General features: G+C 40.9%; 1 protein-coding gene, 1 non-coding gene and 2 pseudogenes across 10 annotated transcripts; 2 read left to right on the forward strand and 2 right to left on the reverse strand.

The window, feature by feature from the left end:
- The first annotated feature begins 65095 nt into the window (after positions 1–65095).
- On the forward strand, positions 65096–65839 carry LOC123332625 (annotated as a pseudogene).
- Positions 65840–84888: 19049 nt separating this feature from the next.
- Positions 84889–235885, reverse strand: SPAG9 (sperm associated antigen 9). 9 transcript variants are annotated; one of them, XM_044939115.2, is made up of 31 exons: positions 235381–235885; positions 205407–205527; positions 176473–176543; positions 167522–167616; positions 161524–161674; positions 141261–141468; positions 140839–140938; positions 129272–129393; positions 122290–122347; positions 121238–121390; positions 120733–120784; positions 117831–117961; positions 114139–114195; positions 113856–113867; positions 112844–113017; positions 112156–112285; positions 111396–111485; positions 110983–111150; positions 110350–110521; positions 106684–106902; positions 106218–106365; positions 104817–104942; positions 103504–103584; positions 102770–102837; positions 100563–100711; positions 99195–99366; positions 97129–97242; positions 95248–95286; positions 94178–94354; positions 91196–91345; positions 84889–88488 (listed from the first exon to the last, which is right to left on the reverse strand). In XM_044939115.2, the coding sequence occupies exons 1-31, from the start codon at positions 235681–235683 to the stop codon at positions 88373–88375; spliced, it is 3927 nt and encodes a 1308-aa protein (XP_044795050.1). In that variant the 5' UTR covers positions 235684–235885; the 3' UTR covers positions 84889–88372. The 9 variants fall into 9 exon arrangements, with proteins under 9 accessions (XP_044795050.1, XP_044795049.1, XP_044795046.1 ...); XM_044939114.2 differs by having other exon boundaries at positions 106218–106368; XM_044939111.2 differs by having other exon boundaries at positions 106218–106413; positions 235381–235884.
- LOC112584147 lies at positions 157165–157251 on the reverse strand. The gene has a single exon (XR_003108490.3). It is a non-coding gene; the product is annotated as a small nucleolar RNA SNORD86 (small nucleolar RNA).
- Positions 235886–238984: 3099 nt separating the features above from the next.
- Positions 238985–240287, forward strand: LOC112583529 (annotated as a pseudogene).
- The last annotated feature ends 1702 nt before the right edge of the window (positions 240288–241989 follow it).

Here is a 241989-nt window from a genome sequence, read left to right on the forward strand (position 1 = left end):
ACAGTTTAACTGTCTTCGCATCCCACATCAGACCTCCCCGTGCGACCCGGCAGTAACTCGGATGTGGGGGTGGCTTGCGACTAAGAAGAACCACATTTTATTCCGAATGTCCCAATCCAGGCCTCCATGCCAAATTGTGTACGTATATGTGTATATATACGCATGCGTGTATTTCTAGTGCCTACCTTAACGTAAATACACATAATAAACACGGTGCCTTCTTGTGTTTTGCGTTTAAGATAATTTTCAGTTGAAATATGGGCGAGTACATAGGGAGCGGGGAAAGAGAGGGCCTCAAAGGGGGCGGGCAAGCTCTCTTTTCCACAACCTGCCGCAGAGAAATACACGAAGTTACACTGGGCGTGGAACCGAGAGTCCCTCTCCGGCTAAAAATATTACTCACGGGTAGCAACGACGCCTGATTGGCCACCCTTATCCCTTAGCAACCAGGCTATTGGCTGTCTGGTATCCAGGAGACCGACGTCAAATTTGCACAGGGCAAGGCGGAGAGAAAGTCTACGCGGAGAGAAGGATAGGAGAAAGAGAAGCAAGGAATGAAACGCCGGTCACCTGGCCTTCCCCTCGCCCCATTCCTGTGCACTTCAAGAAGTGCTTCCTGGGAAAACAACTGGGTCTCCGCCTTCCCCTCAAAACGGAGAGGCCGGCACTCTGAAACTACCATAAGGAAGTTAAATCGCAGTTCACCGAACAGTGGGGTGTTGGCTCAACCAGCTATGTAGTCCAGCTGCGCTGTTCGGGCACAAACTCGCTTTATGGACGCAAAATCTCGTCGTGGCTTTCCCCCTCCAACCTGACTTTACTGCCCCGCTCTGCTCACCTTTTAGAAGGAACAGAATTGAAAAAGGGTATTTCTAAAGCCTCAAAGTGTGTAAGAGGAGGAGGGAAGATGGGTTTGTGAAATAGGCTGAGGGTGGGAGTGGTCCGGTGACCGATTTATTGTTTATTGTATGGATTTCTAAAACTTGGGGAACATTTTTTAAAAATAGAAGTTTTACTCAAGTTCTGTTTTAGTTTGGGTTTTTCAGTCGTTAACGAGGAAGAGATTTGGTTGTGACAGTATGAAAGCATTTTAAATTAAAACATCCTCTGCATCAAAAAAATTTTATATTATTCGTTCAGTGTTGTCTTCCTTTTGCTCACTTGTATTTTTTTCTATAGTGAATATTAATTCCATTTGTTTTTTAAAATGTTATTTTAATTTTATATTTAATTGAGCACAGAAATTGCAAGAATATAGGATATCTGGGAAACAGTTTATCCAGAGAAACAGTTGATTTTTCGTGTTCTCCAGAGCCTAATTTCCCTTACCATTAGGCCAGTAATATTGTACCAAATATCCAGAATTGCAGGACTATGAATTAGCCATGCATGTTGATTTGTAATTTGGAAATACATCACTATATTAGAGGAGCATATTATGCTTGGCTGAGATTAATATACCTAATTAGAGATAGATGAATTGTAATTTTGTTCAAGTTTATTTATACTTTTCAAGAATTCTCTAAAGGGAAGACACAGATTCTCTTTTCTGAATGCTTCCAATCTATAATCCCAGGTTTAAAATTTGAGAGCAGGCATCTGATAGGTATTAATTAAATATTACTAGTGGTAAATAGAATTTTTAAATCAGAAATTTAGATTTACAACATGTTATTGCTGCTCAAGGGTTTGAGAATGTTTCAAACCAAACATAAAAACACACATAAATAAATACCAATGGCACACAAGAAAAAGTACCGAAGAGCAGATACTGGGAAATCTGAATTTCACCCATTTTTATCAACCTTTAGTTCTCTCATCTATACATATTAATTGGACTAACTAATCTCTTAACTCTTTCAATTAAAAAAATCCACATTTAAAACTCAATGCCCCTAAAGTATTTAATGTAGTTCTTTTCCAAATATAGATTGCAAATACAAAGAAAACCAGATTCATATCCTTCCAATATTGCCAGTCACAAGGTATAAAATTCCCTTTTTTCAAGTTTTGCCCTTTAAAGGATCCTTATTGCTATTTAACATTTACTTTAGGAGAAGGCAATGGCACCCCACTCCAGTACTCCTGCCTGGACAATCCCGTGGACAGAGGAGCCTGGTGGGCTGCAGTCCATGGGGTCGCAAAGAGTCGGACATGACTGAGCGACTTCACTTTCACTTTTCACCTTCGTGCATTGGAGAAGGAAATGGCAACCCACTCCAGTGTTCTTGCCTGGAGAATCCCAGGGACGGGGGAGCCTGGTGGGCTGCCGTCTATGGGGTTGCACAGAGTCGGACATGACTGAAGCGACTTAGCAGCAGCAGGATCAGCAACACTTACTTTGGAATTGTATAGGGGAGTAGACTGCTAAATAGGTATTTAAATTTATGGAGAAAAAAGGAATTTGATATTATTAACCTTCAGGTGGTATCACAACTAACAGGTATTCCTGTTTCTGGGCAAGTGATAGTCACTGAAAATCACAGCGCTTCCCTTTCACATCACTGCATTCCACACAATTCCTGAAGTAATGCCTTACAATAAAGTGATTGGCAAATTCCAAGGAATTACCTGGTGGTCCAGTGATTAGGACTTGGTGCTTTCACTACCAGGCCTGGGTTCAATCCCTTCTGGGGGAACTAAGATTCAGCAAGGCCCCTGGTGCAGCAAAAAAAAAAAAGAGAGAGAGACAGACAAAGTTCCAATGGTTCTTGAAAGTGCCCTGAATTATTATCTCATTCACACATATAAACACACATACACACACCTTACCTGATTTCTGAGAGAGATGTGTCCTAAACTTTCTAATTCTCGTTGTGCTTCAGTGCAAACTGAGACAAGATTATGGACAAATCACCATCACATGATCTGTATTTACTAAGGCTCATTTTTGAGTCTAGGGAATCAACTTTTATGTTTTCTTGAAAATTAGGCAATATGCAAATGTAACAGTGTTCATATCATTATGGTTATTCATTTCTTTTAGTCATGCAACATAAACCATAGCATGCACATTTTAAAAAACTGTTAATAAGGAACACTTTTAAGCTAATCATTGTGTTATTAAAAGCCAAGTATACCAATTCTTTCCTGAACATTTCCCAAAGGAAGGTATGGACTTATGACTTAGGGAACCTCGGTGTGGTTTCCTATGATTTCTCATATGGATTAGTAGAGGAGGGCCATACATTCTCCAAGAGATGGGAACACACACGTTTATAATTATAAATAACTAGATAACATTGAACAAACCCATTTATCTTTGGAACAGGCAACTTGGTCTGATAGGAGAATGTCTTCTTACAACTTGCTTTCGTCCTATTATCTTGATGAACAAAAACCCAAACAAAATTTTGAAATTTCTTTTTATTAGCCAAGAATGAGGATTTTGATCTTAGCAAGAGATTATAGTTGCAAATTTTAGGAGTGATACAGTGTTCACAACATTTCTAAGTAAAAAGCACATTTATTTAAAGTCTCCATAAGCCAATGTTATTACTTTATGAATTATAGATTTCATCCATGGCACACTAGGTTAAGGAAAATTGAAAATACGCTATTATAATAACATAAATTTAAAGCATAGATTGCATCTACAGTTATGCAGTGCTGCTTAAAATAGAAATATATACATAATTCTATTTTACGAAATAGATAACATGACCCTACAATTCTGGAGGTGTATATATATATATATATATATATATATCTGGAGAAGGGAAAGGCTACCCACTCCAGTATTCTTGCCTGGAGAATCCCCATGCACAGAGGAGCTTGGTGGACTTCAGTCCATGGGGTCCCAAAGAGTCGGACACTACTGAACGACTAAGCACACACACTCACACACACACACACATACGCAGTGGTAGCAGACATTGTGGCTATGTCACCCATTTCCCATGCCCTCTCCCCTTCTTCCTCTTGTCTGCCTGACTACAGAGGCTATAAGAGCTAAATATGTTATCTTCCCAGCCTTCACTGCAGTAAGGGTGACACCGTTCTGCCAATGAGACATAAACAGGCATCACCTGGGAAAACTTAATCAGGAATCATTTGGAGAGAGAGAGTCTAATAGAACTTTCTCCAACGGTGCATGTGTACCTGCTAGGTCACTTTAGTCTTGTCTGACTCTTTGTGATGCTATGAACCATAGCCCACCAGGCTCCCCCATCCATGGGATTCTCCAGGCAAGAATACTGGAGTAGGTTGCCGTCCCCACCTCCAAGGTATCTTCCCTACTCAGGGATTGAATCCATGTCTCTTATGTCTCCTGCATTGGCGTGTGTGTGTGTGTGTGTGTGTGTGTGTGTGTGTGTGTGTGTGTGGTGGTGTTGTTTTTAACCACTAGCACCACCTGGGAAGCCTTCTCCAATGATGGAAAGTTGCTGTATCTGTGCTGTGCAGTATGGTAGCCCCTATTCCCATGAAGCTGTTGAGCAATTGAAATGTGTTCAGTGTGACTGAGGAACTGAAGTTTTATTTTATTTAGTTTTAATTAAATGTAAATATAAATAACCACGTGTGACCAGTAGCTCCCGAATTGGACAGTACGGATCTGGAGGCTTCTTCACTTACATGTCTAGCATTTGGGCTGGGATGACCCAAAGCCTAGGCTCAGTTGGCACTGTGGATTCGAGCATGTACACATGGCCTCTAAATTCTCCCTGTGGCTTGGGCTTCTCACAGCCTGGCAGCCGATTGTGAGAGAAAGTATCCTAAGAGGGAGTTTCTGGACAATGAACATTCTAAGAGAGCCTGTTGGAAGCTGCAAGGCCTTTTATCAACCAACCTCAGAAGTCATAAAGTACCACTTTTGCTATAGGGACGACAGAGGATGAGATGGCTGGATGGCATCACCGACTCGATGGACGTGAGTCTGGGTGAACTCCGGGAGTTGGTGATGGACAGGGAGGCCTGGCATGCTGCGATTCATGGGGTCGCAAAGAGTCGGACACAACTGAGCGACTGATCTGATCTGATTGGTTGAAGTAATCATAAGCCTGCCTAGATCCAAGAAGAAAGCACATAGACCCTTACCTTTCAAGAGGGAAATGACAAATAATTTGGGATCTTTTTTTAAATCACCGCTGGGACACTGTCTGCCTTCTTCTCCCTACCTTAACATGAGTCTGATGTTAAGTCTGATGTCAAGGCACTGCAACAGCCTTCTTATAAAACTGTGAAGAGAATGCAAGATGATCACAGAGATAAAGGCTCCAACCAAACCTAGTAACTGCCTGGGTTAGGTTTACTTTTTAATCCACATTAAATGCTCCATGATTTACAGCTGAGCATATTCTCAACAAAAATACCAATTTAACATCTTTTAAGGAAACCTGAACTTGATTCTTAAAAAACCAAATGTTTTCAAGTCTAAAATATCAGGGTTTCTTTCTCATTATAAAACCTTGAAATGCTCATTGTAGAAAATTTGGAAAATAGAAATAAGAAAATAGTAATCCTCTTTAATCTCACCATACAGTGATAGCCATTGTAAGCATTCTGCTCCATTTCTTTCTGAATGAGTTTCTACTGCATCTGCAGTTTCATATCTGCAGTTCATTTAGCATTACATTGTTTCTAATTTCCCCTGACATTAAGCATCATTATGGTTATCATTGTTAATGACTGCATTCTATGATTTAGGATAATTTAGTCATTGCTCAGAATGTAGGATGTTAAGAATTTTTCTGTATTAATAATTATATTTAATCAAACATTTTTATATATGTCTTTAACTACATCCCTGATTATTTCCTTGGGATAGTTCTACAAGTGAATTTGCTGAGTCAGAGAGAAGGGATTTTTTTTTTTAAGGCTCTTAATACATAATTCTCCACTTTCATATAAGATTATATTACTTAATACTCTCAATGTATAATTTTGCCTGTTTCATACATTTTTTTCCTATTCTTGGATAATTTGATAAATAAAATGGCATCTCTTTATTCTAATTTGCATTTCTTTGAACATATGTAGGATGAACATTTTCACATTTTATCAGAGCCTGTATTACTCTTTCAGTGAATTTTCTATTCATGCCTTTGCTCTGTGTTTCCATTAGAGGTCTTTGTTTTTCTCTTCAATTTGTATGAGCATCTCACATACTGAGTGCCAAATACATGGCTGATCATGATTCTATCTTAAATTTGAGTCTAGAAATTGCCCAAATATTTTAAACATGTGATTTATTTTGATGCCTACAACTTTGATTTCCAATCTATTGCTTAATTTTTTAACATTTCAGTCTGACTCAAATGCTTAAAAAACAAAAGGCAAAGCAAAACAGTTCTAACCATCTTTCCTCAGTGCTTTCCTCCTCCTTGATCTGTCACTTTTCACATTGTTTTCTGCTACTTGGAATATTCCCTTTTGACTTTTAATGGTCTTTCATTGACATAAAAAGTGCTCAACTGCCTATCTCAGCTGTAGTTGAGTGTAGTAAAAAATTATGAACTTGAGACCAGAGGATTTGTATTTGCATCCTGTTCTGCCAGGTATTATTAATAGCTGAGCATGGCTGTGCTGAGTCTTAGCCTTCATGTAATAAATAGATGCAATAATTACCCTCCGACCTGTGTGAGAATCAAATGAAATGATGCCTCATCAGTGTGGTGAAAACACCATACATAGATGTTCACATTGTCTTGCTTCTTCCTTTCCTCTCTCCTTTCCCCTCCTTTCCTGACCTTTCACCTCTCCTCCTCCTCTTACTTTGATTCTTACAGCTGATAAAAATTTGATTCAGCTCAAGTAAGAAAATATGTGAAACTACTTTTAAACTATAAACAAATATTATTAACACACTCTTCTCTCAGATACAGTCACCCCTACCTGTCATTCCCACCTTCAAAATATCTCTCAAATCTCACACCTTGGTGTTACTTAATTCTTAGGTTATGTAACTTCCCATGATTTATGTCCTGTCTCCTATGTTAGATTAATTCCAAGTTTTTTATTTTTTTAGGGCAGGTACCATGTCTTACATTTTTTTTGTATCTTGGCACCTAAGCTCTATAGTGCCTTATAGTCAGTTGACATAGACTGATTGATGGCTTTGCTCTGCAGTCGCCTAATCCGAAAGAACAAAGAATATTAGAGAAAGGATAAGTGGTTCAGAGTGGCTGGTGTTTAAGTTCAGCAGGTGAGAATCTAGAGAGAAGGCTGGGTGGGCAGAAGACTGATAACTGAGGGCCTTGGGTTAGAAAGTTGAGATTTTGCTTTAATGGCTGGGAAGATATTGATTACTTTTTCAGCTGGGAAATCTGTTTGGAACCTGTCTTACTAAGCCCTGAACCCCGGAGCCCCGTACAGTGCTTGTCACAGGACTGTCTTGTCAGTAGATATGCAGTTGCTTTGATCACTCCACAGAACAGGATGCTCCTCAATTGTTTGGTTATTCTGAAGATGAAATACTTTGTCTTTTAGGAAAGAAATAATAGGCCCTGCCTGTAGACCAGTATTTCTGGCCACCTTGAAACAAGAGTTCTATGGCATGGTATAAGCCAAAATCTTTTGGTTTTGGAGAAACCTAAAAACTCTCTGTGGAGAATTCTACTGGGGCTTCAGGAAGGCTCATTTCCTTTGTCTCTACCTTTCCTGTCTGTGCTGCATGTTTGTTTTACTTTAAACAACATTCATTCCGATTCCTCCTGCAATAGCCCTGACTTTTGTTTGAACATCCATCCCTCTCCTTGTAGACCCACTATTTAGTTTAAAAGTAGGATATGGCATTCTCCTGGCCACTGTGATGGGTTCAGGGATGGCCACTGACCTATTAGGCCAATCGAAACCAATAACCTTCAGTTCTGTGATTTCTAGCTGAGGTATGAGGGATAAGGACTCTTTCCCGTGAAATGTGAGCCTAGAAGGTTCATGTCTGAGGTTCCTGAGGCCATCTTACTGCCATTAGGAGAGAGCTGTCAGAGGATGCCAGCAACCTAGGCAAAACATGGAGAAAAACCAAGTCCTGGAAACAAGCTTTGTGGCCCTGAATCACCTCTATCTGGACGTTCAGCTTCAGGATGTCAAAGCAGGGTTGTCCCAAAGAGCAGAGCTAAAAAGCTTTGTGTTACCACTTTAATTGGGAATGAAAGCTCAAGGAGCAGGAATGAGGGACAAGGGAAATCAGGGGAGGAGGGAGAACAAATAAAATTTTGCATTGCTGAGCCAGCCAGTCCTCCAAGAAGCTACATAAATTGCATTCCAGGACAATCTATTTGAGGAAAGAAAGGGTGAAGAATTTATACACTACTTCCTATCTCCCACTGATCAAGATTCGTATCATGGCACATTAACTCTCCCGTATTTCTGGTCTTAGACATTGGAAGCCATGCACTTCAGTGGCAACTGGGAGGTCCCTAGGCAGGAGGCAAGGGACACAGTGTGAGGTGAGATGTCAGATTGTATCTGTGTGATGTTAATTAGAGCCTGTGCAGATCTAGTCACAGCAGTGACAGCTGGAAGGAGAGCAGGTGAGGCTAAGAGAACCTGAGGTTGTGCCTAAGAGGTATCAAATACTCATGAACTAATAATAAGTTCCTTTTTGGCTAAAACCAGTTGGAGTTAGGTTTCTACATAAGCAGTCTTGTGTCCACAACCCCCATCTGCCCACTCCCTGGACTGCAGTAGTGCTTATTGTCTAGGCCATTTATTTTGGCATGAAAGTTGTGCTGCCTTTTTTTGTTACTTAGCTATCTTGCATTGGTGTGTGTCCTATCTCTATAAGAGATCTGTGTTGCCATGAGAGCAGGGAAATAGCTTCTACTATCTGCGCCTTTGTCATTCACAGGGTGCTTAATAAATATTTGGCTAAGCTGACTTTACAAGTTCATAAAATTCAGTATTCTGCTATTTGGTAATTTGCATCCCAATATATGCTATTCTTTTAACCTATTAAATTTTATCATTTGGTCAGTACTTGCACAATAAATCACAGATGAGTTCACATGCTCAGTAGCATCTGGATTCTAAAGTTAAATCTGTGCTTCTGTTCTCAAGGTGGTTAATATGAAAAAATACTAAATGACATGTAAAATAACTCTATTAATTTTGATGTTGACCTAAGTAGGAATTCCAGAAGTTATGAATGGAGAGAAAAACCAGAAGGGGATAACTGAATTATAGAAAATGTATAATATTTATTTACTTTATATATTGATTAAATATCTGTGTTCTTACAGGATTTTCCAAGAATAGACATTCTTTTCAAATGTCCATGGAATAATTTTAAATTGCCTGGGTTCTGTATTGTAAAGAAATTTTCACAAATACACCAAAGTAGAAATTTTATGACCAGAATTGTCTGTAGAACATTACCCCTAGAAATTAACAACAAATATAGTAAAAAATTCTATTCACTTTAAAAGTAATTTAAAAACACTTTTTGAAATAGCTTTTACATTAAAGAGGAAGTCAAACCTGAAATTTGAATACAAAATAAATACAAATTTAGTTTGTATTTAAATAGGAAAATAATCAAGGGCATCGCGGATTCAATGGACATGAACTTGGGCAAACTCCAGGATACGGTGAGGGACAGGGAAGCCTGGCATGCTGCTTTCCACAAGGTCCTGAAGAGTCGGACTCGACTTGGCGACTGAACAACAACAAAAGGGAAAGTAAAACTGAAACCACAGGTTATTTTAGAGTAATGATGATGTGGATGCTACATACCAAATTCTATATGTGCAAAAAAATGATAAGTGGAGGGAAATTTATTAACTTAATCACATTTATTAGAAAATAAGAAAAACTGAAACTGAAGTTATTGGAGCGCAAAACTAAGGATGCTAGAAAAAGAGACGCAAAATAGACCTAAATAGAATATAAGAATTGTAACTCATTCTTTATAGATACAACAGAAATTGATAAAATAAAAAATAAACGTCAAGATGTCCAAAATCAAACGCTGATGATTGACCTATAAGATAAAAATTTTACAGTCTATTCAAGGGAAGAGGGCTCAAACTGACAATATTAGAAAGAATAAAACCAGAGGTTATTAAAGAATTAAGATAATATTATGTACAACTGGATTAAATCTGGATTAAATTTAGGATTTTCAGGGAGTATATAAATTATCTTAATTGACTTAAAAATAGTATCAAACCTAAATAGACCACCAGCCATGAAAAAAAGTTGGAGAAAAAGTAGCTTAAGATCTACCTGCAGAAAAGAGACCAGGGTGGTTTTATGGTAAGATCTAACAAACTTTCCCAGTGGTCATGTATGGATGTGAGAGCTGGACTGTGAAGAAGGCTGAGCGCCGAAGAATTGATGCTTTTGAACTGTGGTGTTGGAGAAGACTCTTGAGAGTCCCTTGGACTGCAAGGAGATCCAACCAGTCCATTTTGAAGGAGTTCAGCCCTGGGATTTCTTTGGAAGGAATGATGCTAAAGCTGAAACTCCAGTACTTTGGCCACCTCATGCGAAGAGTTGACTCATTGGAAAAGACTCTGATGCTGGGAGGGATTGGGGGCAGGAGGAGAAGGGGACGACAGAGGATGAGATGGCTGGATGGCATCACCGACTCGATGGACGTGAGTCTGGGTGAACTCCGGGAGTTGGTGATGGACAGGGAGGCCTGGCGTGCTGCAATTCATGGGGTCGCAAAGAGTCGGACACGACTGAGCGACTGAAATGAACTGAACTGAACTGAAGAAACTCATGCCATGAAGCTGACATAATGCTGATACTATAGTAAACAAGCATAGGACAATAACAGAGAAAAGAAAACCAAAGGCTAAATTTGCTAATAAACATAAATTTTTAAAATTCTAAATGAAATATTAGCAAATTGAATCAGTGTATTAAAAGTGATACAAAGATGATTCAAATATCAGTAATGCAAGGATATTTGTTGATGTAATTCATCACACTGATACACCAAAGAGGGAAATGATCATTTCAATGGATACTAAAAAAAAAAAAAAAAGCCTTTGATAAAATCCAATGCATTTTCATGACTGGAGACAGCAACAACTATTTCTTTTAAGTGAAGTAGAGAAGGAAACATACTTAACTTGATAAAGTCTCCATCAGAAACCTACAGCAGTATTAGTTAAGTATTACTTAACATTGAAGTATTAAAAACATTTTCTTTAAAGTTAGGATTGAGATAAATCGAGTTGATACTATTGTTATCATTAAACAAGCCTGTTCTACCCAGTCACTATCATAAGAAAGAAAAGGAGGACTACCCTGGTGGCGTAGTGGATGAGAGTTCACCTGCCAGTGCAGGGGACATGGGTTCAATCCTTGGTCCCAGAAGATTCCACATGCCTTGGGAGCAACTAAGCCCATGTGCCCCAACTACTGAAACCCCGTGCCTAGAGCCCGTGGTCCACAAGGAAAGGAGCCACACAGTGAAAAACCTGCACACCTCAATGAACAGTAGCCCTTGCTCACCGCCGCTAGAGAAAGCCCAAACAAAGCATCGACAACCCAGCGTAGCCAAATACAAAGAAAGAAAAAAGATAATTCAGAAAAAAATAAAGAGAAGGAAATAAGAGGTGTACATCCACATGTTAAGGGATAAATGGCATTAATTACCAGTGATATGAATATTTATCCAAAACATCTAATACGGACACCTTAAAATATGATTGTGGCTTATGAAAGATAAATATGGTAATTAGAAAATACTGTCGTTCAGTCGCTCAGTCGTGTTGGACTCTTTGCAACCCCATAAATATATGAAAAATTCGATAGCTATTCTGTACAAAAGCAATAATAAATTAGGAAATATGATAGAAAAAGGATGTAATTTACATTAATAAAAAATGTATAAGGCAGTTAGGAATAAATGATCAAATATTATAGTATACAACAGGAATTTGGTTGGCTAGAGTCCACAGGGTCCCAAAGAGTGGGATATGACTTAGCGCCTGAGCACATACACAGCCTATAATGAAGAAAACTATGAAACTTTATTGAAGGACATCAAGTATCGAATATGGAGAAACAGTTTATATTCCTGAATGAAAAGTTCAGTATTTTTAAAAGACATTAATTCTTCTTCAAATTAATCCCTATTGACACACTGCCAGGACTTTTTATGGATATACCGATTCCAACATTCATGTGGAAGAGAAATACACAAGAATTGCCAAGAACACTTTGAAATAGAAGAATGATGAGAGGAGCACCTCCTGTTATATATCAAGACATACAACAAAGATATAAAAAATCTAATAATAAAAGCTGTGATATTGATGAAGGAAAAACCAAATGGATGAGAACAAAACAGAGTTCTGAAATATATATCCTATCTAAATAGGGACTTGGTTTATAATAATGATTTAGTATAATAATAAATATGATAATATATTTATAAATATAATAATTTCTGGGGGAAAATAGTGTTAGGACAACCAGCTATCAAATTTAGGGGGAAGAAGTTATAACACATCATACACAAAAATTCCAGTTAGTTTAAAGATTAAAATATTTTTAAAGCCTAAAACTCAATAAGACATAAACATACAAACTTTTTGAAAATCTCAGTTTGGGTATGCCTAAGGAAGGTGCAGATCTTAAAAACCACAAAGGAAAGATTAGTAGAGAGACTATGGATAAACAGATTTATCTCTTAACAAAAAGATTAACCAATAAGCACTTAAATCTTTGGTATAACTAATTTTGATAAACAATGCTAAAAGACAGATGGCCAACTGGGAGAAATTGCTTGCACCTTAATCAGAGAACAAAAGATTAATATTTATAATATGTAAAGAACTTCTACAAATCAACAATAGAAAGATATATAAACGCAGTGGAAATTGACCACAGTAAAATAGAACCAATTCACTGAAGAAAAAAATACAGCTTGTTAATAAACACACAAAATGGCATTCACTCTCACTAATAAATGGAAAACAAAAATGAAAACAGTGAGATATTTTATCTTGTCCATTGGTTTAATAGAACTTACGAAAAATTGCTAATTGTTGGCCAAAGAAGTGAGGAAAGGGCATTCTAATGGAAATTCAAATTCAATACGAGAGTCGGGGTGAAGATTGATGCCATTTTGTAGTGAGAACAAAAATGCCCACGTGTGTGCAGAAAGGTATATCTTTAAAGATACTTACCATTAAGAATTGCAAAGAAAATGGAAGCAGCTTAAATGAACATCAATAAAGGGTAGTTGAACAATGTTGATAAATCTTGTGCTTTGAAGCTGTCGATGAGATGGAATCGTACAGATGGGGAAAAGATAGTGTGTACTAAGCATTGGTCTCTGTGCTTTACATCCATTTAATTCTCACAGAATCCTCTGAGGAAGATACCATAGTTTGTGCTGTTTCACAGATAAGGAGGCTGAGGCCGCAGTGGGATAAATCATCTAAGATCAAACTCGTAGCTCAGTGGGTAAAGAATCTGCCTACAATGCAGGATACCCAGGTTCAATCCCTGGGTCGGGAAGATCCTCTGGAGAAGGAAATGGCAACCCACTCCAGTATTCTTGCCTGGAGAATCCCAGAGGAGCCTGGCGGGCTACAGTCCATGGGGTCTCGAGAGTTGGACACGACTTAGCAACTAACCACCAACATCAAATAGCTGGTAAGTGGTAGAGCTGGATTTGAACCCTTGTAATTTGGCCCCAGAGCCTGTGGATTGACCTTGACCCTAAATCATGTTTTCATATGACTATGCCTGAGAAGATAAGCAAGCATGGAAGAATATTGAATAATTTCACCTCTATTAAAAGTGGAAAACATTTTGGTGCAGAGGGAAAAGTGGTTAAATTTGGAGTTGGGTGAAGGAACACTTCACTTTAATTTCATTCTTTACATATTGCTTGCATTTTTTACAGTGAGCAGTTACTTTTGCAATTAAAATATACATTAAACATATTTTAATATTTATTTTATATATTATATATGATTTATATTTGAATTATTTTTACATTTGTGGCTTACTTCTTTGTTTATATTGTGCTTGTTTCCAGAAGCTTCCTTCAGTCAAACTCTTATCTTAAAAATGAGAACCGAATGTCCACGCCTCATCTATCTGCCTACATTCCAAAAGCATTAATTTATCACTTTGGAAGAGATTTGGTTTTGTGCACTTTTAAATATCTAGTTGTTACAAGAATTTTGTAAATGGTCTGGCTAAAATTTAACATCCTCCTGAAGAGAGCTTGCCTTTTTGTTCCTCGCATCTATATTTCCCTTCCACAAGTTCTTTGTCAGATGTCATGCTGGGTACAGGGGCCATAGGACTGAGCAAGCCCCAGGCTAGTAGGAGCTGCAGATACTTCCCAAGCTAGAAACTGAGGCACCAGCTTTGCTTGCCTTGTCTTTTATTTCCAACCTGCTGCTGAGCCAATCTAGCCCACCTATCACTTTTCAGACCACTGAACACCCCTTCCCTGAACTATTTCAGCATCTTGCTGACCCTCCTGCCTTCACTCCTGTCCCCAGTGTTAACCCATTCTCCACTGCACAGCTTAGAGATCTTCATCAAAAGCAAAGAGGACATGTTCCCACCTCCCACCCACAGCAGAGTAAATCCAGCAGTGTTTTCCATTTCTCTCAGGAAGAGGACCAAAACTTTCACTACAGTCTACAAGGCCCTTGGAGGCCCCAGCCTCCACGTCCAGCCATAGCCCAGAGCTTGCACAACCTTCCTATACCCTCTTTTACTTCCTCAAATATGCCAGGTTCCCTCCCACTTTGCTCAGTACTAGTCCTTCTGCCTGAGGTCTCTCACCATACCACCACACTTGCCTCTGCTGCTTTCCCTACCTCATTAACCTCTACTTAGCTTCCAACTGTTATTTCTCTTCTTCCAGGGAAGCTGTCCCAGCCCTCACTATTAGAGCAAAGCCCTCCTCTTTACCCTCATAACTCCTGTGTAGCTAATTACTCAACTGCTGTCTGTAAGGTCTGTAAGGGTAGGAACTGTGTCTATTTTGTTCCCTCTGGTATCCCTGGAAACAAGCACAAAACCTGACTTGAGTGAATGAATGAATGAATGAGCAAATGAGTGATTTTGCTCCCTTACCAGACAGATTGTGGGGCTGTTGGCGCTTGGCTAGGCTGTCTTTGCTTGGGAGGAGGGGAAGGTATCACAGAGAAGAAGGAGGCCTTGAAGGGTAGATATCACTTTATGGGTAGGGAAGGGAAAAGGATAGTTCAACTTATAAGCTGCAGAAGCCTGATGTGGATTCCACTGTGGTTGTCAAGTCAGAGAGGGGAGAGGCAGAGATAAGGCTGAAAATATGGGTGAGCTCAGCCTGGGGAGGGCTTCGCATGCCAAAAAAGGACTTGGCCTTTATTCTGCAGGTAATGAGGATCTGGGAAGGTTGGTAGGCAGTGTTTCCCCTACTCCCTTTCTTTTCACACCCCTCCTTTCCTGCTCTTCTTTCTGGAGACAGGGCACCTCCAAGTGCCAGATAGTAAGCCTTTTGATGAGGATAAAGTGACAAGGGGTTGTCAAGCAACTTGGCTCAATGGACCACTTGTTTGGGCCCTATCTCCAGATGTGCAAAGCAGAACTAGAGTAGTAGAAAAAGGGAAAGTCATTTCGCAGGGCAACCATATTCACACAGAGAGGTGCCTAGGAGCCTCTGAAGCACCCAGGGCCCTGAGCCCCAGAAGTGGAGGCTAGAGGGAGGAGTTGAGAGGGCAGGTGCCCATCGGTGAGGGTGACAAATCGATGAGACCACTGCCAAGTGTGGGGAGGTCCCCGAGGACGTGCCACCGTTCAGTGTCTCTCCTGCACCATAGACTTTGCCTCAAGACAGCTGAGGGGTTGAAAGCCACAGCTCCGGGCTCTGGCTCTGGGGCACAAACAAGTTCTTCTCTGAATAGGGTTGGTGAGTAAGGGAGCTCAAGGTGTTACCACTCTCTGAGGATTTGTAGTCTCACCTTGAAGTTACCAGCATCCCAGGTGAGGACATGAGCTCCTGCCTGAGGTGGGGCTGGGGAGACAAGTGCCCAGAGGGCCAAGTCTGCAGTCTCTTTGAGAGGTTCAGATCCATGCTCTCCTGGCACCTCTGCAGACATTTCAAACCCTTTGATATTTTAAAACGGTGAGACCTATTGGCTTCAGTGTCCTCCACCCTGCTCTGGGCTTGAATTTTTCAACAGCTTTAATTGAATGCCTGTTCTGTGCAAAGCCCTGTGCTAGGCTCCCAGTCATGAAGATGAATAACTCATGATCCTTGCTCTCAAGAGGCTTCCAGTCTAGTGAGGGAAACAGAAACCTTCAGAACAACATAAAGACCTCAAAAGAGGTCAAACACTATGGAATCCACATGACTTTTTACTATCTTTACGTAACTGCCATATATAATGCATGACCCAAAGTTATGTCCCAACATTTTATCATCTTTGCAATTTTTATTTATTTCCCCTCCAGTACCTCATTTGTGGCTTGAGGTCATTTTGCTTTGTTTCACTACAAAGAATATTAGATATGTCCTAGCGTCTCCTCAAAATTTCCTCCGCATCATTGACCAGGTCAGTCTCCTGTGAGTCAGGGGGTGCCCCATCCGCTTCTCACCTGAGAAAGGCAGGCCTTTAACAGGCAGGGTGGATGCTGCTTGAGGAAGTAGCTGCCTCTGAAGATCAGGCAGGACAAGGTGAGTGGGGGTGGGGGGGATAGATTGGGAGTTTGGGCTTAGCAGATGCAAACTATAATATAAGAATGGATGAACAACACGGTCCTACTGGATAGCATAAGGAACTACATTAAATATCCTGTGATAAACCATATTGGAAAGGAATATATGAAAGAGAATATACATACATGTATACATATACATATATTATACATACATACATATGTATATGGCTCCTCTGTCCATGCGGATTCTCCAGGCGAGAATACTGGAGTGGGCTGCCCTTTCCTCCTCCAGGATATATATCTATATCTATACATTGTGCTCATGCTCAGTCACGTCTGACTCTTTGCAACCCCATGGACTATAACCTACCAGGTTTCTCTGTCCATGGAATTTTCCAGGCAAGAACCCTGGAGTGGGTTGCCATTTCTGACTCCAATAGCTATATATAGATGTATATAAATTAGTTTGCTGTACAGCAGAAATCAACACAAAACTGTAAATCAACTATACTTAAATTAAAAAAAGAAGAAGAAAAGCAGGCAGGAGGGTCCTGGCCATAAATATGACTTGATAATGTCCTAAATTTTCACTTTTAGAACTTTATTCCTTTGAAGATGGAAGAGATCTGGGAGGAATGATGCCTTAAATAAGTCTTGACTGTGCGTGCATGCTCAGTCACTAGAGTTGTGTCCAACTCTTTGCAGCATTATGGACTATAGCCCACCAGGCTCCTCTGTCCATGGGATTCTCCAGGCAAGGTTACTGGAGTGGGTTGCCATGCCCTCTTCCAAGGGATCTTCCCATCCCAGGGATCGAACCCAAGTCTCCTAAGTCTCTTGCATTGCAGGTGGATTCTTTACCCACTGAGCCACCTGGGAAGCCCCTAGGATTTATCAATGCTAGAGGGGATGTTGGAGAAGGCAATGGCAACCCACTCCAGTACTCTTGCCTGGAAAATCCCATGGACAGAGGAGCCTGGTAGGCTGCAGTCCATGGGGTCGTGAAGAGTCGGACACGACTGAGCAACTTCACTTTCACTTTTCACTTTCATGCATTGGAGAAGGAAATGGCAACCCACTCCAGTGTTCTTGCCTGGAGAAGCCCAGGGACGGGGGAGCCTGGTGGGCTGCCGTCTATGGGGTCGCACAGAGTTGGACACAACTGAAGTGACTTAGCAGTAGCAGCAGCAGCAGAGGGGATGTATCCACAGCAGAGAGAGGCATTCAACTTTCCAGGCTCTCTGCATTCTCTAGATTTTGAGATTGTTTCAGGTAGCTAACAAACCACAGCAAAACTTGGCTTAAAACAATGGTTCATTGCATCTCACATTCTATGAATTGGCTACTTGGGTGGTTCTCCTAGTCTCACCTGTGATCATTCATATGGCTTCAGACATCTGACTTGGGCTGGAGGGTTCAACATGGCCTTATTCACCTCTCTGGCAGTTGATGCTGGTTGTCAGTCCTCCAAATGGCCCCTCATCCTTCAGAGACCGACTGAACTTCCTCAGGGTGTGGTGGTTGCGAGGGTATGAGAAGGTGACAATAGAAACTAGAAGACCCCTTTAGAGCTAAGATCCAGAATTTGTACATCATTTCTGCCATCTTCTATTGGTCCAAAAAAGTCATGAAGCCAGTTCATATTCAAGGAGATGTAAAAGCAGACTTGACATAGATAAACAACAAGGCCCTGCTGTGTGGCACAGGGAGCTATATCCAATATTCTGTGATAAGCCTTAATGGAAAAGAACACAAAAAAGAATGTATGTATAACTGAGTCATTTTGCTGTGCAGCAGTAATTAACACAACATTGTAATTCAACTATACTTCAATAAAAGTAAATTCAAAAATATAGACTTGAACTCTTGGTGGGGGAGCAGCAACATCACACTGCACAGGGGAATAGACATATGGGGTATGATTCATGAAGGCCGTTGTTCTAACCTCTATCACAGAGGCCGAAAAGATGTGAAATGTTCCCTTCAGGACAGCAGGGTAGAGGAGTTGTAAGTCTTCTATTCTTTTCTTTCCATCATCTTGTCTAAGATTCTATTATCTTTTGCCAGCAAGAACATAGCCTACAAAGCCAGTTCTCTTGACTCCACAAAGCCTGTCAAACTACACAGCACTATTTGACCCTCTTGGGTTGCTAAAGCATGTTCTTCACATTGCCCAGCAACATGCTGGTAAACTGGATGGGGTGGGGGAGTCCTGATTTGCAGTATTTGCCAGTTTCTGGGCTTCTCTAGTGGCTCAGTGGTAAAGAATCCGCCTGCAATGCAGGAGGTGCTGGAGACGTAGGTTCAGTCCTGAGTGGGGAAGATCCCCTGGAGGAGGAAATGGCAACCACTCCAGTATTCTTGCCTGGAGAATCCCATGGACAGAGCAGTCTGGCGGGCTACAGTCCATAGGGTCACAAAGAGTTTGAAATGACTGAAGCAACTGAGCACGCAGGCCACCTGACTAGCACGTACGCCAGTTTCTGTGGTTTAAATACTCCTACCAGGGCTGATTTCAAGCTGCTAATGTGACATTACTAAGTGAAGAGTTTGGAAAAGATATGCATAATTAATTGTCAGCTCTGTACAAGCCAGCTGTATACTGTTCCTTATCTCTGGAATTTTCTAGAGAAAAATGAAATTTTAAAAAACACAGAAAACCAAAAAGCATAAACCTTTCTTGATGCCAAAATAATAAAATGTGTTAAGAAGACAGCGTCTTATCTTGGAAACTGAGAAATTACACAGCTATTAGCAGTCTGTAATGGCAACCCACTCCTGTATTCTTGCCTGGAAAATTCCATGGACAGAGGAGCCTAGCAGGCTACAGTCCATGGGGTAGCAAAGAGCTGTACACGACTGAGTGACTAAGACAACAATAGCAACCTTGGAAACTATAATAGATGAGATCAAAACATACCTAGTGATAACCTTTGTATGGGCATAGACAATTTCTGGAAGGTTGCTCATGCAACTAGAGTGGTTATTGCTGGAGGTGATGGTGGGTGGAGGTGAGGGACCTATCTTGATATATTTCGGTACCATCTTCACTTTTTTTTACAATGAATTGCATTAATTTATAATTAAATAGTTACAATTAAATAAGCATGCATAGTATCATTGAACTTTGATTCAGGGAAACATCATCCCAGAGAAGTTAGGGTATTTGTCATGGTTAAGATTAGAACCCAGGTCTTCTGACTTGGGAATTCAATTCTTTCTTTCAGCCCAGAGTGTCCCCACTCAATACAGCTATAAATGAGGAAGAAAGTGATCATGCTACCACCAAAAGGGTGTGGAAGTTTGAAGAGCTTTACCCTGAAAGACTGCGCGCAGCTTGGAAGGCAGACCACTAGGAGTAGCTTCCGGCCTGGCAGACCACCAAAGGCCAACAGCACAAACCCCCCTGGGGATGGACATAGCCTGTGGCCCCACAGGAAGCTGACTCACTGCTAGCGTCATTTAACAGTGAGGTATACAGCAAGTTATGGAAATCCCTGATCGGTATCACTGGCCTGAAAGATAACTCCTACCCAAACTGCTTTGGATTCTCTTCTTGGGAAACCTCATCACTGGTACTAAATCAGCTGATTTTTTTTTTTTTTTTTTTTTGGAGAGTTTAGTGTTTCTTTGATTTGTTTCCCCCTTTTTCATGCTCATTTGCTTAAACAAGCTTCGGGCTTCAACAAAGTAAGTACAAGGCCAATCAAATGCAGTACAAAAAATAAGCACCAATAAATTAATGAAAATAACACATAAAGGGCACCCTTATCTTGCAAGTGCTTTTAAGAAAAGGTCTTGTCTTATTTAGGATGAGTGTGGGAGTAAGGTCAGGGAGAAGGAGTGCTAGCTGACCCAGGGAAATGAGGAGCTAAAGGGGAAAAACCTCTCTGGAAACAAAACAAATCACTGCGATGCAGGCTCTCAGCTCAGAGCTGCATTCATGTGCCACTGGGATGTGGTTGGAGCCCCAGTAGGGAGATTTCTTTTTCCTGGCTGGGCTGATGCAGAGGGGCCAAACCATCCAAGCACTTGGAGGTAAAACCAGTTCAGCTCAGCCTTCCTGGTCTTTGGAAACATTATGTATTTCCTACTTCATTTTTAGTTCTGTGGGTGTGCACCCTCCTCCCTATTGGATCCTTGTGGGCAGTGTCCATGTCTTTGTTCTTAGTGTCTCTCCAAGTGCCTATCAGAGTAGCTCATTCTTGGCAAGTGATCAGTAAATGTATGTTAAATGAAAGAATCAAATTCAAGGCAACAAATATATTGCGAATGGACTTGGCTAGTTAGTTTTGGGGGAAGTATTGGGCGTGGGGGGTTGGGGGGGTCAGTAGAAAATAAAATATTAAATAAAAGGTGATCAGGATCTGTCCCTGCTTCAGAGTTTCCAGACAAATCCAAGAGACAGTCTTCGACACGGATGTGGGTTAATTACTCATTTAGCTTCTTGCTCTGGAGCCTATTAGTTTCTACAGATTGTGACCAAACTTGAGACTCAGTCTTCTCTGTTCCTCATGCCAATAGGGCCTCTCCAGACCAAACACAGGGGAACAGAAGAATGTGGTGGAAGAAGTGCTGGATCAGTGGATGCAAAGGCTGATCTGAGCTCCAATATTCCATGAAGGTCCTCAGCAATTGAGGACAAGGGCCAAGGCTGAGGTCCACGGGTAGGGATGGGGCAGGGTATTTACTCAAAGACCAGTGGGAGCAGGAGGAGCCAGGAGGTAGGTTCCAGCCAAGGCCCTTAGAGAGTTCCAAAGGTCAAACTGAAGAACGAGAACTCAGGAGTCAGTTCCAAAGGGCAAGAGGAAGGTTGTAAGTGGGAAGGGACCCAGGTGGCTCTGGAATGGAGTGGGAGCAGGCTGGGCAGGAAGTAAGTGTCCTGGAGTGTCTGCACAGGACTTCAGAGATGCCAGGTGAAGATGTGGATGGCTTCAGTCAGCGTGACAGCTCAGGGCCAGCACAGACAACTTGCTCGTGGCCATAGAGTCTTTGTCATGTTCCTTGTAACCATGCCCCCAAGATAGTCCTGGCCCTAGGTAGGGGAGCCCTGGACATGAGTATATTCTAAACTCTCCCCTGCCCATCACCCATGCTCTGGGCTCTATCAGCTGCCCTCTGAGAAAAAGATAATGTAAACAAGCACTTTCTTAAGTTAATTTTTGTTTCCAATTTAAATGGCTATTTTGAAATTACATCTGTCTTACTTTTGGTAAAAAGCCTTTCTTTTATGAAACCAGAGTGATGGTGGGTGGTAAGTTTTTGGTTGTTTGAATGGCCTCACTTGGGTAAATTTAAAAGTTGACGATACTGGTCCCAGCCTTATGGGGGAAAAAAATTATAAAGCATCAAAGCCCACTCTGATTACTTCTGCTTTAAGGAACTGAAATCCTGTTCCTGAACCCCAGATCCTGGCTACCAAAATACCATTACCATCATCATCACCATCACCACCACCACCACCACCTGTGTGAAGCACTGTCCTAAAACTTTGCATATGCTAGTTAACTCCTTCCCTTGTTTTGACATCATGCTCACAGGCCTCATATTTGTATATGGCTCTCCCTACTGTGTGAGCTTCTCTAGTGGCTCAGAGGGTAAAGAGTCTGCCTGCAGTGCAGGTAGACCTGGGTTCGATCCCTGGGTCAGGAAGATCTTCTGGAGAAGGAAATGGCAACCCACTCCAGTACCTTTGCCCGGAAAATCCCATGGATGGAGGAGCCCGGTAGGCTACAGTCCATGGGGTTGCAAAGAGTCGGACATGACTGAGCGATTTCACTTTCTCCCTACTGTGACCAAGCCACTGTCAACTGAACCCCAGTTCTGATGGCTTCCCTACTATAGGCTTCACAATCTTTCCCCTGACCCCTGGCCACCTAGAGAGTAAACCTCTTTCTCAAAATTCCTAGCCTAGCCAATGGTTGTGTCTCTACTCCCTGCTGCCAAATCCTGGCCATATCCTGACTGTGGTTGGGCTCCTACCAGACACTGTCAGACTCTCTGAATACTGAGCTCCAATGCTGGAAGAAGAGCCACCTGCTGCCCAACTCTGCATCTATTGTAAAGCGTTTTGCGGCTGATGCAGATGAATGGAGATTTGAAGCATGGACTCTGGAGTCTGGCTGCCCAGGTTTAAGTCCGGATTCCATAATAATGTCTGACTTTGGGCACTTTTCTCCAAGCTTCAGTTAGAATGACAATCATAATAATACCTGATGGCTCAGCAGGTAAAGAATCCACCTGCAGTAAGAGACACAGGAGATGTGGATTCGATCCCTGTTGGGAAGTTCCCCTGTAGGAGGATATCCACTTCAGTATCTTGTCTGAAAACCCTATGGACAGAGGAGCCTGGTGGGTGGGGTTGCAAAGAGCCGGACATGACTGAGTGACTAAACATGAGCACACGTAGGGTTGCTGCTATCTATCTATCACTTATCTATGTGTAAAGCCCTTAGGATAGTGCTGGACACACAACAAGCTCGACATGAGCGTGCACTGCTATTAGCCTCTAGGCTAAGAGAACTGGGTTGTTACCACCACTTCACATTTAAGGAAACTGAGACTCCAAGGAGTTGAATGAAATGCACAATATCACACGGCTTTTGTGAGGTGGACCCAGAATAGAAGTTCAGAGCCTCTGGTGGAAGACTTGTGAGTTCCTTCATTTCTTCCAGTAGTTTCTTATTTTCATTTCTGATACGACTGCAATTGGCCCTGATTCCTAAGCCACCAGTTTCTATCTCATTAATCAGCTCCTGCAAAAGGACATCGCTACTGTTCAGAGCAGACCTGGGCCGATTCAGCAGCTGTCCTCCTACACTTTGTCACCAGAGTGCTGGCAGTCAGAGGGGAGGAGCATTTACCTCCATCAGGGGCTGAACATTCGCGATGAAGTTGAGATTGTGGCCTGCCCAGGGCTGGCTGGTGTCATCTCTCCTATTGTACTGGGTGGAGGCTCTGTCCTGAGAGCAGCTCAGCTGCCATATCTCAGTGACTTTGTTGCAGGTGCTGGGGCAATGAAGACTGAACAGGTTAATATAATTCTCCAGTGACTCATCCTGGAAGAAGACCTGTGATGGATCATTAAGTTGTCTTGGAACTTATTTCAGGCCCACACCCCCAGGATGAACATTCTTGATTTGTTTATCGGGTCTCCAACAATAAGCCACTATTCTTCCCCACAACTCAGTTACACAATCTCTCCCCTCGTGTCTTTCAGCCTCCTACTAAAAATCTGCCTGTGCTGAGCGTGCGTGCTCCCCAGCCCTCTACCAGATGACTGACTGGTGTGTCATCCTGCCTTTGATGGGTAGCTCACTGCCTTCTTGCTGAGCTTGACTCTGCTCACTAGGATCCCTCTACAGTGGAGATGCTTATTCTCCTGCTTGAGCAGATTTTGTTCTTTCCCTCCTAAATCTTCTCTCCTTCATAGACTCCAAACTGCATGTAGGCTTCTGAAGTATCCACCTTCTAGTGCCTAATGAATGTCCTGGATCTAGGGTTGATGTATTTAAATTATTTAATTCTTTTTAAAAATATGTAAATACCTCATGTTTATTGTAGGAAAAAAGAATAATACAAATCTCCCATCATTCTGCCACCTAGAAATAACCTCTATAAATATTTCGGGGAGTAGATCCTTTTAGACCTTTGTTGTTCACTTGCCCAGTTGTGTCCAACTCTTTGCGACCCCACGGACTGCAGCACGTCAGGTGCCTCTGTCCCTCACCATCTCCCGAAGTTTGCCCAAGTTCATGTCCCTTGCATTGGTGATGCCATCCAGCCACCTCATCCTCTGATGCCCTCTTCACCTTCTGCCCTCAATCTTTCCCAGCATCAGGGACTTTTCCAATGAGTCGGCTATTCGCATCAGGTGACCAAAGAACTGGAGTTTCAGTTTCAGTGTCAGTTCTTCCAACGAGTACATAGGGTTGATTTCCTTTAAGATTGACGGGTTTGATCTCCTTGCTGTCCAAGGGACTCTCAGGAGTCTTTTCCAGCACCACAGTTCGAAGGCATCAATTCTTTGGCACTCTGCCTTCTTTACAGTCCAGCTCTCACAATTGTAAGTGACCACTGGGAAGACCACAGCCTTGACTATACAGTTCTTCGTTGGCAGAGTAATGTCTCTGCTTTTCAACACACTGTCTAGGTTTGTCATAGCTTTTCTTCCAAAGAGCAAGCATCCTTTAATTTCATGGCTACAGTCATTGTCTGCAGTGATTTTGGAGCCCAAGGAGAGGAAATCTGTCGCTACTTCCAACTTTTCCTCTTCTATTTGCCATGCAGTAATGGGGTTGGATGCATTATCTTAGTTTTTTAATATTTAGTCTTAAGCCGGCTCTTTCACTGTCCTCCTTCACCCTCATCAAGAGTCTTTTAAGTTTCTCTTTGCTTTCTGCCATTAGAGCAGTATCTGAGGTTGTTGATGTTTCTCCTGCCTATCTTGATTCCAGTTTGTAATTCATCCAGCCCGGCATTTCTCATGATGTGCTCAGCATATAAATTAAATAAATAGGGTGACAGCAGACAGCCCTTTCGTACTCCTTTCTCAATCCTGAACGAATCAGTTGTTCCACACAGTGTTCTAATTGTTTCTTCTTGATGCGCATACAGGTTTCTCAGGAGATAGGTAAAATGGTCTGATATTCCCATCTCTCTAAGAGCTTTCCACAGTTTGTTATGATCCACATAGTCAAAGGCTTTAACATCAATGAAACAGAGGTAGATGTTTTTCTGGAATTCCTTAGGTTTCTCTATGATCCAGCGAATGTTGGCAATCTGATCTCAGATTCCTCTGCCTTTTCTAAACCTAGTTTGGATATCTGAAAGTTCTTGGTTTGTGTAACGCTGAAGCCTAGCATGCAAGATTTTCAGCATGACCTTACTAGCATGGAAGATGAGTGCAATTGTCTGTTGGCTAGAACATTCTTTAGTACTAGCGTTCTTGGGAATTGGGATGAGGATTGACCTTTTCCAGTCCTGTGGCTACTGCTGAGTCTTCCAGATTGCTGACATATTGATTCCAACACTTTGATAGCATCATCCTTTAGAGTTTTGAATAGCTCTATTCCATTGTATCCACTAGCTTTATTAACAGCAGTACTTCCTAAGGCCCACTTGACTTCATACTCTAGAATGTCTGGCTCTGGGTGACTGAGCACACCATTGTATTAACCTGGTTCATGAAGATCTTTTTTGTACAGTTCTTCCACGTATTCTTTCCATCTCTTCTTGGTCTCTTCTGCATCTACGAGGTCTCTACCTTTTCTGTCCTTTATTGTGCCCATCTTTGGGTGAAATGTTCCCTTGATATTTCCAATTTCCTCTTAGACCTATCTCCCCACAAAATTGCCTCTGTGCCATTCCTTGTAGGGGCACCTCTGATTGGTCCCCCAGCCTGTGTCCTGAAAGCATACAGATGCCATTTCTTCACAAGCATCTACTGCAGGATAGGATATATTTGTCAACTTATACACGGATTGAAATTGTGGAGTCAGCTTCCTCATTGTCTGGGAACAGCTCCAGGTGGGAATATCTTGTCTGCATTTCTGCAATAACCTCCTCCTGGACTCCTGGTCTCCTGTCTTTTGGCCTGTCCCCCACAAGATCTCCGAAGTGAGCCAACCAAGACACTAATGCCGCCAAGTCCTTCTGTTTGCAGCTTTCAGCGGCTTTCCATCTTCTTCAGGATGGAATCAGGACTCCTTAGCCTAGAATCAGTGGCTTCTCATGACATGAGGCTGGCTTGCTTTTCCTGTTGCTTCACTTGCCTCCCCACTAAGGCACTGGTTCTGCCCTTGTCAGGCAGTTTGCTCTTCCTAGAGTGGGATGGCATTTTGTGCTCCAGGATCTTTGTATTCACTGCTCTCTCTGCCTTGAATGAGCTTCCCTTCCCCCTCCTCTGGATGATTTCTTTAAGACCTAGTTCAAGTATCATCTCCTCCAGAAGCCTTCTCTAACCACCTCCCCTCCCGTCTTGTCCCATCTCAGTTCAGTGCTTCCTCTCTGTGAGGACACACCACATTTCCTGTGGGACTTGACTCACGACTGAAGATCTGCTGTCTTATTTATCTCCCTCACTAGATCATGAATTAATGAGGGCAAGGACTGTGTTTTTTAAAACTGTTTTTTCTAGTCATTAACAAAATGTTTGGGCCACAGTTCAATTTTTTTTTTCTTACTAGAATATAAGAATGAGAAATATACCTATAACTGCCCAATGTTACTCTTGCTTAGGAAGTAAGCATTTTTTTTGGATCCAGGTACAGCATACATTTCAAAATTATTTCAGACTCTAATTTGTACACACCTATGATCACAATGCTTTATGTTATATGTAAATTATCTCATTTAATGTTATTTTAACCTCACAAAAACCACATGAGATAATAATTATTTCCATGTTATAGATCAGCAAGACTCAGGGATATATCAACATCTTACAAATAGTAAGAAGAATCAGAATTTGAACTAACATCAAAATAATCATCATCCTCTGAAGAAATGATTGATATTCAATTAAGGTTTTTTTGGATATAGACATTTCCTTCCTCATCTGGTTCTTTGTAATTTAGTCTGAAAGGCGGTGAAGGAATTTGTGGCTAACTCATGGATTGATGGGTGACTCTGGCGCTTTCAGTATCACCACCATCATCAAGTTGCTCAAACCCTGTCCCTTCCTGTCCTTCTTCTCATAAGTATGGTAAAACTTTTTTCAGTCATCTTTCTTTAAACCGACATTTTCAGCTCCACGTAAAGAAGCGGCAAATGGTTACTCACCAATGAATTACCACCAATATAGGTGACATAGATGGTACTTTGACCTGCCTTTAAGATCTGAATAGAAGGATTCTGATAATGAGTATTCCTTATGGGTAGAAAAGGGTCTTGTTAGACTCTGTAGACTCTCATTCATTCGAAAAACATTTACAAAGGGCCTAATAATCACAGTTAATAACAGTAGCTAACATTTGTGCGTGTGTGTATTCAGTCGCTTAGTCTTGTCTGACCCTTTGTGACCCCTTAGAACTGTAGCCCATCAGGTTCCCCTGTCCATGGAATTTTCAAGGCAAGAATACTGAAGTGGTTTTCTATTTCCTCCTCCAGAAGATCTTCCCAACTCAGGGATTGAAGCTGCGTCTCCTGCATTGGCAGGCGGATTCTTTTCCACCCCACCACCTGGAAAGCCCCAGCTGACATTTATTGAGGGCTTAATATGCATTACTGAGGACTGAATATGTGCTCCATGCCCTTCACATGTAGTAACTCATTTAATTCTCATTGGTGGAAGATCCCCTCAGGCAGGAACTATTATTTTGATAGTTTTATAAGTGAACAAAATGAGAGACAGGCTAAGTAACTTGTCCAAGGCCACACAGCCTATGGTATACGCCTCTCCTGCCACACACAATGTTCTCTGCTGTCTTTGGGTACATGGAGGTGAGTGTGAGGCTCTGCCGTCAAGGAACTTATGTGTTCATGCATAGAAGATATGAAGCCTTTAGCTGCAATACTCTGTGATCCATGTGCGAGATGAAAAGAAGCATAAGAAAGGGATGTTTGGTGGCTAGTTGATGACATCAGAGGAGCCACAGAGGAGGTGACATTTCAACTGAGTTTTAAAGGACTAATATGAGTTAAGGAGATCGGGAAGGCTGGGGATTGTTGCAGAGAACAAACTTTGCAGTGGAGATAGAGGCAACAAAGAGTGGAGATGGAAGAATAACATTCCTGAAGATAGTAAGAAGTTCCGTGGGGGTGGCTCGCAGGATCCACAGGGAAATTAGATGAGAAACGAGCTAGAAGAGTAGGTTGAACCAAAATCATGGAGAGTCTAGAGACACTGTACTTTATTTTGTGAGAAATGAAGATTTGTGGAAGGTATTTTAACAAAAGAATGGCATGATTATATTTGTGTTATACCTGTAAGCAATAGGGAAGGTGGACAAGTGGAAGAGTCAAAAAAAAACAAAAGAAGAAGAAGCCAGGAAATTAGTCCACCAATTCTTGACTGGAATTACCCATACAAGAAACACAGAGTCCCCCAAAGAAGGCATTGGTTGGAAAAGTATTTTAAGTAGAATCAACAGAACCTGATGACCTTATGCTTCTTGCTTGGGCCTTATGTGGATAGGATGACATTAACTATGGCAGGAATAAAGGAGAAAGAACTCACTCATTTGTCTGCTTTTTTCATTCAGTACACACTTGATCAGAGAGCCAGGACCTACACCAGGAAGTGGAGATCCAGAAGCCAATCAGACATAAATCCACCCTTGCAGAGCCCACAGTTTAGTGGGCGAGGCAGACAAGTAAACACTGATTACAATAAGAGGGATGAGTGAGCCACCCATGGAGCTGAGTCCTTGAAGTCTGATGATGAAGTCTTTCCATCAGCCCTCACTTGCATGACCCACCCTGGAGGCAGCACTAATTTCTTCTCTGTTCCTTTGCTGGGCGCTCTACTTCCCTGTCACTCGAGTTGTCCAGCCTGGCTTCCCTGGGGCAAAGGCCAAGAATCTGGTGTAGATATTTGGGGCATAGCTCCTACTAAGGCAGTGCATAAACTGGGCATCCCAACGTGTGAGCCGAGTCAATGCCCATCTCAGAATGCCAAGAAGACTAGATAGAAACCCGAAGTCCAAAGGGCCAGGAGTGGGGAGGCAGAGCCAAGAGTTTGGAGTTGGGCAAACACCAGGCCAGAAGAAGCCAGAACCCCTGGGATGACTACCACAAACCCTGGGGAGATTTGTTGTTTCCCCTAGGGGGCTGGTAAGCACATGGTACACGGGTTCTGGGAGCTGGCAAAAGGGTCAGAGGTAGGACCCCAACCAGTGTGCCCTTCCTACCTGCTGCAGAGAATGTCCCAGTCCCCACCTGCTGTTGGCCTCCCAGGTAACCCATGCTGATTCCTCTGGGCCTGCTGTAGACTGGTGAGCAGAGGGCAGGCTGCCTGGGACCAAAGGAAGCAGAGTCAGGAGCCCACTGATTCGACAACAGCGCCTGTGAGAAGACTTGTTTCCCTCTCCAGTTCCCTCAAACGAGGTCTGCAGAAGCTGGAGGCTGTGTTTGAGCTGCCAGTGTTGCTGAGGAAAGCCAGGAGTGCCCGCTCACCCATTTGGGATGTCCCAAGAATCCAGGCCCTGCTCAGAACATTCAGGGCATTATGGAGGCAGGTAGAGAAGAAGATAGTGGGAAATGAGAGGAAAGGGAGGTAGGGAGGTCAGGTAAGGGAGCAGCAAAGGAGAACACAGGAGATTTGGGAAGGAAGATAGCCACCAAGGTCCTGTTTCCTGTCTGATTCTTGGAGGTCTGCATACAGAGGCCTCATTCCACACTACATGGCCCTTTAGCAAGGGAGGGGGGCAGAGGGCATGTGGAGAGAGAGCCAGACTGACCAGGGAACCGACGGGGCCCTTGAAGCCTGACAGCCCCCAACAGGAGATGATAGCAGGTCGACTGAGTCATGGCAGGGCGGGAAACAGGAGAGGGGAAGGGCGTGATGAAGACCAGGGGCGCACGATCACCGCAGGCTTCTCTGCCATTGACCATGGCTTTTGGCAGCATTTGAATTGATTATTTGTTGCCGTCTCCATTTTATTAACTTTAATTCCTAACTGGGTTGATCAGCAGTTGTTCTTCCTGGAGGGTATAATTAGGATTATAAATAAAGCCAAATGGAGAGTTTGGACGACCAACAGCTATGCATTCTGTGTTGTAATGAGCCTGGGGGCCCCCTCCTACCCCCACCCCCGCCTCAGAGAACTCATTTTCCAACAATGGATTTGTTGCTTCGATGGCTCAAATGGAAAGCTGAGGTCTCAGAGAAGCCTCACGCTTCACTGTTTGGAAGGAATCAAGGTTGATGTTCCACAGACCAGTTAGCTTGTGTATTTATTGTAGCAGCCTTTTGAATTTAGAGGCCATAGCAGGAAATCAATTCCAGAAGTCACATCTCCTACATGAAACCTCCCTGGGCACTGCATGAAAATTCCCTTCCCACCTGCCTCACCCAGGTAGACCAGCTGTCCCTCAGATCAATCCCCTTTTCTCCATGCCTATTGTTCAGGACAAGTCTTTTGTACCTAGATTGTTCCACAGTCCTCCTGGCTGGTCTCTCCATATTATGCATCTCACTTTCTCTAAGGTAATCTTCCCAAAATGCAAATTTCTCCGTCTTGCCCTGCCTCCCATGATAAACTAGATTCCCCTTAGCAGCGTACAGAGCCTTTCATAATCTGGCCTGTCTGACCCCCACATTTCTGCCTTACCTCTCTAAGACAATCCCAAACACAAGCACCCCTCACACCCTTGGACCTTTGCACATGTAATACCTTTTCTTTGAATATCCTTCTGCCTCCTTCATATGGAAAACTTCTATCTACCCTTCAAGGCCCGGTCCAAATACCTTCTCCTCAAAATGAGTCTTGTTGAACTCCTTCCAAAAGATATCCTTCCTTGGAGCTTCCACAGGACTTTAAATTCACTTCTCAGCGCTCTCTCTCTTTCTTGTATATATCCATCATGCTTGGTCTAATGTTTGTCCTATAACATCTTAAATCTTGTGTGTCATTGTATCATTCTGGAAATGCAGGTGCATTTTGGGCAAGGATTGTACCTTTGAGGTCTTTTTTTTTCTTTAAGGCCCTGCCCATAAGCATCCTGGTAGATGATACAGGAATGTTCTATGTGATAAAGCTGGTCCTGCATATATGGCTAAGTGTTTAAACCACTGCTGTCCACTAGAATTTTTGGTGATGTTGCAAATGTCCTACAACTACATTCTCCAACATGTTAGCTACTAAACCACTTATGTCTATTGAACACTTGAAACATGATTGATACAGTCAAGGAAATAAAAACTTAATTTTATTTAATTTACCTTAAGTAATTTAAATTTAAACAGCCACATGTGGCTAGTGGCTACCATAGTAGATAGTACAGACTTCAGTTCAGTCGCTCAGTCACGTCCAACTCTTTGTGACCCCATGGACTGTAGCACACCAGGCCTCCCTGTCCATCACCAACTCCCAGAGTTTACTCAAACTCATGTCCATTGATTTGGTGATGCCATCCAACTATTGCATCCTCTGTTGTCCCCTTCTCCTCCTCCCTTCAATCTTTCCTAGCATCAGGGTCTGTTCAAATGAGTCAGTTCTTCACATCGGGTAGCCAAAGTACTGGAGTTTCAGCTTCAGCATCAGTCCTTCCAATGAATATTCAGGATTAATTTCTTTGAGGATGGACTGGTTGGATCTCCTTGCAATCCAAGGGACTCTCAAGAGTCTTCTCCAACACCACAGTTTAAAAGCATCAATTCTTCAGTGCTCAACTTTCTTTATAGTCCAACTCTCACATCCATACATGACTTGGAAAAACCATAGCTTTGACTAGACAGACCTTTTTTGGCAAAGTAATGTCTCTGTTTTTTAGTATGCTGTCCGCTGCTGCTGCTGCTAAGTCGCTTCAGTCGTGTCTGACTCTGTGCGACCCCATAGACGGCAGCCCACCAGGCTCCCCCGTCCCTGGGATTCTCCAGGCAAGAACACTGGAGTGGGTTGCCATTTCCTCCTCCAATGCATGAAACTGAAAAGTGAAAGTGAAGTCGCTCAGTCATGTCCGACTCTTCGCAACCCCATGGACTGCAGCCTACCAGGCTCCTACACCCATGGGATTTTCCAGGCAAGAGTACTGGAGTGGGGTGCCATTGCCTTCTCTGAGTATGCTGTCTAGATTGGTCATAACTTTTCTTCCAAGGAGCAAGCGTCTTTTAATTTCATGGCTGCAGTCACCATCTGCAGTGATTTTGGAGCCCCCAAAATAAAGTCTGCCACTGTTTCCACTGTTTCCTCATCTATTTGCCATGAAGTGATGGGACCAGAGGCCATCATCTTAGTTTTCTGAATGTTGAATTTTAAGCCAACTTTTTCACTCTCCTCTTTCATTTTCATCAAGAGGCTCTTTAGTTCTTCGTTTTCTGCCATGGGGTGGTGTTATCTGCATATCTGAGGTTATCTCCCGGCAGTCTTGATTCCAACTTGTGTTTCTTCCAGCCCAGCGTTTCTCATGATGTACTCTGGATATAAGTTAAATAAGCAGGGTGACAATATACAGCCTTGACGTAATCCTTTCCCTATTTGGAACCAGTCTGTTGTTCCATGTCCAGTTCTAAGTGTTGCTTCCTGACTTGCATACAGATTTCTCAAGAGGCAGGTCAGGTGGTCTGGTATTCCCAACTCTTGAAGAATTTTCCAGAATTTGTTGTGGTCCACACAGTCAAAGGCTTTGGCATAGTCAATAAAGCAGAAGTAGATGTTTTTCTGGAACTCTCTTGGATTAAGTACAGACTTGGATTAAGCTCATTCAGAATAAATTGGTGAAGATGGTGAAGGACAGGGAAGCCTGGTGTGCTGCAGTCTGTGGGGTCACAAAGAGTCAGACACAACTGAGCGACTGAACAACAACAATTTAGAATAAAAGTTAGCCTAAAGAGGCACCTACCTGTATTGGATTCAGCACTTCATATTAATAGTTATATTGTAACCTTAGAATAAAATAAATGCTAATAGTAATAATAATAAGGGGTCGGTTTTTGGTTTTTTTTTTTTGGCTGCACTGGATCTTCATTGCTGCTTTCAGGCTTTCTCAAGTTGTGGGAAGTAGGGGCTGCTCTCTAGGTGTGGTACACGGGTTTCTCATTGCAGTGGCTTCTCTTGTTGCAGAATACAGGCTCAAGGGCATGTGGGTTCAGTGTGGAGCACAGGCTTAGTTGCCTTGCGACATATGGGATCTTCCAGGTCCAGGGATCAAACTTGTGTCCCCTGCATTGGCAGGTGGATTGTTGACCACTTACCACCAAGGAAGTCCTTGAATGGTATTTTGATAGCTTAATCTGGGGTGATATCACAATCATCTTCCCAGTCAAACTTTTGAGAGTCTTGGGCCATATCATCTGTGGATCTGATTAAAACGTACAGGGACTGGCAGGATCTTGCAAGTGTCTTCTAAAGAGTCAGAGCTTGAAAGCAGCTAAGTGAGTGACTCCTAAAATGGGTAGCAATGTGCTTTCAAGCAGGGAGAAAGGTTTCTTAGGATAGTATCCTGAAGTCTGAGAGATATTACAGCCTGAGAGTCTTATGCATGTATGCTCAGCCGTGTCCAACTCTTGGGACCCCATAGACTGCAGCCCGCTAGGCTCCTCTGTCCTGAAATTTTCCAGGCAAGATTACTGGAATGGGTTGCCATTTCCTAATCCTGGGGATCTTCCCGACCCAGAGATCGAACCCTCATCATTTGGTGTCTCCTGCATTAGCAGGTGAATTCTTTACCAAATGCACCACCTGGAAAGCCCAGAGAGTCTTATAAAGAAGATCTTAATTTATCCTGAAGGAGCCAGTTAGTGACCAGGGCCTAAAAACATTACAACAGGGGGAGAATTAGACCAGCCCAGCAGCTGTGCAGTGCCAGACTTATAGGTTTCTTTAAACTCTTGCTCCAATGGAAGATCTTCTTTTACTTTCCCCACCTCTTGGCAATTAGCAAAGTGTCTGAACTCAAAAAGAAAGCTTCATCCTTTCTCTTTGGACAGCTGCACCATTTGGAGTTAGGGGTGTCCAAAGCTCTCTGGTGACTGATGGCAAAGTAGAACAATGTGATAGGGAGGTGAGAACTGGGGTGGGCCTGACAGCAAAAAAAAAAGTGAAGTTCTCTGGCTACAGGCTGCCTGCTTCAGCTATCAGCCCACGCTAGCGAAGAGGAAGGGCTTGGGAACAGAAGCACCCGCCGCCCCCAGCCTTGGGAGGAAATGGTTTTACCTTGGGGGAAGGCAGGCAGAGAAACCAGGGTGAGACTGCCAACGTGGCAATACCTCTGTTTAAAAACACTCTCATGGGATGGTAAGAACTAGCAAAAGGAAAATAATTACAGCTTTTTAGCTAACAATGCATCTGCTTAAACTCAGGTATAAATAGATCCTTAAGCCTCCCCTACTCGGCACAGTTCATTAATCTCAACCTTGAGCGGCCTCTCTGAGGGGAGCAGGGGAATGTTTTTTGGCTAGGCAAAGGGGCTCTCTTCCCACCCTGAAGCACCAAACCACCTTATAAAACCAGTTCGGTCCCTGGGGAGGAGAAAAGGCCAAAAGGTACAGCAGGGAAGGGCTGCATTAAAAAACTCCCCCCACTCATACACTGTAAAAAGATCCAATCATTTTGGGAAACAGTTTGGTGGTTTTGTAAAGAGTTAAACATATGCTTATCATACGACCCAGTGATCCCACTTCTAGGTACTAATGCAAGAGAAATGAAAACATACACACACATAAAGACATATGTACACATGTTCACATCCCCTTTATTCATAAAAGCTGCAATCTGAAAGCAACGCGAATGTCCAAAAACCAGGGCATAAACAACCTATGATATATCCATATAATGGAATATTAGTCACCAATATAAAGGAAAGAGCCATCAATAGACACAATGAGATGGATGAATTTCAAAATTATTATGCTGAGTGAAAAAAGTCAGACACAAGAGTACAAGCAATATGGTAATACACATGAAACAGGGAAGTCTAATCTATAGGGCCAGGGGACTTCCCTGGTGATCCAGTGGTTAAGATTCCATGCTTCCAAAGCAGGGGGCGCAGGTTCAATCCTTGGTCGGGAAACTAAGATCCCACATGCCATATGGTGCAACAAAAAATAATGATAATAATAATAATAATGTATAGGGACAGAAAGCGGGTCAGTGGGCACCTGGGGCCAGAGTAGGGGGTGGTGATTAACTGGGAAGGGGGCTGGAGGGAATCTTTATTAGTCATTGTGGTAAGATTGTTGTAGGACAAGCAGGCAGGCTTGGCAAGGTCACTCTGATAAGATGGAGGCTCCAGCCCCTCATCATGGCTCTTGGGAAGGAATTATTTTCCTAATCAAGAGATGTTCTATACCTTGATTGGAGAAGGGAATGGCAACCCACTCCAGTATTCTTGCCTGGAGAATTCCCTGGACAGAGGAGCCTGGTGGGCTACAGTCCACGGGGTCGCAAAGAGATGGCCATGACTGAATGAGTAATGGAGGCATGTGTACGCTGATTATTGTTGTAGTTACATAAGCACATGCATTCATCAACTCATTGCCTGGTACATCTAAAATGAGTCCATCTTATTGTACGTAAGGTACACTTTATTGTGTGTAAATTGACCTCAAATAAAGTTGATTAGGAAAATAATTCCTTCCCAAGAGCCTTGATGAGGGCCTGGAGCCTCCATCTCATCAGAGTGACCCCAAGCCTGCCAGCTTGTCCTACAAGAATCCTACCACAAGCAGACAAATGTCTTCCCAGAATGCCCAAGCAAAGATCAGGGAAGTCTCCCTCCAGGCTTGGTGATACTGCCAAGCTGGAAAAACAGCTCCCTGGTGCCCTGGAAAAGGCTCCTCTCTGGCCCTTGATCCTTAAAAGGCTGGAATTTCTGGGTGAACAAGAAGGCCTGGACCCAGTCCCCGGGCAACTTCTCTTCGGCTTCAGGCAGGATGCCCAGACACTCCTCATGCAGGTGCTGGCTTGCTGTTCAAACACAGTGCCCAAGGGCCCTGGCAGGTCCCCCAGGGGGCAGAGGAGGGAGGCCGCTTAATGCGCAGCCCATCCTCTGCCCCTTCCTGCCCACCAGCCACCCACACACGGTGGTAGGGCTTCTGCCCAGAGAGCAAGCTGCCAGGGGAAGGAAGCAAGGTCTCAGCACTCACCCTGCTTCCCCAAACAAGTTCTAGGCCAGGGAGCCCAGAGTCACCCAGACCTTTACTCTGAGCGCAGGTGGCTTTAACAGCCCTCAGAGAGCCAGGGAGTCGGTGACAGGACAGGGCCTGAAGCCATGGACTCTGAACTCTTAGCCCGGTGCCCTTTCCCCTGCCTCAGACTGGGCTCCCAGTTACTTTCTGGGGGTGAGTTTTTCATGGGGGTTAAGAGTTCTCCAGAGCAAGGCCCATGAAACAAAGGGACTGTCTCCGGCAGTCGCTAGTGGCCTTTGGGGAGTGGGGGCTGTGGCTGCTGGTTTGTCAAAGGGCAGATGGTCCCCAGGTGGGCACATTGCCTCTGCACAGTGGCTTAGGCCGAGGTGCTGCCTTCAGATTCTTCCGTTTCTGCAGTTCAGGGCCCTTGCGGGCCTAATCCTCCGTGGTATTATAGAGAGGGTGGGCCCAGACCAGATTCTGCTCACCATGGGATCTGGCCTTCTGCGCCACCCGATTCTCAGGGGTCCCAGGAGCCCCGCCTCCTCTGCTCCGTCTGGCTCCATGTCTTTGTCTCTGTTGCTCTGGTTGCCTCTGTCTTAGCCTCCCCTCCCCCACTCTCTGCTGTCACCTACAGTTTTTCCTGCCTTGCTCAGTCTCTCCAATCAATGGACTGTTCATTCCCAGGGGTCTCCTTTCCTTATCTTCCTGGCAGCAGATGGCCTTGGCCCAGAGGTACAGAATTGGTTAACTCTCTCTCCTCCCATCCACTGTATTTCCAGAGAACTATCAGCAGCAGAGCCTCAAGGGCAGCCCAGGGTTAGAGCTCAGGAAGATTGGGGTCTGGTCTTCCTTGCGGCGTGACCCCACTCTCATCATGTGCCATGAGCTGGGCCCTTGCCCCTGCACCTCAGTTTTACCATCTGTAAAATGAGAGCATCTTAGCTTTTTACTATCGCAGCTCTGCACGAGCCCCCAGCAAACACATGCTTCGTGCTTTAAAATAAATGAACCTTGTGCTATCAAACTACATTTTTCAGTAATTATTAATTCAGGAAGCAATTTTGTATGAAATAAAACCAACCAAAGCTTCTGAGCATGCCATAGTTTTGTTTCATATTAGTAATTACTGAATAAATGTACACTATCATGTTCTTCAACAAAGAAACTTGACATTTTAGTTAAGCCTGCAAAGACTTCACACAGATAAATGCTCTATTCCTGCTAGGCTTCTGGAAAGACAGAAATCAGCTCCAGGTCTCCTCTTCCCTCCTGTTTTCTGATCTGAGGTGTGAAGTGGAGAGCCAAGGATAGCTGATCGTTAAGACCCTGTGTATTGCTGGAGTAGTAGGGCCAGTGTATCTCACTAGCTATCATATTGGTCACTCACTAGGCACCAATATCAATGATCATGCCCACCAATGCCTGGCCTCGCATCAGATAACGAAGAAAAGGGCCAGCAGGCTAGGGCCTGGGTACTAAGACACACACACCACCACCACCGCCCCCTACCGGCACAAGCCCTTTTGCTCCTTCCCTGCCAACCTAACACCTAAGTAACCCCAGAATCCAGAGCTAGAGACATGGGAAGCAAGAAGAAACCACGGTTGTCAGAAGTGCCTCAGGATTCTCCTAAGGGAAAGAGGCCAGGTGCATTGGCAAGGAGACCACACTTGGGAACAGGGGCTGTTCCCCAGACCATCTTGAGGGCCTTAAAGCAAAGGTGAAAGAAGAACTGGTCCCCTTGGCACCCCTCTCCCCTGTCCACCTGCTGTCAACATCTCCTCTCATTGCACAGGTGGGGAAACTGAGGCCAGGAGTGTCACTTCCTTGCCATTTTCTTTTTTACTTTGTCCCTCCTACCCCTGCGTCCCAGGAATAGGTCAAGGGTGCTGAGCTGGATGGGTTAATTGGGTTTCTGGCCTGGTCCCCATCTAGTGGTTCACAGGTCTGCAGCCCCTGCTCCTAACTCCATGGTCTACTAGACACTCCACATGATATCTTAGAGGTGCCTCAGTTGGTGCTCATACCAACCCACTTTCCCTCTTTGGTGGAGAAGTTGCCTCTCTGGCTGGGTTTCACAGCTTTGCACCCAGCCACCAATCACCCAGGCTCTGCCTTCTGACCCAGGGAACCCACCACCAGCTGCCCTTCACTCCTCTCAACCCTTCCTAGCTCTCCTAGACCACAGTGGTGGTCCTCCCAGCCTCCCACCCACTCCTATGATTTGTTTTCTTCACCTCTGACTGGTCACTCACAACCTTGGTCAAAACCTTGAGAGACTTCATTGTACAAAGATTCAGCATATGTGCAGAAGGCAGAATGGGGAGAAATGAAAGGAATAACTGAGGTTCTTGGAGGACAAGATGGGGAACCATTCATCAGACTCAGTGCCTGGCTCAAGGTCACCCAGCAAGGCAGAGGTAGAGTGGCATTTTTGGGGGACAGTCACACTCTCTCACCAGGAGAACTGACTACCCTTCCCCACCCCCATCACCCACTGGATACTAGAGATTTCATGTACCCTATTCTTGCACACTCGTTCACACCTCTGCTTTCTTCTTCATGCAGCAATGTCCTTCCTCTCTTCCCCTACCTACAGTTAGCCAGCTGCCCAAGCTTAGCTGAAATTCTGCCTCCTCCAGGAAGCTTTCCCTCATGCCTGTCATGGCACACCTCTCTCCACATCACTCAACACTCTCAGATTTAGGTTAGAATCATTCCTGTGCATGTACCCTAGGAGGGGTGGGACTCATTTTACCTTCATATCTCCAAAAGCACCCTGCACAGTGCCTGGCCTGTCATAGGTATTCAACAAGTATTTCTAGAATGAATTATCATTATATTTGTATTGTCATTATAAATGGCTGGCGTTGGCAGAGTCCTTTTTTGAAAAAGTCACTGGACTCAGCATGTAAGTCAGAGCACAGGTGTCTTCACAATGATTAGCACCCATTTCACAGGTGGGAAGACTAAGACTCAGAGGAAACAAGTCACTTGTCCTGGGTCTTACTGCTAGAAGGCAGCAGAATTGAACTCAACCCCAAGGGTAGCTGATTTTAAAGCCTAGATGTAGTCCTGTGATTCTTGATCTCTGTGCTTTGTCTGCAGCCCAGATGACAATACACCTGGGCCAGGTGGGAAGCTGGTGAGGGCCCAAGGACTTTGTGGGCCCCAGATGGCCTTTCCAGCTATGGTGACAGAGTCTCCACTCAGGCCTGCTTTGTAGATGGCCCTGGTGGTTTAGATCCCATCCTAGAATCCTCAGCCCAGCAGGGTGACAAGAGTTCCCCATTGGCCCCACGCAACAGGAACACAAAGTACCTTTGCACACAACCTTTCTTTGTTGGTGATGGCAAATAGGGCAAGCCTAAGGGCAAAAAGGTAAGGCGGCAGAAGTTTGTCTTGGATGGTGTTTGCAGCCTTTCTGTTCTGTTCTCTTCCTGCTTGGGGTTTCCTGCTGGCTGCCCCCTCCCCTTGCTGCAGATTGCATGCTGAGGTTTAACCTGTTTATAACCCAGAGTGCTATGAAAAGACTGCTGAGGGAACCTAAGGCTTTGGAGGAGATTTACGATGAAGGGGGTAGGGGGTGCTTTCTCCTCCTTCGTGGAACTTGAACCAACCTACAGCTAGTCCCAAAGAAAGCCTGTGATTGTTCTGCCCTTGAGTGGCCCCTTTAGCGTCTCTTCTTTTCTCGGCTATTTGTAAGGCCTCCTCAGACAATCATTTTGCCTTTTTGCATTTCTTTTTTTGGGGATGGTCTTGATCACTGCCTCCTGTACAATGTCACGAACCTCCATCCATAGTTCTTCAGGCATTCTATCAGATTTAATCCCTTGAATCTATTCCTCACTTCCACTGTATAATCATAAGAGATTTGATTTAGGTCACACCTGAATAGTCTAGTGGTTTTTCCCTACTTTCTTCAATTTAAGTCTGAATTTGGCAACAAGGAGTTCATGATCTGAGCCACAGTCAGCTCCTAGTCTTGTTTTTGCTGACTGTATAGAGCTCCTCCATCTTTGGCTGCAAAGAATATAATCGATTGGACTTCAGTATTGACCATCTGGTGACGTCCACGTGTAGAGTCTTCTCTGTGTTATTGGAAGAGGGTGTTTGCTATGACCAGTGCGTTCTCTTGGCAGAACTCTGTTAGCCTTTGTCCTGCTTCATTTTGTACTCCAAGGCCAAATTTGCCTGTTACTACAGGTATCTTTTGACTTCCTATGTTTGCATTCCAGTCTCCTATGATGAAAAGGACATCTTTTTTGGGTGTTAGTTCTAGAAGGTCTTGTAGGTCTTCATAGAACTGTTCAATTTCAGATTTTCAGCATTACTGGTTGGGGCATAGACTTAGATTACTGTGATATTGAATGGTTTGCCTTGGAAACAAACAGAAGTCATTCTGTCATTTTTGAGATTGCACCCAAGTACTGCATTTCAGACTCTTCTGTTGACTATGATGGCTACTCCATTTCGTCTAAGGGATTCTTGCCCACAGTAGTAGATATAATGGTCATCTGAAATAAATTTGCCCATTCCAGTCCATTTTAGTTCATTGATTCCTAAAATGGATGTGAGAGTTGGACTATAAAGAAATCTGAACACTGAAGAATTGATGCTTTTGAACTGTGGTGTTGGATAAGACTCTTGAGAGTCCCTTGGACTACAAGGAGATCCAACCAGTCCATCCTAAAGGAAATCAGTCCTGAATATTCATTGGAAGGACTGATGCTGAAGCTGAAACTCCAATACTTTGGCCACCTGATGTGAAGAACTGACTCACTGGAAAAGACTCCAATGCTGGGAAAGATTGAAGGGAGGAGAAGGGGACAACAGAGGATGAGATGGTTGGATGGCACCAACTTGATGGACATGAATTTGAGCAAGCTCCAGGAGTTGGTGATGGACAGGAAAGCCTGGCATGCTGCAGTTCACGGGGTCACAAAGACTCGGACACGACTAAGCAACTGAACTGAACCGAATGGAGTGGCCCCTAGTTACAAAGCTCAATGGGGAGGTATGCTCTCACTTTTGTTTCCCTCACTGGATCCAAGTGCCTGTGCCAAGGACCCCAGATACGGGGCCTGCACAGTCTCCTGTTCCTGCTGCTACCCCTGTGCCCCTGCCCCACAACACACCTGACCTACTCATGCTTAACCCTTCTGGGTGTCAGGCCTGCACTCAGCCTTCAGACATCAGCTCACTTGATCATCATTAGAGCCCTGAATGCTCCATCCCATTTGATGGATGAAGCGCCCAGGCTCAAAAGGATTTGACAAGCTGCTGGGATTTGAACTTTGGCCCAGGTGGCTACAAAGCCAATCCACTTTGACCCCCTTTCCACCTACTGTAGCCTGGAGATACGGCTCTGTTCCCCTGGGCAAGCACAGAGCCTGACGCTTCTGCTGCCCTGAACTGCCCAACATTGATGTTCGCAGGGAGCAGAGGCCAGCCAGGAACAAGGGAGAGGGACTCCCCAGCACTGTGGCTTCACTCCAGGGCAGAGGCAGACTGCCTGGGTTGGCTCATTCCTACTTTTATGACCAACCTGAACCTCAGTTTTCACTTTTGTGAATCTATTTCTGGGGATTCTTCTGAGGATTAAATAAGAGAGTTCGAGCCAACTTCTTGGCACAATGGCCCTTGGCACAATGATGCCCAAGAAAACTTTTCTGACTGGCAGTCACCTGAGTGGAGGCAGGGTGAGGAGGGGATGGTGATGAAATGGCACAGAAAACCACAGGAAACTTCATTACAGAGACTGACAGCATGTGCAAGGGAAGGAACAAAACAAGAAGAAAAAACTTCAAAAATTTGGCTGAGTAAAGGCAACAGTATAATTACTATCATTTATAAAACTACTTTCCATTAATGCCTAATTCCCAGGAAGTGCAACAATTATTATCTCATTAACTATGTGTCAGATTAACTTTATTGTAGGCTTTATTTGATTAAAACAGTGAACTCTCAACATATACACTCATTCTTTATGGTCTGTAGTTTCTGGAGCACAGTCCTCTGCTGACAGCTTTTTCTACATTAGAAGGCATATTTTCAGGCAAGAGACTTGTAAAATTCAGTTATTTTGATTTTTCCCAAAGTGAAGTGGAAAAGGGTGGAGGGAAAGTCTCAGAACTTTTGTCAGTGTCCACCTTGAAATTTGCAAAGGCCAATGATGAAAGGTGAATTATGTGTCAATGTTTTTAAAATCTGGGGGGGGGGGTGACTTTTATATTATTTGACTATTTTACTATATGTATTTGTATTATTTTGTAGGTAGTGGAGGATGCTATTTTTTTCCAGATATGTTAGAAACTCAAAAGTTGTTACATTCTGGATTCTATTTCCCCCTGGGTGGAAAGATTGCTCTCTGTCATAGGAGCTTAAGCACCTGACATTTTTCTCATTTTCTGATAGGCAGTACAGCCCCCTCACCCTTCTCCTCACCGCTACCTTAACAGAGAAGAGCACTGTTCTGCACAGCTCCCCTCTACACAGGGTGATAGCTGAGAATTTTCAACAGGGAAGTGTCATGCTTGGTCAGCTCTGGGGAAGATAGAGTAATTGGCTGGAATCACAGACCTGGGCACATGAGAAGACAGAACTGGTTGGGGGAGGGTCCCCCAGAGACTGGGCATCTTCCATGATGCCAGACTAGAGGCACTGTGTCCAGGGGCTCAGGCCCTTCAGCAGCCTCTCTCACCTCCAGGGACCCTGGTATGTGCTGTTGACATACGGGAAGAGTCTCTGAAGCCCACAACAGACTCCAAGGACCCTCTTCCCAAGGTCCAGTTGTATGTATGTGGTGGGGGGGTTCAGGATGAAGAGCCCAGCGCCAGCACTCAAGTCCAATGCAGGGGGGAAGATGGGGTGGGTCAGCAACCCCCTGACTTTATTACAGAAAGGGAGGCCAGAGATCCAGGAGAGGGTACTGTCCTGCTGTTCTGATTCCCTGGGATCTATGCACATAGGGGCCTGCAGGGGGAGGATGAAATATCAGATGAAGATGCTTACTCTGATTCCAACTCAGCTCTCAAGGCCTGAGACAAGGGCAAATTGGGATCCTGGAGGACCAGGGTGGGAGGGCCTCAGAGAGAGGAGCCCTCACAGTGAGGTGCAGGAGGTACTTACTGGTTTCACCCTGTCCTCATCCGAATCCAGTGCCCAGATGTGGCCCATGAAAGAAGCCTCCAGCTCAGGGCTCCTGGAGACCATCTTCCTCCAGCCCTGGTCTCACTCTTGTGGTCTGGCTGCTTTGCCTTTGGCCTGAGCATAAGGCCCAGGGCAACTCTGTTCAGCAGAAACACGCCGGCACATATATAACTGAAGATTTTCTATGGCCACATTTTTAAAGTATGAAAGAAATAAGTGAAATTAATTTTAGGAATATATTTTTGCTTATATCCAAAATATCCAAAATATTATCATTCTACTATGTAATCAATATAAAAATTTATGAGATCTTATGTATTCTTTTTTTGGACTAAATCTTCAGAATCAGGTGTGATGTTCACTCTTGCAGCACCTCTCAGCTTGAGCTAGCTCTATTCCAGGGCTCAATAGCCACAGGGGGCTCGTGGATGCCACACAAAGGGCTTTCCCTGTGCCCCGCCACTCCTCAAAGTGCCCATCCTTTGGCATCCTCAGAGACCCCAGGCTTTTGCCTTTCTCTGATCCAGAAGCAAGCCAGCCTTTGGGTCTGGGTGCCTATCTCTCTTTCTTTTGTTGAGCAAGGAGGCCCATGGGGAAGCTGTCACCTCTCCTCTCTGCCAGACAAGGGATTCCCATTAGACTTGTAACTTTCAAGCAATGGAACCTGTTTTTCAAATGAGCTCTTATGCAGAAGCCCCATGCATACCTCAGAGGAAAGAGTTGCTGCTATTTATTTGAAAAAGATGACGGTCATGGGCCCTGCTTCCTCCAGGCCCTACACTGGAGGTAACTGACTAGCCAGGTTCCAGAGTACCAAGGAGGAAAATCCTGCACCAAGCATTAGTCTGCAACTCACATTTCTCACGTTGCTTATGAACCCATATATACAGTAAAAGCATGAAAACACACATGGGAAATGCATCTGTCTCAAGTTAGTGGCCTCTGAAGAGGGAGGAAGAAGGATGGGTTAGGGACGGCACTTCCATTCTACGGCCAACATTTAACTTTCCAATCAAAGGAGACTAAAGAAAATGAGCAAAATGTTAACGTTTGTTCAAGCTTAGAGGTGGGTATGTGGCTATCTAAAATATTACTCTGTACTTCTCTGTACGATTGAAATATTTTATAATGTAAAATTTATGTAAAACTTTAATAAGGGTAAAAATATATAACCTGATGTCACCTAAAGCAAAAAAAATTTTAATAGTAAAGTAAAATGTAAGCCCCCTCCCATCCCAACTACAATCCCCCACCCCCACATTATCCCTAAGATGCCTTCCACCCTTCCTGTTCTGACAACCCAGGAATCCAGAGGCTCAACTGACCAAGGCTTAGGGTCCTGGAGAAAAGGACTAGAGTCAAGTAGCTCTTCAATAAGCATTGATTGCATCTATGGCTACCAGACCTGTGCACGCCCCTCGCGTGATTAAGAGCTAACCTGGTTCAAGAAGAGCTTAAGAGAAGAGACCTCTGGCCACTGGCCTCCGGTGCTGGAGTGGGAGGCTGGGCTCTGCTACCTCCCTGGCTCCCAGGGCTCCCAGTCTGTAGATTTTGGGGAACCCCCTCCAATCCCAGCCTGCCTCTCCAGTGCACTATGGATTGCTCTGGACTCATCTAGCCTGCTCACTCATTCGACTATCTGTGTCTTCTCCCCTGAGGACTGGCTCTGGCTCCTCCCAGTAGCCTCTTCTCTCCCCTTGGCTCTTGAGTCCTGGAAGCTCAGAAAGATCATTTTTCTGGTCTGGGCAAGGGGAAGGTGGAGGGTTGTTTGATAGCAGCCATGAATTATGTCTGGTCGGTTTATTTCATTCCAGAAAACAGGTCCTGCTGGTTTGCCATTTGGAGAGTTCGGCCCCAGTTCCCAGGGGCTGGTTAAATGGTAACTTGCCTTTGGTTGTTGGCAGAAAAGTGACAGAGAAGGAGCCACCAGCTCTGATGAGGAGCGGGGTGAGGTCCAGCTAGCTCCAGGTGCTGGACTGGAAGTGAAGCTTATTTTGTTTGTTTCTTACTCTTTTCTGGGATCTCCCTCCTTCACATGACTTCCTAGATGAGTAAGAGCAAGGAGGAGAGGTGATGGTATTAACAGAGTTCCACAGTCACCCAAGACCCTTCATGGGGACCCTTCATGCTTAATCAAGAGCCCTGTGTCCATTTGACAGCAAGAACAACAAAGGCCAATTCGAGGGAGGTCACTGTGAGTCACTAGCCTTCCTGGCTCAACATTCCGGGGCCAAGAGGGTGAGCAGTCTCGGTGGGGGTGGGGCCTCTGCTTCTGCCCACAGACTGTCCCTCCTGGTTTTTAACCCTCCATTGTGTGGTTGGGGGTAGGGTCACCACCCTCCCTTTGTTTAGCACCTGCCTGATTATAGAGCTGGACACACGGATCTCATCTGCTTCCACAACAGCCTTTTCAGGCAGGGCTGCTTTTGCAGACTAGAGAGAATCTAGGGTCAGAGAGATTAGGGCCCTTGTTCAGAGTATTGCTGCTGATCAGCCCGAAGGAAACCAGGCCTCCAGGCACCAGCTTGGGATGCGGGCTTGTCTGAGGCTCCCAGGCTTATGCCAGACCTGCCTCTGTTTCCAGAGGAAGGACCCCAGAACGCAATGTTTCTGGTCTGAATGCGGGAAGGATAAGGGTTGGGGATGTACAGGGGTCCATCTTGGAGTGGACAGTCAATTTGAGAGCGAGGCTTCAGACCAGCCCTCCGTTTTCACCCTTCTGCTGGGTTAGCCTGTCTTAGCCTTGAGAGTCTGTCAGCTCACTCCCAGAGTATCAGTGCCATGCTTACTGGCATTAGTTTGGCCATTTCTCGAGTAGGGTCCCACCTGTCACTGAATGCTCACCTGGTGTCAGCATTGTAGTGAGAAGAAGGAAGAAGAAGCACCCCCTGACTCCTGGCCCACAATTCCAAGTGGGCAAAGGGAGTTCTGTCCAGCTTTTGGAGACCCTGGGGAGACAGGCACCCACCCACTTTCTCCCAGTCAAAGATTATGTGCAATACAGGACAGGCCTGGGTCATCCGGGCTTCTTGGGACATGAGCTGTGACTCCTGAATTTCCTCCTTGGTTCCTTGGAAAAGTTACTACCTTCTTCAGCAGCTCTTGTGAAGGTACAATGACATAATGTGTGTGGAGGAGTCCCAGGAAGGGGCTAGCACAAAATGTGGGCCCAGCAGCCTCATCCCCCATGGCTCCCCAGGCATCTCTGCTGTGATTTCAGCCTCAGAGGAGTGGGAAGCCCCAGGGTTTCACCAGGAGGGAGCATGGTGACCTTATCCTCAGCAGCTGGCTCTTGCTTCATTGAGGCCACCTGCTGCCAAGCTGGGGCCAGATGTTTTTGCTGAGGAATCTGTAGAGGTCAGTGGGAGTGAGGAGCCAGGGTCACAGGGCAGGGGGCTAAGGACAGCTCCCCATGGCAGGCCACAGCTGGGGCTCTCCCCAAGCTGAATGCTGGCTTGTTTCCTCCTGCCGAACCATCTTATGTTAGTGCTGGGTTGAACACACACAAGCTGGAGTTGAGAACTGAACCCCCAGTGTGTTTAAAGGCCTGGCCCAGGCTGAATCATCGCTTAGCCCCTCTAAGGTCAAAGTGAGTGGCTCAAGGATCTGGGCTCCTCCTCAGTGTGTCCTGGGAGGGTACACTAGGCCTCCAGCCCTCATGCTGGGCCCATCCTCCTCCAGCGAGGAGGCTGAAGGATGCAGCCTTGAAAAGCCCATCACCTGGTTTGGGAAGAGGGACCCTCTGGCCAGGTACTTTCAAACTTTGATCCAATTTCTCCCTCCTTCAGGGAGGAGAGACACAGGGAAAGGGTGAGTCAGGCAGCTCCCATCTGCTGAGAGAGTGTGTCTCAACTCACCCAGTTTTGCTTCCAAGGCGCTGGGCCCTCTATCTCAGAAAGGGCGCTGCTTTTCCCTGTACCTTTGCACCTCCTGCTGCCACACACTTGCTTCCTCCAGGGCACCCCAGTGAGTGACTCTCCCACCCCTAGGACAATAGAGTGTGGCCGCCCTTACAGAACCAGTTTGAAGCCAAACAGTGACATATCCCAGTTCAACTGAGCAGGAGGCTACAGTGGGGTGAGCACAAGTCAGTTCAAGGCCAAGAAAGGCAAAAGATCCATAGGAGCCCAAAGGTATACCACAGCAAAACACACTGGTTCATTTTCTCGTCATTACAACAACAGCTTTGGTCTAGTTTTTGAGTTTTCTGAAAGAAATAGGCTGCTTGGCTCTCACTGCTGGGAAGATATCTGAGAGTAGTTTCAACTAATCTTAGTAACAAGTGGTATGGCAGTCAACACTCACAGAACACTCCCCCCTGACTCTCTTCTCCTCTGATCGGCAGGGACTACATGGCCTTGCAAAGTAACCCGATGGTCCCTTCTCTTCCTTGGGACCCTATCAGGGCTTCTGGGCAGCACATGCCTTCCTCTCCTCAGCAGCAGGCCCGATCCCTCACCCTGGGCGGCAAAGGAGAGGGAACAGATTGAGGGGCTGTGGCCTTCCTAACATGAGAGAGGAGCATTTAGGTCCAGTCTGCTATCTAGAACTTACAGAAACATCCTGAGAGGTTGATAAGTCTCCACGGGAGGTCTGTCCCCGCCCCCTCCAAGGGAGCTGAGGGCCCTTAGAGGTCTCATGGATCAGAGGATAGCCCCAGCACAGGCATTTGGGTGGACGTTGAGCAGAGCCTGGCAGAACAGGAGCCGGAGCACAGGCTGAGCCACCTTAGGGGAACAGGCCCTAGCAATTTCCTCACAAACGGAGAGCCTGACAGGGCTCGTACAGTGTACATTCCAATCTGGGATGGAAAAGCTGGTGGGGGCTGCTGGACAGGCAGCCCAAGGCTTCTTCCTGGAATTGCCCTCAGCCATGTGCTGAGGCCCTGGAGGCCCTCACCATGTGTGCAGAGCAGGCCAGGGTGGGTGTGGGGTAAAGGGCAGGGCACTGCTAGATACAGATTGGGCTCCCTGGCCAGAGCTTAGGGACGAAAATGGCCAAGGACACCTTCTGAATGTGCTGCCTGGCCTCTTCCTCTGAGGAGAAGGAGGTGGCAAAGAGGAAACCCGAGTGGCCTCTGTCAGCCTTCTGCTGCCTGGCTTCCCTGTTGCCAGCCTCCTTGGGGGTGAACTCCAACCCACAACTCCACCGAGCTCAGAGGCCACATCCTCTCCTGCTTTGTGCTCCCGACTTTCTGCTGATTTCCTGCAGAGCAGTCTGTTACTCCCACAGTGTGAAGAGCAAAGATGGCTCCTCCCCCAGGGCCTGCTCACTAGGCACAGGAGACCCTAGCTGACAACCTGGCTCCTTCATAACGCAGGGTATGATTGGGGCAGGCACACCCGCTTCCCGGACCTCTAAACCCTTATCTGCTGACTGAGGGCGTGAGACCAGAACACCCTTGAGCTGCCATCCAGACCCTACAGCCTCCCATCCCATGCCTTTCCTCACCAGTACCATCCTTCTCCTGCCCACTCATCCCCGGAGAGCTGGCAAATAACTGTGCCTTCTCCTCCTCAACAGTGAGGCATTTCTCCTGGACTGCACATCAAGGGGCCCAACAGTCAGGGGCCCCTTTGCAAACACCTGAATCTGCCACTCACCCTTGGACTAGGTTTTCACAATTTACCACGCACCTGTCTATTATTCATTATTTCCTTTCACCTTCATTGCAAGGTAAATATTGTTAGTTCTATTTTACTAACAATGAGATGACCAAGTCTCAGGCCTTGTAGCTTTGCTCAAAACCACCAAGCACGTCAGGAGCAGGGCTCGCTTTTGAACCCAGATCTGTATGGGGCCCACACCTGGGCCCAACAGGGCCCGTGGGTCACCTTCCTCTGTGGGGCTGTAGTGCAAACACCCAGGTGCCTCCACTCAGGGCTTGGCTCCGCCGCCAGCTGAGCCTTGTGATGTCAGCATTGCCATGGAAACCCTTCCCCTGGCATTGGGCAGGACCAACCTTCCTCGTGCAGTTTTCCTTTGTGTGGACTTTGCAATGCGTTGCCAAGGCAGTGGGGCCTGCTGGGCAGGTTGGCATGGGGTGGAGAAGGCAGATAAACTCACACTGCATCCCAGCAACACGGCCCACGTGATGGGAGAGTCCATTGCTCTCTGGAGGGAGGGGCCGTGGTCTAGGGCCTTGGGCTAGTGACCAAGGCCATGAAGGTTTTGGGGGAGACCCTGGTCAGAGCCCCAGCCTGGCAATAACCTTTTGGCATATTTAATGCTCCCTTGAGGTCTTTCCATCTCAGAATCACCTGGACCAGAGTCTTGTGATAAAGGCAAATCCCGAGGTCACTGCTCATCATGGGGTGAGGAAGAACCTCAGTTTAACCTTGTCCCCAAGAATAGTCTATTCTGAGAACCACCGTTTATGGGAGATTAGATTTACTGAGCACCTAGATGTGTTGGGCCCTTGGCCCAGTTTATCTTGCATAGTCCTCTTCCCAACACTGAGAGGAGAAGGTGAACGGAGGAACTAGGTTTTTGGTGGGTTTTTCTAATCCCCATTTCATAGTGGAAGACAGTAAAACTCAGAGAGCTCAAATCTCTTTCCTGCCTACTGTCACCCAGCTTGAAAGTGGCAGAGTGTGGATTCAAACCCAGGGGTTCAAAGCCTTGCCCTGCAGCCTGTCCACTGGCCAGGGCCAATGGCATGGGCCAGGAAGCCTGGCTTCCTCCTGTTGGTTTTCCAGGAAGAATCCTTAAGTACCTTTGTAGAGTGGGCCAGCTCTGTCCTGAGCCTCCCACATGCTCCCAGATCTAAAAGGACCTTGAGCCAACAGAGAACTACAAAGCCTGTGCCTCCCTGCCCACGTCTGTAGCCCGCTCCACCTGGTGAGAAAAACCATTGTCCCCACTAAGTCCCACAACACCTCCCTCTGCCGGTCTGTCCCAGCATCCTTGCTTTCTTGAAGGTCTCCTGAAGTCCCTGGTCCCTCTGCCTGACCTGGGGTGGGTGGCTACTGACCCAGTCCACAGAGATACCACCTTCTTGGAAGTCTCCAGGAAGAGAAACTCTGTGACATTCGCCTCTGTGCTGATAGCCCACAGCCTTCCTTTGTCCAGCTTCACCCCTCCTGCTTTCTTTGAATATTGGCTCCTCTAGCCTCCTCCTCTGTCTCCTTCTTTCTTAACAACCCTTCAGGGTGTTCAAAGGGACTTCAGTCCTGGGGTTCTATTCTGCTGGTAACTGTGGGGGGAGGCTGAGACCCTGGCTGACTCCAGGGCTACTGGGTTGGGACTCTTCCTCCCCACATGCATCTCTCACATTAAAGGTCAACAAACATCAGTGATGTTGGATGAGGGCTGAACACACAGCAGGGATGCCAAAAAGTGTTGGATGGTGAATGGTGATGGGACTCTCAGCCCTGTGCTGGGCGCGTCAAAGTCAGTCAGCATTCTGGCTCCAACCATTACCTGGCTCTGCTTGTCTTCTTTCATCGAACAAGTATTTCCTGAAGACTGTGCTATGCATTCTCTGTGCTCATAGGAAGGATTAAAAAAAAAAAAAGCTTCCCAAAAAGCCAAAAAAAAAAAAATGAAGTGGATAAAAAACTCCAAACAACTAAATACCTGTGATCCCTGCCCCTGTAGAAGAATGTTTAATATCACTTTGGACAAAAAGAAAAGATACCTTCAAATACTCCAAATGGTCATCTTTAGCTGGTTGCATCGTGGGGGACGTTTAACGCCTTTGCCATGTTTTCTGAACGCTGTAAGATATGTTACATAAGAAGAGCTGCCCTAGTAAACACAAGTGTTCCTTGCAATCTTATTGAGAATATACCAGGGGCTTGCCTGGTGGCTCAGTGGTAAAAAATCTGCCTGCTAATGCAGGAGACACGGGTTTGATCCCTGGTCCAGAAAGATCCCACATGCCGTGGAGCAACTAAGTCCCTATGCCACAACTATCGAGCCTGTGCTCTAGAGCCCGGGAATTGCAACAACTGAGTCCACACGCTGCAACTACTGGAGCCCCTCAGGCCCTAGAGCCCGTGCTCTGCGATGAGAAGCCTGCTCACCTTAACTAGAGAGTAGCTCCCACCTGCCACAGGGAAAGAAAAGCCCACACAGCAACAAAGATCCAGCACAGCCAAAAGTAAAATAAATTTTTGAAAAGATCTTTAAAAAAAAAAAAAGAACTCACTATTTACAGCCTCTGGGCCTGAAGGACAAGTCAGAGGTGAGGTTAGCCATTCCCTTTCCCATGCCCAGACAAGTTGGTAAGTTTTTCCAGCCCCACCTCTACCGGGATGGTGAGGCTCCTGGGGCTGAGAGATCTGGCCACAGGGCCCTGGAGACCCCCATCCCAAGCAGAGAGCACAGAACAATCAAGGCACAGAGGAAAACTCCTCCCACAGTCCTCTTAACCTCCTCCCTAGGCCTGCCAGCCTTGGGGAACAGAGGGGAGAGAGGCAGGTACAGCTTTCCTGAAGGGGAGAGGCACCAGTGAGACTTGGCCTCTCCCAGTCTGTTTAGTCATCTGTAAATGAGGAAAACACCTCTTGCACTGTTGGGGGGACTCAATGTGATAACTGGCTCATGGGCACTGAGGGGGCTCCTGCTGAGTGAGTGGAAGAACCACAGGCTGGCTGTTCTCCCTTATTGGATTGAACCTCCCCACTTTGACCTCGAAGTTATAAAACTTTTATAATCTGGGTGAGAAGCCCTTCCTACTCCTCACATTCTTGAGCACAGGCTGCAGCAGAAAGCCCAAGGCTGATGATGCCTTGGTGTCCGGCTCTCTGGAAGTTCCCCAATGCCTTGGGGTCCAGATGACCCCATCAGGTCTGCCACACCCAGCTCCAGCACACCCCAAGCAGCAACACAGGAATGAAAGGGGTTATGACTGTCTTGTGGGAAATTCAAATATTGTAAAACCCCATGAAGGCCAAAAAAAGTTCATCTGTAGGTTACAATCCATGTTCTAAATCTCAGTGTTAATCTTGCTGAAATAGCACCTTTGTATTTTATCAGGGCCTTTCCTCCAAAAAAAGAGACCACAGTGAGGGAATCACAGGCCGTTTGACTGTCCCTGGGTCATACCAGGCATCCGTGTGCCGTCTCAACACAATGGGTTTTCAGGCTCCGGTGGATCTGAGATTTTGGCGACCGTCCAAGGCATTGAAGTTTCCCAGAAAATAAGGTGGGGGCCTCTGTGGAAGTAGAGGATATGAACTGTTCCCTACATTTGCTGAGAGGAGGTCCACTGCAAGGCTGGGCTTGGGATTCTTGCGGTGGGTCCCAGAAATACCCGCTTCCCACACTAAGTATATAAGGATTTGTATCTGCTCTTCCTTCAGTAATCCCTGCATTTGATTCTCTAACCAACCATGAACAAGACCATGATTCCCATTGCAAGGGAAGAAATTGAGGCCCAAAGGGTAATTTATGAGAGGTTGTGCAGGGATAAAATTCAAGCCCTAAGAACTAGGACCATGTTACAGCAGATTTCCCAAATGCTTTTTGCTGTCATATCTTTCCGAGGAGACTGTGGTTAGTGGGATTTCTTTTTCTTTGTCAATTTTATTTTGTAATCATTACACAACCCCCATGTTAATACCCATGACAAGAACCCCGAAAGACCAAAAGATAATCTGTAACCAACATTTGCTGTATTTCCACATATTTCCTTCCAACCATTATTCACAGGAAAATCCTATTTCATTGCCTCTGAGATATGAGTTTTTCACTTTTCTAAAATATAAATATAAATGCACTTTATAATTGATATACACACATGATGTGCCTGTGTTTTTGTTTTTTTGCCCCAGAAAAGCTCTTGGTAAATCTCTTGTGGCATAGAATCAAAGAAATAGGATAGGTCTTTTTGTGGAGATATAAGACCATCAGTGTGACTTGCCCTCATCTCCACTTCTCTGTAGAGCTCTCTGCATCAGCAAAAGTCAAGCAGCCCCTACTGGATGAGACCCAGTATTTCATAATCCCTGGCTGGCCACACAGAGCACTCTGGTAATGTGACTAACTTCAGTACAAACCAAAACAGCGGTAGGACATATGTAAGCCACTGCTTATAAATTCTAAGAGGAAACAGAAAGGAAAGAAACTGACCTTTAGGGGCATACCTATTTTGTGCCAGCCTTGTGTTGGGGAATTTCAGGAATGAGGACGGCTTCTGGCCTCAGACTGTAAAGAAAAGGTGTTTAACAATTTCAAGGTCAGGGTGGGGAAGGTTTCCAAGGGAGAGTAGCTCAACCTGTAGTGTCCCCTGACCCTTGGGATTAATAAACCAGAGTAAATTTTTTTTTAAAGCATCTTTACATTGAAGGTGTCTTATGAAGCTGCCTGCTTTCAGATGTCAAGTTATGGGCAACCACCACCTGTACCTCTCACCTCAGTCTTAAATGATGAGCCTCAAAGTTTATTGAGAATCAGGATCACCTGGAGGGTAGGTTAAACCACAAATTGCTAGGCTCCAGCTCAGAGGTGCTGAGTCAGTTGGTCTAGGGTGAGGCTTGAGACTTTGCATTTCTAACAAGCTACCCATGATGCTGGGGCTGCCTGAGGATGACCTGAGGAGCTTTTCCAATAGCTGGTGCCTGGGCCCTCTCCGAGGATGCTGGGTACAGCCTGGGGAGCAGGATTAGCAAAGGTCCCCCATGATTCTAGTGCGCTGACAAGATTGAGAGCCACCGGGGTTTATGACAAAAGCCACCAGACACGATTCAGTTTCCTCAGACCTGGAGGGCTCCTTAGATTTCATGGACAAACTGCTCAGTTTTCCTAGATTGGCAGGGCCTCTGAGGGTCAAAGGGAAGTTTCTCATTGCAAGCCATACTTCCATACCTATTTCTTTGAAGTAAAAAAAAAAAAAACAAAACCGTTTGGCAACGCTGGAAAAAATGTGTAAGCCTAATGTTGTTGCTGTTTAGCTGCTCAGTCGTGTTCAGCTCTTTTGTGACCCCAGGGACTGTAGCCCACCAGGCTCCTCTGTCCACGGGATCTCAGGCAAGAATACTGGAGTGGATTCTGTTTCCTTCTCCAGGGGATCTTCCCGACCTCAGGATCAAACCTTTGTCCCCTGCATTGGCAGGTGGATTCTTTACCACTGAGCCACCAGGGAAGCCCTGTAATTCTATTACTCATGTGTAAACCAGGTGATGTCATAAAACCAAGCCTTCTCGTTCCTCTCAGCAAGCATTTGGGCACGTGCAGTGTCTGGCTGGAGCTGAGGATGGCCACCTTTTCAGATAGGCACAACTTGCCGGCTTGCCACAGTTCCCATCACTTCCCAGTGTATTAGCTTCCCTGGGCCTGAGACACCCATTAATCTTAGCTCCTTAGAGCCAGTTGCCTCCCTCCCCATTCAGTGCATAGGTATGAGTGGACAGGTGATCTAGCTGCGGGAATCCAAAGTGGTACCTTCAACTGAAGACAGGTGACCTGGGGCAAGGACTGTGGCAGTATGTGTGTGCGCGTGCCGAGTGCGTGTTGGGTATGTGTTGGGTGTCGGAGAGTGAGGCTAGGTTCTGCGCTTAGCCTGGGAAGTCACGGTAGGGGGGGCTCGAGATCCAGGTTTTAATCCCAGCTCTGTCACCAATTTGCAGGGTGACCTTACAACCTCTCCCTATGCCTCAGTTTCCTCACTTGAAAGATGAGAGCGTGAAACCTGTCAACCCGCTGGGTCCTTCCCATTCTAGGAGCTGAGAGAAGAGAGCCCAAGTCCTACAGCCATGAGCCAACAGGGAGTGGAGGAGGTGGCCTAGGGAGGAGAGACAACAGGGCCCTGGCTGTGGGCTGGGCAGACATCCTCTGCCAGATGCCATGCCTTGGTGCCCTGAAGCTTTCCGGACATGGAGCCGGACAGCCCACCTCTCCCAGCTGTGTGACCTTGGATCTCTCTGAGCTTTGTCAAATGGGAATAATAACCTCCCCTGTATATACCCTAAGCTCCACGAGAGCTGGGACAGTGTTTTATTCACTAGTATATACCCAGCACCTAGTCCAGTGCCTGGCACATAGTAGGTACTCAACAAACATTTGTTGAATCCATAAATGGATTGACTTAAGGATTAAACTGAATAATATACATGGAACATAGTACCAGGCACACAACAGTTGCTGAATTAATGTTTCTTGGATCTGAGTCTCCTGACTCCTTGGACTTCTGTATTTTCTTCCCTGTCTTTTCTTGTGGCCTACCCATGGGGACACATTCCAGGAAATTTGGCCATGGATCACCAGGCCATTGTTATCATATCTGCCGCTGCTAAGTTGCTTCAGTCATGTCCAACTCCGTGTGACCCTATGGACTGCAGCCCTCCAGGCTCCTCTGTCCGTGGGATTCTCCAGGCAAGAACACTGGAGTGGATTGCATGCCCTCCTCCAGGGGACCCCAATCTAGGGATCAAACCTGCTGCATCTCTTATGTCTCCTGCAAAGGCAGGTGGGTTATTTACCTCTAGTGCCACCTGGGAAGTCAGAAGGGGAGTGGGCTCATCCAGGATCACATCTTCCCACCTGTATACCCTCTCAGGCAGTTTCAGCAGTAAAGTCAGTATGCAGGGCCAGTCCCACACCCTCTCAATACCTCATCTAACCCACTGCACCCACCTTCCTCCTGGTACACATTTATTCATTCACTCACTTTATGGAGAGTCTGTGGTCACCACACCTCCCCAAATCTCTCCCCCAAATTTTGGATTCAACATCTAATGAGTTGTTGAACATCCCACCTTGAACCTGCCAAAATGCAGCAAAAAGGCCAGATCACACTCACTTCTCCTCCAGGGCTCTCCCAGCTGCTGGTGCCACTGCCCATTGAGTCCCCAAGACAGAAACCCAGGAGCTGCCCCTGACACTCCCAGCCAGACACCCAGGCCTGACTATTTATTTCCCAAATATTTCTTACACCTCATGCACCCTGGCCTTTTCTAGCTTTGAGATCCTCATGTTCTCTTTTCTGTTCCTAGGTTTTTGCCTCCTCAGCGGTCTGTCTCCACTCCCCTGCTCCCTCGCCTCTTCTCCACCTTCCTGCCTGCTGCCCCAGAGGCTCCACCTCCTGCCCTCACCTCCCAGTTGCTCTCCTGTCCTTCAGGGCTCCCATGATATGGGGTCCCTGCCACTTACCCAGCCTCATTCCCCTCCCAGCTGCTCTCCTGTCCTTCAAGGCTCCCATGATCTGGGGTCCCTGCCACCTACCCAGCCTCATTCCCCTCCCAGCTGCTCTCCTGTCCTTCAAGGCTCCCGTGATCTGGGGTCCCTGCCACTTACCCAGCCTCATTCCCCTCCCAGCTGCTCTCCTGTCCAAGGCTCCCGTGATCTGGGGTCCCTGCCACTTACCCAGCCTCATTCTCCTCCCAGCTGCTCTCCTGTCCAAGGCTCCCATGATCTGGGGTCCCTGCCACCTACCCAGCCTCATCTTGCTCCCTCCCTGTCTCCTATTTCATAAGGGGTTTCCCTGCTGGCTGACTTTATTCTGTCTCTCACTTCTGGGGCTTGCTCATGCTTACTTCTTCTGCATGGACTGTTTCCTTTCTTACCTCATCCCTTACCCAGACAACCCTTACTCACTTTTCAGAGCCAGTTCAATGTCACCTCCTCCAGGAAAGCTTTTCAGACCCCACCCAGCTTAGATTACAGACTCCTGCTCTGTTCCCATATTACCAGTGCATGACTCCACCGGTGTGCTTACCACATTATTTTGTAATTATCTGCCTGTGTGTTCAGCTTTGCCATTAAATTACTATTATGTTGGGGGCAGAGACCATGCTTATTCATCATTCTACTCCTCTGTGTACAGAGTAACCCCCTTTTCACATCCTATCAGTTCGTAACAAGTCACCCCACAATTTAGTGACTTATTTTGCTCATGATTTTTTGGATCTGGAATTTGGGAAGGTCTCAGCCAAGTAGTTCTCACTTGGGGTCTGCCATGGGCTGCAGTCATGCAGAGGTTCCCCGGGCTGGATGCAAAAGACAGTGTATGTTCATGCTGCAGCTGATGCTGGCACTTGGCTGGGGGCTGGACGGGCTTTTGATTAAAATGCTACAGTGTAGCTTCTCCAGCATGGCAGTCTCTGGGTAGTCAAAGTCAACACCTTGCAGTGTTAGTCACTCAGTCCTGTCTGACTCTTTGCAACACTCTGGACTGTAGCCCGCCAGGCTCTGTCCATGGGATTCTCCAGGCAAGAATACTGGAGTGGGTAGCCATTCCCTTCTCCAGCGGATCTTCCCGACCCAGGGATTGAACCCGGGTGTCTCCTGCATTGCAGGCAGATTCTTTACCATCTGAACCACCAGGGAAGCCCAGTCAACAGCTTACATAGCTTAATTCCCCAGAGCAAGCATCCTAAGAGAGCCAGAAGAGAGCTGTGTGACCTTTCCTGATCCAGTCTTGGAGTCAGGCAGTGTCCCTTCCACTGTATTCTATGGGCTATAAGTGAGTCGCTGAGGAAAGCCTAGAATCAAGGGGAAGAGACAGGGATCTACTAACTAAAGAGAAGAGTTTTGAAGAATTTGCAGACATGCTTTAAATCCTCCATCACCCTCAACACATTGGTTGGATGGATGGTTGGGTGGATGGAAATTGCTCCCCGCCTAATCTGCCCTGTGGGCACTTAGTTCTTCTTTCCTGCTTCCTTCTCCTGCCCCACCGTGACCCCAGCTGTTTGAGAACTGGCGAGGCAGAGCGGCTGGTGGTGGAAGAGCCAACAGGCTAACAACCCACAGCCTGCTGTCGGCTGCTGGGAAATGGTGGGGCCAGTCCCTGTCAAGTCCTGGGCTTCAGTTTCCCTGTTCAGATAACAAAGTGCTAGGCCACATCTCTTTAAGACACCCTCTCCTCCAACTTTGAGTACATTCAGACCTCCCTTCTTGCTTTCTGAGAAGGTGGCTGGAGGTGGAGTCCAACCTTCATCTGCAAGGCTGCTCCCAGCCTTTATGTCTTTGAGGATTTGCTTCTAAATAACACAAGCACACATAGTACATTCTGGTGTGAGAAATTCAAACAGTTCAGAAGTGTACAGAGTAAAACATGAACTTCCCTCTGACCTCTCTTTAGCCTCTGCCTCTTTTCAAAGGAGACCAGCCCCATGAGGCCACCCTCGTGGCCCCTTTAATAGCATCTGCTTTTCTGAACATTGTAGATGCAGGGGTAGCTTTGCTGGGGATTTGTGGTTTTCTTTTTCTTTTAACATAAATGAGACCATACTGTTCACGTTGTTCTGCAACTTACCCTTCTTCACTTAATGCTGTATCTCTAACATGTCTGAATAGGGATCACCCCCAAGACTTTTGTTGTCTTCTAGGATATGCCACAGCACCGAACACTCCACGTGGTTCATTTGCCCATTCTCCTTACTGACAAACATGGGTAGATTTCCAGTTTTCCATTATTCCATGCAATCGTGGACGTTCCCAAGCTGTGTTCAGAGCCCCCCAGGCTTGGAAGGCTGCACCACAGTGCATCTCTGTCCAGTGATATGGAGAAGCTCGCTCCAGGCAAACCCAGTTCAAATTCTGAATGCAAGTCCGGAACTGTGTGGCCTGGGACGCCTCACTTAGGTTCTCTGAGAACTGGCAGAGGAGCCAGTGGAAAACAGCCCCCACCTCCTCCAGGCAGGCAGGCAGGCAGGCGCAGAGGCAGGAAGGCCGGTCCGCGGGCTGCTGCGCTCTCCAGCTGAGTTCTGGTGTGGTTATGTAACTGGACGGCTAATGCTGCTTTCATGGTCGGTAGAACCCAAATTAAAAGAGGAAATTATTCTCCGGATGCTCAATTCGCCTAATCCCCATCTGTCTCTCCCCTGGTCCCCCACACTCGCCGAGCGCTGGCATCTAAGGGTCTTGAACATGCTCCAGATTTCTAATTTAGTTTGCTTATGCAACCAAAAATATTATGGCCGCGTTTCCTGGGGGTGACTAAGTCTGTATTCCGGGCTCCAGGCACGCTAAAAACGGCAGCGCCAGGGCCCCACGCTGCTCGCGCGCACACCACGCGCCGGCTTTTTTTGGTTCCTCCGAGGCTCAAGCAGCTCTGCGCGGGTGGGGGCCGCAAGGGCTAGAGGCCGCCGGACCTCGGGAACGCGGAGGGCCGGGGCTCCGGGAGGAAAGAGTGCATCTCCGCCAGGGCCAGTCTCGGGTGGCGGCAGACGCGCGGCGCTGGGGGGAGCTGGAGGGGGGACGTTCTGGTCTCCGGCACCTGGGGTCCTCTCAGAACCTCACCCTCCTTCCTTTTCTTTTATTCTCCTGCTCTGATTCCTCTGTGCCAGGCACAGGAATTCATCTTTTCCGCGTGTGCCCTCACCCAGAGATTTGTGGAAAGGTATTTACAGCACCATTCTTGACTCTGAAATAGCGAAAAATTGGAGACAGCACTTCTATCAGTGGGGATCCATCTAGTAAATGAGGGGAACTTTAACACTCTGGGGTCAGTGCAGCTGATAACAAATAATGGGTTGATCAAGATGGCTTGGCGTGGATTTGATTAAATTAAAATTTTAAAAAGCGCAAATCACAGAAAATAGAGTAGAATTCTGTTTTTCAAAAAAACCATCAGTGTGAACTCGGAAGGCGACACTGAACTGTAGGGGGTCACCTCTGGTCTGCAGACTGAGATTGGGGGTCGGGGGAGGGTGAAAGAGTCTGGGGTTTTATCCTACTTCTGCAATTTTTTTTTTTGGAAACATACAAAGATTATATTTGCATATTATTTGCATACTTTGCTTTCAGTGTTACAGGGGAGGTGGAGAGAAGAGCAGGGAGCTTCCCTGACTCTGTCCCAGTCTCTGGAACCAGTGGTCAGATCAGGAGTGGGACTGGCAGGAAGGTATCTGCTCTCTACCCGCTCCTGGCTGGGTGTCAAGAATGCAGGACCACTGTGCTTTGAGGTCTTGCTGCCAGACTTCATGGAGTTGAGGACTGGATGGGCACCTGGCCTGGCAGGGCAAATGCTGAGGGGCAGAGCACTGGACCTGGAATCAGAAACTCGGCTTCTAGTCCTGGAGGACTGGGTTGAGGGCCGGTCTCCCTTCTGCCCGCTGCTTTAGCATCCTCTGCCCTGATGGCCAGACCAGGGCTGGGTGAGAAGGTGTGGCGACCTGGCCACCAGCTCTGAGGCCTGAGGCCTAATGTGAGACCTCAGCCACTTCTTGGGGCAAGACCAGGACTCCCTGAGGCCCCAGATGCAGAGGGCAGGACGTGCTTCCCAAGTCTATGACAGGCCCAGTCTGCGTCCACACAGCACCAATCAGTCGGACGGTGGAGGCATCTACACTGTCATTGGAGAAGAAGCGAGGCAGCTGCCCACACAAAACAGGGCCTCCCTACAGCATGCTGCACACACCCCCGGTGGCACTCATCATTCCAAACCAGGAAGCCCGCTGTGGGACTGACTTAGGTGTTTTTACTTCATGACTTCTTGAGGCCTTTAATCGCTCGGGCACATGGACACTCTCCATGATGAATGCAGCTTTTACCAAAAATAGGTGACTCAGGGGCCCTTCCCTTCCTGAGCCTCTCAGGGCTCCAGAGTGCTACAAACCGGTGAGCTAGTGAAGGCAAGAGATGGATGGGAGGTGAATGGAACTGGCACGGTTTGGAGAAACTTCAGATGAAGATGTCGGGGGGAGAAAGGGGCGCCTCATCTGTGAGAGAGAAAAACAAACAGTCCCGCTAATGGCTGCCAGGGCAGGTGCGGGGGACCAAGGTGAATCTCTTTTCCTCAATGCTTGCCCCCTGCACATGACATCACAAGCATGAACTCAAACAGGAGGCATGCAGCGCTCAGCTCCTCACAATGTGAGCACATCCACTCGTGCACACTCCCATGTACGCCCTCACACGAGAGGCACACCACTCATGAGAAGAAGAACACAGATCCATGCACATTCAAGTACACACCCACACAAATCCTTGTGCCCAGGCAAACCCACTGGTGCTCACGCGGAAGAAGGCAAGCACGCAAGACACCAAAGCGCAAATAGGGGCACACGGGTCCACACACACGCTAGCAGCCATGCATGTACACACACATGCAGGTGAACACAGTGGGCGCTGGCCCGCTGGAGCCGCTCAGGCAGGCAAACTCTGAGGACACTTGCATCCGCACACCCTCATCACGCGGTGGTTTTAAGGCCACAACAGTCTCCCTTCTTCTTCTTGTAAGTGGAGCCAGTGGGGATGGAGTGAAATTGTGGTTTAGAGGGAAACTGAAGGACTCCTAAAACACATTTAGCAAAGCAGTTCACAGAGGCATATGTCCTTGAGTATTTTTATCTTTAGCACTCTTATATGTCTAGCAAAGTCTGGGTGGCTCACTATTGCTGCCAGGAAGGAGGACAAGTGGCATATGGCCTCTAGGTTCAGAGAAAGGATACCCCTTGTTCCTTGTCACCCTCCCACCCCCCCCAACACACACCATAGTGTTTCCTCCCCCAACCGACTGGGTTCCCCAGAAGCGTGCCCAGACTGCCCTCTTCCCACTAGGGAAACAGCCAGCGGGGCAGGTTCCCCAGCTCCCACCCAGGTGCCTGGAGAGCAGGTCTGCCAGTCCCATGCCCACCCCTCAGGAGCTCAGCTCTCCACAGCACTTGAGGCCGTAACCATCAGCCTTGGGTGTGGGCTGTGGCTGATTGTGGGAGGCTTGGCTCCAGCTCTCCCAAATGTATGCATGGATAGTGTTTTCCACTATTCCTGAGCTGGCAAAAGTTCTGGGCATGTGCCCCAGCCCTCTGGTTGGTCGCAGACAAGCCAGTGGATTTTGGAAGCTGTTTAATCCTTGGGTTCTGACGTGCCCAGTTTACCATCAAGCAGCATCTAGTGCCCACGGATCTGATGTCAGAGGGCGGCCCTGGCACAGCTCCATCCTTCCTGCCCACATGAGCATGGTGGAGCCGACAGAAAGAGGAGCCCCAAAAACTTGCCTCGTGAATCGCAGCCATTTGCTTCACGCTAGGCCTGCAAACATCAGCACCTTCTAAAAAATGATGCTGTAAAAGAAAAATAGCAGGAAAAGTAATCAGGAGCTATCAAGTGAAGGTAGCAGACGAGCAAACCATTATGACCTTGTGTTTAAACAATACTAAGTGTATTTAGGCAGAGAAAAAACTGGAAAAACTAACAGTGATTATATTTAGAAATTTATCATTCAGCAAATACTTGTTGAACACCTAGTATTTTTATTTGTTAGATTGCTCGAGGTGCTGGGGTTATAATAGCGAAGTGACAAAACCCGTAGGGATCTTAGATTCTGGAGAATTAACAGACAATAACAAACACCTAAGCTGAACTTGTGGAGAAGGCAGTGGCAGCCCACTCCAGTACTTTTGCCTGGAAAATCCCATGGACGGAGAAGCCTGGTGGGCTGCAGTCCATGGAGTCGCTAAGAGTCGGACACGACTGAGCGACTTCACTTTCACTTTCCACTTTCGAGCATTGGAGGAGGAAATGGCAACCCACTCCAGTGTTCTTGCCTGGAGAATCCCAGGGACGGGGGAGCCTGGTGGGCTGCCGTCTACGGGGTCGCACAGAGTCGGACACAGCTGAAGCGACTTAGCAGCAGCAGCAGCAGCAAGCTCAAATTGTAGCATGTTAAACGTTGATAAGTGTGATGGGAAGAGGGCAAGAAGAGATACAGGGCACTGGAGAGCTGTAATTTTTTTTTTTTGGATGTGGACCATTTTTTAAATCTTTTTGAATTTGTTACAATTCTGTTTTATCTTTTTGGGAGTTTTGGCCACGAGGCATATGGGATCTTTGCTCCCTGCCAAGGAATTGAACCCACATTTCCTACATTGGAAGGCAAAGTCTTAACCACTGGACTACCAGGGAAGTCCCAGGAGCTGTAATTATTAATAGATTTTATTTTTAGAGCAGTTTTAGATTTATAGAAAAATTAAAATAGTACAGCGAGTTCCCCCAAATCCCACGCCCCACCCCGTACTCAATTTCTCCTGTTACTGATGTCTTAGATTCAGTTCAGTTCAGTCACTCAGTCATGTCTGACTCTTTGCAACCCCGTGGACTGCAGCACGCCTATCTATTCACCACGAAGTGATGGGACCAGATGCTATAATCTTAGTTTTTTGAATGTTGAGTTTTAAGCCAGCTTTTTCACTCTCCTCTTTCACTTTCATCAAGAGGCTCTTTAGTTCTTCTTCACTTTCTACCGTAAGGGTGATGTCATCTGCATATCTGAGGTTATTGATGTTTCTCCCAGCAATGTTGATTCCAGCTTGTGCTTCATCCAGCCCAGCGTTTCTCATGATGTATTCCACATAGAAGTTAAATAAACAAGGTGACCATATACAGCCTTAACGTACTCCTTTCCCAATTTGGAATCAGTCTGTTCTTCCATGTCCAGTTCTAACTGTTGCTTCTTGACCTGCATACAGATTTCTCAGGAGGCAGGTAAGGTGGTCTGGTATTCCCATCTCTTTAAGAACTTTGCACAGATTGTTGTGATCCACACAGTCAAAGGCTTTAGCATAGTCAATGAAGTAGATGTTTTTCTGGAATTCTCTTGCTTTTTCTATGATCCAATGGATGTTGGCAATTTGATCTCTGGTTCCTCTGTCTTTTCTAAATCTAGCTTGAACATCTGGAAGTTCTCGGTTCATGTACTATTCAAGCCCACCTTGGAGAATTTTGAACATTACTCTGCTAGCATATGAGATGAGTACAATTGTGTGGTAGTTTGAACATTCTTTGGCATTGCCTTTGAGATTGGAATGAAAACTGACTTTTCAGTCCTGTGGCCACTGCTGAGTTTTTCAAATTTGTTGGCATATTGAAAGCAGCACTTTAACAGCATCATTTTTTAGGATTTTAAATAGCCCAGCTGGAATTCTATTACCTTCACTAGCTTTGTTTGTAGTTATGCTTCCTAAGGCCCACTTGACTTCGCACTCCAGGATGTCTGGCTCTAGATGAGTGATCATACCATCGTGGTTAGATTTGATGTCTTAGATTAGAATGGTGCATTTGCAACCCTTAATTAATGAACCAATATTATTATTAACTGAAGTCTACTGTTTATTCAGATTTCCTTAGTTTACCTAAGTTTCACTTTCTGCTCCAGGATCCCATCCAGGATGCCACATTTATGCTTCTCTCCTTAGGCTTCTCTTGGCTGTGACAGTTTCTTAGATTTTCTGTTTTTGATGACCTTTACAAAACTAGGAGGTCCTGGTCAGGTATATTGGGTTGGAATTTGCCTAATATTTTCTCATGATCAGACTGGAGCTATGGGTTTTCAGGAGCAAGATCACAGAGGTAAAGTGCCATTTTCATCACAGATCATCTCAAGGGTACATTTTATTAGCATGATTTATGGCTCTTGATGTTGATCTTGATCGCCTGGCCAAGGCAGTATTTGTCAGGTTTCTCTACTGGAAAGCTACTCTCACTTCCCTTCTTGAAGTGCGTGCTGCCCACATTTGGGTGAAAGTGATGCCCCCCCTCCCCCATTTAGGGTGAAGTAACAACATTATTTGGAATTCTTCTTCATGAGAGATTGATTTCCCTCCCCCCATTTATTGATTTACTCAACACATTTATAATGGAGTAACAGATATTTATTTTACATTTGGGTTATAATCCAATAATATTTTATTTTGTTGCTAAAATTGGGAGCTCTCTCACTGACTCCTGTGGCCCTTTGACATATCCCCATCAATTTTTTTTTTTTTTTTAGCACTGCCTTTCTCTCTGGTACAAGATGCTCCAGACTCATCTTGTGTACTTCCTGCCCCAGTTCTGGAATCAGCCATCAGCCCAGAGTGGGGAGGGTGGGGAGTTGGGGAGGTGTGTGTGTGTCTGGGCTTGGAGTGGGCCAGCACAGAGCCGGCCCGAGAGACTGCCTAGGGCACCCACGGTGGCTCGTGGGGGTCCGCCCAGGGCAGCCGTGCATGCCCTCTTCCTCCTCCTCCTCCTCCGCCTGACTGCCACTTTCAGGCACCAGGAGCAGGCCCAGACCGCCGACTGAAGGGTCACCCTGAAGGCCATCTGGAAGGGCATTCAACTTCCTGGGAGGCAAGGGCAGGCTCTGCCAGTATAAGTGCAATGATGGATCTAAGCTTTCTCCATGTTATGCATATAAACCCTCCCCTCTGCCTCCCGCTGTTCGGTGCTCATGTTAACCTCAGCATCCCGTCCTTGAAAAAGTGCTGCAGCCAACCTGGTGGGTGCTGTGAGACCTGCGGTAAACACAAAAACGCTGTGAGGAGTTTCAGTGTTGCCTCTCCAAGATTTGCAGAGACGTGCAGAAACACTAGGGCCAGCTCAGCAGGTGCAGGCATGTGAAACCACCGCGGAGCTCTTGCTCGACAATGTAAGCTTACATTTGGGCTGTAAGCTGTACTGGACAGCCAGTGAGCCGCATGGAGGTGTTGCTAGGAGGAAAAAAATGATCTTTAAAGAAGATGCTGACAGGTGGTCACAGCAGATGAAGACAGAAGAACATAACCTTTGACAAATAGCTCACACTTTTACAGCATAAAGCTGCCTTATTCTTGTGAAAGGATTATTTTAAGACCTCATCTTGACATTAGAACTTCAAACGAAAGAAACAAATGCAGGTTATCTTCCTGGATATTGATGCCTTCGTGTTCGATTTTGTCTTGAGCAAGGGGTGCATGTTAAAGGGAGAAATTTTTAAAAGAAAGAGTCTGACTCAATTTTCACAACTGTATTTACCAAAAAATGAAGCCAAATGTAAAATTCGTTATCAGGTATGTTCAACATTACCTTACTTGGAAATATGGGGAAATCTTCACTTAAGAAGTAGGTTTGTTTACTGTAAAATTTAAAATACACATTTATGCCCCTCCACAAACAATCATTGTATCAGGAATAGAATGAAGGGGATGAGTAGATACCATTGTAAAAATCCAAAGAGCAATGACTTTGGCTTAGATTGGGCTGAAGCAATGGGCTGAGGGGCTGAGATTCTGAGGCAGAGCTGATGGCATTTTCTGATAGACTGGATGTTGGGTGAGAGCCGGCAGCCTGATCATATGGAAGGAGCTGATGTAACTAGCCCTATTGTGGGAAGACTGGAAGAGCCACAGGATTGGTGGAGTGCAGGAGCTCACCTTTTGGACGTGCTAGTTTGTGGGGTGCCCCCCGGGTGGGACTTGGGAGCCATATTTACTTTTTCCTCAACTCTCAGCCTCTGGGCCCTGAGCTGGTCATCAGATCTGCGGAGTGAATGAAGGACGTATTCTGCAGGGCAGTATCTCTGGCCTGTGGCCCGGAGGTCACTGGACTCCTGAAAGAGGAGAGGTGGAGGAGAGGGGGCAGAAAAGGCACTAGAAGAGGGAAGAGGTGAGGGGATAGGAAACAAGGGGAGAGGAGGTGAGGAGGGTCAAGACACAGGGGAGGCATGGGGGGAGGAGAGGAGAGGGGACACAGCAGCCCTCTCCAGACTCTGCAGCTTGGTGAGTGGGCAGCCGCCAGGAGCCTACCTTGCCTCCCCGCTTCCTCTCTCCCACTCTCCTGCCCGTCAGCAAACGCTGGGGCCCATTCTCCCTCATGATGGACACACGGACCACCCTTCCCCCTACCCTGACCGTCTCCCCCTGGTCCAGGCCGTCACTTTCTCCTACTTTTGCTTCTACTGTCTGTTCTCCTCAGAATAGCCAGATCAGTGCTTCTAAAAGAAGTCAGGCCATCCCTTCACAAATCCTAGAACGGAAAGGCCTTCCCTCGGGCCTGCTCAACCTGCCTCCCTGCTCTCATCCTCCCTCTGGGCCACTCTCACTGGCCTCCTCAGTGCTCCCCGACACAGCAGGTTATGACTGCCTCGGGCCTCCGCGTCTGCCGTGGCCTCCACCTGCCCACCACTTTCCTGCACCACACCCCTCATTCTCCTCAGGTCTCAGTTAGGATGTCACCTCAGACAGGCCTTCCCCAGTCGCCCTCTACCCCCACCACTCACTACCCCCTTACCCAGCTTAGTTTTTCTTAATACTTTTTACTGGTTCATATATATATTTAAATTTAAGACTTTCCCATGAGAATTATTTTGCCTCCAATGTATCCCCAGCATCTACAACAATTTCCAGACTGGTAGGTACTTTGTAATATTTGTCAAATAAACTAATAGTGATCTCTCACCTCAGAGTCCCTTAAGCTGGCTCAGGCCGTCTTCCTCATCAGGTTCAACCACTTGGCTCTCAGAAGTTCTTAGACCTAAGTAGAACCTGCTAAAGATGGGAAATTGATCAAAATTTCAAAAGAGCCAGTCACACCCTCCTGCAAATGTAAAATTCCACCTTGAAGCTGAAACCTCCTCCTCCCCCAAGCCTTTGAGCCAGCCAGGCCTCAGACCCTTCAGGTCACCTCGGAAACAGCTTCTCAGTTCCCTTCTTGTCCGGCTCAACTGTCTGCTCATCAGCTCAAAGCCTCAAAACTTCCACAGGAATCCAGAGTGGTTGCTAACAAGCGCACCAGGCCTGCTCCCCGCCCCTGTTTAAGTTCTTTCTGTGGTCCTCGGGATCAAGTCCAAAGTCTGGATGTGTCTCCTCTGGCCCCACTTCCTCTCCAGGGTCCCCCAAGGCTCTCCTTTCTTTGAGATCCTGGGCGAGTCAGCCCCACGATGCCCTCACATCCCCCGCGTCTCTCCACAGCCCTCTTCTTCTCTTCTTGCATGACTACAATTAATTGCATAACTGCCATCCTGCCTTCCCACTATGAGCTCTCAGGGTTCCATCTGGAGTCCTGTTTGCACAGCAAGCTGGCTGGTCTGTTGGGATGATAACCAAGAGTGGCCGTGATGGGTGAAGGATGGTTGTGGAGGAGGGAGACCATGGAAAGAGGAGACCAACGAGCATACTGAGGCCCCTGGTCTATCCCCTGGCAGCACTCCTGCTGACCTGGTCCCAGACCCTAAGCTCCATTGAGAAGACCTAGGTCTCTGCTTTAGGGCCTGACAGAGAAGATGTTCTTAGGGAACATACACTGACTATTGGCTGAATGGTCGACTCTAAGTAGTAGCTCTGAATGATATTTTCTTTTCTACATTTCTGTATTTTCCAATTTTAAAATATAAGGTATATCCCTCAATATTTAAAATGAAAACCAGACTAACCTTGAAAAATCATTATTAAATTTCTAAATAAAAAGTAACACTTTCTGTGTCTTCCAAAGCTGAGGAGACACACATCCCTTCGCCCGCAGTCTCAGCTGTGGACACACAGCCAACAGGAGATGCGGCCCTGTAGTCACAACAGATCAAGACTAGAGTGTTCATGGCAGCCAGAAGCTGGAACCTAACTGTTCACCAACCATAGAATGGGTGAAAACATACGATAGAGTCACTTGGTGGTGTCATGCTACCACCCACAAGGACTTAGACTTAAATAAAAGATAATATCAGGCAAAAGAAACTAGACACAAGAGAGCACATGCTATATGGCTCCATTTACAGACAACGTGTACAGTTTAGAAGCGGAGCTAGGGGGTTAGTCTAACTGGGGGTAGTAAGTGAAGTTGTCCAGAAGGGGCTTCTGGTGAGAGGCTATTTTTTGACCTCAGTGCTGGTTCCATAGGCATGCTCAGCTTGTGCAAATTTAACCAGTTGTACACTTTCGAATTTTACAGTTTTCTGTGTGTATGTTTACCTCCAATAAAAATGTTAAGGGGTCAGGGGAAAAGGCATGCATCCTGGAGTGAGTTGAATCCATCTCTCCTTTCTGTACAAAGGGAGGTTGGAGTACAAGTGTCTGGGGTCCCTCGTGAGGTCCAGAGTTCTTCCCCAGTCTTGGAGACACTCAACCCCCAGACTTGGAGATTCTGTTTCCATCAAGCCTAGAGAATGCCCAGAGCTCTGGAGTCAATTCCCAGAGTAAATCTGATCATCACAATATAGGGCCTAGAAGCAGGAGTCTGGGGGGCTATAGGATGTTCCCCCTTGGCTGGGTTACTCTGGGCCTCCCTGCTACCAGCCACCAGCTATGAAGCAGGGCTGGGACTGAGGGCTGTGGGGAGGAGGGCAGAGCTCAGCAGCACAGGCCACTGGGTCCCTGAATCCTGTCTGGCAGCCTCTTGGCACCCTCCCATTCCTGTAGAGGGCAGCCTAGCAGGTGGGTCTGTCACACTTCACTACCTCCGTCCCAACTTCCAGCAGAGGACAAGGAGCAGTTCATGTGCTTGGCCTTCACTCAAGGTCAAGGGAAGCCTAGGGGCCTCAGTGACCTTGTACTTAGCCCCCAGAGGTCACTGCACCAGGCTCTAGGGGCTCAGATCACCACAGCTGGGATGGGGAGGACAGTAATCAATCATAGCCCTGTGGCAGGTTGGGGAGAGGTGCGGGTCCAGCCTGGCCCTCCGCAGCTGGCCAGTGAGGTTATTTATAACCACGGGTTGCCTTACCTCCTGACCGCCAGTTGGAGCCCAGCGATCCAGCGATTAGTATCTCCTCACCTTGCACTATGAACAAATACCTTCTCTGTGCCCAGGCCTCACCTTGGGGCTGCAGGAAGCAGGATGTTGGCCCTGAGTTAGGAGCCCCAGGCTCTCTTGGGTAGACCCAGCCAGGCATGAATTGAGGGCAAGGTGGGGGAAAGGCTCAACGACGCCTGTTCCCTTGCTTCCAAGGTTGAAAATGTTGGTCTCTTCTGGGTGGTAGTTTTATTTACAATATAGGACTCTCCTGTATTGTAGGGCTCCCTTTTGCGGGCTTGGATCTGCCCACAGGAGTGCCCTCTTCAAAGTCAGTGGGAAGGAGGCAGCACTGGTGATAGGATCCCCTCCCCCCAAATGGTTTCTGGAATCACACAAGACAAACAGCATTTTCCTTAGCAGGGGCCTCTCCTTCCTAGATGGCAGCTGAAGCTCAGAGGGATTCCAGTCACACAGCCATTCATGGCAGATTCCCTGCTCTTGGCAGACAGGGAAGCACCTGGATGTCAGACCTCCTAATTTTGATCCTGAGGAGCCACTGGAAAAGGAGGCTGGGCATGGGGAGACTGGCCTTTGCATTCAACACGTGTTGGCTGAGCACTTGTTAGGTGCCAGGCACCATTCCAGGCAGAAACCCTTACCCCTTTGGGAGCAGTACTCTAGGAAACAGTCACTGACTCCCTGGAGCCTGGAGCCCCTTGATGGGGCCATAGTCCAGGCAACTGCTGAGGGTCTTGAGTCTCAGAGAGGGTGACTGAGTCAGGGAGTGAGAGCGCCAGGCTGAGGGTGCTAGGGGACTGTGGCCTGAGGCTGAGCATTTGCTGCAGGTGACCAAGGCCAAGTGAGTGTAACATCCCAAGCAGGTTTTGGATGCCTCCTTCCTTTGCTGCTATGCTCACACACATGGAAGCACCTGGAAGAAATCTGGCTGTGTGACTTCTCTCTCTCCTTGCCCTTTCTGGATCACAATTTTCACAAGTGAAAATGAAGGGGTCTGGCTACCTGGGTTCCTGTTCTAGGGACTCAGAGATCCTCCACGCTGAGTTGGGCTCAGCCTGAGAGTGTCACCTTGCCCCATGAAACCCAGAGTAGAGGCTGGTGGAGTCGGGCAAGGCTGAGTGGCCATGGGTAGCCAGTGCTGGCCAGACATGCGGGCCATGTGTATGGAAGTGCCATGCGCACATTGCCTGTGAGCATGCAGGATATGTCTGCAGCTGCGTGTGTAGGAGTGTACCTGGCGGGCCGGTGGCTGTATAAAAATGTGCACAGAAGGATGTGTATGTCCTGGCGTGTGTGTAGGACTGTTCACATGGGGGTGGACAGGAGATAGTGTGTGTGCCAAGTGTGGAGTGTGTGGGGTCACGTGTAGGTCCAGATATGGAGGCTGATGTGTGTTGGAGAAGGGTCTTGGCTGGGCTTAGCTTAAGGCATAGGATGAAAGCCAGGAGGGCGCTCCCTCACTCTGCAAACCCCCTCTGCCCACATGGTCAGCCTGTGGCCGATGGGCCCTGACCAGTCAATGAACTCAAGGTCTGGAAGAGTCAGCGGCTTTTCCAACCTCTTTGCCAAATGAGATGTCAGCATAGAGGCAGGGGTGGGAATGCAGGCTGGGGAAAGTGGCAATGACTTCATGACAACTGGCTGCTGGGGAGGGGGTAGGGAGCTGGGCCTGGCTGGAATGAGGAGTCCTGGCCCTTTGGCCCCTATTTGGAGCAAGGCCCAGAGACCCACTCTGAGTGGGAGCAGCCCCAGGCTCACGCTTCTTGGGGACCCCTTGGTTCCTTTTGTGGGGGCCATGGTTATGCCAGGGTCTCCCAGGAAGGTGAGGAGGAGTGCTCTGGAGCACCAAGCACCCTCCAGGGGCTTTCACAAGCCATCCCATGAGTTCAAAGCAACCCTATGAGGTAAGGACCCATTTCTGTTTTGCAGATGAGCAAACAGGTTCTGGGAGGCAAAGGAATGAAAGTGTTTGAAACTATGCAGCTGGAGTAAGTGGTAGAACTGGCCCAGAAATGTGGGTTGATGTGTCTCCTGCTCCATCCCCTATGACAATGGGATAGTGGCTCCTCTGCGAAGATCTTGAAGTTTAGGTGTTGGACCTTCTCTGAATCCTCAGACCTGGGCGCAACTGTTGTTGTTGTTCAGTAAGTTGTGTCCACTCTTTGTGACTCCAAGGACTGCTGCACACCAGGCCTCCCTGTCTTTCACTATCTCCTGGAGTTTGTTCAAACTCATGTCCATTGCGTCAGTGATGCCATCCAGCCATCTCATCTTCTGTTGCTCCTTTATCCTCCTGCCCTCAATCTTTCCTAGCGTCAGGGTCTTTTCTAGTGAGTAGCCAAAGTATTAGAGCTTCAGCATCAGTCCTTCTAACGAATATTCAGGGATGATTTCCTTTAGGATTGTCTGGTTTGCTCTCCTTGCTGTCCAAGGGACTCTCTAGAGTCTTCGCCAGCACCACAGTTTGAAAGCACCAATTCTTCGGTGCTCAGCCTTCTTATGGTCCAACTCTCATATCAGTAGACATCCCTGACCATGCAATGCGGCCACCACAAGTTATCAGAAGCCTTACTCTAAGCACAATCCAGAGGCTGGGCCCTATTCTGAACACAAAGCCTTGGTCCAGTCCAGGCTGCCTTGACTCACAGGGATCAGGCTTTCACTGCTCCTTTGTGGGATTAGAGGGGCCCCAAGATCACAAACCCAGTGGTGCATGTGAGTACCGTCTTTACATCCAGAAGCTGAGATCACCTTTTCATATTGTTTCTTCAGCCATTTACTAGTTTCTCATAATAATAACTACCCCTGCCTAAGTTTTATAGTTCACAAAATACTTTCACAAACATTCTCATTTAATCCTTACACCTGCCCTGTGAGGAGGAGTTAATATACCCATTTTATGAAACCAGAAGCTGAAGTGCACGAGGGAGGTTCTGGAACTAGTCTCAGATCTCATGACCAGGAACTGGCAGCCACCCAGCCTTCCTGACCCTCCCTCAGACCTGCTTCCACAGCAGCAGCTCTTTGCAGAGGAGCATGGTGATCATCCGTTTTCTCTAGAGGCAAGCCTCCATCATTCCCCACAGTGAGACCAGGCAATCTGTTCTCTTCACCTGGAGCTGAGTGAAGACTGTTGCCCATCCTCCCCTCCTGCAAATATTGGGGCTGGGTGGGGGGGTGGGGGGGAGATGTAAAGAAGCAAAAGGGCTGCTGGAGAGTGCTGGAGAGAGGTGCTGGGAGGGGTCCCTGCTGCCCTTGGCATTGGGCCGAGCAGAGGAGTGGAAGAGAGCAGAAGTTCCTGGAACGTGAGCCCAATGCCAGCTGTTGCCGTGTTCTCATCTGCCTGTGGAAAAATGAGAAAAATAAGGACAATCTAATGAGGTTTTCATAAAGATTTTCACCAATCTGAAGGACTGTCCTCTTACCTGAGTTGTGTATTTTCCTGTGTGTATGTGTGTGTCTAAAAGGACTTTTCCTTTGACATTTCCTTTTAATGTCCTTAACTCAGCAAAATGAAAAACTGGTGACCATGTCAGATCCTAAATTGTTGTTTTGGAAATATTACTGACCTGAGAAATCTGAAGACTGGGAACCACTGAGCAAGCTCTTAGTTCTTGGTGGGATCAGACATAGAAGTTGTTTTTTAATTGAGGAATAATATCTGAACAGCTGGAAAAACTCAGGGGAAAAAGGGAATGGGTGTGGTTGCTGCCCAGATTCAGCCCCACAGCCTAGGCATCCCCAGGAAACTTGAGCAAAAGGAGTATTTGAATAACTGTACAGGGGATTCTGAGAAAGGCCTCAGGGCCAATTCTCTATGCCACACACCCTCAGCCTCTTCTGTGATCCAGAGACAGGTGCAAATATTCCCTTAAACCTCACCCCTGCCTTCCCCAGCCCTCTCAGGGCTGGTTCCAAAATAGCCCAGGCCCTGGAGGAGACGTCATGGGTTAGGCTGGCTGCCTGCCCCTCAGAGAGGGCACGTTGGTAATGCCAAGGCCAAATATAGAGGGACACAGGACACCAGAGGGGGCTTGGGGCTTGAGGAACCATGTCAGCTTCAAGATGCCTACCCTACCCCCACCTCTTCTGAGCCCCGAACCCCAGAGCAGCTGGGAGGCAGTGCCTCCTGGCCTGGCCATGGCCCTGGAACATGTCTTAACAAGTCCTGATTAGAGCTGGAGGCGGACTAAGGGGGTGCAGGGCCTGGGCTGGGTGTGAGCATGTGGACACCGCCTCCATCTGGGGGTCTCTCAGTGGTTTTATAGGCGTCACTTCCCACAAGTTGCGCTGAGATCAGGAGATTCAGGAGACAGGGGAATTAGGTGCCTCCCAGGCGAAGCACTCTTGCCTTCCTTTCTTCCCAGCTTCTGAAGGAGACCAAGGCCATAAACCTGGGGGTTGGAGGCAAAGAAGAGTACAGGTAACCAGGCCAAACCCCAATAAACTACTGGTTCAATCAGACTGCATATAATTAGTCCTGATCGCCAAGGTTGCCTCCACCCTTCACTCCCAGGAATTAAAAGTCAAAGGGCAGAGCTGCTGACGCAAATGTCAGGGGAGACAGGCACTTTGGATCAGCTGGGATCCTGTTCCCTGGGCTCTGCCACCCTGGCACCCTGGACCTGGCGTCTTCCGGGCCAGGCTCCAAGAGCTCGGTGTGCGCTCAGGGAAGGGGATCCACTGCCTCTCCCTCTTCCCGGTTCTAAGATGAACTGTATCTGGTTGGAGGTTAATCAGAAATTTCTGTGACATGGCATTGCCAATGCCTGGGGAACTGGGGAGAAGCAGCAGCTCAGTGTCTTGTGAGCCCCTCTCCTTCCCACGCCTAAAAAGAAGGAAGAGAACTCTGCCCTCCCTACCAGGGGGCTGGCTCCCTAACACCCGCTGTCTGCCGCCCAAAGTCGCCCCTACAGCAGGCAAGCCCTGGGCAACTGCGCTGTGGTCTGTGCGCCAGCGGTGACGCCCAGTGGCCAGTGTGGGGCTCGGGCGACTGCAGCGCCAACGCTGGGCTCAGCCCCGAGCAGCGGCTGGGGAGCGCCAGGCTGTGCAAGGCTGAGGGATTTGATTTTGGCAAGACGGCTGTGGGCATTTGGAAGTATTTTTGGATGTGCTGATTTTTCCTGATTGAACTGTAGCTGGATCTCGGCCTAAAAGGTCCTACTGTTGGCAAATTAGCTCCAACATGTCTAAGAATGCACTCATCTGCTAGCCCTGAACCTGTTCCTCCTCCTGACTTCCCTGTTTCTATTAAAAACATCATCACCCTCCCAGTCCTGCAGGCTCTGTACCTCAAACCTCCCAGTCATCTTGCACGGCTCCCCGCACTGGGCTGGGCACCTGGTCTGCCCCTCCTTGCTCCGCAGGTCACTCTAACAACCCTCTCCCTGGTACTTACGGCCACTGCCCCACTTAGTGGGCCTCTCTCCTGAGCAACCACCATACTCAACATGCCTCTGGGTCAGACCTGGGTACATGACTGGCCCTCCACTTACTCGCTGTGTGATCTTGAGCAAGTTATTTATCTTCTCTGAGCTCAGCTTCCTCAGTTGTGAAATGAGGATAATAATTACAGTTTGCACCTCAAAGAGCATTGCAGAAATTAAATGACAGAATGTACATAAAGAATCTGTCACATAGGAAATGCTCAATGCATGTGAATTATTAGAGATCATCCATCCAGTCCAGCTTCTCCAGGGTAAACAAGTAAACTGAGGTCAGAGGCTGGAATGAGAGCTAAGGTCTGGAATTGAGTTCCAGGTGTCTTCACAGCTTGCTACAGTGCAGGGTGAGTAGAAGTTCCTGGAGTCTTGAAGTTCTTCCACTGCACCCATCACCATGTTCTAAACCCAGAACCAAAGGCCACCTTCTGAGTTCACCTTCTTTAGGGGCAGGTATTCCTGGTAAGTGTTGAGGTCATGCAGCCACAGCAAATATTCTCTGGGATGAGACAACTACATGTCACGTCCAGTAGCTGAGGAAGGCTGGTCAGGTTGGCCTGGCACAGCTGCCTCCTTGGGGCTGCTAGGCACACACAGAGGCCCAAGGAGGGCAGGCTCTTCCTCTTGCAACCCTGCCCTCATATCCCTCTCCCAACTCACACTCACCCCACCTCCAGTCCCCTTGGGCGTCAGAGGGAGGGGGGCAGGCTAATTCAGCTGGCTTCCCATTAAGGCACAAATGAGCACCCGAAGTCCACAACCTCATTGAAATGAAAGGTGAGAGAGCCTTGTTCTGGGAAGTTTTAAAAGGGACTTTTCTGCACAAAGCAGCAGTGAGAAAAGCAGATAATCCAGGTTCAAACGTAGGCTTATCCCTGGACACTTACTGTCTAAGACAGTGGCTCTGGAATAGGGATAGTTTTTTTCCCAGGGACATCTGGCAATGCCCAGAGACAGTTTTGGTTGTTATAACTTGGGAGGGGCGTGTGCATCTTCTCCTGGCATTTAGTGGGTAGAGGCCAAGGATTGCTACTAAATATCCCACAATGCACAGAACAGACCACACAACAGAGAATTATTCAACCCAAAGTCACCAGTGCCCAGGTTGACAGAAACCCTGGACAAAGAGCCTTTGTCCAAAGAGGGGAACCCTTGCCTCTGAGCTGCCCTAAATATTGAGGGAAGCGATGCATTTGAAGATCCCAGGACTGGGCCTAGTTCGTGCATGTTTGCAAGGAACCTTTCTTTCCTGAGGCCTTTTCTTGGCCTGGGATATACCTGCTGGTGGGCGGAGGTAGAAAGGCACATATTCTGCCCCTCACATGAGAACTTTCTGGACAGTCTGGTGCTTACTTGCAAACCCTTTCAACAAGGAAAACGCAGGCTCTGGCAGAAGCCTACTGTCTCAGCAGGTGAGTTCTTGGGAAACGGGCACTCGCCACTCCACTTGCGGGCTCATGAGGTCTCCCTATGACCCACTGACCTACCCCTTTCCCTTGAGACTGTGAGACAAAGAGTGGGGAAAGGATAGGAGGCAAAAAATCCCCAAAGAAAACCCCACCTCCTCCAAGCTGTCCTCAGACCTAGGAGACAGCCCAGGAGGAAGACGTGATTAGAAGAAGCCCTGCAACAAAGGCTGGTGTGAAGCCAAGCCAAGGATTGAGCAAGCCCTCCCTGACACTCACCTCAGTTGGCACCAGGCTCTCCTTCAGCCTCAGCAGCCGTGGGGTCGAGTGTCTTCTCTACAAAAATCAGTCCCAAATAAGTGACTACCTTCTCCTCTGGGATGGGACTGGTGAACCCAGATCAGAATCCCCATACCCTGGTCTCTGAGCTCTGCTTTGCTGGTCTACCCAGCAAGTATTAATATAATAGATTATTGGACTATGACCCTGACAGAAGACAGGAAGGGTCAGGCCGGCTGATAAAGATGGGGCCCTGAGAACCTTTCTAACATTGCTCATCTGTGTGGTCTGGGGACCTGGGGGATTAAAATCATACCCTCTCTCTGCATCTCAGTTTAAGGCACCACCCGTTCAATGGGGACACTGCCACCTTCCAAACCTCACTGATGGCGTGAGACAAGACGGGGTGGGGTTTCTGAGTCTGGAAAGCCAGACTCCATGACAAACTCAGACACACGGCTGTTCTCAAAAAGGAAGCACCTGCCGTGAGAGAAGGGCAAGGCACCAAGAGGGGGGAAAGAGGAGACCCAAGGACTTGAGACTCATTGAGTACCACTGAAAGGGCCTAATAAAAGGATCTGTTCTGAATCTTCAGGTTGGAGCTGCCTCCCGCCACTGGGATCCCTTTTCTGGGGAAATAATGGTTTTTTTTTTTGGCCTCGCAGTGTGGCTTATGGGGTCTTTAGTTCCCTGACCAGGGACTGAACCTCGGGCCCAAGACAATGAAAGTATGGAGTCCTAACCACTGGACTGCCAGGGAATTCCCTTTGGGGAACATTTATGGGCTTCCTGTCCAAGGAGTGATCCCATCATGAAAGTTCTGGGCCCAGACTGCTCACCAAAAGTTCCTTCCAAGGACCCTCAACCATCTGGCTGCTCCAACTCCCAGCTTTCCTGTCACTTTTTAATGGCCACAAACTTTCTGACATCCTCCCCTCCCAAACCAAGCTTTCCCCTTCCTCAACTGGCTTTTATACTGCATGCTCCCAGACAGTGGGATCTGGCCTGTAGCTTTGCACAGGTGGCTGGGCAAGGATGGACAAGCTCCGAGTATCATGTGGATCATAGGAGCTGTCTCTCTGACACCAGAGAAATAGTGGTGGTGAGCGACAGAAAGCTGTGTAGGGGGCCTCTCCACCCGTCACAGCCACCTGAGGGCCCTGGAGCAGCCCGGACCCCTCTCAGGCATTGAACCCCCCAGGTATGAGTGGCAAAAATCCCTATTCCCTAGGTTTGTGTCTGTGCCCCTGTTCCCATTTCACGTGTGTGTGTGTGTGTGTGTGTGTGTGTGTGTGTGTGTGTGTAGTGTTTTGACTGGTCTACAGCACTTGAAGACCAAGGGGGAGGCATTCCCTGTGAATTCCTGTGCATTCCCTGCCCCAGGGCTGGCTGGCCTTATCTCCCTCCTTGGGGCCCTCATCTGCCTCATCTGCAGGAGAGGAGACTGGAGGGTGAGCTTGGAGATTTATTCCAGTCACAGATTCTCTCCCTCTAATCCTTACCCCCTCCCCCTTCTCCCTTTTCAGCAGTGGTTATAAAACCCAGGAAATAAATGTGGATTGATGGCCTATAAAGGGCTTAGTTAGTGCCCTGACCTACTGAATTATGTAACTCCTATTTATTATCGGCCTTGGATGAAGTTTCTATTGAAGCAACTCACTAAGCTGATTCAGTGACATTTCTTTTAACCTCGTTCAGAGGTGGCAGTAGCAGAAATTCCTTTGCAACTTCAAAGACCAGAAATTGGTGGTGTGGACACTTTCAAAAATTCCCTTATTTAATCCTTTGGGTCAATGTTTCGCTCTTACCCATGGCAACCCCTGCTCACCTTAGCAGGGTTCCAGGCTCTAGACCACCTGCCTTCCCTTTGGGTTCCTGGGTTATAGGCAGCCTTGGCTGGGGAGGCTCAGAAAAGGTGTCTTCCCCGTCCCTGGTGAATGAAAGGAGTGAGAACTCTGGGCTATGAGAATCTAGAGGCAGTCAAGCTGAAAGAGTCCATCTCTGCTGCTGGATAACAGCCACTCTGGGCCTCTGCTTGCTTGTTAGATGACTCTTTGTGACCCTGCAGACTGGAGCCCACCAGGCTCCTCTGTCCTTGCAGGTAAGAACACTGGAGTGGTTGCCAATCCCTTCTCCAGGGAATCTTTCTGATCCAGGAATCGAACCCGGGTCTCCCTCATTGCAGACAGATTTTTTTTACTATCTGAGCCACCAGGGAAGCCCAGCAGTAAAGTGAACTAGTTTACCGAATCTGTAGTTTGACCTTCAACAGGCACCCTCCTTGATCTGGTCTGGCCTGCCCTCGTTAGGGTGGACAGCCTGGTGAGGATGAACAGGAGGGATGAAGGGCAGACTGTCTTTGGAAGGCTAATACCACCACAGCATCACCACGCGTTCAAAAGGGAGCAGTGCCCAGCCTCTCTGGAGCAAGGCCACTTTCCCAAACGAGTTCATTTCCTGTTCCCCCAAAGCCTTTTCTGCTGTGTGAGGAGGCGGTACTGAGAAACCGAGGGTCCTCCCTAATTCGGCTTCATTGTTTAGCCCTTCTCTTTTTCCCTCTAGTGATGACACAGAAGGGCACTAGGAAGAAAACGTGAAGGCTCAGATGACATTCTAAAGTAGCCTTTTGGAGACCTGTTCCCAGGTTCAGGAAGGGAAAGATTGACACCCAAGGGAAGAGCAAGACCCATTTAAGATAAACGTATATCTATGGCTGATTCATGCTGATGTATGGCAGAAATCAACACAATATTGTAAACAGACTATTCTCCAATTAAAAATAAGCAACTTTTTTTTTTAAAAAAGACCTAATTAAGACATTTCTTCCATTCTTTGATGCCTCAGGGACAAACTGGTGTATCAAAGCAGTTGGCGTAAACTACATGAATTCCTTCCATTAAGGACCTGCTGGCATGAAGGCCCAGTCCACACAACTCAAACTATACACGGCACAGATGACCAAGCCTCAAAGAATGTCACCTTAGAAGAAGCTTTAGAGCTCATGTGAGCCAAGTCCCAACTTTTCAAGATAAGGAAAGCTGATGACTTCTGATGGACCAGTGGCAGGGAAACGTTCTTTATGGACTATAGAGTCCATGGAGTTCTCCAGGCCAGAATACTGGAGTGGGTAGCCTTTCCCTGCTCCAGCAGATCTTCCCAACCCAGTAATCAAACCGGGGTCTCCTGTACTGCAGGTGGTTCTTTACCAACTGAGCTATCAGGTAAGCCCTTCTTTGCAACCCCATGGACTATAGTCCATGGAACTCTCCAGGCCAAAATACTGGAGTGGGTAACCTTCCTCTGCTCCAGGGGATCTTCCCAACCCAGGGATCAAACCCAGGTCTCCCACATGGCAGGTGGATTCTTTACCAGCTGAGCCACAAGGGAAGCCCTAATACCTAGATAGCATATTAAAAAGCTGAGACATTACTTTGCTGACAGTGGTCCTTTGACTAAAAACTATGGTTTTTCCAGTAGTCATATATGGATGTGATAGTTGAACTATAAAAAAAGCTGAGCACTGAAGAACTGATGCTTTTGAACTGTGGTGTCAGAGAAGACTCTTGAGAGTCCCTTGGACTGCAAGGAGATCCAACCAGTCCGTCCTAAAGGAAACCAGTCCTGAATAGTCATTGGAAGGACTGATGCTGACACTGAAGCTCCAATATTGGCCGCCTGATGTGAAGAACTGACTCATTGGAAAAGACCTTGATGCTGGGAAAGATTGAAGGCAGGAGGAAAAGGGGATGACAGAAGATGAGATGGTTGGATGGCATCACTGACTCAATGGACATGAGTCGATCAGGCTCCGGGGGTTGGTGATGGACAGGGAAGCCTGGCGTGCTGCACTCCATGCGGTTGCAAAGAGTCGGACAAGTCTGAGTGACTGAACCGAACTGAATATGGGGCAGAATAGTCGGATAAACCTTCAGCTGGGTAGAAGCTGAGGAATGGGTCTCTAAGTCAGCCAAGGTTTGCCTTGAGGCATCTGCCCAGTTTCCGCTCATCTCCGTCAGGGTCCTTTGGGAGGGAAGAATGTGTGAGATGACTGTAAGAATCAAAACTGGAATCTTTTCCGGTGAAGAACATGCCAAACTTCTGCTTCCAGTTCCTTATTTACTGCCCCAAGCATACTCTCCAAGATAGAAATGTAGATTTTCTACAGAATAAAAGCTTGTTTCAACAGAAGCAAAACAGGCCAAAATGTATCAAAAGGCCAGCAGCTAAAAATCCACTCTAGGATTTGTCGCTTTGTCTGGGCTAGCCTAAAGTTTAAAAAAAAGTAAGCTTAATGAGAAAGGTCAGTAGGAAAGGAAACTGAAGCCTCAGTGGGGGTTGAGGACACAAGGCCTGTTTGCTGTTGAGTAGTAGATTATCTCCTTTAATCTTTCCAGTCATCCTTTGAATCATTAGTACAATACTCCTGATGACCAAATTCAAGTTTTTGAAAGACTGCTCCACTCTTTTTGGAGGTTTTTGCACTGGAGATGGCCTGCAAAAATCTTAATAGATGGGGGTTTGCGTTCTTGCTTGGGCAGAGTAATGCTAACCTTCTTAATCATGTAGAAAGCACACAAGCATTCTTGCCACTATACCACGCCCTATTGTGCATCAGATGTTAATATTTTATTTAGTTCTTTATGTCTTCTACCTGTTTATATGCAGTGACTAGGAGTTTAATAAAACATATGAGCAACAGATACTGAAAAAATACATTCTAATAGCATCTAAAAATGTCAAACTTACCACTGTTTTCATACTTCAACATGTTCCTCAGTGTGCCTGCAAGGGAATGAAATCAACTCTTCCATGAAAAAGAGAATACAGGTCTCCTCCCATGTTTAGTTTTTATGGAACACTCCTTTTCCTTAAATTGTGAGGTGTGGGGGCAAGAGAAAAAGGCATTCCTTGAAAGGTTCAATAGGCCCAAGGTTTCCTAACACAGTTCTCTTAGGACAGCCAAGGTCTAGAACACTGATAAAAAGACTGTAAATAAGAATATTCTGTACTATGTAAGCACTGAAGACAGTTTTTCTCTTCTTCTTACCACATTAGAAAATAAACAGCCAAACCAGACACCATACCAGTGTCATTTTTCAGATAATGCCCCAATGGACAGTCATTTAATACTTGACTCCACTTCACCATTTCGTTCTATTTTCCTCTTTTACCCTGATCTTCTCAAGGGTGTCTTCCTTATCTTCACACACCTGACACCTAGGGACCGCACCAAAGCCTGCTGCCGAGTGCCTAGTGGGGGCATATAATGTGTCAACTGCCATCACATCATGACTTCATTAAGCCGTCACGAGAACCCTTTGAGGTATTATCTCCTTTTATAGCAAAGGAGCTAGTGACGGAAGGGTTGCAAAATTAGGGAACAATCGACTCAGGATTCAAACCCGAATCTCCCGATCTGAGATCTAGTACTTACCCAACACACTGTGGCAGCCCCCAGTGCAGAGTTTAATCTGGTTTGTATACCTCCCTATGAGGACCCTAGGCCTTTACTCATCTCAGTTTAGACCCGTTTACCAATGGGTCAGTTGTCTCCTTTGGCCAGGCCTCTGGATCACCTGAGGACAAAGTATAACACTCCAAAGGGTGGCTCTGTGGTTCACCTGCGAATTTATGGAGTAAACACCTTCAGAAAACGATTAGATGTTATGCTTATGTAAGCTAGCCATAACAACTAAAGGGTTATAGCTTTTTTTCCTATAAAAAAAGAATAGCCTTACCAAATTAATGGAGTGAAATATTATTCCCTTTATGCTTTTAATGTAGCAAAGTGCCCTAAACTTCAGTTATCCATAAATCAAAAAGGAAAAGAGCATTGCGTTGAGTCTGGGGTGAGCCTGCAGCAAGTCACCATGTGCTGAGAATGAAGAAGCTGTTTGTGAATCTAGCTGGGCTGCTTGAGTTCCTCTCAAGCAGCTAATCCCAATTAAAAGGATCAGAATCACCCGGGTAACTGTTTTACCAAACACATCAGTACTCTGATACTCTGGAGATTAGAGGAAGAAGGAAATACTCACTAATTCACTTCTGGAACTAACTAGCTTCTGGATGATTCTGGCCATACCTCCCTCTCCTGGCCTGGTTGTGAATTGCAGCTTTTCTGTGAAGTTGCTGCCTGCAGAGCTGGTCTACCTTCTGCCTTGAGGCCTCAAACCAAACCATAATTACCTTCTGTCTGTGGGTGGGAGCCAATGTTCTGCTTGGACATAAAAGCAAGGAGCTAAACTGCCTCCTTTTGTATAGTGATGTTCTAATGAATTTGATTTTCAAAATAATTGAATTCTACTGAGATTGGGCAACCTTGGACCTGCAAGTCGGTATGGTTAGTATCTCTACATAACATACCAAGACAAATTAGAGCCAGGGTCACAGAGCCAGAAAGGTTAGAGCTAGGATTTTTTTACGATCACCTGGACAAACCAACCCTCTTTTAACACATGAGAACTAAGGTCCAAACCAAAGATGTTAAAGCAGTAGATGCCTGGGCCCAGACCCCATAAGACAGTCAATTCCTCGGATCTGGAGTAGTTTCATGACTTTGTGGATGGCTGTGGAGTACTGTGTTGAAGTGAGAGGCTAAGGGTCACAGTAGGGGTAGGGCCTGTTCAGGTCTACTGCCTTCTTTCCCATTATACCACTGTCTCTAAAGGAAATGAGTTGTAAACGTGAACTGTATTAATTACCAAATATTTAAGGCATTCTGAGAAGCTCTCTCTCTTTCCTAACATACCGGCTACAACTGAAGATGAAAGTGAAAGTTGATCACTCGTGTCCAACTCCTTTCTACCCCATGGATGTTAGTCTCCAGGCCAGAATACTGGAGTGGGTAGCTGTTCCCTTCTCCAGGGGATCTTCCCAACTTAGGGATCAAACCCAGGTCTCTCTCACTGCAGGCGGATGTTTTACCAGCTGAGCCAGTGAAGCCCAATGAGGTGCATGTTTGGCCGAAACCCGGGACCTTCTTGAGAGCTGAGGATGAAGTTCATGCTTCTGTAGTCACCAAGGCTCTCCTGCCCACACTGAGTGTGAGAGGCCTCGGGGCTAGTGAGGTAGAGCTTGGACGTTTAGGCAGTATCTTTTCATTAAGTTTTGAAAGACAATCTCAGCACTGTGTGGGACTGAAGGCTACAGTTCCAGGCTCCGTCCTGTTCCTCCAACAAAATTCTTATGAACATTTGCTGTCCTGCACTGAGCTACTCCAGTCTCTCACTAGAGACTGGCTGAATAAGGAATATGACTAAATGAGGCTCAAAAAAATCAGCTTCCAAAACAATGACTGGGCAGGCCCCAAAGTACCAAGGGGCAGTTAGGTAAGGTCCTGTAAAGTAGGAATGAGACAGGCTGTTCGTTATATTCTAGAGCATCCAACCTCACTGGCTAGATGGATGTGCCACCGACTATGAACTGTTCTATTAACGTGGCAATCAGGACTAGTTTTTACTATCCTGTTAGAACCCCACATTCTTATAAACAAAGAACACGGCATTAGACTACATACCACTGCACTGGGTTCACATTGTGCTACCACATGATTAGTTTTATAATCACCCTTCGTTCCAGAGTCTCTCTCAAGCAAACGGATCACAATAAGCACACTGTATTAACATCTACGTTATAGCCTTCCTCTTATTACTGAGTCATCTGGCAAATGCCTCAGTATCATGTGTGGGTTGTTACTCAGCATACCCACACTTCTAGAAAGCCTTACTGTCTATTATTCACATTGTCACTTAAACACATGAGCTAGGCAAACATGCTCTTCATGTATTCCTCACTGCTCACTTTCAGCCGATGCCAAATGGAGACAATCCTGACCCTTGGAATGACATGTTTGATGGGGGATGATTGGGCATTTCAAATATAAATCAAGGTCAGACCCCTGGGAAAAGCAAAAACAAAACAAAACACACTCCTCATACATGTTTCATATACATATTTATATATATATTTCATATACAAAGTTACATTCCGAACCCCAGGGATTCCATAATAGAAATAAATATTGAAATAACTACATTGCCAAATGAGCTTTTTGCTCATAGAAATGAAGCATCAGCCTCTAAAGAAATAGCAAGTGGGATACTCTAGAACCCATTTTTAAGATTATAGAGGCAAATAAAATTCCAAATAAAATGTCTAGGACAAAAGACAAATTCAGACCATAAAACAGTTAAAATAATGTTGAGAAATATATGACAAAATTAATAATAAAAACTTATTTTTTTTTTTAAAAAGGAAAAGACATTTAGTGTTACAAAATAGCATAACCCTGTTAGAAAAGCACTTATGATTTCCACATTTAATTCTCTCTTCTCTTCCCTTTACAAACTGGGACCAAAATGAGTCCCTGTCTCAACATGATCCATTAAGAAGAGCCCTAAATCTGACTGAATCCTTTGGTAATGGTCATAATACTCACAAGGAAATAAATATTCAGTTCTACATCATTTGCAAGACACACGTTCTTTAGGACAGTTACTGATTATGTGACAATGTTTTGCTTTGTTTTGTCACTAAGGCAGCCATTTAAAGGTTCTAATCTCAAATGAAGGAAGACCTTTACAAGAAATGAACAACACAGCAACTCAGAGAATGTATTTTAACCTTTTCTATGCAACACACTTCATGTGAAAAGTTATGTGCTGCATATTTTGTGCTCAAAATGTTTCACACTCTCAACAAGCTGTAGTTATTAAGACATTCATTCCTATTTTTAAATTTTAGATCCACATGAGTTAAGAGAAAAAAAAAACATTCAAAACTGAGTTCCTAAAGAATCTTCTCCCCTTGCCTCACAGGGATTTTAACCTGCATCGAGCAGTAAGTGTTAGGTTGATGCATATGATACTGTCATTTTTGTAGATCGGCAATGGTTGAATATCGGCAATTTTACATGGTTCAATGACATACGTAAGCCAAATGTAACAAAATGAGAAAATCCTCAGTATTCCTTATTTCTTCCAATGGGGGTAATTTCTTCTTACATGGAGAGACCAACCCAAGGTACTCAAGCCTCTTCTCTACCATTGATGTAGTAGCTATAGGCAGTTTAAACCAACTGCTCGCTGCTTGCAGAAACTTAGATTTGGGCATTTTCTACCAAAGGTTACCACCTTGACCAAAGTGAACACTACAAGAATATAAACCTATTGTTGGAGAAAAGGTGGAAGTAAAGCAATCTGTAGAAAATATAGAACTGAAATTACAAATATAAAGACAAGCTCTTAAAACAAATTGTATAGGCATTTTTGGACTCTCTCTAGTCCCTGAAGTTTAACAGGGCCACAGACATCTGACAGCTTTAGATAAAATAACTACACACCTATATTCCTTAAGTTAAAGCCAATAAGTTTATAAAGAGCAATAATAAACAACCACTGTAACATGTTTGCATTTTTCATTTTTAACTCCTGATTTCCTAAATTACATTCAGTCATAGAAACATGTAAAAGACTGAACAGCATGTGGGGTCTGACTCTAGGATGTTTACTTCTTGGGATTAAAATTCTCAAACATTTGGCTGTCTCTTTTTTTGTGAATTTTATACAACATTCTCCCAAAATATTTAATGATGTGATTTTTTATTTTAAGGTACTGCCAACAATGGCTCAGATTTAAAATAAAGTATCAGTAAAAACATAACTTATAAGCTATGGAAAAGTGACCTAAGTTTTGGTGGCTTGAAAAAAGTGACTAAGTAGTTCAAGTTAAAAAATTATCCTTTTCCTAAAGCTTTTACCAAGAATTTTTTTCCTCCTAGTCATCTAAAGTGGGAAAATTGTACTGTGTATAAAATGTGCTTCTAGACATGTGACCAAATGTATCCAAAGGCCCCCTCTGATGTATTAAATCCTATGTACTTTATAATCTAGGCTAATCATCTATATGTTTAAAACACACTGGTGGTACTTTTTACAAATATCTTTCCACCACAGTTCAGAAGTAAAGTACTTGGTCCTTTAGGGTGCTGAGACAATCTGAGACCTTTGCTGCTTCCTTTTCCTGAAGCAGTCCTTCGGATGCGGGGCGGGGCGGGGGCGGCGCCTTTGTCCTATAAGTTTATATTTTAAATTAGTACTTAAACTTATGTTTAATTTTGCTTAAACTGATGGATTAATAATGGTAAATCATACATTTTCAAGAAGTCTGAGAGGGGAAGAAAAACTATAGCTTAATGGTTTTTAAAACTTATTAAACAAGAAAGTCAGTTAAACCCAGACTCTTATTTTTCACTCTATTGTGAGTGAAAAGATGTAATGTCAACTTTTACTTTATGCTATTTTGGCTTCTCTTTCAGTTTTCTTTGAAAATGGCATTTTAATCTCAAAAGGGCATAAAAGCTTAAATGTCATTTATGTACAGAATATCAAGTATGGGCAGTTATATAGTTTTATACAAAACAGAAAAAACCACTGCTAATCAAATCACTCATTCAGTTCATTAGGCCATACTCCATCACCACTAAGGCTTTACTCTTATTAACTGGTAAGAGCAGTCAAAGAACAACTGGTAAACAAGTGAAATTTTTACATGGAAAAAAACTCATCCAACCACCACCATCCATTGGTGTAAGAAATCCAAACCACAATTTCCTTTAAAAAAAAAAAAATCCTCCATTGCTGAAGTGCATCTTCTAAGCCTTTTAAATAATAAACGTTTCAAATATGTCAGTATGAAAATGAGTGACACCAGTCTCAAAAACAAAAAATCAAGTAGAATATTCAGAAAAGCAGGCCTCATAAACTTTAGAGCTCTAATAAGTCAGAAACAAGAAATTTTTATTTAAATAGTGTAGTCTTAATTTCTTTAATATAAAACCCCACCCCCCGCAAAATCTGATGAAAACAAAGTTTTATATACCATATAAACAAGATTTGTCAGATTTGAAAGTGAAAGTTAGAGTAATTTACAGTTAGCTTTTAGCCCTCTAGGGACATATAGATAAATCCTGATAATCCACCTAACATTAGTTTGTGTCAATTTTATAATACATTGGGAGAAACTTTACTATTGTACTTAATGGTACAGTTTCATATATCAAGTATTTCCATTAATTCCATTATTAGTGACAGCTAAAAAGTGACCCCATCAAATGAAGTAAGTGACATTAACTGTGCAAGAGTAAACCACATCTGGATTGCTTTCTAAAATTCGCCAGTTTGCAGAAAGTAAACATTCTTTGATTTGATCATCATATACTGAAATTGCCTATAACACTGGGGCAGTAAAACAGCTAGCTCCTGTACTGCTACAGCAGGACAGAGTTTACGGCATAAAGTTAACAGAAACAAATGCTCACACATTATGTGGTGAAACTTATTTCACAAAGAGACCATTAAATAAAGGGAAAATAAACCATGCAGAAGAGATGGCTTCCCTGTTGCCATCTGTGTCCTATGGGTTCACTCACTACCATACATCACTTGCCACACTATCAAGTGACTCCTTTCTGCTTTGGCGACAGAAGGTTCAAGTGGAAGATCCTCTCCAAGAAGCTCTGATTCTCCACCTTCATCACCTGGTGGATGATAAGGAGACTCAGATTAAGGACAAGATCGAAGGTGTAGGCTGATGCACATAGACTTATGGTGAGCACATTTGCAGCACACATAAAACTTGCCTGCTGCCCGTTTCAGAGAACACAGTAAAAGAAATGCCACGAGTCAGAATCTTCACTGTCTATCTTCTGCAGAAGACTACTGAGATCAATTTCTCATTGTTAAAATATTACAGGATATGAAAAAAGAAATGGAACAAAAAATATCAAATTCAATTTTAAAAAAGCATGTCCGTGCATGTGCTAAGTTGCTTCAATCATATCCGAAAACTTTGTGACCCCATGGACTGTAGCCCGCCAGGTTCCTCTGTCCATGGGATTCTCCAGACAAGAAGACTGGAGTGAGTTGCCAGGCCCTCCTCCAGGGGATCTTCCCAACCCAGGTCAAACCCACAGTTCTTATGTCTCCTGCATTGGCATCTGGTCCTTTACCACTAGCACCACCTGGGAAACTCTTTAAAAAGCATATTTACTATTAAAATTGACCTATGCTTTAAGATAGGCTTCCCAGGTGGCTCAGTGGTAAAGAATCCGCTTGCCAATGCAGGAGTCGTGGGTTCAATCCCTGGGTGGGGAAGATCCCCTGGAGGAGGCAGTGGCAACTCACTCAAGTATTCTTGCCTGGAGAATCCCAGGGACAGAGAAGTCTGGCAGGTTACAGCCTATAGCGTCACAAAGAATCAGATACACACGCACACTTCACATGCTTTAAAACAAATTCTGCTTTTCAGGCTGGATTGCCTAGAGATATTGACATACACAGTAAAGCAATTTTTACATTCCAACTACCATGTTGCAATGGAAGAAAAAGTTCCAAAAATCATCCAGCCAAATGAAGCCCGTCTCTATAAAGGTATTCTCCATTCCTACTGTCATCATTGTTGCTAAACATAACATTAAAAATCCTGCCTTTAAAATGTGTCAATAAGCCTTTTACATCAACTCTCCAGCTGTGGCTTGCAGGCTCAGAAGTTGCTCCTTAGCATGTGGGATCTTAGTTCTCCCACCAGGGACTGACCCGCATCCCCTGCATTGCAAGGTGGATTATTAGCCACTGGACCACAAGGGAAGTCCTAATGTGACCTTAAATTTTAATATTCCTTTTTTTAACAGAATTTATAACTGAAGTATAACTGAACTCTACAACATTATATTCCCTAAAGCCTTATGTTTAGAAACTTTTTCAATCACTGTGATTTTAGGCCAGTCCAAAGGGTTTCTTTATTTATAGCAAATAAATATATATCAGTGCTTTATAGTTTACAAAGCACAACACTTTCATAACCATCAATTCTCTGTATTTTCTTTTAAACTTCTCTGGCCATTTCTTCTTAGATCCCTTCATAAACTCTAATGATTCTTTGAGTGGAGTATTAAAACAGGGTTCTATCTTAGAATCTTTTCTTCTGGCCCCTACACATTCTTGGATGAACTAATCAACCCCTGCGATTTTTAGCACCACTGTATGCCAAGAGTCCCCATATTCCTCCCTCCTGAGATATAAAATTCTCATACCTAAAAGCCCCCATGGACTTCTTCCACCTAGGCAACTCCCAGCTTCCATGTGCTCCAAGGTCAACATGTCTAACACTGTCCTCATTCCTCTCTCTCCACCAGATCTGCTGCTTTTGTTCTGAGAGTCCTTACTGCTAAGTAAATAGATCACTCCCTCTTTCTCCACACCGTCAGTTACCAATTCCCCATCACTGTGCTGGTCTACTCCTACTGTTACTACCTTCTTCACTTATTTTTTCCTAATCCATTTTCCTACCTCTAGTCTTATATCTCCAATCCATTTATACCCAAATATAATCATATTGCTCCTCTAAAGTTCTCCAATAATTTTCCTTTGCTTTAAAGTATAAACTCCTTAATTAGGTATATAAAAGGCCTTTCATAATCCAGACCCTCCCTTCCCTTTCTGGATTGATTGGTGGTCAGATTTATATTTGCTTCTACTCCATGCTCTAGTCATTTTAAAATAATTTTTCTTTAATTAAGGCAGTTTCACATTTCAAGCTATCTCTTACCTTGAAATGCCAGTCTCCCCAGCCTTCCCCATATCATCCCCAACCCAATTCTTTAGACTCATGCCCTTCAGTGCTGAGTCATCTCAAGCATCATTTCTTTATTTCCCTCTTCCCCTACTCCTAGAAAGAACTGACTGCTCTCTATCAGGGCATCTGTAACACTGTAATTTATTGACATGTTCTATAATTTACTGGAGGGAGACTTTGTTTTTGCATCTCATGCACACAGCAGATAATTAATGTTTGTAAGATGAGAGAATGAACAAATGAAATGAATTTGGTTATAAACAACCCTTTATGAGATACTGTTATTTCTCCACTTTGCAGGTGAGGAAACTGAGGTTCTGGGAGATTGAATGATTTCCCTAAGGCCTTCTGATTCCATAAGCTCTTCACATACACCTCAATATATGACCAAACCCTGCTATTTTCTAATGCTCCTTCAAACACACACATCTTGGTATAAAAAGAAAAAAAATTATGAAAGTAGCAAAAAAAAAAAAGAAGAAGAAATATAAAATCCAAGTAAAGGGTTCAAAGAAAACCTTAGAAATCACGTATCTGAGTTTCTTGTTTACGTGAGTGAAAATCCACATCACAAAACAGTAGAAATGGAGCCCACAGAACCAATGACCTACCCATTCGGAAGTCAATGTAGCCCTCTCCTCCACTAATGACAAGCACAGACTTCAAGGGTGTGTGGACGCCAGGCTCCTGTGCAGATGGCCCTGCTTTGTCAACTGTCAGATCTGTACCACTGCTGCCACTTTGTGGGCTGATGACTTGACCTGTTTATATAGGAATGCAAGCAAATATTATTTATCAAGGATTACAGTGGGAGAGACTCATTATCTCCTGAGTATTTTCAGAAAACTGAACAACATAATAAGTACATTCTGATAAAAGCCTCTGCATGATGAGAAAACAGCTATAAGGCCATGGAAGCCCAATCTGAAATCAAAGTAAAGCTATTTTGTCCCAAAGCACAAACATGTCCAGAATCCAATATGAGAACTGTATATTGCTCAGCTGGTCTTGGCTGTCTGCTTCAGATTATAACCTACATCATTTTATCTGAGGGGTAGTGAAAAGCGCTCTCCTCTGGCAGGGTACATATGCGTTTACGTAAGAGATTGAGAAAAGTCTTCAACTTAAGCCTTATGAATGTGGATATTCATAATTAATAACTGAATTAATTTCAAATCCATAAGTTATTAGCTGCTCAGTCATGTCTGACTCTTTCCAACCCCATGGACTGTAGCCTGCCAGGCTCCTCTGTCCATGGGATTCTTCAGGCAGGAAGACTGGAGTGGGTAGCTATTTCCTCCTCCAGGGGATCTTCCTGACCCAGGGATTGAACTCATGTCTCCTGCATTGCAGGGAGATGCTTTACCATCTGAGCCACCATGTGAAAACTCAAATCCAAAGGTTTTCTCATACTTAAAAATAGTACATATTATTTTAAATTTAGATGATGCAAATAAAATGACTGGTTAATATATAATTCTAACATTTACGTTTTAAGATAGAATCTTTAAGTATTAAATGACAGAAATCTTGAAATATTATTCACACTATAATCTTTATGAGCATGGAGTGATTTCTTGACAGATCTGCTATCTTTTGGTCAAACTACACAGACCATCCCTCAAGGTGCTACCAGGACATAGTCCCACAATGTGATACACTTTATAAAAAATTACTTTATGTTGGACATGGACAGGATAGTTTTAATGAACTACATTTTTATGTATAAATATTAACAAATCTCAAAAATGAGAAGCAAGTTGCAGAATAATATATGTACAACATAAGACTTAAGTTCAAAAATATAAAAAATACTGTATTATTTATAGATATGTCCCAATGTGGTAAAAATACAAAAACATGGGCAGAAGAATACATGTCAACTTCAGGATAGTGGTTATAGATGAACAGAAAAGAGGGAAGGGAGTAAGATTAGAAGAATATAAAGGAGCCTCAAATGAGTCTCTATGGCATTTTTTTTTTTTAAAGCAAGAAAAGCCTGTAACCAGCAATACCACTTCTAAAAGTTTATTTTGAGGAAATAACTATACAAAAATATTACACATATACTTCAGGAAGCTCATTACTATGTTGTTAGGAATAGTGAATAACTGGTTAGGGTACCATGTGCCAGCTAGGTACACTTAATCATTTAATCTTTGGAATATCCTCGGGAAAAAGTATGGTGGCTAATCTTATGTGTGTCTACTTGGCTAGGCTCCATACATTTTGGTCAAACTCCAGTGTAGATACTACTGTGAAGGTATTTTTTAGATATAATGAACATTTAAATCAGTGGACTTTTGAGTAGAGTAGATCAATTATCAGATGTGGGTGGGTCAATCATTTGAAGGCCTTAAGAGAAAAAGATATGTCTCCCAAGGAGAAGGGAATTCTGCCTCCTTTAGACTTAAACTGCAAACACTTAACTCTTTCCTAGGTCTTCAGCCTGCCCTGTAGATTTCAGTCTAACCAGCCCCCATAATTACATGAACCAACTCCTTAAATTAAATCAATCTCTCTCCCCACACCTTCCTTCTTTTTCTTCCTCTTTCCCTCCCTACCCCACACCCTTTTGGTTCTGTTCCTCTGCAGAACCCTGACTAATACACTGAGATAACACCATGTCCAACATCACATAGTTGCTGTGGCAAAGCCAGATTTAAACTTTGTCTAACTCCTAAACTTGCGTCTTACAGGGGAAAAAAAAAAAATCCAAAACACAAGTCCTGCTTACAGATGATCAGTAACATCATTTACTATTCTCGAGGGACATTTTCCATTGGACATCATAACTGCCACTTTTCATCTGGATGGTGCTTTATAGTTCCCAGAGCCCTTTCATTTATCTTTACAACAAATAAGGTTGGTTAACAGCTATTAATCACACCCACTTAGGAAATAAAGAAATGAGTATCAGAGGTTAAGCAACTTGCTTGACACACCAACCAAGTGGCAAAGGCCCAGACCCCCAGACTATTTCTGTTCTTTGCCACAACACTGATAAAGGTATTAGAGCACATTTTCCATCTCTTACGAAATAGAGCCTTGACGACAGGGCTTCTTAGAAATCTCCTTTATGAGGTCAAAACTACTCTTGGTATTCTGCAGTGACAAAACAATACTACTGCTTTTCAAAATGAAAGAAGTCTCTTAAATAAAATCAAGTTTGTTTTTGGGGTGGAAGAGAGATTCTAAAATAGCTTCTATCAAGTATCTCTATAGCACTTTATTCATATCTCCATTATAGACCATTTCAAGGATTATGCTGGAATTATCTGTAATTCCAGTACTTAGTATTAGACTAGATAGAGGGACAGACAATTATAGTTGGTCCTTGAACCATGCAGGAGTTGGGGCACTGACTCTCTGTGTAGTCAAAAATCTGAGTAAAATTAATAGTCAGCTTTCCATAGTCACGGTTCTTACATGACCACAATCTGTATCCAAAGATTCAACCAGCCATGGAATGATGCAGTACTGTGGTGTTCACTACTGAAAAGGATCTGTATAAATAAACCCATGCAGTTCAAATGCACATTGTTCAACAGTCAACTGGACATGCAGTTTCTCAACAGAGTACTCTAACTCACCTGGGACAGCCACAAAAAATTTCACAGCATCCCTGTGCCCATGGAAGCAAAGCTGTGCATGTGCCATTGAACAATAGGGTATAAATGTCCCTGGCGTCACTTTATCACTGTTTTCATCACCATATACTCGAATGACACTTCCAGGACGATTTCCCGATGCTCCTGATGTTTTATTCGCTGCAACAGAAAAACCAAACACCAAATATTTTCCCCTAGAAAATAGTAATGATGCAAGAGGTTACTGGTTAATCCTTATATTATCTAAAAGCTACAGCCAGTTGAGATAAAACAAGAGCAGCAATACCAATTCAAGACAAAGCTGGAAAAAAAAGAGATACATAGCATGCTAGTTATTTTTAAGTATCTTAGTAAATGGAGTAGGGGATTTTGCCGGTCTAGCACTAAGTTTACTTTCTAAACACATCTATTAATTAAAAAATCATTTTAGTTAAAACAGCTTTCTCAGGTATATCCATTTTGTTTTTTAATCCTCATTTTAGACAACTAACCAGTTATATAGCTTAAAGTAAACAGGTATATTTTTAAGCAGAATTTTTATACTTTATCTTTTCATTTTTTCCCCTGTGTTAAGTATACTTCCCTTGTGTGATAGTAAAAAGCTGAGCTTAAAAGGATCCATCCAGTACAATAAAATAGCTTTTATTTACACCAGACTGATGGTTGGTTAAATTATTTTAGAATGACCAGACTCACAAAACACCCCATTCCATGTGCCAGTAAGTGAATGAAAGAAACATGATTGGTAACAAGAGTAAACAATGTAGATTAATGACAGTTTTCAGAGAGGTTTCGTGTTTTTATTGGAGGGAAAACAAAGTCTGACAGAAATTTCAGCTGCAACAAAAGATGATAAATAGACTAAGCTGCTGAGCAGTAGTTTGGTGGCCATGTAACAAATATTAAAAAACAAAAGAACACCTGCTGCAATGCAGTGACTGCAAGTGGATGACATTTAGGAACATTCAAGAGGGTATCTAGAGACGTGAGAATGGCCTCACGGTGGCCATGAGAAGCCAGGAAGAAGAGTGTGGTTCAGGATCTGAACTTACCCCTCAGCCCCAGTAAACGTCCCTGGTGGAGGATTACAGCTAAAGTGAGAAAGGAGGAAAGGGGACATGGAGAGGTGCATGACAGGGAGGAGAAGGATTACTATGAGCTGCCACTCTTTGCATATTCTATCTGGCAACTCAGGAGCTCAAAGCTCCTAATTAAATAAACAAAATCCAACTTGGTATAATACCAAGAAACATACAAAGTTCTTACCAAAGCCTCTGAAGAACATCGCTGCTCAGAAAGGACAATTTTGTTTACTGTGATTTTGCTTTTCTTAATTATAAAGCAATTTTAATGAATAAGAACTTACTGGGGTGCATTTCCTAATTGCAAATATTCCCCCCTTTTCTTGAAGAAATCCTGTGCAAATGACTATGCCAAAATGGAACTCTCATCTATAAAGAACTGAAATGAACTCTGGGGATCCTGGAATCTCTTAAGATATAAGAAGTGGTCTAAACACATAGATTTATAAATAGCTGTCCAGTGGTTAAGAATCTGCCTTTCAATGCAGGGACACAGGTTCAATCTTTGGTCAGTGAACTAAGATCCCACATTCTGTGGGGCAACTAAAGAAGCCTGCATGCTGCAATGAAGACCTCGCACAGCCAAAAAAAAAATTTTTTTTAATTAAAAAAAAAAAGGAGGGGGGGAGGGGACTCCCCTGGTGGTCCACTGGTTAAGAATATGTCTGCCAATGCAGGGAACATGGGTTTGATTCCAAGTTGAGAAGATTCCACATGCCATGGGGCAACTAAGCCCTGTGCCACAACCACTGAGCCCATTCCTGGAACTACTGAAGCCTGGATACTCTAAAGCCTGTGCTCTGCAACAGGAGAAGTCACTGCCGTGAGAAGCCGGAGCACTGCAGCTAGAGAGTAGTTTGTCACAAATAAAAAAGCCCACACGCTGCAACCAAGACCCAGCGGAGGCCCCCAAAATATATAAATTAATTAAATTTTAAAAATTTTAAAGAAAATACAGCTGGGATTAAGAATTTAGGTTCTTTAGGGAATTCCCTGGCAGTCCAATGGTTAGGATTCTATGCTTCCACTGCTGGGGACCCAGGTTCTATCCCCAGCTGGGGAACTAAGATCCTGCAAGCCATGCAGTGTCAGGGAGGAAAACAAAAGTTTAGGTTCTTTAAAGGCTCAAAATGTAACACCATCCAGTCTTCCTCCTTTCTCCTAAAAATTCTGGTGTGTTTATTACGTTATTTTATGGTAGTGTTTTCAAATCGTTTTAAATTCTGATGTATTTATTAAATTACTTTATGGCAATTTTCTCAAATCCTGCCCATGAATTCTGCAACACAAAATCACTTACATAATGAGTGATCAATGTAATGGAACACAGTATGAAAAACATACGAAGTACATTTTGTTCACATTCTTTTCAAATACAAGATAGCTTATCTCTTAAAGTCAGTGTTTGATGACGTCCTAAGTAAGAAATGTCTCCCACAACTCATAAGCTAAATGGGATATTCTAAACTAATTGCCACAGAGGTATGAAAAAACTAGGATATTTGGTAGAAATGTTTCTGAATACTAGTATAATAAGGTTGAAAGAAAAACGGACTATGACCATTATTTAAGGAAATAGATAATACAGTGATTCCCAAAATGAGAAAAATAGTTTTTCAAAATGAAAAACTTTTAACTGTAAATGTTAGTCCTGATACATTTGCTAGAGTTTCTAAGTTTCACAGAAAAAGTGAAGGAACAATAGTTAGATCTTTGCCATCAGTTTGACTTTCTGAATTACCACAGGTTTGCCAATTTAGTTCTATTATTTAGCTCAATTCCTTCCACTTGGATTTCAGACAAGGCTATTCCCCACAACTCTTCTGTGACGGTTACCTAAAAAGTACTTACTTTCTGTCAATGGGATGGAGATAATGACACCATTTCCTGTTCCCACCCACAAACGGTTACAAGACACCATAAGCGCTGTGATCCTCACAAAAGAGAAGCCCAGTTTTCCAGTACCTGTTTGGAAGGAGGGAAAACATTTTATTGAAAAGACAGAGCAGATGATGTTTTAGGTTCCAAGTCCCTCAGAGCAGCTGGACTAATGTAATAAAGAGGATTGTGACCAGAGCTGGTTGGATATTTCCAGAAGTCACATCAATCAAGATCAACTCTCATTTGACTTTATTATCTATCAATTCATCTGACAATTCATGGCTATCATCTATCAATCAATATCATCTGACAATTCATGGCTAATAGAAAAAGAAAACTGTAAAAGTGGCTAGCATTATATCATCATTCAGAAGGAAGATGATGTGGATTAGGAAATGTAATGCAGAATTTACTTAAGGACCTGCAAAACCAAGCCAAATAAACCAGAACACAAAACAAAACCAAAAAAAAGCTCAACAAAAACAATTTACTAGATTGAGGAAATTAAATGTTCTTCCGTTTTATAAGCTTAGAGAGTTCTTGCTTGCCTTAAATTTCTTTGCATAGGTTAAGAAATGATCTTTGCTAACAAAACCTATACTCTTTCCTTTTTATATATTTGGGTCTAAAGTAACTTAGAAATTTTAGGGTACCATATGCATACAATTTAGGCAGAATTAATGCACTTTTTAATTTCAAGGAAATTTCAAACTGATCCTATTTTCAGGGATTTGAGAAGCAAAATTATTAAACAGGTAATATTAATATATTTAAGACAGATAACATTTAGTCATAAGTTCTACTTACTAGAAATCAGAGTATGACCACAGAATTGCAGTGTTTGAAGGAATCTTAAACAGTCTAAGCTAGAGATCTTTAACCAATGGTCAAAATATATTCCTGAAGTTGATTTGTATCTATGTTTATGTATGTGTGATTCTAGGAAGAGGGCACACAGCAATCATCAGGTTTTCTGAGGGCAACGATTCCAAAAAAAGTTAAAAACCACTGATGTAGTTCAACATTTCTTCATAAAGAAATCATCTACGATGTTCCTAACAGCACTGGATTTGGTGCTAAGTATACTGCAAGGAATAAGCAGAGATAGTCTAAAGCCCCCTTTTCATGGGCTTTAGTTCTGAGGGGGAGAGACAGTATGATATTCGTATAATCACAGTAATGATAAGTCCATGAAGAAAAAGTATAAGAAGGCCTAAATAAAGCTGGAAATAAAGATGAGGAAAGGTCTTTTGTGGATGTGACATATAAGACATGACCTGAAAGCCAGGTACAAAGGGACTAAGAAAAACTTCTCAGACAGAAGATACAGCACCATGTGAAGGCCTTGAAATGGGAAGGAACCTGTTGACTTTAGGTCAGTGTGGACAGACCAGAGTGAGCAAGGAGAGCTGTCCATACCATTTAAGTTCTTCTAATAATCTCACAAAAAAATCTCACCTAAAGACAAGAATATTCTGCATGGCTGGCATTACATAAATGGAGGTATGGCATGGTGATATTTGCACACTGGTTACTATGTAGAAAACTGACTGGAGTAGAGACAGAAAGATAGAGGTTGTTGGTCATCTGAGGAGCAAAGGATGGTGACCTGGCCTATGGGACTAGTGGTAGAGATAAAGACGTAACTCATTTAAGGGAATTCCCTAGTGGTTCAGTGGTTAGGCCTTGGCAATTTCACTGTGGGCCATGGATTCAATCCCAGGCTGGAGAACTAAGATCCCAAAAGTCTTGTGGTGTGGCCAAAAAAAGGCATTACTGGTTTAAGATATTCTGGGGGTAAGACTCGACAGTTCCTGCTGATGGATTAGATGTGGGAACAACAGAGAAAGAGTCAAAAATGATCTTAAGTTTTTGTCAAGAATCATAGGGTAGATGGATCATTTGCCAACAGTTTCAGTGATAAGAGATTACTATTCCTGAGGCAACTTACTCATTGGTTCTACTTAGCATTTGAAATCATTTAAAAATAAACCATTTTCTTTGATTGACAAAGATAAAATGCTTTGGACGCTTACCTAGCATTTTGCTTACATAAGGCTCAATGTCCACATCCTGCAGATGTTGATAAGTGTGTGCATGATAGAGACGGAGTGTGGAATCCAAACGAATGGAGACCCACACGCCATCACCCACCCAGGCAAGCTGCCGCACTTGGCTCTCCTTCCTGGGGTGTGCATCAAATGATTTCTAGAAAAGATTGTTCAATCACAATGTTACTTTAATTATCTAGGAGTTAGTGTTTAAAAATTGTGCTAATGTGCACAATAATTTGACAGACTACCTAATAAAAGAGGAGCCTAAATATTGTTTACTCTTATATATACAATTGCTATTATCCCATACTGCAAAAAAAAAGAAAGAAAAAAGAACTAAAGGATGTTGTGTAGACTATCAACTTATGAAAGCAATCTTGACACATTCATTCTATGTAACAGCATTCAACAAAAAGACTGAATTGGACCTCAAGATTTTGCATTGTTCCAGAGCGATACACAAAATAAGATCCTATTTATAGTTAAACAAAAATGAACCTACTGTGCTGTATATGTAAGCATATACCTGCATGTAAAGAATATATCTAAAAAATAAACACCAAATGGAACTTCTAGGTTTGTAAACAGGATTTGGGATAAAAAGAGAACTTCCACCTTAAAAATTTCCTACTATTTTTCTTTCTTTAAACAATTAGAATAAATTTATATACTGTGGCAAAACTTTTTAAAGACAACAATGCCCAGGTTCGATGCGCGATACTGGATGCTTGGGGCTGGTGCACTGGGACAACCTAGAGGGATGGTGTGGGGAGGGAGGAGGGAGGAGGGTTCAGGATGGGGAGCACATGTATACCTGTGGCGGATTTGTTTTGATGTTTGGCAAAACTAATACAGTGTTTGAGGTTTAAAAATAAAAAATAAATAAATAAATAAAGACAACAATGCTAAGAGGTTTTTATTTTTACAACGAATTCCCACTGCAGTATTATTCCTCAGTCTGTGACGTATATATGGATTTGCCTGAATACACACTGAGTAGTGGGGGAGACTTGAGAGTTCTCCTCCCAAACCACCTCTACATGAGTAAACATTTCAAGAACCACATATTCAAGCAATACACGTATGGGTCTACAGATACTCAGACATACATTTAGACATTCATGTGTGAATCTTCCTTCCTTTAAAAAAAATCACTTCCCATACTCATAGTCAAAAGCAGCAAGAGAGATAAAGTACCATAGAAAGCTGAGAATTCATCCAGTATATCACTGAGGTACCTCAAAATACACAGATTCAGAAAACAACTTCTAAAAAAGCTGAAAATAATTAAATCTTAGGGATTTCAGGTAATATAAATTCAGTAAGTACAGAAAACATGGGTTAACTTGCCTCTATTTTCATGGCCTTTGGCTGAACCACATAAATTTTGTTCCTATAGCCACACCAAACTTTGTCATGTACCACAGTCATGCATCGGATGGAATGGTGAGGTCGTCCAAGATCTAACAGGTGATAGTTTGACAAATCCCACTGTCCATCTTTAAAATAAGAAGTAGATTATTAGTTTATGTATACCATCTTTTACTCAATTTTAACTCAAGAAATATTTTATTTGGGTGTGTAATTAAATTTATTAATAAAGTATCCCCAAATATCATGTATTTCAGTATATATTTACAGATATTAATCCCAGGCAAGCTGTATATATTACACATATATATATACACACAGTGTAATATATACAGTGCATATATTACAGATATTAATCTATAAATTAAATCTGTAAATCAGATATAAATCAAACAGAGTTGGACGAGACCTCAAAGATCATATGGTCCAACCTGCCACCCATTACCTGGACCCCCTTGCTCTCAACAGAGGTGATGTGATAAGTTATTTTTAAGTTACCTGTTTACAAAAGTATTTTAAGTATGAGAATGAATTTAAGGTTATTTTGGGCATAATATTGCTCTGGCTCACTTGCATTTTTGATGTATCTTCTTAGATAGAAGTCAAAGGCAACTCACTGCTAAGGCTTTAGGAATTATGCATAACTTTAGTGATGATAAGAAAATCATTACAAATGAGAACCAACCACTGTAAGCTCGCTTTGCTTGATAATTTCAGTGAAGGAAAACATACTTCCTCACAAAGCAGCTGTTTCATTTTAAGAAAACTATAATTATCTTAAAAATATTCCCCATACTCAGCTAAAGTCTGCCTTCTTGTACATAATCATTCTTTAATCTATAGTTTTGCCTAATGGAAACACAGAATAAATCTATAGTCTCACTTCATTGCTACAGCCCTGTCTTCTCCTTTCAAAACCAAGCATCTCTGGCATGTGTTCTGGACACATCAGTTTATGGAACTTTCATCCTAACTCCATTTTGTCCAGATCCATTTCATGTTATCTTTCTACCAGAGTGGAGCAGGATCATCAGCCCTGCTCTGGACACTAATTTCTATGAGGTTTAGCATGTTAACTAACTTGTACTGAGTTTAATGTCACCCTTTAGGTAACTGTCACTCTTCACACAAATCTCCATCTACTCTTTGCAACCCAAATGCAGGACTTTACATTTATCCTTATTAAGTGTATTTTGTCTTGCTCAGTTTTGGATTCAGTTTACCAAAATATTTATTATTCCATTTTTCTAGGTTCTCCTACTCACTAGTTGAGTGACCATGAACAAGTAACTAAAATACTGTGCCTCAGTTTCCTCAGCTACAAAATGAGGATGACAATAGAATTTTCTTCATAAGTTGCTGAGAGGATTAAACTCAGATACTGTCTATAAAGGCCCTGAACAACATAAAACAGAGGCCTCTCTTTTCATTATGGAGTCACTAACCAAAAATCTCTAGGCACCTAAGTATCATCTACCTCACATTTCTTGAGGTTGCCAAAAGATATGAGACGCTGGAAAAGACTTGCAAAAATTAATTAATAAAATAAAAAATTAATTTTTGCAAGGCTTTTCCAAAGTCTCATGTCGGATCTATATTTTTATATTTCCCCGATCCACCAATCTAGTAGGAAGGAAACATCACTTTTGGATGATACATGTACTACGGAATTACATGCTCAATTTCTTTAATTCACTCAATGCAGTTTTCTGACACCTTCTGTCTGCATATGGTAGAAACACTGCTTTAAAGGGGAAGACTATAAAAAACGTGACAAGAAAATGATTAAACTTTACCTAATTAAAAATTCTTTTCAAGAACATTCCAAATGTAAGTGAATGCAAATTACTTTTAAAATACTGGACAAAAGAAACCATATCCTCTCACTAAATTAGGTCTATGACTAGAAAACAAATAAATACTTCCATTGCACATTATTTAAGAGGACCTTAAGGACTATTTGCTCAGTATGGTAAACAAATTTTCACTGAGGTGTATGATTAATGTATGCCTCCAGTCAAGCACCCACATATTTACTCATTTCATACACGGTTAGTATTCAGTTTAAACCTTTATTCTTTCTCCTATGAAATATCATTTCTTTAAAACATAGAGGTCAATCTGTTTGAAAATGCTCTTGCAAAGCAACAAATCAGGGCACATGTTATATATTCATAGAAACTCACCAACTCCTCTGTGAAAGATGGCAAGGGTCCCATCAGCTAGGGCCACTAACACAATTCCTTTCACGTGTCTGCAAACAGGAAAGGGGATTTCAGAACTCTCCATTTGGGAATACAGAAGACACCACATGCTACTGAACTAGTTCAGAGGTCCTCAGAAGACCAATCTGTGTTGTCAGGAGCTTACAGGAGAATCTAAAGGAACAGATTCTTTTCTTCACTGAAGAAAGTCTCGTTATGAAAATGTTGGCTGGACTAAATAGGAAGCATGTGTGGTGACTCAGCTGTTTCACTTTCTAACCTCCTCTCATTGCAGACAAAAGGTCCACAGACCAGGGGCACACACCTTGAGTAGAAAGAGTCAGCTCTGTGGATCTAAGCGACAAACTGACTTTTCACAGTCAACATACAGAAAAGGACTAGTAAATCAATCACCCAATCAACATATTCACAAAGTATAAAGAATATTCTAAAACAAATATCACGGGTTTTAATTGGTTTTCTCGCCAACAGACTAAAGAACTCTCAGTACAGTGAGGAATCAACCTGGCAAGTTTTCTCTTCTACTTAAAATTATCTGGTTTATTTCCTAGTTTCAATCTCATTCATAAAGAGGGTTAAAAAAGACATGGATACTGATTTAGTCATGAAGTGCATGTTAACTTTAATAGTCTTAGAATCTAGTTTATACCAAAATACATATTTTTCAAAGGAAGAATTTCTAAAATAAAACTTACACAATACTGAGAATCGAATCTTTAAGTTTAATAGAATGGAGACATTTCCTCCACTGGGCTACAGATGAATGGACATACAAACTGCAAGAACAAAATCAAGACTGGTAAGGCATAGAGAACACATCAAGTAGTTGCTTATATCTAATAATGACACAAAGTTTCTTCAAAAGAAAAGAAGAGTAACATAAAAATTTCAGGACAAAACAAGGGAAGGATAGGCCTAAGGCAGAGAAATAAGCTGCTTAAGCAAACAGAAACATAAAAAGAAGGAAAAGCCAGAACTAATGCATGGTTGGTTTCAGATTACCACATTCTTCAGAATCCTTGGCTATCAATCTTTTAAAAAAAAACAGTCTTCTTACTTTTCTACTACACTGAGCTAAAAATTTCTGACACCAGAGTGGTTTATTTACATCAGGGAGTGGCAAACCAAGGCCCACAGGCCAAATCCAGCCATCTACCTGTCTTAGCACAGTTTGCAAGCTAAAAATGCTCTTTACAGTTTTTAAATGATTGGAAAAACAAACAAAAAAAAAAAAAACAAAAAAAAAAAAAGGAGAGTATTTCATGACATACAAGACTTATATGAAATTCAGTGTTCGTGAGTTTTATTATTATTAGAACATATCCACACCAGTTCACTTAGGTATTGTCAATGCAGTGGCTGCTTTTGCACAACAGCATAGTTAAGAAGTTGCTACAAAGATCATAAGGCAACAAAACCTGATATATTTCTTGTCTGACCCTTCATAGAGAAAATGTATGTCAAACCTTCATTTTGTAGTATTAGTCCTGTATGGGAAAGATGCACTAGTGATCTTGTTTAACCTTAGGAAAAGCACAAGTCTGTGAGACTCTTGACACTACTACAGAGTGGAGAAGTCCTGTAGTGTTTATCAACTCCTACGCTTTTGGACTGTGATTTGTCCTTGTTTTCCCAGAAGTTATGTTTAAAATTGGGCCTTTCTGCGGCCAGAGATTTTTTTAATCCCTTTTATTTCTTGAACAACTTCTGTTGTTCAGGATCTCCTATTTTTAGATCACCCAGATTTTAAAGTTTACTTTTTTCCCAAGAATATTACATGAAGGGATTATCCTATGACAAACATACGGTTTACCGTTCAGAACCAATGCAAGTCCAAGTCCAATTTATGAGGTAGTTGCAATATAACTTCAAAACTGTGTGTATATAAAATTCTTCACTTTGATAGGCACTTTTTGTTTGTATCTGTAGCACATTTTAGTTATCTTAAGATTTCTAAAGCAAAAGTGAAAGACTAAAGATTTCTAATATTTAAAGAGTTGATACCTACCACCCATTTTGAGCTCCAAGCCACATAGTTGGTAAAAGGCTACTCATTTTCTGGGCTTCCTCTCTCACCAGGTCTTGTTCATTTGGCAATACTGATATTTGATCTTTATATGCATCTGAGTCATTACTGGAAAAGGTAGGACAAAAGGAAAAAAATCTTATTGTGTTTAGCTACAGTTTTCAGGAATTGATAATTTCTACATTTTAGTGTATTGTTAAAAAATAAATTCCAGTAAAGCCAAAGTTAAATGATTATATTAAACATTTCAGAGACAGTGAGAAAGGAAGGGAGAGAGGGTGGAGGGAAGGCAGGCAGGCAAGGCAATGGGAGGTGGAGGGGAGGGAGAATAAGAAAGAAAGAAAGGTATATAAATACATATATTGCAGCAATTGTACCAGAAGTAACACTGACATACTAGGAGGCTCAAGGTATAGATAAGGGAAATAAGACACAGTAACGAAATATAGCAGTTAATATCCAGACTAAAGTTAAAGATCTCCCTCATAGTTATCTTGAATTTTATGAGTTTCTTCTGTGGGGATAGGAGGAGGAGAGATGGTTTGTTTTAAAACTACACATACATACACATACACGCACACACACACACACACACACACACAGACAAACACAGGAGGGTTAATTATAAACAATGTTCTAAAATAAGTAAGCTGAAACATGCTTTTATTCTACCCCCACACGTTATTTCTTTGGACTGTCAGAGGACATTTAGTTTTAAAAAAAAGCATAACTGGGCTATCAAATTCAAAACAGACAAATGAATCAGTAAGTCTAAAAAGATGACTTTAGACCCCTATCAGCTTTCTATAAGGCCTAGAGAAGACAAGAAAGGAAATTAAACAACTCTTTCTTTTGAAGGAAAAGTTTGAAACAAATTGTTTTCTAATAAAATACTTGCCAGAAATCTAAATTCAAAAGGTCATTAAAACCCACATGGGAAATTTAAATGGCCAGTTTTATGGATAGAGTGGGTGTAGGAGTGGGGATTAAAATAATGAGTTATTAACAGAATAGAAGACAGTGAGTACAATTTTTTAAAAACCCATAGATATTTGGTATGGCTTTTTAAAAAAACTGTACTCACTGTTTTCTATTCTGTTAATAACTCATTATTTTAATCCCCACTGACTGGTAAGGATTTTGACTAATATACTTTATAAGCAAGATTTTTTTAAGTTGCAAGGAATAGAGAGCAAATGGGGGAAAAATATGTCTAGAGAGAATGCAATGTAAGGAACAGATGAAGACATAGTGGAATAAGTAATAACATCTAAATCTGCCACAACAATGTCAATTAGTAGGAATATTTTGGCTGCTTGAGATCATTTTGGTTCCTTTTACATGTGCACTCTGGTTTCCTAAGTTGTTTACCCATTTTTATACCTTGACTGATATACCGGTGACAGGTCTTCTGGGATTTGAACTCCTAAAGGATCTGTAAACACATGCTCTGTGTACACGCCAGTTTGGGAGACATCCACCGTCTCTTCAGCTGATCCTGCATTGCCTTCTGTAGCTTCCGTTGCTTCTTCTGCTGTTGGAACATTTTCATCAGTCTCACTATTTTCTGTTTCCTTTTCTAAAAAATAAATAAAGCATGCTAACCATTCCAAGTTTGAGCTTTTCTTCCAATCACTTCCCCCACCAAAACCCCCTCTATAGAATTACATTCTTACCCTCTTCTCCATGTAATAAAATTAAGGATTCTTGATTTCATTTAACAATCATCACAGCATCCTCTTTCAAGCTCTTTCATCCCTGTTACTTAAAATCTAAGTTAAGTCCACAATGAGTCACCTGGGACAGGCTCAGACACTGTACAGATGGTACCTAAAGAGGACAAACATACCCGGCGGCTTTTCCATCACTGGAGAAGGTTCACTGGTATTAGGGCAAGTGGCAGCTGCTGTCACACCTTCTGCAGAACAACCAACTACTGTGATGCCTCCCAACAGGCTGTCTGTCTCTGCTGAGCTATTGCTTGTCATGCTTCCACATAAAGATGCTTTGTCTACTTGTCCAGATTCTGAAAGCTCTTCTCCTGCAGGGTAGTCTGTTTCTCGGGCTCCTGAAGTACAAGATAAACCTTCTTTAAATAGCTCAGTAAACTTCTATAAGTAGCATTTCTCTATTAAGGTAACTATAGGTTTGAAATAAGGGTAAAGGTGAGACAAATATCTATGCAAATACACTGCCAAGATAGTAAGTAAGTTTTATTTAAACTAATTTAAACTCAATTCACAAATTGAGAAAGTAGTTTAAAAATTAAGATATTAAATGCAACAAAAATAATAATTAATGCAAGCACAAGTAAACAAAAAAAGTCCGAAATGTATTTCTGTTCTTAATATGAGTTCTTAAAGCAGCCAACTAATGAGATTAAAAACAACAAAATATAATTCTGACAAGTCAGCAAAAATTTTTTAAATTATCACTATTTCTATTTCAAATATGAATTTCTGCCACTATTAAAAATTAATACAGCCTAGGTATATATAGTGCATTAAGATATTAACACACTTAAAAACTAAGCATTTAACATTTAAAAAATCTTTTCAGTTCTCTTTATTTAGAAAGCTATTCTTACCCATATCACATTAAAAAATTTTATTATAGTAAAATATACATATGTTGTTGCTCAGTCACTCCGTTGGATCCGATTCTTTGTTATCCCATGACTGCAGCTCACCAGGTTTCCCTGACCTTCACTAACTCCCAGAGTCTGCTCAAACTCCTGTCCATTGAATCAGTGATGCCACCAAAACATTTCATTCTTTGTCATCCCCTTCTCCTCCTGCCTTCAATCTTTCCCAGCAACAGGGTCTTTTCCAATGAGTCGGCTCTTTACATCAAGTGGCCAAAGTACTGGAGCTTCAGCTTCAGCATCAGTTCTACCAGTGAATATTCAGGTGATTTCCTTTAGGATTGACTGGTTTGATCTCCCTGATGTCCAAGGGACTCTCAAGAGTCTTCTCCAACACCACAGTTTGACAGCATCAATTCTTTGGCACTTAGCCTTCTTTATGGTCCAACTCTCACATCCATACATGACTACTGGAAAAACGACAGCTTTGACTAGATGGACTTTTGTTTGCAAAGTGATGGCTCTGCTTTTTAAAACACCGTTTAGATTTGTCATGGCTTTCCTTCCAAGGAGCAGGCGTCTTTTAATTTCATGGCTGTAGTCACTGTCCATAGTGATTTTGGAGTCCAAGAAAGTAAGACGTCACTGTTTTCACTTTTTTCCCCGTCTATTTGCCATGAAGTGATGGGACCAGATGCCATGATCTTAGTTTCTTGAATGTTGAGTTTTAAGCCAGCTTTTTCACTCTGGTCTTTCACCTTCATCAAAAGGCTCTTTAGTTCCTTTTCGTTTTCTGCCATTAGGATGGTGTCATCTGCATATCTAAGGTTATCAATATTTCTCCCCACAATCTTCATTCCAGTTTGAGCTTCATCCAGCGGGTATTTCACATGATATACTCTGAATGTAAGTTAAATAAGCAGGGTGACAATATACAGCCTTGACATACTTCTTGCCCATTTTTTAACCAGTCTGTGGTTCCGTGTCTGGTTCTAACTGTTGCTTCTTGACTTGCATACAGATTTCTTAGGAGGCAGGTAAGGTGGTCTGATATTCCCATCTCTTGAAGGATTTTCCAGTTTGTTGTGATCCACACAGTCAAAGGCTTTAACGTAGTCAATGAAGAAGTAGATGTTTTTCTGGAATTCTCTTGCTTTTTCTATGATCCAATGGATGTTGGCAATTTGATCTCTGGTTCCTCTGCCTTTTCTAAATCCAGCTTGTACATCTGGAATTTCTCCGTTCACATACTGTTGAAGCATAACTTGAAGGATTTTGAGCGTTATCTTGCTAACATGTGAGATGAAGGCGATTGTATGGTAGTTTGAACATTTTTTGGCATTGTCCTTCTCTGGGATTGGAATGAAAACTGACTTTTTCCAGTCCTGTGGCCACTGCTGAGTTTTCCAGATTTGCTGACATATTGAGTGCAGTACTTTCACAGCATCATCTTTTAGGATTTGAAATAGCTCAGCTGGAATTCCATCACCTCCTCTAGCTTTGTTCAGAGTAATACTTTCTAAGGCCCACTTGACTTTGCATTCCAGGATGTCTGGCTCTAGGTGAGTGATCACACCATCATGGTTATCTGGATCATTAAGACCTTTTTTGTATAGTTCTTCTGTGTATTCCTGCCACCTCTTCTTATCTTCTGCTTCTGTTAGGTCCTTACCGTTTTCCTCCCCTTTATTGTGTCCATCTTTGCATGAAATGTTCCCTTGGTATCTCTGATTTTCTTGCAGAGATCTCTAGTCTTTCCCATTCTATTGTTTTTTCCTCTATTTTTTTGCATTGTTCACTTAAAAGGCTTTCTTATCTCTCCTTGCTATTCTCTGGAACTCTGCATTCAGATGGGTATATTTCCTTTTCTCCTTTGCCTCTCACATCTCTTCTTTTCTCAGCTATTTGTAAGGCCCTCTCAGACAACCATTTTGCCTTTTTGCATTTCTTTTTCTTGGGGATGGTTTGGTTCTGATCACTGCCTCCTGTACAGTGTTACGTGCCTCCATCCATAGTTCTTCTGACACTCTATCGGATCTAATCCCTTGAATCCATTTGTCACCTCCACTGTACAATCATAAGGGATTTGGTTTACATCATACCTGAATGGCCTAGTGCTTTGCCCTACTTTCTTTAAGTCTAAATTTTGCAATAAGGAGTTCACGATCTGAGCCACTACATAAAGTCGGCCATATTAACCATTTTAAGTGTATAATTCCGAGGTATTAATTATATTCACAACATTGTGCAGCCATCACAGCTATCTACATCCAACATTTTTCTGTCACTCCATATAGGATACCTATACCAAGTAAATAACTCTCTGATCGCCATACCCTTACCCTAGGAATCTCTAATTTAATTCTGTTTATGAATTTGCCAGCTCAGATAGACAACTCAGATAAGTAGAATCACACAATATTTGTGTCTGAGTTGTTTCTAAGGTTAATTTATGTTATGGAACGTATCAGAGTCTCATTCCTTTATATGGCTGAATAATATTTCACACTATACATCAACTTTTTTTTTTTTTTTTTTTTTTGCTGTGCTGGGTGCCATGTGGGATCTTAGTTCCCCAACCAGGGACTGAACCCATACCCCTGCAGTGGAAGCACAAAGGCTTAACCACTGGACTTTCAGGAATTTCCTTTAATTTTTAAACCAATGTTTTAATATCACATAGTATTTAATATGGAATTCTAAAAGGCCTAATCCATACTAATAGCCCCTTGCCCTCTGATTTCCACCCTTCTCAAATTTCCATTGTTTTATTTTTTCCACAGTATCTGAAAATATCCTCCTTAGTCATTTGAACTCAGTTTCTTTTTTGCCTTCACAAACTAGAAGAGATGCATAACTGTATCTCTAGTAACCAATCAGTTTCTACCAGTGAGGAGCTGTGGATGGTGCAAAGAGAGGAACTACTCTTACCTGGTACGCTTGATATACACAGAACATGAGAGTTACAAACAGTGAAGCTGTCTAGGATGTTGCCTGGTTGAACAGCATCAATAATGATAACTTTTGTAGCTGAATGAGTGCTGGTACAGATCCAGACTAGACTGGATAATTCTTCTTGATTTTTTAACTCCTTCTGTTGTTCCTGCATAGGCAAAGCAAAGCAAATGAATGTTTAAAATGAGATGTGTGCATAAATATTTATATGGCTGTGCTATTACACTAAAGGACACTACTATTTAAAGTTCACTCCCAGATTAGTTAGAAGGCTGAGAGTATAATCACCTTTCAACAATAATTAGCAGACAAAAAACTAGTCGCTAAAGCAGATCGGTGATGAAAACTGTTCTCCACCTTGACTGTGACAGTGGTCTCACAGGTTCACACATCTGTCAAAACCCTTTGAACTGTACTGATTTCGAGTGCATACTTTATTGAATGTAAAATATACTCTAGTAAAACTGACCTAAGAGTGAGGGCGGGGATGAGCAGTAATCAAGGGCATAGTAACCCCAATTAGAAGTTGGACCTAGAAGTAAGTCTGAGACCAAAGAGCTAAAACTATTAGTCTCAGAAACAGGGGCAAATGCCAATGCAAGCACTTACCTTAAGTTCCTGGTCTAACTTGTCTAAGCTATTCTGAGATGCACTTCGCTGTTTACTGCCTTCTGCTTCCAAACCAGCAACATCCTTGTAAAATACACTTGCTCCAACAACAGAACCACCATCTCTGGTCTTCCCACCAGACAAATTGACTCCAACAGCACACCACAGCTTTTTTGGGTTAAAAAAAAAGATGGTATTAAGTCATTTTCTCTCTAAAAATGTTTAGAACTCTTCACATTCCCTTAACAGATGTAATGATTACAAAGACAGGGCTCTAATATTTAAACTATTTCAGTCTAAAACGACAAAATGAGTAACTCTGCCCACAAAAGTAGAATTTAAACTCCTTCTGTTTTAGAAAAAATCCATCAAGACTTAAAGTAATATTACGTTTAATTTCAAGATTACTTTACCTTCATTGATGCATCTTTTTCATCTAGAGGTCTGAGATAGACAGGCACAGGTAAATTTTTCATCTTATTTTCCCCTTGTCCGTTGGTTACCTAATAATTGGGAAGGCGAGAGAAGGACACATGGCGTAAGTCTCATCAAAAGTGAACTTACAGAACCAGAGACATGGGCAAGCATTGCTATAACATATTTACTCTATGAAGTCAAGTTCAAGTTAACTTTGTCTTTCTTACTTGAAAAATGAGCAGAAAATCAAGTGGTAATTAGAGAAAATAAGGGAGCTCAGAAAAAATACACTAATTCACAGACCTGTTAGTACACACATGTGGGTGTGACTGTGTGTGTTGTGTGTGTGTTTTAGGGGTAGGGAGTATGTTCTTAAAAGACGTGAATTGAGTTTTAACAGTTTGAAAGGCTCCATGAGGAAGGCTTCTTTTAATGTTTAAACGATACTATTTTTCTTTTAAATGAAATCTTCAATATTAAAACAGAGTACATTATCTCAAAGTCCCATACTCAACCACCTCCTATGTTGACCCCTCTCCCTCTTCACAGAACTCGGAGGCATTTCTTTTGAACTGTAGGGCTTCAGAAAACAGCCTGAAAACAAAACCACAATCCTTAATGCTTCTCTAAACATGTGCCAAATTCATGCTGCTTGAAACCAGCAGGTTTGGGATGTGTATTTAGAATCTTTCATGCCCAGGCCTACTCCTCTCTCTGCATTTCCCACTAGACGTCCTTACCATATTCAAACATTACCTGTTTGTATTTCTGAGGCAGACTCCAGCCAAAAGCCTGCACTCTACCATCTTCCTTCTGAACATGGGCCTTTACCTGACGATACTGTTCTCTCTTTTGTTCTCTACGTGAGGCTAAACTAGCTTCAGTTCTAAAAGAAAAAGAAATTTCCTTTTTTAATTAAGTGAATATAACAATAGCTTATCTCCCTTCTTCTGCTAAAATAGAATTAAAAAGAAAAAATTACCTTTGTGTCAGTTTACAGATAATATATAATTGAATCCTAACACCTGCGAGGTAGGCTATCATGCTCATTTATAGGCATGAGAGGTTAACTTTCCCAGGTTTATGTACCTAATGAGGAACAGAGTGAGGACAGTAAGCCAACTTCCTCTTGCAACAAAAAGTTTTAGTTGCTCAGTCATGTCAGACTCTTTGCAACCCATGGACTATAGCCTGCCAGGCTACTCTTTCCATGGAATTCCCCAGGCAAGAATACTGGAGTGGGTAGCCATTCCCTTCTCCAGGGGACCTTCCCAACCCAGGGATCAAACCCAGGTCTCCTGCATGGTAGGCAGATTCTTAATCCTCTGAGCCACTAGGGAAGCCCTTTATAGTTCCATCCAAACTCTTACAGCTGATCTGATAAGAGGTAAGAATATTCTCAACTGTTATTTAGAGCATAACCATTAGTCTGGAAAATACTTACTCTTCGCTAAGGAAATCAAAGGCTCTGGACTTATCCCCAGGGAGTTGAGATAAGGTGCTGCTTCTTTTCTTGACGGAAGGCGTAACGTGAGAGGTTGGTGCATTGTACTTCAGATTAACTGGTGGTTCGGGCTTCTTAGTAGTGTTACTTGAGGAGCTGAAAAGTCGGCTGAAACTAAAAGGAAAGAGAGAATGTGTGTGTGCGGTGTGGGTATGTATCACACGCATGCTTAAGAACAAGCCACAATTCTTCACAATTTCCAGAGTTTTTACAATGCAATGAGTTAGAAACTAGCAAAAAGACTTTTTGTAGTAACACATTGGAGCCTTAGCAATAATTCACAGCCAAACTCAGACATTCAGGAAAGAGAAACCATTGCCTACAATGGCAAATCCCTGTTCTTTAATTAGTAACTCTCATAATGAAAGGAAGAAGCTCTTGAGAACAGAGACCTTCTCATAATGAAGAAAGACAGTTCCTTTAGCCAGCCAGTGGTTGTTAAACAGCAAGGTACAGCTGTGTGGTTTGAACAGAAGCTTAGTAAGCAACCTCTAAAAATAGTCATAATAAAGTACTAGAACACATATTACCATTTTACCACACATCTTATACATTTCTTTACTAACCTCAATTTAAGTAACTATTTTTTCACATTCACTCAAAAAGAAAAAAAAAACCTTATTTCTATTAAATAGCAGATTCCTCAAAAAGGGATTAAGTTTTAAACACAATAAAAGCATAGTACTTCTGGCACAAACACAGTTCAAGTCCAAAGCACAAACATACACACACTACTCAACCCCCACGAACACTATCTTCGCTCTCCAAATTTTCTTACAATCACACAACCAATGAATCAGTAAGTTATTTAATGGGGATCTAGGAAATCATCAACTCTAAAAATAATTCCCCATTATTCTATTTAATTGAGCAGAGGATGCCACCAAATGCACAACCAACATGATGCAGCTTACGATAACACTAATTTTTTTGTCCTCAAGAACAGCCTTACCGAGCTGGCATACTACATACCAAAAAGAAAAAGTACAGTTTATCAAAATGAATCTTTGATATATGGCAAAACCAATACAATATTGTAAAGTTAAAAAATAAAATTAAATTAAATTTAAAGAAAAAAAAAAGAAACTGCATAAAAAAAAAGTAGTTTAGCTATATACCCTAATTTAAAAAGGAAAGTAAGAAGAAAGAAATCATTTGTGAAAACAGATTGATTCTAATCTTCTTTGTCTCAGAGTGCTGCTATCTAATGTCTTCATGTGACTTTAGATACTTACAACTGCCAAATGCTTGACCTTTTCTTCTCCTGCATGGCTGGATTTTCTCTTGACGCACTACATGGAAAGGGAAAAGGAAAGAGAAGGAGGGAGAGAGATGAAATGAATGTGTCATCAGTGAGACGGTCTAGCTTTCTATCTAAACAACCAGGGACCCAAGAAGCTCATGAAATACATGGAGAATCAACAAGTTTAATAAAAAATTACTCTGACCTATATGTGTCAGTCAGTCTGTTAAGGCCAACACAACTAATAATACTGAAATCCCATCCCTTCCTCAAGAGCTCAGACTACTTATAGAGAAAAAATTGCTATCTGTGCAGGACAGACAACCAACAAGCCTGAATGTTAATGTTTAAATTTTTATTGATGAGATATCCTCCAACTTTCCTTCTTATTAGGTTGGTACAAAAGTAATAGCAGGGTTGCATTGTTGAAACTTGCTGTTTGATATTGGAATACATTCTTAAATAAATGTGGTCATGTTATACATTATTTTAATGTGCATTTCTTGCTTTATGCTTTTTTGTTAATGACTTTTTACTGTTTATCTTATATTTATTTTGGACTAGGGAAATGATATTAGACAAAAAGCAAATTCGAGTGACTTTTTTATTCGAGTTCAAAATGGGTCGTAAAGCAGCGGAGACAACTCGTAACATCAACAATGTATTTGGCCCAGGAACTGCTAATGAACACAGTGCAGTGGTGGTTCAAGAAGTTTTGCAAAGGAGACAAGAGCCTTGAAGATGAGGAGCATAGTGGCTGGCCATCGGAAGCTGACAACGACCAACACAGAGCAATCACTGAGCTGATTCTCTTACAAGCACATGAGAAGTTGCCGAGGAATTCAACGTCAACCATTCTATGGTCATTTGGCATTTGACACAAACTGGAAAGGTGAAAAAGCTCGGTAAGTAGGTGTAACATGAGCTGGCCAAAAATCAAAAACATGGTCATTTTTAAGTGTTGCCTCCTCTCATTCTGTGCAACAACGATGAACTATTTCTCGATGGGATTGACATGCAACGAAAAGTAGATTTTATATGACAACTGGCGACAGACCAGTTCAGTGACTGGACTGAAAAGAAGCTCCAAATCACTTCCCGAAACCAAACTTGCACCAAGAGAAAAAGTCATGGCCACTATTTGGTGGTTTGCTGCCAGTGTGATCCATTACAGCTTTCTGAATCCTGGCGAAACCATTACATCTCAGAAGTATGCTCAGCAAATCAATGAGATGCACTAAATACTGCAACGCCTGCAGCCAGTATTGGTCAACAGAAAGGGCCCGATTCTTCTCCATGACAACACCTGACGGCATGTCACACAACCAATGCCTCAAAAGTTGAACAAACTGAAGTTTAGTATCATCCGCCATATTCACCTGACCTCTGGCAAACTGACTACCACTTCACTCATCTTGACAACTTTCTGCAGGAAAAGTGCTTCCACAACCAGCAGGATGCAGAAAATGCTTTCCAAGAGTACGCTGAATCCTGAAGCACAGATTTTTACACTACAGGAATAAACAAACTTATTTTTCATTGGCAAAAATGTGTTGACTGTAATGGTTCCTATTTTGATTAATAAAGATGTGTTTGAGCTTAGTTATAATGATTTAAAAGTCACAGTCTGAAACTGTAATTACATTTGCATCAACCTAATATTAAAATACTGCATTGTAAATCTCTGTCTCTATAAAGATATTATTTGTCTTTTATTTCCAGTTCTCAAAAACTAGCTTGTAACTTTATTGTTCTAATGGGTCACTTTTCATAGGACTAACTTTTTCACTGCTGAAAAGCTGACCAGGAAAGAAAATAAACTGGACTGATTAGGTAATTAGGCAAATTTTTTTTTTTTTTTAAAGGGCACTGCAAACTGCTTTAGTATGGCTGTAAGGATTTTGCCATCACTGTCAGAGCTCCCTTTTCTGGTTTTTTTTTTTTTTTTACTAATTTTAAAACATCTTTTAATTCAATGGAGAAAGTTACCATTTTTTTTTCACTTGTTGACTACCATTTGGCTGTGAAAATTAAAAATAGTAATAAAAAGTGGAGCCTGACTATATGTCTCAGTTGTTAAACTATTTACTTATTATTTATTTAAAGTCTCTTTATTAAAAGAAGGTGTTTAAGAACATATTTGTTAGTATATTGGTTTCTTTGTCCAATAAATAAAGATAAGATACTAATCAGGCTTCCCTGGTGGCTCAGTGGTAAAGAATCCACTTGCCAATGCAGGAGACGTGGGTTCGATCCCTAGGTTAGGGAAGATCCCCTGGAGGAGGGCATGGCAACCCACTCCAGTATTCTTGCCTGGGAAATCCCATGGACAGAGGAGCCTAGTGGGCTACAGCCCCATTGGACTGCAAGAGAGTCAGGTATGACTTAGTGACAAAAACAACAAGACACACTTATCTTCTTCCTTCTTAGCAGTTATAGGCAATTGCAACTTTTGAAAACTGTGAATGTGCTATATAAAATGTTTCATTTGTTACTATTAAGTAAAGGATATAATCATAAGGAAGTACAAGTGGTGGTTAGAAAATACTTTCATAAAGTTTAAAACAATGGGTCAGTATGTACTGTTACTGGTAAACCTGATGTGACTATCCAAACTGAAAAATATGGGCAAATTAGGGGGCAATTAGTTTACAAACTTTTCATGAACTCTTTAAAATGGAAGTAACAAACACTGTTACTGAGGATATGACCATTAGAGGGCAGCATTAATAAGTAAGATCCAACTGACAAAGGTGTCAATGGAAGGTTGCTTTTATACAGGACTAGTCAGAAAGAAAAAAAAAAATCAGGACTATTTTACAGGAAGACATCGAGTAAGAATGATTTTGTTTCTTATGTTGAAAATGAAAATTTTATCTCTTCCTGACATTATTGCAAAAGTAGTGTCAGTTTCTATATTCTTTTAAAAAATGACTGATGAAAGAAATGTTCACATATTGAGGTATGGAGAAGTATTCTGGCTTATACATCCTTTAACTGAAATGTTATGCTAACTTAAATGCCTATTTGTGGACTATCAAACATATATTATACATATGCTTTAACTATTAAAGAAAAGGGTGCACTGACCAGAAGTAAAGAATGTCTATGTTAAAAAAATAAAAGATGAAATGCCTTCCTTCCTGGGACACCAATGCTGATACTCAGTCTTTTGATGGTAAGACTCCCTTTCCAGGTGGCAAGGCCATACTGCCTTACCGTGTACACGCTGATCTGGTGTTTTAGAAACCCTGAAGCAATGTTTCCCTGACTTGGTTGATTTTGCTTGTTCTGACAAGATATAAAAGTGAGCTGAAAACCACACATCTGTCAGTTATCAGAGAGGCTCTCTCCCAGGTTACAGTCCTCCATTTGGCACCAAAAAAACTTCCATTTCAATTACAGATTGTCTACTGATTATTTTCGTGGACAGACTACTCAACTGCCTTTGAGAGGTTGTGGGAATATCCTCCAAGAGGCTCTACTGGCCCAAAAGGCACCCACTTCCATCACATTCTGTTTCTAATTGCCAGTGTTTCTTTAGACCTTTCCTAGTAAACAGAGCAAGGGCTTGGATCCCCAAGGGAAGACTCCAGTTGTGAACGAAGAAATGAATATTAGTAAACAATCAGAAACCTAATAAACAATAAGTAGAAAAACACCAGAGGTACTTCTCATACAAACCGAATCATCTCTGTCCATCGAACAGCTTCCTGAAGCTCCATCAATCTCTCTTTATATTGGTTTCTCTCCATTAGAACTCGGGCCATTTCTACTCTAGTAAACCGCTTCCTTTGGGCTGTGGGAATATCACTCTATAACGAAAAGAAGACTGCAGATCACTCTGGGAGCCTGTATCTGTTTTGGTCTTATAGCTCAGACTTAGGTAAAAATTTTAATTTGACTCCTTAATTTTAATATATTAACTTACAGAAAACTGGTCTTACAAAAATAAAATCAATAAAGAGAAACAATTACTTATGACTGAAAAGTAGATGATAAAATTTCTAAACAAATACAAGTATCTGAATATATTATAAAGGAAATAAATACAAAGAATAGTGCAGATTTTGAAGGAAACTAAAAAAAGCTGTTATCTCTATAGATTTAATATGCTCACCTGGAAATGCTGTTATCACAACAGTATCTTAAATTCATGTTCTATATAACAAATGCTAGTTATTCAAAAATTAGTTACAAGTAAGTTCCAAAAGGCGTACATTTATCTCAAACAACCAATCTATACACATACTCAACGCCACCAAAAAGTATGAACACCTGTTGGCTAGTTATCAAGGTACCCAATGCTGGGAGTCACTAAAACACGAAAAGAAATATAAAATAAATGTAAGATGGAGATAACTGTATTAACTAGAACTATTATTAGGGAAGGTAAGGAATATGAGTATGGTCAGATCCCAAAGGGAGTTGTTCAAACTTCCTTCTACTGCTGATTTCTTTCCAAAGGCTCTCCTAGAAAGGAAGGTTGGTTTAACTACTGGGCTTTTGTTTTGCTAAGTGGAGTATGCACATTTTGAATCAAAGCTGAAAGGCATGGGACAGTAAGATAAGAGCTGAGCTTAGCCTTCAGTTTCCTCCTTCATCCTCTGGCCATAGAACCTGACCTCTCCTTTAAAAAAAAAAAGTCAAACAGCATATGAGTAAAGGATTTTGAGTTTGCAACACAGCAACCCCACTACTAGCTATATACTCTGGAAAAATTAGGAGACTCTCACTGCAATGTTCATTACAGCACTGTTTGCAGTACTAAAAAGCTGAAAATAACCAAAATATTCATTTACAGAAAAACAAATACATAAATTATAGTACGTTGATATAATGGGATATTATAAAGCAGTGAACATGAATGAATTATATACCACTATACAACTAGGGTAAATATAAAAAACATAATATTGAAAAAAAAGCAAGTCTTCAAGACGAAATACATATAAAACACAAAAACAATGAAAATCAAACCATAGCTAATAGAGATACATACGTGTGTGATACAATAAAATTATTTTTCTTTCAAGTTAATAAAATGGTAAGTATAGGATAGTAGTATCCTCCAGAGGGAAGAGCATAGCATAGCTTCAATGTTTGATAACGTCTTAGTTCTTAAACAGTGGGTTCATAATGTTAATTTATTATGTTAATGTTATTACATAACCTACATATACAGCATATATTTTAAATCTATCAAATATCATATAAAAGCACAAATAAGAGATTGAAGGGGGCACCAAACAATCATTCTGATCAGGACATCCATATGTCTCAAGTCTGATACTTAAGCAGCAAACACCTATTATAGGGATGATAACCTAGTTAACAACAGAATAACTAGTATGCTAACACTGGCAAGAAGTTCATATTTATTCTTTTGTATTTATATGTTGAAAACAATATGGGCTAATTGCTTATAAAGTTGATAGACATCTTTTTAATACCATTAAATTTTTTATTACTAAAGCTTTCATATATTTCTAAGTTAAAATTGCAAACAAAACAAACAACAAACAAAAAAAACTCCAAAATGCTCCAGCTAGCTCTTGAGCTTGAACATGCAAACACAAGTGAGAGTACAAAGCCACAGAGGAAAACTGAGAACATGCAGAGCTAGAAAGCTTACCACCTGGATAGTACACAGGAGCATGATCTATCCTATTCATGATCACAAACGTGATTATGACTTTTTGACACCACCCTTATGGCAGAAAACGAAGAACTAAAGAGCCTCTTGATGAAAGTGAAAGAGGAGAATGACAAAGTTGGCTTAAAACTCAACATTTAGAAAACTAAGATCATAGTACCTGGTCCCATCACTTCATGGCAAATAGATGGGGAAACAAAGGAAACAGAGACAGACTTTATTTTGGGGGGGGGGGGAGGGGGGCGGCTCCAAAATCACTGCAGATGGTGACTGCAGCCATGAAATTAAAAGACGCTTGCTTCTTGGAAGAAAAGTTATGACCAACCTAGACGGTATATTAAAAAGCAGAGACATTATTTTGCCAACAAAGGCCTGTCTAGTCAAAGCTATGGTTTTTCCAGTAGTCATGTATGGATGTGAAAGTTGGACTGTGAAGAAGGCTGAGCCCCGAATAATTGATGCTTTTGAAGTGTGGTGTTGGAGAAGACTCTTGAGAGTCCCTTGGCCTGCAAGGAGATCCCATCAGTCCATCCTAAAGGAAATCAGTCCTGAATATTCATTGGAAGGACTGATGCTGAAGCTGAAGCTCCAATACTTTGGCCACCTGATGTGAAGAACTGACTCACTGGTAGAGACCCTGATGCTGGGAAAGATTGAAGGCAGGAGGAGAAGGGGATGACAGAGGATGAGATGGTTGGATGGCGCTGCCGACTCAATAGACATGAGTGTGAGTAAACTCCGAGTGTTGGTGATGAACAGGCAGGCCTGGCGTGCTGCAGTCCATGGGGTAGCAAAGAGTTGGACACAACTGAGTGACTGAACTGAACTTTCATCTTTAAAGTGATATATCCAAAGCTTAATTAACAAGATATCCCCAAAATACCAGAATGTGGCAAGGTAAGAAAAACAAGTTCAAAATTATAAACCTACATCATCATCATCTTTTGCTTTTTGCTTTGCATCTTCAACTTCTGCACGAGCTCTAGTAGAGGGGGGAAAAAACAAAACGTTATTCAAGTTGACTTCAACTTTGTAAAGAATAGAGAATAGGTCAAAAATTTTAACTACCGTTAAATGATTATTTTTCTTTTTTCAAACAGAGTATTTATCTGCTTTCATTTAAGGGAACATTATTATAGCACTGTTGTCAGAAAACCAGGTATTAAAGAAAAATAATGAATGTTTACAGTTTCCTGATTAGCAATATCTGAACAGTCTAACTTCTTTCACAATCATGACATACACAAAAAATTGTAATAGTCAATAAATGGGAGGGTCTGTTCAGAGTAGACGCAATCAGCCAGGCACTTAACCCTATCCCAGGCAGTTCTGTGTCCTTTGTGACTTGAGAGGACTAGAGGTAGCAGTCTTGTTATAATCCTGGTGGTACACTGGCAATGCTTGTTTGGTTTAGAACAACATTGTAAAAACTTACTTCCTAAGCTCTTCTTCCAATTCTTTGTTCTTTTCCTCCAGCTTCAGCTTGGCTTGTTTCACAGCCTCCAGCTCCCCTTGCAGCACATCTTTCTCACAGGTAAGTTCATCTACTTTTGCTATCAAGTCATTCTTCACTACATTCAAGGCATTTCTAAGAAACACATATTTAAAAAGCACCATTACAAATAAATATTCTATCTTTAAGCTTATTTCTCTTGTAGACTAAAGTAACTACAATCAAAAAGCTAAATAATAATTGAATGCTTCAGAGATACTCTATCTGATGTTGTCTGCAGGTTTAAAAAAAAAAAAGCCCACAAAGTAACAGCCTGTTTTTACTTTTCCCACTTAACCAAAGAATAAATAGATAAGGCAAGGCAGACCACCAAATTATTAAAAGTCAGAATTAAGATTAAATTTATAGCAGCCATAAAGGTATTATTCTTAATAACTTCTGAAACAATACTACACAGGACACATTCAGAAGATTAAGAGAAAGGCATGGACACTTGTAGGGTAAAAGGAGATCAGAATCTGTTTATGGAAAAAAAAAAAAAAAACCCAGAGCAATGAAACCTATCTATTAGTGAAATTAGGTCCCATTAACTATCTGCTTGGAGAAGGCACTGACGACCCACTCCAGCACTCTTGCCTGGAAAATGCCATGGACAGAGGAGCCTGGTAGGCTGCAGTCCGTGGGGTCGCTGAGTCAGACACGAGCGACTTCACTTTCACTTTTCACTTTCATGCACTGGAGAAGGAAATGGCAACCCACTCCAGTGTTCTTGCCTGGAGAATCCCAGGGACGGGGGAGCCTGGTGGGCTGCCGTCTATGGGGTCGCGCAGAGCGGACACGAGTGAAGCGACTTAGCAGCAACAGCAACTATCTGCTTGTGTACATGTGTATGCACAAGGCCATACACAGAGAAGGGGAGGAGATAGGGTAGTAACTCTGCATTTGTACTGTGTTAAATTAAAGATGTGACATTGATATGGATGAGAAGAAAATTCAGTATCTCTTGTTACCTGTTAAATTCTGTATATACTTACTTGGTTTCCAATAGTTGTGTATTTTCCAATATGAGATTTTCAACTTCACGACCCATTCCTATCAAGGAAAAAAAGATAAAAACTTTGAAAATTAATTGATTAAAACTATATATGTAGACTTAAAACAAGCTATAGTCACAAATTTTATTTTAACATTGTATCTGTCCCTCAATAATCTCATTTTGTCTATAATTTCATTTTTATATGTTTACTTGCATACATTATAAAATTATAATTATCAACCACAGAACAAAGCTAAAGCTTTTCTTAAGTCTGTACTTTGCTTCTCCTAGATAGTATTCCAAAACAGTGAAGACTTTTCTGCCAAATATTTTAAAAAGTAACAGTATTTAGTGGGGAAAAAAGAATAGCATTAATATGGATGAAAAATCATTTCTAAATCACACTTGATATTGTAGGCTTTTGCCTAAAAATTAGGTCTTATTAATACAGAACAGGCAGAAACAAGAAACAGAACCCCAACACAGATGAAACCTTACCAAAGAAATTATGGTCTTAAAGCCCATGCATTCCATGTAAAGCGAAAACAAAGAACAAGAGATGTTTCATGTGAGAAACAGCATGAAAATAGATACTTAATCCAACAAGTTTTATGCACGACATGAAAGACATTTGAAAGCACAATGTTATGATTTAATGCATAATGATGTGGAAAAGACAGAAATTAAGATGATTTCCTTCATTCATAAGGATGCTCTGATATGTTACTAATTCTTTTATAAAATAAACTTGAATATAATTAGAATGAAAATTCCAGATCAATAATATAAAGGTTCCTTCAAAGTACCCTCTTTGAAACAATGTTTACTTGTCAATTTACAGAATCTTGCTTAATAACTTAATGGGTACTGTAAGGTGGGTGGTAGAATATTCAATGCAAGATCCAACATAGTGATCGTCAGGGAGAAGAAAGCTATTCAGTTTGCGACTTGTAAGGAACTGAAGAAATTAAACCACACACTAGGGAACATACCTCAAAAAGTTACAAAAACAAAGCAAAACAAAACACCAACCATTCCATGTTTCATAAGCTAATATTGGAAAATTACATACAGTGGAAGAAATAATATTCATAACCCACCTAAAAAAGGAAATATTTCTAAAGAAAACAACAAAAAATTAAAAGAGCTAACATGTCTCTTTATTTTAAAAAAGAGGTAATATTTCAAATAACTAAAAGATAATTTAAAACTCAACCAACCTGGGAATGCTAGAAGTTCTCTGCTCACTTATGGACTCCTATATTGTCTGTATAATAATTATCTCAGATATTCTCAAAGAACAAAGTACTTCCACCATGAAGAATAAGTACCAGAAATAGTAGCTTATTTAATCATCTACATATCATCGAAAAGCTGAAACTAAACACAAACTAAAACAGTTTCCAAATTCCAATTTTAAAATGAATTTGACAAGATATGTTGAAATATTTGCTTTAAATACTAACGTTAATAAAGCTATAGAGTCAAAAGAAATGGCATTGAGGTTGGGTGAAAAAGGTTTTACAATGACTGTCTGCTAAATTCTCAAGCACATAGGGAGATAAGCATAAAAGCTGAAAAATATATGCGGGGAAAATATAGTTGAGCAGAAAAAAAATGAGAAAGCATTAATGAGAAAAGCAGCCAAGACCACCTAGCTTAAGAAGCTGTAACATTAAAGTATTTAAAAGCATACACACCAGAATATTCCCCTGGGGAAGCAGCCCAAGCAGAAAAATGAATGAGAATCTCAATTAGATTGTTTTCAGAAAGCAAGATCCATACTCATTTATTTCAAAATGAGAGAAAGGAGTCAATAAAATTGAAAAGATGTAGAGAAACCAAACATAGTAAAGTATAAATATCATAAACAGGAATATTTTTGAAATATGTGTTCTATGGAAATCATCTTATAGTTTCTAGAGTTTACACATTTTCAGTGAAGAGTTCTTCTAAAATCTAGCATATAAATTTAAGGCATAACCAATACCATTGTCCAAAATTTTCACTTTGAAATGTATTGATAAAAATGATGACTGTAAGAAAAATGTAACTTGAAGTGGCCACACTTCTATAAATGTCTTCAACTAAGCATAAACTTAGGTGTAACATATTTGGAAAACTTACCCTATTAAAACAAGGAAAAAACTGCCTGACAATTTTAAAAATAAAACACATCTCATTTGTATTTTAGCACTGATTTGCAAGTTAGGTTTATAGATGGGATTCCAGATTATCTGTTGCTTCCTTGAGGAAGTATGCACAATTTTATCTATTTCTGTATGTGCATTTTCCCAAAAGTACACTCCTCTCTTACAAATTCTCCTGTAAAGGAGTTTTAATTTCAAAAGTTAAAGTACAGATTTAGAGGTGAAACAAAACTGTTAGAACTATTTAACAGTCCACTCACTCAGTTGTTGTGCCATGTGCCAAAGACTCAACAGTGAGCAAAAGATATAATTGTCTAGGCCATACTGAGCTTATACTCTAGTCACGGAGGGAGGCACATTAAAAAACTATAATCAAGTATTATGAAGAGTTGCGTAATAAATGTAGTGCTATGGGAATGCTTCCAGACAACTGAGCTTTAACTAGGAGATTGAGGCAGAACTCATAGAGGAGGGTATGCCAGTTAGTTAGAGGCAAGAAGGAGATATAGAAACAGATACATGAATTTTTTTTTTTTTTTAAGGAAGGAGGCAAAAAATCCTCATGACTAGTTTTGAGGGAAGTGAGAGAGATTTAGGATGGAGAAATGAGTTGATGGTGAGGTCATTCATTGAGTTAATACATGCTGATATAAGAACAGCCTTGGGGGACATAAAGAAATACGCTGATGAACTGAGTTTTAACTACAAAGCTCTACAAATCATCTTAGAAGTGGTCTAGAGTGCTATTTGGAAGTAACAGTCTGGTGCTATAGAAAAATCTTAGATGGAAAGAAAAAGTTTGGAGCAATGAGCCATGAAAACCCAGAAAAAACAAGAGCAAATAAGACATCCCAAACATGGAAGCAAGCCTGGACTAGGAACATCTGAAAGCTGGGCAGAGAAAGGATCCTGCAAAGACTGAAAAGAAATCATCAGAGGCAGGAAAGAATACAGAGAACTCAGATAAGACAGAACCCAAAGCAAAGACTGTTTAAAGACAAATGTTATTTGAGAAGTCATGTGAAATAACTGAGAAGGAACTGCTGGAGATAGCAAACAAGAAGGCTATTTCTGGGAAGGTTAGTGTGGGGCAGAATGACAGACTGCAGTCACACGAGGCGCAAGTGAGGCTAGGGAAATCCTGCCTGTTAAAAGCAGACACACTTTCAAGAAGTCTGTTTCATTCACTGGTATATCAATCTAGAATAGTGCCAGGCACATAATAGACACCTGCCTCACTGATACTGCTGCAAAAAACCATGGCTGGAAATGGGAGGAGAGTCCTCTGGTGGAAAGGTACTAAAGATATGGAGTCAAAAGAGGGCAGTAGTTTTATTTTAAAATGGTAAAGACCAGAACATGTTTAAATGATAACAGGAAGAAGTTAGTTAAAATAGTGAAACTGAAAAAATAAAATTTAACCAATAGTAAGAAAATTAAAGAAAATCTCAAGAATAGGATGAATTAATGTATGATTCACAAGTTCTAGAATGTGGCCATGGGGGGTAAGTGACAAAAGTGAATGGAGAAAACAATCACTGGAAATAAAGTCAAAGAATGAGATATCAATCAAGATAAAGGACAAACTGTGGGGGATTATCTTTTTTAAACTATTAAAATTTGAAGAATGTAATCTAAAACTGAGTACATGCATAATGATTACAAAGACCAGGGAAGAGTTTTACAATAACACAGTAACTGTAAAATGAATAATGAGTTATAGAAATGGACTTATTTATCAACTGAAGACAAGTTAAGGAACTTTGGGAATCAATTTTACCAGTTTAACCATGTTCCAGTTCGTGAGTATTACAATGCAATTACTATTGCTGAATAAAACAGAAGAGAAGCCAAGGAACAACTACGTGCATTGGAGGTTTCATTTAATATTTTTGACCAAAAGTATTCATATAGGCTTAAATCACTTAAGGTAATATATGAAAACTTCAAATCTGGAACATTTTCCAGGTAAATATATAAATATCTGCAAAAGGGCTGAAAAGAGAGTACTTTACAGTTTATTTCTTTTTTTCAAAGTGGAAAGGAAATCCAGATTTTGTTTTAAGCCATTTATTATGCTTAATTTTCTGACTTAAAGAATGGAAACTTTGGGAAAAATATTTGATTTAAGAGATGACAACTATTTCTAAACTTTATGTGGCTTCTTACATCTTTACAAGGAAGTTAAGTTTAGGGCCACCAACCTCAATAATGATATTATTCAATACTGGATTATAAGGAAGCAGAGGGTAAAAAGTACTTCAGTCTGGCAAATTACAAAGGGGAAGCATGAAGGAATTTTTTGAGAGGTGATATATATTAATTCTGGTGGTGGCTCTACAATTCTATGCATTTGTTCAAACAAAAAACTGTGCTTTACTATATATAAATTTGAGAATGTGTTTGAACATTAAAAATTCTTTTTTCTAACTTTTTTTTACATCTGTTCCTCAATTTTGGCAGGAAATCAGTTTCTTATATCAAATCTTAAAAGGAACTTTTCATGCACAATTTAATGTTAACAAAGTTAGAGCATAAATTTAAATGTAAAAATGGAGTGCTTCTTAAGAATTAATCCTTAAGATATCCTTGAAAAATCCAAGTTCATTCAAAGCTTCCAATGTTTTACTTAGTGGTGGGAGTCTATACCTAACTAAGTTTATTAATGTACTTTCAATCTCTCTTACTTAAATAAGCCTATGGGCTCTGTGTAGACAGAAACTGTGTTTCCTTCAAAAAGTACTTACTGAGGACATAACTGGTAATCAATGAATTTGACATAAATGAATGCAAGCAACACCTCTCTGTATCCACAAGATTGACAAACAAGCACCTTTTAAGAACCGTGTAATCTATACCGAATTACTAAGGGATACAAAAATGTTTGGAGACCAGAATCCATTCCAAAGGCATAGATTTTTAATACTATAATGTATTAAATGTCTATAAGGTCTTAAGTTATAAAGAAAGGCACATCAAAGCTAATTGACAGGAGTCAGATTCATGTAAACTTTTTTTTTTTTTTTGACCTCATGGTGCAACTTGCAAGATCTTAGTTTACTGACTAGGGACCGAACCTATGTCCCCTGCAGTGGAAGTACAGAGTCTTAACCATTGGACCCTCAGGAAAATCTCATTCATGTAATTATTGTTCAAAGAAACTTTAAAGATCACTTAGAGCAGTTGAAAACTTTTTGTGTAAAGGCCCAGATGGTGATTATTTTAGGCTTTGTAAACCACATAATCCCTGTTAGGGACAACTTAACTCTGCTATTGTGGGGCAAAAGCAACTACTATTTGTGGTTGTCTGTGTGGGTGTCTGTCTGTGTGTGTGTGTGTGTGCATGTGTGTGTGTTCCATCCTGACCAACTCTTTGAGACCTATGGACTGTAGCCCACCAGGCTGCTCTATCCATGGGATTTTCCAGGCAAGAATACTGGAGTGGTTTGCCATTTCCTCCTCCAGGGGATCCTCCTGACCCAGGGACTGAACCTGCATCTCTTGCATTGCCAGGCAGATTCTTTACCACTTACCACCTGGGAAGCCCAAAATCAAAGATAAAACGTTTTTTCAAAAAAAAAAAAAAAAAAAAGTGTGGCTGTGTCCCAATAAAACTTTATTTGTACACACAAATAATCCAGGAGTTGCAGCCTATCCAACCCCTGAATTAGAGCTCAAGTCTTTCTTTTTATACACAAAGAAACTAATGCCCAGAGAGGTTAAGATATTTGGCAAAGGTCATTCACTCCCTGGTGGCTCAGCGGTCAAGAATCTGCTTGCCAATGCAGGAGACCAGGGTTCAATCTATGCATTAGGAAGATCCCCTGGAGAAGGAAATGGCAATCCACTCCAGTATTCTTGCCTGAGAAATCCCATGGACAGAGGAGCCTGGCGGGCTATAGTCCATGGGGTCACAAAGAGTCAGACAAGACTTAGCGGCTGAACAACAACAACAAACCAGATCAATAGTAGAAGAGCCAAATACAGTATCCTTTTCAAACCAGATAATCTTCAACAACACAAACTCTAACATATTTCTCAAGAAGCTAAAACAGAATACTCTGAAATCTCAGAAAAGTCAAGTGAATTTAATGAACTCTATTTAAGCCAGGAAGTAACTATCCATCAATCCATAAAATCTATACATCTATATATAACCACATGTATACATATATCACTGAGTTTCTTATATGTAATACTGTTCTCAGAACATAGCAGGAAGGAGTTCAATAAATTGTGTATGTGAATTCAAAATACAAACTAAAAAGTAATTCAATTCTAAATGCATCCATATGCAAAGACATTTTCATTTAAAACTTTCATGACTTCAAAGAATACATTCCTACTAATTGCTTAAAAGCACAATAACCCTGCCCCACTGGACAGTTAGGGACTTTTTTTTTTCTTAAGTGTATTTGTGGTTGTGCTGGGTCCTTGATGTGCGGGCTTTTCTCTAGTTGCGGGCGAGCAAGGGCTATCCTCTAGCTGTAGTGCACAAGCTTCTCACTGTGGTGGCTTCTCTTGCTGTGGAGTACGGGCTCTAAGGCACACGGGTTTCAGCACTTGCGGCATGGGGGCTCAGTAGTTGCGGCCCCCAGGCTCTAGAACAGGCTCAGTAGTTGTGGTGCACAGGCTTAGCTGCTTTGTGGCACATGGGATCTCCCCAGATCAGAGATCAGACCAGGGTCTCTTGCATTGGCAGGCAGATTCTTTACCACTGAGTCGTCAGGGAAGCCCCAGTTAGGGACATTTTTAAGAAATGTTCCATTATATCATTTAAAAAATCTATTTTTAAAACAGTATGATACTATTTCAGATAAACTATCATACCTAGTAAATCTGCTCCTTCATCCACATCTCCAATTAGACCTGAACCAGCTGAAGACAGTTCTTCAAAGAGAGATTCTGTATTGCGATCAAAAGCTTTGTTCTCTATGCCTTTGGTGGGAGTGCTAGGCAACAAAAACAAAACCAAATCAACAGATATGTCAAAGATGTTTTTAACAGTGCAAAATGAACACAAAAGGCTAAGTTACATAAGAATTTTTAACCTGTAATATTTAATATAAAATATAATTTAAAAGACTTTCTCACAGGTTCCCTAAGAAATTTTCATTATATTCCACGGAGAGAACTAGTGAAGAAAATACAGAATGTTTTTGTGGTCAGATCCTAGCAGACACAAACAAAACCAGCAGCTAAGAGAGAGCACTATTCTGCATTGTTCAGGCGGTGGTCTAAGTCCTTTCCTAGATTACCTTGTTAAAACTACATCTGCTCTACAAAAGAGCTACTGCTCTTATCACAGCTTTACAGAAGAGCAAACTAAAGAGGTTATGGAATTTGCCAAAATCATCCAGCAAATGAGTCAAACAGGCAGAACTCAAACCTAGGCAACCAGGCTTCAGAATCCATGATCTTTACCATAATCTATGTTATCTGGATATAAACTGCAACGGCCATTTTATTTCTCTTTTAAGGGCAACTTGGCACGATCTACTAAAATTTGAAATGCAAATACCCAGCGACCAAGGACTTGATGTCTAAAATACTCCTACAGGGAATTCCCTGGTGGTCCACTGGTTAGGACTTGGCACTTTCACTGTGGTGGCCCAGGTCAGGGAACTAAGATCCTGCAAGCACTGTGGTATGGGGAAAAAAGATTTTTTTTTTAATAAAAAATCCTACAAAAGCTGTCACAAGAAGGCAATTATGTATGTAAAAGGATGGTCAGAGCAGCAAAAGTTGAAACAACCTAAGTGATCATTAAAAGGGCACAGATGAAATAAGTTACATATACATCTAAAAGTTTAACATTTTAACTTTAAAAACATTAAAATAGAGCTTCAAAAATGAAAGAAACCCATTATAATGAGGTGCTTCTAAAAAGCAAGTTGCAATGCAGTGCATGTAGGCCCTTTTTGAAGCGGTATGGGGGAATAGGGAAACGTGAGTGTCTAAGCATTCATGTGACATTAACAGAGAAAAGTCTGCACAAGATTTCCAGTTAAATATGGTGCAGATAGTAATTTATCACACAATAATTCAAAAATGCAACTAAAATGACAGTAAAAAGTATCTGCCCACAAGGACAGAGGGAACAGAAAAAGAACCTACAGCAGACACAACATGAACAAAACTCTGTAAGATGGAAAACATGTGGGTAAACACTAGAAACTGATTTAACTGACCAGACTAAGCTGAAACTCAACCCAGCAGTGTTTAGAGAGAAAGTATGCGGCCAAAATTCATGAAAAGCTTAGGAATTGACGTAACCAGCAATCTGCAGACAGAAGTATGCAAGAGAAACATTAAGATAGAGGGATGGGATGAAAGTAAGTACAAGAAGCAGTGTAAGAACCTAAATCCAACCCTCCAGAGTAGTAAGACCTCCCTTTTCCTGGCATTACTCCCTGAACAACCGAAGCCAAGGTCAAATGTTATAGGCAGAAAACTGAAGAATCAATATCATTTACTTGTTGTTCACTCGCTAAAGTCGTGTTTAACTCTTGGTGATCCGAAGGACTGTAGCCCACGAGACTCCTGGACATGGGATTTTCCAGGCCAGTATACCAGAGTGGGCTGCCATTTCCTACTCCAGAGGGTCTTCCCAGCTGAGGTAAAGAACCCGTGTCTCTTAGGCCTCCTGCATTGGCAGGCAGATTCTTTACAACAAACGCCAAAACTCTGTTGTTGTTCAGTTGCTCAGTTGTGTCCAACTCTTTGCAACTCCCTAAGACTGCAGGACATGAGGCTTCCCTGTCCTTCCCTGTCTCTCAAGAGTTTGCTCAAACTCATATCCATTGAGTTGATGATACCATCCAACCATTTTATCCTCTGCTGCCTGCTTCTCCTTTTGCCTTCAATCTTTTCCAGCATCAGGGTCTTTTCCAATGAGCAGTTCTTTGTATCAGGTGGCCAAAGTATTGGAGCTTGAGCTTCAGCATCAGTCCTTCCAGTGAATATTCAGGGTTGATTTCCTTTAGGATTCACTTCTTTGATCTGCTAGTAGTCCAAGAGACTTTTAAGAGTCTACTCTAGCGCCAAAATTCGAAGACATCAGTTCTCCAGGGCTCAGTCTTCTTTATGACCGAACTCGCACATCCATACATGACTACTGGAAAAACCAGAGCTTTGACTATACAGATCTTTGTTGGCAAAGTGATGTCTTTGCTTTTTAACATGTTGTCTAGGTTTCTCATAGCTTTCCTTCCAAGGAACAAAAGTGTTTTAATTTCTGACTGCAGTCACCATCCACACTAATTTTGGAGCCCCCCCAAAATAAAACCCATCACCGCTTCCACTTTTTCCCTTTCTGTTTGCCATCAAGTGATGGGACTGCATGCCATGATCTTAGTTGGATGTTGAGTTTCAACTCAACTTTTTCACTCTCCTCTTTCACCCTCATTAAGAGGCTCTTTAGTTACTCTTCACTTTCTGCCATTACAGGGATATAATCTGCATATCTGCTGTTGATATTTCTCTCAGCAATCTTGATTCCAGCTTGCGATTCATCCAGACCAGCATTTCGCATGATGTACTCTGCATGTAAGTCAAATAGGGTGACAATATACAGCACTGTAGTACTCCTTTCCTAATTTTGAACCTGTCAGTTGTTCCATTTAAAGTTGTAGCTGTTGCTTCTTGACTCACTTACAGGTTTCTCAGGAGACAGGTATGGTGGTCTGGCACTCCCATCTCTTTAAGATTTGCCACAGTTTGTTCTGATCCACACAGTCAAAGGCTTTAGGGTAGTCAGTGAAGCAGGAGTATAGATGTTCTGTTAGGATTCCTTGCTTTCTGTATGATCCAGCTAATGTTGGCACTTTGATCTCTGGTTCCTCTGCCTTTTCTAAACCCAGTTTGCACATCTGGAAGTTTTCAGTTCAGTTCAGCTGCTCAGTTGTGTCCAACTCCTTGCGAACCCATGGACTGCAGCATGCCAGGCCTCCTGGTCCATTACCAATTCCTGGAGTTTACTCAAACTTACGTCCATCGGGCTGGAGATGCCATGCAACTATCTCATCCTCTGTCGTCCCCTTGTCCTCCTGCCTTCAATCTTTCCCAGCATCAGGGTCTTTCCCAATGAGTCAGTTCTTCACATCATGTGACCAAAGTATTGGAGTTTCAGCTTCAGCATCAATCCTTCCAATGAATACTCAGGACTGATTTCCTTTAGGATGAACTGGTTGGATGTGCTTGATATCCAAGGGATTCTCAAGAGTCTTATCCAACACCACAGTTCAAAAGCACCAATTTTTCAGTGCTCAGGTTTCTTTATAGTCCAACTCTCACATCCATACGTGACTACTTGAGAAAACCATAGCTTTTACTAGATGGATCTTTGTTGGCAAAATAATGTCTCTGCCTTTTAATATGCTGTCTAGGTTGATCCTAACTTTTCTTCCAGGGAGCATTTTTTATTTCATGACTGCAGTCACCATCTGCAGTGATTTTGGAGCCCCCAAAAATAAAGGCTGTCACTGTTTCCCCATCTATTTGCCATGAAGAGATGGGACCAGATGCCATGATCTTAGTTTTCTGAATGTTGAGCTTTAAGCCAACTTTTTCACTCTCCTCTTTCATTTTCATCAAGAGGCTCTTTAGTTCTTCTTCACTTTCTGCCATTAAGGTGGTGTCATCTGCATATCTGAGGTTATTGATATTTCTCCCAGCAATCTTTATTGCAGCTTGCGCTTCATCCAGCCCGGAGTTTCTCATGATGTAATCGGCATATAAGTTAAATAAGCAGGGTGACAATATACAGCCTTGATGTTGGAACCAGTCTGCTGTTCTATGTCCACTTCTAACTGTTGCTTCCTGACCTGCATACAGATTTCTCAAGAGGCAGGTCAGGTGGTCTGGTATTCCCATCTTTTTCAGAATTTTCCAGTTTGTTGTGATCCAAACAGTCAAAGGATTTGGTGTAGTCAATAAAGCAGATGTTTTACTGGAACTCTCTTGCTTTTTTGATGATCCAACGGATGTTGGCAATTTGATCTCTGGTTCCTCTGTCTTTTCTAAATCCAGCTTGAACATCTCAAAGTTTAAGGCTCACATACTATTGAAGCCTGGCTTGGAGAACTTTGAGCATTACTTTACTAGTGTGTGAGATGAGTGCCATTGTGTGATAGTTTGAGCATTCTTTGGCATTGCCTTTCTTTGGGATTGGAATGAAAGCTGACCTTTTCCAGTCTTGTGGCCACAGCTGAGTTTTCAAAATTGTTGGCATACTGAGTGCAGTACTTTCACAGCATCATCTTTTAGGATTTGAAATAGCTCAACTGGACTTCCATCACCTCCATAGCTTTGTTCATAGTGATGCTTCCTAAGGCCCACTTTACTTCACATTCAAGGATGTCTGGCTCTAGGTCAGTGATCATACCATTGTGATTATCTGGGTTGTGAAGATCTTTTTTGTATAGTTCTTCTGTGTATTCCTGCCACCTCTTCTTAATATCTTCTGCTTCTGTTAGGTCCATACCATTTCTTTGCCCACCTTTGCATGAAATGTTCCCATGGTATCTCTGATTTTCTTGAAGAGATCTCTAGTCTTTCCCATTCTATTGTTTTCTTCTATTTCTTTGCACTGATTACTGAGGAAGGCTTTCCTATCGCTCCTTGCTATTCTTTAGAACTCTGCATTCAGATGGATATATCTTTCCTTATCTACTTTGCCTTTAGCCTCTCTTCTTTTCTCAGATATTTGTAAGGCCTCCTCAGCCATTTTGCCATTTTGCATTTCTTTTTCTTGGGGATGGTCTTGATCCCTGTCTCCTGTACAACATCGTGAACCTCCATCCATAGTTCTTCAGGCACTAGGTCTATCAGATCTAATCCCTTGAATCTATTTCTCACTTCCACTGTATAATCATAAGGGATTTGATTTAGGTCATACTTGAATGGTCTAGTGGTTTTACCTACTTTCTTCAATTTAAGTCTGAATTTGGCAATAAGGAGTTCATGAGCTGAGCCACAGTCAGCTCCTGGTCTTGTTTTTGCTGACTGTATAGAGCTTCTCCATCTTTGGCTGCAAAGAATATAATCAATCTGATTTCAGTATGGATCATCTGGTGATGTCTATGTGTACAGTCCTCTCTTGTGTTGTTGGAAGAGGGTGTTTGCTATGACCAGTGCATTCTCTTGGCAAAACTCTATTAGCCTTTGCCCTGCTTCATTCTGTACTCCAAGGCCAAATTTGCCTGTTACTCCAAGTATTTCTTGACTTCCTACTTTTGCATTCCAGTCTCCTATAATGAAAAGGACATCGTTTCTGGACTTGAGTTCTAGAAGGCCTTGTAGGTCTTCTTACAACTGTGCAACTTCAGCTTCTTCAGCATTAGTGGTTGGGGCATAGACTTGGATTACTGCGGTACTCAATGGTTTGCCTCGGAAATGAACAGAGATCATTCTGTTGTTTTTGAGACTGCATCCAAGTACTGCATTTCAGACTCTTTTGTTTACTATGATGGCCACTCCATTTCTTCTAAGGGATTCCTGCCCACAGTAGTAGATATAATGGTCATCTGAGTTAAATTCACCCATTCCAGTCCATTTTAGTTCACTGATTCCTAAAATGTCGATGTTCACTCTTGCCATCTCCTGTCTGACCACTTTCAATTTGCCTTGATTCATGGACCTAACATTCCAGGTTCCCTAGGCAATATTGCTCTTTACAGCATCAGATTTTACTTCTATCACCAGTCACATCCACAACTGGGTGTTGTTTATGCTTTGACTCCATCTCTTCAGTCTTTCTGGAGTTATTTCTCCACTGGTCTCCCAGAGCATATTGGGCACCTACTGATCTGGGGAGTTCATCTTTCAGTGTCCTCTCTTTTTGCCTTTTCATACTGCTCATGCGGTTCTCCATACAAGAATACTGAAGTGGTTTGCCATTCCCTTCTCCAGTGGACCACTTTTTGTCAGCACTCTCCACCATGACCCATCCGTCTTGGGTGGCCCTACATGGCATGGCTCGTAGTTTCATTGAGTTAAAGAAGTTTTCAGTTCATGTACAACCAAAACCTAGCTTGAAGGATTTTGAGCGTAACCTTACCACCATGCAAAATGAGCACAAATGTTTGGTATTTTGTACATTCTTTGGCACTGTCTTTCTTTGGGATTAGAATGAAAACTGGCCTTTTCCAGTCCTGTGGCCACTGGTGAGTCTAGATTTGCTGATATATTGAGTACAGTATTTTATCAGCTCCATCTTTTAGCAATTTTAACAGCTCAGCTGGAATTTGATCACCTCCACTAGCATTATTTTTAGTAATGTTCCCTAAGGCCCACTTGACTTTGCACTCCACAATCTCAGGCTCTAGGTAAGTGACCACACCATCGTGGTTATCTGGGTCATTAAGACCTTTTCTGTATATAATTCTTCTGTGTAGTTATGCCATCTCTTTTTAATCTTTTACTTAAGTATGAGCAAAACAGAGAAAAAGCACCAGACATCCAAAGAAAGCTTCCATTATAAAAATTAAAGCCCCAAAGTCATGGACTGTGAAAGGGTACTCAGAATAAAAGGAGACAATGAATGCAAACAGCAGCAAAAATTTGGGGGAAAAAAAAATCACAATAATTTTATTTTCATAATAAAGCTACATCCACAAGAGAATTGTAGGATGTTATAAAAAGTGACCATCCAAGAAAAAGCTTTTAAGGAAAAAAAATGATGACAGTTGAGATATAAAGTTGGGGAAATCATCCAGAAAGTACAACAAAAATAGAAGAGATAGAAAAAAAGAGGGAAAAGGGATTTATGAGTGTCAGTTCAAAATGTTCAGTATCTACCTAATAGTTCCAGAAAGAGAGAAGACAAAGAGAAATAAAGAAAAAAGTTCTCAACTGGAAATAAAAATTTGCAGATGAAACACGTTACTTCAGATACAGAAGAAGACCCCTACATCATCATGAATTTTTAGAAAGGAAAAAACAAAGCAACAACAAATAGGGACAAAGATCCTAAAGCTTACAAAGAATATATATAAAAAAGCAAGAGTCCACATAGCAACACTCCAAACTGACCATGATAATGAATTAATGTCTTCACAATTCTGAAGGAAAACTTACAAAGATTTTCCAATATAGAATTCTGTAGTCAATCAAACTATGAATCATCCCTTTAAATGACATATATCACATTCAAGTTCTCAAAAATCTTAGTTGCAAACAGCCTTCTCCAGAAGGCTAGTAGGAATATGTTGGGCCAAAACAAAGGCATAAGTCAAGAAGCAAGAGGACATGAAGCAGAAGAGCTGGCACACAGAAGATACACATACAATAAAGATAAACACACAAAAAGTAAATACATACACATATAAAAAATACACATACAAAAAAAGATCTTAATGTCCTGGATAACTGCAATGGTGTGATCACTCACCTAGGGCCAGACATCCTGGAGTGCAAAATCAAGTGGGCCTTAGGAGGCATCACTAAAAACAAGGCTAGTGGAGTTGAGGAATTTCAGCTGAGCTGTTTCAAATCCTACAAGATGATGCTGTTAAAGTGCTGCACTCAATATGCCAGCAAATTTGGAAACTCAGCAATGGCCACAGGACTGGAAAAGTTCAGTTTTCATTCCAATCCCAAAGAAGGGCAATGCCAAAGAATGCTCAAGCTACCACACAATTGCACTCATTTCACATGCTAGCAAGGTCATGCTCCAAATCCTTCAAGCTAGGCTTGAACAGTATGTGAACCAAGAACTTCCAGATGTACAAGCTGGATTTAGAAAAGCTGGATTTATGCCTTTGTTTTGGCCAAACATATTCCTAGTAGCCTTCCTGGAAAAGGCTGTTTGCAACAGAGTTTCTAGAGAGAAACCAGAGATCAAATTGCCAACATCTACTGGATCATCAAAAAAGCAAGAGAATTCCAGAAAAACATCTACTTCTGCTTCACTGACTAGGCTAAAGCCTTTGACTGTGTGAATCACAACAAACTATGGAAAATTCTTCAAGAGATGGGAATACCAGACCACCTTATTTGCCTCCTGAGAAACCTGTATGCAGGTCAAGAAGCAACAGTTAGAACCAGACATGAACAACAGACTGGTTCCAAATTGGGAAAGGAGTATGTTAAGGCTGTATATTGTCACCCTGCTTATTTAACTTATATGCAGAGTACATCATGCAAAATGCCAGGCTGGATGAAGCATGAACTAGAATCAAGACTGCTGGGAGAAATATCAATAATCTCAGATATGCTGATGACAACGCCCTTACGGCAGAAAGCAAAGAGGACTAAAGAGCCTCTTGATCAAAGTGAAAGAGAGTGAAAAAGCTGGCTTAAAACTCAACATTCAGAAAACTAAGATCATGGCATCTGGTCCCATCACTTCATGGCAAATAGAGATAGGGAAACAATGGAAACAGTAAAAGACTTTATTTTCAAAAAAAAAAAAAGACTTTATTTTCTTGGGCCCAAAATCAATGTGGGATGGTGACTGCAGCCAGGTGTTTGCTCCTTGGAAGAAAAGCCATGACAAACCTAGAGAGTGTATTAAAAAGCAGAGACATTACTTTGTGGACAAAGGTCCAACTAGTCAAAGCTATGGTTTTTCCAGTAATCATATATGGATGTGAGAGTTGAACCATAAAGAAGGCTCAGCACAGAACTGATGCTTTCGAACTGTAGTGCTAAAGAAGACTCTTGAGAGTCCTGTGAACTGCAAGATCAAATCAGTCAATCCTAAAGGAAATCAACCCTGAATATTCACTGGAAGGACTGATGCTGAAAGCTGAAGCTCCAATACTTTGGCCATCTGATGCACAGAGCCAATTTATTGAAAAAGACCCTGATGCTGGGAAAGACAGAAAGCAGGAGAAGGGGGTGACAAAGGATGAGATGGTTGGATGACCGTACTGACTCAATGCACGAGTTTAAGCAAGTTCCAGGAGATGGTGAAGGACAGGTCCATGGGGTTGCAGAGTGTCAGACATGACTAAGCAACTGAACAACAGCAGCAGCAACAAGATGACGTGGTGCCCAGGAAACAGGACAGAGGAGAGACAGGAAAAGAACTCCCAGCAAGAAAATGAGAGCAAATTCCAGGACCAGAGCAAACACAGTAAAGTCTACCTTTGGAGAATGGAAATAATGCTGCCAAGAAACTGGTTTTATATTTGGCCATTTGAGAATGTTTACATTTATGATTTGTTGGGTATCTGTCAGCGAATTAGTGATAGGTGTATAGAAACCTAAGCAAAAGAAACAAAATAAAAACAAAAAAAACCTGAGGCTTTACTAAAAATTAAAGAAAATCAAAGTTGTAAAAGAAAGGAAATGTAATCATAGCATAATCTGTGAGTAGGCTGTTGTTAGTATTTATATAATCATAATGATACAAACAGTGAATCTTAATTTAAATGAAACTGAAATATAATTAACTGAAATATGAAAGGAAAGATGATGGTTTAAATAGCTATGTCCTTGTCATCTTTCACTATAAAGTCAACAGCTAATAATACAGCATTTTTTAAACCCGTGGTCCTAATGTGATCCACAGAATTCAGAAAATGATGAGTGACTACTTGCTCTATTTTTTCAAAGAAAGTACATAGCTAGTACTGTTTTAGACACATGGAGTATAGTTAATTCACTATACAAATGGGGTGCTGTAGGGCATTAGGACTTGATTTTCTCACAGAATCCCAATTGAAAAAGAGAGAGACCAAAGAATAGCACATGAAGATGTGATTTAGATACCTGAAGATAAATACGCAAAGTGACATGAGAGGTGATAAGAGATATTCTCTTGAGAATGGGAATGAAGAGTCAGTAGAGGCAAGGGGCTACTACGGCTCTTCATATTTTGTATTACCATTTGACCATTTGTATTACCATTCAATGCATACATACATTGAAAAAAAAATGTATTAGTTGCTTAGTAGTGTTCAATTCTTTGAAATCCAATGGACTATAGCCTGTCAGGCTACGCTGTCCATGGAATTCTCCAGGCAAGAATACTGGAATGGGTAGCCATTCCCTTCTCCGGGGGATCTTCCCAACTCAGGGTCTGAACCCAGGTCTCCTGCGCTGCAGAAAGATTATTTACCATCTAAGCAACCAAGGAAGTATTTTGTTATTACCATTTAACCTTAATACTATATATATGCTTTACTCTAATAAAAATATGTTTTTGATTTTTAAAAAGAGGTTCAAAATGATAAGTGGGCACAAGTGTTAATAAGTAGGTTTAGGAGAGGATGGAAAAGCAAATTTCACTTTTTATACACTGCATTGTTTAATTTCTTAAATAAATAAACAATAAAAAAATATTTTAATAGGGCACAGCCTTTGAAATCAAAGTCTTAGATTGAATGCTAGTTCCACCTCTTGTTAGTCTGGACAAAATAGTATACAACTCTGAGCTTCTTTATATGTGAAGGGAAGGACATCCGTCTCGTAAGGTTATAATTAAGATAAAATTATATGATGGTAACATATATAATGTAACATATATGGTACATTAAGTTAAGTATTAATTTAAATGGTTTTTAAGGTTAAATGGTATTAAGGTTAAATGGTAATAACAAAATACTTCCCTGGTTGCTCAGATGGTAACATATATAAATGTTAGCTAACCTTTATTGAACTGGGCACTCTGCCAATGATTTAACATATATTGATTCATTTACTCCTTACAATCATGTAAGGTATTATCATAATTTTCTTTCATGGATGTAGAAACTTACCTCAGATTCAAATCCAGGTCAGGATTAGAATGCATATAGTCTTATCCTAGGGTTTCCCTGATAGCTCAGATGGTAAAAAAAACCCGCCTGCAATGAGGGAGACCTGGGTGTGATCCCTGGGTTGGGAAGAGCCCCTGGAGAAGGGAACAGCTACCCACTCCAGTATTCTGGCCTGGAGAACTCCAATTCAGACGACCTTCATTAAGATGATACACAACCATTCTCCTCTAATCACTAAACAGCCTCCCCATGTAAAATGATACTAAAATAAGACTAATTTCTTGCAGTCATGAAACCATTACAGTTTTGAAGGCAATACATTCTCTTCTTCCTGATTTGGAGGAAGGAGTAGGTTTTTTCAAATTATACTTTCCCCACTTTTGCTTTTATGTTTTCCCAAGTTCCACAAACCATGGACTATTCCTTTATGGAATACTCCTTCACTGTCTTTTTTCCCCATCCTTCTTCATGCTTCTAGTCCCTGATGCTACAAAGGTAACAGTTCACAGAACATGTAAATTATGTACAAGGTCTGGCTTCAAAAAGAGAAAACTTAAATATAACATCAACATTTCTTCAGCAAAACATCTGAATGCACTTTATCTGGTCAGAGACCGGGGAACAGCAATGTGCTTAGGGGAGATGGGAAAAGGAAAGAAGTAAGATATCCCAGTTAGACTTGAACAATACCTTGAGCCTTTATATCCACTGAGATCTTTGTCCATATCCAACTCAGGAGTGGATTCAATGATTGCCTGAACTTCTGACTTCTCTTCATTTTCAGCAGAACCTTAGAAAAGGACAAGATAACAAAAATAACGCATATAACACATACAGCCCCTGATATGAAAATTGTTTCTATGGTTGTAAATACATCATTTGATCATAAAAATTTTCAGAGAGCTGAGAAGCACAAGGTTAGACAGACAACAGGTCATATATTCAATTAACAGTCAATATGGAAATTTAAAAAAAAACAACGAAAGTTTTCATTTGTGTTACTTTGGGCACAAAGCACTGTACACCAGGCCAGAACTCAGTACCTTCTCACATTTGCATCATTTGGATTTACTGAACACTTTGCCAGTATAGAAAAAACTAAGGTTACTTACCTGTTGATATGTTTCTAGTTTCCTGGCCTACTTGTACTTCGATATGCTTGCTTATCTCTGACTTATCGGGTGTATCTGCAACCTTCACAATTCCTTCGTTCTCCTCATGTAAGGGAGTATCGCTAGGTGTTGCTGCCACATCTGAAGCAGCTGTTGATGCTGGAGTGGTAGCTTTAGATCCTCCCTGGCTAACATCAGAAAGTTCATCCTACGAATATAATTAGGGAAAACATTTTGATGAGTAATTTATTTAAATAGCCTTTTAAATAGGTTAAGAAACTTGAGAGAAAATTCTGTTAAAAACTAGTAAGTCACTTATTACCAAAGGTAATCAACAAATAATCTCTGTAGCTTGTTTTCAAGTAACTGAGTAATAGTTAAATAGTAATATTTTTCCAGACATACGTTGAGATTCTTCTAAATAGAAAAAGTATAGATAAAGGAGGGCTGGCAGTATTATCAATAAAAGCACACACTAATGTCATCATCAGAGTTTATAATGGCAGTTCTAATTTGCACAATCATTTGATAATGAAGACTTGTCTCAAACACTTGAAGACGTACTGTGTGGTGGTTGTTACTGTTCAGTAGCTCAGTCATGTCCAGCTCTTTGTGACCCCATGGACTGCAGCACTCCAGGCTTCCCTGTCCTTCACCATCTCCCAGAGTTTGCTCAAATTCATGTCCATTAACTTGGTGATGCTATCTAACCATCTCATCCTGTCACCCTCTTCTCCTCCTGCCCTCAATCTTTCCCAGCATCAGGGTCTTATCCAATGAGTCAGCTCTTAGAATGAGGAGGCTAACATATTGAAGCTCCAGCTTCAGCATCAGTCCTTCCAATGAATATTCAGGGCTCATTTCCTTCAGATTGCCTGGTTTGATCTCCTTGCAGTCCAAGGGACTCTGAAGAGTCTTCTCTAGAACCACAATTGGAAAGCATCAATTCATATTCATGTTCAGCCTTCTTTATGGTCCAACTTTAAGGTCACATCCGTACATGACTACTAGAAAAACCATAGCTTTGCCTATTCAGACCTTTGTTCACAAAGTGATGTCTCTGCTATTCAATACACTGTCTAGGTTTGTAGCGCAACTGTCTTTTAATTTCATGGCTGCAGTCACTGTCCACACTGATTCTGAAGCCCAAGAAAATAACATCTGTGACTGCTTCCACTTCTTCCTCTTCTATTTGTCATAAAGTGATGGGACCAGATGCCATGATCTTAGATTTTTGAATGTTGAGTTTTAATCCAGCTTTTCACTCTCCTCTTTCATCCTCATCAAGAGGCTCTTTAGTTCCTTTTCACTTTCTGCCATTAGAGTGGTATTATCTGCATATCTGAAGTTGTTTATATTTCTTGATTCTAGCTTCTGTTTCCTCCTGCCCAGCATTTCACATGATGTACTCTGCATGTAAGTAAATAAGCAGAATGACAATATTTGAACAGTCAATTGTTGCCAATTTTGAACCAGTCACTTGTTTCATATCTGGTTCTAACTGTTTCTTCTTGACCCACATAGTGGTTTCTCAGGAGGCAGGTAATATAGTCTGGTACTCCTATCAGTAGAAGAATTTTCCACAGCTGTGATCCACACAGTCAAAAGCTTTAGCATAGTCAGTGAAGCAGAAGTAGATGTTTTTCTGGAACTCCCTTGCTTTCTCCATGATCCAACAAATATTAGCAATTTGATCTCTGGTACTTCTCCCTCTTGGAAATACAGTTGGTACATTTGGAAGTTCTTGGTTCAAGTACCACTGAAGCCTAGCTTTAAAGATTTTGCGCATAACTTTGCTAGTATGTGAAACGAGCCCAGTTGTGTGGTAGTTATGCAGATGACACCACCCTAATGGCAGGAAACAAAGAGCAATAAAAGAGCCTCTTAATGAAGGTGAAAGACCAGAGTGAAAAAGCTGGCTTAAAACCCAACCCAACATTCAGAAAACTAAGCTCATGGCATCCGGTCCCATCACTTCATGACAAATAGATGGGGAAAAAAATGGAAACAGTGACAGACTTTATTTTCTTGGGCTCAAAAAATCACTGTGGGATGGAGACTGCAGCCATGAAATTAAAAGATGCTTGCTCCTTGGAAGAAAAGTTATGACAAACCTAGACAGCATATTAAAACGCAGTCATCACTTTGCCAACAAAGGTCTGTATGGTCAAAGCTATGGTTTTTCCAGCAGTCAAGTATGGATATGAGAGTTGAACCATAAAGAAGGGTGATGCCAAAGAACTGACGCTTTCAAACTGCAGTGCTGGAAAAGATTTTTGAGAGTCCCTTGGACTGCAAGGAAATCAAACCAGTCAATCCTAAAGGAAATCAACACTGAATATTCAGTGGAAGGAAAGATGCAGAAGCTGAAGTGCCAATATTTTGGCCATGTGATGCAAAGAACTGACTCACTGGAAAAGATCCTGATGCTGGGAAAGATTGAGGGCAAGAAGAGAAAGGGGCATCCGAGTATGAGATGGCTGGATGCCATCACTGACTGCATAGACATGAGCAAACTCCTAGAGATAGGGGAGGACAGGGAAGTGTGGCATGCTGCAGTCCATGAGGTCCCAAAGTGTCAGGCGTGACTGAGGACTGAATAATAAACAAATGGAATGAAAAGTCTCTGCCACAGTGTTTGACTGAGGGCACAATATTTTTTTCTCCTATGGAAGAAATTATGAAATTTTGTCACTAACAATGCATCCAACTAAAGATAGAAGGAAGAAAGACAATCCTAAATATTAGCCTGTTGTTAAATATAAAATGTATCACTGATCAACAGTAAGTCCTTAAGACTCCAGGTACAAAATAAGGAAAAATTTTTACTAGGACCTAAATGGAAGCTTGGAGAAGGCAATGGCACCCGACTCTGGTACTCTTGCCTGGAAAATCCCATGGACGGAGGAGCCTGGTAGGCTGCAGTCCATGGGGTGGCTAAGAGTCGGACATGACTGAGTGACTTCACTTTCACTTTTCACTTTCATGCATTGGAGAAGGAAATGGCAACCCATTCCAGTATTCTTGCCTAGAGAATCCCAGGGATGGGGGAGCCTGATGGGCTGTTGTCTGTGGGGTCGCACAGAGTCAAACATGACTGAAGCGACTTAGCAGCAGCAGCAGCAGAAGCAGCAAATGGAAGCTGGAAGCACTGATATGAATTATTTAATGTGAAGGTGTAGGGGAGTTGCACGCTATTATTTTATATTCAATCTGTGACATCAAGAGACCTCTAATTCCTATTTTATGTTGCTCTATGTCAATTTTAACTACAAATGCTGCTTTATTTATCTGAAGACCACCAGCCTAACAATTTGAATCACCTGACGTCATTAAGATGTCCTCTTCAATGACACGTGTAGGAGCCCCAAGTGGAGACTTACTGGGCCGTCAAGTCTCTAACAAATGTACTTGTTTTGTAACGCCACTCAAAGTCTTTCAATCTTTAAGAAACTCTATTACAGGCTTTCAAGTCACTAAACAATGCCCACAAAACTAAGGAACCTGACTTGGGGTTCCAGTGCTGTGACTGCAAGTGCTGTGCAAGATAACAAGTCCTGATGAGAGTGAAGAAATTAGGACCCCTGTGTACTGCTGGTGGGGTGATATGATGGTGCAACTGCTATGGAAAACAGTATAACATTTCCTTATAAAATTAAAAATAGAACCACTGTATGATCCAGCACTACCCCTTCTGCTTATAAAACCAAAAGATTTGGAGACAGGGATTCAAAGAGATATTTACACACTCACATTCACGCAGAACTATTCATAGTAATCAACAAGTGGAAGCGACCCAAATGTCCAACAAGGGATGAAATGTATAAACAAAATATGGTGTATAAATATATATATATATATGTATGTATATATATGTATACACACAATGGAATATTATTCAGCTTTAAAATGGGAGGAAATCCTGTGATTTCCTTGATACAATATGGATCAATCTTGAGGATACTATGCTAAATGAAATAAGCTAATCACAAAAAAACAAATACAACATGATTTCACTTACATGAGGTATCTAAAGTGGTCACATTCATAGAAACACTAAGTAGAGTGGTAGTTGACAGTGCTGAGGGGAGGGACTGAAAGAGGAGTTTAATGAGTATACAGCTTCAGATGTGCAAGATAAAAAAGCTCTAGCAATCTGTTTCACAATAATATGAATATTCTTAACACTACTGAAGTGTATAGTTAAAATGGTTACAACAGTAAACTTTACTTTTTTTTCTTAAATCACAATACAAAAAAGAGAATGAGGGGAAAAAAGAGAGAATAGGTGGCATTAATTTTAGCTTCACTTGAGATACCATGGTGAAAACAATCTGGTCTTTGTGCTATTTTTCTACTGGTTTTAGATATCAGGCTAGAAGTCTATACACCTTTACAAAATACTTTCTACTGTTCCATTCATCAATGCCTCACATAACCAGTACTGTATATAGAATATACATGTCACGTATTATTTGCCATTGCCCCATTGCTAGTTATATTCAGAGAGACTATAAAGTAAGTTCACAACTATAAAAATAAATTAGTCAATTAAGGACAATTTAGAAATGTTCTAATATAGTGTTTTCTTAAGTAGCTTGCCTGATTTCCTCTGAAATAAGCTAAAACAGAGGGCAAGTAACTCTGCTATATAAACCTGTCTTTAGTGTCAAAGATTTTAAGCCTAATCTAAGTAAAAGACAAACAGATCACAAAATTCTGTGTATACATGTATTTTCTAGAGAGCTTCATAACTTTAATCTGATTCCTAAAGGAATCCGTGACCCAAAGAAACACTGAGAACCACTAAGATGAAATAAGTCTAGCTCTAAGTTATACTATAGGTTCAAAAAAATTTGGCTTATTGAAACAGAGGCATAGATGACCTACTTCTGAAGATATTTCTGAAAATGATACTGGTTCCACTGTTATGAACCAGGTGATGGCCTTACCCTGGTTAACCCTGATCTAATGGGTAGGATACAGTCTTCTTTTGTCCTTATATCCCCAGTGCCTAGCATATCAAGCCTGACATGAAGTAGGCTCTCAAATGATGTTTGCTGAATGGTGCCTCGACAGGCGCTAAACAAATCTGTTTAACTAGAGAGGCAGCCCATGGTGAAATGACTTACTAGGCTGTCTCCAGGATACTTTCAAGTTGTGTACATTCCGCCCTGAGGACGGTATTTGTGCAAACACAGAAGTCTTCTTACCCAGAGCTGTATAAAGAGAAATCAGCTGAACTTCCATAGGATTTACTTATTCTATTCTCTCCTCTATAGATTACAGTAAAGCCCTAGCAACCACTGTAGAAGAAATAATTTTCTTTCATTTCAGTGGGCTTCCCTGGTGGCTCAGCTGGTAAAAAAAAAATCCGCCTGCAATGTGGGAGACCTGGGTTTGATCCCTGGGTTGGGAAGATCCCCTGGAAAAGGGAAAGGCTACCCAGTCCAGTACTCTGACCTGAAGAATTCCATAGACTGTGTAGTCCACGGGGTCACAAAGAATCAGACATGACTGAGAGACTTTCACTCACTCAGTGAATAACATCAGTAGTCTTCCAAACTGAGCACTTGATATCTTGAGAGTGGCAGTTGAGGAAGTAACCAAAAGTTAATCACTTTCATCTACTTTTTGCAAAATGTTTTGAAAGCCCATTCTCACCTCCTGTTCTATAGCCTTCAGAGGTTCAGGGCTACTTCTGACCTGGGAATAGGGAAATATTATAAAACAGAAAAAAATTCATATATTTACTAGGTGTCAGCATATGTCTAAGTATCTTTGGCTTGTGCTACCTCTCAGGGTAACAAGGTCCATCTCTATTTTCTACTTTGTTCAAATGAGGGTTTGGGGGTTTTGTTTTGACTTAAAATCACCTCCTTTAAGTCTCTATTTTAAGCCATATCATGACTCAAAAGCCACCACTTGGGTCCTATCTTACCCTATACTTTGTCAATAAGCAGTTTATCACTTAACTGTTTTTTATATTCATAAAGGCTTCCCTGGTGGCTCAGTGGTAAAGAATCCGCCTGCCAATGCAGGAGAGACTGATCGGAAAGATCCCACATGCCACAGAGCAACTAAGCCCAAGCCACAACTATTGAACCTCTGCTCTAGAGTCCATGCTCTGCAACAAAAGAAGCCATTGCAACGAGAAGCCCACACAACATAACTAGCCCCTGCTTGCTGCAACTAAAGAAAAGCCCAAACAGCAACGAAGACCCAAATGAACTGAAGCAAAAGTCACTCAGTTGTGTTGGACTCTTTGTGACCCCATGGACTACACAGTCCATGGAATTCTTCCGGCCATAATAGTGGAGTGGGTATAAGTTCCCTTCTCCACGGGATCTTCCCAACTCAGGGATAGAACCCAGGTCTCCTGCACTGCAGGCGGATTCTTTACCATCTGAGCCACCAGGGAAGCCCAAGAATACTGGAGTGGGTAGCCTATCTCTTCTCCAGCAGATCATCCCAACCCAGGAATCGAACCAGGGTCTCCTGCACTTCAGGTGGATTCTTTACCAGCTGAGCTACCAGGGAATCCCCTCAAAAGAGAAATCTTCCTGAAATTTATCCTAATCATCTTGAGTAATTAACATAGTAAATATTCCAATTTAGCATACTTGGCGGAGAAGGCAATGGCACCCCACTCCAGTACTCTTGCCTGGAAAATCCCATGGATGGAGGAGCCAGGCAGGCTGCAGTCCATGGAGTCGTGAAGAGTTGGACATGACTAAATGACTTCACTTTCACTTTTCACTTTCATGCATTGGAGAAGGAAATGGCAACCCACTCCAGTGTTCTTGCCTGGAGAATCCCAGGGACGGCGGAGCCTGGTGGGCTGCCATCTATGAGGTCGCACAGAGTTGGACACGACTGAAGCAACTTAGCAGCAGCAGTAGCAGCAGCAGCATACTTGGAAATGCTAAACACACTCTTCTTCCCCCTGCCTCACCCCCTATCATTTCTGAAACTGATAGAGAACACTAATAATTAAAGGGTGACCAAGATTCAAATCCTTTCTCAAAAAACATTTATTACTCATATTCTCTACTTGTACATTTGCCCTCTTTGAGACAACAGTGTTTCTCTTAAACAGAAAACAACTTCAAGTTTTAAATATTCTTAGTCTGGAAATCCATCAGTCTTTTTGAAAGTCTAAAATATAGCTGTGCTGCACTCTCTTAGTTCCCACCCAAAAAAGTACAGATGAACAAGAAAAGATTCACTTTTTTCCTAAATGAAACATAATTGACTTACAACATTATATTAGTTTCATGTGTATAATGCAGTGGTTTGGTATTTTTAGACATTAGAAAATGATCACCAAGTCTAAGTAACAACTGTTGCCATACAAAGTTATTGCAATATTATTGACTGTATTCCCTATGCTGTACATTATATCTCTTTGACTTCTTTATTCTATGAATGTAGCTTTGTACCTCCCTCACCTATTTCACTCATCTCCTCACACCCCACTCCCTTCCGGCAACTTCAATTTGTCCTCTGTACCTATGAGTCCGCTTCTGTTTTATGTTTGTTCATTTTGCTTTGTGTTTTTAGGTTCCACATATGAGAGAAATCACATGGTATTTGTCTTTCACTGACTGATTTTTTTTCACTTGGCACATACCCTCTAGGTCCAACCATGTTATCAAAACTGGCAAGATTTTTTAATAAGGTTGGATGATATTCCATTTAATATACCACCACATGATTCACTCTGTACAAACCAGACTGCATCTCCTTTAATATCTGTTTACACGAGCTTTGATTTTGGATTCTCATCTTTAACTCTTCTCAAATAACATTTCATCAAAAGCTAGGTAAATAACTCTCTAAATAAAAATGAAAAGATTGTGAATATGTATTTCAAAATGGAAAACAAAAAGCTGCAGGAAATACTTAAAAGAGCATAAACTCATTTATCTTACAAAGACATATATGAGTATGTATTATCTATGTGCAATATAGACTTCCCTGATAGAATCCACCTGCAATGCAGGAGACCCCAGTTCAATTCCTGGGTTGGGAAGATCCCCTGGAGAAGGGATAGGCTCCTCACGCCCATATTCCTGGGCTTCCCTTGTGGCTCAGTTGGTAAAGAATCTGATTGCAATGTGGGAGACCTGGGTTTGATCCCTGGGTTGGGAAGATCTCCTGGAGAAGGGAAAGGCTACCCACTCCAGTATAATCCATGGGGTCAAAAAGAGTCGGACACGACTGAGCAACTTTTACTTTCACTTTTCATGTGCAGATGTGAAGAAAGGAGCATGAAGAATATACCAACTGAGGATACACCAATAACTGAGGGGAAGGAATGGAATTTACATTTTTTACTCTAGATTCAATATATTTATATATTTGATTGTGAAACCTTATTAATATAACCTTTTAAAAGAATTATTAAGCCTGCTTTATAAAATATGGGATCTCAGATCAACTTTACATTTCTAGCATCTGGTATTGTTTGTGACCCAGTAGGTATCAAAGTTTTTTAATGTAAAAAGCAAAGTAATTTTTCTTCAACAGAAAATACTTAAAGCTATTTTTCCTAAGAGTTTGTTTAAACATTAAATATCAATAGTAATAAATATGCATGTGCCAATTACTTCAAAAGAAGTCACATTAGAAATATAAGGTTTAAATACCATAATTTTTAACAGTGTTATTTTTCACCAACCAAGTTTTACCAGTTTCCATTCTCAACATACACAAGCATCTGGGTCAACACACAACATAATAAATATGCCAAAAAGAGGGGGGGAGAAAATCTTATTTATTAACATTAACACCCATTAAAAAAGAACTAATCTACTGCATCTTTTCTAAGCAAGAGTTTAAAAGGGAAGGCCCTTTTAAGTATGAATCTTATAATGTTATCAGTTATACCTCAATAAAAATGAATGAATGAATGAATGGAAAAGTACCAAAATATTAAGAAGAGTAAGTCTTAACTCAGTTTTCCCTTTAAACCCCCATTGTCAGCTGTGGATGATTCCTGAAGTTATCAAATAAGGATATACCTGGGTGGGAAAGTTGGTAAATAACAACTGAAGTTATAGGACTTTCCTGGTGGTGCCGTAGTTAAGAATCTGCCTGCCACTGCAGGGGCCATGGGTTTGATCCCTACTCTGGGACGATTCCACATGCCATGGGGAAACTAAGTCCATGTACCACAACCACTGAGCCCACACTCTAGAGCCTGTGTTGCAACTACGGAGCCTCCATGCTCTACAGCCGCTGATCCGCAACTGGAGAAGCCACGGCAATGAGAAGCCTGTGCGCTACCACGCTCGCCACATGGCGAGAAAGCCAGCGCAGCAACCAAGACCGGTGCAGCTCAAGTAATACATTTGTATTGTTATTTAATATTATTCAATTATTGGTGGATGTATTTTGAGATTTATAAATAAGTCTCAATTATTAAATAAGTCTTAATTTGAGAATTATTAAATAACAAGTATTTAATATTAATATTAAATAATATTCCTTATGCTCTGTCCCAAGGAAACCATAAAAAATTACAACATATAATCCTTTTTTTTTTGCATCCCAGCATATATTTTGAAAACTTTTACACTGATACCAAAGACAGGCAAAGACACTACAAGAAAATTACAAATATCCTTTACAACTACTGACATAGAAGTATTGAACAAAACACAAGCAAACCAAAGCAGTACATTAAAAGGTTTATACACTATGATCAAATGGGATTTATTCCTGGAATTTTAGAATGGGTCAACAGACAAAAATTAATCCATGTGATATGTCACCTTAATAGAATGAAGGATAAAAACCCCAAATCATCTCAACTGATGCAATAATAGAATGACAAAATTCCACATCTTTTCACAATAAAAACACTTAATGAACGAGAAACAGAAAGAAACTCACTATAATTAAAGCCATATATGAAAAACCCATGGCTAAAAACATACTCAGTGGTAAAAGACTAAGTTTTTCCCTTAGAATTAGGAACAATGTCCACTTTTGCCACTTCTAATAAATATTATATTAGAGGTTGTAGGCAGAGCAAATAGACAAGAAGAAGAAATAGGCCTTCAAATTAGAAAAGAAGTAAAATTATCTCTATTCACTGACAACATGATCTTATATCGAGAAAACCCTAAAGATTACACACACAAAATTAAAGCTAATCAATGAATTCAGCAAAGTTCCAAGATACAAAATCAACACACAAAAATCAGTTGCAACGAACAATCCAAGAAGATAATTAAGAAAACAATTCCATTTACAATAGCATAAAAAGAATAAAATACTTAGGAATAAATGTAACCTCTAGTCAAAGTCTCAATGGTGATGCAGCTTTGAAATGAGAGAGGCGGTGGTTATACAACACTGCGAATGCACTGAACGCCACCTGACTGTACACTTTAACGTGGTTCGTCATGTTTTGTCCAGGCAATACCCAGCTTGCTTGCTTTCTCTTTCCTCCCAACATTTTACTTTTAGAATTTTTCAGTGAACACCCACATACTCATGACCTCGTTTCTACCCATTAGCATTTTACTATTCTTTACTATTATCACATAACTACCCATCTTTCCACCAGGCCAAGATGCATTTCAAAGACACTGTCATCATCAATACACTTCAGCCCTAAACATTTCAGCACATGTCATCAACTAGAGCTCAGTATCTGTTTTACATATTGTTGAGTTAAACTTACATAAAATGCACAAATTGTATTTTGCTGAGTGTTGACAAACGCACCCATCTGTCTAACCCAACCCCCTATCAAGATATAGTACATTACCATCATCCTAGATATTTCCCTCAGGCCCTTTCTTAGTCGATCCCACTCACATCCCATCAGAGACAACTACTGTTCTAATTTTGTCCCGACCACACATTCATTTTCCATTATATAAAACTTCATATAGTTGGTACCACAGAACATGTATTCTTTTATCTAAGACTTCCATCATTCAGCATGATGTCTTTGAGAACTGCTTCTCTTTTAGACCTCCAATTTTGTAATTCAGAGCTAGGAGGATGCTCCCAGATCAATTAAAAAAAAAAAGGCAGAAATTGAGCAATTCACAAGACATATAAAGTGAAAGGGAGAAAAAAAGTAAAGTGAAGTGTGATTCATACAGTACTTGTAGGGAAAAAAAAAGATGTAAGCTTTTATATGCTCAAAATAACTCAGGAAGGACACAAGAAACTGGTTACAGAAGTTGCCTTGAGGGAGGGGAAAGACACTAAAGGAGAGATTTTTTTGGTAAAAAACTGAAGCATAATACACGTACAAGTAAGTTCACATAACACAAGTGTACAGCTCAGTTTTCACAAACTGAATACATCTGAGTAAGCTGCGCTTAGAACAGGAGTCAGAATCTTGTCAGCACCCTAAAAGCAAAAAAGATAACCCTCTATCACAATTCTTTCTGGGGGGCTCTGCTGGGTCTTCAGTGCAGTATGGGCTGTCTCCAGTTGCGGCGTGTGGAGGCCACCCTCTAGTTGCTGTGCGCAGACCTCTCGCTGCAGAGGCCTCCCTTGTTGTGGGGCATGGGTTTCAGGGCGCACAGGTTTCAGGGCACACGGGCTTCAGTGGTTGCAGCTCCCGGGCTCTAGAGCACAAGCCCAGTGGTTGTGGGCTTAGTTGCTCCAGAGCATGTGGGATCTTCTCAGCCCAGGGATCGAACTGTGTCTCTTGCATTGGAAGGCAGATCCTTTACCACTGAGCCACCAGGAAGCCCGCTTCTGTTGTTTATACTCTGGATTTTGGCCATGAGGCATGTGGGATCTTCTGACATTTTAACTGTGGCTTGGTGTGGGTCTCTTTGGGACATCTTGTTTGGGACTCACTGCTTTCTGGACTTGGCTGCCTGGTTTCTTTGCCAGATTAAGAGACTTATTAAATAAGTTTTAATAAGAAATAATAACGTATTAAATAAGCCTCAATCATTAATAAATAAGTCTTAATTTGAGTATTATTTACTATTAATAATCTCAAGCAAAACATAAAATATTATAACAAATAATCCATTTTTCTTAAAACTCTATTTTTATTTTACTCTACTGTAAATACTAATATAAAAATCCAAAGGAAATAATGTATAATATAAACCAATGGAAAAACCCAACATAAGGATCAAAGGAGGATCCTTATGTTACAATCCATAAGCACATTTAGTGCCTAGATCTTGGTTCCTAAATATTTTCTCCAATAAACAGAACTAGGGTTTCTTTGAGAAGCAGTCAATTGCACAGCAGGTACAGGGAAAATACAAGAGCCTGGAGCATCTGGTGGTGTCAGGAAGGAAGGACTCAGAAGAGTATGGGCATAAAGGGTATTAGGATGACTCCTGAAAGAGCTCCTGATGTCCTAAGCTGAAACCATTTGAGCAACAAAATAAATATAGTAAGTACCCTACACACAAAACTGCAAGTTTCGAACTTGCAAAAATGAGAACGTGCATTCCATCAATGTCAGGTATGAGTGAAATTGGGAGTCTCCTACTGCTGACGATCTTTCAGCTCCACCATCTCCCATCTTCTCTCCCTCCTCTAGTCAGCAACTCTTCTTGCCTGTTGTACTTTTAAGGGTACTGTACTGTAAGATTAAAAAGTTTTCTTTATTTTCTGTGTTTGTTTTTATTTGTGTGAAAAGTATTATAAACCTGTTACAGCACAGTACCATTTGACTGGTTGTGTTAGTTGGGTAACTAGGCTAACTTTGTCAGACTTACAAATTGGATTTAGGAACGTGCTTTGAAAATGGAACTTGTTCGTATGTATAGGACTTACTATAACAGTGTTGGATAACCTACAGAATAAAATAGTATCTATTAATTCAAACAAGGAAAGAAAGAAGGGAGGGAATGAGTAGCTCTCCCTAATAAATGCAGAATGAAGAAAACAGAAAATAAGCATTAGAACACCACAATAGTGATTATTATAGCTAAGATTCACTGATGGGTACTAAAATCAGTAAATGAAAGTTTGAGAAACAGGATATCAGCACAGTCTCAAAATACATCCACCAAGATATTTATTAATCAAATTATAAAGAGAAAAACAATAACTTTACAGTGGAGAAATCCAACATACACTAGATGAACCAAGCAATGAAGGTTAACATCACCATTACAGCATGCTGCTTCTGTAGCAACCTTATTAAAAATATATAGCCTCAATCTAACCATGAGAAACCATCAGAGAAGCCCAAATTTAGAGACAGTCTACAAAATAACCAACCAGTATTCTTTCAGCTTGAAGGTCATGAAAGACAAGCAAAGACTGAGAAGCTCACATATTAGAAGGGACTGAGGCAACATAACTCAATGCCATGTGGGATCCTGGACTGGATCCTGGAACCAAAAAAGAACACTGGTGGGAAAATTGGCAAAATCTGAATAAAAGTCTGTAGTTCAGCTAATAGTATTGTACCAATGTTAATTTTTTAGTTTTAATCATCTTATCGTGGTTAGTTAATATTGGTGGATGGCAGGTGATGGGTATCGTTCCCTCTGTACTGTTCTTGCAACTTTTCTCTAAGTCTAAAATGTCTAAAAACGAAATATTAAAAAAACAAAAAACAACCAAGAGCATTAACTGTTTTGAGATGTAAAATCATACATGCATTTTACGACAGGATTTTTAATCACAGAAGACACAAGAGTAAGGTTTAACTACTACAAAGATTCAAGCTTGGGAAAACTCAAGAAATAGGAACGACTAAACATAAATGGAGGAGGATGGAAAATTCTTCTAAACAAGAATGCTGGCTCTGTTCAGGCATTTTTCGTTTTGCATGCTAAGCACATCCTCTGAAGAATGCAGCACGCATTGACCGCTGGCTTTATACACCAAACCCTGCTAACAAGACCTTCTCACAGCAGCTCCACTCAAGTAGTTCAAGTCATGCAGTTTTAAAAGAACTCTAAAACTTTCGTAAGTAGGTACCAACCCAATTGCTTTTAGCTAAAATTGTTTTTTCTCCGTTTTAAAAGTCACATTCTATGAATAACCAACAACCTAGGAGACTCTTAAAATGAAAAACGAATAACCTTCTTGGAATATATATACATATTTGCACATTCGCATGTCTGTAGGCGTGTGCAGGTGCATATCCATGCACCAGCTGCATATATACACATACATATGCGTACACGTGAAACCAGACGGAATCTATGAAATCAGTGCCAAAGTGATACCAACCAAGGTCTAAAAACTGTGACAATTTTATGTATAGCATATTTTCAATATTTAAAACATTTTGTTCTCTTTCTATATATGGGCACAAGGGAGAGATATTTGAACTCTAAACTTGTAAAGCAATGAAGAACTTACACAACACAGCTGGTGAGAAAACAAATGGCTACCATCCCTTTGGCAGGCAATTTGGTGATATCTAGCAAAATCTGAAATATGGGCTTTGATTCAGCAATCCCACTTATGGGAACTATAAATACCAGCACAAAATTATGTACAAGGTTTATTCAATTCAGCATTGCTTGTAATGGCAAGAGTTTAGGACAAAGTGAGGTAATCCTATCAGTAAAGTAGATTTTAATGGCAGTTGGTATATGCGATCCCTTTCCCCTGGCCCTTCCTCTGCAATTCTGATGTATTATTCATCTTGCTTCATTCCCTTGTTTTCAATTTCTTTTTACATTGGACTCTCCTTCTAAGCACACAAACAACCCAGTCTGTCCCATTTTTGTTGTTGTTGGCTTGTTTTTAATTTTATAGGGCTCTGGAGGATGTGTAGGGAAATATCTCTGCAAGTTATGCCTCACTAGGAAAATGTCCATTCTAACTTTTCTGGGATAGTTTTTGGAGCTTTTCCTTTTTCTTGGAGCCACCATTCTTGCTTCCCTGATAGCTCAGTTTGTAAAGGGGCTTCCCTGATAGCTCAGTTGGTAAAGAATCCACCTGCAAGGCAGGAGACCCTGGTTCAATTCCTGGGTCAGGAAGATCTGCTGGAAAAGGGATAGGCCACCCACTCCAGTATTCTTGGGCTTCCCTTGTGGCTCAGCCGGTAAAGTATCTGCCTGCAATCCGGGAGACCTGGGTTCAGTCCCAGGGTTGGTAAGATCCCCTAGAGAAGGGAAAGGCTATCCAGTCCAGTATTCTGGCCTGGAGAATTCGATGGACTGTATAGTCCATGGGGTCGCAAAGAGTCGGACAGGACTGAGTGACTTTCACTTTCTGTTATTGCTAGCAAAAGCCTCTTAAAAGTCTACTGCTGAGTGGGTCCGCCTTGGAAGAGAATTTCCTCTTTTTTGGGGGGGACCCTCTTGTTTCCTGACTCTTCAGGGTCATTAACTGATTCCTCTTTGGGAAAACTTGGAAAGACTTCTACAGCCAGCTGTCTCTTCAATATTGCTACTAACTAGCTCCTCCTTGGAAAAAGATTTCTTTTTCTTGGGTTTGGAGGTAATAAGATGGGTCTTCCATTCCATTCTCCCAGGGAGCCTCCTCAGGCTTTTACTTTTTCTTCTTTTGGGGTCTTTTACTTGTCTCCTCATTCCTCCGGGGCACTACTGTTTTCTGAAGATGCCAGGGCAATCACAGCCAGCCTTTTCTTTTCCTTATTCAAGTGTTTCTTCTGTTTCTCCAGCTTCCTAGTAATCTCTGCAGCTACTTCATCTGCCTGAATCATTGCCTCCTTCATGACATGCAGATTTCTTTTGTGGAACCTCTCCAGTCTAATACACAGAAGGACAGTCCCTCCTCAACTTGTTCTTGAAGCTTCTCCCCAAATACACTGATGGGTACCTCAGAGAAGCAATCAAATTGTGAGGCAATACTGCCTTTATTTTGCCAGGTATTAGGAGAGGTGGCCTCTGTTCTTGGCAGCTGCTTGGTCAGTGAAGGTAGAGTGGAAAATGAGTCTGGAAATCTGATCCCTTTGCTGGACCCAGGAAATCACTCAGACACTAGGACTGGCCATCAACCCTACAGCAAGAGGCCTGTTTAAGTGAGAGAGCCCTGATCAGCCATCACCATGAATGTCCCATTCTAAGAGTACTTTTCCCTTTACCCTGGCAACTCAAGATATCCTTTTACTTTCCTCTAACCACAGTTACTTACTTCTTGAGTAACCTACATACTATTTCCTTTTTTCATGAATATAATTCAGTTGGAGGAACAACCTTACCTTAACATTTTTGACCATTTCCAGCCTTAGCTTTTTAACTTTTATTTATTTACTTCTTATTTGGGGGCTTTGCTGAGTCTTGAGCTATCCGGGCTTTTCTCCTGCTGCAGCAAGCAAGGGCTCCCCTCTAGTTTCAGTGCGCAGGATTCTCACTGTGGTGGCATCTCTTGTGGTAGAGCACGGACTCTAGGGAGCAAGGGCATCAGCAGCTGTGGCACGTGGGCTCGGCAGTTATGGTTCCTGGGCTCTCAGCAGTTGTGGCACACAGGCTTCGATGCTCTGCAGCATGTGGGGTCTCCCCAGATCAGGGATCAGACCCGTGTCACCTGCACTGGCAGGCAGATTCTTTACCACTGAGCCACCAGGGAAGTCCCAGTCAGGAACATTTTAAAGAAATGTTCGGTTAAGTCATTTTAAAAATCAATTTTTAAAACAGTATTATACTACTTCAGATAAACTATCATACCTAGTATATCTGCTCCTCCATCCACATCTCCAATTAGGCCTGAACCACTGAGCCACCAGGGAAGCCCCCAGCCTTAGCATTTTTATAATACATTTTCAACAGAAAATGTCATTTAACATAAGAAGTTTCTTTTACCAATTTCACCAGAAGCCCCCCAGTCAAAAATTTCTGTTCAGATCTCTCCTGCTTTCAGCTTTAAACTGATCTCTAAATTAGATTTAAGGACCATCAAAAAGGTGTCAGGTGGAGCTTCAATGTAAGCTGTGGCATTTAGATTGGCCTTGACAGAGTACTTCTACTGGCCGGTAACCTAAGCAGGACACAAATGCGTATGTGGGAAAACTATAAAGAAAAGCAACTGGATGCAAACGTGTGGAGTTCGAGAAAGGTCAGAGATTAAAATTTCTGAAAGCTGATGGGTGGATGGTACTTACAGACATGAAACTTGAGTTACCTAGATTAAGTAGAGCAGAGGGCTGAGCTTTAAGCCCTAGAGAACTCCAACATTTACAAGTCCAAAATCAGCAAAGGAAAAGGACCTGTGAAGAATACCAGAGACTGGGGGGTTGGGGGGCGTGGGGAGGGGGTGGGGAGAAGCATCCTGGGAGCAAAGTGAAAAAAAGCATTTCAAGAAGCAGAGAGTATTCAAATGTATCAAATGCTGCTACAATGTAGCAAGGGAATGGGAATTTTTCATGTTTAGAAAGACTGGTATTTTGGATAATTGTAAAAAAAGGCACACTGGTGCAGTAAGTAGAATTAAAGTCTCAGAGGAATAGGATGAACAGAAAAAAAAAACCACATTCTTCAACCATGCTAAAGTCTGTCCCCACCTTGAGGTCTTTACAGATGCTATTTGACCATCCTGAAACACATATTCCTCTGGACCTTTCCATGCCTGTACATCTTCTTTTCAGGGCACAAGTCACCACTTTCAAGAGAAATTCCTCAGTTACCCCTTCTTACTACTATTCTCTAGCCCCTTACTTTGTTTTATAAAAACAGTACGTTAACACTACTTGAAACTTCATGCTTCCATATATTTGTTTCTTTGTTGATTTTCCCAACAAAAATACAACAAACAAGGAATAAATATGTACAAATACTTCTTTTTAAGTTTTTTAAGAACAACATGTATATTTTCTAGGTAAACCAGTCTTAGCAGATATTCCATTACAGTAATCCCTTGTTATCTGCAGGGGATTGTTCCAGAACTCCCTGTGTTTACCAAAATCTACAGATGCTCAAGTTCCTTACATTAAATGGTATAGTATACCTGAAGATATAACCTTGTTGACTACAACTCTCTCACAGGGAGAAATCTGCAATAAAGCAACAAAAAAGGTCCATAAATCTATAATCATGGCCAAATCTCCTTTACTGCCATTCTTCTGCCATAGTTTCCCTGGTTTTCTCACACAACATTTTCACCTTAACCTTATTTCACACAAAAAAAGTGCCAGTAAAATTAATATTATGAGCATACTCTTAATAGAGCTAGGTCATCCTGAAAGTTCTTAGAAAAATGAAAGTTGAAAAACACATTACAATAGAGATGGTCTAGTCCCACTTCTGTCAGACATGGAAACCAAGACTAGTGTGTTTGTTCAATGCAATCTACATGTGAACTCTAAACCCGACTCCCAGGCTTTTGCAAAGTTAGAAAAAGACATCTGACTAATAACATAGACTTAAGTAAATAGTAAAATATGTCCTGATTATGAGACATATTTCACAAACTTATCCCTTTTGGGGTGGGGCAGATGCTGCATTGGGTCTGCTGCTACACACGGGCTTTCTCTAGTGCAGCAAGCAGAGGCTACTCCCTAATTGCAGTGTGCAGGTTTCTCATGGTGGTGGCTTCTCTTGTTGCAGAGCATGGACTCCAGGGCGCACAGGCTTCAGGAGTTGCGGCGCATGACCTCCAGTAGTTGTGGTACACAGGCTTAGCTGGCCCACAGCATGTGGAATCTCCCCAAACCAGGAGTCTAATCCATTTCCCCTGCATTGGCTGCTGGATTCTTAACCACTGGACCACCAGGGGAAGTCCTGTTAAGCCTTTATCTCATTTACTGGCTTCATGTCCACAGTAGAAACAAACTGGATTTTATTTTAAAAACCTCTCTTGGGAATACCTACCTTAGTATCCCTAGGGAGGACCCAACTCCCCTGTTCAAATCCATCTGTTAATCACTTTATAACTAGTCAGAGAATGGAAAAAACGTGAAGTTAGGCCTACTGTTAAAAATAGTTTGCAGTGGGAGCAAAGCTATGAAATATTTATTTACTTCTTACTGTTTTGAGCACGTTTCAAAGATCAATGAAATGATTCTAAATGCCTCTACCTACTAGAGCTGAGAAACAGACCATTTACATTATGTCAAAAGAATCTTTCTAACATCTAAAACAAATAATCCATTTGACAAACATGTTCTGAGAGACCACTACGTGCTAGGCACCTTTTCTAAGAGCTAGGGACACAGCAGTAAATAAACCACATGGGTCTTACATTCTTAGTGGAGAGAAACAAAATAAATAAGTAAATGACTTCATATTTCAGAGGCATCATAAGAGCTATGTAAGGGGACTTCCCTGATGCTCCAGTGGCTAAGAATCTGAGCTTCCAGTGCAGGGGGCCTGGGTTTATTCTTAGCGAACTAGACCCACATGCCACAACTAAATATCCTGTGTGTCACAACTAAGACTCAGTGCAGCCAAATAAATTAAAAACAAATTAAAAAAAAAAAAAAGAGTTATCTGAGTATTTAAAGCCATGAGAAGTAATCTGGAGAAAGAGACCAGAAAAGAGAGAGAGAGATGTAAGTAACTCAACTGTATTCATTTACGTGGTCTGTTTGTTTCATGACAGAGTAGATATACTAATGTAACAAGGTTCCTTTATAATCAGTTCCCTTTATAAATATTCTACTTTATAAGATATAGACTATAACTTCAAATATTTTTTATTAGTATATCTCCACTCTTAGAATATATTATTATTTATATTTTCAACTTATTTTGTAACAAGTTCTTGGTTAAGAATATAATAACACCAGGCCTTTTTAGCTAAACACACTTCACTTTTGGATATTGCTTTATGAAGGTGCTGAAGAAGTTGTTTTGCTGTCACTCAGCCGTGTCCAACTCTTTGCTACCGACCCCGTGGGCTGCAGCCTGCCAGGCTCCTTTATCCATGGAATTTTCCAGGCAAGAATACTGGAGTGGGTTGCCACTTCCTTTTGTTCTTTTTTTTTTTTAAAGCAAAGCCCTATTAAATTGTGAAGCTTCCCAGCAGTGAACCAAGGATTTTAGGTGGCAATGATTTTCAATTCTTAAAAACATAGGTTCACTGATCACCCCATCCTAAATTCATATAATGTAAATCAAATAGAAACAGCCTAAATGAAATCGAAATGTTGGTCATTAGTATGACAATCAAGATGTAACAATGCTTGACTCCGTTTTCCTATAAAACTTGAAAAATGAGTAATACAAAACAAACTCTGGGAAGAACTTATTTCCAACTTAAAAAAAGCATTTGTTTTACCAAAAAAATGTACACATACTATTTCATTTTTTCTCTTCTGGTTGTCTAGCACTTCAATTTGGATAAGAAAGCTTATAAAACAAACTGAAGATTTTCATAGGATAAAGCTTACCTTCAGACTGGTATGAGAACGTGGTTGACTTAATTCCTGAAATTTCCATTGTTCTGATCCAGGGGTCTCGCCACCTTTCTGAGCGTCAGGTGTAAGCAATCCGTCTCCAGAAGGTAAAGGGAAAATCCCTAATGATATAGGACGTTCTTTTCTATTTGGAGAGGGCAGAAGAACTAAGCATTAATTCATTTTTAAGTTTTATCCATCGTGACTGTAAGTAATAAGCCTGGGCTGTCACTGCTTTAGAGTCATCACTCTTACATAATATCGTGTGCCTATATGAACAAGCAGACTTACCTAAGAGAAAGGACGAAGTCTCAGAACTTACATTAAGCCCCAAGAAATCAATTAAGAAAGGTAGTAAACAAAAAGTTTAGAAAATCTTAAGTTACTGATGAGTTCCTTGCTCAGGAAGCAGTCTGTGGCACAGTTTCACAGCAAGGGGAGCTGCTACAGTTTCACCATGTTTAGGTCAGCCCTAGGCAACTGCAAACAACCCCCACTCCTGCTCCTCTAGGCTTTCCAATTTCTCATATTAATCCCTAAATACTTACCCAAGTCTCTTACGGTGTGTTTTTTCTGCCTTGAGGAAAATGAATACACGGTTTATCAGGCCTACTGATTAAATAGTCAAAAGAACATGTACAAAAAAATGTTGCCTGCCATTCCAATCAAGAAAGAATAGAATGTTGTCTGCCATTCAGCCATTAGCCACTGTAGCCAGTCTGGATGGAGAGCCCTGAGAGGAATTCAGGATGGAGAAAGACGGGATACTGGCCCTGGATAGTTAAGATACATATCAAAGAAATAATATCAGTGAGCCCAGACTCCTCCATCTTCCCAACCATAGAAAAGCACTAAAATCATTAACTTGAGATGTTTGTCTTTTGTTTGTCTTTTGTAATTAGCAAAAACTCCTGAGTATCCGAGTTCCTCCCTTGCTTGTTTGGAATAGTTCCTCAGAGCTATCTGAGAGGCTGCCCTGACGGACTATGATCCTTAAAAACGTCCCTGAGTAAAGCATAAATCTCAACTTTTAGGTTGGGCTTTTTTTCCCCCCAGAGTTTTATCCCCTAAAGTAGGAAAACTATATTTTTCTACAGGAACTCATATTTTTCTGTATGAGTTCCTTTTCATCACAGTATGTATGACAATTCAACTGTCAGTTTTTCCAAACAAGGATGCCCAAAGATTCTTTCAAAAACTGTAGAGTTTCCAGTGTTTTGTGGGAAATTTCAGTGAATAAGCGTTTCAATTTTAATAACAGAACTTGCACGAGAAACACATCCTTTGTTAATACAAAGGGTTTTTAAAGAGTAGAAGCAAGCCTGGTTCTGAAGGTCATTAACTCAAATGGAAATTCGCTAGAAACCAGACACTAAAGGTTTGGAGCTTCTGGTAAAACTGTAAGAACAGGAACACTGAGGTTATATGTAAAAGTTGGAAAATATTCAGTTTTGCTAAATAAATCTATATTCTGTAAGCTTATTTTTATACCAAGAAACTTTAAGCCACTTTTGAAATGTGCCCTCATTGAACACAAAGGATACATTGCTTTCATTTCTAATAACAATCAGGAAGAATTATACAACTGTCAAACACCTTAAAGATTAGGTGAAGCAAAAGGGTTGAGAGACTGTATTCTATCAATGTTGTATGCACAGAGAAACAGAACAGGACTTTTCTCTACCAGAGTTAACTACTCATCACTTCTTCACACTTGGGATACTTTTCCTATTTGATTTGGGAGAAAAATTCAAACACACACAGGCAGCACAATAAAAGGTTAGATTTTAAAACCAAATCTAAGCTTGTCTTTATGACCTGCCAGAACCACCAAATAACAAAGCAGTCAGCTATTCTGTTTATACAAGATTTTCCCAACTGCTGGTTCAGCAAAAAAGCTTTCATAAGTCCACAGCAAAAAGAGGCATTATTTATTATATCCTTACTGGATAATACAGAACACATTATACACATACATGTTTCCACTTATTGTAGAACCTGTTCTTTCTTGAGAATGACTCACCCCTTTCCCCTATCTTTTCTGCTTGATTTTAAAACGCCCTTTATTTCATCAAACGATGGTGACGATGACCGGAAATTTGGGACAGGCAACATATTTTGGGAACTGAAAATCTAAGGATCTTAGACATACTGGATTACTTATTCTTTTTAACACATCTTGATGACTTAAGCAAAAAAGTGACCAAGAATTTAATCAGATGGAATTTAATGGAACGCTCTCTGACCCCAAATGCATAGAAAAGTAATACAAACTTCATTCGAATTTATCACACTGCCAACAGAAATAAAAACACAGGCCAGTCGTGAGAGTTATATTTCTTTATGAATGAGAACACAATCATTTTCACACATTTCAAATACTGGAAAAGTGTAAAACTACTGGGGGAAGGAGTCAGCTAGGAGTCCAAGCTTTACTTTCCCATTTCTGTTAACTACAAAATCTACAGTTCAAAATACGAGTAGAATTCAAACCTTTACATTGCTTTTATTTTCCTCGAGAAACTGCTCTACAGAGGGGGAACTTTTCTTCAGACTGATAGCTGTCAAGAGGGTCAATGATGCTCTAGGTCATACTGTTTCAACTCTGGAAAAATAGTATTAGTACACACCATTCTTCCCTCTTTTTTTCACTGACTTGGAGGGAGGGAGGACATATAATAATGCGTGTTAGTTAGAGTCCTATTTTCAAAAGGCAACCCTGAAAAGACAACATTAGGTCCTCTATGTATATTGGTGTGTATATTTGATACTCTACATATTAAATATATATTATATATTTATATATAAATATAAATTAACTATATATTTAACTATATATTAAATGTTTCAGTAAAACTCACAGAAGAAATCAAAGAATGAAAATACATGTGGGAAAATATCAAGTGGCAGATTTAAACACCAGGTGTTTCAATAATGATACTACTGTCAAGAAATGAAGCTATCAGAATCAGCCATCAGAGTCCTTATTACATCTATTTTTTTAACTGCCATACATCCATTTTTAAATTGGTTATTTAAATGTTACCTATGTGCATAAATAACTTTGCAAATATGTCTTTAAATATTTTTATTTCCACTTAAAACAAATAATCATTAATAAAATCTACTATACATATGTATAAAGTGCAGTAAAAAGATTACATTTGTTAAACACCCACCAATGTGGCAAGCACTGAAATGGATGATTTATTTACATATTCTCATTTAATCCTCACAAGGAAATAAGAATTATTTTCCCTGTTTTCGGATTAGGAAAAGTGATGCTTAGAGACTTTGGGCACTAGTAATTGGAAGAAATGGGATTCGAAGTCAGGCCTGTTTTGACTCCAAGACCCATGCACATTTCCTAGAACTACTGCTTCTTGCCAACTGCGCTTCAGCCATGTTTGAGTCTTTGCAACCCTACGGACTGTAGCCTATCAGTGTCCTCCGTCCATGGGATTCCCCAGCCAAAACACTGGAGATCTGGACTGCCACACCCTCCTCCAGGGGTACTTCCGACCCAGGGATGGAACCCATCTCTTTAGGTCTCCTGCACCGGCAGGTGGGCGCTTTACCACTAGCACCACTGGGAAGCCAATCTTAATATTCAAGACTTTGGTATCTTCCTTCAGTCAGATCAACAGCAACTTTTATGTCAAGAAACTCTTTGAATTTAATCATGTTATTTTATGAATAAAATAGCTAGAGCTGATATAGTTTTACTAAAAATGGAGTAAATATAAATGATTATGAAAATTATTTACTTGTTTAATTAACAATATATCTTTAACTGATTAAATACAAATAATCATCTCACGAATTTTTAAAATGACTCAATGGGGTAAGAAGTTCAAAGGAGGAAACTCGGGTACAGAGATTAAGTAATTTGCCAAAAGTCCCATAGCTCATGTGTGGCAGAGCATTTGCAGCCTGGTAGTCCAACTCGGAACCTCTTATCCACAGCATAGTACTGGCTTCATAAATGGAACTGAAACCTAGACAGCCCTTTAAAATGAATCTTACTTTAATGTTCTTGAGTTTCAATTTCCTAAGCCTATATATACATACACACAAATCCTTTATGTACTAAAATGTACACAAAGCAAAAAGATTGCTCCCAGTTTTTATAAAATCAGGAAAAAAATAAATAAATGACCAAGTTTTAAGACCACAGATGAAATTTAATTTCTGGACTTTAATGTTGAACATGAGGATGAGGGAATTTACTACTTTAATTTCTCTTTAAGTCCACAATTAGGAATTGAGTTTTAAGTAAACATTTACATAATAAAAGCTATACATTATGAACCTTCATTTAAAAACCACACACGAAGCAGAAATCTCAACAAATCAAATTTTTATCTTGGTGAGTTAGAAAACAAAAGAAACCACAACATTAAACCTCTAAAATATAGAAAATGGTTCTTAGAGCACTCAAGTACAGTGACCAGAAGAAACGCTACAGAGATGAATGATATCCCCACAAGCAGGCATGGATATCTGTTACCCAAGTCTACAAAGAAAAGGCAACATCTGACAAAACAATAGTGAATAGGCTTTGTAAAGCTTTCCAACTTTGATGCACAAATAATTGGGAGAAAAAATGAATTCCTTGCCCTAAAAGGTTTAAATCCTTTTACTTCAAATATATTTTGCTGTAGGAGGAAAATATTTAAATTGTCAGTTCCCATGAACTGCTATCAAAAACTGTAAAAAGGATGCCTGAACCTCCAACAGTCAAAGGATCACTGGAACAAAATAAACACCTATGGCCTCTGTCTAATCAACTACAAGTCCCACCATAACGATATTTGCTTCTAAATGCTCAGATGCTCTCGTGAAGAGGTTGTGTAAATTTGGACCCAATGCTCTACTCCTATTTTCCCTTTACTGGTTGAACCCTCTGCTTAAAACAAGACCACTCTGACCTTGTATTTGTGTATAAGTACAATCTGAAAATCCTTTTCTTAAGTGGGTGGTTTCCAAACACAAAGCATATCCCTAAGCGATAGCCTATAAATTACTATATATAAGAATAGAAGTCTTAGCTTCAGGCCATTTTCCATTGTTTCAATCTGCAACATGAATGATTACAAAGAAGACCCATAAAGCTAAAAATAAAAGAAAAACCAACTAAAAAAGGACTTCTAAGAGACACTGAAGTACCTGAGTATCCTTGGTAGGTTCTGCGTCAAAGCTGGCACTCCGGTAGAAATAGAGAAGTGCACAAGCAGCAAAACGGAGAGAGATACTAAGATAGCAGAATTAATGACCACCGCCCCGCCAACAAAGCCAAACACAAACAGCAGCATGCATCCAGGACTCATGGCGCTGTGCTGGCATGGTGAAACACCCGAACCAGGAGGCCTACACGGGGGCCAGAGGGGTATCTTTGTAGTGAGGATCTGTCATTCAGCTGCTGCCACAAAAACAATGCCATCAGCAGCAGCTTTCCACTCCATCCTGCTGCAGCTCCGAAGCGCTGACGTCATCCTGCTCTCACCGCCTCATAACCATAGAGCTGCTGCTCCTAGCATTTATGCAGCAATCCAGAGCAGAGGCCAGCCTATTAACTATTTTCCTCCCCACTAAGAGGCCTGGCTTAGCTCATTGGCTACAATGCTTGGAGATCTACATAATTTATTCACACTCCTACATCAAACAGAAGTCTAGCTAACCCTTTCAAACATGCCTCTCTGTAGCAAAAATGACTTTTAAACCAATTATACAGGAGAAATGAAAAATTTACAGCATTCTGACAAAAATTTTAAACCTATACAGTCTTTGTTAAGTATCAGAAAACAATGGCTATCAATTTACCTTTTCATTAGTGAAAGTTGTTTTGTTTTTCTATGCTACCCCCTCCTATAGCATTCCAATTACAGCAGGGAGAGAGCTAACTATTGTTTGAGGATTAAAGAACAGAAACAGAAACAGATTATTTTATTTTCCTTTTTCCCAAGGCAAAAGTGTATATAAAAAAGCTTACCTAATTCTACTATGAGCTGTGGATTCTAGTTGATCACTCCCTGAGATCTGATGAAGTTTTGTTCTTTCTAAGTGTTCCATATAATTATGGATCATCTATTTTGAAGAAACAAAAGAATACACAAAATTTTAAGACTAATACCTGGAAAAAAAGTATAACATTTTAACAAGGGAAACCTTTTAATATAAATTTCTTATTTATCGGACTACCCATATTCTATATAAAAGAATATTAAGGATGAAATTTTATTTTATTCTCAAAGGGATATGCAAATGCTTACATTTAAGGATGCTAGAGTCTGGAAAAGTAGCCAACATTTTGCTTAACATAGCAAAAAAATTCTTTTACAATATGTAATGCTATTAAATAAGTCTGACATAAATAACACAAATTAGATATAGACATTGGGAAGGAACTGACAAGAGATTACTGATTAACGGGGACAGATGACACTTGAGAAATCCATTGCTAAAGTGGGAAACAACAAAGAAATTAACTTGAAACTTCAGTAAAGATAATTTTCAATTTAATACCAAGATATTTATTTATTTTTGCTACAGATTTAGTTCAAAGAATGCTAAAATAGTCTCTCCTATGTTAGCCTGCTAACTTACTGGAATCATTACTTAATATAATCATATAAAAATGGCAGCAAACTGAAACAAATGAAAAATCAGAGCACATTAACTCTTTAATAAGGAACCATAAGACACAAGCTGAATACGGCAATGAACCATTCAAGAATATCAAGAAATTCTGTCAAGAAATTCTACAGTCTGATTTGATTCTTTTTTTTTTTTTTTTTGGCTGCACTGGGTCTTAGTTTTAGCATGTGGGGTCTAGTTCCTTGACCAGAGATCGAATTCAGGCCCGCTGCATTGGGAGCATGGAGTCTTAGTCACTAGACCAACAGGGAAGTCCCTGATTTGATTCTTGATATAGTTCCACTTATAAGAGACCCAAACCTGGTATTAAAATATGTAAAATGCAACAATTTCCATCATAAAATCAAAAAGGCTTTGCTAGATATTGATGTGATCTGAATAAGAAAAAAATGAATACGAAAAGTTATGTTAGCAATTTCAGTTCAGTTCAGTTGCTCAGTCCTGTCTGACTCTGCGACCCCATGGACTGAAACACGCCAGGCTTCCCTGTCCATCAGCAACTCCCAGAGCTTGCTCAAACTCATGTTCATTGAGTTGGTGATGCCATCCAGCCATCTCATCCTCTGGCGTCCCCTTCTCCTCCTGCCTTCAATCTTTCCCAGTGGCAGGGTCTTTTCAAATGAGTCAGTTCTTTGCATCACGTGGACAAAGTATTGGAGCTTCAGCTTCAGTAGCAGTCTTTCCAATGAATATTCAGGACTGATTTCCTTTAGGATTGACTGGTTTCATCTCCTTGCTGTTCAAGGGACTCTCAAGAGTCTTCTCCAACACCAGAGTTCAAAAGCATCAATTCTTCAGCGTTCAGCTTTCTCTATGGTCCAACATCCATACATGACCACTGGAAAAAACATAGCTTTGACTGGACGGACCTTTGTCAGAAAAGTAATGTCTCTGCTTTTTCATATGCTGTCTAGGTTTGTCACAGCTTTTTTCCCAAGGACCAAGCGTCTTTTATTTTCATGGCTGCAGTTGATATCCACAATGATTTTGGATACCAAGAAAAGAAAGTCTGCCACTGTTTCCATTGTTTCTCTATTTGCCATGACATGATGGATCCAGATGACATGATCTTAGTTTTTAGAATGTTGGTTTTAAGGCAGCATTTTCAGTCATTCTCCTCTTTCACTTTCATCAGTTCCTCTTCACTTTCTGCCATAAGGGTGGTGTCATCTGCTTAACTGAGGTTGTTGATATTTCTCCCAGAAATCTTGATTCCAACCTGTGCTTCATCCAGTCCGGCATTTCTCATGATGTACTCTGCATATAAGTCAAATAAGCAGGGTGACAATACACAGCCTTGACGAACTCCTTTCTAAATTTGGAACCAGTCCGTTGTTTCATGTCCGGTTCTAACTGCTACTTCTTGATCTGCATACGGTTTTCTCAGGAGGCAGATAAGGTGGTCTGGTATTCCCATCTCTTGAAACATTTTCCATAGTTTGTTGTGATCAACACAGTCAAAGGCTTTAGCGTAGTCAATGAAGCAGAAGTAGATCCTTTTCTGGAATTCTCTTGCTGTTTCTATGATCCAGTGGATCCTGGCAATTTGATATCTGGTTCCTCTGCCTTTTCTAAATACAGCTTAAACATTTGGAAGTTCTGGGATCACACAGTGTTGAAGCTTAGCTTGGAGAATTTTGAGCAGTACTTTGCTAGCATGTGAGATGAGTGCAATTGGGTGGTAGCTTGAACATTTTGAACATTTATGTTGAACATTGCCTTTCTTTGGGAATGGAATGAAAACTGACCTTTACTAGTACTGGCCACTGCTGAGTTTTCCAAATTTGCTGGCATACTGAGCGCAGTACTTTTACAGCATCATTTTGTAGGATTTGAAATAGCTCAACTGGAATTCCATCACCTCCACTAGCTTTGTTCGCAGTGATGCTTCCTAAGGTCTACTTGACTTCACACTCCAGGATATCTGGCTCTAGGTGAATAATCACACCATTGTGGTTATCTGGGTCATGAAGATATTCTTTGTATAGTTCTTGTGTATTCTTTTTTGTATATTTCTTGTGTACTCTTTCCACATCATCTTAATATCTTCTGCTTCTGTTAGGTCCATATCATTTCTGTCCTTAACTGGGCCCATCTTTTTGCATGAAATGTTCCCTTAGTATTTCTAATTTTCTTGAAAAGATCTCTAGTCTTTCCCATTCTATTGTTTTCCCCTATTTCTTTGCATTGATCATTTAGGAAAGCTTTCTTACCTCTCCTTTCTATTCTCTGCATTCAAATGAGTATATCTTTCCTTTTCTCCTTTGCCTTTAGTTTCTCTTCTTTTCTCAGCTATTTGTAAGGCCTCCTCAGACATCCATTTTGCCTTTTTCTTGGGGATGGTCTTGATCACTGCTTCCTGTACAATGTTACATCCATAGTTCTTCAGGCACTGTGTCAAATCTAATCCCTTGAATCTATTTGTCACTTCCACTGTATAATCATAAGCGATTTGATTTAGGTCATACCTGAAAGGTCTAGTGGTTTTTCCCTACTTTCTTCAATTTAGGTCTGAATTTTACAATAATGAGTTCATGATCTGAGCCATAGTCAGCTCCTGGTCTTGTTTTTGCTGACTGTAAAGAGCTTCCCTATCTTTGGCTGCAAATAATATAATCAATCTGATTTTGGTATTGACCATCTGGTAATGTCTATGTGTAGAGTCATCTTTTGTATTGTTGCAAGAGGGTATTTGCTATGACCAGTGCATTCTCTTGGCAAAACTCTGTGTTAGCTTTTGCCCTGCTTCATTTTGTACTCCAAGGCCAAACTTGCCTGTTACTCCAGGTATCTCTAGACTTCCTACTTTTGCATTCTAGTCCCCAGTGATGAAAAGGACACCTTTTTATGGTGTTAGTTCTAGAAGGTCTTGTAGGTCTTCATAGAACCGTTCAGCTTCTTTGGCATTAGTGGCTGGGGCAAAGACTTGGATTACTGTGATATTGAATGGTTTGCCTTGGAAACAAACAGAATATTCTGTCATTTTTGAGACTGCACCCAAGTACTGTATTTTGGACTCTTTTGTTGACTGTGAGAGCTACTCCATTTCTTCTAAGGGATTCTTGCTCACAGTAGTAGATATAATGGTCATCTGAATGAAATTTGCCCATTCCAGCCCATTTTAGTTCACTGATTCCTAAATGTCGATGTTCACTCTTGCCATCTCCTGTGTGACCACTTCCAATTTACCTTGATTCATGGACCTAACATTCCAGGTTCCTATGCAATATTGTTCTTTACAGCATCGGATTTTACTTCCATCACCAGTCATATCCACAACTGGATTTTGTTTTTACTTTGGCTCAGACTCTTCAATATTTCTGGAGCTATTTCTCCACTCTTCTTCAGTAGCATAGTAAGCACCTACCAACCTGGGGAGTACATCTTCCAGTGTCCTATCTTTTTGCCTTTTCATATGTTCATACTGTGGCTATTGTGACTAGTGCTGCTATAAACACAGGAATGCATGTATCTTTTTGAATTACAGCTTTGTCTGAATATATTCCCAGAAGTGGGATTGATGGATCATATGATAATTCTATTTTTAGTTTTCGAGGCACCTCCATACTGTTTTCCACAGTGGCTACACCAACTTACATTCCCACAATTTAAAGAAATGTAAATATCAAGAGTAGGCAAGAAAAGGAGAATATTCCTAGAATTCTTAAAATTACAGCATGGAATAGCTTTGTAAGTTGCTCAACTTGAGCAGCATGAAGATAGATTTCAACCTCAAATAACTTAAAATATGCATTGTAGCAATATTAAAAGGATAGCTACTGAAAGAAAATTTAAACAAGTTTTAAAAATTTGTTTTTAAGAAGTATGCTTTTGTCAGGAGTTCCCTGGTGGTCTAGTGGTTAGGATTCCATGTTTTCACTGCTGTGGCCCAGATTCAATCCCTGGTTGAGGAACTAAGTGAGATCCCACAAGCTGCACAGTGTAGCCAAATAAATAATAAGTATGTTGTGAAATTTATACTTGGCATGGAAGCATATACAAAAATTAGGACATATATAAATCAATTTGAAAGTGTTATTTACTTCAGATAAACAAGAAGTCTGATGCGTGGATTAAGATGGGTAATTCCACCAAATCAAATATAAAAGAATCAACCAGGCTGTTCCCCAAGTTAAAATTAGTACAAATAAGAAGTGTATCAGGCAAAAAAAGATGAATATATAATCACACAGATATGTATATGAAAGCATTTTCAAAAGCTTTTAAATTTACATAATTTTAAGTTTAAATGTTTTCTCTTTTCCAACAGTTCTGCAGAAATACAATTTTCGTGTTTGTGTCAGTGAGGCAGAAATGCTGAGTTGCTTCCTTCTAGTATCAGGAAAAACTTCAAGTGAGGAAGAAATTTAAATGAGACTAGCATAACAAAGTGATGGTCAGACCAAATATATCAATTTAAAATTTCAAAAGATTTTAGAAAATCTAAGTTGAATTCTTTTATAATGGAAAGTAATCATATGAATTTGATTCATTCAAATGAAGACTAAGTTCCTTTAAGGATTGAAATGAATAGAAATCTCTCCTAAATTGAGTCTATAATAATCTATTTATTCAATATAAAAAAATTAAAAGATTAAATAAAATGCAAAGATACAGAATTGGTTCTACCCGAAACAGTCCGTTCTACAGATTGACTACTGTCTTAAATAAATTAAAATTTTTTTAATTTAGATGTTGAATTCCAAACCAATTCCCAATCAAAAAAGTGATCCCAAGTAACTGGAGATACAGTATTCTAACATTCCAAAATGGTCTACACAATGAAACTGGTTTTAACCCAATTAAACTAGCATTTAGTAGGACAAAAGAACAACAACAAAATGGCTGCTAATATTTATTGATCACCATCTACATATCAGCTAATGCATGTAGAGCTACTGTTTCAATTAATCCTCAGAACAATAATATGATTTTCTATCCATTTTAAGGAGGTTAAAATAACTTGTCCAGTTTGACCAGCTAGTTAATGATTAACTGCGTTCTGTCAGTAGCTAGCTGGCTTTGCAGCCAGAATTCAGATCCATCTGACTCAGTCATCAGAGCAGTTAAGCATTATGAGACTTGTGGTGTATCCAGGTACCGTTTCAGTCAATTCTGGAGGCAGGCAATAAGCTCACTGTCCTTTTTTCATCACACTCACGAGAAAACCCCACATTCTAAGACATTTCTTGATGTCTGAAGTATATTCTATATAAGCACAAAAAAGTAGATAAAATAAATTATACATAAAAATTTAAATTTAGGGCTTCACAGAGTAGCTCTGGTTTTTTATTAAAACAAAACCAACTGAGTATTGGACAATGAATGCTGCAAGGTAGAAGAGAGGTATGAAAGTAAAATAGAATATATTTTAGATAATCTATTTTGGGTCCACCAGACCCATCCCTCCTGATCTCAGAACTGCAACTCTCAATTTTCTCAGGTATGCATATTAATTCACACATATTCAAGAGTCAATTCAGCAACAAGTAGCTGGAGTCATGGAGAAGGATCCCAAGCACATTATTTGGAACATCCCAAATCCCCTCCCACCTAGAGAAATTTTCACAGCAAAGGTTGATTTAGCTTTGGCTAAAACTGAAATGCAAGACAACAGTAATTAGAAAAACAAGGCAAAAAAGAGATTTAGGAGACAAATAGCATGAATCCTTTTAATTCTGTTGGCCTTTAATCTTTCCATATGCAGCTCAATAAGTATATCCACAGGCCACAATTCTTAAAATGGTTGAGACACCATGAAACAAAGAGACAGAAAATCTTCTGGTGCATTTAACATGTGTTTCATAACTTAAAAGCACTGAAAATTCAGGAAAAGGGAATCAGAGAGACCTAGATTCAAATCCAGTCACATACTAGCATAGCATTTGGGACAAATCACTCCATATTCTCTTTTAAGCTTCAGTTTGTAAAATGGGGGTGGGTGATAAACAGTTTGCTCAGAGGATAAGATGAGAATGCATTTAAACACTCCCTGGGGTAAGACAAGGGTTCAAGTTTTTGGTGATTAATGAGTATGTATATTTCCTCCACTGTCCTTTTACGCAAATTCAATAATGTGTATAAAATTTTGAATTTGATTAGAGAGCAGTTATTCATATTAGGAAATGAGCCCGAGATTTCCCTTAAGCAGCAAACAATGTGTTTGATAAAAGTGCTGTCTAAACAACTTTTTTGTGTACCTATAAAAAAGGTTACTGAGTTAAAAGTAACAGTGGAAAGATTAAACCCTTCAGACTTCCTTTCCCTGAAGGTTTTCAAAATTTACCTTTAAAGGACCTAGTTCTTTAGCATGGATAGCAATTTATAATTGCTAATTGAATGGTATTTCTAGTACAGGTGTATAAACACACAAACACATTTTAAAGAAGCCATATCTGTGTCTTATAAACATTGCTTGAGGCAGAGCAAAATACAGAGAGCCTATCAGAGGACAGAAGCTACTTATGACTAAAGGAGGGGATCTTGTGAAAATGCTACATGTAAGACCTTTCACAGTTATTAGACAGGCCCAACTCTCTGCCTTGGTATTTAAGATTTTCCTGAGATCCTTCTTTTTTTCTGTTAGACTGTTCTTCTCTGAAGGAATTCCATCCTTCCCTGGTGGCTCAGAGGTTAAAGCGTCTGCCTGGAATGAGGGAGACCCAGGTTTGACCCCCTGGGTTGGCAAGATCCCCTGGAGAAGGAAATGGCAACCCACTCCAGTACTCTTGCCTGGAGAATCCCATGGAGGGAGGAGCCTGGTAGGCTGCAGTCCATGGGGTCACAAACAGTGGGACACAACTGAGCGACTTCACTTTCACTTTCTTTCTTTCTCTGAAGGAATAGAAATATAAAAACTATGTACATATATGAGAGAAAATATGTAATTTCACTTTACAATGACTTTAAGACAGCATATATTTTAGACATATTTCAATTGAAAAATCCTCAATTATTACAAAGGTTAATTAAAATCTTCAATAAAAAACCATAATTCATTATTCATCATTATCAATTATTTATGGCACATAAACCTATTCCCACAAACATGTTTGTAATGATCAGCATTGATAAGAACTACCAGTACAGCGCACTGTTGGGGCATGAAATGAATGGTGTGAAAAGAACAAACAATAAACCTTTAACAACCAATTGTTTTTTAATAGTCTTAATATGTACCAAATACCATCTTATTCAAATGTGGTTATTTTTTCATATGTAAGCTGTTCTGTTTTCCCAGAGCTCTATGGTTCCAGCCCTCTGTGGCCAATCTTTTTCCTTTACCACTCAATTCCGTGACACTTCATGCTTGGTACATGGCTATGTTAGCTAAAACAGTAATACACCTCACATGCCAGGAAGAAATTCCAACAAGGTGTGGAAGGTGTTAAAAGCACATTACTCTCAAAAACAAATGAAACTGACTGCAGTGAGTGGGGTTTTATACTACTTAAAAGCAAAAATATAGGTCCCTACCGGAGGCAGGATAAGAGATCACCCCCAATACTGAAAGGAAAATGGAAGCTAAAGACTGTAACCATCTGTATCACGGGAAAGTTTGGACTAGAAAGAGAAAGAGCAATTATTTTTTTCATGTAACAGTGCATGTGTCTATGAAAATTCTATTTAAGTATGTGAACCCCAGTTCACAATTTTCACCTGAAGGAGACAGAAAGAAACAAAGGCAACACAGGAAAGGCTGACAGAGTCATAAAAAGGAATTTAAAAAACCCTCAAATACATTTTCTAACTTGCTTTGAAGAGATTATGTGCAAGAGTTGTTAATCTGAAACACTGAAACTTCATGCAGAAAACCTGTTTTAGAGTCATTTTAAGACATTATAATTTGTTTGCCATTTGTTATGAGCTTAATGCAAATTAAGTACTTTATACTGTATTAAAAATGTAGAGACTCTGACCAACAATTTAGCAATCCACCATTTCCCAACAGGTATCAAAATAAGTTATATCAATTCTCTCATATTAGTATCACGTCTACTTTTTAATATGTACAAGTTAGGTTTTTACTCAACCAGTCAAAAACATAACTATTGGAAATGCCTTAATAATTACATTATTCATAACATGAAAAGTTAACTCCAGATAAAAGACATTAAAGTCAGCATTTGGTAACTAAGTAAATGCTACATGACATTTAAAGCCTTCACAAATAATAACCCCCAAGGATAATACTGGCTGATTTTCAAAGAAAAATTAAAACATATTTTCTAGGGTTAATTTCTTTATCTTAATGTTAGTGTGGTAAGGAACAACCTAGAAACCCACCTCAGTGTGTCTCTGATGCAAGGCATTATATTCTTTCTTCAGTTCCGCTTCTCTTTCTTCAAGTCTGCTAACTGAAATTAAGATACGTACACTTAATCAAAACCAAATTAAAAATTTACTTGAAAATTCTATCTTTAAAACTTAACTGGTTTATCCATAATCCTTGGTAACTTCAAGCCTCGTTACTCCATATGAAATCCTTCACAAGGCTAGTGACCTTGCTTCATGTCCTTAATAAAATTTTTGCAGAGAGAATAAACAGAATATTTTTAAAAAGACTAAAAACATCTTACTGCTTCTCCCAATATGCTTATGTGATAAACATCCTTATCTAAATAGGTTTTTAACATGATACAGAATTACCTCTTTGAAAACGATTATACAAATATCACAGAAGTCTTAACCTGAGCCTAACCCCAAGAGTTGACTGATTGGAAAAGACCCTGATGCTGGGAGGGATTGGGGGCAGGAGGAGAAGGCGACAACAGAGGATGAGATGACTGGATGCCGTCACCGACTCGATGGACATGAGTTTGGGCAAACTCCGGGAGTTTGTGATGGACAGGGAGGCCTGGCGTGCTGCAGTCCATGGGGTCGCAAAGAGTCAGACACAACTGAGCGACTGAACTGAACCCCAAACCACTGATTTCTAATAGTATTCCACCTCTTTTTCATTACTGAGCAGTATGTGAACATGTTACTATTTTTATAAGCACCTTCATTAACTTCAGGTTTTAATTCCAGGGACTCATCTTCTTGTATTTAGCTCCCTCTGCTGATGGAGTTTGTGAGTGGCACTAAGTTGGGATAGAGCACAACTTCAATATTTTAAAAATAAATTTTAGATCCTGAGATACACAGTGTCAGGACAGGATTTCAGAGAAAAGAATGGTATCAGATAGGAATGATTCTGAGAGAAAATGGAATCCAAGCAGGAACAGGAAGAATAACAGTACTCAAGATAGATAGTAATGGGGCTGTAGCAGGCAGGAACTGCTACTACAGAGAAGGGAACACAAAACCATGGAGCTGGAGAGGCAGAGGAGAGACCGGCCAGTCTAGAGGAGCTCATGCTGATTAAGGAGCAGTGGGACACAGTCCGCTGGTGAGAAGTAAAGCTGGTGCTAAAGGAGTTTGTCAAGATACTCACGTTAGTCTGTTTGAAAGCATGAGCATAGTTGGAAAGGTTCTCTTGGTATAAGGGTCAGACAGATACAAACATGCAAGATTGTTTATAAGAGACAGCTGGTGACTGCGTCAGCTGGTTCTAAGAGTTAACTACTATGAACTATAACAGCACATACATGAATGTTTTTATATGCCTAATACTAACATGCCAGACACCACGTAACACATAACTTGTGCTGACTGGTAAACTCATGTTTTTTATTTGTGTAGCTCTACTGTTCACCTTTATTTGAGTACCTTGAAAATATGCCATGAATTAGGAAAAGTGTAGCTCTGACTTTCAGTTTGTTTTTCATGAAGCCTATGTGTTGGCTCATTAAATTTGCAGCAATAAGTACACACACTATAGTAGCCATAGAGTCACACTTATCAGGCCAGGGAAGGCCTGAGGACATGGGCTGCTCATCTCATCTTGTGCCTGAAAGCAATAAAAAGCAAATCTGTACGACAGCTGTTCCGTGATAACAAAACAGATACTGAAGCCATAGTAAGTTTTAGTGCAGCTTCTGTGATTTTTATTTAAAAACAAGAAATCCAACCAAATGTAGATATTATATTTAGTAACAATTTCAATATAAACATTTTCTACTATTTTTTGTCAATTAAATTGTTCTAAAAGCATAATCCTAAAATTACTGGGTGAACCTTAAGTTTTTAATTGCTCATCTATATGAATCAAAATTTTCCTCAAATTGTGCAACCAAAACAAAAAACTGGAGACTGAGGCTAAAATAAAATTGCAAGGAATAGCAAGGATAGATAAGAAAGCCTTCCTCAGCGATCAATGCAAAGAAATAGAAGAAAACAACAGAATGGGAAAGACTAGAGATCTCTTTAAGAAAACCAGAGATACCAAGCGAACATTTCATGCAAAGATGAGCACAATAAAGGACAGAAATGGTATAGACCTGAGAGAAACAAAAAAGATCTTCATGACCCAGATAACCACAATCCTGTGATCACTCACCTAGAGCCAGAAATTCTAGAAGGCGAAGTCAAGTGGGCATTAGGAAGCATCACCACAACAAAGCTAGTGGAGGTGATGTAATTCCAGTTGAGCTATTTCAAATCCTAAAAGATGATGCTGTGAAACTGCTGCATTCAATATGCAAGCAAATTTGGAAAACTCACCAGTGGCCACAGGCCTGGAAAAGGTCAGTTCTCTTTCCAATCTCAAAGAAAGGCATGCCAAAGAATGTTAAAACTACCGCACAATGGCACTCATCTCACACGATGGCAAAGTAATGCTCAAAATTCTCCAAGCCAGGCTTCAACAGTATGTAAACTGTGAACTTTCAGATGTTCAAGCTGGATTTAGAAAAGGCAGATGAAGCAGAGATCAAATTGCCAGCACCTGCTGGATCATTGAAAAAGCAAGAGAGTTCCAGAAAAACATTTACTTTTGCTTTATTGACTACACCAAAGCCTTTGTCTGTGTGGATCACAACAAACCAGAAAATTCTTGAAGAGATGGGAATACCAGACCACCTGACCTGCCTCCGGAGATATCTGTATGCAGGTCAAGAAGCAACAGTTAGAACTGGACATGGAACAACAGACTGGTTCCAAATCGGGAAAAGAGTATGCCAAGGCTGCATATTGTCACCCTGCTTATTTAACTTATATGCAGAGAACATCATGCAAAATGCCAGGCCGGATGAAGCACAAGCTGGAATCAAGATTGCCGGAAAAGAAAAGAAACAAAGTGAAGTCGCTCAGTTGTGTCCAAATCTTTGGACTGTAACCTACCAGGCTTCTCTGTCCATGGGATTTTCCAGGCAAGAGTACTAGAGTAGGTTGCCATTTCCTTCTCCAGGGGATCTTCCCGATCTAGGGATCGAACCCAGGTCTCCCACATTGTAGGCAGACACATTACCATCTGAGCCACCAGGGAAGTCCAAGATTGCCAGGAGAATTATCAACAACCTCAGATATGCAGATGACACCACCCTTATGGCATAAAGCAAAGAAAAACTAAAGAGCCTCTTGATGAAAGTGAAAGAGCAGAGTGAAAAATTTGGCTTAAAACCCAACATTCAGAAAACTAAGATTATGGCATCCAGTCCCATCACTTCATGGCAAATAGATGGGGAAACAGTGGAAACGGTGACAGACTTTAATTTTTTGGGCTCCAAAATCACTGCAGATGGTGACTGCAGCCATGAAATTAAAAGATGCTTGCTCCTTGGAAGAAAAACTATGACATATCTAGACAGCATATTAAAAAGCAGAGACATTACTTTACCAACAAAGGTCCATTTAGTCAAAGCTATGGTTTTTCCAATAGTTATGTATGGATGTGAGAGTTGGACTACAAAGAAAGCTGAGCGCCAAAGAATTGATGCTTTTGAACTGTGGTGTTGGAGAAGACTCTTGAGAGTCCCTTGGACATCGAGGAGATTCAACCAGTCCATCCTAAAGGAAATCAGTCCTGAATATTCATTGCAAGGACTGATGCTGAAACTGAAACTCCCAATACTTTGGCCACCTGATGAAAAGAAGTGATTCCTTGGAAAAGACCCTGATGCTGGGAAAGATTGAAGACAGGAGAAGGGGATGACAGAGGATGAGATGGTTGAATGGCATCACTGATGCGATGGACATGAGTTTGAGTAGGCTCTGGGAGTTTGTGATAGCCAGGGAAGCCTGGCGTGCTACAGTCCATGGGATCGCAAAGAGTCGGACACGACTGAGCAACTGAACTGATGATCATCCATAACCCTCATTTCAAATTTGTGCACAACAGCAGAGCTTCATTCTCATCGATTTTGTATAAGTTCATAAATAAATTTATATCAATGTCTACCACTAACAGCCAGAATTACACAGTACTTGTCATGTACCATGCACTGTCCTAGGTACTTTGTATTAAACACCTAACTTGACCCTGACATTAACTTTATGATGAAACTTCATTACATTTCATATTAGGAATAAGAAAACTGAAGTAAATAGGGGTTACGTAACTTGCCCAAATTCACGAAACTAGTAAACGCAGGATTACAACTCCTAATGGATGACACTAGGCCCAGAATCTTCTTTTATTTATCATGGCATTCTGCCTCTCAAGAAGTACTTCTTTTAATTTCTTTTATATATTGGAATCTACTTTAAATTTTCACTTTGGGGGAAAAAAGTATAGAGAGTGCTCCTTTATTACTTGAAACAAAAAAACCCTCTCTTCTGGAAAGAACCTAATCACAGGTACTACAATTCAAAAGTATCAAACTGCCATGTAAAATATGTAACCAACTTAATAAATCATGATGATATATATATCAAAACCAAAATGCAGTAATGCCCTGGTAGTCCAGTGGTTAGGACTCTGCTCTCTCACTGTCAAGCACCTGAGTTTGAACCCTGGTCAGGGAACAAAGATCCCACAAGCCGGGCAGCACAGCCAAAAATAAATAAAGAAAATTAAAATGCAAAAAACCACTATATACCTGTCAGAAGAGCTAAAATAAAAAGTGTTGGTAAGGAACTTTCTGGTAAGGAACTTTCATACATGGACTTCCCTGGTGGTCCGGTGGTTGGGAGTTCGCCTTCCAGAGGGGCGGGTTGGGGGGGTGCACGTGGCAGGGTTTCAAACCCCAGTTGGGGAGCTAAGATCCCAAATGCCTCCTGGCCAAAACCCAAAATCAGAAAGCAGGAGCAATAATCCAATGAATTCAATAAAGACTTTATTAAAAAAAAATACAACTTTCATACACTGATGGTGGGAGTATAAACTGATACACCCAATTTGAAAACTGTTTGGCAAGATTTAATGAAGTTGATTTGCCACTCCTATGACAAAACAAGCTCCTTATTACGATATTTGTCTATGTGTCCACCAAAAGGCATTTTAAAACAATGTTCAGGGCAGCACTATTTGCGTTCCAACATGGAATCAACCCAAATATCCATCAACTGCAAAATGTATAAATATTCATGCACTAGAATACTATACAATAATGAGAATGAAGGAATTATTGCTGTGCACATCATGGAGGAATCTCACAAACAGGATACTGAGGAAAACAAAGAGAAGCAAAAGAATACAGACTTCAAATGAACATATAAACGAATCCAAAACTAATTTAATGTGTTAATTCAGTTCAGTTTAGTCATTCAGTCGTGTCCGACTCTTTGTGACCCCATGGACTACAGCACGCCAGGCCTCCCTGTCCATCGCCAACTCCCAGAGTTTGCTCAAACTCATGCCCATTGAGTTGGTGATGCCATCCAACCATCTCATCCTCTGTTATCCCCTTCTCCTCCCGCCTTCAATTTTTCCCAGCATCAGGGTCATTTGCAATGAATCAGTTCTTCACGTCAGGTGGCCAAAGTATTGGAGTTTCAGTTCCAGCATCAGTCCTTCCAATGAATATTCAGGACTGATTTCCTTTAGGATGGACTGGATGGATGTCCTTGCAGTCTAAGGGACTCTCAAGAGTCTTCTCCAACACCACAGTTCAAAAGCATCAATTCTTTGGCGCTCAGCTTTCTTTGTAGTTCAACTCTCACATCTACACATAACTACTGGAAAAACCAAAGCTTTCTCTAGACAGACTTTTGTTGGCAAAGGTCTCTGCTTTTTACTATGCTGTCTAGGTTGGTCATAACTTTTCTTCCAAGGAGCAAGCATCTTTTAATTTCATGGCTGCAGTCACCATCTGCAGTGAATTTTGGAGCCCCCAGAAAATAAAGTCTGGCACTGTTTCCACTGTTTCCCCATCTATTTGCCATGAAGTGATGGGACCGGATACCATGATCTTAGTCGAGTTTTAAGCCAACTGTTTCACTCTCCTCTTTTACTTTCATCAAGAGGCTCTTTAGTTCTTCTTCGTTTTCTGCCATAAGTGGTATCCTCTGCATATCTGAGGTTATTGATATTTCTCCCAGCAATCTTGATTCCAGCTTGTGCTTCATCCAGCCTGGCATTTCACATGATGTAGTCTGCATATAAATTAAATAAACAAGGTGGCAATATACAGCCTTAACGTACTACTTTCCCAATTTGGAACCAGTCTTTTGTTCCAGGTCCAGTTCTAACTATTGCTTCTTGACCTGCAAACAGATTTCTCAGGAGGCAGGTTAGGTGGTCTGGTATTCCCATCACTTTCAGAATTTTCCACAGTTTGTTGTGATCCACCCAGTCAGAGCTTTTGGTATAGTCAATAAAGCAGTAGATGTTTTTCTGGAACTCTCTTGCTTTTTCAATGATCCAGTGGATGTTGGCAATTTGATCTCTGGTTCCTCTGCCTTTTCTAAATCCAACTTGAACATCTGGAAGTTCACAGTTCACATACTCTTAAAGCCTGGCTTGGAGAATTTTGATGGAGTAGCCGTCATAGTCAACTAAAGGGTCTGAATGCATTACTTGGATGCAATCTCAAAAACGATAGAACGATCTCTGTTCGTTTCCAAGGCAAATCATTCAATATCACAGTAATCCAAGTTTATGCCCTGACCACTAATGCTAAAGAAGCTGAAGTTGAACAGTTCTAAGAAGACATACACGACCTTCTAGAACTAACACCAGAAAAAAAAAAGATGTTCTTTTCATCATAGGGGACTGGAATGCAAAAGTAGGAAGTCAAGAGATATCTGGAGTAACAGGCAAATTTAGCCTTGGAGTACAGAATGAAGCAGGACATAAGCTAACAGAGTTTTGCCAAGAGAACACACTGGTCATAGCAAACACCCTCTTCCAACAACACAAGAGATGACTCTACACATGGACATCACCAGATGGTCAATACTGAAATCAGACTGATTATATTCTTTGCAGCCAAAGATGGAGAAGCTCTATAAGTCAGCAAAAACAAGACTGGGAGCTGACTGTGGCTCAGATCATGAACTCCTTATTGCCAAATTCAGATTTAAACTGAAGAAAGTAGGGAAAACCACTAGACCATTCAGGTATGACCTAAATCAAATCCCTCATGATAATACTGAGGAAATGACAAATAGATTCAAGGAATTAGATCTGATAGACAGAGTGCCTGAAGAACTATGGATGGATGTTCGTGACATTGTACAAGGGGGCAGGGATCAAGACCATTCCCAAGACAAAGAAATGCAAAAAGGCAAAATGGTTGTCTGAGGAGGCCTTATAAATAGCTGAGAAAAGAAGAGAAACTAAAGGCAAAGGAGAAAAGGAAAGATATATCTATTTGAATGCAGAGTTCCAAAGAATAGCAAGGAGAGATTTAAAAAAAAAAGCCTTCCTAGTGATCAATGCAAAGAAACAGAGGAAAACAATAGAATGGGAAAGACTAGAGATCTCTTCAAGAAAATCAGAGATACCAAGGGAACTTTTCATGCAAAGATGGGCACAATAAAGGACAGAAATGGTATGGACCTAACAGAAGCAGAAGATATTAAGAAGAGGTGGCAAGAATACACAGAAGAACTGTACAAAAAAGATCTTCACGACCCAGATAGTCACGATGGTGTGATCACTCACCTAGAGCCAGACATCCTGGAATGTGAAGTCAAATGGGTCTTAGGAAGCACCACTACGAACAAAGCTAGTGGAGGTGATAGAATTCCAGTTGAGCTATTTCAAATCCTAAAAGACGATGCTGTGCAAGTGCTGCACTCAATATGCAAGCAAATTTGGAAAACTGAGCTGTGGCCAAAGGACTGGAAAGGGTCAGTTTACATTCCAATCCCAAAGAAAGGCAATGCCAAAAAATGCTCAAACTACCGCACAATTGCACTCATCTCACACGCTAGCAAAGCATGTGCTTTAAGCTAGGATAAATGTAAATTGACTATTTTACATAAGTCTATTAGTCTGATGCATTCACTCTTTTATCCTGATTGTGTCCTTCATCTATAACCATGCTTTTTAAGAATATTCCATCCAAAAGCTGCAAACACTGTGCAGTCCCCTTTGGGGAGGAGTTATTATCTAATGAATTTACTGTGTATACAGCTCCATCCCATCTGATTCCAAACATAACATGTACCTCCTTCACACTTTCCTTGGCTAAATACTCATGCTTTATGTTCTCCAACAACTCCTATAAATTCTATATATAGCGCAGGATTTAAACAGACTACTCAGAACCATAACAAATAAACTGTGCTGATTCCTCATGTATAGGGAGATAAGCAAAAATATTACCAGATTGGGGAAATATAAAAAGAAATAAAAAATGATTGCCATCATTGGAAAATAAATTGGAATTACACTTTTGAACATCATGTTGGTGATAGGTATTAAAATAAGCAACGTGTATAATCTGACCCACTGTTACTACTCTTATTTATCCTATGGAAATACACTTGATGCCCAAAGATATGAAAATGAATACTCTATGTGCTTTTGTCCATAGTGCTTTTCAGGTCTACTATATCCTTCTACTTTTCTGTCTATTCATTCTATTAATTTTTGAGAGTTTGACATTGAAGCTCCAAGTAAAAAGCTTAGATTATCTAATTAATTTGGAATTCCCTTCCCAAATGTCATTAATTGGATGGCAAAGTAAATTATGATAGTATATGATAGACTATAATGTAGTAACTAAGCTACATTAGTTAGCTACATTGGAACTACATTCCAAGTTATGTTATATCAGGTATATTAACCTCCCTGGACCTCTATTCCTTATTTATAGTTGAGGAATAATAATAATATATCAGAGTTGGTTATCAGGATTAAGGAAGAGCTAATATTTGAAAAGGGCATAGAACAGAACCTGGCACATGTGCTTTTTCTCTTTCTTTTCTATTTTTTAAATTATGAAAGTATAACACATTTACAGGAGACTTAAAAATTACAGAACAAGAAAAAAAATTACAGAACAAAATTACAAATAGTTATATCATATATTAGAATTATTTTTTAAGTAAATAAATTAAGATTTTAAATTGGATCTTCAATATCAACCCCTCAAAAATTAATAGAATGAATAGACAGAAAAGTAGAAGGATATAGTAGACCTGAAAAGCACTATGGACCAATTCAACATAATTAAAATGTATACAATTTTCAAACAAAAGCAGGACACAAATTCTATTCAAGTCCCCAAAGACTATAAAGCAGGAGACACTGGAACATATGCAGGGACATAAAACTAGGTGCAAAAATTTCACAGTCCAAAGGTACTGAAATCATACAGATTGTTCCCTTATCACTGCAGTATTCTGGCATATGTGTTTTTAATACAACAGTTAAAGGTACTGTTAAAATGAATGCAGTATTATTCATAAGCACTGGCTCTTCTGTTCATGGAATTTTCCAGGAAAGAATATTGGAGTGGGTTGCCACTTCCTACTCCAGTGAATCTTCCCTCGACCCACAGATCAAACCCTCTTCTCTTGTGTTTCCTGCATTGGCAAGCAGATTTTTTACCACTAGCAACACCTGGGAAGCCACTGTTAAAATGAATGCATCATTATCCATAAGCACTGACATGGAATAGTGCCTAGAACTTAAAAGAAGGATGTTAAATATTATTACTATATCTGAAACAAAAAATTATGTATAGTATGATGTCTACAAAGTCAAAACATACTGATTTTTCTCTCCCAAAGCTGCTCTTTCCCATAATTTTCTTAGGCAAAAATCTTGCAGCTATACTTTTGCTCTTCTCTTTTCCCACATTACATTCCATCAGCAAATTCTGTCCATTTTGCCTCTAGAACAAATTGTGAATCTGACAACTTTTTACCATTACTATTACCCCCACCTTGATTTAAGACATCATCTCACACCTGGATTATTACTGCTATCTTCTGACTATTGTCTCTGCTCTAGTCTTTGCTCCTCTGCATTCTTAAATTTGTAACCCGGAGTCAGATAGTGACTGCTCAAAACCCTTCAACAACTTCCTGTGACAGAACAAAAGAAAGTAAAGAAGAGGGAGGGAGCCTGTATTATGGCCCGCAAGACCCTTCAGCATCAGATGTATCAAGCCACACCACTTTTTGCTCCCATGGAGAATTATTGTCTCCTGACCCAACTGTTAGAGACTGATTGTGTCCTGCCCAAATTCATATGCTGAACCCCTAATCAATGTAACTATGCTTGTTGACAGGACTTAAAAAGGCAATTAAGGAGAATATGCTGGTGGTTCAGTGGCTAGGACTCAGCACTTTCACTGCTGGGGCTTGGGTTCAATTCCTGGTAGAACTAAGATCCTGTAAGCCACACAGTGCAGACAAACAAATAAAAATAAAATAAAAAGGTAATTAAGGTTAAATGAAATCATAAAGATGGGGTCCTAATTGCACTGGACTGATGTCCTTTCTTAAGAAGAGGAAGAGGTAACAGAGCTCCTTCTCCCTACACACGCACAGAGAAAAGGTCACACACAGAGATGGTGACCATCTATGAGCAAGAGATAGCGGTCTCAGAAGAAACCAAACTTGTCAGCACTTTCCAGCCTCTAGAACTGTCAGAGGGGACTTCCTTAGTGGTCCAGTGGCTAAGACTTTGCGCTTCCAACACAGGGGGCCCAGGTTTGATCCCTGGTCAGAGAACTGGATCCCACATGCCGCAACTAAGAGTTCTTGTGCCTCAACTAAACATCCTGCATGCCCCAACTAACTATCTCACATGCCACAGTGAAGACTGAAGATCTTGTGTGCCACAACTAAGACCTGACACAGTCAAGACAAAGAAAGGAAGAAAGAAAAAAAATTTTTTTAACTGTACAAAAATTCTGCAATTTAAGCCACCTAGTCTGTGGGATTTTGCTATGGCAGCCCTAGCAGATTAATAATACAAGAACTAAACATCATTAAGAGAATCATGGAGAGGAGCTTTCATACAAGATGTTTATCAAGTGACCTGGGACAGAGAGCTGGGCTTGCGGCTTATAGAAACAAGTCCTGTTTATAGCAGCTTGCTAACTGATACTGGTTTGGGTTGCTTTGTTGTAATGTACTACTTAATAGCAAGAATGTAGAAATGGAAACATAAAGCCCCAGAATACCACTAATCACCAGGTATTTCCTATACTTAGCTAAATGAGCGTGATCATTATTCAAAATGGCTGAGGCTTATTTACAAAAATTTCTTAAATTCCTATTAATCACTCTGTCCCATTAAAGCATTTTGAATTGTTTCTATTGATAATTACTTAACCTTCCACTCATGGCTTTTTAAGTCATTAAACTTACATTTCACTTATTTTCATTTAGCATCATATTCTTACTTTTGACTCAAAAATAAATTTCAGAAACTATCAACCCAGTCTCTTATCAACCCTTTCACATTATATTTACTAATCTCATAGAAATTGTCTATATATGTATTATTTTTTAGCAACCCTATATGACATAAAACAAGGCATTTAGTATATGCAAACTACACACAGTTACATGTGACTTGCCTCTTGAAGTGAAGTGAAGTGAAAGTCGCTCAGTCATGTCCAACTCTTTGGGACTCCATGGACTGTGCAGTCCATGGAATTCTCCAGGCCAAAATACTGGCATGGGTAGCATTTCCCTTCTCCAGGGGATCTTTCCAACCCAGGGATTGAACCCAGGTCTCCTGCACTGCAGGCAGATTCTTTTCCAGCTGAGCCACAAGGGAAACCCAAGAATATTGGAGTGGGTAGCCTATCCCTTCTTCAGCAGATCTTCCCGACCCAGGAACTGAACTGGGGTCTCCTGCATTTCAGGCAGATTCTTTACCAACTGAGCTATCAGGGACTTGTCTCTTACTCTGTTATTTTTTTAGTAGATTCTATTTTTTAGAGCAGTTTTAGGCTCACAGCAAAACCAAAAGAAAAGTTCAGTTTTCCACATATCCCTACCCCCATACACCCAGAGCTTCCTCTACTATCTACATCCCACACCAGTGTGGTACATATATGACAGTCAATGAACCTACCTGACACATCATAATTACCCAAACCAAAGTTTACCAAAAACCCAAAGTTTACCTTAGGATTAAGTCTTGGTACTGAATATTCTACAAATTTGGACAAATACATAATGACATGTATCCACCATTATGGGGCTTCCCAGGTGGCTCAGTGGTAAAGAATCCACCTGCCAATGCAGGAGACATAAGAGATGCAGGTTTGATCCCTGGGTTGGGAAGATCCCCTGGAGGAGGAAACGGCAACCCACTTTAGTATTCTTCTCTGTAAACTCCCATGGACAAAGGAACCTGGCAGGCTGCAGTCCATGGGGCCACAAAGAGTCAGACACGACTAAGCAACCGAGCGTGCACACATGCACATCCAGCATTATTACAGGTTCATACAGAGTAGTTTCACTGCCTTAAAAATCCTCTATTCATCTCTGCCTTCCTCCCGCCCACCATCCATTTCATCTGTCAAACATTTTAAAGTATGGAGCCTTTTCAGATTGGCTTTTTTTACTCTGTAATATCGATTAGTGGTTCCTCCATGTGTTTTCATGGCTTAATATATCACTGCTTTTCAGCACTGAATAATACTCCACTGTATGGATGCACCACAGTATATTCCTATTATTTTCATAAGTCTACAATCTTAAAATTATAAGCCTTAAATACTCATCATCTCACCTAAGCACAAAAGTTAATTTTCTTAAAATACAAAGATATTTTCAGTTAGTACTGCTGCATATTACAGACTTTTACGCTGACAGATGATTTTCATATTTTCACTGTTTTCAATACAAAATAAATCACAAGTACACTTAAACAAACCTCTCACTCAGCTTTTTGTACAAATCTATTTTACCTGTTACACTATTTAACACAACTATTTTATTTCTTAAGGCAGAAAAAAGATCCAGGGGAAAAGTAGAACATAATCACCTAAAAATGTAAACTGACTGTATTTTTATATCAGCCAATTAGTCTGATACATTCATTATTGTATCCTGATTTTGTCTCTCATCTGTAACTATGCTTTTTAAGAACATTCCATCCAAAAGCTGCAAACACTGTGCAGTCCTCTTTGGGGGAGGGGTTATGATCCATTTCAAATGCACCTCAAACATCCTCCAAAAGAGATCACATGCTAGGCCACAAAACAAGTCTCAATAAATTTAAGAATACTGAAATCATATAAAGCACCTTTTCAGACCACAACACTATAAGACTTGAAATCAACCACATGAAAAAACTACAAAAAATAGACATATAGAAAGTAACATGCTACTAAGCAAGCAATGGGTCAAAGGAAGAAATCAAAGAGGAAGTAAAAAAATACCTTGCAACAAATGAAAATGGAAACAATGTTCCAAAATCTATGGAACACATCAAAAGCAGTTCCAAGAGGGAAATTCAAGAAACAAGAAAAATCTCAGATAAACCATCTAACCTTACACCTGAAGGAGCTAGGAGAAGAATAACAAAACCCAATGTTAACAGAAAGAAGGAAATAATCAAGATTAGAGTGGCAATAAGTGAAATTGAGTTTTAACAAAACAGAAAAAAAATATAAACTTAATAAATCTTTAGTCGAACTCAAGAAAAAAAAGAGGGTCCAAATAAAATCAGAAATGAAAGAGAAGTTACAACAGATTTCACAGAAAGGCAAACAGTCCAAAGTGACTACTACAAACAATTATACACCAACAAATTAGGCAATTTACAAGAAACAGATACATTCCTAGAAACATACAACCTTCCAAGACTAAATCCAGAAAAATTAGGAAATCTGAACAGATTACTAGTAGAGAAATTGAATCAGTAATAAATAAAAAAAGAAAAAATTTCCAACAAACAAAAGGTCAGAAACAGAAGACTACCAGGGGGAATTTTACCAAACATTTAAAGAAGAGTTAATACCTATCCTTCTCAAACTACTATAAAAAATTAAAGAGAAAGGAATGTGTCTAAACCCATGAGGCCAGGGTTACTCTAATACCAAAACAAGACAAAGACACCACACACAAAATATTAAAATTACAGGCCAATATCCCTGATGAACAATAGACGCAAAAATCCCCAACAAAATATTAGCGAACAAAATTCTACAACAAAAGAATCGTGCACAATGCTCAAGTAGGATTTTTCCCAGGGATACAAGGATGGTTCAATACGCGTGAATGCAGTATATCATTCAACAGACCATGTTAACAAAAATCAAGAATAAAAACACATGATCACATAATTCAAAAGATGCAGGAAAAGCTTGACAAAATTCATCCAGTTATGATAAAAAGAAAACCTCTCAACAAAATGGGAACAGAGGAAATGTACCTCAACTAAACAATGGCCACATATGACAAAGTCACAGCTAACATCATCAGTTCAGTTCAGTTGCTCAGTCATGTGCGACTCTGTGACCCCATGGACTGCAGCACACCAGGCTTCCCTGCCTATCACCAATGCCCAGAGCTTACTCAAACTCATGTCCATTCAGAAGGTGATGCCATCCAACCATCTCATCCTCTCTCGTCCCCTTCTTCTCCCACCTTCAATCTTTCTTAGCATCAGGGTCTTTTTCAATGAGTCAGTTCTTCACATCAGGAGGCCAAAGTATTGGAGTATCAGCTTCAGTCCTTCCAATGAATATTCAGGACTGATTTCCTTAAAATTGACTGGTTGGATCTCCTTGCTAACATCATACTCAACAGTAAAAACCTAAAGCTTTTCCTCTGAGATCAGGAACAAGACAAGAACATCCATTCTTACCTTTTTTTTTTTTTTTTTTTTTTTTTTTGGAGGGGGGGGGCTGTGCTGTGCAACATGCAGGATCCTAGTTTCCTGATCAGGGATCAAACCTGTGCCCCTTGCAGTGGAAGCAGAGTCTTAAACACTGGACTGCCAGGAAGTCAGTCCCTACTTTCACCATTTTTATTCAACATAGTACTGGAAGTCCTGGCCACAAATCAGACAAGAAATAAAAGGCATTCAAACTGGAAAAGAAGTAAAACTATAGCTATTTGCAGATGGCACAATACTATACATAGAAGAAAGACTCTACCACAAAACTATGAGAATAAATGAATTCAGTAAAGCTGCATGACACAAAACTAATATACAGGAATCTGTTGCATTTCTATACACTAACAGTGAACTATTAGAAGGAGAAATTCAGGAAACAATCCTATCAAAAAGAATAAAATATCTAGGGACAAATATAACCAAGGAAGTGAAAGACTGGTACTCTAAACACTATCATGGGCTAGAAGAATTAGTATGGTTAAAATTCCACACCATCCAAAGCATCTACAAATTCAATTCAATCTCTATCAAAATACCCATAGTGTTTTTCACATGCATGCATGCTCAGTCATGTCCGACTCTTTGTGACCCCATGGACTGTAGCCTGCCAGGCTCCTCTGTCCATGGGATTTTCCAGGCAAGAATACGTATGTGAGTTGCCATTTTCTACTCTCCAGGAGATCTTCCCAACCCAGGAATTGAACCCAAGTTTCCTGTATCTCCTGTACTGCAGGCAGATTCTTTACCTGTTGAGCAGTCTAGAACAAATAATCCTAAAGTTTTTATGGAACCACAGAAAATCTCAAAGAACCAAAGCAATCTTGACAAAGAACAACACTAAGGTAAAATGGTCCCTGATTTCAAACTATAAAACAAAGCTACAGTAATGAAAACAGTATGGTACTGACACAAAAACAAACACATATATCAATGGAACAGAATAAGAAATGCATCAATACTTACACGGTTAATTACTCTTATGATAAAGGAGGCAAGAATATACACTGGGAGAAAGACAGTCTCTTCAATAAATAACACTGGGAAAACTGGACAGCTACATGTAAAAGAATGAAACTGGACCATTTTCTTACCTCATATACAAAAATAAACTCAAAACAGACTAAAGACTAAAATGTAAAACCTGAAACCACAAAACTCCTAGAAGAAAACATAAGCAATATGCACTTTGACATTGGTCTTAGTAATTTTTTTTTTTTTGATCTATCTCTTCAGGCAAAGGCAATAAAAGCACGAATAAATGAGTAAGGATATATCCAACTAAAAAACTTATGTAGAGCAAACGAAGCCATCAACAAAACAAAAAGGTAAGCTACTAGATGGAAGAAGATATCTGCAAATGATATGTTGGATAGGGGTTAATATCCAAAACATAACACAACTATTAAAAAAAATAAACAATCTGATTAAAAAATGAGCAGAAGATGCGAACATTTTTCCAAAGAAGACATATTGATGGCCAGCAAGCTTATGAAAAGATGCTCATCATCACCAATTATCACAGAAACGCAAGTCAAAACCACTATGAGACATCATCTCATACCCGTGAGAATGACTCTTATCAAAAAGACAAGAAATAACAAGTACTGGAAAGAATGTGGAGAAAAGAGAACACTTGTGCACTATTGGTGGGAATGTTAAATTGCTACAGCCACTATAGAAAACAGAATGGAGATTCCTTAAAAAATAAAAAACAGAACCACCATACGATCCAGGAATTCACTTCTGGGTATTTATCCAAAGAAAATAAAAACACTAATTCAAAAATCTATATGTACCACAGCAACCTTATATACAATAGCTAAGATACAGAAGCAACCTAAGTGTCCATTGACAGATTAATGGATAAAGAAGATATGGAGGCTTCCCTGGGGGCTCAATCGTAAAGAATCTGCCTGCCAATGCAAGAGACACAGATTCGATTCTTGGTCCAGAAAGATATCACACACCGAAGAACAACTAAGCCCATGCACCACAACTACTGAGCCTGTGCTCCAGAGCCTGTGCTCGGGAGCTATAACTACTGAGCCTATGTGCTACAATTACCGAAGCCCACACACCCTAGGGTCCGTGCTCCACAACAAGAGAAGTCACCACAGAAAGGAGCCTGTGCACCATAACTAGAGAATAGCCTTTACTCCCCACAATTAGAACAAAGCCCACACAGCAATAAAGATGCAGCACAGCCATAAATAAAACTTTTTTTTAAAAAGATGTGATTTTATATACACACACACACACACACAGTGGAATATTGTTCAGCCATAGAAAAAATGAAATCTTGCCCTTTCAGATAACATGCATGAACCTGAGAGAGTATTACCCTAAGTGAAACAGACAAAGACAAGTATCTGATGATCTCACTTATTTGTGAGATTAAAAAAAGAAATATAACAAAATATATAGACTCAGAGAACAAACTACTGCTTGCCAGAGGGAAGAGATTTTTGTGATATATAAAAATTATCAAATCATTATGTTGTAACTAATGTAATATTTTAAGTCAATTATACTTCAAAATAAATAAAATTAATGAAATGGTAATCAGTTTCTCTACCACTAAGTATCATCCTCCTCTCCACTCCAGTACAACTACTTAAGAGTCTACTTATTTGAGGCACTTAAATTGTTTCTCTAGCCTATTAAAATTAAATAGGTTTTTTCTTTTGTGTAGTTACAACCAGATGTATATCAAAACAAGAACACTAATTTATTACCTGCTACCTTAGACAACCATATTCAAAAGAATATGATTCAAAAGACAGTGCAAATAATAAGATATCTACTTCCCCATTTATGAACTAGTAACTAAACAAGTCAGGATGCCAATGAGAATCTCAAGGAATATCTTCCTTCAACTATACAAAGCTAGGTAGAACTTCAGACAGCCAAGGAAGACTTTTGATTGCTTCTAGTTCTGAGAGTGAGAACCCAACTGTCTGTTTAGCATGATAAACAGACAATTAAAGGTAGGAGGGTAGTCATAAAATATATCCATATGGAATATTATTCACCCTGAAAAAGGAATTAAATAACAATAACACTACAACATAGATGAATTTTATGCTAAGTGAAAGAAACTCATAAAAGACCATATATTATATGATTTCATTTACATGAAATGTACAGAACAGGCAACTTCATAGAGATCACAGTACCATACATACCACAGTACATTACTAGAGGCTAGGGGAAAGCCAGAAGTAATGAGTACTATCAGGTATGGTGCTCCTTTCAGAATGATGAAAATATTCTGGGGAATTAGATATGACGATGGTTGTACAATTTATGATTATACTAAAACCACTGAATTCTATACTCTAAAACGGTGGATTTTATGCTACATAAATTACATTTTTTTAAAGGGGCAAGGAGTGTCATTCAGTTTATCCTTTGCCATAGGTATCAAAAAATTATATCTCAGTTTAATAGTAACTTATTTTTTAAAAAAGGAAAAGTTAGTGAACAAAAAAGAAAATCTCAACACTTAGTGTTTGTTGAATGAATGAATATCCTACAAAGTTTTAAAGTGATAATAAAAATTAAATCAAAGTAACCCTGAAGTTATTAAAAAATCAGATGAGGGTACAAATCATAAATGCTCTATTTTCATTAAAGTTTGCTCACCTTCTCTTCCTCAGCTTACTTACTCACGGTAGAAAGAATAGGCAGGCAGATGGTTGCTTAGCTTTAGGTACATCCCCTCCCTTGCCTCAATACTTGAGCAAAATCGTGTACCATCTACTAAGGCTTTTAGGCTAAAGGAAAGATTAGCCAGATATTATTACCCAATGCAGTTTCTCTTTTTTCATAGGATACAAGGCTAGACTACATATTTCAGCCTCTGTAAGTGAGCTTCTAACTGAGTTATACAGCCAGTAGAAGCAAAAGCTATGTGTGCTACTCCTAGGCCTGGTCCAATAAAAACCTTCCACATACAATCCTCCATGCTCTTTCCCTCTTCCTCCAACTCAATGGAGGTATGACAAACTTGGAGCAAAATTGGAAAGGGTCTGTGTCTCCAAAGGAGCCCCCCATGTATTAGAAACAATCAATTTAAATTTCACATGGGAAAGAATTCCTTGGCAGTCCAAGAGTTAGGACTCAACACTTCCAGTAAAATGGCCCGAGTTTAACCCCTGGTTTGGGTAATATGGCACAGCAAATAAATTTCACATGAACAAAAAATAACATATAACCTCTGAGTCATTATATATGTCTTTTGTGGCTTATTTGCTACAGAAACTAACTAGAGTTGCCTTAATTCATACATTAGCTCACAAACATGCATTAAAAATCTCTTAAAAGGCATTCTAAATTATCAAAGGTGTGTCACCCCATGGTGCTAAAGAATAGTTTATATCTTTGTTATTCTGGATGATTTTCTGAATATTATTTTGGCCATTATTTTCTCCAACCTAACATTTCCAGCAAGTATCCTGACAGAAACTATCTATGGCTTTCTGTATTTCATGTTTTATCTGTACTATGATTGTGAAAATCAATATTATATTTTTAGATATATGAGTTAACCACCAAGATCATATACAAATTAAGAATCTTTCACTCTTTTCTCAACATACTACTTAGATCAACACCACAGCATAGTCAATGGACTTGGTTTTCTCAAGGCCTAAGTCACATGAGATGGTATAGTATTTAAATGAAAAGTACATTTAAATGTTGGGAAGAGCCATATCTTCACAGTCCTGAATGCCATTAAGTAATCAGTAAGGAAATGAAAAGAAAAGTAGAAGGGATGGGAAAGTGGGAAAGAAAGGCCCATCTGGGCAAAGATGGTAGACAACCCCCAAAATCTCAAGTATCATAAAGCTAACCTATACCTATACTGTTGTATCATATCTGAAGATATGAAGAACAATCTTAAACAAGAAAAGATTGTTTCTTGTCTAATAGTTCTCATGTGAATCCAAACTTCAAAATAATCTCAGAAAAAATCCTAAAATCATATCATTTTACTCAATCTAGCCACAAGCTGAGATTAACTTGAAATAAACAAGATTCTGTTCATCCTTCCTATCCCAAAACAACATATAACTAATCTGCCAATTTTTAAGCTGTTAATATTCAATGGGAGATAAAAATAAATCAAGGCATCAAAAAAATAAAAAAACAAAAAGGGGGGAAAAATAAGAGAAGAATCAAAAGACTAATTCAAAATGTTTTCCTCAGAATAGCTAATGAAGATACTTTAGCCTCGTTTTAATTGCTCTTTCTTTCCATTCATCTTTCCAAAGAGCAAGAGGATATGATTAAGGCAGGAAGAGCCACCTGCTCTACCTGCTCAAAATCAGAGCTTACCTCCTTAGATTGATGGCCTTTGCCAAGTTTGGAACACCTTTTCCATCTGTTGTCTTCTGCCCCATCAGACTGCTGATAGGCCTATGGGGGGAAGAAAGAGAAACAGACCTGCTAGAACTCCATATCCAACTCATTATTTGCCTTCTCAAAAGGAATCATTAATTCTTACTATTCAAGGAAGGCAGATAATCCAACTGTTACTTGGCCTCAGAAGACGGACATTGGTCTTTCAGAAGCTTTCCTTGAACAATTTAGCATTAAACGTCTCAACAGGTAAGCAAGAATCAAATGCTCACTTGAGAGGAAACAAATCAGACACAACCACATCAAAACAGCAATTAAAACCTCTGCTCTGCCAATTAAGTCCTTCACCATGTCCCTAACCTTCAACAAAAGATTTTTCAAACAGATATTATATACCACCTAAAGTCTCTTTGTAGGGAGAATCCATGTTTTCCCTCAGCACATATTCCTATGTATCATCTTCATGATCAAGAACTACTTCCTCAGGATCAACCAAAAACAGCAAAAATCTTCCAAATTTATAAAAAACAACTTGGTATCTTCCTTACTCATTTCTTTAGTAAAGAAGAACCAAACCATTCATGCTTATTCTGTTCTCTAAGCTAAATCACCATCAATTCTTTAGCTCTTACTCATAAAATTAATTTTCCATGAAACTTTATTCTAGATATTAATTATGAACTTCAACCTTAAGTTTCTCAATCAACAACACGTCTACAGAAATCAAACACTCCAAATACAGATAAAAAAAACATAAAACAGATCTGAAGGCCACATAGGTATTACCTAATGAAGCAGAAGCAATAAAATGTTAGTATTTGCATAAATACTATCTCGCATATCTTGTGCCAAATTGCTTCCCTCTCATGTACTCTTTAAAAAAAATCGTTATATAAGGCCTATTAAATATACAGATATTCTTAGTATTGCAAAGAACTAGATTCAAGTTAAATTAACTATAAAAAACTTTCTATATAGTAAATTTTATTTTTGTAATTTTTTAAAATCAGGAAATATAAATCTGAAACTTTAAAGCTACCTTAACAAATGTGCTTTCAACAAAAATATAAATCATCATATCTCTTTACATCATTCTAAAAATAATGTAGAAAGGGACTGCCTACTGACAAGATAAAATTAAAACAAAAGTAATTTATTAGAGTATTATTGAAATTCTGAAAGTATTAACATTCTTTGTCAATTACAAAGTACAGTAAAAATGCTGATAAAGCTCTGTATTGGCCTGAAGCTATTTTTGTTTTTTTTTTTTAATAACTTAAAAAATAGTGACAGAAAATATTTAGGTCCTCTCAACTATTAACTTCAGAGAAGGCAATGGCACCCCACTCCAGTACCCTTGCCTGGCAAATCCCATGGACGGAGGAGCCTGGTAGGCTGCAGTCCACAGGGTCGCTAGGAGTCAGACACGACTGAGCGACTTCACTTTCACTTTTTACTTTCCTGCATTGGAGAAGGAAATGACAGCCCACTCCAGTGTTCTTGCCTGGAGAATCCCAGGGACGGGGGACCCTGGTGGGCTGCCGTCTATGGGGTCGCACAGAGTTGGACACGACTGAAGTGACTTAGCATAGCAACTATTAACTTTGGTGTGAAATTATACCTGTTAGCTGAAAAAGATTGTTTTTCTTCTGTGTTGTGAAAATTCTAATTTATCAACCATATCATTAACAGATAGCCCGTACTTTTAAATAATAATTCTCAAATGTGAAGTATGTTTTAAGCCATTTATTCCTTTAAAATTAAAAATATGTTAATGATTTTATTGCCTTCCCACTATGTTCCATCTAATGATGTGCTAATTCTTATGATCAATAAGAAGAGCTCTCTTTCCAGTAACTGTTTCAGGTAAAGACTTGAAGGTATTATATTAGACTAAAATCAATGCCAAACTTGAAAAGCAAATACGGGAGATAGAAGGATAGAAAGGTCAGAGTATAAAACTCTACCGTAAAATGTTTTCAGGTGTCAAAAGCATTTTTCCATTTAATTTTAAAAAGTGGATTTTCATTCAAAGGAAGAAAGGGAAGAATCAAAGTTGCTTAAAATCACTAAATCTTGCCATTTCCTACACAATTCAAGAAAAAAGCATCTCTTTTAAACTTGAGGGCAACAAAATTTTCCCAAGGAAAAAATCAAATAAATAATAAACAGTTCTGTAACAACTCTGGGGGCTAATATGTTGTAAATAAAGATTCAAATTCATAAGTTATAAAAAATTAAATGGAGTTTGCTACTAATTCTTACTTCTCCAATTCTGTACACATTAAAAATGGCCAAATACTACTAAATACCAAAACCCACTAAATGTTCATATTCTCTGACCCACTTCTGTAACTTTGCTCATGTTCTTTGACCTACTTCTGAGCCACCAGGGAAGCCCAACTATATCCTAAGAAAATTACCAAAAGAGGGCAATCCAGGTGTGACAAAAATATTCACTATAATATGAGTTGCTACACTAGGAAAAAATGTCCAGCCAACCAATAGAAATTTTTTTACTTTTTTTTTAATTCATCCTACAATTCATGTATTCCTTCTTTCCAGAAAGGATTTTAGGTATCTTAACAATTCACTATATATGTATAAAATTTGGACCAAGGAAAAAACAATTTAAACACACCATTCAAGTAATATGGCCCAAACCAGTTGTTATGGTTGTACTTCAAAAGTTTATTCTGAATTTCTGAGTAGCCAAAGTAAAAAGCCAAAGTAGCCATTAAATAATTCTCAGAGAAAAGGAGAAAGCCAAGTTCCTCAGGGAAAACAATAATTGTCAATAGATGGTATAGCTTCGGGATGAGGGGTGTGAGCACACATTTAAAAAATAATTATTAAACATTAAATGCATGAACATTCACATTATAGGGGTCCCAAAAGGTAAAAAGAGAGAGAAAGGACCTGAGAAAACATTTGAAGAGATAATAGCTGAAAACTTCCCTAACATGGAAAAAGAAATAATCAACCAAATTCAGGAAGTCCCAGAAAGGATAAACCCAAGAAGGAACACACTGAGACACACAGTAATCAAACTAACAAAAATTAAATATAAAGATAAAATATTAAAAGCAACAAGGGAAAAATGACAAATTACAAGGGAACTCCTATCAGGCTATCAGATGATTTCTCAACAGAAACTCTACAAGCCAGAAGGGAATGGCATGACTTATTTAAAGTGATGAAAGGAAAGAAACTACAACCAAGAATACTCTACCCAGCAAGACTCTCCTTCAGATTTGATGGAGAAAAATCAAAAGCTTTCCAGACAAGCAAAAGTTAACAGAATTCAGCACCACCAAACCAGCTTTACAACAAATGCTAAAGGAACTTCTCTAGGCAGAAAACAAGAGAAGAAAAAGTCCTACCTACAGAAAATAAACCCAGAACAATTAAGAAAATGGTAATAGGATTATACATATCAATAATTACCTTAAATGTAAATGGATTAAATGCACCAATCAAAAGACACAGACTGGCTGAACAGATGAAAACATGTTCATGTACACAATTCCACTTCCCACATCACTCTGCTTGACCCCCCCCAAATTGTATGTAATTATTTTTTATTGTTAGGTTAATCATGTTCCCATTATGACTTGCAATTGCAATTATCTTTCATTTTTTGTCTGGTTATTGATTATGAAAATTGATAAACATCTTTTACTATTGTGATTATGTAACTATTATTCACTTAATACCACTGTATCATGACTGGTCAACAGAATTAGAATTCTATATCCCCAAACTGCCATTTAATAGAAAAACCTGTAATCACTTTTTTTTTATTGAAAGAAGATTTTATTCAATTCCATTAATTCAATCAAGTTACATCTATATACGAGATAACTATGCTAGAGTTCTTGATACAACAATGAGCAGAGAGCTCAGTCTTACCGGATTTGGCCCTTTCTCTAGTCAGACAAGAGCAAAATTTATGGGTCTCAAGATTATTTTTAAAGTATATTCACCATCCCTCCTAGCTTTTGACATTGACATTGACAAATCGATCAGTTGTGCCTGACTCTTTGCAACCCTATGGACTGTAGCCTATCAGGCTCCTCTGTCCATAGGATTTTCCAGGCAAGAGTACTGGAGTGGGTTGCCATTTCCTTCTCCCTGTAATCACTTTTTAAAGTCCAGATATATATCAGAATTATCTTGGAACTTTTTGAAAAATACAAATGCCCAGTTATTGCTTTTTTTTTTTTTTTTTTCAGAGCTCCAGATGTGTTTTTAATGAGCTGCTGCTGCTGCTAAGTCGCTTCAATCGTGTCCGACTCTGTGCGACCCCATAGACGGCAGCTCACCAGGCTCCCCCGTCCCTGGGATTCTCCAGGCAAGAACACTGGAGTGGGTTGCCATTTCCTTCTCCAAGAGCAGCCATATTTAAAAACAACTGGACTATATGAGGATCTTTTATTTTTATCTAGTTTGTTTCACTTTTTCTATTTAATATTCAGTGTTCCCATTTCATTTAGTTTGTTTTCCAATTTCTCCATCTTTCTATTTTCTTTCTCAAGCCTTTATCTAGTGTAGTAGAAAAGCTTTTGTATACATATATCTTTAAAAATATGCATAATACATATATATATTAGAAAACTTACAAATTTTTGCCTAACTAAAAAATTTGTGACATTTTGATTCCACTTGTTTGACTTAGTATGAATAGAATGTTAGATTTCTAATTAAAAAAAAATAGATACAAACAAGCAACAAAGGTTTACTATATAGCACTGGGAATTATAGTCAAGATTTTGTAATAACCTATAATGGAAAATAATTTCAAAAATAACATATGTGTATATATATAACTGAATCACACACAAACACACAAAAGAATTCTACTTTTTGAAATTTACTAGTTCTTCCTTTCTGTCAGTTTTTCTAAGTGTCCTATGGATGTCTAATAATGTATGAGATATAAAATTTTAAATATATTTGTGTAGGATATGTATTAATTAAATATAAATCTATTATACTTAAATTATTAACATCATTCAATATGCTCTATTCTTATTTTTTCTGCATTTGATAAAATATTCTCAAATGCTAATATGTCTCACTATAATTATTTTTTCTGATTTCTGCTTTATGTATCTTTCTTGTTAAGGTGTCTAATGGTTTATGATGTCTATCTTCTTTGTGAATATTACCTTTTGCCATTAAAAATATTCGTTTCATTTAAAATAAATTTTTAAAAATAATGACTAAAGATTATACAATAAGGAAAATACTTATGATAATGTTAAAGATAAAAAATTATGTACACACTATGTAGTGATATAAAAGCATGATACATATGGAAAGGTGAGATGGTCATACACATAACCTTTTTTCCCCACAAAATTATGATTTCCTTTACTGCAATGACCATATCATGCTGTTCTGTGCCAAAACATACCTAGGGGCTAAATGCTAGGCAGACAGTAGTAGTTTAATATTTTTTAACTTACTAAACTGTCTGTACTTACTTGACTTAATCAAGATAGTATTTGGTTTATAAAAATAGAAATAATCAGTATATAACAGAAATAATACAAAAAGTATTTTCTGATGAATAATTCATTGCTACCACTATCAATGGCAAGGTTGACTGTAGACACCTTTCATAGCTGAAGAGCACCAAAAAGGCCTTAATCCACAACTTCCTTATACCACTCCATATATATTTCAAATTCTTCCTTAAGGCTCACAAGATGTTAACTACCAAGAAGTGTTACTATTATTCTCAAATAAAACAATATGCGTCCTTTTAAAAAATGCTTTATTCATGTTTGAAAAGCCAGAATATTTCTTAGGTAGTTCAAATTTTTTATAAGAGAGCAACCAGAAATCTCCAAAATCAAACATGACCATAAAATTATAACAAAATTTTTGTATCATCAAAAATTTAAAAATCACACCACAAAAACCTGATAGATTCCATAGTATTAAAAGTTGTCAAGTATGTCCTTTAATTCAGTTCCTATTTCTTGACTTTTTCTTGCTTCTCAAATAGCAAGTAACTACATAAAAATTTCCCCTTTTAATGTAAGTAGTAGTCTGAAAGCAGAACTTGGACTTTCACTGAGACTGCTTTTTACAAGGGGTATGTGCCCTCAAACACATCAATCAAAACTGACAGTCTTTTAAAGTTAAAGACTCTAACATATTTATAAAAACAAGCATGGAAATTGGATGATATTGTTATCATATGGACTCAAAATATAGTACAGAAAAAACTGATCCATCCTTCCTCTCTATAGGTATCATCATCAGTAATTTCTTTGGCCTTAAATGCTTAAATATAGATGTTCAGAACACTAAAAAACACATTTAAAAAAAAGATGTTGGGTTACACTGACTCTAATAAAAATCACTACCCAGTCTTAAAATATAAAATAGAATTAAGATTAAAGTCCAGATATTATGTATCCTATTATACAAAAAAGAATTTATATACTCTGACATCATCCATTTATACGTTTCCATCTTTTTACAAAACATTTTCCCAGTCCCAGTTTTCCCGTAAGATGAAGCACTGAAGATACTTAAAAATTACCTCTTACCACCAACTTTGTTAAAAAACAAAGGGGCTTTGATTCATATTGGAGACCTGGGGAAGCAAAAACTAGAGCAGTAAAATGAAAAAGGTCAAACTATGCTTCCCTACCTACAATTTTTTTCAGATGTTTAAAATGTGGTAAAATAAAAGAAAAATTTTAGATATTCTTAGATTTCATATCATACTCACTTAGAGAAAAATAGAAGAGAGAGGAAAACAAGTAGATGGAAAAGATTCCGAAGTATCAAAGGAGAAGGGAGCAAGTTCCAAAGCATTCATAAAAGGAGGCTCATGATAGCCTTAACTCATGGACCAAGAGATTATTAGTTTTGCACTTGAATGGTTAATTTTGATTAACCACAGTTTTAAGTTCTTTAACTGTTATTTAGACAAGATTTATTTCTAATTGGAAGAGCAGGAAAAAAGCGGAGGATGACAGATATCCAGGGGGAGAAATTCTTAGAATATTATATTAATAACAAAAATAAAGTTTTCCGATCAAATTTAGCTCAAGACCACATCCAATATTTGGTGAATAATTTACTCATCCCTTTCATAAAGAATTGTCAATTATTTTTAAGTGACACTGTATTTTTAAAAATTGTTGTTCAGTCACCCAATTGTGTCTGACTCTTTGTGACCCCATGGACTGCAGCACAACAGGCCTCCCTGTCCCTCACCATCTCCCAAGTTCATGTCCATTGCCCAAGTTCATGTCCATCGCATGGTAACCATGGTAACCAGTACAGTACTTTTGAGAGAGAAATGAGGGAATGGATACCAAAGAATATGACAATTCCAAAAAAGGTAGGTATGACTTACTAGACTGGATAAAATATTAATTTTTAAAGCTACTGTTATTGCTTCTTGGCCTTTTGGCTAAGATCAAGTGTAAAAGCTACTGTTATCAAGTATAAGGTAATTCTTCCTTTAATAATTTCCTATCACAGAAGCAGCTTATTTAATGCATCAAAAGATTCTAGATAGGGTGTTCCTTTCAAAGTCAAAAGAAAATTTTCTTACACAAAACCTGATACTCCTCAGAAGTTAAGAGGAAAATGTACAGGTAAAAGAGTGAGAGGGTTGTTCTGTCGCAACTGTAGCTTTAGTGTTTTGTTCTAAAATATGTCTCTGATATGAAAACACAATCAAGTTAGTTAACAAAGGAACAGTACAGCACTCAAGGTATCTACAAGCCTAAAAAACATGACACATCACTCACTCTGTCTCATTTTGGTTGTCTTCCATTACCAAATATCCATTGGCTCCCTTCTATGACATCTGCTAAATAGCCATGTGAGTTCTCCTTGAATTCTAAAATGCTAAAAACGCAAAATCCCAATGATTCTAAGTTTAGCTCTACTGAACTCTTCCAGAGTCCTAAAAGCAGCAGTTATTACACACATTCTAAGCCTGATGAAAGTTATTCTTCATAAATGCCAGTCCTTTTACAGCAGTGTCACTATGTGACCATAAAGGGTGATGTGGGAAGAGTAACAGCTGGGCATCTCTTGTTCCCTAGAATTCTACAAGTCTACCATTCTGGGAGAAAAAACTGGAGAGCAACCTGCCTGAATTAAACATGAAAATATGCCATGATGTTTCTTTTTTGAATTTTGACTTAATTAGGTCCACTTTCATTAGCCAAAAGGGGGAACTTGTCTATAGAATTACAAACAATCATTATTTTTGAATCAAGAATATATGAAATTATATTAAAAATAAAATGATTTTGAAAAATGACATTCTGTAGCCCTAAATGCCCTCAGTTTTCCATTAGAGAGGAATGAAAGAGAATTCAGTAATTTTTTATACATACTCCAAAGCTAGAGTTTCTCTTAATTTTTAAATTTCAAAGCAATACAGAAACCAATGGAACTTTGTGTTGCTGATTAAAATTTGAAGAAATGATCCACATGTACACACTCCAGAATCCTGTATAATGGATACAGTATAATGTTAACTACTGTTCAATGTAAACTACAAACAAAACCCAAGCGGTAAAGTGAAGAAGAGAGTCCTATAGGTATCTGACTTGGGTCATTCCTGCAGACATGGGTACAACATGAAAATGTGAACAAAAAATACTAAAACTAGATCTCAGATCTCTCTCTTGAGTCTGGGGTGACAATTCCAAGCATATATTTGGAATCCTAGTCAAATATCAGGATGAGTCATTCCACTCTTTTAACATATTTTACTTACTCTGGTCAGCATAGTTTTTGGCCTTGAGTTCAAGTTGTCTTGTTTGAGATTCTAAAGATTCCACTCTGGTCTGTAAATCTTTTTTTTCTTGTTCTTGAGAGTCTTCAAATTCAATAAATTTCTAATAAAGAAGAAAAAATATATTTTCATTAGATAAATGAAACTTATTAACATTATAAACTCCCATGTTTCTTGGTATCAAGAATCACAATTAGGCATTAACTACTCAAAACAGTCTCATGTGAAGGTCTAGGGGACTTTCCTGACAGTGCAGTGGTTGAGATTCTGTACATCTACTAAGGAGCATGGGCTTGATCCCTGGTCAGGGGAACTCAGATCCTACATGCCTCACAGCATGGCCCCCAAAATTTTTTTAATTAAGGTTTAAAAATCTCTAAATATAGACGGGAAAAGATGACAAAATAATGTTTATGAAAATGTATCTACTTCATTATAATATGCATTTCAAAGAAAATATATAAATCTTTTAACTTAGCCTATAACATGTAAAATAGAAAAGTATAGAATAATGAAATATCAATATATATTAAATGATTCTCTGAATAATGAACAGTCTTCTAAATTACCTGAATCACATGCTAGCACGTGCTAGAAATATCTCAATTAATCAAATTTACTAAAATCACTCTCCGTAAGGAGTTATCAATAAAACTCTCTTCATCTTGTTTTACGAATTGTTTTATCTGCATCATCTGGCAACTGACTACTCATTTCTCCTTAAAAAAATTTTCCCCCAATTTGATCTTTTCCTTGTTTTCCTCCCACTTTGCTGGTTGCTCCTTCTTGGTCTTCATTCCTCCTCTTGTCCCCACTTTCTTAACACCAGTAAGCTCAGTCCCTGCACAACTCTTTTTCTTCGCTGTTTCTTCTTATTACCTAGTGACCATAATGTTAAATGCTAAATGAATGCTAACAACCTCCAAATTTCTAACTCAGTCTCTAGCCCAGATCTGAATTCTAGATTTGCAATTTTCAAATGCCCACTGGACAACTTTATCTGAATGTCTAATAAGAGTCTTAGGGCTTCCCTAGTGGTCTAGTGGATAAGAATCCAACTGCCAATGCCAGGGTTCAAGCCCTGCTCCAGGAAGATCTCATATGCTGCAGAGTTAACTATGCCCAGTGTCCTAACGCCCTCAAACCACAACTACTGAGGGCTCCTTAGAGCTGGTGCTTCACAAGAGAAGCCACCGCAATGAGAGAAACTCATTCACTGCAGCTACAGATAGCTCCCTCTCTCCACAACTGGAGAAAGCCTGCATGTAGCAATGAAGACCCAATGCGGCCAAAAATAAATAAATAATTAAAGAAAAAAAAAAAAAGGAACTTTAAACTTAACATGTCAAAGCTTGCTCCTCCTGGTCTTACCTAGCTCACTAATTTACCATGGTCAATTGCTCAGGCTCAAAATTCTACTTCAATCCAATCCACTGGCAGATCTACCTTCAGATTTGACCACTTATCATCTTCACCACCATCCTGCTCTGTGCCACTGTTGTCCATTGCCTGGATAAGTGCAGCAGCAGTATTTTCCAAACTGGCCTCCTACTTCCACCTGTGCCCCTTTACAATGCATTTTCCACACAGTAGTTAGGGTGACCCTTTTAAAAAAATCACATCAGTGTACGCCTATGCTGAAAATACTCTGATTTCATTCTCCCAAAGTCCTTAACCATAGCCTCCACAGGACCAACATAATCAATCATCCTCTTACTTATCTGACATCATCCTCTAATACTCTCCCTTCAGATATTTAAATGTCTCATTCTGCCCTCACCTCCTTAATATCTTTGTTCAAATGTTAGCTTCTTACTAAGACTTTCTTTATTCATCATATTTAAAACTGCAACACCCACTCACTACTTCTCTTGTTTCTTCTTCTATTGCACTTATCCTCATCTAAAGCACTATCAGTTCAGTTCAGTAACTAAGTCACATCCGACACATTGCAACCCCATGGGCAGCAGCACGCCAGGCTTCCCGGTCCATCACCAACTCCTGGAGTTTACTCAAACTCATGTCCATTGAGTTGCTGATGCCATCAAACCACCTCATCCTCTGTCACCCCCTTTTCTACCACCTTCAATCTTTCCCAGCATCAGGGTCTTTTCAAATGAATCAGTTCTTCGCATCAGGTGGCCAAAGTATTGGAGTTTCAGCTTCAGCATCAGTCCTTCCAATGAATTTTCAGGACTGATTTCCTTTAGGATGGACTGGTTGGATCTCTTGATGTCCAAGAGACTCTCAAGAGTCTTCTCCAACACCACAGTTCAAAAGCATCAATTCTTTGGCGCTCAGCTTTCTTTATAGTCCAACTCTCACATTCATACATAACTACTGGAAAAACCATAGTTTTGACTAGACAGACTTTTGTTGGCAAAGTAATGACACTGCTTTTTAATATGCTGTCTAGGTTGGTCATAGCTTTGCTTCCAAAGAGCAATTTTATGGCTGCAGTCACCATCTGTAGTGATTTTGGAGCTCAAAATATAGTCTGTCACTGCTTCCATTGTTTCCCCATCTATTTGGCATGAAGTGATGGAACTGGGTGCCATGATCTTAGTTTTTTGAATGTGGAGTTTTACGCCAACTTTTTCACTCTCCTCTTTCACTTTCATCAAGAGGTTCTTTAGCTTTTCTTCACTTTCTACCATAAGGGTGGTGTCATCTGCGTATCTGAGGTTATAGATATTACTCCTGGAAATCTTGATTCCAGCTAGTGCTTCATCCAGCCCGGAATTTTGCATGATGTATTCTGCACGTAAGTTAAATAAGCATGGTGACAATATGCAACCTTGACGTGCTCCTTTCCCTATTTGGAACCAGTCTGTAGTTCCATGTCTGGTTCTAACTGTTGCTTCTTGACCTGCATACAGATTTCTCAAGAGGTAGGTCAGTTGGTCTGGTATTCCCATCTCTTCAAGAATTTTCCACAGTTTGTTGTGATCCACACAGTCAAAGGCTTTGGCATAGTCAATAAAGCAGAAGTAGATGTTTTTCTGGAACTCTCTTGCTTTTTTCATGATCCAATGGATGTTGGCAATTTGATCTTTGGTTCCTCTGCCTTTTCTAAATCCAGCTTGAACATCTGGAAGTTCACAGTTCACATACTGTTGAAGCCTGGTTTGGAGGATTTTGAGCATTACTTTGCTAGCGTGTGAGATGAGTGCAATTGTGCAGTACTTTGAGGATTCTTTGGCATTGCCTTTCTTTGGGATTAGACTGAAAACTGACCTTTTCCAGTCCTGTGGCCACAGCTCAGTTTTCCAAATTTGCTTGCATATTGAGTGCAGCACTTCCACAGCATCATCTTTTAGATTTGAAATAGTTCAACTGGAATTCCATCACCTCCTCTAGCTTTATTCGTGGTGATGCTTCCTAAGGCCCACTTGACTTCACATTCCAGGATGTCTGGCTCTAGGTGAGTGATCACACCATCATGGTTATCTGGGTCATGAAGATCTTTTTTGTATAGTTCTTCTCTGTATTCTTGCCACCTCTTCTTAATAGCCTCTGCTTCTGTTAGGTCCACACCATTTCTGTCCTTTATTGAGCCCATCTTTGCATGAAGTGTTCCCTTGGTATCTCTAATTTTCTTGAAGAGATCTCTAGTTTTTCCCATTCTATTGCTTTCCTCTATTTCTTTGCATTGATCACTAACTAGTAAGGCTTTCTCATCTCTCCTTCCTATTCTTTGGAACTCTGCATTCAAATGGGTATATCTTTCCTTTTCTCCTTTGCCTTTAGTTATTTGCCTCAGCTATTTGTAAGCCCTCCTCAGACAACCATTTTGCCTTTTTGCATTTCTTTTTCTTGGGGATGGTCTTGATCACTGTCTCCTGTACAGTGTCACGAACCTCCGTCCATAGTTCTTCAGGCACTCTGTCTATCAGATCTAATCCCTTTCTATCACTTTCACTGTATAATCATAAGGGATTTGGTTTAGGTCATACCTGAAAGGTCTAGTGGTTTTCCCTACTTTCTTCAATTTAAGTCTGAATTTGGCAATAAGGAGTTCATGATCTGAGCCACAGTCAGCTCCTGGTCTTGTTTTTGCTGACTATATAGAGCTTCTCCATTTTTGGCTGCAAAGAATATAATCAATCTGATTTCAGTATTGACCATCTGGTGATGTGCATGTGTAGAGTCGTCTCTTGTGTTGTTGGAAGAGGGTGATTGCTATGACCAGTGCATTCTCTTGGCAGAACTCTGTTAGCCTTTGTCCTGCTTCGTTCTGTACTTCAAGGCCAAATTTGCTTGTTACTCCAGATATCTCTTAACCTTCTACTTTTGCATTCCAGTCCCCTATAATGAAAAGGACATCGTTTTTGGACGTGAGTTCTAGAAGGTCTTGTAGGTCTTCATGGAACCGTCCAACTTTAGCTTCTTCAGCATTGCCTTAGAAATGAATCGCGATCATTCTGTCATTTTTGAGACTGCACCCAAGTACTGCATTTCAGACTCTTCTGTTGACTATGAGCTACTCCATTTCTTCTAAGAGATTTTTGCCCACAGTAGTAGATATAATGGTTATCTGAGTTAAATTCACCCATTCCAGTCCATTTTCACTCACTGATTCCTAAAATGTTGATGTTCACTCTTGCCATCTCCTGTTTGACCATCTCCAATTTATCCTGATTCATGGACCTAACATTTCAGGTTCCTATACAATATTGTTCTTTACAGCATCAGACTTTACTTCAATCACCAGTCACATCCACAACTGGGCGCTATTTTTGCTTTAACTCTACCTCTTCATTCTTTCTGGAGTTACTTCTTTACTGATCTCCCGCAGCATATTGGGCACCTACAGACCTAGGGAGTTCATCTTTCAGTGTCCTATCTTTTTGCCTTTTGATACTGTTCATGGGGTTCTCAAGGCAAGAAAACTGAAGTAGTTTGCCATTCCCTTCTCCAGTGGACCAGGTTCTGTCAGAACTCTCTACCATGACCCATCTGTTTTGGGTGGCCCTACAAGGCATGGCTCATGGTTTCATGAAATTAGACAAGGCTGTGGTCCATGTGATCAGTTTGGTTAGTTTTCTGTGACTGTGGTTTTCATCCTGTCTGCCATCTGATGGATAAGGATAAGAGGTTTATGGAAGCTTCCTGATGGTAGAGACTGACTGTGGGGAAACTGGGTCTTGTTCTGATGGGCAGGGACATGCTCAGTAAATCTTCAATCCAATTTTCTGTTGATGGGCGGGGCTGTGTTCCCTCCCTATTGTTTGACCTGAGGCCAAACTATGGTTTGGCCTCCTTCATGCCCTTATCTTCATTACCTCCAATGTAAGGAGTCACTCCGTGCCCCGACCCTGCACCAGGCCACCAACAGCCCATGCCTCTGCTGGAGACTCCAGGACACTCACGGGCAAGTCTGGGTCAGTCTTGTGGAGGTCACTGCTCCTTTTTCCTGGATTCTGGTGCACACAAGGTTTTGTTTGTACCCTCCAAAAGCCCATTTCCCCATTCCTGTGTAAGTTCTGGCGGCTCTATGGTGGGGTTAATGGCAACCTCCTCCAAGAGGGCTTATGCCATACCCAGGTCTGCTGCACCCAGAGCCCCTGCCCCTGCAGCAGGTCACTGCTGACCCGTACCTCTGCAAAAGACACTCAAACACAGTTCTGGCTCAGTCTCTGTGGGGTCTCTGGTTCCTATATATTTCAGTAATTTATCTTATTTATTACTTGCCTTGCCTCGCTAGAATGTAGGTTTCATGAGGGCAGGGATTTGTTTTGTTTGCTGTTGTATTTCAGAGAAGGCAATGGCACCCCACTCCAGTACCCTTGCCTGGAAAATCCCATGGACGGAGGAGCCTGGTAGGCTGCAATCCATGCGGTCGCTAAGAGTCGGACACGACTGAGCAACTTCACTTTCACCTTTCACTTTCATGCATTGGAGAAGGAAATGGCAACCCACTCCAGTGTTCTTGCCTGGAGAATCCCAGGGACAGGGGAGCCTGGTGGGCTGCCGTCTATGGGGTTGCACAGAGTCGGACACGACTGAAGTGACTTAGCAGCAGCAGCAGAAGCTGTTCTATTTCCAGTGCAAAGAATGACCATGGTGCATAACAGGTGCTCAAATATTTGTTAAACAAATGAATAAATGAAAAATTTTTCAGAGTAAAAAAACTAAAACTCATATAGAAAAATGTATAGTTCACAAATAAACTTGTTGTTGTAGTTCAGTTGCTATGTCCAATTCTGCAACCCCATGGACTTCCTTGTCCTTCACTATCGCCCAGTTTGCTGAGATTCATGTCCATTGAGTTGTTGATGCTATCTAACCATCTCATCCTCTGCCACCCTCTTCTCCTTTCTCCTTCAATCTTTCCCAGCATTAGGTCTTTTCCAATGAGTTGGCTCTTCTCATCAGGTGGCCAAAATTCAGCTTCACCATCAGTCCTTCCAATGAATGTACAGGGTTGATTCTGTTAGGAAATAAATATCACTAAATACACTCTAGTTTTAATATGAAATTTGCTATTACCTACTTCATCTATCCTGAAACTTTTTAATCACTGTAGTAGACATTCTGCACACACTATCTTCCTTTGAAGAACTTTTCCCCAGTTTCATGCTAAATCTATTCAGCTCCTGCAATTTGCCTAGTGAGGACTCCACCTCCCTAGGTCTGGGCATACAACCTGAACCAGACTGATCAGAGTGCTCTCTCTGGGACATGTGCTAGTTTTTGGAAAGAATTATACCTCTTCTCAGCTGAAGAGACATCCTTTTCAGCAGACGGAAAGGGCATGCCTCAAAACAAAATCAACGTAAAAGAAAACAAAGAACATGCGGCAGGGGCAGCAAGGAACCCTAATTAGAAATACTATTTGAGTCTTAGATTCAATATTTCCTGGAGCCAGCATTTCCCAATTGCTTTATTTTTTCAGTTATATTAGCCAATAAATTCTATTTTTATAGACGGAAAAGGAGTACATCAAGGCTGTATATTGTCACCCTGCTTATTTAACTTATATGCAGAGTAAATCAGGAGAAACACTGGGCTGGAAGAAGCACAAGCTAGAATCAAGATTGCCAGGAGAAATATCAATAACCTCAGATATGCAGATGACACCACCCTTATGGCAGAAAGTGAAGAGGAACTCAAAGATGGAGGAGGGGTAGAAGGAGATAACCCTTCCTTTCCCCTGGTATTCAGTAAGCTTCATCCTTTCACCTCTTCTGCCTTGAAAAATGTGCTCTCTCAGGAAGCGCTGATTGCTCAGCCATGTCCAACTCTTTGTGACCCCATGGTCTATAGCCCACCAGGTTCCTCTGTCCATGGAATTCTCCAGGCAGGAAAACTGGAGTGGGTTGCCATTTCCTCCTCCAGGGCATCTTCCTCATCCAGGGATTGAACCCGGCTCTCCTGCATTACAGACAGATTCTTTACCATCTGAGCCACCAGAGAAGCCAGGGAAGCTCTTGCAGGAAATGAAATGACAGACTCATCCACACTGAGGTTTACATGGTGGATAGGGCTTCACTGCTAACTGCTCTTGGGGCATTTAAGTTTAAATGGTGTGAAATCTAAGAGCTGAACCAGGAAAACTGAACTTTATACACCAGAAAGTAGACTGTGCTTTCTCAGAGTGCACATCCTTGGGGTTCACCCATATGGCCTCACTTCTCACAGCCTCATAGCTGGATGAGCCCCATCTCCTTTTTAGGATGCTTTCCCTATGTTCTGCAAACCACAGCTTCTGGGGGTCCACACCATCTCTTGGTTGTAAGGCTGTTTGATTCTTTGTCCAAGGAGGAGACAATTACAATGTTTTGCCCCAAAGCTCCCACCCGTCCCACCTGGGAGGGCTGGCTGGGCTGGTGTCCCTTTGGTGGCCAGTTGCTCTTGGATCTCCAGATGAAAGCTCCAGGCCATGCCACTGATCTGAACCAGAACAACATTAACAAGAATAGAATAATAGAATTTATTTTAAATACCAAGGCAAACTACCTATGAGGTATTCAAGTGCACCATATGGAATATTTATTTGTAAAGGTGTCTCATTATTTGGAATCTAACTGGTACAACCAACATCAAAGTTAGCAATGTGGATCAAAGTCCTCAGAGAATGAATGAAAAAAGTGTTACTTTTACCATACTTTAAGAGCTTTGATATATTACCTCATCTATAGTGTGATCCTACAATTATAAACTGGAGGAAAAGTAGATGGGCAAAAGCAAAGCTTTGGAGGCCTATATTAAAATGGCTGTTTAACAGTAATGGGATTTAGGATGACTTTATCTTTTCTCAATAGCCTTATTCTTAAGTAGTCTTCAGACTTCCCTGGCAGTCCAGTGGTTAAGACTTCCCACTTCCAATGCAGGAGGTTCTGGTTCTATCCCTGTTCAGGGAACTAAGATCACATATAGGGTTAGTGAAGCCAACGACAAAAAAAGAAGTAAGTCTAAAGATGCTGAGTTTTTTGTTTTTGCAATAAACATGTAAAATTAATACAGGAAAGGGGGAAATGCAATCTGTAGGCCTATACCCCTTTAAAGGTGGCTCAAGAGCTAAGGATGAACCTTGATTCACTTGCATTTCATCTCAGAAAAAGCTTGATATATCAAGCATTCATTAATATTATCATTTATCTGACCAAAAATTTTTGTTTTTTTTTCCTAATGTGGCTGCATGTGGTCTTAATTACAGCATGCAGGATCTTAGTTCCCTGATCAGGGATTGAACCCATGTGCACTGAATTGGGAATGTGGAGCCTTAACCACTGGACAATCAGGGAAGTTTCCAAGAGCATTTTTTGAAATGCAGTTAATCAAAAAAATCTGAAATGGAATACTGAAACAGAGGGAAATCAATGTGAAGGGATAATTCATTTTTAATTATATACAACTGGCCCCCTGGAGAAGGGAAAAGCTACCCACTCCAGTATTCTGGCCTGGAGAATTCCACGGACTATATAGTTTATGGGGTCACAAAGAGTCAGACACAACTGAGCAACTTTCACTCACTCACTCACTTACGGAGATAGTAAAGGACAGGGGAGCCTGGTATGCTACAGTCCATGGGGTCACAAAGAGCTGGACACATCTTAACTACTGAACATGTTATATATACACCATGACAGTGTATTAGACCTGCTGAAGTTGAATGCTAAAATACAAGAGTGATGTATTTCAGGATTAGAATATCGAAGTGTGGATCCATTCCAGAAAGCTTATTATTACTATAACTTGCATGAAACAGTACTTTTAGGGAATTCCCTAATGGTCCAGTGGTTAACACTCCACACTTTCCCTGCGGGGGCATAGGTTCAGTCCATAGTCAGGAAACTAAGATGCCACAACCTTACATCACAGTCACCAAAATAAAAAGAGTAACAGTTTTTTTTTTTTAGGCAAAGTAAATAGGATTTTGGAGGCTGTACCCTAGCCAGAGACAGTTTAAAAAAAAACAAAAGTAAATGAATGCTCATAAGAAACCTGTAAGCATTCATCATTGATTTAATGTGATTCAATTTCTTGCCAGCAGCATAACTTTATAAAAATGGCCACCCTACACATTACATTTGGCAAATGGTAGGGTTAGGGCAATATCAAAATCAAGGCAGGAGAGAGGCAATTTCTCAAACTACAAAACAATACTATCCCTAGAGAATTCTGGTTCCTTTCCCCCAACACAGGAGAGTCTGTCGGATCCCTATGTTGGTATAGGGTACGCACCTCTCCATAACCCACCTGTTTGTCCATCCGTTTTTCTAAGCTACTCTCACACACAGTTTTTTTAAAAAGTGTTAGGGGACTGGGATAAAAGCCCACGAATGGGCTTTTTCATCTTGTGTTACAAATACATCTTCATTAGATACTCCTTTCTCCTCTCAATAACTAATTGGCCAACAACAAATGTGACTCCAGACCAACTCTCCTGGGAGCAATGAGAGTTTGAGAGTTTTAAAAAAAAAAAGTCAATATACAATACAAATTCATCTCAGGATTCAAAAAGAATAATCTTTGTGATGAAGCAAAATGGTTTCAAGTTCAGATGGTTTATAGGAGCTGTTCTGCCACAATTTTCTGGAGAAAAACAAAGGTTTGAAAAGGCATGGTCCTTAAGCTAAAAAAAAAAGTCCCTAGAGACTGTTGCTTATTGGAAAAAGATAGTGAAGTGAAGTGAAAGCCATTCAGTCGCGTCTGACTCTTTGTGACCCCAAGGACTATACAGTCCATGGAATACTCCCGGCCGGAATACTGGAGTGGGTAGCCTTTCCCTTCTCCAGGGCATCATCCCAACCCAGGGATCGAACCCACGTCTCCCACATTGCAGGCGGATTCTTTACCAGCTGAGTCACAAGGGAAACCCAAGAATGCTGGAGTGGGTAGCCTATCCCTTCTCCATCAGATCTTCCCGACCCAGGAATCGAAGCAGGGTCTCCTGCATTGCAGGTGGATCCTTTACCAACTGAGCTATGAGGGAAGCCCCAGCGAAAGATATTAACAGACAAAAAATAAGCAAAAAACCTCTACAACCTTTAAAGTAGTAACTTTGTATATAGTATTTTTCTTAAAAACAGAAACAAAAACCCACCAAATAAAAGGCTGACTTACTGCTCAGAATCTACCATTATTCATTTACTCTGCAAAGTGGGGGAAAGAAACATTTCCATTATTTTAAATAATTATTGTTAAACTCAGTTCATTTAAATATAACTGTTTTTCAATATAGTATCTTTTAAGAAATAAAAGTATAAACCATATTATTAAGCAATGCCTGAGGAATGTAATTCCCCAAACCCTCCCCAATCCAAAATGCAGAAAAAACTTCTAATACAAATGACTCAGTTTCTTCAAACCTAAATAACAAAGTGGGGGTGTGGGGTAGGAGGTGAGCACTTACAGATAATGAGATGCATAAGAGACATAGAGAAAGGAAAGGGAGAAAGGGAAAGATATACCCAACTGAATGCAGAGTTCCACAGTATTGTAGATGAGATAAGAATGCCTTCTTAAATGAACAATGCAAATAAAAAGAGGAAAATAACAGAATGGAAAAGACTACAAATCTCTTCAAGAAAACTGGAAATATCAAGGGAACATTTCATGCAAGGATGGGCATGATAAAGGACAGAAATGGTAAGGACCTAAGAAAAGCAGAAGAGATTAAGAGGTGGCAAGAATACACAAAAGAACTATACAAAATAGGTCTTGAAGATCCAGATAACCACAATGGTGTGGTCACTCATTTAGAGCCAGACATCCTGGAGTGTGAAGTCCAGTACTTTCTAAGTACTACTTTCTAAGTACAGTACTTAGAAAGTACTACTACGAACAAAGTCAGTGGATGTGATGAAATTCCAGCTGAGCTATTTCAAATCCTAAAAGATGATGCTGGTAAAGTGCTGCACTCAATATGCCAGCAAATTTAGAAAACTTAGCAGTAGCCACAGGACTGAAAAAGGTCAGTTTTCATTCCAATCCCTAAGAAGGGCAATGCCAAAGAATGTTCAAACTACTGTACAACTGCACTCATTTCACATGCTAGCAAGTGATGCTCAAAATCCTTCAACCTAGGCTTAAACAGTATGTGAATCGAGAACTTTCAGAGGTACAAGATGGATTTAGAAAAGGCAGAGGAACCAGAGATCAAATTCCCAACATTCAATGGATCATAGAGAGAGCAAGGGAATTCCAGAAAAACATCTACTTGTGCTTCACTGACTACGCTAAAGCCTTTGATTGTGTGGATCACAACAAACTGGAAAACTCTGAAAGAGATGGGAATACCAGACCTCCTTACCTGCCTCCTGAGAAACCTGTATACAGATCAAGAAGCTACAGCTAGAACTGGACACGGAACATCTGACTGGTTCAAATTTGGGAAAGGAGTACAGCAAGGCTGTATACTGTCACCCTGCTTATTTAACTTATATGCAGAGTACTTCATTTGAAATGTCAGGATGGATGAATCACAAGCTGGAATCAGGAAACATCAACAACCTCAGATATGCAGATAATATCACTCTAATGGCAGAACATGAAGGGTAACCAAAGAGCCTCTTGATGAGGGTGAAAAATGAGAGTGAAAATGCTGGCTTAAAACTCAACATTCAAAAAACTAAGAGTATGGCATCTGGACTCCTCACCTAGTGGCAAACAGGTGGGGGAAAAGTGGAAGCAGTAACAGACTTTATTTTCTTGGGCTCCAAAATCACTGTGGACAGTGACTGTAGCCATGAAATTAAAAAAGACGCTTGGTCCTTGGAAGAAAAGCTATGACAAAACTAGACAGTGTATTAAAAAGTAGAGACATCTACTTTGTCAACAAAAGTCCATATAGTCAAAGCTATGGTTTTCCCAGTCATGTATGGATGTGAAAGCTGGACCATAATGAAGGCTGAGCACCGAAGAATTGAAGCTTTCCAACTGTGGTTCTGAAAAAGACTCTTGAGAGTCCCTTGGACTGCAAGGACATCAAACCAGGCAATCCTAAAGGAAAGTGACCCTGAGTATTCACTGGAAGGACCGATGCTGAAGCCGAAACTCCAATACTTTGACCATCTGGTGTGAAGAGCCAACTCATTAGAAAAGACCCTGATGTTGGGAAAGATTGAAGGCAGAAGGAGAAGGGGATGATAGAGGACGAGATGGTTAGATGGCATAAGCGACTCAATGGACATGAGTTTGAGCAAGCTCCAGGAGATAGTGAAGGACAGGCAAGCCTGGCTTGCTGCAGTCTGTGGGGTCACAAAGAGTTGGGACACAATTGAGTGTGTGAACAACAACAACTAGTAGGTCTTGTAGGTCTTCACAGAACTGTTCAACTTCATTGGCTTTAGTGGTTGGGGCACAGTCTTGGACTAGTGTGATGCTGAATGGTTTCCTTGGAAACAAACACAGCTCATTCTGTCGTTTTTGAGACTGCATCCAAGTACTGCATTTTGGACTCTTTTATTGACTATGAGGACTACTCCATTTATTCTAAGGAATTCTTGCCCACAGAAGTAGATTTAATGGTCATATGAATTAAATTCCCCCATTCCCATCCATTTTAGTTCACCAACTGCTAAAATGTCTATGTTCACTCTTGCCATCTCCTGAAATAAAAGTTCACTATTCTTCATAGTATAAGTGTATGCTTAGTCGCTAAATCATGTTCAACTCTTTTGGGACCCCATGGACCACAGTCTGCCAGGCTCCTCTGTTCAGAGGATTTTCCAGGGAAGAATACTGGAGTGGGTTGCCATTTCCTTCTCCAGGGGAACTTCCCAACCCAAAGATCAAGCCCGCAGCTCCTGCACTGCAGGTGGATTCTAAACTTTTCTTCAAAACACATCAATTTTTTTTTTACTAAACAGTTCATTTGTTACTATAGGGTACTACTGCTATATCCTAATTAGAAATATCCATCAAAAAATTATAAGCCTGAGATGGCTGGATGGCATCACCAACTTAATGGACATGAGTTTAAGTGAACTCCAGGAGTTGGTGATGGACAGGGATGCCTGGAGTGCTGCTATTCATGGGGTCGCAAAGAGTCGGACACGACTGAGTGACTGAACTGAACTGAACTGAAGCGATAGTTAAAATTAAGGGTTGGCACTTAACCATCATTTGTGTGGAAATTTTATTCAGCTAGAAGAAATTTTCAATCAGTAACTTAGAAATAGATATTTGTGGCTAAAACTAATTACAAAGCAATCAGAGCCTTCTTTCCTATGAGGATACAGTGAGAAAACTACAGCCATCTACGAACCAGGCAAAGGGTTCTCATCAGACTCTGAATCTGTCAGCATAATGACCTTGGACTTCCCAGGTTTTAGAACAGTGGAAATAAATATTTGTTGTTAAAGCCACTCAACCTATGGTATTTTTGTTATAGCAGCCTGAGCAGACTAAGAGAGAACAGAAGTGGCTGACACCGCCTCTTCTCTCTTTTTCTCTTGAAAGCAGCCTCGATGCCCAGACTTCTGAATATTAATTTTTAACCATGAGGTATACTGTAAGAAGTCCAGAGTCTTGGCCTGGACTTTGATGCCAGCACCCTCTATTTCTAAACTTCCTACTGTGAGGAAAAACTTAGACAAAGAAAAAAACCCTAACAAAATAACAACCACAAAAACAATCAGAGAAGGAATTCCCTGGCGGTCCAGTGGTTACGACTCTATGTTCCCACTTCAGGGGGCACAGGTCCAATTCCTCGCTGGGGAACTAAGATCCTTCAAGCTGTGCGGAACAGTTAAAAAAAAAAGAGAGAGAGAGACAGAGAGAGAGAGAATCATGGTGCTAACATGATTTTTAAGTAGTCTACAATATTCTGACAACAGTTTCAGTGATCTTAATATTTCAATTTTTTAAATGCCTAAATATTTCTAGAATATCTAGTATGTATAGGACAATGTAGCCAAAGTGTCCGTAATAACTATACTTAGGAGAAGTCAGTTTTTCTGTATATGCCTAAGTCAAAGGACTCACTGAAGAACTTTCTGGAAGTTGTAGAATAACTTGGTACCAGCAGTAAATAAGGACAATAACTTGAATGCACAAAAGAGAATTTTAAATAGCTAGCCTCAGCAATTGACCTCTAGTATATTTATCTATCCACCATCCAACCAAACAAAAAATATCTAGTACCTACTGCACCCCAGTAATTTAGTGGGAGAATTAAAGCAATAGGTTAGTCAAACACAACACTGAAAGTACTATGAAAGGAGGAGAGTATGCTATGAGAAGATATGAAATGGGTACAACCCATACTTCAGTGTCATAAAAGGCATTCCAGAATTGAAACCTGAAACATGAATAATGGTAGCCAGGCAATAAAAGAGAAATAGAGTGCCATGCAAAGAGGCAGCTTTTAAGAAGGCCTGAAGAAACTACCTTTTACATAACAAACTCAAGGGTGTTCAGTATGGCTCTAAAAGGAAAAGATTAGACTAGTGAAGTCAGAAGCAGCCAGACTACAAGGCCATGTATGTTAGGAACTTTAGTCAATTCAAGAACAGATTTTAGACATATCCACTAAAGGCTTTTAAGTGTGGAAACGATCGGATCAGATATCCATTTTGGAGAGATCCAGGCATGGTGTGATGGACAGTGTGTAGGCCGGCAATACAGGATACAAATAGATCATTTATGGGACAGTTTGAGTTGCCCATTTATTTATTCAGAAATATTCAAAGGGTATTTCTTATGTGCCAGACCTCATATCCAGTTAGAATGAAAGAAGCTCCGGCTCTTCAGAGTAGTAAGCATTACTTTCAGAGTAGTAAAAATAGTTTTGAAAAGTAAAGAGATTCCAGATATATTTAGGAGTTGAAAACAAAAGAAGGCAGCAATAGGGATGAAGGAGAGAGAACAGTTAAGAATGATGACCTGGCTTCTGGCTAGGTAGACAGTGGTATCCACTCAGGAAGAGAATGAGCAAAGCAAGCTTGTGAGGTAAGTTCAGTTTTGGACATGTTGGGAGACATTCATGTCCAATAAGCAACAGTAATATGTATCTGAAACCCCAGAGAGAGAGAGATCTGGACTTAAAAGGCTGTTCTTAGTAAGCTATCAGCTCCATGAAGAAAGAATTCTGTTTTACTCACCACTGTATCCCAATAGCCACAGTACTAGGCACACAGCTGGCCTTCAGTAAATATCTGTTAAATGAATGAATGAGATACACATTTTGCAATAGTCAGCAAAATGGTCACCGAACTGCTCAGAATGGATCATATGGGCTAGGCAGCATACAGAGTGAGAACTTAAGGGGATCTTAGAAAAAGCACCAAAGAATAATGCTAACGAGAGTAAGAAGAATCCACAGATAAGCAAGAGGAAAACCAAGAGATTTCAAAATTAGAGAACCAAAATATAATGTTTCTTACAGAATGAGTGACCAAAAGAGACAAATGTTGCTAAGTATGAGGAGTAAGACAGAAAACAGAAGACATCTGAGAGTGTTTTTCACTTTTGTGAATTTTCTTACTTATTTTTTTCTTCTTTTTGGTTTTTGTTTTTTGGTTGAGCTACACAGAACTTGGTCCTCCTACTAGGGATCAAACCTGTGCCTCTGCAGTGAAAACATGGAGTTCTATCCACTTAGTGCCAGGAAATTCCCATCACTTTTGTGAATTTTCAAGAATATAAGGAGGAGAAATTCTATTATGCCTAACATTTCATATCTAAATAATGACTCTACCTATCTAAATAACGAGATGGACTGCTTAACCTTTTATAAACTTGTTTGTTCTATCTAACATGCCTGCCTCTTTACTCTGTATCACCTCACCTTTATTTCCTGTGTAACACCTATCACAATCTGTAATTAACTGGTTTGTTATTACAATATAAACTGTAAGAAAGGAAGGGCTACTTTTCTTGTCTGATCTGTTTGTGGACACATTCCCAGAGTCTAGAATACTGCCTGGCTCAATAAATATTTCTTTTTTCTGATCATTCATGTGTCCTGTTTATCTCCCTATGGGAATGGGATAGAGAAGAACTAAAAGATTATGGAGATTCCTCTCAGCCCTTAAAAAAATACCTGCAGAAAAAGCAAGTAAAAATACATTTTAGGGACTTCCCTGGCAGTTCAGTGATTATGACTCTGTGCTTCCAATGCAGGGGGCATGGCTTCTATCTTGGCCGAGAAACTAAGATCCCACGTGCTTCCTGGTGTGGCCAAAAAATAAATTAAAAAAAACAAAAACAAAAAAAAACACCAAGATTTTAAAAGAAAAAACATTTTATTTAAAGCATAGTAACAGAACTGAGAAACACAAAAATCCTAAATCCATCCCCTATAGAGGATCTAATCAGCGGAAGCACAAATTACAAGGAAAAAATTCTTCTTAGGCTCTATAATCCTAGTGGAGCAGGTCAGCAATCAGAAACAAGGTATCCTAAAATATATGTAAGACTTAAAAAAAAGTTGCCAGAGATAACATTAAATGGAGGGTAGTTTCTCAATTTGGAGAAGGCAATGGCACCCCACTCCAGTACTCTTGCCTGGAGAGTCCCATGGACAGAGGAGCCTGGTGGGCTGCAGTCCGTGGGGTCGCTAAGAGTCGGACACGACTGAGCGACTTCACTTTCACTTTTCACTTTCATGCATTGGAGAAGGAAATGGCAACCCACTCCAGTGTTCTTGCCTGGAGAATCCCAGGGACGGGGGAGCCTGGTGGGCTGCCGTCTATGGGGTCGCACAGAGTTGGACACGACTGAAGCGTTTTAGAAGCAGTAGCAGCAGTTTCTCAATTTCTGCATTTCAAAGCTTAAAAGGGGAAAAATGATCCATTATACTTTTATACTATAATCTTAAAAAAATTGAGACAATTTTAATTGCTTTGTAGAACTCAGGTTTAAATTTCTATTTATAGAAAAGTAGTTAAACTGCAATAATTTCTTCCTTTCCAGATGAGTGCCATTAGTTCACTATAAAAACATTAACTTGCTCATCTCTATAACTGACATATGCTCTGCTCTAAAAAATGAATTCACAGACCTCCCTGGTAGTCCAGTGGTTAAGACTCTGCACTTCCAGTGCAGAGGGTGTGGGTTCAATCCCTGGTTGGAAAACTAACATCCCATATGCTATGCAGTACAGAAAAAAAAAAGCAAAACACAAACTCAAATGGAATACTAGATATTAGAAAATGTTCTCCTATGTAAATAAAATTGTGACTATATGGTAGAATCCTTTAATTTTTAGGATAAGTACTTTAAGTACTGAAGGGCCAAGTGTCATAACATCTGCAATGTACTTTGAAATGGTTCACAATGTAAAAATATGTGTATGTATACATGTTGTGTGTATGTGTGTGTGTGTGTATAAAATTTGTTGTTGCTGTTCAGTCACTAAGTTGTGTCCAACTCTTTGTGATCTCAAGGACAGGCTTCCCTGTCCTTCCTATCTCCTGGAGCTTGATCAGACTCATGTCTGTTGAATCGGTGACCTATCTAACAATCTCATCCTCTGCCACCTTCTTCTCCTTTTGCCTTCGATCTTTCCCAACATCAGGGGCTTCTCCACTGAGTCGGCTCTTCACATCAGGTGGCCAAAGTATTGGAGCTTCAGCATCAGTCCTTCCAATTGATTTCCTTACATTTAAGAATTTGATCCATTTTATTTTTGTGTATGGTGTTAAGAGAATGCTCTAATCTCATTATTTTACATGTAACTGTCCAGCTCCCACCCCACCATTTGTTGAAGAGACTGTCTTTTCTCCACTGTATATCCTCGCCTCCTTTGTCTATAGACTAAGTGACCACTAACTGAATAGCAAGGAGAGATAAGAAAGCCTTTTTCGGTGATCAATACAAAGAAATAGAGGGAAACAATAGAATGGGAAAAACTAAAGATCTCTTCAAGAAAACTGGAGATACCAAGAGAACATTTCATGAAAAGATGGGACAATAAAGGACAGAAATGGTATGGACCTAACAGAAGCTGAGGATAATTGAGAAGACGTGGCAAGAATACACAGAACTATACAAAAAAGATCTTCACGACTCAGATAACCATGATTGTGTGGTCACTCACCTAGAGCCAGGCATCCTGAAGTCTGAAGTCAAGTGGACCTTAGGAAGCATCACTCCACAAAGTTAGTGGAAGTGATGGAATTCGAGTTGAGCTATTTCAAATCCTAAAAGATAATGCTGTGAGAGTGCAGCACTCAATGTGCCAGCAAATTTGGAAAACTCAGCAGTGGCCACAGGACTGGAAAAGGTCAGTTTTCATTCCAATCCCAAAGAAAGGCAGTGCTGAAGAATGTTCAAACTATCGTACAATTGTACTCATCTCACACACCAGCAAAATAATGCTCAAAATTTCTCCAATCCAGGCTTCAACAGTACGTGAACCGTGAACTTCCAGATGTTCAAGCTGGATTTAGAAAAGGCAGAGAAACAAGAGTTCAAATTGCCAACATCCATTGGATCATGAAAAAAGCAAGAGTTCCAGAAAAACATCTACTTCTGCTTTATTGACTACGCCAAAGCTTTTGACTGTGTGGATCACAATAAACTGGAAATTTCTTCAAGAGATGGGACTACCAGACCACCTGACCTGCTTCCTGAGAAATATGTATGCAGGTCAAGAAGCAACAGTTAGAACCAGACATGGAACAACAGACTGGTTCCAAATAGGGAAAGGAGTATGTCACGGCTGTATACTGTCACCATGCTTATTTAACTTATATGCAGAATACATCATGCAAAATTCCGGGCTGGATGAAGCACAAGCTGGAATCAAGATTGCTGGGAGAAATATCCATAACCTCAGATATGCAGATGACACCACCCTTATGGCAGAAAGTGAAGAACTACTAAAGAACCTCTTGATGAAAGTGAAAGAGGAGAGTGAAAAAGTTGGCTTAGAACTCACCATTCAAAAAACTAAGATCATGGCATCCAGTTCCATCATTTAATGGCAAATAAACAGGAAAACAATGGAAAGTGACAGACTTTATTTTTTGAGCTCCAAAATCACTACAGATGGTGACTGTAGCCATGAAATTAAAAGATACTTGCTCCTTGGAAGAAAAGCTATGACCAACCTAGACAGCATATTAAAAAGTAGACACATTACTCTACCAACAAAGGTCCATCTAGTCAAAGCTATGGTTTTTCCAGTAGTCATGTATGGATGTGAAAGTTGGACTATAAAAAAAGCTGAGAGCCAAAGAATTAATGCTTTTGAACTGTGGTGTTGGAGAAGACTCTTGAGAGTCCCTTGGACTGCAAGGAGATCCAACCAGTCCATCCTAAAGGAAATCAGTCCTGAATATTCATTGGAAGGACTGATGCTGAAGCTGAAACTCCAATACTTTGGCTACCTGATGCAAAGAACTGACTCACTGGAAAAGACCCTGATGCTGGAAAAGACTGAAGGCAGGAGGAAAAGGGCAAGACAAAGGATGAGATGGTTGGATGGCATCACCAACTCGATGGACATGTGCTTGAGCAGGCTCCAGGAGTTGGTGATGGACAGGGAAGCCTGGCATGCTGCACCCCATGGGGTCACAAAGGTCAGACACGACTGAGTGACTGAACTGAACTGACCATGGGTGTGTGTGTGTTTATTTCTGGGCATTTTATCTTGTTTCACTGGTCTATATTTGTTTTTGTGCCAGTACCATACTCTTGATTACTATACCGTTATAGTATAGTTTGAAGTCGTTTTGAGTCACTTCAGTCTTGTCCGACTCTCTGCGACTCCAGGGACTGTAGCTGCCAGGCTCCTCTGTCCATGCCATTCTCCAGGCAACAATATTAGAGTGAGCTGCCATGCCCTCCTCCCGGAATCTTCCCGACTCAGGGATCAAACACACATCTCTTATGTCTCCTGCACTGGCAGGCAGGTTCTTTACCACTGATGCCACCTGGCAAGTCTGAAGTCGGGACCCTGATTTCTCCAGATTCACTTTTATTTCTCAGGATTGCTTTGGCTATTTGGGGTCTTTTGTGTTTCCATATAAATTTTAGAATTTTTTGTTCTAGTTCTGTGAAAAGTGTCAGTGATAATTTGATATAAATTGCATTAAATCTAAAGATCACCTTAGGAAGTATAGTCATTTTGACAATATTGATTCTTCCAATCCCAAAACACAGTATATCCTTCCATCTGTTTGTGCTATCTCCAACTACTTTCATCAGTGTCTTATACTTTTCAGAATACAAGTCTTTGGACTCCTTAAGTAGGTTTATTTCCAGGTATTACATTCTTTTGGATGTGATGGTAAATGAGATTGCTTCCTTGCTTTTTCTTTCTGATCTTTTGATGTTAGTATATAGAAATGCAAGAGATGTGCATATTAATTTTGAGTCCTACGACTTTACAAAATTCACTGATGAGCCCTAGTGTTTTTCTGGTAGCATCTTTAGGATGTTCTGTGTATAGTACCATGTATACTTCAAACTGTAACAATTGTACTACTTCTTTTCCAATTTATATTATTTTTACTTCTTTTTCTTCTTTGATTGCCGTGGCTAGGACTTCCAAAACTATGTTGAATAAAAATGGTGACAATGGACATTCTTGCCTTGTTCCCAATCTTAGAAGCAATGAATTCAGCTTTTCACCACTGAGAATGATGTTAGCAATGGGTTTGTCATATGTGGCCTTTATTATGGCCTCTATTCCCACTTTCTAGAGAGCTCTTATCATAAATGGATGTTGGATTTTATCAAAAGCTTTTTCTGCATCTACTGAAATGATCATATGCTTTCTTTTTATTCTCACTTTGTTAATGTGGTGTATCACACTGATTTGTGGATACTGAAGAATCCTTGCATCTCTGGGATAAATCCCACTTGATCATGGTAAATGACTCTTTTAATGTATTGCTGAATTCAGTTTGCTAGTATTTTGCTAAGGATTTTTGCATCTATATTTATCAGTATCAGTTCAGTTCAGTTTCTCAGTTGTGTCCAACTCTTTGCGACCCTCATGGCCTCCAGCACATCAGGCTTCCCTGTTTATCAACAACTTCCAGAGCCTGCTCAAGCTTGTGTCCATCGAGTCAGTGATGCCATCCAACCATCTCACCCTCTGTCATCCCCTTCTCCATCAGTATAATTGGCCTATAATCTTTTCTTGTAATATCTTTGTTTTTGGAATCAGGCTGATGGTAGCCTCATAGAATGAGCATGGCAGTATTCCTTCCTCTGCAATTTTTTTATAACAGTTTCAGAAGGATAGGTGTTAACTCTTCTCTAAATGTCTGATAGAATTCACCTGTGAAGCCTTCTAACTTTTGTTTGTTGGAAATTTAACTACTGTTTTAATTTCAGTACTTGTGAATCATCTGTTGACATTTTCTATTTCTTCTTGGTCCAGTCTTGGAAGGCTGTACCTAAGAATCTGTCCATTCCTTCTAGGCGGTCCATTTTATTGGCATATAGTTGTTTGCAGTAGTGTCTTACGATCCTTTGTATTTCTGTGTTGTCAGCTGTAACTTCTCCTTTTTCATTTCTAGTTTTATTGATTTGAGTCCTCTTTTTTCTTGATGAGTCTGGCTACAGGTTTATCAATTTTGCTTATCTTCTTAAAGAATCAGCTTTTAATTTCATTGATCTTTGCTACTGTTTTCATCTTTATTTATTTCTGCTCTGATTTTTGTGTAATTTTTTTCCTTCTACTAACTTTGGGCTTTGTTCCTCTTTCTCTAGTTGCTTTAGGAGTAAGGTTAGTCTGTTTATTTGAGATATTTCTTGTTTCCTAAGGTAAGATGGTATTGCTATAAATGTCCCTCTTAGAACTCCTTTTGCTGTATCCCAAAAGTGTCAGACCACCATGTTTTTGTTGTCATTTGTCTCTAGCTTTTTTTTTTATTTCCTCTTTGATTTCTTTAGTGATCCATTAGCTGTTCAGTGACATATGTTTAGCCTCCACGTGTTTGTGTGTTTTTTTTAGTTTCTTCCCCTGTAATTGATTTCTAATCCCATAGCATTGTGGTCAGATAAGATGCTTGATATAATTTCAATTTTCTTAAAGTTATTGAAGCTTGATTTGTGGCCCAAGATATGATCTGTCCTGGAGAATGTTTCGTGTGCACTTGAGAAGAAAGTGTATTTAGCAGCTTTCAGATGGAATATTCTTTAAAGATCAGTAAAGTCCATCTGATCTAATGTGTCATATAAGGCCTGTGTTTCCTGATTTTCTGTGTGCATGATCTGTTTCTTGATAAGAGTGAGTTATTAAAATCCCCCCAAATTATTGTGTTTCTGTTGATTTTTCCTTTACAACTGGTAGTATTTGCCTTAGATACTGAGGTATTCCTATGTTGCATGCACACATATACATATATACAATTGTTATATCTTCTTCTTGGATTGATTTTTTGATCATTATATAGTATCCTTCTTTGTCTCTTGTAACATTCTTTATTTTGAAATCTATTTTGTCTGATATGAGTACTGCTACTCCAGCTTTCTTTTATTTCCATTTGCATGGATACTTTTTCCTATCCCCTCACTTTCAGTCTGTATGTAGGCTCCAGAAGTCTTAAGTGAATTCCACGGCCTTGTACTGAAGCTAATAACTAAACATCACTGGCCAAAATTTCAAAATGTATAGAATTTGCACACATATATTTTTAAATATCAGCTTTTTTGATAGACACATTACATACATTATTAAACTGCTTCTATGTTGATATTTCTTATCTCAACCTAGAAATTTAGGTAATAGCTACATTCATTGTAAGCACTGAGCACAGCAAAAAAAAAAAAAAGGTGTTTTTAAAATAACTCAACCATTAGTCAAGGGAACAAAAGAAAATGTATTTGGCTACATTATTCTAATACTAGTTCTCCTGGGAACCAAAAGTATTTAAGTATGTAGTGTGTAGTTAAACTAAGGAATCCAAGAAACTCACTCACCAAACACAGGCACAGAATTGGATCAGTAACCTGTGGCATATACCACAGTAATCTAGTAAGTAGTTTTTACTCAACGAATCCATCCTGGTACCTTAGACATTTTCATAGTCTCTTTTGTGATTTTAAATAAGTAAAATGTGAATGTCACTATCCCAGGGACACATAATAGATACTTAAATTCAGAAATCTCTGGAAGGTAAATGGTAAACTGTTGGTTGCTCAGTTGTGTCTGACTCTTTGCGACCCCATAGACTAGCCTGCCAGGCTCCTATGTCCACAGAATTTTCCAGGCAAGAATACTAGAGTGGGTTGCAAGTCCCTTCTCCATGGGATCTTCCTGACCCAGGGATCAAACCTGGGTCTCCTGCTGCAGGCAGATTCTTTACCATCTGAGCCACTAAGAAATCCTGAAGGTAAATGGTAAGATCTATCTTAATAGCTAAACAATAATTATCTCTAATTACCATTTCAAAAGGTGATATACACACCCTCTCATCAAAGTAAGCACCATCCCCTGAAGAACAAACAGATTGTTCATTTCAGAAAGTGCCTGGAAGTAGGGACTGACAGGGGCAAGGACCTATCTACTCTGACAAGGGGCAGTGTGAAGCTTATTTCAATAGTTCAGCAAAAGAAAAAAGGTATTTTCAAAATATGAAAATATGTATTTTAAAAATGTACTAGTTTTATGTATAAATTCATTTGCATATACAGACATCAATGAAGCACTAAAGTGTATTTTGAGCATTCTAAAATTTAGGTTTAAAGAAGTTAAGATGTAACAGTCCAAAAAGCTGTTGACCCTTGCTGTAACTAAACCAAGTGAGAAATGAAGTCAACACCTCAATTATCCTTGGACCAAAAATCTTTAGTTCCCTAACGATACCACAAGATACTGGTTTTAAAAACCACTGGATTTCTTGGATTCCTTAGCTTACCTTCCTTGGTGGCTCCATGGAAAAGATTCTCCCTGCTGATGAAGGAGATATGGGTTCGATCCCTGATGCAGGAAGATCCCACATGCCACAGAACAGCTATGCCTGTGTGCCCCAACTACTGAGCCTGTGCTCTAGAGCCCAGGAGCCAAAACTACTGAAGTCCACACGTCCTAGAGCCCATGCTCCATGACAAAAGAAGCCAGGACAACGAGAGGCCTGCACACCACAACTAGAGAATAGCGCCCCCCGCCCCGCCTCACCACAATGAGAGTTAAGTCCATGCAACAACAAACACCCAGCACAGCTGAACATAAATAAATAAGATTAAAATAAAAAAACACTGAACAAGTGGTTTGAAAACTTCATGTCAAATGTTCAATGGACCAGCAAATTGCTCTGTACTAACAGATCATCTGTGCATATAAATAAACCACCATTCCACTACTGCTCCACTGTAGTGAAATAAAACCTACTTTTAAATTATTATTATTTTGCCTCACTGTGCAGTATGGGGGCTCTTAGTCCCTCCCTCCCCCACAACCAGGGATCAAACCCATGCCCCTGTAGTGGAAGCTCAGAGTTCTAACCACTGGACCACCAGGGGATTCCCAAAATTAAATTCCTTTGATACCAGAGTAACAGAATTAAAACTGCCCCTGTAGAGGAAGCTCAGAGTTCTAACCACTGGACCACCAGGGGATTCCCAAAATTAAATTCCTTTGATACCAGAGTAACAGAATTAAAACTAAAGAACCATTATAAATATCAATTCAAATAACAACTCTGCCAAAGAAACTAAATAAACTTAATGTTGAAGCAAATATGGAATTTCTACTTTTAAGATCCTAAGTCCTCAACAAATATAAGCTAAAGTATTCAAAATTACTCTTCACTCCTGTCTTGAACTGAAAAGACTTCAAATATTCCTTTCTAAGTGTTTACTGAAGAAGTTAACTTTCACTGTAATTATTTCACACACAAAAAATTAATTTCCTTAGCATTTGTGAATAAAATATTTTTATGGGGACTTCCCTGGTGGTCCAGTGGCTGAGGCTCTGCACTCCTAATGCAGGGAGCCTTGGTTCAACCCCTCGTTAGGGAGTGTGATCCCACATGCTGCAATTACAGATCCTGCATGATGCAACTAAGACCAGGCACAGCCTCAATAAATACATTTTAATTTTTAAAAATAATATATTTTTATGAAAAAGTGAGAACTACAACATCAATATCCACGCCTGCCTTCCTGCCCACAAATCTTATCATTCACTCTCATGTGCACAGACTTCCAAAGAAAACAACCTGATTACAGGTCTTCATATGCTGTGCTGTGCTTAGTGGCTCAGTCGTGTTGGACTCTTTGCAACCCCATGGACTGCAGCCTGCCATGCTCCTCGGTCCATGGGGATTCTCCAAGCAAGAATACTGGAGTGGATTGCCATTCCCTCCTCTAGGGGACCTTCCCAACCCAGGGATCAAACCCAGGTCTCCCGCATTGCAGGTGAATTCTTCACCGTCTGAGCCACCCGGGAAGCCCACGAATACTGGAGTGGGTAGCCTATCCCTTCTCCAGGGGATCTTCCTGACCCAGGAATCGAACTGGGGTCTCCATTGCAGGCGGATTTTTTACCAGCTGAGCTACCAGGGAAACCCGTAAGTCTTCATATAAAACATCAATTGTTACTGCTTTAAGTGCTGATTCATTGGAAAAAAGTTAATTAGAAAATTCTCAGCAATATCCCTCACCTATGCATTTAATCACTTCATTTTAGACAAAAACCCACAGAAAAGTAGTCCTAAAAATCACAACATCTTTTTCCCAGGAAAGATATTCTGTCTTCATATATGCTTCTACTACTCAAGGAGGATGAAGAGGGTACATCTTCATTTTTATGTGCAATCTCCCTCCAGTCAATCATGCTAAACTCTCACTTCAAAACTAAATTCCCTATGTATAACTGGATCACTTTGCTAAACATCTGAAACTAACACAGCACTGCAAATCAACTATATTTCAATAAAAAATTTTTTAAACGAATTTCTTAAGAAAAGTTTCCTTTAATTCATTTGTCTATTTCACGGAAATTTTTTTTAATTACTCAAAACAAATCATGTCTATTCTAAAAGAATTAGAACTTACACAAACAAAAACATAAAAAACACTAACATATTCTTTCCAAGAATAACATCTTTCTCTAGATTTTTTTTTTTTTTTTTTTTTTGGTCCGTGCCACACAACTTGTGAATTGTTTTTTTAATCACTGATGTAACAGAACACAGATTTAACAGATCATAGATTCACAGGTTTACTCTGGATAGAGTAGACAGGAAATGTTGAGCTGAAGATGCGAAATTTAAGCTGAGTCAAAAGTGAGGAGCTAGTCAGGATGAAGCTCTGAGCGAAAAGTATTCTAGGCCAAGGGGGCGAAGGCATCAGACAGTACTTGGTTAGCTGGAAAAAAAAAACATATGGTTGGAGACTTCCCTGGTGGTCCAGTGGCTAAAGCTTCGTGCTCCCGATGCAGGGGACCAGGGTTACATCCCTGGTCAGGGAACTAGATCCCACATGCCTCAATAAAATCAAATATCTTGTGTGCCACAACTAAGATCTGGCACACACATAAATAAATATTTTAAATATATACTGTTGTTGTTCAGTCGCTAAGTCATACTCGATTCTTGGCAACCCCATGGACCGCAGAAATGTCAGGTTTTCCAGCCCTTCATTATCTCCTAGAGTTCACTCAAATTCAAGTTGATTGAGTCATTGCTGCCATCCTACCCGCGCATCCTCCGTTGCCCACTTCTCCTCAAGCCCTCAATTCTTCCCCAGCATCAGGGTCTTTTCTATCGAGTCCGTTCCTCGCATCAGGTGGCCGAAGTATTAGAGCCGCAGCATCAGTCCTTCCAATGAATATTCAAGGTTGATTTCCTTTAGGACTGACTGGTTTGATCTTGCTGCCCAAGGGACTCTCACAAGTCCAGCACCACAATTTGAAAGCATCAATTCTTCGGCGCTCAGCCTTCCTTATGGTCCAGCTCTCACATCCATACATCACTATAGGAAAAACCACAGCTTTGACTATATATATATATGGCTGGAGCAGGGAGCCCAAAGGGGAGAGTGGTAAGCTATAAAATGAGATTTCTTGACTAACATTTGAAGCTGGTTATAAATTTATATAAAATCAGCCCTTCTTCAGACTATTTTTATAGACTCAAAACCAGCAGGTTAACTCCTCACAAGAAATTCAAATTAAAGCAAAGAAAAATACAGAAAGTATTCAAATTAAGTAACATCATTATAATAAAAATTAAATTTCTTATTTAAAGGCCACAAAACTTAGAGAAAATTAAACACAGAATCATTTCTGCATATTTACCTAAGAGAGACTGCATTTCTGAGTACTTGGGTAAAACTTGATCTATGATCTCATATGAAAACTGGTAACAAGATGATATTACATTTGTGGTCATCTTGAGAATCCCAGGGACGGGGGAGCCTGGTGGGCTGCCGTCTATAAGGTCGCACAGAGTCGGACACGACTGAAGCAAGTTAGCAGCAGCAGCAGCAGCAGCAGCCATCAATGTTCTTAGTCTCAGGTCATGTTTCATTACAGAATTTACCGGCATATTTGATAAAGCATAAATTACAAAAGAAGTCATTGGATATCCACTTTTTACATGTCATTTACTTAAGAAATTAATATATAATCCAGAATCTAGCAGCTTAGTCAGTTGTATTTTCTGATTCTGCAACCTGCAGCAGATGGTTTTCCTGGCACATGCGACCCTGGCATTTGCCCATGTTTACATGAACTGACAGGAGTTTAAGGCTGATGGGAGTAATTTCTTGCTTTTTAAAATTATTTATTTACTTATGGCTATACTGGGTCTTTGCTGCTGTGTGTGGGCTTTCTCTAGTTGCAACGAGCTGGGTAAGGGGGACAACTCTTCCTTGGGGCGTGCAGGTTTCTCACTGCAGCGGCTTCTCTTGTTGCAGAGCACAGGCTCTAGGGTGTGTGGGCTTCATTTGTTGTGAAGTGCACAGGCTTAGTTGCCCCATGCCATGTGGAATGTTTTCAGAACACAGATCAAACCTCTGTCCCCTGCATTTCCAGGCAGACTCTTAACCACTGACCCACCAGGGAAGTCCAACAATTTCTTTTATCTGCGATAATAAAATCATGCTGGGCCTGTTCCTCACCTGTGTGTATATTCGGTTAATTCCACAGTCTTCCCATGTACGTCCATAAAATAGCAAGGGCCTCTCTGAGCATGAAGATATGGCAAGTCATCTCAGGAGTAGTACATAAGCTCCATTCCATAAAGAGTACTAGTAAACTAGTGGAAATTGTGATTCCATCCTTAGATTTTCTTTTCCAACCTTTCCTTCCATACTTGGAAATACTTTTGAAATAAAGTCAGTTTTGTTTGGCAAATTCAAGAGCATCCCTTTGAGACAAATGGATCGCAAAATCAGAACTAAAAAGCATCATGCAGTTAAACTTAAGGAAAACAAAAACTATTTGACCTCATACAATGGTGTTAAGTAAAATAAGTTTACACGGTGGTACTATTTAGTGTCAGGAAATGAGCTGCACATCGTTAAAACTTTTCAAGTATTTCTGAAAGACAGTATGTCATTCCTTCAATAATTAGTTATTTAGCTTCCTTCTATCACCATATATTTAGCCAGATGCCCAAGAAACAAACATGAACAGGACACTTCACCTGCATCAGATAAATTCCACAGAAACAATGCCAACACATCCTGAAAGCTAGAATCGTTGACCGCCTCAAGAAGTTAAAGACCCATCACTTGCACTCCAGAGCTCCAAAAGACTCAAAGTCAAGGTTGGGGCACCGAGGTCACTAAAGTTAAAAGCTGAGGTATTATAAAGTTTACAGCTAGCCAAGTACAGTCTCTGAAAAGAGTTGCCAACTGTCACCCACATCTCCTTAACCCGCCCCCTACCACTTCCCCGTCCTTTTTATAAATAGTTTTTAAAGGGAACTGTCCAAGGTTACCACCTGACAAGGAAGAATGCATTGATGTGGTATACCAATAAAATAAAATTGTATACTCTCCATATTTACAGAGTATTCCCATACAACATCTAAGTGTCGACAAAGTACCAACCAAGGCACATAACACATAAAATAAAACTTCCTCAGTAGGGTTAAAATATCAAGAAACTGACCGAAAGAGGAAGATATCTAACTTCCCAAAGCAGCAACCCCCAGGAAAGGTACTGGAACCAGCGGAAGTAACATATCCAGGACAGTTGTTTAAAGGCGCTCCACCCACCACCCCAAGGTAAAAGTTTGAAACGCCGTCTGACTACCCCACGGTGGTCGGAAACTTCCCTAAACTACAAGAGGCAAGCAGATACCCTAAAATACCGCTCTCAGCCTAACCCCAGGTACCCTCAGGCCAGGCTGTGGCTTCCTCCCCAGGCCTTGGTTCCCCCATCTCACTCTCTTCTCCAGGACACTCACCCATCTCCCTGGGCGTCCAATGCTGGCCGGGGGTACTGGGGCCTCTCGGCCGCCAGGCTCATTCCGACGAGCCTCGGACTTAGGCCTGCCCCAAGGAGGCCGGCGCGCCTCCCCTCCGAGACGGACCGCGACCCCCCCGGCCCTCGGGCCCGGCCCTCACCCTCCCCTCTGGCCGGCCTCACCTCCTCTGCGTGCTTGCGCAGCGCCTTCTCTCGCTCGTACTGGGTGATGAGCTGCTCGTTGTCGTCCCGGAGCAGCTCCAGCTCCACCTGGTGCTCTTGGTCCTGCGCGAACACCGAGTCCAGGTTCTCCAACACGGCTACCACCAGTGGCATCAGCTCCTTGACCACCTCCTCGTCGTAGCGCCCGATGAGCCGCTCGAACTCGCGGTAGATGGAGCCGGCCAGGCCGGACACCCGCTCCGACATCACGGCCCCGGAGCCGCCGGGCTCCTCCTGATACACCACACCGTCCTCCAGCTCCATGGTGGCGGGCTGCCCGCCGGCCGGGGGCGTCTCCGGCTGAGGGGGCGACACGGGCCCGCACGGGACGGGGCCGCTGCGGCTGGAGCTGGGGCTGGGCCCAGCGGGGTGGGGGCCCGAGCCGGAGGAGGGGAGGGGTGAAGCGAGCGTATTCAGCCCAACCGCCGCTGCACCAACTGCCGGGGCGGCCGGGCTGCGCGCGCCACACGTCACTGAAGGGGCGGGATCCGCCCGTGTCGGCCCGTAGGGCGGGACCCCGCAGGAGGCCAGGCGCGGTCGGGGGCGGGGCCAATGCAGCATCCTGCGCCAGCGGAGGCGGCGTTGCGTCAATACTGGGCGCCGCGCGGCCGTCGTGTAAGCCAATGGGAAAGACTGCGATAGGAGGATGGTGAGAAGTATCCACCCCAGGCGCGATTTGCGGGGCGAGCCCCAAAGGAAACAGAGGGTTTCTGAAAGAGTGATTAGCAGTCCAGAATAGCTAACATTTTATTAGTTTTTACAGCGCACAAAGGGTTTTCATATTTGGGCCTCGTCACAGGCTTGGTACGGTAGACGTTTTGCCCTTCGTTTCACAGACGCGGAAAGTAGGCCTGGAGAAGTTAATGGTTCACTCAAGGTCACGCGGCTAGAACGGGAAGGAGGCCGATCAGGGACTCAAAGCAGTTCTAAGAATTTGAGAATTCCGGACTCAGAGTAGTGGAAAACAGGGAAAAGGAAAGCAACGTTAACGGGGACAAGGTCCGCCTCAGTAATAAGGTGGTCTTGAATAGGAAAGAATTATTTGGGGTTAAGACAGTAAGGATAGCCTTAAACAGAGGACGTGCAGAGCATCCTGGAGAAGAGTAAAACAAACTCCACAATCTTGCACTTTCCCAAACACTAGTTTCTCTCCTCACGGACTACTTGGAAGAGTGGTATTTCCTGGCTCCAGGCACCCTCCTTTCCTCTAATCTCTAAGCGGGGCAGGCTAATGTGGGGTGGAGAGTAGAGGAGGAAAGAGGTGGAGTCACTGGGATGAGTAAGTCCGATGGTACGTGAGGTCTCTCGCCAGCTGGTAGAAAATCACGTGTGGGGAATGACAACACCCAAACCTCGGGCGGGCTGAGTCAAGGATCACTTCCTCGTGTTCTGACCGCTGCAAATAGGGCAGAAAATACACCCCAAAGCCCCTTATCTCGGGGCAGGTGACGGAAGAGTACTGTCGCCTCAACTCCTGTAATAGGGCCAGGGAAGGCAAGATTTGAGTACAGAATGGTTCAGTGGGGAATCAGCTACCTCCCAGGATCATAAAAACCCTCAATTTGGTATTTCCAAGTTTAAGTTCTCTAAGTACGAACTAGTTCTCCAAAGTCTTCCAATCTGTACCCAACCAGAGACCCACAAAAGCAGTAAGGAGGTGAAAAACTTAGCCTTACAAGGACACACGTGATTGAATTTGTGGCCTGTACTGTCCCCCTTTCGCACCCTCACCAAGCAGTCACCTCTTATTGTTTGTGTCTATGTGTAGGTCTTAGAATTGCCGATCAGCTAGTTGGATATGTGCCCCAAATGCCCTTCTTTAATAAAGCTCTTATTTAAAAACCAGGAACTAATGTTGCTCTGGATCTGTTTTTTTTTTTTTTCTTTTTCTCTCCTAAGAACTCTTACTTGGGCACCTATATTTATGCCTCTCTCTCTCTCTCTCTCTCTCTCTATATATATATATATACCTATATATATGCCTCTGTTTTCCTAGAAGTCCGAGGAGCAGAAAAACTTAGGGCAAGACTTTACTTTGTCTTTACACGCTACTATCATACACATCAGAAAATTTAGAGGGGAAAAAATTGATATTCAGGTCTAAGATTATAATAAAGTCTTAATAGTAAATGTGCTTAAGTATAAATTCAGCATAGAAATATACGAGATACATATTTATATATTGCTTCCCAGATGGCACTAGTGGTAAAGAACCCACCTGACAATGCAGGAAACATAAGAGACACAGGTTCAATCCCTGGGTCAGGAAGATCCCCTGGAGAAGGAAATGGCAACCCACTCCAGTATTCTTGCTTGGAGAATCCCATGGACAGAGAAGCCTGGCAGGCTACAGCCTATAATGTTGTGGAGAGTTGGACAGGACTGAAGCGATTTAGCACACACACATGTGTATATGTACTAATTTTAAGTTTCTGCTAGCTCAGTGATCACATTTGTTTAAAACAACATTCTGCCAAATACCCATCAGTTCTTGAATTAAAATATTATTTATGCATATAATGAAATATTTATTATTCAACAACAAAAAGAAATGAAGTACATATTACAACATGGAAATATTAAACCTTGAAAATATTCTAAGTAAAAGAAGCCAGTCACAAAGGACCACATGAAAGATCAGTGGTTGCCTCAGGCTGGCTGGTGGAACAAGGGAAAATAAGAGTGAATGCTAAAGGGCATGGGTTTCTTTTGGGCCTAATGAAAATGCTCTAAAATTGATTATGGTAATAGATAATATACTAATATATTATATTATGATACTAATTATATATATTATGGCTCAGCTGGTAAAGAATCCACCTGCAATGCAGGAGACCTGGGTTTGATCCCTGGGTTGGGAAGATCCCCGGGAGAAGGGAAAGGCTACCCACTCCAGTATTCTGGCCTGGAGAATTCCATGGACTGTATAGTCCATGGGGTCGCAGCGTCGGACATGACTGAGCAACTTTCACTTTTTTTTTCACTTTCTATGCTAATATAGACAGTATATTAATACTCTGAATATACTAAAAGTCATTGAATTGTACACTGTAAATGGTTTAATTATTTATGTGCATGGGTGCTAATTCGCTTCAGTTGTGTCTGACTTTTTGCAACCCCATGGACTGTAGCCCATCAGGCTCCTCTTCCATGGGATTCTCCAGGCAACAATATTGGAGTGGGTTGCCATGCTCTCCTCCAGGGGATCTTCCAGACCCAGCAATCAAACCAGCGTGTCCTGCGGCTCCTGCGTTTCAGGCATATTCTTTACCCATGAACCACCAGGGAAGACCAGTTTAATTATATAGTGTGTGAATTGTATTTCAATACAGCTGTTAAAACTAAATGAAATTTATGGCTATAATAACTTTATTCTAAACCAATAGAATTACATAATTTAGTGTGACAAAGTGGAAAGAAAACAGTTTTTAAATTGGGAATCTTATTCTTTTAGTATGGACTGGTCATTTTGAAGAACTTAGGCCAGAAACAAAAAAGTTAGTGGTTAAGAATCCACCCGGAAGTTCCGGGTCAGGCCCTTTGCCGGCCTCCCTCGGCCCTCGCCATGACTAGCAGCGGTGGGGCTGGGTCGGTGACGGCAGCAGCAGCGAATCTGAATGCATCCTACTTGAGATTTCAAGAATTTTGAATACTAGATTAGATATGGAAACTCTGTCTATATGTGTGCAGCTTTGTGAACAAGGAATTAACCCAGAAGCTTTATCATCAGTTATTAAGGAACTTCGCAAGGCCACAGAAGCCTTAAAGGCTGCTGAAAATATGACAAGCTGACTTTCTGAAGAAATCTTGATGGGCTATGTCAAGCTGTATAGGAAGATTGAAGATTGCATTGTAGTCAAGAACATAACAATGAAATCACTGCATGTAGCAATGTGGAAACATTGTTCTTTTTAAAAGAATTAGAAAGCCATAGCTTTATAAATCAGTGGAAAGTGGCTTACAGAGAAAACTATGAGTTGTGTTTACATCACATCTTTTTTTTTTTTTCTTTAACCGCTCTAATGCTTTGGCATTGCTGTGTTCATATTTATGTATTCCTAATTTATAGCTCTGTTAGCTTTAATTTTTTAAGCAGTCTGCCCATCAGAGGTGCACATCTGCTGTGCCTGGGTGAACTATAGTGGAACCCATCAGCAGTTAATGTTGTAGTTAAGACTTGTTGACATTTCCATTATAAACTTAAATTTTGAATTGTTTATGCAAAATTACTGTGGATTTATGTTGTATTAGGCTGAAAGTTGACAGAATTTCCACTACCATGTGTGGATTTTTGACTTAGATTCCTTATGCATATCAGAATCTTGTTTTTTATAAGAACATGGAAAACATGTTGTTAATCTGCTCTTAACAAAGAATATTTCTTTTTTTTAAACATACAGTTTGAGTGGCAGTTAATAGTGTGCCAGATCATATTAATATTGATAAAAAAGTAAAACTTTTAGAAAACTTAGATTTTTAAAGGTAATGACAGTGCTTAGCTTGGTATTATTTGTCATTTGATTCATTTAAATTTAGGGAAGATATTAATTGAGAATGTTTCTCTAAGTTTTTAATTCATAATGAAACACTTCCAACATGAAAAGTCTTTTTACTTTTGTTAAATAAAAATAATTTGAGTGCTTACTTAATAAAATACCTTGAGTGGTTATCTAGTAAATCACCAAACAGGTGGTGACATTCAATAAATAATGTTACTATTTTCTGAAGGAATAAAGATTTCCAGTCATTAAACAAAAAATAATCACATTTTCTGCATCAGGAATTCTGAATATGCCTTTCTAAGATCATTTTTGTGTGTCATTATTTTTACCCTGTAAGTTTTAACTAATTGAAATGATGGTTCAAAATAAAATTTAGAAAACTTAGGATAATATGGTTTCTGTTCCTCTAACAGAATCTCCATGAACTATTTTTTCCCAAGACTACTACAAATTGAATCTGATTTTTTAAGATTGTGTTAGCTTTCCAGTTAAATGATAGTACAAGCATATACTCTTTGGTAGCATATTTTGTTCTTCAAATAAACTAAAGTGATTTTAATAAGGCTTAATAATATTTAATGGCAACCTTCTGTTCTATTTTAAAAATCTAGACTTTTGACCACATTGACTTTTGAATGGTGGCATCTTTACCAAGTACACTGAATGTCTGTTATAGGGAGAAAAGTTTGGGAGACAATAAAGGTTTTGATTATAAGTCATCTATATGATTCAAAAACATTGCAAATACTGCATGTTGTTACTTATATAAAATCAGAAAGAAAACACTCTTGTCAAGCTCCAAAATTTGTATATACTTTTAGGTCATAGGAGTTAATAGTTTTATTTACAACTTTGTAGATTATGTTATTTATGTATGAAACAAAGCAGGAAAATATATTGAGAAGGACTTCTGTTTACAGAGGACTTTAATGTGTTACATTTCTTAAATGTAAACGTGTATTTTCAATGCATACTTAAGTAATACTTAAGGAAACCAAACAAGATACAGTTGCATTGTTGTGCATGTTGTCAGTGTCCGAAATAAAACCATTTTGGTGATAAAAAAAAAAAAGGAATCCACCTGGAAATGCAGGGGATGCAGAGTTCAATCCCTGTTGAGGGAACTAAGATTCCACGCACTATACAAGACCACCTGCTGTAGCTACTGAGCCCGCTTGCCACAACTAGAGAGTCAGCGCACCACAATGAAAGATCCCTGGTGCAGTCATATAAATAAACACTTAAACACACACACACACACACAAAGCTAATAGTCACGGAGTACCTACTGGGTGCCAGCGGCTGTGATAAGGACTGTTAAGAACTGTGAGCCTCAACTTCTTCATCTGTATGATGAAGAGGTGTATTACAGAAACTAGAAAGATTTCTTGCAGTTAAGTCCTATGATTCTGGTTTGTAGGTAGGAATGAAAGACAGGAGAGAGGGCCTTGAGATTGAGTCCCTTTAGTCAACTCCTAATTTTGTAAGTGATAATACTATTTTCTATACTCAACTACCTGGAAAAATTCCCAGCTCCCACCTCTAATGCCACAGGCTGAGATTATTGTTAAAAACGACTAGTCATTCAGGAAAACGGGTTATGTTGTGGATTTAGAGCAAATGTTTACTTTTGGTTCCTAAAAGGAAGGAAATTCCATTTTTGGAATTCTTTGGCCTTGCACAAATAGTGAGGACAGTAATGGGAGCAGCAGAGCGGGGGTGGGGTTGACTGGGGAAGGAAGGGAGGAGTTTCTTCCAAAGCTTAATTACTGTAATCACTGGGAGACCGAAATTGCTAGTCTTGTTGTTTGTCTGGCCTTCAGGAAATTTTACAGTTATTTCTATGTGAATCAATTTCTCTGGTTTCACAAACTACATTTTGCCACATGGGGAGAGTGGGTCCCTGAAAGAGGAAAAGAAAAGAGGGCTCCTAGCGCACAAGACCCTCTAGCTATGGTAGTGTGAAATGATACATGGTTTATCACTCCTTATAAACTAGAACATGCTCAGTGAGGCAGTCCAACTATGGAATTCAGGCTGTTAAAAAGTGCCAGAGAATTTTTCTGAA

This window comes from Bubalus bubalis, chromosome 3, assembly GCF_019923935.1.
Source record: "Bubalus bubalis isolate 160015118507 breed Murrah chromosome 3, NDDB_SH_1, whole genome shotgun sequence".
In the NCBI taxonomy this organism is placed as follows: Eukaryota; Metazoa; Chordata; class Mammalia; order Artiodactyla; family Bovidae; genus Bubalus; species Bubalus bubalis.

Excerpts from the sequence above, each read along its gene's own strand:
- SPAG9 (XM_044939111.2), bottom strand. The coding sequence starts at position 235,683 with ATGGAGCTGGAGGACGGTGTGGTGTATCAGGAGGAGCCCGGCGGCTCC. Across the intron at positions 112,286-112,843 it reads TTTGATTTCCTTAGCGAAGA|AACTGAAGCTAGTTTAGCCT; the intron begins GTAAGTATTTTC and ends TTTTTCTTTTAG. Across the intron at positions 111,486-112,155 it reads TGCCTCAGAAATACAAACAG|GTAACCAACGGACAAGGGGA; the intron begins GTAATGTTTGAA and ends CCCAATTATTAG.